This window comes from Arvicanthis niloticus, chromosome 11 (genome assembly GCF_011762505.2).
Source record: "Arvicanthis niloticus isolate mArvNil1 chromosome 11, mArvNil1.pat.X, whole genome shotgun sequence".
NCBI classification, from domain to species: Eukaryota; Metazoa; Chordata; class Mammalia; order Rodentia; family Muridae; genus Arvicanthis; species Arvicanthis niloticus.
The window spans coordinates 55,491,203-55,754,864 of record NC_047668.1 but is presented as its reverse complement, the minus strand read 5'-3'; the positions used below and the strand labels follow the sequence as shown (position 1 = coordinate 55,754,864).

At 42.6% G+C, this 263,662-nt stretch overlaps 6 protein-coding genes, 1 long non-coding RNA gene and 1 pseudogene across 13 annotated transcripts; 4 read left to right on the top strand and 4 right to left on the bottom strand.

The window, feature by feature from the left end:
- Positions 1-31,549: 31,549 nt before the first annotated feature.
- Asxl2 (ASXL transcriptional regulator 2) lies at positions 31,550-112,726 on the bottom strand. 5 transcript variants are annotated; one of them, XM_034514273.2, is made up of 13 exons: positions 112,323-112,725; positions 102,632-102,637; positions 98,425-98,502; positions 90,351-90,461; positions 85,301-85,448; positions 73,567-73,682; positions 67,580-67,703; positions 65,959-66,102; positions 57,383-57,546; positions 51,622-51,718; positions 47,694-47,799; positions 45,179-45,893; positions 31,550-42,399 (listed from the first exon to the last, which is right to left on the bottom strand). In XM_034514273.2, the coding sequence occupies exons 1-13, from the start codon at positions 112,377-112,379 to the stop codon at positions 40,000-40,002; spliced, it is 4,266 nt and encodes a 1,421-aa protein (XP_034370164.1). In that variant the 5' UTR covers positions 112,380-112,725; the 3' UTR covers positions 31,550-39,999. The 5 variants fall into 5 exon arrangements, with proteins under 5 accessions (XP_034370164.1, XP_076798324.1, XP_076798321.1 ...); XM_076942209.1 differs by lacking the exon at positions 65,959-66,102 and having other exon boundaries at positions 112,323-112,726; XM_076942206.1 differs by lacking the exons at positions 98,425-98,502; positions 102,632-102,637; positions 112,323-112,725 and adding an exon at positions 89,457-89,521.
- Positions 91,365-91,756, top strand: LOC117717312 (small ribosomal subunit protein bS21m pseudogene; annotated as a pseudogene).
- Positions 112,727-112,748: 22 nt separating the features above from the next.
- Positions 112,749-116,369, top strand: LOC117717055 (uncharacterized). Its single transcript, XR_013113282.1, has 2 exons — positions 112,749-113,036; positions 114,069-116,369. It is a non-coding gene; the product is annotated as an uncharacterized LOC117717055 (long non-coding RNA).
- A 17,207-nt stretch (positions 116,370-133,576) lies between these two features.
- Kif3c (kinesin family member 3C) lies at positions 133,577-173,331 on the bottom strand. Its single transcript, XM_034514271.1, has 8 exons — positions 170,912-173,331; positions 150,950-151,051; positions 150,326-150,448; positions 149,923-150,041; positions 149,163-149,279; positions 135,889-135,997; positions 135,075-135,247; positions 133,577-134,891 (listed from the first exon to the last, which is right to left on the bottom strand). The coding sequence occupies exons 1-8, from the start codon at positions 172,460-172,462 to the stop codon at positions 134,795-134,797; spliced, it is 2,391 nt and encodes a 796-aa protein (XP_034370162.1). The 5' UTR covers positions 172,463-173,331; the 3' UTR covers positions 133,577-134,794.
- A 14,759-nt stretch (positions 173,332-188,090) lies between these two features.
- On the top strand, positions 188,091-190,646 carry LOC117716758 (fibronectin type III domain-containing protein 4). The gene is made up of 6 exons (XM_034513787.2): positions 188,091-188,326; positions 188,416-188,531; positions 188,700-188,904; positions 189,341-189,430; positions 189,705-189,829; positions 190,051-190,646. Exons 1-5 carry the CDS (start codon positions 188,206-188,208, stop codon positions 189,794-189,796), a joined length of 624 nt encoding a protein of 207 aa, XP_034369678.1. The 5' UTR covers positions 188,091-188,205; the 3' UTR covers positions 189,797-189,829; positions 190,051-190,646.
- Positions 190,647-192,383: 1,737 nt separating this feature from the next.
- LOC117716846 (intraflagellar transport protein 172 homolog) lies at positions 192,384-223,987 on the top strand. 3 transcript variants are annotated; one of them, XM_076942203.1, is made up of 9 exons: positions 192,384-192,521; positions 195,419-195,562; positions 195,732-195,844; positions 196,256-196,295; positions 196,543-196,608; positions 196,847-196,926; positions 197,046-197,133; positions 197,767-197,917; positions 199,163-223,987. In XM_076942203.1, exons 1-8 carry the CDS (start codon positions 192,483-192,485, stop codon positions 197,806-197,808), a joined length of 612 nt encoding a protein of 203 aa, XP_076798318.1. In that variant the 5' UTR covers positions 192,384-192,482; the 3' UTR covers positions 197,809-197,917; positions 199,163-223,987. The 3 variants fall into 3 exon arrangements, with proteins under 3 accessions (XP_076798318.1, XP_076798317.1, XP_076798319.1); XM_076942202.1 differs by having other exon boundaries at positions 197,032-197,133; XM_076942204.1 differs by lacking the exon at positions 196,847-196,926 and having other exon boundaries at positions 197,032-197,133.
- A 15,656-nt stretch (positions 223,988-239,643) lies between these two features.
- On the bottom strand, positions 239,644-251,549 carry LOC143433731 (glucokinase regulatory protein-like). Its single transcript, XM_076941780.1, has 4 exons — positions 251,499-251,549; positions 242,617-242,766; positions 240,324-240,458; positions 239,644-239,880 (listed from the first exon to the last, which is right to left on the bottom strand). Exons 1-4 carry the CDS (start codon positions 251,547-251,549, stop codon positions 239,704-239,706), a joined length of 513 nt encoding a protein of 170 aa, XP_076797895.1. The 3' UTR covers positions 239,644-239,703.
- Positions 251,550-252,165: 616 nt separating this feature from the next.
- On the bottom strand, positions 252,166-257,652 carry LOC117716845 (glucokinase regulatory protein-like). Its single transcript, XM_076942200.1, has 6 exons — positions 256,380-257,652; positions 255,814-255,912; positions 255,560-255,657; positions 255,150-255,226; positions 254,497-254,593; positions 252,166-253,945 (listed from the first exon to the last, which is right to left on the bottom strand). The coding sequence occupies exons 1-6, from the start codon at positions 256,469-256,471 to the stop codon at positions 253,749-253,751; spliced, it is 660 nt and encodes a 219-aa protein (XP_076798315.1). The 5' UTR covers positions 256,472-257,652; the 3' UTR covers positions 252,166-253,748.
- Positions 257,653-263,662: the final 6,010 nt, after the last annotated feature.

Sequence of the window (263,662 nt, the reverse complement as noted above, 5' to 3'; positions counted from 1 at the left end):
GAGTTGCCATAACACCCCAGGCAGGTGCACAGTGCAGAGCTGGGAAGATTAATTAGCTGGAGGTGGTCCTCTGGATGGAAGGTGATGTAGAGTGAAAAATTATAAAGGCCATCTTATGAAATATGTGTAAATTTTTCGCCTTAGACCTTGGGCAGAAAAGCACCTGCCAGCAGGTTTGGGTCCATCTAATTAGTTACAGAGGAGGGGGGAGTTACAGTACAAAGGCCTGTTAAGAACATCCCAGAAACTGACTGGCCAAGGGAAGAACTACACCCTGCCCCATGGTACGGCCTACTAGTGTTCAAAAGAGGTAAAACAACCAATCCTGTGCACCCGCGCGAAAGTTCGATTTTTCCCTACCCCGCCCATATATAAGCGCTATGCCCCTGAGCCACGGGGTCAGTCCCTCTATCCCCTATGTGAGATATGGGGATATGGGCTGGCCCAGAGCTCTGATATAATAAACCACTTCATGTATTTTACAGCAAGATGGTCTCTCGTGTGTCCTTTGGGTGCGTGTTATCCTGTGACTTAAGTGGACCCCTTTTTGGGGAGTCCCGGACCTTTCAGTGAGAGATATGGACAGATGCTGATTTTCAGAAAGACTGATAACGTGGGAAGCAGAACACTCAGCTGCTGCCAAGGAGACACTATGGCTCCAGGCCCATCTGTCTTGGGTCGTGACTAGAGAGCTATTCTTTCCAGAGGCAGAACCAGCTCAGCTGAGAGGAGCTGGGAAGAGCCTGTGGAGTGGAGTGGAGGTGGTACTGGAGAATGACTGGCAAGAGAGGGAAGGGGAGGGGAGGGGAGGGGAGGGGAGGGGAGGGGAGGAAAGGGGAGGATAGGAGAGAGGGTTTTACACAGAGGTCAGTGTTTGTACTGCAGGGAAAAGATAGCCTGCAGACTGGTTTTTCACTTCAAATGTCACCTGAGTCCCCTAGCAGCTAGTCACTAAGACAACAGTTGTAATGTAACATGAGTTACAGCACCAATGATGTGTTTATAAAAAGATAAAGAGATTTATAATATGTTCTATGGGTGTGTGGTGAGGTATGGGGGAAGGGGATGTCTCAGTGGGCCCATGCAGAGGCATCTCTTCCTGGAGGGACCAGCCATGCGATGGTATAATATAGAATAGAATTTATTCAGGGCATGGGAAGGGGAATTAAGAAGGTAGTAGAGGCAGACAGAGGCAGAGAGAGAGAGAGAGAGAGAGAGAGAGAGAGAGAGAGAGAGAGAGCAAGAGAAGAGATGTAGAGGCTAGCTATGAGCACGTGGAGAGAGGGGGAGGGGAGAAGGGCTGATGGGACAGAGGGATCAAGAGAGCAAGAGTGAGCGAGAGAGAGGAGGGGGCAAGCAGCCCCTTTTTAAGTGGACCAGGCCTACCTGGCTGTTGCCAGGTAACTGTGGGGGTAGAGTTTAAACAGAATACTAACAACTGTGACCCTGCTGCACTGGAGTGGCTGATAGAACAGGAGTGTGTGAGCCAGACTCAGCCAGGATTGGAAAGTTTCACAGAGCCAAGCAGAAGCCCCACTTCCTGAGAATTAGGTAGAACACACTAACAGTGATCTGGCCACAACACTTGAGGCTGCTCTAGCCTGGAAGCAGTGTTGCTCACATGTCCCTGAACTACATCACATCTGGGAGATCACTGAACTGGGTGTTATGAAATAGAGTGCAGTGAGGGAGGGGTGTGAGAACAAAATTTGAAAGCAGCATTGAAACAATAACAAAAATTCATGGTCAGCAAAGACCACCAACAATTTGTTAAATATAGTCATAATAAAAATATTAAGTCCCTGCAGGGACAGGGTGACTAAAAATGAAATGGCATGCAAGGGCGTGCCCAGACAAGTCCAAACAAGCCCAAGTGAGTAATGGGCTATCTGGTGTTTACTTCTCTCTCCCTCCCTTTCTGGGAGGTCCGAGGTTTCATGGTCAAAAGTAACTAGTCATCCGGCCAGCTCAAATGATTGATGTTTGAAATATCCAATCATATGTAACCGCGCCAAATTTTCCCCACTCTCCCCAACCCCTACCCATAAATATCCCAAGCTTCCTGGGCTCAGGGTCAGATCCTCTATCTCCTGCATGAGATATGTTCTGACCCGAGGGCCTTCACCATTAAAGCTCCTCTGCAATTGCATCAAGGAGGTCTCTCCTGTCTCCTTGGGTGCCTGCAGGTCCGGACTTGAGTGAGGGTACCCTTGCGGGAGTCTTTCAGGGGTACCTGCAGGCTCATGCCAAGGTGTCTCCCTGAGAATGACATCATGCAACAGATCTGGTATAAAGGGGTTTATCTGAGGGAAGGGAGGAGAGCGAGGACCTAGAGAAGGGGTAGAGGCAAGATGAGTGGACACAAAGACAATGGGAGCAGAGCCATGAGGGCAGGCTAGAGGATGGGGTACTGAGAAGGACAGAAAGGGATGTAAGGGTTCATGATTCACCAAAGAATGATACTCAGGACTCAGATAGCATGTAAACACAAAGAGTGTTTTATTCTGCAGAAGTCCAGCATGCTGGGGTCTCCCATTACCAAGATAGAGAGACAACCAAGTGAACCTGCAGGCCAGCTTTAAAGCACACTAGGGGATCTGGAGGTAGGTGACCTTTATCTTGCTCCATCTCTAGGTACATTCCAGAACCATTACCAAGGAATGGGCGTGAAGAGGAAAATGTCACCAGACCCCTCCCCTCCAGAAGGCAGAGGTTAATTAACATTCCTCAGACCACAGGGGCTGGGACTGACCTGCGGCCAGGGATGGGGCAGAGCACATGGGCAATGGACCCTTGGCCACACACAGACAAGGGAGGTCCTTACTACCTCATTCTCTAAAGACCAATCAGTTTAAAAATCACTGTTGGCCAGGCAGTTGGTGGCGCACGCCTTTAATCCCAGCACTTGGGAGGTAGAGGCAGGCAGATTTCTGAGTTCAAGGCAGCCTGGTCTACAGAGTGAATTCCAGGACAGCCAAGGCTATACAGAGAAACCCTGTCTGGGGAAAAAAAAAAAAAAAAAAAAAAAAAGTCACTGTTCTGCCAATCATATTGTGCCTAATGGCCGATACCCCTAGAGACTGTATAAGGGGAGGAAGGTTGCTAGTTGTTTTAAGAAATCCGACAGCAGCTCAGAACAGACCACTCCGGACCACGGGGTTCCAAGGGGGAGGAGATTTATTCAGGGGATAGGGCAAAGGTGGGGAGAGGAAGGTGGAAGAGATAAGAGAAAAGAGAAGTAGAGGCCGGCCATGACCACGTGGAAGAAGGAAGGTGGGGGAGGGGACAGAGAGACAAGAGAGTAAGAGAGAGAGAGAGAGAGAGAGAGAGAGAGAGAGAGAGAGGAAGAGAGGAAGAGAGGAAGAGAGGAAGAGAGGAAGAGAGGAAGAGAGGAAGAGAGTGAGGAGGGGGCAAGCAACCCCTTTTATAGTGGATCAGGCCTACCTGGTGGTTGCCAGGTAACTGTGGGGAGGAGCATACCTGGCTGTTGCCAGGTAACTGGGGAGGTGGAGTTTAGACAGAATACTAACAAATGTCGCCTCTCCGCCTCTCCTTTTGGGATGCAGGATGGCCCCAGCATGCTGGAACATTAAAAATTCCTCTTGCATTTTGTAGTTCTCAGGGGGGGGCGGGGGGGGTCTCTGGTAAACTAAGGCTCTGCTCGCTAGAGTCTTACAGGGGCTGGAAACTGCTGCTGATCCTCGTCTTGCCTCAGGCCAGGTGGTTGGGCAGCTTCTGAGGCCTGGATTTAACCCAGTTCTTGGAAACAGAGATTTAAACTTCATCTCCTGAACTGTCAATATGAAGCCTATCACAGAGTCAGCCTAGCCTTCTTAGGGAGAGAAAAAGAGAGACTGGTGTTGGAGTTTAGGAATTCACCACACAAACCATATGAATACTGATCTCAGTGAAGCAAGAATAGTTTATCGGATGCATACTTTAATACTAGGCAGACCAGGAACATAGCTCAGAATTATCTAAACTATGACAACAGATATCTTTTTCTGTGAGCTTATCAAAACCCACAATGAGTTCATACTAAGGTGCAGGAAGTGCTGTCTGGTGGTTAGCTCTGACTCAAGATATTTTAGACATAACAGTACATACATATTGACCTTTGATTTGATGGGTCCTACGGAAAGCTTTGTGGAATTCCTTAAGATTAGCAAAACTCATGCAGAACATACAGAACAAAACAGGGGATGTGGTCACCATGTCCTAGTTCGGAGTCAAGTCACTTCTCTGTGTCAGTGACTGGCAGACATGTTACAGCAACAATATGAAATAGCTGGCAGGCGTCGAACAAAATGGCTACAGCTATTCTGGGGGTGGGGGCAGGGCAGATCATAACAACTGGCTGGGAATGCAGGAGTGGTGGGCAATCCTTTATATGCAGCCCACCTAGCACAGCCGGTGGTGGCAGGTGCTGACTTAAGCCAGTTGCTAGGTCCCTGGGAGGAGCCTCCTGGAATTGCTAATACCAAGAGATTTAGTATACTGGTCAAAAATGCTGCTTGCTAAGCCCTGAGGCAGACCCCCATCTCCACTATGGAGACCAGATCTGTACTTTCAGGCCTCCCTCCCCCTTGGTAAGTGGTGAGGACGGCTCAAAATACAGCTTTGCTTATGAGCAATTTCTGATCAAAACATACTTTTAGCGGACTCCTGCCTGCTCTTGTGCTGCAGCTGGGCAAAAACTATTCTTTCTGTGGATGGAGGGAGAAGAGAATCTGAAAGTGTCAACTTCCACAGTCTGAGAGGAGACGGGAGGTGTGACGGCAACCCATAAATACCCAGGTGGCGATGACTGGGCAAGATGAACTGCCAGAAGCACAAGCCGAGGCTATTTGAGGAAACACAGTCAGAGAAACTGAGGGCAGTGTGAGGGGGTGCCAGCTCCCGCCCTGTGAGGGCTTTGGGGTGGCGTGGGGGAGATGGGCAGAATCTACAGGAGAATGCTCAGATACTGAAGAAGGGTCAGTGCCTAGCCGTGGCGGGCACAGAGGTGAAGTGTGGGGATTCACAGAAAGTAGTTATTTTCAGAGGGACAGGACAAACAGCGGTCTTGATGGACAGCTTTCTTTTTTATTTTATTTTATTTTATTTTATTTGAAGTAGGGCCTCCAACTTGCTGTGAATTTCCAACCCTCTTCCCTCTCTCTGGAGGTAGGATTACAAGGTGGGGTCACCACTTCCATTTTTCATGACACTGGGGTTTCAACCCCAGGGTTTGTGTATGCTAACGGTCACCGTCTACAGGTACCCCCACTCCCACCCCCCACCCCCACCCCCCGACAAAAGCAACTTAAGAGGAGAAAAAGGGATATTTTTGCTTACATTTCAAGGGACTCCAGGCCAGTGAGTCCTGGCTGGAGAAGCTCGAAGCAGCTGATCAAGACACAGAGAGCTGGGGCGGTGGTGGCGCACGCCTTTAATCCCAGCACTTGGGAGGCAGAGGCAGGTGGATTTCTGAGTTCGAGGCCAGCCTGATCTACAGAGTGAGTTCCAGGACAGCCAAGGCTATACAGAGAAATCCTGTTTTGAAAAAAACAAAAAAAACAAAAACAAACAAACAAACAAAAAGACGCAGAGAGCTGAGCTGTTTCAAGCTTCCTTCAAGATCTACTGCACTTCCTTCCGGTAGTGAGTCTTCCCACTTCCATTAGCCTAATCAGGATAATCCCTCACAGGAGGGGCCACCCCTGGATCTACCCTAAATAATCCCTCACAGGTGTGCCTGCAGCCTTGTCTCCAGGGCGATCCCACAGCAGGCGGATTTGTTAATATCACCACACAAGGAAAGCCTCTGCCACCCAGCCTCCTTCCAAACCTGGTTGTCTAATCCTCTGTCTCTTAAGAGACATAATTAACTAAACAAGCTGGCTTGGAGATAAAAACTGTAAAACAGCAAGGCCCTGATGTGAGATATCAATTCATGTAAAGGCTCTAAAGTTCTTAAAGCTGCTTCTCCCCCGCCCTGTGTCTTTAGTTTGGGTAACTGCAGGTCTGCAGGGAGGTCAAGGTGTGACCCTGTCATCCCCACAGTGAGACACAACATAGGCACAAACAACCAAAAGGGTGAAAATGAGAAATTAATAAATAATGCCTTTATATTTTCTTAGTATGTATGTGTAAGAGTCTTGCTATATGGGCCAAAATGACTTCATATTTCCAGTCCCCCTGCCCTATCATCTTTAATGCTGTATTACAGGTATGCACCCCAATACCCAGCTTCAATACTATAATTCTTAATTCATGGCTATTATTTTACCAAAGTATCAGTAAGTTATTCTCTTTAGAGCAGAGGAACACAAGCTGAACAATCTCAGCACTCAGGAGCTAGAGGTAGGGGCGAATCAGGAGTTCAAGGTCATCCTCAATCTGTACAGACTTCTACACTGCATGAGACTGTCTCACAAAAAACAAAAATAGGGGGTCCGAGGCTATAACCCAGTTGGTAAAAGTATTTGGTGTGCAAGCATTAGGAATGAGTTCAGATCCCCAGTACTCAGGGGAAAAGCTGGGCATGGTGGTGTATGCCTGTGGTCCCCAGCACTGGGGATGGGAAGGGCACAGGAATGACACATTCCAGGTGAATGTGAATCAAGCCTCAAACAATAGGCCCACCTATGGGTGGGAGAGGCCCAAGACAGGAAGACATTCCTGACTACAGATAAAGATGCTGCCACCTAGGTGGGGCTATAGCCGGAAAAAGTAAAGATAGTAATCTGAAATGGCTGGATAGGGCACAATGGCATAGTAAAAACCACATTTTTGAGAAGAATGCAGGGCGATTTCCACATGACACTAATCATTTAGGGTGAGTACCTCTGAATTGTTCCACTGTTCTTGGTTACCCCTCCCTTGGTCTTCCCAGTGCTACGTTCAAAATTTGTAAAACAACCAATCATGTGTAATGCCTTCCTTTCCCCACCCCATGCTATAAAAGACCCTTTAACCCACCACTCTAGGCCAAAACCTTGCTCTTGGAGCTAAAGAGCTTGTAGTTTTGACCGCCGGCTAACTTCCCTAATAAAGCCTCTGCTGATTGCATCCAGGTATGGTTTCTTGTGATCTTTGGGTGGTCGTGATCTCCTGAGACTTGAGAAAGGGTCTCCCGAGTATGGGGGTCTTCACTACCTACTTACTAGTCTAACCAAATCAGCAAACTCTAGGTTCAGTGACACCAATGTCAACTTCTACGCACACACTGAGAAGGCTAAGCTGACTCCATGACAGGCTTCAAATTGGCAGTTCAGGAGACGCGGCCTAAATCTCTTGTTTCCAAGAACTGGGTAAGTCCAGGCAAGTTCAGGCCTGAGGCAACGACACTGGATCAGCCACAGTTTCCAGCCCCCCTTCCCCCACCCCATAATGGTTCTGGAATGTTCCTAGAAATGGATCAATATAAAGGTCACCTACCCCCAAATCCCCTAATATGCTTTAACTCTGGCCTGCAAGCTCACTTGATTGTCTCTCAATCTTGGTTATGGGAGCATGCTAGACTTTTACAGACTAAAACACTCTTTGTGTTTACATACTATTTGAGTCAAGGCTATCATTGTTAGTATTCTGTCTAAACTCCACCTCCCCAGTTACCTGGCAACAGCCAGGTATGCTCCTCCCCACAGCTACCTGGCAATAGCCAGGTATGCTCCTCCCCACAGTTACCTGGCAACCGCCAGGTAGCCTGATCTACTATAAAAGGGGCTGCTTGCCCCCTCCTCCCTCTCTTGCTCTCCTACTCTCTTACCCCGCTCTTACACCCTCTCTCTCTCTGTCCCCTTCCCCCTTCCTCTCTCTCCACGTGGTCATGGCCGGCCTCTACTTCTCTTCTCTTCCCACCTTTGCCCTTTCCCCTGAATAAACCTTTTCCCACTTAGAACCGCGTGGTCTGGAGTGGTCTGTTCTGAGCTGCGGTCGGACTTCTTAAAAACAACAACAATCATTCTTCGGCTAATTATGGACAATACACACAACACACACACACAACACATATATACCAGGTGAGATGGTGCACTTAAGCTCAGTACTTGAGGCTTAGGTGATTTTGAGTTTGAAGCCATGGAAAAGGTGCTGGGGTGTAGCTCAGTCACAGAGCAAAGCCCCGGGTTCAATCCCTAGAACAAAACGGAAGGAAAACAAACAAAGAAAAGACAGAGAATCTAAACTCAATATAATCATAAGGAAGGGAAGGAGGGAAATGAGGGCAGAGGTCAATCAAAAAGAGATCAGAAAGGGAGGATTGAAAACAGAGACCACCAATAGAGGCAGAAACTGATCTGGTCTCTAGAAGAGAAACAAGACAAGTTTTAGCTGGAGAAAAGACTTCATTTACTAACGTCAGAGGTGAAGAACACACGACTACTGACTTTCCAGAAATAGAGTCACAGGGAACGTTTTGAGCAATTATGTGCGGCCAAATTAGGTAACAAAGACAGAAAGTGCAACATTGACTCAAAAGAACTGAACACCTGAATAGACAGACAAGGATACAGAGATTTCATTAGTTGCAAATAAAAACCCCCACAGGACACAGCATTTGGCTAACCTGCATGGCGTTGCTGAATTCAATTCCTAAACAAGACCACAGAGAAAAGCTTAACCGCCAGTGGCTTCATTGGTGACTTCTACCAAACATCTCAAGAATTAAAGGACTGCCAAGTGTTTCTCACAGGTGGCTGAGTTGCTTTAAGCTCCAGCTGCAGGAGATCCAACGCCCTCCTCTGGCACGCCCCGTCACATGTCATCATGTGTACATATCCACACAGAGACCCACAGCAAACACATAATTTAAAAAAAAAATAAATCTTTAAAGAAGAATATTTAAAATCCTTCACAAGTTTTTCCAAAAGAGGATTAACTATGTCCTAATTCACCTGGAGGCTAGTGTGTTACACTGACACCAAAACCAAAGCATAAACTGGGCGTTGTGAGGTGCATTGGTGATCCCAGCACTTCGGAGGCCAAGGCAGGGTTATGAGTTCAATACTTGGCCTTGGCTACACAGTAAGACCATGACCTCTCACCTATGGTGAACTCTGTTTAGATGCCTACCCATTATTTATCCCCAGTTTCTTCCTTAACAAGCAGAGCTTCAGTTTTACTCATGAGTCTCTTTGCCAGAAGAGTCAACACTTCCAGACCAGAGGAATCTTTACTGGCCCCGAGTGAGCCAACAGTCCACTCCTCTTGCCAGTGGCCCATATGCAGAAGCTCTGCTGGAGAGCTGGCAGCAGGGCAGTTCTCTCCCTTTGCGTATGGCACATTCTTCTCAGAATCTGCACCTTGTGATATGTCACTGCTGAGTGGGGCTTATATGCAGGAGGACAGTGAACATGGTGAGGATGGAGGGATGGGAAGTGGCTGGGACATTGTAAAGATGGCATTATATTTAGTATATGTTTTATTAAAAGTATGTATTCTACTTTACATGTGTGTGAATGTGTACTGCGTGTACCCAAGAGCCCAAAGAGGTCAGAAGTGTCAGATCTCCTGGAACTGTAGTTACATATAATTATGACCTGCTACACAAGTGCTACAAACCGCAGGGCAGTGGTGGCACACGCCTTTAATCCCAGCACTTGGGAGGCAGAGGCAGGTGGATTTCTGAGTTCGAGGCCAGCCTGGTCTGCAGAGTGAGTTCCAGGACAGCCAAGGCTACACAGAGAAACCCTGTCTTGAAAAACCAAAAAAAAAAAAAAAAAAAAAAAAAAAAAAAAAAAAAGTGCTACAAACCTAACCTTAGTCCTCTGAAAAAGAAACTGGTGCTCTTTGCCCCGGCCCACAGGGATTCGACGAGACCTTAGGGAAGGGGGCGAACGAATGAAAGGACAAGAGACACAAAGAATGAGAGCAAGTCTGGGTTCTGATCAAGCTCTGAAACTTTAATTTGGGGGCAGGTTATAATGACACAGCAAACCAGGAAGTTTGGGCGAGGCTCATTGCTTAGGGCTATCTTACTATGGAATCCTCACTGTCTAAGACCAGTCCACTGTCATATCCTTATTGCCCTAGACCATCCCACTGTCATAACCTTATTGCCCTAGACCATCCCACTGTCATAACCAGCTCCAAGGAAATGCCAGATGTTCTTTAGGTTCCTGGGACCTGAGACCTGTGAACGTCCTTTCTTAACCTTGTACTGACTAGACTTTCTAAGACAGCAGGTAATTTCCTGAGTTTGGCTCCCGGCAGCTCTTAAAGGTTGAACTACCTCTCTAAGTCCCTCGTATATATTTTAAAGACAGAGCTGCAAAATTCATGCAGGCAAAACACCCATACACATTAAAAAATAAAATAAAAAATATATAGTGCCAGAAAGATAAGGAGGCTGGAGGTGGGGTAAGATGAAGGCAGCAATAACTCAGAATGGTTGGCTTCAGTCTGGAAGGACCTTTGGCGTTTGCTAAGGTGGGGAGCAGGAATTCATCCCTGATAGGTTAGTAGAAGGTGCCCCCTCAAAGTGGAGAGATCCAATAGGCAGTTAGATGTGCTTGCGGTACAATGGAGAGGGACCTGAAGATACAAACTGGAGAGTTCCCAGTGCATAAACAGTATTAATGTCATGAGACTAAAGGAAGTCCTTCAGTGTGTATGGGAGGGGGCAGGGAGCCTGAGCTGCCAGGAGAAGTTTTATGTAGATAAGAGAACCCATCACTCAGCAAAATAGATTAAAAAAAAAAAAGATTTATAATAAGATCAATATCTAAGTTTTAATTAAACAGTAGCTCAGAATTATTTTAAAATCCAATTTGCTGTATGCCAGGTCTCTATGTATATTATCTAATTTAATTCTCACCGAACCTAACTAGCAATTTAGAAGCACCAGTTAAGTAATCACAAAATACCATTACACAAATTGAAATAAAAATAAAACCTAGTTTAAGTAGGGCTGTGGGAAAATAGATGCCCTGCTGGGCTGGTGTCAGGGACTTGGAGAGGAGTGGGGAGAAAACAGACACAACCCCTCCCAGCAGTCTCTGATCTTAACTGTTCTGTCTGTTGGTTGTAGTACCACCATCAATAAGCAGGACAAGCTCCAAATGACCCAAGACCTTGTGAAATGTTACAGTACATTAACATTTCGGGATGGCCACTTAACCATTAAGAATGGCAAGAATGTGGACTGTTAACACAGGCAGTCAGATTTGTCCCCATGTGGTCAGTTGCTTCCTTTTGAGGATAGAATTTCAGCCAATTCATTTCAGTAAAGGGAAATTTACTCCAGAGAGGACTCCTGTGACTCCAAGGGCCACAGATAGACCCAAATCCCTAGAGGGCTTGTCCTGCAAAGCTGTGCAGTCATCAGGCTGGGCATTGCCTGTGCTGGCCATGAGTTTATGCCTCTATGGCCTCCCTCTGCACATCTGATTTGCACAGCAGTTTCCGCTGGCTCACCGGCTCCAGTGCCAGGGTGGCTTGCTGCTGCCTTCAGTTCACAGGGATTTATAGTTTAAGGAACTTTGGTAGAAAGAGAGTCCCACTCAGGGTAGAGCTGGAATAAGTGCTGATGGCGGGCAGGGCAGTGGTTAGGGACAAAAGGCTTAGCCTGAAAGCAGAACGTTCTTTAAAGATTTATAGACAGTTAACAGTAATGGTCACTGGAGACGGGAAAGACATTTTCTTCAGTGTAGTAACCATTGGTAAGATGCCATTGTTCTTCACACACACACACACAGAGAAAGAGAGAGAGAGAGAGAGAGAGAGAGAGAGAGAGAGAGAGAGAGGGAGACGGAGAGGTATTAGCAATATGTAATCATCAAAAATATTCTACTAGAAGACAGCAGAAAGCAAATGACATACCACAACCCATTTATGTCTTTTGATAGGCACATTAACAGACACTTTCCAGATGCCTTTTCCTCCTGTAAAAACCCTTGTATTCTTAGTTTTTCAAAAATATTTTTAAAAAGTTTTTGTTTTTTTTTGTTTTGTTTTGTTTTTGTTTTTTCGAGACAGGGTTTCTCTGTGTAGCCCTGGCTGTCCTGGAACTAACTCTGTAGACCAGGCTGGCCTCGAACTCAGAAATCCGCCTGCCTCTGCCTCCCAAGTGCTGGGATTAAAGGCGTGCACCACCACAGCCCGGCTTTTAAAAAGTTTTAAAGAATTATTTATGTATATGAGTACACTGTCGCTGTCTTCAGACACACCAGAAGAGGGCATCAGACCCCACTACAGATGGTTGTGAGTCACCATGTGAGTCACCCCTAACCGCTAAGCCATCTCTCCAGCCCATATTCTTAACTTTTAACATTTATTTCAGAATATTCACCGAGTGGTTTTCCCTGGAATATAAAGAGATAAGTGTCTAAGTGCTATTAGGTCGCATGTGAACAGGGACTCAGATTCAGAAGATGGCTTGGAGTAGCTCCTGAGAACAAATGAAGGCTGATGGGCAGGTCCTTTGTGGCTGTAATCCCATGTTTACAGTGAAATGATCCTTCCCTTGAGTCTAATATGCTGACTGGCTAGTGAGTTCTAGGGACTCCATGTCTCCACCTTCCTGGAGGGTGTTGGGATTATAGGCACAGGCTGCCAGGCTTGGCTTTTCTGTATGCTTGCTGTGGACTGAACTCAGGTCCTCACACATATGCAGCAAACACTTTACTGTTGTGAAAGATATTAGTAGGGGTGTTCTAGCCTGCCTTGGATCATTTAGTTCCCAGATAAAAGACCCCAAACCTTTATATTTATGATAAGCTTTTAAAGCACTAGAGCTGGGCAGACATCTACCCTCTAAGCTTTAGTATCTACTTCCCTGTCAATCACCCCGAGTTATAACTTGCCATGTTCTGCCTGGGCCACTCTTACTCTGATTGGCCAATCCTCATGGCCATGTTTTCATGAGTCACTTACCCCATGGTGTCTTCCTCTCTCTCCACCTGCTCTCTCTCCTCATGGCCTGTGCATAGACCCCAAGCCCTGCAACTGAATCCCCGCCTATCTCTCTTCTGCCCAGCAATAGGCTATAGGGTAGGCATCTTTATTGACTCATCAGGAATAACTTGGTGTGAGGATTTCCTCATCTAGGAGGCAACCAGGGCCAGTAATTAGCTTTACCATATATAGCCACTAACCAAATCAGCACTTTACTGATGTAGCCATCTCCCTAGCCTACCGTACAATTTTATATGCTGCGCTGGAGAGAATTGTGAACAGATCTGTCTTTCCTGTGGGTAGAGGATATGTTCATTGTCTTTGGCCCTTGGTATCAATACAGTGCTTACCAAACTGTAGGCACTTAGTAGATGCTTAGTTAGTAACTCGCTGAACTCCTTGTGTGTTCATTCACTGATTTGTTCCTTATTAATGGTAAGGGAAGAAATATTGGAGGAGGGAGAAGGAGGAGGGGGAAGGAGGAGGGGGGGGAGAAGGGGAATGGAGGAGAGAGATGAAATTAGGCTTTTGAGAAAAGACTTAAGCAGGCACAGGAGGAAAAGCTCCATGACCTTTCCCTGGATAGCTTCAGTATGTTTTCTGGCTACCTGTATGTGCACCTGCACTGCATCAGGTGGGACAAGGATGAGAAGGACTCACACTTTCCTGATGTGGGTCAGATGAAATACATACATGTGTACACCTTTAACCACAACACTTTCGAGGCAGAGGCAGGCTGATTTCTGAGTTCGAGGCCAGCCTGGTCTACAGAGTGACAGGTCTACAGGACAGCCAGGCTATGTGCAGAAATCTGTCTCAGGAGAAAGACAGGGGGGGAGAGAAAGAGAGAGGGGGAGGCGAGAGAGAGAGAGAGAGAGAGAGAGAGAGAGAGAGAGAGAGAGAGAGCAGTTCTTATACCTGCTGAACCACAGCAGCAGCAGCAGCTCCTGGCTTCAGTTGACATGGAGCTATTCTCTTTCAGGTCTGGAGTCCAGAAGGCATTTTAGAGGGCAAAGGTCAAGATGGATAGAGGGGTAGAGGAGTAGCTCCTGCTGGCAGCGGCTGGGGGGAAGGGGTGGAGCTCCCACCTTCCACTTGCTCTGTCCCTGCCTCCCTCTTGCTTCCACCCTGTGACTGCATCTTGCCTACAGAATTATCCAGGAAAGGTTCTGCATCACATGATCTCATCTAGCTGACTCACACCTTCAAAATTCCTTCTGCTTCTGCTACATGAGACATGATGTACAGGCTCCAGGTCTGAGGCCACGCGCCTGGCTGCTGAAATTATTTAGCCTACTATTTTGTAAATGGTGGAAGTCTTGTCCTATAACAAAAAGCTGCCTGTTTAAAAAGCTCTTGCCTGGTATTTCTAGCCTTCTCACATGGCTGTGAGTCCATGGCACAGCTCATCTGTGGATTGGGTATATCGGCTAACATGGCTGAAAAACAACCAGTTATAGACCCTTGACAACATAGTTGCTTCAGAGCTACACACACACACGTACATGCATGCATACACACATATGAACATACACACACATATGAACATGCATTCACATATGAACATGCATTCACCTATGAACATGCATACACACATATGAACATGCATATGTACACTCATATACATACTGTTAACTTGTTAACTTCCATATATTATATATATATACACATATGTATATGTATATAGAACACAGCATTTGAGTTTCTGTACATCAACATTTTTTTTGAGACACAGTCTCATCTAGCCCAAGCTAGTCAATATAACTGAATACGATCCAATTCCCAATATAGCTGAAGACGAGCTTCAACTTCTGTTTGCTACTGGTGCATGTAGTTCTAGAAGTCAAACCAGGCTTTGATACTTGCTCTGTAAGCACTCTATCAAATGGGTTTTATCTTTAGCCCAGAATTTTATTATTAATGAAATAATAGAAAATAATATATTCCATGAGTTCAAATTAGAAGGGAAAGGATGCACTAAAATGTTAATTATCTTCCTGGTAGAACTCAGGCTGCAATTTGCAGTTGCTTTTGTGGTGTTGGGAACCATCTACAGCCCTTACATACTAGACACGCTCCCTCTACAGAGCCACATCCCCACCCCAGAAATGCATGGTTTGGTGTAATGTTATGAGTGTATAGATTTGTGTCCTAGCAGTCCAGTGTGTGCCCCAAGTCTATACAGATAAAGGGCCAGTGTCTCTCCATAGCCCTGGCCAGGTCCACGTGTCAGGGACACAACAGGCATGTTGCCAAAACTCTTTCTTGTTGGTCTTTGTTTCAGGCCACTTTTCTATGCTTTAGTCTCCACTTTGGGGGTTGACCTGGAAACTTCCCCAGAAGGTATTCTTAGTTAAAAAAGGTAAGTAGAGTCATCGCTCTCCGAGGCCCCCTTAGCCATCCCTTCTGGAAGCAGTTACATGCTTGGCCGCCCTAACTGTCTAGACTTGTGATAGATCCCACACCAACAACCACACTGTAAGCACACAGCTGCCCCAAGCACAGCTTCTCCTCCTGCCCTTCTCCTTCTGAGGCTCCAGCCATCCTTGCTTTAGTATGCAGAGTAGCTAGGACTACAGATATACAGGTATATCACCACGTCCAGCTCAGAAGCATGCAATCTTTTTAAGAGTGAAAGAGTCCTATACAATGTACAAGAATATGTGTAGACAGCCGGGCGGTGGTGGCGCACGCCTTTAATCCCAGCACTTGGGAGGCAGAGGCAGGCGGATTTCTGAGTTCAAGGCCAGCCTGGTCTAAAGAGTGAGTTCCAGGACAGCCAGGGCTACACAGAGAAACCCTGTCTCAAAAAAAAAAAAAAAAAAAAAAAAAAAAAAAAAAAGAATATGTGTAGAGAATGCTGACTTCACTACCATGCTAGTTTTCCACTCATTGAATGCTTGAGTGGGCATGCAATTTAACACATACACTCCCCAACACTGGTGGGCAGCCTGCCAGGTACCCTGACTTATCAGATACCAGACTCTCCAGAGGAGCAATGAACTCAATTGTCCTGTCTGCAGCTAAAGGAGAGACAGGCGCTGGGTCTTGGGTTCTGTCTCATCTTGCTCAGCCCTGTGATAAATGCTGAATGTTTTGCCTCTGCCTGTTCTGACCAGGCCAGTCCTATCCTGCCTGCTATTTATCCTGTGTTCCTGCTGCCACAATGGCTTGGCATAGCTTAGGGGCTATTGGCTCCACACCAGGTCCTGTTCCTCTGCCCCTTTCAAGCCTACACCATGGAGAATGTGATGTTTACTCAAATTCTTCCAGGAACTAGAATTTGTGGAACTTGAGAATGGTCCTCCTAGCTTTATTGTGGAATCATGTGTGAAAGTCAGCACAGTGACCTTGTATGATTCCAGCTGTGAGTGACTGTGTATACACAGCATCTTTGTGAGTCCAGCTGTGAGTGACCGTGTATACACAGCATCTTTGTGATGTGAACATCGTAGGGCCTCAGTTTTTCCACTTATGCCATGCATGAAATTGATACCATAAAACCCCACCATGACAAGTTGGTCTTGTGTGTTACTGAAAATTTAACATTTGAGCCAGGTGGTGGTGGTGGTGCACACCTTTGGTCCCAGCACTCAGGAGCAGAGGCAGGCAGGTCTCTTGAGTTTGAGGCCAGCATGGTGTACAGAGTGAGTTCTAGGCAGACAGGGCTACACAGAGAAACTCTGTATCAGAAAGAGAAAGAGAGAGAGGTGGAGAGGGAGAGAGAGGAAGAGAAGGAGAAAGAGAGAGGGGAGGGAGGAGCAGGGGGGCAGTTAACATGACTTGGATTTCTGGGGGTCTGACTATGTGAGTCAAGCCCTTGCCAGCCTCATTTGTGGCTTAATGCCACCGGGGCATGTTTAAATATTGATGGGGACAAGTATCAGCCCTGCAGCTAGCTAAAGTGTCCAGAACAGCAGTGATAATTCCAGAATAATTCCTCCTAATTGTCTGGTACCTATTACATTGTTTGGATCTAGAGAAATCTGGCTCCCTCCCATCTTTCCTAGAGGGAACTGAGTCTTTGGTCAGCAGGCACTTCAATTCCTTCTAAGAATCTAAGAAAAAGACCCTGGCATGCTGATTCTCACTGCAGTCTCAGAATTCAGGAAGCTGAAATGGGGGAATCACACACAAGTCAAAGCTGGCCTAGGCTATAAATAGGAACTTTAAGGCCAACCTGGGCTGTAGAGTGCTAGAGTAAGACCCTGTTTATAAACAAGAGGAAGTTGAGGAGGAAGAGAAGGAAGAGGAGGAGGAGGAGGATTTTTTAAAAGTAGATAAAAGAGGACTGGAGAGATGGCTCAGAGGTTAAAAGCCCTGACTGCTCTTCCAGAGGTCCTGAGTTCAAATCCCAGCATCCACATGGTGGATCTGATACCCTCTTCCAGTGTGACTGAAGAGAGTGACAGTATACTCACATACATAAAATAAAGGAAAGAAAGAAAAAAAAAAAGAAGGCCATCTAGAGACTGCCTCACTTGGGGATCTATCCCATATACAGACACCAAACCCAGACAATATTGCAGATGCCAAGAAGTCCTTGCTGACAGGAGCCTGATATAGCTGTCTCCTGAGAGGCTCTGCCAGAGCCTGACCAATACAGAGGGGGATCCTTGCAGCCAACCATTGGACTGAGCACAGGGTCCCCAGTGGAGGAGTTAAAGGACTGAAGGAGCTGAAGGGGTTTGCAACTTAGAGGAAGAACAACAATATCAACCAACCAGACTGCTCCAGAGCTCCCAGGGACTAAACCACCAACCAAAGAGTAAACATGGAGGGACCCATGGCTCCTGCTGTATATGTAGCAGAGGATGTCCTTGTCAGACATCAGTGAGAGGAGAGACCCTAGGTCCTGTGAAGGCTCGATGCCCCAGTATAGGAGAGCGCCAGGGCAGGAAAGTGGGAGTGGGTGGATGGGGGAGCACCCTCATAGAAGCAGTGGGAGGGGTGGGATAGGGAGTTTCCGGAGGGGAAACCAGGAAGGGGGATAACATTTGAAATGTAAGTATGCCGGGCTGGGCGGTGGTGGCGCACGCCTTTAATCCCAGCACTTGGGAGGCAGAGGCAGGCAGATTTCTGAGTTCGAGGCCAGCCTGGTCTACAGAGTGAGTTCCAGGACAGCCAGGACTAAACAGAGAAACCCTGTCTCGAAAAACCAAAAAAAAAAAAAAAAAAAAAAAAAAAAAAAAAAAGAGCCTGCTCAGTCAGTAGTCAAGTAGTCAGGAGTACTTGCCATTAGTGGTGGCTAATCTTGGTTGTCACTTTGACTACATGTGCACCTCAGGCCTAAGCAGCTGGTTGTATCTCTGAGGGATATTTCTAGGTTGTATTATTTGAGGTGGAAGACATACCATAAATTCTGATCAACTAAGGTCAGAAGACCCACCCTGAATTGGGACCACAGCCTGTAAACCACTGAGATAATTCCATCTGAGTCTATATCTATCTATATCATTTTATCCCTTAGAGGACACTCAGTCTTCTAGAAGACCCCAGGCTGGTTCCCAGCACCTGTGCTAAGGAGCTCACAACTGCCTGTCATCCCAGCCCCAATACATCTAGCGCCCTCTTCTGACCTCTTCAGGCAGCAATAAGAAGGTGACACACACACACACACACACACACACACACCAGGAGGAATTTATTTTTTAATCTAAATAAAAATTGGGGATGAGGAGAGGAACTGGGGGTAAAATACCATGACTGGGGAGAATAACAGTGGCCAATGTCCTGGCAGTGCTGATGACAGCTGGATGTGGGGGTGCTTGCCGATAATCCCAGCTCTTGAGGGGATGGAGACAGGGGAGATCAGGAGGAAAGGTCTCCATGGCTACAAAGTAAGTTCAAGACAGAGCAGGGCTACGTGAGACCCTAGCTTAAAAGAGCTGACAGAAAGATAGGAAAAGAAGGCAACACCATGGTTGTTGTGTAAGTGACATAGGGTAATTCAGGGATTGATGGAGATCATTCCACAGATGTTTGTAAACACATCTACTCTCATTCAGTAGACTGATCTCATGACTACCGAGATTAAAAAAAAAAAAACAAGAGGCTCCTCGTTCTTGTCCTTCTGAAGCTATCTCTTTAGTAAAAACAGGGCCTCTAGAAGTGCTCTAGTGGTAAAACAGTAAGTGATTGTGAGCCATCCATCACTTTTCCTCAAACACTCCAAAGTACTCACTATCCGATGTGCATTATCCAGAGGGTGGCATTCCACCCCCGCTCTAGAGCAGTCATTTTCGAGGGTGCCAGTTCTGTTCCTCCAGGGACATTTGACAATGCGCGGTAACATTTTGTTGCTGTGTTGTCATCTTGGGCTGTATATCCGCTGCTGCTGTCTTGCGGGCTATGGCCTGGGAGGCTCTAAGCACCCTAAAACATACAGCAAAGCTCCCCTAATTTCAACAGTGCTCAGTCTGGGAAGCCTGATGTTGCAACCTGTGGGACAACTGGAACCGGGCCACCAGACAGAACTGATACGGTCGAGCAGATTACAAACAAACAAACAAACCAACCAACCCTGGTAAATCTCATAATTGAGAAAGGTAGACACAGCTCCCGACCAGGTTCCTATCCTGGAACACATGACCATAATATCTCACTAAGAGAACAACTGGTCACATAGCAAAAAACCCCCAGAGTTCTTCATGCTAATGAGGTGTCTAGATAGGCCCACAAGTGTCTAGCCAATGAGCTTCCCTTCCTGGGCATCCCTTCCTGCAAAAGGTATTTAAATTCTGGTTCATCCTGAGTATGCATCTTCGTCCACTATGAATAAATAGTTTGGACAAGCAAGGGTTGTCACCTTCATCAAGGACCTCTGTGGGAAGGGAAGGGAGGGGTAAGCTTTTGATTCAGAGCTTTGCCTAAGTCTTTCACAGAGGGCCCTTCCACACTCCTGGCACTCACCCTGAGCTAAGCCATATTCTCCCCCCCTCTGCCCTGCCCCCACTCTCCACCCCCACCTACCCTGAGTTTATCTCAGGCCTGAGGGTCCCCTGTTCCCAACTCCACTTGTGCTTACACAGGAGGATGGAAGCCCGGCACACACACACTCCACCTGCCCCCTTCTCAACTCTTCACGATTCCCAGCTGCATCTCAGTGCACAGGAATTTGAGAACCACAGCCTCTGTCCCAGCCCCTGCCATTTCTTACCTGGAAAAACATGGACTGGGACCTCTATCTTAGGCTGAGGTTTTTTTGTTTGTCTGTTTTGTTCTGGCTTTGTTGTTGTTGAGGTTTCAGAGCTGAGGACTGAACCCAGGGCCTTGGGCTTACTCAAGCGCTCTACCACTGAGCTAAATCCCCAACCCTTAGGCTGAGTTTTGCCTCCCCTTAATGGTGTGTAGGCGTCCCACAAGCCCAGTGGCAAGAAAGGAATGTAGCCTAGCATCCTTGTGTTTTGCCGCCTCCCCAGTGTTCTGACACCCCAGTGTTCTGACACCCCAGTGTTCCGACACCCCAGTGTTCCGACACCCTAGAAGAGAAGCAAAATGCAGAACCACAACGACCCTTTAATAGACTTGTTGTGGTGACTCCCAGCCATAAAATTTTTATTGATATTTCTTTTTTATCTAAAAATATTTTTGAAGATTTATTTCTTTTTGTGTGTATGAGCACTCTATCTGCATGTACAACTGCATTCCAAAAGAGGGCATCAGATCACATTACAGAGGGTTGTGAGCCACCATGTGGTTGCTGGGAATTGAACTCCAGACCTCCGGAAGATTATCCAACGGCCTTAACCACTAAGCCATCTCTCTAGCCCCTACTGATACTTAACTATAATTTTGCTAGCTATGAATCTTAATATAAAGATGTATGTTTTGGGGGGCTGGAGAGATGGCTCAGTGGTTAAGAGCACTTGACTGTTCTCCCAGAGGTCCTGAGTTCAATTCCCAGAAACCACATGGTGGCTTACAACCATCTATAATGAGATGTGGTGCCCTCTTCTGGTGTGTCTGAAGAGAACTACAATGTACTCACATATATAAAATAAATAGATTTAAAAAAAAAAAAAAAAAAGATGTGTGTTTTCCAAAGGTCTTAGATGACTCTTGTGAAAGGGTTGCCCAACTCCTTGACTCCCCAAAAAAGTCGAGACCCACAGGTTGAGAACCACTGGTCTAGAAGGAAAGTTCTGGGTGCAGTCATTTGTTTTGAGCTATACCCAGACAGAAACAGATTTTACTCCAAAGTCTTAGGAAAAACTGGGCCTCCTGTATCCTGTGACACTTGTGCGTAACAGAGGAGAAGAGATTGTGCAAATAGAAGCTACCTTCTCAGAAGTGCTGAGAACCCACCTAATAGTACCAACCCACAAGACTGCTGTTTCAGAGTGCTCTGCACTATGGTATCATTCCTTGATGAGTTATATTTGACTGATCCCGTCCAGGGGAGGAGGGGCACTAGAGAACCAGTTCAGAGTAGTATTAATATTTAAGAAATCCCGGTGTAGGGTTGCTTCCTGCCTCAATGGTTTATGGTCCTGAATAAAAGACACACACAGCTTTTATATTTTAATATGCCTTAAGCAGAACAGTAGCTGGGTGACTGTCACACCTCCATGCTGTTAGAATCTACATCCTGCCAGCAATGCTGAGTGATTACTTACTAATATCTATGTTTCATCTTGGCTGCTGTCAACCTAATTGAGCAGCCCTCTGGGCTGCGTTGTCTTGGTCCCTTCACGTGGTGGCTCTGCTTCTCTCTCCTGCACATACCTCAAGCTTGGCACCCTCCTTCCTTTCTCTTCCTTGGGATCCCAAGCCCGGGAACCCTAAAACCCTGTCTCTTTCTCTTCTCCCCAGCTATTGGCTGCTGGCATCTTTATTTAACCAATCAGAATTAACTGGGGTTAGGTTCCCAGAAGCTACAAGCAAACCCTCTCATGCAGACAGTTTTGGGGGGACACAATTAGCATTAGAATATAAGCAGCTACAGTTCAGGGTCTTGTACTTGGAAAGGGTCAACTATCCTGTCCTAAAAGGTTATTCAAACACAAAACTGGGGTTGGAGAGATGGCTCAGTGGTTAAGAGCACTGACTACTCTTACAGTGGGGCTCAATTTCTAGATCACAACTGTCTGTAACTCTAGTTACAGGGGACCTGACACCCTCACACAGACTTGTGGGGACCATGAAATTTCCCAACCAATAAAACAACAACAACAACAAAGCTCCAGAGGGAGATCATGTCTAATCTATCCTCAGAAAACTCTACTAAGATATGCAAATGAGTCAAATCATCTCTAGGTCACTGGACCCAAGTTTTCAGTTCATTTATCTGTTTCTCTCTCTTTTTAAAGTGTGCTGAAGCTTGCTGGAGCAGAACTGATCCAATTTGGTCTTTTGGTCTTTAGGGTATCCCAGGCTTCCAGAGTGACTGGTTTTCATTGCTGTTCTTCTCACATGTATGTTCAGCAAACCAATCAGATTTGGACAAAGCAGAGGATGGGAAGTGTGATGTTAAGTAAAATAGGACCAGAGTCGGGATAGTAGGAAGAGAAGGGGTGAGCTGGAGCAAGAGACATAACAAACAGACCAAGGAGGTAGAAGCTAACCAGCACACAGGCAGTGGTGATGGAGTGGCCAGATCTAACCTTGGTCCCAAGCACTCGGCTTCTCTAACTCCTTTAACTCCTGCACTGCTCCCCAGGACTGAACTGGATTCCAGCCTGCTTCCCTGCCATCCAGCTACTCCATAGAGGAGGCAGCCCTGGTCTTACACTGGATTCTGAAGCAGAGTCCTATCTTGAACGAGTATGCCTCCAGAGGGTAAGTGAGGCCGTTCTGGCCTGTCCATTTACCTGTGGTAACAGGGCACCAGCAGGCACTGTCTCCTGCTGCTATGTGCCAGATGCAGAATGAATCATTCCCAGTTGTTTCCATATACAACGTGAGTGAGCCAAGTCTCCACCCTTCACTTGGCTGACAACCAAACTGTGGTGTGGATCTGTGAATCTGTATTGTATGGACTATTAGCAGAAAATGTGAGCCAGGCAGTGAGCTGGGCAGTGGTGGCCCACGTCTTTAATCCCAGCACTTGGGAGGCAGAGGCAGGAGGATTTCTGAGTTTGGGGCTAGCCTGGTCTACAGAGTGAGTTCCAGGACAGCCAGGGCTACACAGAAAAAAATCTATCTCAAAAAACAAAACAAAACAAAACAAAAGTGAAATCTTTTCTGTTAGCATTGAGATTTGATTTATAGAAAATTTTTCCTAGTACAGCTTTTATTTGAAATTTATTACAGTTGTTAAACTATAGATTCTCATTGCTGTTTACTTCACTTATAACAACTTCTGAGCTCACCCACTAACGTTCTGCTTTATCATAAAGACCAAAGTGAAAATGAGAAGCCAGCCAATCATTTGTAGTGCTTGTGGCTAACAATTTTTATTAGGTATGATTTCATTAATTTAATTAAATAAATATTTTTTTTTTGAGACAGGGTTCATCTGTGTAACAGCCCTAGCTGTCCCAGAACTCAATTTGTAGATCAGGCTGGCCTTGAACTTATAGAGATCTGCCTGCTTCTGTTTCCTGAATGCTGCGATCATAGGTGTGCACTACCATGCCTGGCTGATTCTTTTCTTGTGGCTAATTATAAGTGTTCTACAGTGTTTTATCAGCATAGGGACCTAATGAAAGAGTTGGTGTTGAAGAGATATCTCAGTGGATGGATGCTCTTTCAGAGGACCATCTGGCTTTGGTTCCTGGGACCCAAAAAGTGGCTCAAAAGCACTTATAATCCCAGTTCCAGGGGATCTAATGCCTTCTTCTGGCACCAGGGGAGCAACATGCATGCATGCATGCATGTGGTATATGCAGACAAACAACCATACACAGAAAAAAAAAATAAATGTAAGGCAGGGGAAGCATTAGCTAGATGTGGTAGCATATACTGTTGACTCTAGCATGTAACAGGCAGAAGCAGGAAAATTCCTCTGAGTTCAAGGCCAGCCTGGTCTACATAGTGAGCTCTAGGTTACCAAGGCTAAAAAGACCTCAAAAACAAACAAACACACTGGGTGTTGTGGCACACACCTTTTATCCTAGCACTCCAGAGGCAGATGTGGGCAGAGTTTGAGACCAGGCCAGTCTACATAGTGAGTTCTAAAATAGTCAGAGCTCTGTGAGACCCAAAAATGAGCTCACCAATGAAAGTCTTTGTTGTCCCGAACCTTAATGGCTAACCCTTTCTCACACTTGAATTTCTCTAATCTTAGTTTTGTATTCAAGTCCTAGAGACTCAGTGAGCTTTTTCTGGCTTCCTTATTGCATAGTAGATGATCAACTGCTTACAAGAGTGTGCATAGCTGGTGTTCAGTGTTTGTTAGGGTGAAGAATGGGAGGGCCCTGCAGAATGAGTTAGAGCCATGTCATGCGTTGCCTGTTGGCTAGGCTGCTCACTGGCATACCCTGGTTCTACCCACCCATGTATTTCAAATACTGAGGAATCCCACACACCAGCTTCCCTCTGAGTCTCACGGAGTCCTTGCACTGGGGAGGGAAGCAACACTTTGTCACTGTCTTCCTCAGCAGTCCAGGCATTTGTTTCTCGGTCAGCTAGCATTTCTGATCAAGTTAGCGTTTGTCTCTGGCCCCAGGGTCAGGCCCATTACATAAAGGCTCAAGCTATTGAAAGGAATGGAGATGAGAAGGCTGGAAAATTCCTCACTCTTTGTTCTTCTGAAGGGTGACAGGATAATTAGTCCAAATGAGACACAGCCTCTCCCAGCTATATTTAGTCTAATTGCAAAGTTTTTTCCCCAGAGGAGTCTTGGATTCCTCCCTGGTAGACAGTGGAACCGGGGAACAACGCAGAGGAGTCTGGCTGGCCACAGCAGGCCATGCTCAGAAGGGAAGTATCTTGGGACAGCTCAGGAAATGGGCTCCAGTTCCCACTATATTCCTGAGTAGCTGATGTCTGTTGGAGGCCTTCTTGCTGTGTCCTCACAAGGTAGGAGGATGGCAGGGCTTCCCAGCGTGATTTCAAATTCATTATATAACATCAAAGGCATGTGGACACATCTTTTGTATTTATAATTTCTTAGAGAATTTTAAATCTTAGAAATTTGTCAAGTTTATAGTGGTGAACATATTTTTTTTGTTGTTATCATTTTGTTTTGATTTAAAAGCTAGAATTTTGCCGGGCAGAGGTGGCACATGCCTTTAATCCCAGCACTTGGGAGGCAGAGGCAGGCGCATTTCTGAGTTCAAGGCCAGCCTGGTCTACAGAGTGAATTCCAGGACAGCTAGGGCTATACAGAGAAACCCTGTCTCGAACTCCCCCCCACCCCCCCCCCCCAAAAAAATCTCAGATTTCATCCTTGCCAACAAACGATACCTACTGTGTTAATTGACAGGCTCATTTCTTTTCTTTCTAGAAATCCCCAAATCTAAAACTATATTTCTTTATTGTCCTAAGCGGTGTTATATGGTGAAAGCCTAGCTTATTTCATAGTTCAGCTACATACCATAAATCATTTTTGCCAAAGTAACTACTATGTCTTTCACTCAACAAACAAAATGAGACAAATGAAACTGTTTCAAGAATAAACTCATTTTGTTAGACATACTAGAATGACAGGTATTCAGAGCCATAAAAAAGTTAAAAGCATGTATTTTCTAATAAATCACTTTTAAAGATAGTATTTTAATAATGGATGTCTGTGTGTGGGTGTATGCATTTGTATTCAAGGGCTCTTAGAGTCCAGAGGTTTCCAAACCCTCTGGAGCTTGACTTAGAAGTAGTTGTGAGTCTCTAGATGCTGGGACTAGAACCCAGGTTCTTTAGAAGAGTAGTGTGCCCGCTCAACTAGTGAGCCATCTTTTTTAGCCTTTTCAACTTCAGTCTGTGTCTATCTTTCTTTCCTTCCTCCTTTCTCTTTCTCTCTCTTTGAGACAGAGTCTCACTTTGTAGCTCTGATTAAAAGAAGCAATGCGTTCTGCGTGCTCCCAGCAGGCAAGAGCTTTGTGAGCCTGATCTGGGACTGTGGAGACCTAGCACAAGCATCCAAAAGTCTGTTCGAAGAAGCCACTACGACTGTCGAGCGAGCTCAGCAACACAGAGGAAGCAAAATTCAGTACAAAAAATAAACCAAATATTTGTATCCTTGTATCCACCAATTCAGTTAAAATGAATTTTTTCCTAAGATGCCCTTTGCTTTCTGAGTGCTTGGGTTAAAGGCGTTCATCACCACTGTCTAGTTTAATTTCAGCTTTAAAGCTCATCATTGATCAGGTATAACCTCAGCAGAGGCAAGGTACCATCATGAGTCCAGACCAGCCAGGGCGCACAAGGAGATCCTGTTTCCGAGTTAAAACCATAGGGCCAACAGCATAACAACCTCAGTTCTGCCCCCACCAAACACAGAGTAGAAAGAGACCCACCTCCTAACAGCTTTCATCTACAGGACCACAGCACGTGTGTGCATGCATGCCCACCCCCCCAACACCAAAATAACAATAATTTTTAAAATAATGATTTCTAGCCAGGTGGTGGTGCATGCTTTTAATCCCAGAAGAGGTAGAGGCAGGTGGATCTCTGAGTTCAAAGCTAGCCTGGTCTATAGATCTAGTTCCAGAACAGCCAGGTTTATACAAAGAAACACTGTCTTGAAAAAGGGATGAAAGAGAGAAAGAAGGAAAGAAAGAAAGAAAGAACAAAGAAACAAAGAAAGAAAGAAAAGAAAAGAGAAGAAATAAATTAAGTCAGTTGTAGAGGTGCATACCTTTAATACCAGCACTTGGGAGGCAGAGGCCAGTGGATCTCAGTGAAGAGAGTCTGGTCTACAGAGTTCTAGAAAAGCCATAGCTATATATTTGTAATATACAGTGTTAACTTATATTTGCAATATCATTTAGGACTGATTTTTACTTATAGTGTCATTTAGGGTAAATCTGACAAAAGATTACCAGTGCTAAAACAGAAGAATCATACATAAGAGAGATGATCAAGCAATATTATGCTGTCAACTCCCCCCAATTAATGCATTCCTTAAATATAATCGCAATTTGGGATTACATTTGTAGTCTGTAGAGAGAATCTCTTATGAGCTGTGTGGAAACATCACCTGTCAATAAAAGGCTGATGGCCTGTTACCTGAGGCAGGAAATAGGAGGTGGGACATCCAGCCGAGAAAGATAGGATTCTGGGAAAGAGTCAAGAATAGGGCATTAGCCATTGGGATTCTGAGGCAATGGACATGTGAAACTGAGGCAAGATAATCAGCAATGTGGCACAGAGAAAAGAATGAATGGGTTACGAGCTAGTAGGGGAACAAGCCAAAGCTTATGACTTAGGTATTTATTCATAAATAATTAAGTCTCAGAGATGTTATCAGGAACTGGGTGTGGGTGAAAACGCCAAGCCTATAGTAATCCCAGACTTTGAAGGCTGAGTCAGGAGGACTACCATGTTTGGGACTATTTGGCTACATAGTAAATTCTAGACTATAGAGTGAGACCTTGTTTCAAAATAAGTAAATAAATCAAGTTCCAATAAAAACCCATTTTTGTAGAATGCAGTCATCTGGTACTCCAATTCATATAGAAATAAAGGCTCTAATAAAACTTACCCAATTTTACAAATAGAAAGTAAAGTTGAAAGATTAATAATATTACCAGACTTCAAGATTTATAAGGTAGCAGTAATTAAGGCAATGTTATAATATTCAACAACATACAACTATGTCAACAGAATAAAATGGGGTCCAAAACACAAGCTCATCCACAGATTACAAGACTGGCTCGCAAACGAGGTACAAAAATCATTTTGTGGAAAAATTAGTCTTTTAAAATCCTCTAGGGCAACAGGCAGATTGCTAGCTGCCATCCTAGCTCCAGGTCCACTGAGACAAGAGAAACTGTCAGCAGGACACTCAACTTCTTCCTCTGGCCTCTACATGCACATACAAGGAGCACACACATGTTCATATATGTCACACAGGTATCACACACACACACACAGACACACACACACACACACACACACACACACACACACATCAGTAATGATCACTTAGGGGTCATGTCCAAACCTGCTGTATTAGTTGTTTTTCTTGTTGCTATGATCAAGCATCCTGACAAAAGCAACCTAGGAGGGAAAGGAAGTTACAGCAGCAGAAGGTTGCAGGACTTGGTCACATCACATCTGTGATTAGGAATAGAACAGACAATGAAGGAAGCAACAGTCAGCCCAGGGAATGGTGGCACCCACATTCAAGGTGAGGCTTCCCACAACTCAATTTTTTGGGGGCAGGGGTTGAGACAGGGTTTCTCTGTGTAGCCCAGGCTGTCCTGGAACTCACTCTGTAGACCAGGCTGGCCTTGAACTCAGAAATCCGCCTGCCTCTGCCTCCCATGTGTTAGGATTAAAGGCGTGGGCCACCACCGCCCAGGTCAACTCAGTTTTAAAAAATCCACCATAGGCATGTACACAGACCAACATAACCAAGATAGTTCCTGGCTGAGATTCTACTCCTGGTTAATGGTATATCATGGCAACTTGGCAATCAAAACTATTGTACCACCATATCACATTTTTTTTTTTATATTTCTCAGAAGTACTGAACCCATTAAACACAACTTCCATTTTCTTCTATCCTCTCACTCCGGGATGTGATTCTATTCTTGGAGTTTCATATTCCTGGAACCATGCAGTAATTGTCTATTTTTGCGTCTGGCTTGTTTACTGGGCATGTCTTCAAGGTTCAACATGTTGCCAAGTATATATCTTTTCTTTCTTTTTATTTTTATTTTTATTTTTATTTTTTATTTTTTTTGGTTTTTCGAGACAGGGTCTCTCTGTATAGCCTTGGCTGTCCTGGAACTCACTCAGTAGACCAGGCTGGCCTTGAACTCAGAAATCTGCCTGCCACTGCCTCCCAAGTGCTGAGATTAAAGGCATGCGCCACCACTGCCCGGTGATAAGGCTGAATAATGTTCTACTGTACCTATATAATAACACCTTTTTCCCAGTTGTTGGTGAACATTTGGGTTGCTTCTGTTAAGGCTATTAAAATATCACAGACATTGGTATACAAATGTTTGAACATGACTGTTTCAACAATAAAAATGAGTATCTTCTCTGCTTATATACCCAGAATCGTAATTGCTTGGTTCCTATGGTAATTCCCATACTGTTAATACAGCTGGAATGTGAAATGTGCCCTTCTGGCTCATGTGTCCAACTGGTAGGTACTATCTGGTAAGGTGTATAAAAGTAGGTTGGGCCTAGTTGGAAGAAATAGTTCACACAGGTCATGTGTTGGAATGACATATTTTGTCCCCCACATTCTATCCCTTTCTCTGTTTTTCACCTGCTATGAGGTAAGCAACATTGCTCCACAAATCTCTTCTACCATGACAACACTGCCAGAAGCAACAGAGATAGCTGGCCGTGGACTGAATCCTGGAGCCAAAACAAATACTTCCTCCCTTCAGGTGTTTGTCACAAAGGTGAAACATAAAAGTTAACTCAATAGCTACAGCCTATACATTTCTACCATCCAGGCATAAGAGTTCAATTTCCTCCTCATCCTTGTCACCCGGTTATTGACTTTGGGGTTAAAAAAAAAAATCTATGTGCTTTGCCTTTTAGGTAGTTTAAATAAGAATTGATCTCAAAGGCTCATAATATATTTGAATATATGAATATATAATATATGCGTAGTCACCGGGGAGCGGCACCATTTGATAAGGATTAGGACTATCAGAAGGTATGGCCTTCTTGGAGTAGGCTTGTCTTTGTGGGAAGGCAGTGTGTCTGGCATTGGACTTTGATGTTTCAAAAGCTCATGCCAGGCCCAGGCTCTTTCTCTTTCTGCCTGTGGATCAGGATGATGCCCACTGCCATGCTGCCCACCATAACAATGAACTAAACCTCTGAAACTGTAAACAAGCCCCCAACTAAATGTTTTTTCTTGAGCTGGAGAGATGGCTTGGCAGTTAAAAGCCACTGATTGCTCTTCCGGGGGTCCTAAGTTCAGTTCCCAGCAACCGAGTGTAAATATATATATATGATGTACAAAGAATATACATATCTATGTTATATGTGCTTTTTCTTATAACAGTTGCCATGGTCATAGTATGTCTTCAATGGAACAGTGACAGCCCTCAACCCTTTTTCTTTATTCAAAATTTATTAGATACCATTTGCAAATATTTTCTATTCTCCAAGTTGCCCTTTCATTTTGTTCTTTGATGTCTTTTCTCTCTCTCTCTCTCTCTCTCTCTCTCTCTCTCTCTCTCTCTCTCTCTCTCTCTTCTCTCCAAGGTCTCACTATGTAGCACTTTCTATGACAGAACTTCCTATGTAGAACAAGTTAGCCTGGAATTTAAGAGATCTTCTGGCTTCTTTGTCCTGAGTGCTGGGATCAAGGCATATACCACCATGGCCAGCTTAAGCTCAGTTTGTATCCACTCTTTCCTTTTTTGGCCTTTCAAATCCAGAAAACAACTGTCAAATCCAGTGCTGAAGCACTGTTTTCTTCTGATTGATTTAATTTCTAAGTGTTCATTATTTTGCACGTGAACATCAAGTTAACATCTCCACATCTGTTGAGAACTATCCTTTCCCCACTGACTGATCTTGACACGCTGAAATCATTTGCCTATATATACAAGTTTATTTCTGAGGCACTATACTCAATGGGCCTGTGCTTCTGCCCCAACTAGTTTTGATTAGTATAGCTTGTGGTATGGGTTTACTTTTATATTTTTTGTTTGTTTTTCAGGACAGAGGTTTCTCTATGAATCCCTGGTTGCTCTAGAACTCACTCTGTAGACAGACCAGGCTTGCCTTGAACTCAGAGATCCTTCTGCCTCTGCTTGTGCTGAGATTAAAGGAGTGTGAACAAGAACTGAATAGCTAGCAACCTTCTTGCTTCACTCCAAACTCACTCAAGACCAAGCTTCCTGGTTGTCATTAAGCCCAGGGTATCTGGAGGTTAGGATATACCTCAATTTAGGTATCTCTACAATAGTACTATCTGTAGACCCACTCTCCTATTATGCAAAGCTACATAAGGGCTCCTATCTCAAACCTGAGGTGAACTTTGGTAGAGGGAGGGAGCTTGGTACTAAGGCTATGAGGCTACACAATCTTTACAGGGATACTTTTATCATTGGCTATCTGAGGACTCAGGGTCAAGGTTGGACTACCTGTTTAGGATGGATCCCCCAGACACTATGCTAAAGCTTCCCAAAATAGCTACATTATAGAAAAACACTGTATAATCTTGAGAGACAGAACCCTCAAAACTTCTAACAGTAGTGGTGAAATAAGCCAATCTAAACTTTTTTTTTAAAGATTTATTTATTTTATGTATAAGTACACTGTAGCTGTCTTCAGACACACCAGAAAGGCATCAGATCTCATTACAGATGGTTGTGAGCCACCATGTGGTTGCTGGGAATTGAACTCAGGACCTCTGGAAGAGACACTGGTGTTCTTAACTGCTGAGCCATGTCTCCAGCCCTAATCTAAACTTTTAAAATGTTGTTTTTGAAAGACTTATTTGGGTTCAAATTAAGTTCCTAAAATCCTTTTGAGTGTCTTGTAAGGGAGTACTACACTTTAGTGATGAACCAGGGAAAGTAAAAGCAGCAGGTAAGCCATTATATCACGTTACATTCTTTTAGAAAAGGCACGACGACTAGAGTAAAATCATATGCCTTTATTCAACATGAGTCATTAAGACAGAACCATTATCATACATTCAACTTGTAAGAAAACAGCTTCTAGAGTACCAATAAAGGGAGGAGTAGAAAGTGAGAAGACAGACGAGTGTTGAGTTGAAAGGCAGGCTGTTCATGTGTCAAAGTGCTAAGGCCTACGTGCACAAAGATTCCAGTCCGTAAGACTAATGCTAAATCTCTTCCATTCTGATTCTCTTGATGCTGGTGAAAGGTGTGCTGCAGGAACTCACTCCATTAGTTCTGAAAAACTCATCAAAGCACTTGTGGCAACAGAGGCTTTTTAACTTCAAGAGATTCATTTGTCATGTACTAGACCTTGTCTCAGGGACAAGTCTGATTAAACTATCATTCCTAGCCCAGAACATTCCCCCTCTCTCTATTAAGGCAGGGTCTCATGTAGCCAGGTATGGCCTTGAATTTGCTATAGGTGAGGAAGACCTTGGACTCATCTTCTGGCCTTCACTTGCCAATTGCTGGGAACTTCAATCATGTGACCACACCCTTCTCTCCATTGACCATTGATGGCTAACTGACACTCTGGAAGAACTGGACTTGAGTATTAAAATGATGACACACAGGGTTCAGCAGCTCACTACTGAAGTTGTCCTATGTTAACCTAAGCAGAAAAGAGCTGCTACCTTGAAGAGGAACCTCCAATTTCATTTCTAAACTCTTACCTGAGTAATGTTACCTGAAAACATTAGTTTGGTTTTAAAAGTAACTTTATATTCCACACGTTCCAATGAAGGTCGGAGGCTATGAGTAAAATAAATTCTAATGTATCTTCAGATGTTTTTGCATGAGTGAATTCAGTTTCATATCAGGCTCACTTAATGAAGACAAAATCTTGATTGAACTTAATAAAATTGAATTTTGGCTCGGGTTGGCCTAATACAGTGTTCATGAAGCCAGCCAGTTCAGATTCAGGTACACAGACCAACCCCTGATTTGTGGCGAACGCTGTCATAATTTATAGAAAATTATTTAGTTCATGTCTCAAACCAAATTCCATACTACACTCATAGTGACCTAAATAAATCTGCAATTTTTAAAAAGTACTTTATAAAAAGAGTAAGGCACTCAACTCAAAGTTTTATTTAAGTCCATTTAGTAACTATATTTCAGGTTTACTGTTTTTCTCTTCAAGGGTTCCTTTAAGTTTTGCAGTTAAGATGAAAACCAAACCTTTTTAAGTCTGCCCCTCAGTTTCTTTGAGTATCAAGAACAAGAAAAATGAGATTGAAGCCCTCAAGAACCCACTATCTAGTCACAGGTAGCCCACAACCAATCATCTAGCTTTCTCACGTTTTCCTCTTTGTTGTCTAGAGCCTTCTGGGAAGCGTCCTTCCAGGTAAGGTGAATGTTATTATGTATGGAAGCACTCACTCCTCAGTCTATAGTCTATCTTCTGTGAAAGGTCACAAGGGCAGAAGTGTCCTGGGCAGAGCTGAAAAAACCATCCGTTGGTGAAATACACTGAGTAGCTCTTTGATGTGCAAATGCACATCTTTTGGTATACACAAGTTTTGAACCCAAACATCTGCTTAAAGACCAGAGGTAAGGAAAATTTAAGAGCCAAGTACTGACCATGACTTCTTACTACCCAGAAAGTCCTAAAAAAAAATTAGGATTTAGGCCTAAGGGAAATGACTGAAGTGAATTTTAATTCTGTGACCTAAGGGCATAAGATTAAGAACAATGTTTAACAATTCCCTAAAGCTGCATTTACCTATTATTTATTGAACCTGCATTTCTATAGTCCATCAACCTCCCCCACATATACTTTATTAATGTGGCCCCTCAAGTCCACATTAGCTGCTGTCGTGTAGGGGCAGAAGCTTTTTTCTTTTTAAAAGAATTATATATATATATATATATATATATGTATATAAGTACATTGCAGCTGTCTTGAGACACACTGAATAGGGGATCAGCTCTTACTAACTGCTGAGCCATCTCTCCAGCCTTTTTTAAAGCTTTTTTTTAAAGTCACTACTGCTTTATCCAGTGCTCAAAGCTTTTATTTTACAACTCACACTTATTTTGGGAAACACAGCATTGATTAACTGAACCCTAAAAACTACAGTCCGTGCTACATGGTTGCAATTTTAGGACGAACGATTTATGTGAATTTTCCTTATCCTTGCATAACCAGCACTTTGTCAGGGCTAAACACAGTTAAGTACCCAATAAATACTTAGTTAACAGGATTTGTGTATAAGTCTCGAAATGTCCAATCAGACTGAAAATCAGTTAAGATAAAGTTGTGTAAAAAGCAATGAACGTAGGTTTCTAAGATTCTGGGATCACAATATGAATTTTGCTTAAAAAGTGACTGTGCTAAACCATTAAGTATGTACTATTAAGTAAATGGGAGCTTTTTTTTTTTTTTTTTTTGGTTTTTCGAGACAGGGTTTCTCTGTGTAGTCCTGGCTGTCTTGGAACTCAGAAATCCGCCTGCCTCTGCCTCCCAAGTGCTGGGATTAAAGGTGTGTGCCACCACCGGCCGGCAAATGGGAACTATTTTAATGGTCATAATTTCACCTTCTTTAATATTATTAGGAATTATGATGCAAATGTTCCCTGAGATTTAACAAATTTTCTTTTGGTTAATTTTGTGTGCACACATATGCATTCAAGTGCACTTGCCTGCACAGGCACATGTAGAGGACAATGGTTGGACAAAGATTCATGAGGGAATGTTCTCAGTCCACCTTTTTTGAGACAGGCTTTTCTTACAGAACCTGGAGTTTAACTGATTGGGAAACCTCCAAGAGGAGCCTTTATCTATCTCCCCAGAGGTAGCATTACAGGCAAATACCACAAACACCCACATTCTATGGGTGTTAGGGTTCTGCATGCAAGTCTTCATGCTTGGGCAGCAAGTGCTCTTAGTGACTGAGTTATTACATAACTCAAGATGTTGAAAACTTCTTACTTTTTTTTTTTGTTTTTTGAGACAGGGTTTCTCTGTATAGCCCTGGCTGTCCTGGCACTCACTCTGTAGACCAGGCTGGCCTCGAACTCAGAAATCCGCCTGCCTCTGCCTCCCAAGTGCTGGGATTATAGGCGTGAGCCACCACTGCCCGGCCTAAGTTACTTTTAAAAAAGCTAGGTAGCCTAGTTTGATGGCACATGCCTTTAAGCCCAGCACTTAAGAGTAGGTGGGCTTTTATTATCACTGAACTTCATTATAAATTTTACAGACCAGGAGATCTATCTTTATTTCCAAGACCACCTATGTAGTTATTCTGTTCTACCCATTATATGCCCAAATCATTTATTTGACAAACATAAGTGAGTTCTCTGATTCAAGAGTAATTCAGGTGTAGGAACAAAGACATTTAACTTCAAATAGTTTGCCCACTGCCCATTTCCCTAAATGCTCTTGACACAAGCCATCTCCTAATTATTTGGAAACAACTTAATCAAGGCACAGGTGTTCTTAACACAGATCTAGGTTAGCCTGCCCAGATCAGTCAAGCACACCATGAATTTGGCTGTGAAACTCACCTCGGAGAATGAGTGTGAGAGAGAAAACAAGTCTTCTGAATGCTTAAGAAGTTAGTTCTTCATCATCCCAAGGGCCTGGTATGTGATGGTGCCAACATGTAACAAAGCATCAATCGCCGTAAAAGCCCGTTTCCTCTAACATGTCCCATTACCTTCCTTGATGTTAGAAGGAACCACAGACACACTACCATCTTCGGGAGTCACTCGGTGGGTGGTTAGAAAACACAACGTAGATGAGCTATGGCGTTTTCATATTCTTACTTAAGTTCTGAAATACACTGTCCTGACTTATGACCAAGTTCCTCAATTTACTCTTTCCCAGTCTGTGGTGACCTTCCCATGTGTAAGGCAACTATTTGAAGGCCCTTCCCCATGTTACATTCAGATGTCAGACCTCAAGATTCATCAAAAACTACAAGATTTTTAATTTCACTTTTAATTATCTTTTACTTAATAATAAAATGAAAAATAATATATGAATACATACAATCTATATACATATATTTATTGCAAATACTTAAAATTCTTATTAAAATGATTTTTCCTTATTTGTGAAAAAATATGACTTATTAAATGGCATTGACACCAACTTCTCTGTACATACCCTCAATTCCAATGTTAACAATTTCCTTAAAAAGGCAAAAGACACAAAAATTTAGCATTTACCAAACCAGTCTGTACAAACCTTATCACCAGAGAGGGAAAAATAGCTTGTGGTAAATAAGTCAATTTTCTTTTAAAATAAAAAATAAAAGCCCCAAATCATTCCCATTATTGCATGTTTTTTTGTTGTTGTTGTTTTTGTTTTTTTGGGAAATAATCTGAGTGTTTTTAGAGCAACTCCTTTGAAATAATTTGTGCCTTAACAGTGAGACCCTACCATTAAACATAGTATACATGAGAAGTTCAGTCCTCCACTGTCACTTTTTACATAGATATTAAAATATATATTACTTAAAATATATTACTGGAAAGTTATTTTTAAATTGATCTTCAATAGTTGTATCAAATGTAAAGCATTAAAAAAAATAAAGTAACCAAGATTCTATGAAGCTACTGCTTCAACTTTAGGAAATGGCTACCTACTGTTTTGTTCAATAGGTATATAGGTATTGAAACACATAGGAAAAGGTCCCTGCCTGTCATGTTTTGCAAAGTCTCTTTGGACTGTTCTATAAATTGAGCTGCAAACTACCCATGGCCAACTTCAGCACTTAACACACACTGTTGTAAAGCAACAAGAAACTTTCTTCTCCATGTTAAGTCTGGGAGAAAACAATTCTGACACTGCTCATTGACAATGAGCTCTAAAATAAATCGCAGAACAATGACTACAGAAAAGCCTGTGCATAACAAACCATTTAACCCAAGAGCTCATGAAGCCTTTCTGAAGTGGAAGAAAGCAGTCAGAATGATGACTGATGTTCTATGTAGGACAACACACCTTCACCTTGAAGGCAGTGAGGTCTTTTGTCTATTAATTTACATCTGAGACAGGTTCTCAAATATCCACATCTCTATACCCCTAGAAAAGCAGCCTTCCCCTCTCAAGATACGCTCCCTCATTTGCCAGATCTTACTCTCTTAGGAAATGTCACACAGGACATTAGAGACAGCTTTAGTGTCTTAAGCACAGGAGTCAAAGAACCAAGGCCAGACAAAAGACTCCAGGTTATTTGTGTGGCTCCCTCCACTCCTTATTAGTGGGCTAAAGAATGATTATTCAAAAAACAAAACAAAGAAGACTTTATGATACAGGGAGTGTTCTACTTAGGCAATTCAGAACACCCAAAAATCACACTGAGATGACACACTATGAATACTATCCCAGAGTCGAGTTACAGAGACTACTTAATAACTCACTGGAAATTGCCACCCAACGACCAAAGAATAAGCTTAGCACTTATTGAACCAGTTCAGAGTTGACTTAAAAAGTAAAATAACTGAAAGGCTATGTCAAACTGCTATTAACAATTACTGGAGTGACAAACTCAAAGGTTTCTGTCCATTTATAAGGTGAATGTTCATCTTCCATCTGAAACCGTGTTTTAAAACATATAGACTAAATGGATTCTTATTTAATATATTTTCAATCTAAAAAAAATAGCTGGTAAATCTTGCTTTTGGAATACTTTGAAACACAAATTAGCTCGGTATTACTTAGTGGAATCTAGTGAAGAATGATACTTAGGACTTATATGCTCTGAGTTTGGATCAAGAAGAGTAACAATGTAATTTCCTCTTTAAATGGACCTGACAGTTCATAATGCCTCCCTCCTGTCCATCCATTCTCAGATTAAGGTAACTATGGAGCAAAAGCCTTTCTAGAAAGCAAGATAGGAAGTAGAAAAATTATTCTCACCAATACAAACTAGTCACTGACAGCAGGAGGCCCATTCTGAATTCATTCACCTTCTTCCAGCAGGCTAGACAAGGGGGACTACTCAGATAGGGGTCTTTTACAATCCCATGGGGACTACCCATTGTCCTGAAAGTTTGGGAGCAGAACCCTGACTTTTATTTCTTACTGGTCCTTCACTTCAGAACATACACACTTCTTAACCCTGAATCCTTGCAGTCTTTCTTTTCTCTAAGCAATGCATTTCCAGAGATTAAAAAGGGGAAGATGGAAAGATATCACATTGTCTTTTTTTTGTTTGTTTGTTTTTGTTTTTTCGAGACAGGGTTTCTGTGTAGTCCTGGCTGTCCTGGAGCTCACTCTGTAGACCAGGCTGGCCTTGAACTCAGAAATCCGCCTGTCTTTGCCTCCCAAGTGCTGGGATTAAAGGCGTGCACTACCACCGCCAGGCTGATATCACATTGACTAGTGCTGTATACAGAACTTAAACCTGTAATTACTTAGGTCCACAATAGCAGGGGAAAAAATAACGGTGAATTTCAGAGTTTGGAGCAGGGGCTGAGGAAGCACTCCCAGTGTTTGATACAAAAAAGTAGGGTGGCCAGGGGTGAGCATTACCAGGCAGGCAAAATACATTACTGTCTCCTTTCCCCAATCTGGAATGTGATGTAATTAACAAGTTTAAACTGTTCTGAGTTTTATAAATAGCTTTTGAAATACACCTATACTGGGCTGCAATATTACACCACATACTTCAAATTAGGAGACTGGAAATCAAACACAGATTAGTTAATACTAAATTCTGGTGAACTATTTTCTATAAACCATCTTTAATTGTAACTTAAACAGTATTTTTAAAAAATTTTGTAACTAGCTTTGTTTTTTCAAAAAACAAACAAACAAAAAAAAAAGTGTTTCACTGTTTACCCTGGAACTTGCTATGCAGACCATAGTGGCCCTAACCCAATAAGATTCACCTGCCTTTTCCTCCCAAGTGCTGGGATTAAAGGCATGTGTTATCATGCCCACCAACTACTTTTTTTCTTTTTTAAAGACTTTATATATGTGAGTACACTATCACTGTCTTCAGACAGTAGGAGAGGGCATCAGATCTCATTACAGATGGTTGTGAGCTACCACGTGGTTGCTAGGAATTGAACTTAGGACTTTTAGAAGAGCAGTCAGTGCTCATAACTGCTGAGGCATCTCTCCAGCCCCTTGTTTGTTTCTTCTTTTTATTTAGGGTTTTTGTTTTGTTTTTTTGAGACAGGGCTTCTTAGATAGCCCCAGTTGTCCTGGAAGTCATTGTGAAAATCGGGCTGGCCTTGAACTCAGAGACTGCCTCTGCCTCGGGAGTGCTGGGAGGATTTAAAAAAAAAAAAAAAAATCAAAAGGAAAGAAAAATAGCAAAATCTCACAGCCATAAATTCCATGAGTCACTCACAATGCCCTTTCACATTAGGCATCCTGGCTGTCCAGACAGCTGAAATAGGAGACTCGCTTTCTAAAACAGCAAACTCTTCTTGTACTGTGTGTCTGTGTGCAAAAATTTATTATAGTAGGATGGCATAGGGTAGCTGCGTCCATCTTTTATGTTCTGGATGCCAAAGCAGAAGTACCACTAAAGACCTTTTCTACCTAAAAATAGTTTGAGAGAACAGGAAAAGACTGTATTTTCTGTCCAGTGTTAAAACCACTCTTCCGAATTCCTTGAAGGTTCAGTTTCTTCAGTTCCAACATTACACAGTATACCTACACACACACACACACACACACACACACACACACACACACACCCCTAATGTGTCTATCTGTGGGAGCCTATGAATGATGCAATGTTGGGATGTATTATTGCTCGAACTACTACCATGTACATATTAGTCTAACATAGGAGTCCCTTAGAAGCAGAAACCCTCTTAACAGCAGAGCTCTGCTTAACAACAGTACTGATTCATGGGAGCCAAAAGCTAAGCCAGGACTGTTAGGGTCAAAAACACTGTCTGGGATGTTAATACCTTTTGAAAATGGTTCCACCCAAAGTAAAAAGATGAGCAAACCCCAAACCTAAATCCCACAAAGGCCATCTTATTTGTGAAGAATCTGAACCAGTCTGTGATGATATAATCAGCACGATGTTCACTTCCTGACTTTCCTTTTCCTAGCACGGGGAAAGGTCAGAGGCAGGCAGACAACTTCCTTTTACCATGCATACCATTGAACTTTTCTCAGAGTCAAAAGAAATGGGACATAAATCTGAATGTAAAAGTTAACATATCATTACCTAAATACTTTGAAAAAAATGTTAAAACAAAATGTGACATATTTACATGATTTTGTAAGTGCAAACTTTGTCACCAACTCAGTCCTATTTGACTCAGACCTACTATACAAGGTGCTCTTCCTGTAAATGTAAAGACCTACATTCTGTATTCCTGATTAACGTCTCTTGAGACAAGTGAAACTTTATTTCTGTGATTTAAAAAGGGTGCAACATGTCTTTTTAAACCTACCCTTCCCTCCTTTACATATGCTGTAGTCTTATTACCGAACAACGAGGCAGGAGACACACAGTTTGGAAGGGCCAATGCAGTCATCATGGCAGAAAGCTCCACATCCTTTGCACATGATCATGGCTTTCAACCGGCAGTAACATTTTGAAGGTGTGTCCTCGATACTATTCTCATCAGGAAAAGTCTGAACAGGAATTGTCTGGCCATGGCTGCTGGGATTCATTGCTTGGCTAGCAGGGATGGTAGTGACAGTTACTGAAAACGACATGACATCTCCTACATTGCTAGATACCTGGCTGCCTGGTATAGCAGAGTTATGGTCCATGTCTGATGAGGTGGAGACATTGATCATGCCTCTATAGCTTGGCCCTATCTGTGTGGGGCTTTCATACAATTTGGGGGTTTGCAGTGGTGGAAGGAGTAGAGGCTGATGCGTGGGACTGTCTGCAGGGAGAGAAAGAGCAGCAGAATTGAAACGCTCAGGGCTGCTACATACTGTCTTACCTCTCACAGTATGAGTCATTTGTTTATGTGCTGCCTGAATAAAATCTCTGGCTAGGGTCTTTTCATCAAACGTCTGGCCTCTAGAGAATACGTAATTCTCCTTGCCTAAAGTGGTTTGTTCACTCACTGGTGGCTCGGTCTTACCATTCTTGCTAGCTAAACAATCGCTGGTGGATGGAGGTTCCCCACTGTGGGGCTGCTTGCCAGAACTCTGAGAAGCCCAGGGCTCCTCCTTCACTGACACAGCCTCCGGTTCATCACCCACGCTATCTTCATCACTTTCATCTTCTTTGCTGCTACTGCTTTCTCCAGTTGTGGTTTTACAATCTGCATGTCCCATTCTCAAGGCCTCGGTGGGGCTACTTAGACAAAAGCGTTCCTCAGGATTTACAGAATGGGTCCTCTTAACGCTCTCTGTACCCCGGCCATAGGTGGAGATATTAAGTAAATAGTGACCTGCCATTGCAGGCTTGGATGTCCTTCTGCCAGCAAAACCCAGCATGAACTTCTGGCTTGTGGAGATGTCTTCCAAGTGGAAACCTGAGTGAGCAAAGCTGAACTGAGAGGGTGGCACAAATGAAAGAACACTCTGTCTCTGAGCCCTCTGGATGAGAGTCTGAAAAAGCTGTTCTTGCGTTGTTTTACTTAGACCTTCTTGGTACTGGTGAGTGTCAATGCAGGGGTCCTTCCGGTCCTTAGCAGTGAAAACTGGCCTTGGAACCTGGGAAAGCTGCTTACTTTGCAAGGGTTTCCCCAGCTGCTGGATAGCCAGATGGGCCTGCCTGCCATTAACTTCCTCTCTGCTGCTACTTTCCATTACACTGGTACCAGGGAATATCCCTATCCCCTTTTCCTCTTTTGTAGTCAGTAGAACTGTTTTCATTTCAATTTTGGTGAGAGGTTTAGGCAGAATTTGCTCCAAGGGAACATCTTTGCCCTGAAGCAGCTGAGTAACTAAAGGATTATTAGCAGGGATACTAGAACTTGGTCTTGAAATGGGTCCATTCATATTTGCTGGGGTCTTAAGGCTAGAAGCTGCTGGCAAAGTGCTTGAGGATGGAGCTGATCCAGTAGATGTTGCAGTTCCACTGATCTGGGGTACAGGGAGTTTTTCTAAACTGGCTGTTGTCAATAAAGATGTTACAGGAGAGGAAGTCATATCTAGTGGAGCAGAAGCAGTTGTCTTTGCTAAGGCTGAAGGCTTTGGTGTATTCTTATTAGAACCTGCTTTGGGCTCAACTGTGCCATCAGCTACAAAACAAACAGGTGAGGCTCCTGAGATCAGAGGAGGCCCTGTTGGAGACAGAGCTTTCTCAAGTCTGCAACTCCTAGGGTCTTGCGAGTGGCAAGGAGAGGCTGCTGTGGCTGTTGCCTTGTGGGGGTTTGGTTTTTCACTGTTTGATATTTCTATGTGGGCTGGTAATGGGATGTTTGTGCATGTTCCACTGATGGCAAGTCCTGCAGGCACTGAGGAGGTTTGCTGTAGTTGTGCTCCAGAGACACCAGGAGGCTGTGTTTGGCCTGGTGTATTGGTCTCAGGTTGAGGACCACAGGGTAAAAGTTCTCTCGTACCTCCCCTGCTTCCAGTTCCGGCCAGTTCCAGTGTGGGACCTTTTGCATTTGTACTGACTGGGTCTGAGCCTGCATTCCCTCCTCCAGCAGTTTTCCTTTCACCACCCTCTCTTGGACTCTGTCCACCCCCGGGGCCAGGTCCTGGAATGGTCCCTCCAACTGAGGCTGCTGCAGCGGCTGCAGCAGCTGCTGCGGCTGCTGCCTTTTGTGCTTTGACCAACTGGGCTTTTGCTTTGATGTCTGCCAGAGTTCTGGCTCCTGTTCTGTAAGGACTAGTGACGGAGATTGGAAAACGAGCCCTGGGAGAGACCTGCGATGTAGAAAACAGCATCGGGGAGATTCTGGAGACAGGGATCTAAAAAAAGTAAGGAATGGGGGAAGGCAGAGATCAATTTTCAGCTGTAAGACTAGAGCAGATAAGCAAAACACCATGACACACATGGCTGCTCTACAACTAAGAACACACACACATTGTGTCTAGGGTTTAACCCTACTCTGTCCACCCACATAAAGACCTATGCACATATTGTCTGCCAGTCATTTTCACCCGGAGAATTCTGTACTTGATTGTATAACCTTTTAAAAATGTATGTGGTTTTGGGTTCCATCCCCCAGATTATCAATCAGAATGGCTAGAAAAGTATGTATTATACTAAAAAAAAAAATTGTGAAAAATTACTAACTTTCAAACCATTAACTTTTTTCTTTTTTTGAGACAGGATCTCATTATGTAATTTTGGCTGTCCTGGAACTCACAATGTAGACCAGGCTGGCCTTTAACTCACAGATCCCCCTGTCTCTGCTATTAGAGGTAAAAGCATGTGTCACTATGTCTACTCTGAAACCACTGGTTTTTATATTATAAAAAAACCTGATTGTTGTCTTAAATAAAACTTTGGGGGCTGGAAAGATGGCTCAGTGGTTAAGAGCACCGAATGTTCTTCCAGAGGTCCTATGTTCAATTCCCAGAAACTACATGGTGGCTTATGGAGGATCTGATGCCCTCTTCTGGTGTGTCTGAAGAGAGCAATGGTGTACTCATAAAAAAATAAATCTTAAAAAAAAAAGAAAGAACTTTGGAAGTTGAAGAAATTAACTATGGTGCATCCAGCTATGACCCCTTTCAGTATTAGGTGGAATTAAAAGAAGCAAAAAACTGATAACATCCTAGAGTATTTAATTTCAAAAATTAAGTGATCAATTATAAGAAAAGCATGTCATCTTTTTGTAAATTCTTCAATTATGAATTATAAAGTCACTATTTTTCATTATTCAAAAAGTCAGAAGTATTAAAAATCAACTTCCTATACCCCAGCAATCAGTGTTATTTAAAAACAGTTGTCAAGTCTACTTAGTTCTGAAAGTTTAGCCAGCATTATTTACTCAGCACATAATGGTTTAGAAGCTCTGTGGGTAAGAAAGAAGCAAGTGTTGCCTCGTGCTAATACAGAGAAGAGACTATAAGAGAAAATAGACAAATTTATTAATAAAACACAGGAAATTTGTTTGGAGATAAACAACCTTATTTGAGAATATTTTTAGGTAAGCCTACTAACACAAGCCAGTTATCCAAGTGTAAGGCCATAGGTGCAACCTGTGTGTTAGGTTCAAGGCCAGCCTGGTCTACAGAGTGAGTTCCGGGACAACCAAAGCTACACAGTGAAACTCTGTCTTAAGAAACAAAACAAAAAAGTAAAAAAGTACCTAATAACTTTGCTTATTGTACAACCACTTAGTAAGTTATATTGTTATCCCACCCACCACAGAATGCTTTGTATTCTTTTATTTGGTTGGCTTTGGTTGGCTTTTTTTTTTTTTTTTTTTTTTTTTTTTTTGACAGGATTTCTGTTTTAGTTCTGGCTGGCATGGTATTCTTTTTGTAGAGCACGCTGGCCTCAAATTTACAAAGATATGCCTGCCTTGGCCTCCTGAGTGCTGGTGTTAAGAGTGTGTATATATGCATGTACATGCACGCGCATGCAGACATACACACTTTTGAAGATTGTGCTTATATATACCAAGGTTGTCCTCAAACTTGTGACCTTCCCAAATTTTGGGATTACAGTTGTGTGTCACCATGCCAGGCTCTTAAAATACTATGTGAGGGTTATCACCCTAGCCAGGATAATACAAGATGACTTAAGTCATCAGTATTAACAGACTGAAATTAAACAAGGACAAAGCAGTTAGAAGTTTTTATATGTTTAAGTTTCAATTACTTTCTGTCTTCATGAGACATTAATGAGATGTTATATTTCGCTTTAAGAATAATAAAGGAGCTGGAAAGTGGTGTAAGTCACATGCCTGTAATCCCAACAATAGAAGGCAACGGCAGAGGCCAACCTGGTCTACAAAACAACCTACCAAAAAAAAAAAACCCCCCCAAAAAACCAACCAAACAAAAAAACAAACAAAAAAACAAAAAAACAAAAACAAAACAAAACAAAACAACAACAAAAACCAGCTAGCCTCTGACTCCTGAGATTAAAGGTATATACCACTATAGCCCAGCTAGATTCTGTTACTTTTAAATATTACATAAACAAAATAGATCAAGTTGTAAAACTAATGTTAAAATTCAAATTTTATACAAAAAGTTCTTCTTTTGATAAACTGGCTAAAACATTTTGTTCTGTTATAAATTATGGAAGCTAGATATAGTGTAAGATAAAACAGTAAAACAGCTTCTGACCAAATCTATGAAAGGACAAATTCTATAAATCTGGTCAGAGTGGATCAAGTCTTCAGTGTAAACCACTCTATATTAAACTAAAACTGATACAGTTCTTAAGTCTAGAATTTATTTCTGATTTGACATTCACTAAAGAAATGTTTTTGGTCAATAATTCCAACACTCAATACCAGCAACAGAAAGACTGAGAATTCAATGCCAGCCTGAATTACATAGCAAGACTTCGCCTCTAAGATGTGAATAGTAAGTGGGCTGGGGTTGGTTATTCACATCCCTTACTCAAATATCAAGAAATAAATGTAGGAATGCACTTCTAAAGCCTGATTATTACTAATTTTATTTATACAACACCACAGTTATATGTATATTAAATGTACACTACTGGTTCTATGTTAACACCACCAGTTATAAAACTTAGCAGGTACAACAAGGACTTTCTCACCTTGAGAGGTGGGACTTTTCGCACTTGGACCCTGTCCCCTCTATTAAGAAAGGGCTGTGGGGAGGCCTGAAATGGCTGCTGGTGCTGGTGAGTCTCAGTGATACGTGGTCTTTTCTCCCAGCTGCTAGTGGCCTCTTCTTGGGTAAGAGAAGATTTCCTCTTGAGACTTTCTGGGATCTGATCAGTAACAGTTGCTGGAGGCATCTTCATATCAGGGGGGTCCAGTGGACCAGCTTCTGCAATAGGCTTTGTTATGGGTTTTTCTAACCCAGCATTTTTAGATTTGCTTGGGGATATAGCTAACACTTCTTGGTTCTCACTTTTGTTATTACTAGAAGTTGTGGTGACATGATTTTCTTTCTCAGATTCTTGCTCAACAGAGGCAATTGGCTTCTGTTCTAAGAGACCCTCATTCTTAGGGCTCCTGGTGGGCTTCATGGTGATAAGCTCATTTGTATTGCTAGCTGATGCAAGAACAGGTTCTGGGGATTTAGACTTTGGCCTTGCCTCATCTTGGCTTTCTTCTTGTTTGAATGGTGATGGTATTTGCACTGCTTCTTCTTTACATTCGGACTGAGGAACTACTGGGATGATTCTGACAGGAGAGGCCTCTGAAGGAAGTATGGATTTTGGTTGCTCAGCTGGGGTTTTCTTTGCTTTGGGATCACTCGGGGAAGCTGTCAGTTTCTGTGAATCTTCAAGGCTTAGGCCAGAACTAAAAAAAACAGAAGGAGCTGTTAGTTGGGAAATAGCCCATTTTACTGAAAACCTGACAAAAGTAGACTATGTCAATATCTAGAAAACCCCTGACACACAGTATTTTTTTTTTTTTTTTAAAAGAACTCTTGAGCCAAAATAATTAAATTCAAATCCTGGCTCTGATACCAATTGACAAAATATTGACTGGCTGTTTCTGTAGGCTTCTGCATCTTAGTTCTTTTACTTGAACATGGAATTAACAACTTCCATGTTGCTGCTGCTGAAGTTACTCCATGTGAAGTACTCACTTGGTACACAATAAAAGTTCTATAGTGGTGGCTGTTATTGTTATTCTTCTGCTGATTTAGGAGTCATAATATCTAAAAACTCACAGGCTAGCTAAAAGAACCTAAAGAAAGGTCAAGTGCTTCTACCCTGAGACTTAGGTTGGAACTGTCATCAATTTTGTTCACTGGTGTTTGTAGGAAGGTTGGCCCAAGACTTCTAAGGGAAACCTGCGAAGACGACAGCTGAGCTATCTGGGGGTGAAAGTCAGCAGGGACTTGCAGCATGGCTTGGAAAATTTGAAGCTAATTTTTATGGGTCACCAGTGACTCTTTTTTTTCTTTTTGGTCTTTCAAGACAGGGTTTCTCTGTGTAGCCCTGGCTGTCCTCAAACTCAGAAATCAGCCTGCCTCTGCCTCCCAAGTGCTGGGATTAAAGGCGTGTGCCACCAGTGCCCGGTATCCAGTGACTCTTTTTACTGTTTTATATTATAACTTAACCAACAACAATCAATTAAACCCTCTCTAGCACCTTAAAAGAATAAGTAATAAAAAACAGTCTATTTAGCGCTAGTGAGATGTCCACCTGGGTTTGAACTAAGGAACTAATATGCTAGAGAGAACCAACTCCACACTGTGGCATGTGCACCCATAGATTTACTGTGACTTATTGGAGTATACTTACCATCAATTTTATCTATCTCTCTATATAAATTTATAGAAAAATCAGCATTTGAGACTCTTTAATTTTAGTAGGCATCTATCTTAAGTGACAAAACAAAACAAAACAAACAAAAAAAAACCCTAACTTTCTCTGTGGTCAATGAAGTCATCTCATTGGTGTTTACTGCTATGCAGAAAGGAGACTAACAAACAGGTGCTGGAATATGCAATCCTACTCAAACCAAACAGATCATCTATTAAATTTATTCAGTAAAATTTCATTTTGATTGTTTTGTTGTCCCCCCAACCCCCCCCAAAAAAAGTTGTTCCAGACTGCAGCCCTTTAAAAGTGTATGTCTTGATTCAGTGATGTGTATCTTCCAGTGGCAGAGGAAAGGATTTTAATTATAGGTTTGGTATAATAGTCCACCATTATATGACTCTTTAGATTCCTGACTGGCTTAGGTTAACAACATTTTGGAAAATCACTATAAAAATGAACAGAACTTTCAAGTATTATTCTATCTCAGGAAATTACCAGAAGCCAGTCTTTTCCAAGGAAGGACTCTAAATTCTTTAAAAATAAAACCAAAAGCCGTTCTTTTGTTTTGGTTTTTCAAGACAGGGTTTCTCTGTGTAGTCCTGGCTGTCCTAGAACTCACTGAGATAAACCTGCCTCTGCCTCCTGAGTGCTGGAATAAAAGGTGTGTGCCACTACTACCTGGCTTAAGGCTATTATTAATGAAAAAGAATTCATGAAATAAAAATTACAGGTATCTAGGCACTAGGCTTTCCAATAAGGTAAAAACATGGAGGTATCACATGATATGTGACATTAACATCTGGATACAGAGTCTGCCTTAGCTTACCTCTGACCATAGTAACTTTCAAAAAACTGTTCCTTCCACAGCTCTACTTTCTTCTCCTTTTCAATCTCTTGTCGAATTCTCACCTGCATTTCAGGGGTAAATTCACCTGCAATGTATCAACAAAATGACATCAACAGAAAAGCATTATTCATAGATCCTTATCATGAACAACTCATACCAGAACAGAATATATCATGTTAAAGCAACAACTTCTCAAAGAAGCAAGCCAGAAAGGAGAAGGAAATACTATAGGTGGAGTACCAACACTGCCACAAACTACCCTGTAATTTCAATATGTGGTTAAGGCCCACAGTACTTATTATGCTCCAGTTGTTTCCCAAAGTGTCTTCTTTCAGTTATAAACAACATATATCATGCAAATTTCTTCTCCCTCTAACACTGAATTTCCAATTTATTTCCTAATGGAATGAAAGTAATGTGTGTCCAAGAATGGAGTTGTATGAGACTTCTCAGTTCTTGTAAGAAAACTCTAAGAGTCTTGTGACCTCAATTTCTTAAACAAACAAACAAACAAACAAACAAACAAACAAACAGACAGACAGACATGGAACTGGTTCTCGTTTGTGCCTTCATGCCCTTCCTAGGTGTATCAGATAGGAGCAAGTTTACCTCAGATTATTCATTATAATTGGTTATGTTATTTCTTTATAGGCCTCTATGGAAAACATAATTTTGCTGTATGGACTTATGTGACTCCTCTTAACCCTCAGTATAAACTGGCTGAGGCACTGACTAAGGTTGGCCATTGCATCATGAGACTTTAGTCGGCCTCATTTATTAGCTCCATTTTCCTAGGTCCCACAGTCAACTTGAACAGTGACAAATGGGTTTTCAGTAAATAACTGAATGCTTTGCCATTTTAAAGTTAGGATTCTTCAAAGAAAACTGTGCTTGAGGCCTTTACCACATAATAAAAAGTTACTTGAAAGCATTAAGATTCTAAAAATACAGGGTAGGCAGTTTTCAAAGTGTCCTAAAAATTGTACCAATCCAATGCTACTGTACCCCACATACTCAACCTTCAGATACTCTGAATATGGTGCTCATTTGCATATAATACCAACCACCATGGTTGTTCTTACTACACCAGCAAAGAATAAAATGCTATCGGTAGGCCATCTTAAGTCATGTGGCTTGGAAGCTGGAGGATTGCTACAAGTTAAAGGCTACTATGGCCTACACAGTGACTTCCAGGGAAGCTTGGGTTCTACCACAAGACTCTGTCTTATAAAAAATAGCCAACCAACAGAAATCATGGCTCAGATAGGTGATCTCTCTTATTATAATCTAATACCCAGAATATCAAGAATTAAGATGAAGACTGGGAAAAGTTCTAAGTCCTGGGAGTAAGGAGGAAACAAAAAAGTAGGGAAGCTGGTAAGATGGCTTGATGAACAAAAATGCTTGCTTTCCATGTACAACATTTGAATCTGATGTCTGGAATCAGAAGAGAATTGACTACCAAAGTTTTGCCCTGAGCTCCACATATGTGTCTTCATTTACACCCACACCCACCCACCCATGAACATGACACTAAAAAAAATGAAATGAAAATATGTAAAGAGGGTTTGGATATCACAGTCCTGAACAAAGAAATAGGAGAGGAAGAATTTGGCTGTCAGTAAAGCCTAGAACTTCTATTACTACCATGAATAATAGAACAATGAATAAAAAGCACTGAGCTCTGTTCATATAGGGCTAGTGTCTACTGCTTCATCAAACACGAATAAATGACACAGTTATGCTTTTAAAGTGGGTATTAAAGAAATAAATCCTTTACCAATTTATTATATTTTTTTTTTACTTTGGGCAAAGTTTCTCTACAAAGTTGTCCTAGTACTCACTATGTAGGCTAGAGACTGGCCTTGAACTCAGAGATCCACCTGTTTTCTGGCACTCGAGATGGGGGACTGGGGAGGGGGAAAGTGTGTATGTGTGTGACCACATCTGGCCTACCATTTATTCAAGCACCCATGTGAATTAAGGAGGTGGGAGGGTACATGGGGGGGGGCTCCACCCTCTTCTAAAGGCTCCCATTTGATGCATATATGTGTACCAAATACTCATAAAATTAAAAACAAAACAAAAACTCATGTTGGTCTGGTGAGACTTCAGCAGGCATTGGGTTCAAGTACTTTGTGAACAAGCCTAATGATCTGTCTCAGTCACTTGAAACCACAGTGAAAGGAGAGTTCGGAAAACTGTCCTCTGATTTTTACATATATGGATGACACATCAGTATCATATACATAGATACAGACACGTCTATATCCACAGAAAAAATTTTTAAAAATAATTGTGTTTTGAAAGAGGATGCCTGCATACATTTCTACATTTGAATACTTAGTACTCAGTTGGTAGAACTGTTTGGGTTTCACAGGAATCCGAAAGGGAGACGACCAGCCAGATCTCCCGAATCAACTGTGGCAATGAATACAGTGACATATGTCACAGCCACATAGTTTGCCCATCCTTTCCTTTTCTAAATTTAGTATATTTGTCCCAGTTGGGGTAACTATTAGGGAAGAATAGGAGGTGTGGCCTTGTTGGAGGAGGCATGTCACTGGGGATGGATAGGCTTTGATGTTTCAAAATTTCACTCTCTTTGCCTCAAATATGCAGATAATAGAAAAGTAACAGATAATAACTAAATAACTGATACTATTGATAGGTATCACACACAGTAATAAAACAATCAGTAACTTTTAAAATACTCTACTATTAGCTAGGAGTCGTGGCAGAAGCTTCTAATCCTAGCACTCAGAGGCAGAGGCATGAGGATCTCTAAGTTTAATCTACAAAGTGAGTTCCGGGATAGCCAGGGTCACATAAAGAAACCCTGTCTTGAAAGAAAAAAACAAAAAAACAAAAACTTACTATTGCTTTCAGTACATCTGTTTAATCAGACACATAAGGACGAGGAACCAAGGCCAGTAATTCCTAGGTGATGGTCCATAAATGTTCCATTACTTCAAATAAGTGAACCCAACAGTACATGAAATCAGCAATAAGATTTTAATTGTCATTGTTCTTCCTTACTATCCAAGTCATTGGAGTTGTAAGGAAAAAGGAACTTACTTTGCTGTTTACCAAATGGATGCAAAGCGCAATAAAATAACCAAGTCTTCAATTTATCTAGTAGAAAGAACTTCTTAGAATTTCAGTTCCTAAGTACTAATCTGGAATACTGAACCAGAGATGTTAGAAAGAGCGCTTGAAAACATAATATAGGGCTAAAGAGATGGCTTCATTGGTAAAGTTAGGTTCACAGCTTAAAAAAAATGTATGTTTTACTTTTCTCAAGTGACTGAAATCATTAACAAAATTATACTGCTGGAGTTAATGGGGACTGCAGGTATCTAACTGTTTCACACAGGACACAAAATCTCCATTTAGGGAACTTAATGACCTTCACTTTGATGGCTATTCTAGGTTGTCAATTTGACTTGGAATTAACTAAACCATGAGTAGCTGAGCAAAACTATGAGGGGTGTTCTTTTCTTAATAACATTACTTGCAGTGGGAAGACCATCCCTGGGTCACACCTTTTGGTGGCAAACAATATAAGGAAGAAGCTTATTCTTTGCTTATTCTTGCCGGCAAGTCCACTCCTACTGACACTGCAGCCTGCTTCTTTTGGATTCCAGCATATACTGATGACCAGTTGAGACATCTAGTCTCATGGACTGAACTACTAGATTCTTGAATCTTCTGTTGGTAGACAGCTATTGCCAGACTAACTGTACCACAATAAGCTATTTTAATAAATCGTGGGGTGGGCGGAGGGGGACATATTTGATCTCTTAAGTTCTGTTCTTGGCTAATATTTTTACCTTTGAAATCTATTCCAGTATCTCATGTAGTGAGGGGCACTCAGACCCTGGGAGCTACAGCGCACAACACTTACCTTCTGAGAGCCTTTCCTTCCAGCCCTGGGCTGCAGAAGTGAAGAACTCATTGTTAAGGGCTGAGCCATTCAACTTCATCAAGCCATCTGGACCAACCTAGATCAAAGAGCAAGGCAGGGAAATCGTTCAAAGGAAAGGTGCAACAATGTTTACTTTATGCTAACAAAATGTATGCACAATCCATCCTATAATTCCTTTTTCTTACTGCTTAAAAAAAAAAAACTGTAATACTTTCTCCTTTAAAAAAAACCCTTTCACGTGCACCTCGTTTCTTTTCTCACCTTTCAACTCCATTTCACAGTCTTGGAAAAATATTGTTTACTGAATAACACTTTTTTAGAAAAGGTTTATTTTTATTTATTATATGTAAGTACACTGTAGCTATCTTCAGACACCCCATAACAGGGCATCAGATCTCATTACAGATGGTTGTGAGACACCATGTGGTTGCTAGGATTTGAACTCGGGACCTCCAGAAGAAGAACAGTCAGTGCTCTTAAACCATCTCACCGGCCCCCTACTAAATAACACTTAAATACATGTTTTTTTTTTTTTCTTTTGATCACAGTTAATTGTTTGTACCAAGTTATATACAACACACTGTAACTTAGTTTTTCTCAGACTATACTGTGAAAGTTTGTTCAAGTCAATAGGCATATATTTAGCTTCTTTCAAAATTGCTGCATTTTATTTCATTTTATGAATGTGTTTCAATTAATTTATCAGTTTCCTAATCGTAAACATTCCCTTTGGAACCAATGTTTCCCCATAATTAATAAAGTTGCAACAAACATTCTGGCAAAGATGAATGTGCCAATGCTTTTTTGGTTGTGTTTCTCTGTTTGAAATAGGGTGTGACTATATAGTCTGGGCTGTCCTTGCCTCCTAAGAGCTGGGATTAAAAAGTATGCTACCTTGTCCAGCTTCACTAGCAATTGTATTTTAAGGACTGCATTCTAAGAACAAAACACAATTAGCAAAGGAGACATTGTATTGCTTTCTTAAAATGCTAAAACTGCAAGCAATATATGAACACACAATACTCCTTTTCTTGCCAACAAGTATCAACATGTAATTTAATTTTCTGTCAACCTTGAAATGGTAGATGATTTCCTAGAACCTTTGTGTTGTTTGCTGTTGCTTTATGGTTATTAAACATGTAAGTCTGCAGTGGTCTTGTGAAGTGTCACTTTCTTAGTTTTCTATGAGGCTATTTATTTTTTATCAAACTGTGAGGCACACTCCCTCTCTACCTACTCCACCCCCACCCATGTCGTCTACTAAATTTGTTTCTAATGCATTGCCAAAGGGTTTAACTTATTTTCTTGTGCCTAGGGATCTATCTCCAGGCTAGAGTACAAAAACAATTGGGGGGGGGAGGGGGAAAGAGGGTGTCCAGCTGGGCAGCACTGGCCTATTGCATATGTCTGGTGTGCAATGACATCTGTATAGAGGTCAGAAGACAAACTTGTAGGAGTTAGCTCTCTCCTACGACCATGTTGAGTCCTAGGGTTGAACTCAGGATGTCAGGCTTGACTACAAATCCTTTTACCAACTAAATCACCTCACAGGTCATGTGAAAATGTTTAAATAAAATACAAAACAAAGCGACACACACACACACAAACACAAACACACACACACACACACACACTTCCTCTCTTCATTAAAAAAAATCAATTCTTTGAAATATTGGGAAAGGTCCACTCAAATCATGTGAAAAAAATACTTTGTTTACAATCTTTTCAACTTAAACATTATCCACATTGACATATATGGAAACCTAAATAAAACTGTCTTCCCAGTATCACTCACTTTATCTTATCAATACTGGCCAACTAGCTTCTTCCTATTAAAAGAAAAAAAACATAAACAAATACATTTTAAAACCCTGTAGGATTGCTTTTTGTGGGAAGTTGAACTAGAAAACTCTTAACATCTTTTTCATTAAAATTACACATGGCCAGAGAGGGACAGAGACAGCTAGTGGTTAAAAGCATGTTTTGCTCTTGCAGAAAACCCAGGTTTGGATCCCAGCACATACACGACAACTTATAACCATCATAATTCTAGTTCCAGGGGATGTAGGGCACTCTTACGGGCACTTGTGGCACCAGGCACACATGCAGAGCACATACACATACATGCAATTAAACACTCATACACATTTAAAAAATATATCTTTAAACTACCACCACTACAAAATTCTTTAAGCAGGCATAAAGATCATGAGTGCTTCTTAGAAAATAGCATCAGCCTGCCACAAAAAAGGTTATGAGTTATGTTTCATATATTACTTCAGCCTATTACTCCCCAACACTTGTACTTAGGGGTGGAACACAAAAAATAGGACATAAGAACACATGGAAATGAGAGCATCACATGAAATCAACAAAGTCCTTTAAAAATCATACTGAAACTTCAATCTCCTAATTTCTCCTATCAAGAATGAACTAGATGGGTATCCTCCAAAGTAACTGTTTTGAAGAGATAAGGTAGAGAATGAAGTAACTAGGACCACTTTTCCTTTTTTTTCTGCTGGAAGAATATCTGATATCTGAATTATCCAAAGGACTCTGAACTGTTTTCACATGTGCTGATTACAGCACTAAGCACTAAGAAACTGGCATCAAAGGAAGTGTTATAGCAAACAGACTTCAAGCTGGTGTTATGGTGCACATCTTTAATCCCAGAACTCTCAAAGCAGAGGCAGGTAGATCTCTGAGTTCCAGGCCAGTCTAATCTACATAGCAAATTCCAGGTTACAGAGAAACCCTGTCTCAAAAAACAAAAAAGAAAACAGATTTCAGAATGAGAAACACTTCACTGTGACTTTGTAGTCTGTCAATTATAATGATCTGTGCAGCTTACCTTCTGAATCTTACTAGGAAATATAGTCTGTTATTACAAATTAGGAAAAATGTGGGGTTGAGGGGTGGGGGTGGGGGTGGAGAACCACAGCCATGACTATCCTGGAATTTGGCATCGGTAAGGCAGGCTGGCCTTGAACTCACAGAGATCTGCTGCCTCTCTGCCCCCAGAGTGCTGGGATTAAAGGTATAAAGCATGGCTGCCTTTCATGCTGTCTTAATAAGGATTAAAAAGGAAAGAAACTAAGCCTATGAGCTCACACATGCTAGACAAGTGTTCTCCTGCTGAACTATATCGTTGGCAGTCTGTTTTTGTTTGCTGCTTTTGAGTATGCATATATGTACAGTGTATGTGTGGGAGTGGGGTATCATGTTTTCCTCTACCATTCTTCATTCTATTTTTAAGATGGGGTTCCTCACTAACCCTGAGTTCCTCAGTTTGTCCTGGATGGGTGACTCTCAAGTCCCAGAAATACTGCTGCCTCTTCCTGGCCAGTATTGGGAATACAGGTACATCACCCTGCCTGGCTTTTAAGTGAGTGCTGTGGATTGGAACTAAGGTCCTCATGCTTGCAATGGTAACCAGCTTACTGAATGAGTCATTCATTCAAGTTCTCCCTTGCCTCTTTTTGTTGTTGTTGTTTTGAGACAGGGTCCCACACACTCAAGTCTTGAAATCCCAATCCTCCTGCCTTGACTTTCAACTACTGGGAAGTATTTATCACCTCACCCAATTTAAATGTGTTTTTGTTTGTTTGTTTGTTTGTTTGTTTTTAAATCTCACTCTTTATCTCACTCTTCGAGTTAGATAAGATTCCAGGCCTTACTATCAGGCCTGGTAGAACTCAAACAAATATATAAATATATATAAAAGAAGAATATATAAAAGTGAATAGGGGCTGGAGAGATGGCTTAGCAGTTAAGAGCAGTTCCAAAGGACCTGAGTTTGTAGTTCCTAGCACCCATGTCAAGTGGTCCACAATCCTTACAACAACAGCTTTTGAAACTTTGGACACTGTCATCTGGCCTCTGTGGGTACTTGCACACACAGCATATATGCACAAATATATATACATAGACATAAATAAAAATAAATTCAGGAGAACAAACTTAGAAAAACCATAATGATCTCATCTCCTCTTCATGGAGAAGAAAAACTTAACTAGCCATTTTCTTTGATGAAAGCATTTTCAGACCTTATCTCATAGCTGGGCCAAAACAATGTCTTTCTGATCACTATTTTGGCAGTTCCCAACTCTTTGGTATTTGTTCTTGGTAGTTTTCTTTCTTTCAAAACTCATATTGTGACTTAAATTTTTTATTATGACAAAAACCATATATGCTTCATTTAGAGAGATTTAACAAAGAAAAAAACATACTTAACCATCTTTAACATTTTATGTTCTATATTCTTCTAGTTGTCTATGTTTATTTGAATTTACATCTTTAGCTTGAGCTTGACCCTTCTCCCTTAACTGAGGCACTATCTTGTTGACAATAAAACAAGACAACTAAACTCTTGAACTAGACTCTATTGATGCCTGTATCTCAAACAGGAAAACCATTCAACTTTCTTCCTCCCCTCATCTCACTACCTCCAACTCTATTTCTCCCACCCTGATGGTCTTTTGTTTTGTTCTTCCTCCCTCCCTTTGTTTTTCTTTCATCACAGCACTAGAGATTGAAAATGGACCCTTGCATGCTAGAAAAGCATCTTACCACAAATCTCTTATCTCTGGCCTGATTTTCTAATCAAAACCAAATAAGAGAGTCCATCTCCCTTATAAGGATTATTTTATAAAACTTACCTGCTAAGACACTTAAAAAAAAATCCTTTTTCTAACTTAGTAGTGTAACCACTGCCTTTGAACTGAGACACTCCCTACTTAAAGACTGAGGGACCCTCAGAAGCTTCAGAAGCAAAGGAGACAACTTGGGGGGGGGGGGGTCTCAACCTATGGGTTGTGACTCCTTTGGCAAACCTCTATCTCCAAATATATTTACATTACAATCCATATTCTCAGAAAATTGCAGCTGTGAAGTAGCAACAAAAATAATGTTATGCTCATACAACATGAGGAACTGCATTAAAAGGTTGTAACATTAGGAAGGTTAAGTGCCAACTGTCTAGAGGCGTGTGTGTGTGTGTGTGTGTGTGTGTGTGTGTGTGTGTGTGATGGTGGTGATGGTGATGGGGTGCCCAGATGTGAAGCAGTAAACTCTCCAGCTTGGCAAACTGACTGCTCATTGAATAAGGAGCTCCTGGGATGCAGCTTTTGAGTCATCAACACTAGGAGGGGAGACTTTCTTGCAATCCAGCTCCAAAGTTCTGTAAAGTAGTGCTAATAAGCTCACTGCTTTACTAAACTAAACTTGGGTGGAACCATTTCTTTTGTTGATTGTTGGTACCTTGTTCAGATATTTCTAAGGAAAGTAACACAACAGTACCGTTAATATCACACTTTTATAGAAACAAATTAAATAATATAATTTTTATTTGTTTTTTTGAGAGCTCTAAGTAGTCCTGCCTGTACGGAAATACACTCTGTACACCAAGCTGGCTTCAAATTCAAATCGTTAGAACTAGGCATATAACTCAGTTAATTGAGTGCTTGCCTATTACATATAAAGCCCTGGGTTTTACCGTATGTATGCATGTATGTATGTATGTATGTCGTATGTATATGTGTGTGTTATACACATACATATGCATACACACATACACACTCAATATGGTGACACATCTGTAATCCCCTCAGGAGGTAAATCTAAGAGTATAAGACACCCTCAGCCCCACAATCTGTTTAAGTACAGCCTAGAATATATGAGATAATGATAAAAACGAGAGACTCATTCAGTTATAGAACTGTTTATGCTTGACGTGACACACCTGTCGATCCACCTCTGGAAGTAACAAAAGCAGGCGCTGCTGACAGTCTCCAGGAAGAACTGAAAAGGTGTGCTTGTTGATCAGTGCTCGAAGATTAGTATTGACCAGAATGGAATCGGGAGTCTCAACATCAATGTCAGCACATTTAGTCCTTTTCATTTGTCCTACAAAATTCAGAAAATATTATTTTATCACTTGACTTCCTTTCACAGTTTTGTAAGTAATCATAGCTTGCCATGTAGTAAAAGTAAAAATGAAAAAAAAAAATCAAAATTAAACACTATACTCTGACAGTTAAAAAGATCTTAGAAATGTCTAAGGCAAAGAAAATAAATTCTGATCATTTATAAAGAATAAACAATAAAATCTACAAAAACAGGTTTCTAAAAGTAAAAACTGTCAGATACCTAACAGATAGCTTTCTCCTTCAGTTAAACAAGTTTGTGAGACATGACAAACTGTTTATCTACAGAATGCTTGTTTTGGTTTTTTGAATTTAATCTTACTAGAATCGGAGCTAGACAGATTCAGGGGTTCAGAACACAAACTACTCATGCAAAGAATCCAGGTTTGGTTCCCAGCATCATGTGGCTCAAAACTGCTTGAAACTCCATCTTTGGGGGAACCGAGGGCTCTTCTGGCATCCACAGGCACCAGTGTGTAACTGGTGCACATAAACACATAAAAAATTCTTTTGTAAAGAAAATACAGCACAGGAGATGGTATAGTGAGTAAAACACTTGAGTTGCAAGCATAAGAATCTGAACTGGAATCTCCAGAACCCATGTAAAAGCTCAGAGAGCAGGATGAGCTGTAAGACAGGAAGCTCCTGGGCCAGTGAACCTGGTGTTTACAGTGGCAAGCAGCAGAGACCTTGCCTCATCAAACATGGCAGGCTATATATGTTAAAAACCCAAGATGCCATAAAGTGGGGAGGGGAAAATGTTAAATAGAGGGAAAGTTGGGAATCAGTGGAGATAAGACAAGATTAAAATACATTGCATTTATATATAAAACTCTCAAATGAATAAATAAGGGAGGAGAGGAACCCTGCTTTGAACAATGTAGAAGATAAGGACTAATACTTGAAACTTTCCTCTGACTTCCAGGGAGGAACTGTGACCCAAAGATGCCCATACATGTGTACAAATACAATCTGTGTTCTCACTTTCTTCTCCTCCCTCCCTCTCCCCTCATACTCCTAAACATTTTAAAATAGAAAACCCAACCCAGATGTGATGGTATAGACTTGTAATCCTTAGGCAGAGGCAGAAAGAACTAGAGTTGAAAGCTACGCTGGGCTTTGAGTTCCAGGCTAGCATGATCTGCATTTTTGCTTTATAGCAGCAACAAAATAAACAGATTTGAGTACACAAAGATTAATAATACAAATTTTAAAATTCTGGTGATTTGTTTTTACACATTTTTATAATTTTTACTATTTGCACTGAATCTTATTTTTATATCTTTCATTAGTTCTCATATAAATTTAAATCTTGCAATATAATTTTGAGAAAATTCAAAAGGCAAGTTAACAGAAAAAAATAGTTTCTATGAAAAAAGCAAACAAAGCAATAAATGAATGCAAAATATACAGAAAACAGCAAAACCAAAACCTTTTAAGTAGTTCTGGAACTGAAATTTATAGCATAATCTTTAAAAAAAAAACTTGTAATACTTAACAAACTTAAAACATTGTCTTACATTTTTTATTTTATGTACATTTATGTGTTGAAGGATATAAGCCACAGAACATATATGAAGGTCAGGGAAAAACTTTCAGAAGTTAATTCTCTCCTTCCATCATTTGGGTCCCAAGGGTAAAATTTAGGTTTTCAGGTTTGGCATCAAGTGTTCTCACCTGCTGAGTCATTTAGCTAGCCCCTGAAACAAACTATCTATCTATCTATCTATCTATCTATCTATCTATCTATTGTACAAAGCTATGCAAATTCTCAATGTAAATACCCACTAGTTCCTGGCTGAAGTACAAGTAAAGTCACTCTATGTTACAGGAAAGGATTACCTCAAATCAGTCCCTTGGAAGTCTTAGAAATTAAAATACAACAGAATTTCAATAATTATCTAATAAATTATAGAGTATGCCACTATGAGTATCATTAAAATTCAGAAACAATAGGTTTATACTATTGTTTATACTATATTATATATAATATATAATATGTTATATATATTATATATAACATAATATAATATATAGTATAAACAATAGTATATACTATATATAATATATATACTATATATTATATATTAACTGTTTATACTATACTACAGCTATGAAACACAGAATACAGAGTTGCTATGTATAAAATGGGTAAGAAATAGCAAATGTAAATAGCAATCAAGACTTGACAAACTTAAAAAGAAGGACCAGGACTCCTATCGTAGCTAAGAATGTAATCCCAGCACTTGGAAAATAAAGAGAGGAGAATCATTAAGGTCATCCTCTACTACATAATGAATTCAAAGACAGCCTAGGTTCAAGAAACCTTGTCTCAAAACAGACACCATCAAAAAGTCCCCCTCTTGATAAAGCTCAAGGAACATTGTGAGAAATGGGGCAGAAAGGCTGTAAGGACAAAAGTTTTGTTGGATTGAGGTAAAACACTCTCATCTGCACATGACAAGAATTTCAGTTTTGATGTCATAGCTGCTATACTATTTGAACTCAGTGAGTTATATTTTTAAGACAGGACTTGAAGGTGGGTGAGAATGTTGCCAGGGAATCAGAGCTGGGTGGTATTTATGAATGTATTAAGTGCTCAAAAAATATACTTAAAATGATACCACAAATGATATTAAGTGGTACAAATGATAATATTAAACAAGTAATCCAGGTATAAAATATATAGTCAAGAAATTAACCAGAGTAAAAAGAGGAAGGCAGATTATTTTCAGAAGATTAAGGAAAAAAGAAAAAAGCAGAATGAGAAAGAAGCCTTAACATATGCCTAACTAGAGGTCAAGAATTGAAAATTTGGGACTGGAGAAAGATGGATCACTAGATATGAGGACTTGTGCAAACATGATGGCCTCAGTTCAGATCTATAGCATCTACATGAAAAGTCAGGTGTGTACACATATACATGTAACCCCAAAGATTGTGTGTGTGGCAGAGGGGTTAGACAGAAGAGAGAGAGAGAGAGAGAGAGAGAGAGAGAGAGAGACAGACACAGAAATAGGAGGGTTCCCGAGGTCTGCTGGTCAGCCAGTCTAGCTAAAAACTGAGAACTCCAGACTTGGTGAAATACCCTGTCTCAAGAGAATAAGACAGACAGTGATGGGGAAAGACAAAAGGCACGGTGCACACACTCCATGTTTAACACAATACTACACACACAGACACATACCACACACACACACAGAGAGAGAGAGAGAGAGAGAGAGAGAGAGAGAGAGAGAGAGAGAGAGAGAAACAGAAACAGATTGATTTAAGAGAATGGGAAAGGGTAACATTTAAAGGAATAATTTTTTAAAAATATTTATTTAGTTTTATGCACAGTGGAGTTCTGCTTGCAGTCTGTGTGAGGGTGCCAATCCCTTAAAACTAAAGTTACAGACAATTGTGAGCTGCTATGTGGGTGCTGGGAATTGAACTTGGGTCCTCTGGAAAAGCAGGCAGTGCTCTTAAATGCTGAGTCATCTCTCCAGCCCTAAGAAGTTTCAGTTTTAAAAGATGTGACTAACTTTTTAAAATCTTGCCCTCTTCCCATTCTCTTAAATTACTAGAAACAGGAAAAACTACTAGAAACAAGAAAATATCTAAAGAATTAAAAGTAAAATATATTCCAAGTAGAAAAAGTAATCTTTGTGTGAACCAAACTTTAAAGAATATTTATCAAAGACAAGGGGCTGGGGATTTATTTGCTCAGTGCTTATCTGCATGTACAAAGCTCTGGATTCTACTTTTCACACTGTGGGAATGGGGTCTATACAAGGAGGGAATACCTGAAATCCTAGTGAGACAGAGGCAGAGCTATTTCCCTTGTGCTTCATACACAGACAAAAAAAGGACAACAAAAGCATGATGGTATACAACTATAATCTGATGACTGGAAGGTAAAGAGAGGAGATGTCAGGACTGTTTAAGGTTAGTGACTCAGCTACATTTAGATGATAGATAGATAGATAGACAGATAGACAGACAGACAGACAGACAGACAGACAGACAGACAGACAGACAAGACAGACAGACAGCAAGCGATTGGGTTTACAAACAATCTAAGGCTGGAGGACAGGGAGGTTGAAGGCAGGTAGCACCGGCTACACAGTAAATCATTACTGAAATATACAGAAGAGAGATGATAATAGCAGTGAATTTAGAACAAGGCTAACTATAAAAACTACAAATGTAAAGGCTGAAAGCAGAAGTGTATATATTAACAAATACAAGCACCTAAATCAATAATAATAAAAATAACTGATATCAAATAGCAATAAAGAGTTGTATGATTAAAAACTTCAAGTCTTTGAAGGAAAAAAAAAAAAAAAAAAAAAAAAGAAGATACCAGAAGATGAAAAAAAAAAAAAAAAAACTCCTATGCTCACAGATTGGTAAGACCAACATAGTAGTGACAGGTATCTCACCAAAAATAACCTACAAATTCAATGCAATTCTCATCAAAATTCCAACATAATTCTTCATAGATCTTGAAAGAGCAATTCGTAGCTTTATAGGGAAACACAAAAACCTAGGATTGTTAAAACAATCCTGAATAATAAAAACATCGGAAGGTCTGATGGGTTCTGATATCAAGCTATTACTACAAAGCTATAGTAATAAAACCAGCATTATCAGCATAAAAACAGACAAGATGATTAATGGAATAGACTTGAAGACCAGGACATAAATCCACTTTCTTATAGACACTGGATTTTTTTTTTTTTTTGATAAGGAAGCCAGGGGGGGAAAAAAAACGCAAAACACTGGAACAAAGACAGCATCTACAACAAATATTTTTGGTCAAACAATGTCTGCATGTAGAAGAATCCAAGTAGCCCCACATCTATCACACTGTACAAAACTCAACTCCAAATGGATCAAAGACCTCAACATAAAACCAGGTACATTAAACCTGACCCAAGAGAATGTAGGGAATAGCCTTGAAATAGTTGGCATAGGAAAAGACTCCCAAACAGAACACTAATAGCACAGGCAGGAAGATCAATAATTAATAAATGAGATTTCATTAAAATAAAAAGCTTCTGCATGGCAAAGGGCACCGTCATTCTGACAAAGCAGCAGCCTACCAAACAGGAAAAGATTTTACCAAGTATATATTTGATAAAGGACTAATATCCAAAATATATTCAAAAACCTTGATTTCAAAATACAAATAGCCCAATTAAAAAATTGAGGTACAAATCTAAACAAAGAATTTTGTTTTTTTGTTTTTTTGTTTTTCGAGACAGGGTTTCTCTTTGTAGCCCTGGATGTCCTGGAGCTCACTTTGTAGATGAGGCTGGCCTCGAACTCCATAATCCGCTTGCCTTTGCCTCCCAAGTGCTGGGATTAAAGGCGTTCGCCGCCACTGCCCGGCTAAACAAAGAATTCTTAAAAGCGGAAATTCAAATGGCTAAGAAATACTTATATGTTTAACATCCTTAGCCATCAGGGAAATGTAATTCAAACCTATGAAACTCCATCTTAGACCTGTCAAAATTACTAAGATTAATAAAACAAGTGACAGTTCATGCTGGTGAGGATGTGGAATAAGAGGAAAAATCATCCACTGTTAGCCTTAGACATATATAAAGACCTTCTCTTAAAGAAATCATGTGTTTATGTGAGACAGAAAAATTCCCATATAAAACATATTCTAGCATATCTTACACAATCAGTAACTAAGCTTACCAAAAAAAAAAAAAAAAAAGGACACATAAAACTATGCTTTAATTTAAAAATTTTAAATTATGTATATGTATGTGATTGTATCTGGGTGTTTGCATATCAGTGCAGTGCCTGAGGAGAGAATTAAGTCCCCAAGAGCTGGAGTTTCAGGTGGCTGAGAGCCTTGAGATGTACTGGAAACCAACCTCTGAAAGAGCAGTACAGGCTGTAAACTCCTAAGCTATCACTACAGTCACAGGGTTCATTATTTTAGATTAATAACCTTGATTCAATGAACTCAGAATTCACTGAACAAGTAGGACTTCAATATTGTTAAGCCTAAAAGACCATGTCTCTGCTATTTCAAATAATACCAATATTAACAATAATCACAGTAATACCAGCAGCAGACTTATTTCTGAACATTTATATTAACTTGCTTAACTTTTCATATAGCTCCATGAAGCAAATAATGCTTACTATTATTACTTAATGTCTATTTATTTAATTTTTCATAGCTAGGATCACAGGCACATACTGCTGTGCACAGAGAACTTGGTAATTATCAGTATTCACTGCACAGATACATAAACATGCTCAAATTACACAATTACATAACAATGTAACAAAGGGAAGCCAGAAAGGCCAAGTTTCTGTCTGTTTCTTATCATTACTCCACATAGGTACGAGTATCAGAACTTATGACATTTGGCCAAAAGATACTTCAGCTAGAAGTTCAGAAATCCTTAGATATATGGAAATAAAAATAATAAGTGTAAAATATTTTTTCAGACAAGGAAGTAAGTGTTGAAAATTTTAAAAACATCTTTTCAAGCCAAATGACAAGAATTAGAATGAAAGAGGTAAAGACTGTCAAGGTGGGGGAGGGAGAAAAGATACTTTAAAGCAGAATCTCAGTGTGTAACATGGTATAGCCTTATAACATGTAATACTTCTACCCCAGCCTACAAGAACTAGGATTATATGTGTAGTTAAAAGAATCTAAAAGTTTCAAAAGATCTGGGAACTAGTAAATGTGCCTGCACAGTTATCTTCTGATCTTTCCTATTCTTTTTCTGATCAACTGATCTGCTAGTGGTGATTGAAATATAGTCTACTAAGTATTATGGAAGCCAAGCAGAAGAATAGCATTTACATAGTTGTATATGACTAACTGCCCAAATTTCAGAATAGTACCTATGAAGATATGAATGATAAAGCTGGTGACAAGCTCCTGCCACCTTGTTCCCAGCTAGTGGCATTGCTTGGGGAGATGGGCATGGCAAGCAAAGGTGATTACTGGGACAGACCTTTGAGGTATTGTCTGATAATGATTGGCCACAAGTGACATGACCAGTCTAGTCCTACTGTCACATACAAGAACTGGTGCCACTGTTTTGCTTCTTCTACTTGTTACCTCCAGTCTGTGAACCAAAATAAACCTCTCAACATCCTGAAGTTGCTCATGTGTTTTGTTATAGCAATGAACAAACTATACAATGCCACATCACTGATCTGCAGCTCAATGTGATATTCCTAAATCTGAAGGTGTTTCATTCAACTTCAACACATAATAAACTATCTTCTACTTAGAGTAAAGCATCAAAATGCTTTCATTCATTTTTAATCCTTTTTACAACCCTATGCCTCACCTCTTTTCTGTCATCCATCTTTCCAGTCCTTGAGCCCTTTTCGTGGTCTGCAGCCATAGCTGGCTTATTTATGACAATTCCTTTTCAGCTTCATCCAATTTTCATCTTTCAACCTTTGCTGACACCTGCCCATTTGGCTGTCTCCTTGTTTCTTCAATCAAACTGATTAAATTATTTTGTCCGTATTCTCATTTTAGTGGGATTTCCAAGGGAGTTCAGTTTATAATATTTAATTATAATCCCTTCTATCTTTATATCTATAAAAACAAAAATGATGTAGGACCTATTGGTACAAAGAGAAGTAAACCAAAAAAATGACTGATAACAGATCTTTCTGTGAAACAGTTTGATAAGGAATGAATGGAAGAATATGAAGACAACTAAGAGTTCAAAGACAAAAGGATGAAATGAATAATGGGAAAGGGCATTAAATCAATTTTGTGTTTCTTTTTTTCTCTGAAAAGCAATTATCAAATCTGAAAGCGGTGGTGTTTCATATTATATCATCACTTGTGAGGCTGAAGCAAGGAGAGTCTAAGTTAAAACCGAGTCCTCGGGTATCTTACACTGTGCTCACGAGACACTGTCTTAGTGAATTTGACAAGCTGGGGATGAAGGATGTACAGCTCAGAGGTAGATCAAGTCCCCAGCACATTCAAAGCTGTGGGGTATTATTGCTCAGTGTGAAACAAACCAATAAAACAAAATAAAACCCAAAGAAATGTATCAAAAACATTTTTAAAAACATCAAGATAATGTTAAAAAAAAAAAAAAAAGTAAGTGTAGCCAGGAATAGTGGCGCACACCTTTAGTCCCAGCACTCTGAGAGGAAAAGGTCAGTGGATCTCTATAAGTTCAAGACCAGCCTCATCTACAGAACAAATTCCAGGACAGCTGGGGCTTTATAGTGAGACCTTGTTCCAAAACATAACAAAAGAAAACAAAAGGAAAGAAATCATGTCTGACTTTTGAAAATAAAATTATACAATAACTCAAGCCAGTAGCTAATGATTTGAAATATATTGTGAACACACTGTTGCACCGAAAAATGAAGTCCTTGTAAACTAACTTACTTGTGTGGAGTCTGTCAGACCTCTGGAAAGACTTCTTCCCCAAGCCTAGCAGAGAACTTTCCACTTTCACTGAGGAAGAAAAGCTGGAATTTGAGTTCTGGGGACTGCTTGACTGTCCATCAGATTGCTTTCCTTCCCATAGGGCTAGGGGGAAAAATACGTGAAGACTGGTGAAAGAGGTTCATACACAAAAGCCCTTAGAGGGGTGAGCAAGACAGGCTGCTACCAACCCGACAACCTGAGTTGATCTGTGGGCCCCTCCATGGTAGAGACACCCACAAGCCAGCCTCAGACACCCACATACATTTGTTCCTAGACCCCAATAAATCTAATAATTAAAAAAAAAAAAATCAAACTATCATTCCATGGTAATTATAGGAGTTATGACTGAAAAAATGTAGGCCTCTTGAATGATTTGTAAAATAAAATTCCTACATCTTCTCTTACATTATCTCCAATTGTAAACATCTGCTCTAGAAAAAATGAAGTTCTGAAAGACTTAGACTTTTGATTTTTATGGAAGTCCATAGAAATGTTTTAATTAAATTTTATACTGCAAACAAAGTCTGTGTATGGCAAAACAACTAATCACAAAACAAGCAACAATAAATACCCAAAACCCATGAAACATGTCCAATGGAAAATTAAGTGTATGTAATTTAGAAAGCCTATACAATGTTTTACACGTTAGCCTTAAGTTTATTTGATTTGATGTGTATGAATGTTTTGCCTCCATATATATTATTGCCTTACTTATGTGCAGTGTCCACAGATACCAGATAGTGGAATCAGATCCCCTTGAACTAGAGTTAAAAGTGTTTGTGAGCCATCATGTAGGTGGTGGGCATTAATAGCGAGCTCTGTGTAAGAGGAGTACACATTCTTAATGAATGAGCCTTCCAAGCTCCACTTTCATATTTTAAATGAGAGCACTGATAAGGAGTTCACTAAGTCCAAAAAGTTCTTATTGAATAAGGACCTAAGTTTGAGCCTCAGAAACCACATATAAAGAACCATATTACAGCACACTTGTAAATCCAGTATTGGGAAGTGGAGACAGAAGCATTCCTAAGGTTAGTTGGTCAGCTAGTTTAGACTAAACCACAAGTTCCAGGCCAATGAGAGACCCTGTACAAAACAAAACAATCAGAAGTTGGATGGTACAGAGGAATGACATCTCAGGCCATCCTCTGACCTCAACCTGCATGTACACCTACATACACCTGCCTAGATGTACACTCAGAGACAAAGGGTTCATTTTGACCTTGGAAAAGAAGGTGTGTGTGTGTGTGTGTCTGTGTGTGTGTGTGTGTGTGTGTGTGATAAATTTAGGCTTCCAAATGTAATCAGGGCTGATACATCGGAGGTTTCTCATTAATTTTCTTCTTATACCCAAATTTTACTGTTATACTTTAAATTAAGTACATGGTAATTTTATATAAAAGTATTTTCTATTTATCCTAGGATTTTGTATCAGCTCTGTGGCACCAGAAAGATTATGCTAATAAATATAGCAAATTTAAAAATGAACAATTCAGTATAAAAATTCACAATATCAAAAGTAAAAATATGCTGGGGGAAAAAAATTCCATTGGAGAGGGTGAATGCTCAGTCTGCCTACCAGGTTTGGCAGGTACAGAGTCACTGGCTGCTTTGACAGTCTTGAGAGAGAGGTGCTGATTGGAGATGGACATGCTTGGCCTGCATTGCTGCTGTTGTTTCTTCTGTTGTTGTTGCTTCAGGGCCTATAAAATAAAAACAAACAGCAACAAACAAGTGAAGGAGGAGCTAAGGTGGGAGGAGTAAGGGAGGAAGAAGAAAATGAAGAGGAGGAGCTAAGGAAGAGGGGGGGGAGAGGGAGGGAGGGAGGGAGGGAGGGAGAGAGAGAGAGAGAGTCGAACATGGAGGTGGACGTTCAAATGTCTCTGCCAGTCAAAGGTAGTTGGTATATCTAGGTTGGGTATTGGGTCACACTTCTGATTGTATGGGCATCTTGTTATTGGTCATTATGAAATATATAAAGCCTTTGGATAATTCTTTAGAATCTCATCTGTACCGAGCCCATCTGTGTGGTTGGCAGGATGGTCCAGGCACTGCCCAGCCTTGCAGAGACAGCATGGAAGATTGGCTCTGGCCACGTGGTTGAGCTAGGCAGAGGCGCCCAAAGCCTAGACAGTCGGCTTTATCGGTGGCCGTTTTTTTTTAAATAATTACTACAACAAACAAGCAAACTGCGTCATTCAAATGATGAGAACTTATTCTGAAATCTACTCAATGCAAACAAAAGCTTAAACAAAACTGGCAAGGTCTAAATGACCTTTAGAGTTTAGGTAATTTGAGGGAAGGCCAAGATTATTACTTTATATACAGACACAAGAAAAAAAAAAAAATCACTAGAATTTTTTTCCAGCCTTAAAAACTTGGGGGGAAAAAAGGCCAGGAATTTACAATCTTCTAATTAGAAAACTACACTCGTACTTTTATCATATCTGAAAAAAAAATTTAAGCCATGCACAATTAACAGCTTAATTTAACTTGATTGTATAAAGAGGCAAATATTTGTATTAAATTACCTTGGGCAAAAGCAATGAGACTTGTCAAAGGTAACTTATCTTCTGGTTATTTTATGTCAATTTAACTTCTACAAGGTTCTTAATAGAGTTAACTTGATATTATTTAGAATAAATATTTAAAAAGAAAGGCCTGTGAGATGGCTCAGTGGATAACAGCATCCCTCTTCAAACCTAGATCCCAGAGTTTGATCCCTAGGACCCACACACTGGAAGAAGAGAAATGACTCACAAAAGTTGTTCTCTAAGCTCCACGTGTGTGCAAAGATACATACATATATACTATATAGACAGACATGCACACACAAATAGAACCAAACAGTACAACAACAAAAAAACTCCCGTCTTCAAATCTTAGAAATTTATGGTTGTGACTAACTTATCAAACTTTCAGGATATAAAGTGTGAAGACATGAACATACACCCACCTTTGTATTCCCATAAACATTAAAGCATGTATACATACATTCACATGCATACCTACATGTACACACACACCCAATCAAGGGCTGGAGAGATGATGGCTCAGCAGTTACAAGGACTTGCCGCTCTCTCAGAGAACAAAGGTTTGACCTCCAACACTCCCATGACAACTCACAGCTGTGTGTGACCACCATGTCTCATCTTGTAAATAACTCTTCAAACTTTTGGTTTAAATACTTTAAAACTCACATGACTTAAAATGTTTATGGATTCTCAGCCAGGAGTGGTGGCACACACCCTTCAGCATAGTTTTAGGAGGTAGAAGCAGGAGGATCTGAGTTTCAGGTCACACAGTAAGACCCAGTCTCAAAATATTAAAATTATGGGTTCTAATTATAAATAAAAAGCAAGAAATAAATTTAAAAATTTTAATTCAAACTCAAAGTTAAATTCTTTTTTGACTATCACTCAAGTTTTGGTATACAATCCTCAAGGATAATTATAGTCAATTATCTTTATTAAACTTTATTCACATCTTTACTAAATATATTAACACTATTATTGTACATTTTATAAATAGCACTATTATCTACAGACTGTATTAAAACTTATTTAAGAGCACACATGGGCCGGGCGGTGGTGGCGCACGCCTATAATCCCAGCACTTGGGAGGCAGAGGCAGGCGGATTTCTGAGTTCGAGGCCAGCCTGGTCTACTGAGTGAGTTCCAGGACAGCCAAGGCTATACAGAGAAACCCTGTCTCGAAAAACCAAAAAAAAAAAAAAAAAAAAAAAGAGCACACATGGGAGCATGTGTGTGGATGTCAGAGGTTAGCTTATTGGAGACAGTGTTCTGGTACTCGTGTTCTCCTTTATCAGGAGACTCCCCAGGACAGAACTCAGGTCACTGGGCTTGGCTGTACAGACACCTCTATCTAGTGAATCATTCATTGGGCCTTAGGATTTAAAAATACTTTTATTGTGAATGTTCATCAAACATAGATGTTACATATGAACATCTCATACAAGTACTCAGGTTAGGTAAAATATATTTCACTCCTGCCAGTTCCTTGGGTCAATCATCACAACTACCAGTGACAAGTATCTGGGAGTCCAGAAAAAGACTATTGAAAGACCGGGAGCAGCTAAGACCCTTTATATCCCCATCCAGCCTTCAGTCCTTCACAGTTACTCATCCCCAGTACCCATCGCCAATTCTGCATCTCGCTTATGCTTTACTTAAGATTCCTTGTTTTCGCACTTCTTTTGTTTGTTTTTCCTTTCCTTTACCTTTCGACAGGCTTTCTAAAGTGCAGTCAAAACTGAATTATACAGGAAAGTGGTTTTTAAAATGGGGTTCCAAGACCTGTCACCTACTCAGCAGAGGCCTTCTGTGTTTGAGTATGGCTTGCTTTTTTTTTTTTTTTTTTTTTTTTTTTTTTTTGCGGAGTACAAAGGTTGATATCAATGCCTTCTCTAGTAGATTCTTCATCTTTTTTTTTTTTTTTTAAGGTAGGTTCTCTCATTAAACCTTGAGCTCACTAATCCATTTAAACTAGGCAGCCTACAAGTCACAGGGATGTCATAGCCAATCCATGATTATGGGTATAAAACATTATGTATGACTTTTTATATGAGTGCTGAGATCCAAACTCGGACCTTCATGCTGTACATGGAATGCCTGTCCTACTGGGACAACTGTCCAGCTTCTGTCAGGGCTCCTTCTTTTAAAAGACTTCATTCATTCATTCATTCATTCATTCATGTGTATGTATGTTTTGCCTGCATGTCTATGTACAATGTACATACAGTGCCCAAGGGTACCAGCAGAGGGCATTGAGTCTCCTGGACTGGAGTTACAGCTGTGAGATTTCATGTGGGTGCTGTAAATCAAACCAGGGCCCTCTGGAAAAATCAGCCATTGTTCTTAATCCCTGAATCATCTCTCCAGACCCTAAAAGATTTTAAGACTTAATTATTTAATTTCAAGTATGTCTATGTCTAAGTGTATATTAAGTATACCATGTGTGGCCAAGGAGTCTGTAGAAGCAAAAAGGTATCAGACCTCTGAACTTGGAGCTAAATTGTGAGTGATCTGAGGTAGGTGCTGAAAACCAAATCTAGGTCTTCTGTAAGTCAAGAAAGCACTCTTAATTAATTATCTGTATCTCCAAACCCTTTATTTTTATTTATAGGTTTTTGTAGGTATTTATGTGTTTGTACAAGTGACTGCAGCATCTGTGAAATACAGAAGAGGGTGATGAATTCTCTGGAAGTAAAATTACAAGTGATCACTAGTCCAATGTGGGTACTGGGTACTGAAATTGAGTCTTCTATGTAAGAGGCATCTTTTTGGTGATTTCATCATATCTAAGCTACATAGTACAAAGTTCTGCAGCATAAACTTTTAATCCTTTAAAATCATCCATCTTATAAATATAAATGTTTATATAATCCCCTAATTGATTTATCTTAGGCATATATGAATAATAAATATATATAAAATATACAAATAATATATAAAATTTATATTAAGTTAGGCTGTTTGCTACTTCTTATTACTAACAAACTTATGCAAATATTTTTCTTCAACCTACGTCCTAAAATGTTTAATGCTCATGGTACAAGTACAGTTAAATTATAATAGAAAATGTAAAATTTCTTCCTAACAAAGTTATAGTGGCTGTGGATATAGCTCCATAGCAGAGAACTTGCCTATCATGCCTGAGGTCCTATGTTCAATGATCCATACTTTGATTAAATGTTTTTTATTATACTGCATCAGTACATGAGTTGCCAACTTCACCCTACTTAGCAATTTTGGATATAAAATACTAAAGTATAAGAATAAAAGTAGTGTCAATGTTTTCCTAATTACTTAATCAGGTTTTGTTTTCAATTATTTTTTAATGTTATGTGCATTGGTGTTTTGCCAATATGTCTTTTTGAGGGTGTTGGAGACTCTGGAGTTACAGACAGTTGTGAGCTGCCAGGTCCTCTGGAAGGATAGCCAGTACTCGTAACCACTGAGCCAGCTCTCCAGTCCTATTTGTCAGTTTGTATTTATTAATCATTTGCTTACTCTTGGAGAGGGTTGCTAGGCAGTGACTTGCTATATAACCCAGTCTGCCTTGCAATTAGGATCCCCCTTGCCTCAGGCTCCTAAGTACTTGGACTATGTTACTGTGCCAGACAAAGCATTGAGAGGGAGGGGAGGGAGGGAGAAAGAAAGGGAAGGAGAGAGGGAGGGAAGGAGAGAAAGAGGGAAGCAAGGAAGGAAGGAAAAAAATTCAAAGACAGCTCTTTGAAACTTTCAATAAAACAAAAAACCCAACTGGCAATTAGTACAGAAAATAAATAAATGAACACAAAAGACAAATAAGGAAATGCTATGTAATTTTACAGCAGCATTTACAATAGCTAGGTAAAAAGGAACATAATACTTCTTTTTAAACATTTATTTATTGTATATATTATGAAGCTGGTGAGGCATGTGTGTGGAGGTCAAGAAAACTCCAGGGAGCCAGTTTCCCTTCCCACCACATAAGCTCCAGGAGCAAATGCAGGTTTTCAGGTTTGAGGGTAAGTGCCTTTACCTGCTGAGCAATCTTACTGGTCCAGAAATGGACTAGAGTAGTATTCTACAAAGAATATCCAAAACTGGTTCAAAAGTAGAAAAATCAATTTAACAACAAAGAACAATATAATGAAAGGAAAATGATTTTTTTAAAGTATCATTTATTCAACCTTGGAAGTAAAGATAATCTCTACAATAAAATAAACAATGTTAATGTTGTGGTAGAAATTTCTTCATTTCAAAACTGCACAAGAAAATTACAAGATCTAAACTAAAGTAATAGACATGGTACTACTGTATAGGCCAAGTTGGCTTCAAACTCGGCCTCCAAAGTGACAGGATTACAGGTGTGTGCTACAATACATGACTACAAGCTAAAATTTAGGAAGGAAGGAAGGAAGGAAGGAAGGAAGGGAGGGAGGGAGGGAGGGAGGGAGGGAGAAAAGATATTGTTTTACAATGTATGTAAAGAATGAACATACGGGGTCTATTTCATACTTGCAATTAGTGCAGTATTGGAAAATCTAGCAACGTGATTCTATGTATTAGATTAATACTATTAAAAAAATCTAGCTGATTATTACAATAAATTCCAAAGAAAACAAATGTAAGGATTGGGGATATGGCTCAGTGTGAGAAACACTGGGTTTCATCCCCAGCACCCCAAAACAACAACCAGACAAATATAAAAACATCCTGAAAACTCAAAACACCTATTCATGATTCAGCATACACACAAACAACTTAGCAAACTAAGAAAAAAATCTGGGTCTTCAAAATCATGTTAAAAAGAATTACAATGGGTGTTACACACATAAGACACAAATTTTATTAGTGGCAAATTTGTAGACCGCTGACATTTACTCTGTAAAGTCTCAAATCTAAAAGCTTTCAAGAACTTTTACTAACAGAAGAATTGATGCAGTTAGTATATGATTATCCATTATTCAACAGAAGTAAAAGCGTGAAATACCATGAGGCTCTCATAATTATTTTTAATTGGAGAGATTATTCTGATAAACGCAGACTCAATTCTTACCTGCTTTAATGCCTTTTTGCTGTGCTTCTGTGATGGAGAAATGGCTTTACTTGCTGGAATGGTGGGTGATGGGCAGCCTGACTGGGGAGAGGATGGCTGTGACAGTCTAGATGATACTAGAGAAAAATTGACAAGGAAAACTTGTTATCAGAGTTGATATCAAGCACCATTCCTTCCCCAGATCATATGCTGCTACCTGTTAAGAACTGTGACCAAACACTTTAGGGAAGGATCTTCTTTTTGGAGTTGTACTGCGAACAGTGTCCCTTTTCAGTTTATTTCCTCAGAAAGTTCTAGTGTAGGATGATAGGATGGGGAAGGGGCGTGTATTAGTATATATTACTTCTCATTGTTTAATAAATTAGAAGTGATTTAAAAAGCAGGAAATCATGTATAAATCATGTTATCAAGTTAGAACTTAGAATTAAGGTCCTAACGTTCTGTGTAATATCTATATTCCCAAGGTAAAAGAGACTTTTGAAGATTTCTTTGTTGGAAAGAACCATCTTCTACTTCATCCTTATCTGTTCTGTACAGCCTGATTGACTACACAGAAGTCATGGCATTCCTATCTATGTTCTACAAAGTTTAACACTATGTGAATACATTTTAAATTTTATTTTTGGTATTCTGCATATGTCTGTGAACCATTTGCAATGCCTGGTGCCCAAAGAGGCCAGAAGAGGGTGTAACCCTAGAACGAGGCTACAGACACTTGTGAAGTACAATGGGGTTGCTGAGAAATCAAACCTAGGACCTCTGGAAAAGCAGGCCATACTCCATTGAGATATCTCTGCAGCCTAACATTTTTTTAAAAGAGAGAGCATGTGCGTGTGCGTGTGCGTGTACATCTGAGGCCCAAGGCCACAGAAGCTAAAAGGTATCATCATACCCTCTGGTGCTAGAATTACAGGCATTGCAAACTGCCCAAGGTGGGTGCTGGGAACCAAAATCATGTCTTCTACAAGTACAATAAATATGTTTTATGTTAGTTAAGGAAAAAGAAGAAAATTGTTGATTCAGACATCTCATGTAGGAGCAAGGGAGTACAAGTTTAAGAGAAGAGCAACCTAGTGATGACATCTGAAGAATTGCCTAATGTCTTTTTAAATAGTTGATCTGACAGCATTTATAGCAAAAGGTATTGACTAGTTAAAATCACAAAGCTACATGAAGCATGTGCTGTTTGGTATCCATTTGACACAATAATAAAAGGGAATATACATAGTGAAATGTGAGCCTGGAGTACAACATACCACTTAACTCTTAAATGTCCTGATAGTAAGACATTTTAAATTTGGGTCTGTATCCTCATCTTCATAAATTCATGGTTATGTACATGGGGAAGAACTGATATACAATCAGCTTGCTGCTAAAGCAAAGGGAAAGAAACCACATACACACACACACAAAGCTGAGCTAAACACTGAGAGATGGCTGTTAAGAAAGCTTACTGTTCTTAAAGAGAGCTCAGATTTGTTTCCCAACACCCATATAAGGTGGCTCACAATTGTCTATATATAATTCCAGTTCCAAGTCATCTAATATCCTTTTTTTGGCCTCCGTGGTGCACATAAACAAATATAAACATGTACACATACAACATACAATATGATTTAAGAAAAATGAGCTAGATAAATCTAGAGATTGAGCAGCAGAGAAAAAAAAAACGTATCCTCAATGTAGTATTAGATGTTGACAAACTATAAAATAAGAAGTCAAAGTATTTAAGTTATTTACTGCTTAGAGGGTACACTTTATTGCGTTTAACATAGCTGCAAAACTGTGAAACCATCACCACCATCTATTTTCATCATCCCACCCTAACAAGCACAGCTGACAGCTGTCCACTCTACCTTGCCCCTAATCCTAGCTAACTACTTACCTCTTTATTCCAAAGCTCTATCTAATCCCATTGTTTGATATGATAGAATAATAAAGAATGTTTTGTGAGTGAATTTTTTTCAGCTAGTGCAATCTTTTGAAGGTTCATCTATGCTATGACATAGGAAGTTATTTTTGTTGTTGAATAATTATTGTACGTATATGTCACATTTTAATTACCAACTGGAAAATTATCCACATTTTATCAATTAAGAACAAAGTTGTGGGGGCTTGAGAGATGGCTCAATGGTTAAGAATACTGCTTGCTCTTCAAGGACCCATGTTCAACTCACAGTACCTACACAGAAGTTCACAATTGTCTGTAACTCCAGATCCAGGAAACCCAAATCCCTTACATAGACATGCAAGCAAAACACCAATGGAAATAAAATAAATATATCATTAAAAAAAAGAAAAGAACAATATTTTTAAAAACACCCTCCTTGTTTATGTATGTATACCATTCTCCCTGCCTTTTTTTTCCCTTTAGCAGTTTTACCCTGAAATCTAGATCGCACTCTGTAGTCTGTTAATCTCCTAAAAATAGCCCTGGGATTACAGGTGTGTACCAACTTGCTTGGTTTAACTTCTCAAACATTCTTTCCTGCTCTCCTTCCTTCCGTGGGACTCCATATTTTGTTTCTTAGCTTTGTGCATTGTTTTGTCTTACTGGGCTTGTTTGTTTTGACCTTTGCATTTTTGTCTTTTGTGATTGGGGGGAGAGGATTACCATGAAGTTGGGTGGAAAGGACTGTGGGAGGAGCTGGGAGGGGTTAGGAGATAGAATATGATCAAAATATATGGTATGAAAAAAATTTAAAACACACACAAAAAAAACCTTGTTTTAGGAACGTGAATTCGAGGTTTACAAGCCATGGTCTCTCCAGTCTCCAAGTCCTTGAGTTCAATCCAGGAGAGAAACTATAAGGTCTTATAATAATTCCAAGCTTAATTTTTTTTTTTTTTTTTGAGAAACTGCCAAGTTGTTTTATAAAATGGTTACAATTCCAGTAGTAATGCATGAGGGTTCTACTTTCTTTACATAACTATCAGCATGTGTTGTTAATGTGTTTATATCATCAGTGAACCAAATTTTATATTACAGGGAACATTAAGATACAAGTTAAACTACTAATATTCAACTGGACTTTCTAATGACTTACAAAAATCTCATAATAAACATCTTCTCACTTCTAAGAACTACCTGGTTATAAAAAACAAACATTCAGAACAGTCCTAAAAAATCTAAGAATCACCGGGCAGTGGTGGTGCATGCCTTTAATCCCAGCACTTGGGAGGCAGAGGCAGGCGGATTTCTGAGTTCGAGGCCAGCCTGGTCTACAGAGTGAGTTCCAGGACAGCCAGGGATACACAGAGAAGAAAAACCCTGTCTCGAAAAACCAAGATTGAATAGTTTTAAAAAGAAAACTAACAAGTTATCCCCATATACCCAAGGGAAAATAAATGGCACCAATCCCTCCATGAGTAAAATAATAAAAATCTTAACAAAAAAGATTGTCGCAACATAGGAAATGAACTAGGAAAGCATATTAAAAAGACTTCACTGGAATAATACTTTAATAACAGAAAATGAAGCTTATTTCCTGTATTTGTTCCCTTTGGCAACTGGGAGATTAATAATGTACTGGAGTTTTAAGAATAGTTTTAACTTATATGACCTGAAGCTAGAAAGAGAAGCCTCAGCAGTTAAGAACACTTGCTGCTCTTTCGGATGACCTGGGTTTGGTTCCTAGCAACCAGCTTACAACCATTTGCAACCAGTTACAGGGGATGCAATGCCCTCAGCTGACATTGGCAGACACACTCACATATATGTAGGCAAAACACTCATACAACAGATAAATAAAAATCTTAAACTGTATCACCAATTTTGGTTCTAAGTCCCCTTTCACACAATGGCCATCTACTACAATCTGGCCATGTTTTTTGATTATGCCTAAGAGAGTCCCTAAGTGAAACAGGAAAGATCATGCCTGAATGCTCTCTTGTTTTTGGTTACCTTAAAGTCTCAGTCCTACCACCTTTAACACACAAGGTGCCCAAACCTTCTTCACCTCAGCCACTACCAATAAGAATATCTCTTTCAACGAGAGTTAACTCAAAAGTTTCCTAGATGCCTAATCCTGCCTTTTCATTAATTTAGCATATCTAAAAATGCTACAGAGCTGGTGGATATACAGTATTTTCTAACTCTAGACCTTGATTTAAAAAAAAAAAACCCAAAAAACAAAAACCAGTCTGAATGTGTTAACAGTAATGTGCCCTTGAAAACAAGACCTTACAGTGAAAGGAGCATTTCATGTAACTCATTTTTCTTTTTAACCAAATCATCTCACAACTCTCCCTTATGACAAGGTGAAAACTATACTCATGCAGTGTCTAATCCCAGCACTCGGGGGTGCATAGACAAGAAGGGTTCACAGCCAGCCTGGTCTACATAATGAGTTTCAGAATAGCCAGGGCTACATAAAAAGCCTGGCTCCAAGGAGAGAAAACAAAACAACCAAAATTATTGTGCAGCTGTCTTATATTACAGTACTTAGAACTATTTTGGAGAAAAGACAGACACGTCCCTTAGTTATGACCACAAAACAGTAAGAGAGAGAACTGATTTTACTAATAATTTTTCTGACATTATTCCACCTTACCTTGACTTGAAATTCCATAAAGCTCTTCTTTGAACATGTTTCCTGTTTGAAAGCTAAGAACTAAAACTACAAACTAGTAATTTTCTCCAATTTACACAGAAATCAATAAGCTAGATTTAATATTGGACTGAGTTCCTAAGTTTTAGTCCGTTCCTATTTGGCTGAAAGTTTATACATGTATCAAGAGTTTCTATCAATTTTCAACTAAAAGTATCAGTTCTGCTGTCAAAGCTCTTTATTTTTGCACATTAAAAAGGAAGTGGGTTTTGATAATATCTCAATGTTCTTCCTGTCTTATAATACATTTGAAATAGTGATGTCAGTTCAAGAGTAAAAGCCCTAAATAAGAAAACTGAACAGCCACAATTAGTGTGCTTTACTGATAAGTAGAACTGTCTTTTTAGTACTTTTGTTTGTTACAATCTTTTCAGACCGTGTCTCAGTATATAGCCCTAGCAAGCCCGGAAGTCACTTTGTAGATCTGACTGACTTTGAACTTGCTGCAATCCTTGCTGCTTCTGCTTGCCAAATGCCAGAATTTCAGGTGTGTGCCAACCTGAGTGGCACTTAAAACCACCTTTATTTATATGTGTGTAGGATCATGTCCGTGGAAGTCAGGAAAGATGTCAAAAGTCAGTACACTCTTTCCAACAAGTAGGTTCCAAGTTTCAAACTCCAGTCATGAGGTTTAGCCACAAGTGTACCTGCCAAGCCATTTGCAGTCCGGTCCTTTTGTTTTTATTTTTTCTTCTTTAAGACAAGGTCCTAGCCGGGCAGTGGTGGCGCACGCCTTAATCCCAGCACTTGGGAGGCAGAGGCAGGCGGATTTCTGAGTTCAAGGCCAGCCTGGTCTACAGAGTGAGTTCCAGGACAGCCAGGGATACACAGAGAAGAGAAACCCTGTCTCGAAAAACCAAAAAGAAAAGACAAGGTCCTATGTAGTATCCCAGGATGAATCCCAACTTGTCCTGCCTCAGCCAAACTTATACCTGCCTTATTGAATGATGCAGCTATTCCTATCTGGCTACGGGTCTGCCGCATTAATTTCATGGGAGTACAAAAATTCATAAATATGCAAAGCATACCTGATATTTTATAGGCTTCTATACTGTGAACTAAGGGAGACTACGTTACTCTTCGTTACTGGTAGCTCAGCATTTCTCCATCTATCCATTTCTTGAGAATAGAGTTGCTCAAATAAACATGAATTGCATGTATACTTTTCACTTCACTCTCCAAACTACTCTCCTCCCAGCTTTATAGATCATCTACAATTAGATAATAACTTCAGAGAATACCGTCCCATAGTATAAGTCATGAAGAAATAGCTAATGAACAAAGGCCAATCAAAAACAATGGTGAATTTGTTATTACCTAATTTTTAATGTCCTCTACTATTATGTAAAATGTAGAATAAGGTTCAAATTTCCCAATGGACCTACTAACAAGGAATTTTAAGATATTTCTGCATTATAATGCATTCTGAGTAACAGACATTATTTTTGAGCATAAAAGCACCAGCAAGGAATACTACTCACAAGGCTGCTGCAGCCTGTGTAGCTTTTTAAAAAATAAGACACACAAACAAAACCATACCTTTATTTTACATGAATGGGTACATGTACATTGTGTGGTCCCTAGTGCTCACAGAGGTCAAAAGGGGGCATGAGATTCACTACTGAACTTACAGATAATTGTAAGCTGCCATGTGGGTGCTGGGAAATGAACTTGGATACTTTCTAAAAGTAACAAGTGCTCCTAAATACTAAGCCATCTCCCTAGCCTCTCCTTGGGTGACTCTTAAAAGGTAGAAATGAGCCAGGAATATATCTCTATATATGAAGTTCCAAGCAAACTAGGGCTACACATTGAGCCCTTATCTCAAAAAACAAAAACACAAACAAACAAACAAACAGAAAAACAAGAACAAAGCCAGATGTGAGAACATGCTTATTAGTCTAGCATTTGGGAGGTAGAGGCAAGAAAGCTAAGCATTCATACTCAGCTTCACTGAAACAGTCATTCCAGACTAGCCTGGGCTATATGAAACCCTGTGAGTACTTCACCCCAAACAAAATGCTCTAATATATTCCAAGACAGTGACTTTTGTTCAGTTTAGTCTGGCCATGTTTAATGTTGACCTCTTTGTTTATTATGCCACAAAGAAAACATGACTCTTGCTAGTTATTTCTCTTGCCTACAATTTTCAAACTTACAAAAAAAAAAAAAAAAGTCTAAGCTTGAGAGAAATGGGAAAAAGACAAAGCCCCTTTCACTTTTTAAAAAGATTTATTCATTTTATGTATGTGAGCACACTGTCACTGCCTTCAGACACACCAGAAGAGAGCATTAAATCCCATTACAGATGGTTGTGAGCCTCTATGTGGTTGGGGGGAATTGAACTCATGACCTTTGGAAGAACACTCAGTATTCTTAACCACTAAGCCAGCTCTCTAGCCCTCAAGCCTTTTCCACTTTTATTCTGCTCAAATCAGGTGATTAAAAAACTCTGGGTGGAACAAAAGACCCTGGGCGGAAGCTGCCATTCATCACTATTGGGGATTATTCTCATAAAATAGAGAGCCCTACTTCATTTTGTTTTTATTTCATTTGTGTCTGACAACTAAAGTTTGGGTGTGTCACCAATGAGTCTACAAATGTAAAACTAAGATTATAGGATTAGTTTTCTTGAACTATATATATGTGTATAGTAGCTATAGCAGAGAATATGAGTTAGATTAATTTGATGCTTCCCAAGCATAGCACAATCATTACCATGGGGATGAAAAAAAAAAAAATTAGACCTATTTTATAATATGGCACATCAACAATTCTCAATGCAGTTAAAATTAATGAGGAAGAATTATCTTAAGGTCTAAGGCAGTTTACTTAATTATTTAAATTTAGGAGATATTCAAACTTGAGAAAATTCTGAATGCCTACTTTACATCAATACCTCCATGAAGTACTCAGTAGTTAGTCCAAAATTTCTACTGCCACATATAGCTTATTAAATATGAGCATTAAAAATTTTTTCCCTGCCAGGCAGTGGTGGTACACACCTTTGATCCCAACACTTGGGAGCCAGAGGCAGGAGGATTTCTGAGTTCCAGGCCATCCTGGTCTACAGAGTAAGTTCCAGGACAGCCAGGGCTACACAGAGAAACCCTGTCTCAAAAAAACAAAACAAAAAAGCAAACAAAAAATATGTTTTTCCTCCTCTTCAAACAGAAGCTAATAAAAAGCTACAGAATAGTTGGTATGAATAAATGACAAAATGTTGTCTTCAACAGGAAAATACCTTCCAGGGGAAAGGGCTCCAGTGTAGCCATTATTCCTTAAGTATCTTGGGTTAGGTATCAAATGGTATGAAAGGAAAAATAGGCAGAGTGCATCTGGTGTTTGCTAGTAGTAATGAAGGAAGGAAGAGAGCTAAGAACAGTAAGGGCTCCAAGTTTACAAGACAGAAGTAGAGAAGAGTTGCAAATTAGTTTTGGTAAGCAACTTCCACAAGGGACATAAGCTGGGAATAAAAATAAATCAAGATAAACTTTATAATGTTGTCCAACACATTTCACAAAGCTAAATAAAACTTGTGCTTTTTTTTTTTTTTTTTGGAGGTAAGATCTCATTATGTAGCCCTGGCTGGCCTTGAATTCCTATTTGTCTGCACCTGCCTCCCAAGTGCTGGGACTAAAGATGTATACCATGCCCAGCTACCTGGATTTCCACAATAAAAGAAACAGATTTAGCATAACAATGAACACAAATTGGGATGGTGAGATGGCTCAGCAAGTATAAAAGTGATTGCTACATAAGCATGACAATCTGAATTCAATCCTCAAAACCCACAGGAAGGTGGAAGGACTGTACAAAGCTGTCCTAAGATCTGCACATGTACATCATGACATAGTCTCCATGCCCTCTACCCCCTCCCCCCACACACACACTCTCTCTCTCTCTCTCTCTCTAAATTTTTTAAAAATTACTTAAACACAAAACTCAAGATTACAAAACTTCTAGAAGGTATAGAAGAAAATACAGGTGAGCCTGGATTGTCATGACTTTTTAGATGCAATACCAAAGTCTCAAGTTCACTAAACAAATGACTGATAAACTAAACTAAATTCAAATTAATAACTTCTGCTTTATAAAAAGAAACTGCAGTATCAGAACTGGAGAGACTGTTCAACAGGGTACAAGTGCTTGCCCAAAACCCTAACTCTATGAGCTGAGGTCTCTGAAATGCATAAAAGGCCAGATTGGGAAGCACTTATCTGCAATCCCAGTGTTCCTAAAGCAAAATGAGAGGAGCCGCCCAGAAGCTTAAGGGTTTAAGCTTAAGCAGAAATAAGAGAAACTCCCTCAAAACAAAGGTCCAAGTGGTGAGAACTGACACCCCCCTCCCCAAGGCTGTCTTCTGACCTCCACACTGTGGCATGTGTAAGCCTGTACTGATTAGTCATATATACAAACACACATACATATTTGGAATGGGGAAATCTGCCAAGAGAATTAAAAATAAACAGAACAAAGCAAACAAACAATCCACCACCCAAAAACACCCCTCGAAAAACACAACTATGATTTTGGAGAAAATACATAGAAAAAACTTACCGAATAAAAGACTATAATCCAGGGCTAGAGAGCTGGCTCAGCCGTAAAGAGAACTGGCTACTCTTGCAGAGGACCCAGAGTCAGTTCCCAGCACCCACATGGTGGCTCATAACCATCCATAACTCCAGTCCCAGGGGATCCAATGCCCTCTTCTGGCATCTGTGGGCACCAGGTACGTACATGATACAGACATACACACAGACAAAACTTACATACACATAAAATAAAAATAAATCTTTTTTTTTTTTTTGGTTTTTCGAGACAGGGTTTCTCTGTATAGCCTTGGCTGTCCTGGAACTTACTCGGTAGACCAGGCTGGCCTGGAACTCAGAAATCCACCTGCCTCTGCCTCCCAAGTTCTGGGATTAAAAGCGTGCGACACCACTGCCCAGCAAAAAATAAATCTTAAAAAAAAAAAAAAAAAAAAAACATACTCCTCAAAAATGAACAAAGAATGCACCAAGGCAAATAATAAAATATTAACATCCCAACTTTAACAAAAATGAACCAGAGGATCTGGGCATATTTCTGACCAAAGAATATATTCAAATAAAAAATATCTATGCAAAAAGACTTCTATATCACATGCAATCATGGAAATATAAATTACAATAGTAACATACTGATATGCATCTATTAGAATGGCTAAAATCCAGAAGGCTGATAGATAACACAAACTGCTGGTAAGGATATAAAGCCAGAGCAACTGCCATTCAATGTTGGTGGAAACTCAACACAGCAGCCACTGCAGCACTGTGGTAGCTTCTTATAAAACTTAACATAGTCTCACAATGTAGCAGTCATGAATTCACACAGAGACAACATATGCCCACAGAAAAACTTGCGAAGTTCATAGTAGTTTTCACTCTTCACTGCCAAAGCAATTATATCTTTTAGGTGGTGAATGGCTATTTGCAAATTATGCCATACAATTTACCTCTACAAGGAAATGTACCCATAAGCCATGAAAATACATGGAGTAATCACCAACACACACTACTAAGTAAATATGCCAGTCTGGAGCCAGTAAGGTGGTCTAGTGGGTAAAGACAACTTTGACCACACGAGTCTGAAGCCCAAGACCCACATGAGTATAGGAGACAATTAATTCCTGTAGGTTGTCCTCTGACATCTAAATAAATGCCATGGCACTAGTGCACATGTGAATGTAGATTGTACATGCATATGCATGTGAGTGCACATACACACAAAAAAAATTAATGTAATTTTAAGAATAATGTCCATTAGAAAAGATTCCAACTTCATGACAGTCTTGGAAAAGCAAAACTATGAAGACAGTAGAAAAGATCACAAGTTAGCCAGGAGTATGTAGACCAGAGAGGATACTTAGGGCAGTGAAATATTCTCTGTATGACATACATGTGTATATATGTCTTTATAATGCTTCATACAGTAATATGCAACCGTCCAAGTCTTAGAAAGTACACTATCACGAGTGAATTACAATGTAAACAACAAAATCTGTGTGATGAATGCCATCCTAGGCTATCCGATTATAAACCAGTGCTACATGTTAAAACCCGTCCAAAAAAGCCAAGAACAAAAGATGTAAACAAAAAAACCACAATGTGAACAAGTCTGGACATATGTCAGAGTAGAAAGCAAATGGAAACACTATACTTTCCACTCAACTGGAACCTAATATTCTCCAAAATGACATGGGGGGGGGGGGCACGTTTTGAGTGTCTGTGCATTATGTACTCACATGTGCATGTACACAAATAGACCAGAGTTCACATCAACAATCTTCCTTAATCATTTTCCATGGTTTCAAACCCATCCTTTACGTATGTATGTATAGTGTATGTCACATGTATAGAGGCTGATCTCTCACTGAACCAAGCGAGCACTTGTCAAACTTGAGCTAACTCTAGCTAACTAGTAATCCTGACTTTGCTTAAGTGCTAGCTGAGACTACAGACAGCTGTCATGTCTGTCCAACTTTTACATTCTGGGGATCTGAACTATGATCCTTATACTTTATACAGTATAAATATATATTTATAAATATAAATATAATTTATAAATATATCTATAAATTTATAAATATAAATATATATTTATGATGTATACTTTATACATCATAACCCACCCCAACATGCCCCTTTCGACTTCATGTTTTGATAATTCACTAAGTCCTCTCTCTCACACATACATAGTATCTCTCTCTCTTCCTTCCCTCACCCCCAGCCCCCAAATTGATCCTGAAGCATAGCCCTGGACCAGCAAGCCCCGGGAAATGCATGGTCCCTTATCCCCTTCACTACTGCACCATCTGAATGGGTGCTGGGGATCCAGACTCAAATCTTTAGGCTTACACAGTATATTAGCCACAGAGCAATCTCCCAGTCCCTAAAAGAAAAATTACTTTTAAAAACTCGTCAGTCACAGTTCATGAGGCTAGTGGCTGCTGCCCTGAAAGGTTAAAATACAAACACTTGGACCCCTGCAGAAGACTACTGCAGAGCACTAAACTACCAGGGAAAGAGAAGCTGATAGTCCGAGAAGAGTGGTAAGGCACTGCGGCAGCAGTCGGAGATTACCTTTCCTTTTCCACCTGCTCTTTCTCCCTTCTTTGTTGCTGCCACCATCACTGCTGCTGCTGTTCTCAGAGCTCTGAGAATCTGACTGACCATCACTGCTTTCTTCTGAACCTTCTGACAGTTCTTTCACTCCATCTGGCACATCTTTCTGAAAATGTAGGCATCCTGTTAGGACTGAGACCATTGTAGCAAATTGAAACTAAATTTCTAATATGTAATGCAATAAATAATTAGCGTATTAATTTTAGTATTATAATATAGTAAATCCACAAATATTTGCCGAAATCCTGATGCTTCACTTTCTGGGGGTCAAATAAGTTAATTTTCGATCTATATCCAAAGATAAAAATTACATACAACATTTATATGCAGGGACAACATGTGTTTAAATTACACCAAAACTGTATATATAAATCCAGGTAAAAGATGAAACGCTGAGGTTTAAAAAGCTAATAATATTTTTCTTAGACACAATTGTGTATGTATAGGATAGCACCCTATGTATTCTGAATTCAATTAAAGAATTAAAATCAGAAAAATAAGATTATTATTTTATGTTCATCTAACTAGGTCTTCAATATTGGTTAATAAGTAGCAGCAAGAAGAGGAGTATTATTTGTTTTGTTGTTGTTTTTAAGAATCATGTTAATCACTTTAGTGTCAGCTCTGAATAATGAGAATGTTAACCAGAAAGAATAATAACTATGTCTACTGAGTCTGAGAAAAAAACATTAACCAGGTAGCTGCATATGAAAGTATAGAGAAGTAAGGCTTTCTGGCTTTATCTCCTCCCAGCTACACAGCCTTAGTCTAAGTTAATTTCTCATGCTTTCATGTTAGTTTCTAAGGTGAGGTAACAGTACCTACCTTAAAAGGTCACACAGAAATTAAATGAGCTAATTATGTTTAGAATAATGCCTTTTTGAGAGCTCAATACTGTGTTAACATAGTATAAAAATATATACAAACAAATGAATTAGTGAATGTTATTTCTCATAAGATTTTCTTTCCATCAGTACTCTATGGTTCCACATAATTATTTTTACACTCACATTTTAAAAATAAACTGACAGGCATAAAAAATTAATCCTACATCTAACTGGCACCACATGACATATACCCAAGACCATTAAGTCCAATTGAGTAAGAATAGTTATTTTCCAATTAAATTTCTCTCTAATCCATCTCTTATGTTATACACTTTCTTAAAATACAGACCCCATATTTTTATATTCCTTCCTTCAAAATGCAGGACAGCTTTTATAGAGTTAGTTGCCAGCCAGACATCTTGACCTGTAGGTTCAACAAGTATCTGAAATACAAATATAATTATCTTCTTTTTGTAAAAAACTTGTGATCCCTCTGGGATCAATGGCTCATGCCCCAAATCTTAGGATCTTTTCTCACCCATTATTTTACACATCCCAAATGCAATGTGTTCTATTTCTTCAATGTCTCTTGGGTCTACCTCTTTTACTATTCTGAGTTCCTCATTCAAACTATAATTACCTTTTCATGAAAATCTTCTTAAAACACAGGTTTGATCCAATGGTTCTCCCTGATGACCTCTGACATCTGCTTACTTAAGGCCCACCCAAACTCACAAAGCTCAGTCAGGGTCAAACTTAATTGTTAGCTAATGTTTATCAATTATCTTAATCCAGTGATTATCACTTAATCTATTTTTTTTCTACCTAAAAATCTATCAAGAATTTTATCTGTCTCTTTGAGCTACTCATAGGAAACAGAAAGCAATAGGAAAACCTATTATTCCCTGAAAACTCATATTAAGTATATGTTCAAGTCCAGCTCAAATCTTACCAGTAAATAACAGAAACTTTCTAGACTCCCTAATTTATTCAAAACGAATCTTTATTTTGCTTCATTATAATGGTAGAGTTTCACAGTATATTTTATAAACATGAAATATTTTAATAATGAAAATATGAGCATTAACAAGTTCAACAATTATAGTTTATTCAACATTTATTTCTGGTATAGACTTGACAATGTAATACAAGACATACATTATTTGAACTCTTAAGTTCTTTCTTTAAAAATGATATTTATTTTTGTATTTTGCATGTATGTATATGTAGACATGTATGTACAGTGTCTGTGTAGGCCAGAAGAGGCCATCATGCTAGAAGCTGAGCCCCATTCCTCTACAATATTGACAAGTGCTCTTAACTTCTGAGCTATCTCTCCAGCCTTAAACTCTGAACTCTTGATACAGAGCATGACTTCTGGACTTTCCTAATCAAGAGTGAGATTAGGCCAATCAGTGGTGGCTCACACCTTTAATCCCAGCACTCGGGAGGCAGAGGCAGGCGGATTTCTGAGTTAGAGGCCAGCCTGGTCTACAGAGTAAGTTCCAGGACAGCCAGTGCTACACAGAGAAACCCTGTCTCGACCCCCCTCCTCTCCCTCCCAAAAAAAGAGTGGGATTAGGAAATTCTATTGTTCTGCTGTTTGGTCTTTGACTCTAGCTCCTAAAACAGGCACCTAAACGATTTAGCACCTCCTAAATGATAGTGATAATACCTGTGTTGATAAGATGACTGACTCTTTGTGTGTCAGCCCAATGGCCTGCCTCAGAGTAGGGCTGACTACTAAGAGACAATTATGTGATTAGAAAATTGCAACTTTTAGCCAAGATCTCAAGGATGAAGACTGAGTTGATAGCAATGACAGTATGCTGCTCCAATCACAAATCGTCCATTCAAGGCTAGCCTAGGGCTTTGGATGAGCTTGCACATGGCTAAAATCACATTTGTGCTTGGAGCTGATATGCCAAGACTCAATGACCACCTCACTTTATGCATGTCTTTTATTTGAATTACAATAAATGGAAAACTTAAAAAGGTTTTTTCTCTGACATCTTTTTGTAAGCAGTCCTAGAAAGTTAATGAAACCCAAGAAAAAGGACATGAAACAATAATTATAGTTGGTCTATTGAGGTCAGGTCACAACCAAAGACTTGTAACTGGCACCTGAAATGAAGGGTAACCCATGGTATTGAGCCCTTAGCCTGACACAGTAGAGACAGACAGTGCAAAACCTGAGTTAAATTTAAGGGCGCCTAGCTGATTTCAGTGGGAAAATTGCTTGATGTATGGGAGAAACCCCCAAAACACCTGTTACCAGAGAAATTACCTAAGTGGTATTAAAAGAAAATATATTTTGAGTTTTTTTTCCCCACCATCTCTACAACACAGAAAGCATTTTAATGAATACAAAGAATATCATGAAGATCTAGAATAGCTAAAATAATCAAGAGAAAATGAAAGCTTCATTTAGAATTAAAGTCCTATTATAAAGAAATGTTAAACACTGCATACAGAGTCAGAGGACATTAAGATTAAAAAGCAGGAAAGGACTTTGTATATTGCACAACTGGTCCTAGGACTGGACATGATCCTTTTGCTTTGGCCTCCTGAGTATTATGATTGATAACCATACACCACCATATTCAGCTCCTAGATGTGGGATATTATTTGTCTTTTGTTTTATATTGTTTAAGACAGGATCTCACTGTGCATCACAAGCTGCCTGGCTAGGACTCAAGAGATACCTAGACCTGCAGCCTGAGTGCTAGGATTAAAGGCATGCATGGGCACACCTAGGAGATGTCCATTTATTTAGATTTACATTATTTAGTATGTAAGTATGGACACCAATGTGACATAACACACATATGAAAGTTAAAAGAACAACTTGTGGGAGTTGGTTCTCTCCTTCATTTATATGTGCCCAGGGGACAAAACAGGTTGTCAGTATCTTTCCTTACATGCTGATCCATCTCAGCACCCCAGATTAGATGCTTTTAATGTTAGTAGACTCCACACTGCTACTGAGCAATGTGGTCTATAGCTAGGAGATAAGCAGTAATGGGAGAGAGGTGTCTTTAGGTATAACTTTCTGTCAAACATTCATTCTGGCTTGCTAAAAAACTTCCTTTGTTATTATTTTAATTATCAGGCTGACACAAGCTTAATCTCATCCTTACATCAAGAGTAAAAATGATTCTATACATTTGACAATAGCCATAACTCATGTATGGTGTCACATGGGCTGGGCCAAACAAAATAAGTTCAATCTAAATGAGGGAGAGCCTCTTGCTTTAGTTACTGAACTCTTGTCTCTCTAGACTTACAGTTTGCAGAATGGAGACTCGGAATGAATTCATATACGATGAGGAGAAGCTGACTGAGAATAAAGCTAAAAGAAAGAACAGAGACCAAGACTAGATGACATCTTTTTGATCCAGCCTCGATTTCCCATGAATGTTTAGCTGTATGAGTTAAATTCTCTAGCCTTCTTACTAAGCTCATATAGGCTGGTTTTCCTACTTGTAAGTAAAAGGATATTGATAAGGCCACCATCTCAATGTACGAATTACATATTAGCCAACTTGTTATAGAAGAAAATGTGGGCATTAAGTTTGACCAGAGTTCCTATTCTTGTTCTGACACAATACAACCAACACTGGTAAAGAAAACACATCATTTGAACTTTAGTTTTCTCCCTTATAAAAACAGGAGTAGTAACCATAACTAAGTTTTAGTGGGGAAGATCATGAGTAAAACAGAGCATCTAAAGCAATACCCAATTTGTAATGTAAATATTTTTAACCTCTTTAAAATAAAGTAGGGACTAGAGAGAGGGCTCAGCAGTTAGGATCGTGGACTGCTGCTCCTCCAGAGGACCCATGCAGAAGCTATCCAACACCTTCTTCTGGCATCCATGAGTACTACAAGTATGTAGTACACAGATACACATGCAAGCAAGACACTCATACACATAAGATAAACTAAAGCTCAAAAAAATGTCTTTTTAAATAAGAATATATAAAGAGGGTACCTTTTTAGTATTCATGAGGCTCTGAGTTCAACTCCCAGAAAATCTTCATCCTCCCCAAAATGTATTTACTTACTTTAGGGTTGAAATTTTATTTCTTCCTGGAAGTTCCTCAAGAAGAGAATTCTATCTCTATGACTCAGTAATTATATGTTGTCACTTACTATTGCGTGTCTCCCCAACAACTTACCTTCAAAGTATACACTCCCATTCTACCTGGGACTTTATAGAAGATGCCCTCTTCTCCTCGGGAGTTTGTGTGCAGCATTGCATTTAAACATGCAAGGGGGGAAGTCCCACTAAAAGCAAAGAAGGTAAAGAAAATAGCCATTAGTTTATCTCTAAATATTTTTTGTAATTCTGACTTAATTTTTAATTGATCAATATTCCTTTATGTATTTTTTTTTTTTACTAACTACAAACCATATCAATACAGAAAGAGATTGCCACGAAGAAAATGAATGGACAATTCATCTTTAGATATATAAAGGGGGAAATTTTTAATTTAACACTTAAATAGAAGCAAAACAAAAATTCATACAGTAATATGAAACTTATTTTTGCAAACCTACTTGATTTACACATGAAACTTTACAAGTATACATGAAAGTAGAAAGCAAGCACACATGCATGAGAACATGCTTACACACACACAGATTGAAATAAATATTTATTCTCTTGTACACTGCTGCACTAAACTAAATCTGATTAGTAAAACTAAACTGCCATGGTTTCTTGTACTTGAACCTATCGGAAGATCACTTTAAACACTTTAAAGGGATTTAATAGACTTCTTATATTGCATGTAATAGTTTTTTTTCCCCCATTTTAAAATTGGTTAAGTAAATAATACCTAAATGAAAAAAAAATTTTTCTGAATTTGGGATGGTGGCACACAACTGTAATTCCAGAATGTAGGAGACTAAGACAAAAAGATCACAAGTTCAATGCCACCCTCTATTATAAGCCAAACTCCTAAGAGGAAAAAAACTTTCATTTTTCAACTGTCATCAGATCTTATTCCATTTCTTTTTAAAAGGCCAATAAAATTCACTAAAATGCATCCTTATCTTGGTTTGTTATTATTGCATTAAGGAAATGGGACTAATGTTTTACCACAACTCTAATGTTGGCTTCTTTTGTTAAGTACTTATATATTAAGAAACAGGGAGAGTAACCTAGAGTCCAAGTGCTGACAGGTCCCAGTCTATAGGTCCTGAAGAATGAAGATTTAAATACAAGGCCATGGCTAAACATCTAAAGTTCAATGCCAGGACTGTGATGGTTCAGGAGGGAGATATGGAAGATGCATACAGGACTCTATTATCAGAATCCTTAACACCTATGAGCTACTGAAATCATAAAGTGACGAAGCCTTGCTGCCACAGCCAGTGGAGCTAGGAAATATGGCAGAAGTTCTACAACATGGAAATGGCTGGAAAGATTAGCTTCTTGATCCAAAAGAACCATGTAGATCCATGGCTGGGCTGCTTAGGCTTTGAGATAGAAGCTCACATTAGTTCTATGTCCAACTCTTCTCTTTATCCAACTACAATTTCTGTTACTTTTCTCTACAATAAACTCAAACACATGTGAACAAGGAAGAAAAAAAAAAAAAAAAGGAAAGAAACAGAAAGTCTGGGTGTGGTAGCGCACACTTTTAATACTAGTACTTGGAAGACCAAGTACTCATTAATTTCAAGACCAGCCTCATTAATAGAACAAGTTTCAGGGTAGCTAGGGATACACAGAAGCACCCTGTCTTGAAAAAACAAAAAGAGAGAGAAGGTGGGAGAGGGAGGAGGGAGACAAAAGGAGAGAGAAAGAAACTACATGAAACAGGAAAGAGCTAGGCAGTTTTAAGCATAAAGCCACATGCATTAAAGAGTAGCCCTGGGCATGGTGACTCACAAACAAAAATTAAGCCTTCCTAATGTTGCCACCCTTTAATACCCTCATGTTGCTGTGGCAAAACCCAACCAAAAAAATTATTTCATTGTTACTTCATAACTGTAATTTTACTACTGTTATTCCCCAGAGAATAAGTGACCATCAGAACATTAATGCAGAAAAGATAATGGTGGCCTGATTCATAATAGGCATGGGGGCTGGAGAGATGGCTCAGCAGTTAAGAGCACTGACTGCTCCTCCAGAGGTCCTGAGTTCAATTCCCAGCAACCACATGATGGCTCACAACCATCTATAATGTGAGCAGATGCCCTCTTCTGTCATACAGGTGTACATGCAGATAGAGAACTCATATATATTAATTAATTAATTAGCATATAGAGTCAGGGGACGGTCTGAAGTCAGATCAGAGACCCCTTAAGTAATTTTTGCTGTTCTTGTTTGGTTTGTTTCTTTTGGTTTCTTACAATTACTAAGAGCCAAAACAACTTTTACATTTTAAAAAAAGTGTTTATTTATCTATCTTTATTTTATGTGTTTTAGTGTTTTGCCTGCATGATTGTCTATGAGAAAGTATCAGATCCTAGAGTTATAGGCAGTTGTGAGCTGCCATCTAGGTTCTGGGATTTCAACCCCCTACCTCTGGAAGAGCAGTCAGTATCCTTAACTGCCCAGCCGTCTCTCCAGGTCTAGGACAAAACAACTTAATTGCACATTCTCAACTCATCTTCCTTTCAGTTCTCTACTGGTGACACTCAAAGCAACAAAGGTCATTGGACAGATCTGGAAGAACTGACATTAAGAAAGGCAGATCACTGGCACTCACTACTCACCCAGTCTAGCCCAACAAAAAAGTTAAAGGGGAGCTATTTGTGGGCAAGAAAATGCTTGATGTCCATCTCTGACTACCATGCCTACACGTCTTGCAACCCACATAAGCATGTATATATAACACACCCAAAGAATAAAATAAAAAACCCAGAGAGAAGGCCACAGGGTGCTATGATTAAAGGCACATGCCATGAACCCAGCTGAAATTGTTAAAAAATAAACACACACACATGGGAGAAAACAAACCACCACCCATCTCCTTGCCCAAGGTTTGGTAGAGTGCTGCCTACCATGCCTTATAAAGGTCATGGGTTCAATCCCCTTTCTCAAGGAGGCCAAGTAAAATCCTTACCCAACCAACTACCTACCTTTTACACAAAAGACAACAAATGTGAGTTTAAGTTCTATCACTAACTAGCTATACAATTCTTTTCTGTTTCAATGTTTTTATGAAACAAAATACACATGAAATACCTAACTCTCATTTTAACCAAGGTCATTTCAAATACTGGTTCATTATAACACCTAACTTTTGAATCTTATGATAAACGAAAATAAAAAGTAGCTTTGAGCCAGGCAGTCGTGGCACATGCCTTTAATCCCAGCACTTGGGAGGCAGAGGCAGGCGGATTTCTGAGTTCGAGGCCAGCCTGGTCTACAGAGTGAGTTCCAGGACAGCCAGGGCTACACAGAGAAACCCTGTCTCAAAAAAAAACAAGAAAAAAAAAGTAGCTTTGAGAGAAACAGAATGTGTCTTCATTTCTGTGATTAAGGGTACTGCCCATCTATCTATTTATTATCTTATTACAGATAATTAGGATACAAAAGGGTGTCTTGTTTGTTTGTTTGGGGGGGGGGGTGTTGAGACAATATAGGCCTAGCTGTCCTGGAACTCATTCTGTAATCCAAGCTGGCCTCGAACCCAAAGATCTAGCTACTTCTGCCTCCTCCTACTGAGTGCTGGGATTAAAGGCATGTACCACAACCACTGCCCAAATTATCATACTTAAAAGTTCTTAACAGCTGGACCAAGTTCCAATCACAGTGTTTGCCTCTAAAATAAGAAGTACAAAAAGTTACACATAAGACCTTAAGATTCCAGGTAAAAGAAGTGCCAATGTGAGTAAACACAGAGCTTGAAACCCAAAATCTTTGTGGGGAAAAAAAAAAAAATGAATTACGGGTATAATTATAAAAGAACTAAACTGGAGACAATAAAAACACAAAAATTATATAAAACTTTATATCGCTGCCCTATTGGGTGGTCATTGCCCATTTAGCAATGTAATTTTGTATCTTAATAGCTAATGCTGTTATAACTGTTTTCTGTTTCTTTAAAAAAAATATTTTTGGAAACTGAACTGGGTCCTCTTCAAGAGTACCAAATGCTCTTAACTGCTGAGTTTTGTCTCCAGCCTAGCTTTGCTTTCTGCTTTTGTATCAGAGATATAATGCCAGATGATGTGGATATAGATGCAGATGTTGAACTTTTGAGTTTTTAAACAGTTGATTGAGTCATTTAACCAATTCCTAATATTTTCTATCAGGAATTCTTTCTCAGAGAAGTAACTAAAGAGTTATGGTAAATCTTAGACTATATTAAATAGCTTTGACTTTAAGCCTCAAAAAGATATACTAATCTAGGAGGGAGTTATTAGGTGGTATCATGCATACAGGGTAAAACCATAGAAAGCTGGGCATAGTGGCACGCATTTCTAAGCCCAGCATTTTGGAGACAGATCTTAGCAAGACCCTGCTTAAGAACAAAACAGCCAAAACCAGACCAGAACAAAAGAAGTTGTCCAGCCTAAGCCTTCAGTCCTCAAAGACCTGAGACCACCACTACCACCTACGAAGTATCCAAAAGACCAAAATCAAAGACCCTGCCATCAGAGCACCTCAATACACAGGCAAGCACACTTGTTACGTTTACACATAAACACAAAAAAATAATTACAAAAATTTAAATCTTATTAAGCTTCATTCATGACCTGAACTTAACAAAGTACTAACTAAAGTTAGAAGATAAGCAGACAATCTATAAGCAAACATGGCATATATATGACACAAAACACATACATTTCCCTGTTCTCAAGCCTTACATAAAAGTCATATAACAGAAATAAAAACAAACAAACAAAAAAAAAAAACCCTATACTATAAATAAGGGAATTGCTGCAATCTAAGGTTATCTGAAGTGGCGTGCAAACACAGACAAAAAGCCAATTCAGTAAAGGATTCAGACTATGAATTTTAATCTGTTCAGCCTGGTTTTAGGTAAGTATCACTTGATTAGACAATTGGCCAATATTTTCTCTATACAAGTCAAGTAAATATATTTTAAATCTCATAGGCAACAAGCAACCTGCACATCTCTATCTTATAAGTGTTTTCATCAACATGCTGAATTATACTTCAGTGCTATAAGGCAAATGAAAATTTTGAAAAACCTTAATGCCAATAATTTCTAAAACTATGGTCATGTAATGGTTACAAACTATAAAAATAAACAATAAAAAAAACACACTTAGTGGCGAATCTCTATACACTATCACTGTTTCTTCATTTCTAAGCCAATAGTTTGATAAAGTAAACACCATGCATACAAAGGCACACTCAATAAAACTTGTAAAAGAGTGCTTTATAATTGCTTAATACTCCTTTAGAATAAAGTAATACTTCTTACCTTCTGGAGTTGGAATGCACCCCAAGAAAATAAGAGAAGGGAAAAAAAAAAGGTTTTAATTTTTCTTTCCAGTAACAATAAGTAAGCTCCCCCAAATAATTCATAACTTGATCTTCCAGCAATACTAATAATCCTCAATAACCATTAACATTTTACTACATAAAACATTACATTTTTAAAATGTATAAATTAATCTAAAACATTGTCTAAAATTGCACATTTAAATTCAGCTATATAGCCTAAGCTACTATAGAAAAACAAGTGAAATACTTGAATTCTATGAAAAAGTGTAACTATCAGGGCAGTTCAGAGTTAGAATTTTGTAATAGTATTCTTTTTCCCGTGCATTTTTACTACAAGGAGTCGTCATAAAGCTGTCAACAATGGCCTTGATGGTTACCTGCTGCTCTGTGATCTATAATGAACTTGATGCAAATTTAAACAACAGATTTGATTATAGTGTTGCTGCTGCTGGGTCTGGAGGCACATGCTTGTACTCTCAGATTTATAGAACTGTAGGCCAACATAGGCTATTCAGTAAATCCTGGTTGAAGAAAACAACAAAACAGCAAGCTGGGAAAGGTGGGAACCTGTAATCTGGTTATTTACAAGGTTCAATTTCCAGGCCACCTTGAGTATTATGAGATCCTACCTACCCCTTATCCCTCCCCCTAAAAAGAGAAAACAAAACCTTTTTCTATCAATACCTAAGGGTTTGTTTCTGTTTAACTTCTTCTTCTCGACAATCCTACCAAGTTTGCAGGCTTGACAACAGACTTCTTTTATTAGAATACAGACTTCTTATATTAGTGTATAAGAAGAGATGGGCTTAACCACAAAGGCAAGAGCTAATCTTAGAAAAATATGTTATTAACTTAAGAAAAAGAAGTACATGTGTACTTTTGGGAATTGGTTTTCACTTGCCACTCCTTCCACCATGAGATCTAGAGGTCAAACTTAGGTGTGTACAGCAAACAAATGCTTTGATCTATGAGTATCTGAGAACATCTTACAGACACAAAATGTTCTTCGTTCTTTTTCTTTTTTAATTTATTTTTTTATATATGTATACTGTAGATATCAGCCACATCAGAAGAGGGCATCAGATCCCATTACAGATGGTTGTGAGCCCCCATGTGGTTGCTGGGAATTGAACTCAGGACCTCTGAAAGAACAGCCAGTGCTCTTAACTGCTGAGCCATCTCTCCAGACCCATGTTCTTCATTCTTAAATTAGGCTTTTTCTAATAAAATCACTTTGAGGAAATTGGGCTTGGTAAACAGCCAAAACAAGATCTACTTTCCAGAGATAATGATTTCTGCCATAAAGTAATGACAATGAACTCTATTCCATTTGTTATGAAAGTATGACAAATGTCGATTTTTATTTTGATTTGGTTTCCTAAACAGGGTGTGGTAGTAGTTTAAATGAGAATGGTCCCCATAACCTCACATACTTGAATGCTTGGTCCAACTGTTTGGAAAGGATTAGGAGTGTGGAGGAGATGTATCACTGGGAGTGGGATAAAGTTTCAAAAACCCACCTAATTCCTAGTTACCTCACTCACTGTCTCATGCTTGTGAGTCGAGATTTAAGCTCTCAACTGTTGCTCTAGCTCCCTCTGTAACTCTAAACCCAATTTAAAACTTTCTTTTATAAGATTCCTTGGTCATCCTGTTTTATCCCAGCAACAGAAAAAGTAACTAATACACAGACAGAGTGATGCTGGATAGCCCTGCCAGCCTGGTATTCAATATGTAACCAAGGCTGGCCTTGAACTTACAGTAATTGTCTCAGATTCCAGAACACTGAGATGATAAATGTGCCCCACCATACCTAACTTTTCTTGTTTCTGTTTTTTGGTTCAAATTTCTTATCTTTATAAAATAACTCCAATGTAGATGGCCAAATTTATTTCAATATACAGAATGAATGACATCATTTTAACATTTCTTGATAACAGAAAGTTTTAATTATGCAATAATGATTATATACTAACATAACAAGACACTTAGAAATTGGAATGTATTATCTTTGACCCTATTAATACATCCACTACATTTAAAGACTGAACTTTTGTTTATGTATTCATTTTTAAATGTACATGTACGCACACACACGTGTGTGTGTGTACATGTGCCACAAAATGCATGTGGAGACCAAAGGACAACTTCCAGAAGTTATCTATCTCCCTATTCCCACTGTGAGTTCTGAAGACTGAACTCAGATCATTAGACTAGCAAGGGCTTGAACTCCTTCAAACACCTTAGCAGCTTTATTGACTTCTTTATTTTTGAAGAAAGGATTTTGCTCTGTTGCCCAAGTTGGTCCAGAACGCATAGACTCAAGTGATCGTCCAAGACTTAAGTCTCTCTAAATCATCTTGGATTAGACAGTGTCATGATATTCAGCAAAGACTTCCTCTTGACACATATAGTAAACCTTTTCCATTTCATTCTTGTTAACAAATCTTATTTCTTCTTACACTCCTAACCTCTAGAAGTTGACATATAGTAATTTTTATCCAATAATTACCAACCTCAGTATATTAAAAGTACAAAGTAATAAGTAGGTGAAAGCTTAAAGGTAACTCCAGACCTTCCAAAGAATCAATGTGCATAGGCTTTGAAAGAGACTTTACCTTCTCATGAAGTTTGCTTTATTTTTGATTTTATATATACAATGACTTAAAAATTACAAACTGACAGATGAATAAACCTGAAGTTCAGTAAGTATAATATACTAATCAATGTGTAAGACAAAGAATACTAATATATACTAAGTATTATCAGGTACTCTAACAAAACACAATCATTACTAGTAATAGTTTAATAACTTGCCTGATTTCTTTTAGTCCTTCTTTCTGGATAACTTGTAGAATTTCTTTATGACTCATGGGTGTATTAGGGTTTTTTTTCTAAGACCTGAAAAACAAGGAAATAATAACAATGAATTAATTCTTATTTTATCTTACGTTCTCATTCTTATAATTGTCTATTATTACAACCATGTCAATAATTAGATCTAAAACATAAATATCTAGAGATTTCATCCAGACTTTTTCCTCAACCACAAACAGTAAGTCAAATTCTAAAGCAGAAACAGATTTTTAAAAAAAGGCTAAAATTAACATATTAATTACTCGATGACTATAAAATTGCTTAATTTTTGTCTCCACTCCCAAATCACATCCCTACCTGTGACCTATCACTGTACACATCTTATGATTATCTATTTTAACAAGGTATGATGGCCCAAAACTTTAATTCTAGTACTTGGGAAACATAGACAAGTGAATTTAAGGCCAGCCTGGTCTAGAGTAAGTTCCAAAGCAGCCAGGGAGACACAGTGAAACCGTGTCTTAAATAAATAAATAAATAAATAAATAAAAATTGAAAAACAACAAAAATTATCTGTTTAGATTTCTATTAGTAACTACTACTGCATGGGCATACAGTAAATTCTCAAATAAACATATAACTATATTAAAATTGCATCTATGGAACACTTATATCTCCCTGCTTTCTGACGGCAAATGTAATATGACCTCACACTCCTGCCATGTGTTCCCCACCATGATGAACTACAGCCCCAAACTGTAGTCAAATTAAAAAAAAAAAAAAAATCAGTATCAGTGTTTTGGATGCAATAATGGCAGTAATCATACTTTGTTCCCCATTAAATCTAACTAAAAGTCTGGACAGAATGAATAAAATAATTATCTGAGAACTTCAAAAATGGTAGCAGATAAAAGGAAACCACAATTAGAAAAAGCACGGTTTAGTCAGAAGTGGGTTTCCTGGTTTGTTTTCTCTATAAACTCCTGGCCTCCTGCAACTCAAAACCCAGGAGCACACTGATACAGACTTTCAGAAAGTGCTTCAATACAAATGTTGTCATTTTTATCTGAAGCATGGGTAAAGGAGACTTTTCTAATGTCACAAAGGAAGGGAATTCTCCCAAGTTGTTTTTAGACTTCAGGGTAGGGGTATGTCACTGTCCTGTCCCTCTCTTTCTACACCTGCCCAGCCAACATGGCAGTAGCCTTATATAGGATAACTAATACTTCTGTAATCATTGAGATGACTCACACATACAGATTGAGAAGAGTTAAGAAGTTTGTGCTATACAAGGTACACAAGAGCCAGTAAATAAAAACTATGAATAAAAACTATGAAATTGAGTCAGGTGTCGTGGAACATGCCTTTAATCCCAACACCTGGGAGGCAGAGACAATCGGATCTGAGTTCAAGGTCAACCTGGTCTACAGAAGAGTTCCAGGATAGCCAGCTTTATCCAGAGAAACCCTATCTTGAACAAAGAGGGGGAGGGGCCTCAGCTGGAAAGATATAGCTCAGCAGTAACAATGGATGTTCTTCCAGGGGATCTGAGTTCAATTCTCAGAACCCGTATGAAGGTTTATTCAGTTCATCTATAACTCCAGTTTAAAGGAATCCAACACCCTCTTCTAGAGTCCACAGCACCAGGTGTGTAGGCAAAAGGCCAAAACACATTTATAACATTTTTAAAAAGCCAAATTTACCTTGAAGTTGTAGTGGTCAACAATGTCTGAATTGTAAGAATAATAGAAAAAATTTTTAAGCAATAAAACTGTTTTAACTATCTGTGAGAGATCAGACTCTATTTAATCAAGAGAAAGGACATCAGATTCAGCAGGCTTAGCAGTGAATTGGAATCCAGAGGCAACAACTAAGATTTAAGTTCTTCATAGAACAGAGAAGCAGAACAGGAATGGGAGTCAACTAACTACTTTATCAATAACAAAGATTTCCAAACCAAGATACAAGGAGATCCTACCCACTCCAAATTTTGTTCCCAACATGAGAACCAAGTACAGCTTTGACAACTGCTTCATCGTCCAATCTCTGCTGCCTGATATTTGAAACTGAAGAACAAAATGAAGCTGCTGCTTCCCTACTTATCAAATTCATTATATACAAACACTATGAGAGATGAGAAACTGAATTATATACATTAAAAACATCCTATTGGAAGGGAAGAATGGAGGAAGAAAAAAAAAAGAAATGAATATAGACACTCCAAAAAGAAAACAAATACTGATACTAAATACTAAGGGAAGAAAATAAAACTGGAAATTTGCTTTTATATGAACTAGCTTCTAAATTTCACTATGCTGACACTCTAAAATCAACTCTTCTTACTCAAGCCATACCCCTCCTAAGTCTAGTGAATTGTGCTAGATTTCACCTCCCAAAAAAGGTAAGAAGCACTTATTCCTATTTTATTTCTTCAAGGTTAGTAACTATGTTACATAGTAATGAAGTCACAAACAAGGTTATAGTATACCACCTTAAAAAAAAAAAAAAAGTTAAATTGTACTGTCTATAACACTTGGCACTGAGTGGGAAAGGTTTTCTCCTTGTTTGTCCTTTCTGTATTTCCTATTACGTACAAAGTTGTTTTTTTTTTTTTTTTTGTTTTTTCCGAGACAGACAGGGTTTCTCTGTGTAGCCCTGGCTGTTGTGGAACTCACTCTGTAGACCAGGCTGGGATTAAAGGTATGAGCCACCACTGCCCAGCTCTCTACCTTCCTTTTTTTTTTTTTGGTTTTTTGAGACAGGGTTTCTCTGTGTAGCCCTGGCTGTCCTGGAACTCACTCTGTAGACCAGGCTGGCCTCAAACTCAAAAATCCGCCTGCCTCTGCCTCCCAAGTGCTGGGATTAAAGGCGTGCGCCACCACTGCCCGGCTCTACCTTCCTTTTTAAGACATTCTCTTTGTCCTGGGAATACTTTTAGTTCTGCCCATCGTGTTAAAGTTTTTCTTTAACAACATCAACATGTTGGCAGCCAAAGTACATGGCTTGAACCTGAAAATGGACCCCTAGACAGAGTTATTAAATTAACAGGCTGACAAGCCAAGGACAGGTAAGATTCTGCACAGAGCCTTACCAACCTAAGACAGAAGTGCATTGCAATGCATATTCCATGATGGGTAAGGAAGGCATTCTTGTCAGAATGACCTAAGACAGGCTAAGTCTTGTTAATGAAATAAAAAAAGAGGAGAGGTGGAGAGCCTTTGGGGCTGCTTGGCAAGAATCTGACATGGGCCAAGGACAAGGAAGTAGGCTTCAAGCAGGAATCTGACATTAGGCTAGAACTAAGAAGTAATTTCAGGTAGGAATCTAAATCTTAGGCTAGAACAAAGAAGTAATTTCAGACAGGAATCTAAATATTAGGCTACAACAAAGAAGTAATTTCAGGCAGGAATCTAAATTTTAGGCTCGAACAAGGAAGTAGGCTTCAGACATGAAAATGACCTTGGGCTAGGACAGAGAAGTAGGTTCAGATACTTTGGTCATCCTGATAAGCCCTCAGAAACAGTGATCACAGGAGTGTTCACATAATTGGGTGTTCATGTAATGCCTTGCTTTTTCTTTGACTATTTGTGTTTATTGTATTTCTTGTTCCTTGACTATTTGCATCTATCATATTGCTAGACCCTCAACCTAGAACTGACCTTAATACATATAATTAAAATGGTATAAAAGCATAAAGGAGGGGGGGATAGGATGGGGGTTCTAGGGAGGGGAAATGATATGACATCTGTATTGTAAATACATAAAATATCAAATAAAAATTTTTTTTAAATTTAAAAAATAAAATGGAAACAATAAAAAAAAAAAAAGACATTCTCTTACTTGGGCCTGGAGCTAAACAATAGGTTAGACTGGCTGTTGGCCAAGAATCTGACAGTCTTTCTCCCCAGCCCCAAGATTACAAGCATACAATACCATATGGCTTTTAATGTGGGTGCTGAAGATCCAAACTCAGGTATTTATGTAGGTAGTAAGCACTTGACCTATTGAACCATCTTCCTTCCCTGCATTGTTTTGTTTTGCTTTGTTTCTAGAATAAGGTCTCATGTAGCCTAAAGAGCCTTTATATTCAAAATCTGACCTCCATATGCCCCAAATATTGAGAGATAGGCCCATGCACCATGTCCTGCTTCTACCATACCCAATTTTGAATTATTTGCCATAATAAATGACAATTATTAGTATGACTAAAAGCTGAGTCCTATGTGTCTTACAGAATCAAACCTGGAAGTGATTATCAGGGATCTCTCCCACAAAAAGAAACTAAAGTCTATTGCTAAGAGACAATGCTCTAAAAGAATAGCTGGAAATTTTTAAGGCAGAAAAGAAGTTTTCTGAAAGAATCTAAACAATAAATAGTGAAAGAACAAGTCAGGCACATTGACCTACTCCAGCACTTCAGAGGCAAAATGATCAGAAGCTCAAGGTCATCCTTAACTGCATAGGGAATTTACACTACTGTGGGCTACATGAAACCCAGTTTCAAAAAAAATATAATATAAAAGTGACATAACGAGTAAGGGGTTAGGGGATGGTTGGAGAGAAGTCTCAGTGGTTAAGAGCAATGGCTGTTCTTCCATCTGGGTTCAATTCCCAGCAACCATGTAGCAGCTCACAACTGTAACTCCAATTTCAGGGGATTCCTCTTTTGACCTACAAGAGCACAAGATATGCACACAGTATACAAAGATATAGGCAAAACACCCAAACATGCAAAACAAAATAATAAATTTGAAAAATAATAATAAAGAGCAAATATATGGTAAGCATAATCAGTAGGCTATTATAATTTCTCATAGGCTTTCCAATTTGTAGTGTCATAAGAGAATGACAATATATACAAGTGACAATAAAGGGAACTACATAGTGGTAAGTAAAATAGTGATTCTAAACATACTTGTGAGAAGAGAAGTAGGTGTATCCTGTATTCTCTAGTGCAATGGAGGGGTGGGAACAACAAACACATTAAGACAGCTGAAAAAGGTGTGGTGGTTCACACCAATGATCATAGCTGAGGCTAGGTGACTGAGGCGGGAAGATCAAAAGGAATTTGAGATCAGGTTGGACTAGAGTTAGAGAAAGAACCAAGTAAGTGGAAAGTGGCTCCTAAGACCCCACCCCGTCCTGAAAATCTGGTAGTTAATGGTTGCTAGGAAGTAGTAAGAGGCATTTTCTTCAGTGGCTACACTGGGAAAGTGACTGACCACAAGCCTGTAAATAACCCCTCATCCATGCACAGGTGTGTTATCAACCCAAATGAAAACTCACTGGGCAACCAAACTGTTGACAAAGAAAGCAGAAGGGGAACTAGCTGGGAAGAGGAAGGTGTTAGCAGAAGATCAACAAGAAAGGATAACAGAGGATAAAAATGATAGAGATTCATCCTATCCTATACATATATGAAAATGTAATAAAAACCATTATTATGTATACTTAATACACATTAATAGAAAACATTAAAGATATGTAAACCAGACATGGTGGCTCACAACTATCAGCCCAGCACTCAAGGCCATCCTAAACTATTACTTCACAGGTTCCAGGCTGGTAAGGGCTATACTTCAAGACTCTACCTCACCAAACAAACAAAAATGACTAATAGTAATAAAGAAATTGTACAATTTCATTGTGTGAAAGAGCTGCACTAAACCCCTAAGGTGGTTTGAACATGCTTGACCTGCTAATCTTCTGTTTGTCTTTGGAACAAGATGTAGAACTTTCAGCTCCTTCTCCAGCACCATGCTTGCCTAGATGCTACCATGCTTACCTCCCTGATGATAATGTGAAACTATAAGCCAGCCCCAATTAAATGTTTTCCTTTATAAGAGTTGCCTTGGTCATGGTATCTGTTCACAGCAGTATAACTCAAACTAAGATACCCCTTTACACTTCAGGAGACCAGCAGAACCGAGAAAGACTCAACTGGAGAACTCAATGTGTAAGACATGGGTAGAAGGGATATGAAGTGAAAACAAGATGAAGGCCACAGAAAGAAAAAGCCAGTCACACATAGGTCCCAGACCTCTGTAATAAATCTCACACAAACCAACCAACCTAAAATAGATGTTATCTCCTGCATTAAAAAGTTATATAACTCCTAGAATAAAAACACATATCAGATCAATTTCCTCAACACACCACTTTTTCAGCCGTTCTCTTCAAATATATTTTACAATACTCAAAAGTAAATTAGCAATAAACTATTTTTAATCTTTCTTCTCAATTTGTGCCTTGGTTTACAATGACTTTACGTATTGACCTGTAAATCTTTCATCCCTCATCTTTAAAATTTTTATTTTTGTGTATAGGTATGTGTGCATTCATATATATGTATGTGTGTGTGCATATATATATATTCATTCTCCCCCCCTAGGGAGTTGGAGCCCCCTGAAGTTTGGCTAGGAATTTGGGTTCTCCACAAGAGTATTCATACCACTAAGCCATCTCTCCAGCCCTTACCCACCATTTTAAGTACTGAAGTCTATTAAATTTGACTTTGCTTCTTGGAAAACTCTCAAATTTTATTAATTTGCCACTATACAGCTTCAACAACATATTTACTTATTCATGACTATACATTTTATTATCCAATTTAGGTTAAACAATACACATTTATCTCATAATTCAGGGTTCTAAGGACATTAATTGGTCCTCTTAAAATCAGACCAAGCTGTGAAAAATAAAAAGGCAACCTATAAGCATAAACTCATCTGAGCCTTATAGTCCTCATTCTAAAGTCACTGTCTAATCTCTGTTGGCACTTAGCAAATATTCAACTCCTAAAACCTGCCCACCATTCTGTGCCACTGTCTTCTTTCATACAGTTTACAACATGCCTTTTTGCTTCTTCTGTTCTGTTTGTTTTTTGAGACAAGGTCTCATAATATAACCAAAAACTTAGCATGTTGACTCAACTCCTGGCAAATCTGCCTCATCCTCTCTGGTGTTAACCCCACATCCACTAGGACAAAAATTTTTTCTCTATTTTACATTTTATTTATTTTTTTTATATAAGGCTACAAAATGTATACAAAAGAAAACTTCCATTTGAAAATTTTTCTTATAAAACTCTAATTGTCTTTGTGTTTCTAATTGTGTTTGATTTATCAACATTTCTATCTTTTATTAGTTTCCTTCTAAATATTAGAGGTTTGTGTCTTGCTTGACGGTTCATACTGACTCTTGGGTTGGAGACCAACCTGTAATAATACATAGTAAATTCCAAATGGGTTACAATGATTTTATCTCAAAACCAAACACAAAAATTAGGAAGAAAGATAACAAGGGGAAAGCACCAAAACTGTCCACAGGAACAATTGTATTTGAAATTGAATATCACTAAATCAGCTATTGAGTAATTCAAACATCAGTGACTTTGACTCCAGATGGAGGTTTGGGGATGTAGCTCAGCTGTTACTCAGCTTGCCTGGGATGCAAGAAACCCTGTATTTCATTCCTAGCACTGCATGCATCCCAGCACCACATAAGTCTGTCATGATGGTACTTACTTGTAATTCCGGCACTCAGGAGAATCAAGAGTTCAAGATTGAGCCAGGAAGGGTGGCACATGCCTTGCATGCCCTAAGTCATAGCACTTGGGAGGCAGAAGCAGGCAGATTTCTGAGTTCAAGTGAAGCCTGGTCTACAGAGCTAAGACAGCTAGGACTACACAGAGAAACCCTGTTTCCAGGAGGGGGGCGGTGAGAATTCAAAGTTATCTGGTTATCCTCAATATAGCAAGAAGACAGTGCAAGAGGCCAGCGCTAAACAAATAATATCACTTAGTTCCCCCTAGACATACACCTCCCAGCCCACTCTCTACAGGGTCTCAAGCCCAGATTGGCTTCAAATTCATTATGAAGCAGAGAATGATTCTGAACCTTTGATTACAAGAGTATACCAACACACCAGTTTATCCTATGAATGCAGTGCTGAGGACAGAACCGATTCATTAATGTTAGGTGGGCACTCTTCAAACTGGGCTACCTCCCCACCCTACAACTTATGATCTATCTATCTCTCTCTTTTTAAAAAAAAATTTATTCATTTTATGTATATGAGTACACTGTAGCTGTCTTCAGACAAACCAGAAAAGGGCATCGGATCCCATCACAGATGGTTGTGAGCCGCCATGTGGTTGCTGGGAATTGAACTCATGACCTCTGGAAGATTAGTCAGTGCTCTTAACCACTGAGCCATCTCTCCAGCCGCAACTTACAATCTCTTAATGGGAAAAATATTCCATAAGATCCCAAAACCTAGAAAGAAGGAAAGGTAAAGGCTAAACAACTTGACTACATTAACACTGAATGTACAGGAGATAGAGAAATGGCTTGGCAGTTAAGAGCACTTACAACTCTCGCAGAGGAACCAAGTTCAGTTCCCAACACCCAAGTCAGATAGCTCACAATCAACTATAACTCCGATTCCATGGAGGTCAAATGCCCTCTTCTGATCTCTATGGGTACCTGCACAGGCATTTACAGACACAGACACACACAGACACATACACACACACACACACACACACACACAAAGTAAATATATATGTGTAGGGGGTGCACACTTGAGCACATGCATAGGACAGAGGCCAGTAAGATGGGTCAGTGTAAATAAATGTATTTGCTAAATAAGACTGGCAACCTGAGTTTGATGTACAAAACCCATGGAACCCACAAGAGAGAATCAATTCACAAAGTTGTCATCTGACCTTCATATGCAAGCCATGGCACCAATATTGTTCAGAAAAATCTCCATGAATTCATTTAAAAGACAAATAGAAAACAGATCTGTAACATAACAAAGGGCTTTGGGAGGCAGGGGCAGGCGGATTTCTGAGTTCGAGGCCAGCCTGGTCTACATTGTGAGTTCCAGGACAGCCAGGGCTACACAGAGAAACCCTGTCTTATAAAAACAAAAACAAAACAAAACAAAACAAAAATTCAATACCCAATATAGGAAGGAAGTAGGAAGTGGAATATAGCAACAGTCAATAAATATGAGAAATTGCTTTAATTCTATATTGTCCAATAATACCCACTAGCCATATACTACTACTTACAAGTAGTTACAATTAAATAAAAATTTTAAATGCAGTTCTTAATCACACTAGCCATTTTAGGTGCTCACGTAATGAATGTTTTTAGCATATGACAACACAGGTACCATTATATTCTGATAAAGTACTTCCCCAAAGGGCTCAAGTGTTGAAGGATTGGTTCCTAATTAGACAGTGTTCAGGTAGGAGGATTCAGGGAAGCGAATGGATCATGAAGCCATGACTTCATCAAAGGATAAATTCATTGATGGATTTGCAATCTGATAAATGTTAAAGAGGTAGACCTGGTTTTAAGATGTCCTAGGCAGGCATTGATGGACCACATCTTTAACCCTAGCACCCTGGAGACAGCAGCAGATAGAAGTGAGGACACCAGCCTAGTCTACAGAGCAAGTTCCAGGACAGCTACAACGAGAAACCCCGTCTTGATAAATAAATCAAAACAAAACAAACAACAAAAAAGTAAGTCCTTGCGGCCGGGCAGTGGTGGTGCAGGCCTTTAATCCCAGCACTTGGAAGTATAAGGGTAGTCAGAACTTTTGTAAAACAACAAAGGCAGGTTTTTGTATTGATCAATTTCTATAGTCACATTTCCACTTCCTACCACATAGTTTCTTTTTATTTTCTTTAGTGTATAAATAGACACTAAATAGACAGGGTCTCAATATGCAACCCAGCCTGGCCGCAAACATTGAGACCCTTCTACTTGAGCTTCCGAAGTGTGGATTTTAGGTATGTGCTACAAAACCCTAGCTCTAGACAATATTTGCATTAACAAAACCAGGTGTGGGGATAGCACACCTGTTTATCTCAGCACTTAGGAAGTAGGGACAGAAGAATCAGTCATCCTCAGCTATTGGGAATTTGAGGTCAACTTGAGCTACATGAACTTACATTAAAACAAACAAAAAAACCAGAATGTCATTTCACTGATAACAAAACTGCATTGACCTCTTAAAGGCAGATAAAATCTGTAAAGAAAAAAGAAGTGGGGTGGGGAGATGGGGGAGGGAGTTGGATAGATGGCTCAGAGGTTAAGAGCATTGGCTGCTCTTCCAGAGATTCTGAGTTCAATCCCAGCAACTACATGGTGGCTCACAACCATCTATAATGAGACCTGGAGCTCTCTTCTGGCCTGCAGGCATACATGCAGACAGAAAGCTGTATATGTAATAAATAAATCTTTAAAAAAGAAAAAGTAGTAGGCAGCTCTGCAACCTTGAGATTGTTTTTTCAAGTTTTCATAATTTAGGAGATACAGCAGTAGCTCCTATGTAGCACTTTTTTTTTTCAACATTTTTTTTTTTAATTTTTTTGGAAATAGAACCCAGTTACCTAGGCCAAACTGGCTTTGTTATCAAGATATTTTTGCCTCTCCCACAAGATGCTGGATTGCAACCCTGTCCTAACATAGTCCTCTAGAAATTGTTAACTTAAATATCCAAAATAATTATTTTCGGCCGGGCAGTGGTGGTGCAGGCCTTTAATCCCAGCACTTGGGAGGCAGAGGCAGGCGGATTTCTGAGTTAGAGGCCAGCCTGGTCTACAGAGTAAGTTCCAGGACAGCCAGGACTACATAGAGAAACCCTGTCTGGAAAAAACAAAAACAACAACAACAACAAAGTAGTTATTTTCTTGGAGACAGGAGACTTTTCAAGACAAGGTTTCTCTGTGTAGCCTTGGAACTCTCCCTGTAGGCCTTGAACTTAAGAGATCTGTCTGCCTCTGCCTCTCAAGCGCTGGGACAAAAGGTGTGCGCCACTACTGCCCGGCTCCAAAACAGATTTATATTTTCTGTTTTGCCTTCAACAAGATAGGGGTATGTAGACTTTCAGGACAGAAATAAAAACAGGACAGAGACATGGCAATTGGCTCAATGGATAAAGCACTTACAGAACAAACATTAGGCCCAGAGTTCAGATGGCAAAAGACAGAAAAGGCAGGATGTGAGGGCTCCAAAGATAGCTCAGTAGACAAAGGCACTCTTCCAGAAGGCCAAGGTTCAGCTCACAACCATCTGTAACTATAGTTCCAGGGGGCCAGAGGCACTCTTCTGACCCCAGGTATGCATGTGGTACAAAGAAACACATGCAGACAAAATACTCATACACATAATACAATTTTTAAAAACATTTTAAGTTCAAGTGTGCATGGTGGCCCTATCTTATAACACCAGTACTTGGAAAGTAGAGATGGGGGCAAGCTGGCCAGCTACTCATGTAGAGCAACTGGCAAGCTTCCAGTTTAGTGACAGACCTTGCCTCAATAAAGAAAATGGAGAGCAACTGAGAAAAGCACCTAATTTCATCCTCTGGCTCCCACACGCACATTTAGACACACATACACATCCCTCCTCACAAAAAGACGCATAAAAGTAAAACAAATGAGTTTTTTTTAATGGGGAAGAGGGGCCCTTGATAAGATATCTAAAGGTGCCTTTCTGTACAAGTGCTCTTAACCACTAAGCCAGCTCCCCAGCCTACTTTCTGTCTGTGTTTAAACACTATTTTTCACAAAGGTAGCTGGTGCACAAAATAAGCAAATATTCTCATTGTAAGAAATCAAACGGGCAAAATTATTCTTCCTATTTGTCACAGTTTCCTAACCATTAAACCATTTAACTCAGAAAGATTATAATTCATAAGGTACTATAGTACATGCTTATAATCCCAGTTTAAGGCCAGTCTGGTCTACATAAAGTAAGGGCTACAGAAAGAGTACATCTTACAAAAAGATAGAGACTGCTGAAATGCCTGTAATCTTACCACTTTGAATGCTAAGGCCTGCCTAAGCTGCAAAGTGAACCTTGGTCTCAAAAACTAAAGCCTAATAAATAAATAATGACATCATGGACACTTAAAATTAATTCACATAATTAGTTTGGGGATTGCCATATTTTAACTAAAATAGCATCTTCTCTTTTATTAACAGTAAGCAGTCATGAGGTGTCCCTGAAGTAGAAAGTAAACTTCTGTGGAAGAGAAACTCCTCACCACCAAAAAAAATTATTTCTAGAGTTGTCTTTTAGAGGAAACTACCAGTATAGTCACAAAGACATACTCTAAGTGGGCTGGGGATGTAGTTCAAGTGGTAGGGTATTTGCCTAGAATGCATGATGCTCTGGGCTCTATCCTCAGAATCCCATAAAACTGGGCACAGTGGTGCACGCCTACAATCCCAGCATTCAAGGGCAAAGGCAGGAAGACTGCTGGCAACTTTAGGCCATCATTTATGTAAATTAATTAAATAAATATAGAAAAAACATTCAAGAAAAAATGCATGTAGCTTATAAAAAACAAAATTACAGGTTGAATAAACAGTATGATTCAAATTTGGGAAACTAAGACTAGGCAATAAAAAAAATGAACTAAGTTCGTTTCTTCATACTTTTCTAAAATTTCCCCATGATGAACATTACTTTTGAATTCTGCAAGTCTCATCTAAAAAATAAAGAAGAAGTCAGTCAGTGGTGGTTCACACTTTTAATCCCAGGACTTAGGAGGCAGAGGCAGGAGGATCTCTGAGGTCAAGGCCAGTCTGGTCTACAGAGTTCCAGGACAGAGAAACCCTGTCTCAAAAAATAAATTACTAAGCAAACAATCCAGGACTATCGAGATTACTCGGTGGGTAAATATACTGGGCAGCAAGCCTGATAAGCTGAGTTCAAGCCTAACAACCCACATCAACTCCTACAAGTTGTCCTATCACCTCTACATGTGTGCTTCCCGGCCATGTACACACTCCATCCCTAACACATACATACATACATACATACACACACACACACACACACACACACACACACACCTTTCTAAAGAAGAAAATAACACGCATAATCAATCTATAAAGGTTCACTTACTAGGACACACTTGTTGCCCACTATTAAAGAGGTTGAAATGCTACTACTGCTTAATGTCCTATTGTTTTTCTGTTACACCTTCAACGATGAAACTTCAATTTCTCCTTAAGGTCCCTTTTCTTCGTAAATACACGTTTTAAATTTTTCAAAACAAGGTTTCTCACAAATACTCATTGTTAAATAACTTCGAAATTCCCTATTAAAAAATTGGCGTGAGGGGCACTAATCACAATTTTGTTGGTCCGGTCCACCTTCACTTTAGCTTTAAAAAAAGAAGAAGAAGAAGAAAAAGAAAGCCAATAAACTACACGTCCCACCATGCATTGCTGCCTTACTCAGAGTAGGTCTCTACGGAAACAGAAAAAAAAAAAATCTCCGAGTCCCACCTGTTACTTCGTTTCTAAACACCTCCTGCACTTTCAGCTCCGACTACAAACACAAAAGCCTCGTGACCTCACTTTGGCTCCGAGAGCCAGATAAGCTGGGGCCCCCCGGTCTGGCGGCCCGTCTGCCTCGGCGGGAGAACGCCACCGAGCTCCAGCGCTCCCCTCTCCTTTCCGGGGCTGGAAGCACGCACAAGCCGCCTCCTGTCTGCATCCAATCGGGGATCTCCAAGGCGCACAAGGGAGAAGAACCGGTTACTGGGCAAGCACAACACACTGGGCCGAGACAAGGGCTAACAGTGTGGGGGCGACAGCGACACGACCCCGACAGGCAACCTCAGAACACCGAGGGGTCTGGTCGTAGCCACCGCGACAAGCGGCAGCCGCGCGACGGATCCCTCGCGCCGACGCCTCGGTCTCCTCCCGGCTCGCCAACGCGACCCTAACCGCCGCTCTCTGCGCGCGCTTTCGTGCTCCTCAACCCGGTCGCGGGGCCAAGTGACCTCCCTTTCCCTGCGACCGCTGGCCGGCGAGAAAACCAACTCCTGCCGGCCTCTCTCTCTGCTCCCTCCTCCTTACCGTCTTGGCGGCCTCCGCCCAGGTCCTGCCCTTCTTCCTACGGCCCTTTTCCCTCATGTCGGTTCTTGAACTGACTGGGAGGCTTCCGTGCCCCGGCTCCGGCTGCGTTCCCTTGCCTGCTGCGCCCTGCACTGCTTTTCCCGCGGTGCTGGGAAAGGTGGAAGAAAGGGGAAGTCGGACCGGGAAGCAACTCAGCGAGGAAGCGGCCGCGGAGGCGCGCAGTGGGGGGGGAGGTCTACAGGGCGGCCGGTCCTGCTGCCGTTGCCACTGCTACCGCCGCTGCCATATTGGGTTCTTACTGTACAGGCAGCCGCTGTGGTCATGTGATCCCTCCCGCGCGGCCGTCACTACTGTACGCAGCAGGCCGCGCGAACGAGCGCGCACTTGAGCGCGCCCCCAGCCTCAGCACTGGAGCCGGCTGTCTGAAGCGGTTAGCCGCGCCCCTGTACTTCCGGTCTCTGGGCCTCCTCGCGCGCGTGCGCGTGATAGAGGGCCGCCCGTAGTCTGTGTGGGTCAGACGTCTAGCGGCCACACCCACCACGGAGATATGCGGGCGGAAGCGGAATCTGCTCCTTCCGGGAAAGGCTGATTGTGCTGTCACGAATCGTGTGTGTTGAGGAGCGGCTCTGGAGACTTAAAGAGCCCGACGCTCAAGTGATATTGCCAACTACCATTCCAATAAACTTATTTTATTTTGTTGTGGTACAGGCTCAGGTAAGGCGGACCTTAACTTCGGACTTCGGTTTCCCTTTTACTGATAGCTACAGGCATGCACCAACTTGCCGTCAAGTTCATATTTTTAAAAAAGCTTCTCTTTTTGAGGACGTACCGCATGCAGTTCTCGTCTATTATTAATCTGTTTAGTAGATGAGACAGGTTAGATTGGTTTACCAACTCTCGAGTATAGGGTGTGAATATACCAAAAACTAGATGTTTGCTTCCAAGCCTTGCCTTGCAAACTAAGAGACATTTTTAGGCCAGTAGAAACCACATTTATGTTTTTACATGTGATTGGTGTCATCAAAGAAGTGTGTTTTATCTCAGTGAACTAAGCTCATGGCACAGAGCCTATATGTATCAGGCATCCATTAAATATTTGTTGAATGATTCAGCTATGTCATAACTATTCATTATTCGTCATGTCAGTAACACCATCCTGAATAATCCAGAACATAGTATTGTACCTCCCATTATCTGTTCTTGTAAACAATATAGAATGAATGAACAGGGGCCAGGGATGTAGCTCAATGGAAAATCCCTGCCTCCCGTGGCTAATGGGGATTGAACCTGCAGCCTAGCACAAGCCTTCTACCACTCAGCTGTACTCCCTGCCATCTTGTTGTTTTTACTTAGAGGCAGAGTCTCCCTGAATTATCCAGACTGTTCTTGAATTCATTCTGTAGCCTAGGCATCCAAATTTCTCAGCCTCCATTGTACCTGGGATTAAAGGCCTTCACCATGAAATCACATCTGTAGTGATAGCTCATTGCCTAGCATGTAGGAGATCCCTAGAAGGGTTTTAGCAGTTCATAGAACCCCTTGTTGTTGGCAATATTTATTCTGTCAAAAATTGTGCTGTGGTGCATCCTTGTCATCTAAGCACTGAGGAATTAGAAGCATAAGGTTATCCATAAGGTCTGCTACAGAGCAAGTTCTAGGCCATCCTTGAGACCCTATCTCGAAAAAGAACCATTAACAATGTATGTGTGTAATAAATGTGGATTCCTTTTTTGCTTTTTAAAACAGGGTCTCTCTTTGTAGCCCTGGCTTTTCTGGAACTTTGTATGAAGACTAGGCTAGACTCGAACTCACAAAGATTGCTTGCCTCTGCCTCCTGAGTGCTGGTATGTATCACCACACCCAACCTACATTTAGATGTTTTTGAGAAAAAAATTGATAACCTTTCCACAATTTTTACTTACTTGTACTAGGGACTAAATCCAGGACTTCAACATGTAGTCAAGTGTTCAACCACTGAGTTTATTACACCTTTATCCCTCAGCTCAAAACAGGTATGTTAACCAAAAAGAAAAAAAAAATGTTAGTAAGTTTGAAAGACCATCAGCTATGGTCACTGGACTTTAGCAATTGATAATGGGTATATACATTTAGCAATTCCTTTAATAACTCAGGACACTGTACTAAGATTCATGGTATGTACCTCCTCAGTACAAAGCCTGTGTCTTTAGTCAATTCAGGAAGACCAACTCAAGCTTAAGCAAGAAGCTTGAGGCCCTAGCCATAGTCTTACCGATTTGCAATCTCAAACATGTTAGCCTAAAGTCAGGTCATGACCTGGAACAGAAGTGGTTATAGTTTGGTCCTGCCCAAAGTCCATGCCTCTGACTCTGTAGAGTAATACAAAGCATTGATGCTGTGTGACAGACTTTTCCTGGGGACACAGAGACATAATACACCCATCTACTCACTACAGAAAGAGAGCCCATAACAGACCAAAGTAAGGATTGCACCAATGTACAGTTTGATGAACCAGTGACTTTTGTGTTGGGGTTACTAACAAAAGCAGCTTCGACACCAGAAAGCCCACCCCAACATGGCTGCCAGCTTGGAAACCTGCAGCCCTGGAGGTTTCTCTTTCCAGCTTAACAGAATGTCTCTCTCTTTAGGTGGGTTCCCCAATCAGAATCTTAACCTCAGCAACTGTTTACCCCAGTTATATTATTGATAGGCACTCTCAAGAATCTTTCAATTTGGATTGGTTTGGGATGGTGTTGGTGTTGTTGCTGTTCTCTGGGTATGGGATCTTGTTTACTACCTGAGTCTCCTGAGCTTCCTCTTCCCTCCAGGAGCAAATGTTTCAGTTTGGAGGAAATACTGCTATCGGAAGGAATATGCTCTACAGCAAGTCACTATAGAACAAAACTAGATAGATCAGTCTTGGTCAGAATTCCCATCTGACTGTTTTACACATGTGGGAACTTGGACATGCCACTTCACCTGTCAGAGTTTTCTCTGCTAGGGTAGATGTCTGTCTGTTTGTCTGTCTCTCTCTCTCTCTCTCTCTCTCTCTCTCTCTCTCTCTTCCCCCCCCCGTGTGTGTGTGTGTGTGTGTGTGTGTGTGTGTGTATACACACATATATATATACATATACATATATATATATATATATATATATATACATATATATGGAGACACACATATATGGAGGGAGAGAGAGGTCTCTGTTTAAGAGAACACATGTAAAAATGCCTAGCACATCAATGAGTATGAACTGTTGTATCTTTTTTATGCCTTATTATCAAAAAGAGTAAAATCCCATCTTTTTGTCCGGTCTGTGGAATTTGCCACTTCCCTACTAAGTGCAACGAGATTTAGCTTATGTAGGGTTACAGCCAGCAGGAGCCAAGAGCAAAGGAGAGGACAGATCTGTTAAAATACAGCCTTTACATAATACAGAGCCAGACACAATGAGAAGCAGAGGCAGGAGGATTGTGGGTTCTAAACGTCATTTTCTTCTTGTTGTTGTTGTTGTTTTGTTTTTGGTTTTTCGAGATAGGGTTTCTCTGTGTAGCCCTGGCTGTCCTGGCACTCACTCTGTAGACCAGGCTGGCCTCGAACTCAGAAATCCACCTGTCTCTGCCTCCCAAGTGCTGGGATTAAAGGTGTGCACCACCACTGCCCGGCTAGAGTTTTCTAAACGTCATTTTCAACTATGAATTAAATACTGGACACTGGAAGAGAACTTGAACGTGTCTGCATGGTCATTACTACCTTTGCAGCACCATGTAGTAGAAATAGTTTGACTTATGTATTTTATTATGCCATGGCATAATAAGGTGAGGTCAGAGGACAACTTTAAGGATTTAGTTCTCGTGTCAAACTCAAGCACAAGTGCCTTCACCTGCTGAGCTGACCTAGCTGAACAACGGATGCATTTTATGGTCTCACTACCACAAATATTTTTGGGGTTTTTGTTTATTTGTTTGATGGGTTGGGTTTGTTTGTTTGTTAGTTTGTTTTAATGCCTGCCTGGATGCTGTCATGCCCCGCCTTGATGATAATAGACTGAACCTCGAAACCTGTAACCCAGCCCCAGTTAAGTGTTGTCTTTTAAGAGTTGCCTTGGTGTGGAGCAGAGACTGAAGGAAAGCCATCCAGAGACTGCCCCACTTGGGATCCATCCCATATACAGTCACCAAATGCAGACACTATTGTGGATGCCAAGAAGTGCATGCTGACAGGAGCCTGATACAGCTATCTCCTGAGAGTCTCTGCCAGAACCTGACAAATACAGAGGCAGATGTTCCAAGCCAACCAATGGACTGGGTCCCCAAGGGAGGAGTTAGAGAAAGGATTGAAGGAGCTGAAGGGGTTTGCAACCCCATTGGAAGAAACAACAATATCAACCAACCAGACCCCTCAGAGCTCCCAGGGACTAAACCACCAACTAAAGAGTACACATGGAGGGACCCATAACTCCAGTTGCATATGTAGCAGAGGATGGCCTTGTTGGGCATCAATGAGAGGAGAGGCTCTTGGTAGTATGATGCCCCAGTGTAGGGAAATGCCAGGGTAGGGAGGTGGGAGTGGTTGGATGGGTAGGGTGACACCCTCATAGAAACAAGGGGAGGGAGGGGAGATGGGATAAGGGGTTTGAAGGTTGGGGCTGGGAGATTGACCAAGAAAGGGGATAACATTTGAAATGTAAAGAAAATATCCAATTTATTTAAAAAAAAAAAAAAAAAAAAAAGGAATTGTGTTGGTCATGGTGTCTGTTCACAACCTAAAAACCGTAACTAAGATACCCAGATTAGGTGGTTCTCAATTGCACAATTTTAATTCCAGCTCCAGAGCATGTGATGTCCTCTTCTGGCCTCCAGAGGCAGCTGTGTTCATGTGTGTATAACCACACAGAGACATGTGGGGGGTTTTTTGTTTGTTTGATAGGGTCTCTGTATATAGCTCTGGCTGGCCTGCAACTTATTATGTAGAACAGCCTGGTCTCAAACAGAGATCCACCTGCCTCTGCCTCTTGAGAGCTGGGATTAGAGGTGTGCACCATCATCATACCAGGTTAAAATAATTAAAAAAAAAAAAAAAAAAAAAAAAAAAAAAAAAAAGATGCCAGGCAGTGGTGTTGCACACCTTTAACCCTAACACTTGGGAGGCAGAGGCAGGTGGATTTCTGAGTTCAAGGCTAGCCTGGTCTACAGAGTGAGTGCCAGGACAGCCAGGGCTACACAGAGAAACCCTGTCTCAAAAAAAAAAAAAAAAAAAAAAAAAAAAACCAAAAAAAAAAAAAATGGAAAAAAAAGAAAGAAAAGAAAAGAGTGCTTACTGGTTATTTGTGAAAGACTATGATTTAAATGTTGATAATGCAGAAATATGCCAGGTGCATAAGGCTCTATAGTATGAAACTGTATTTGAATGAACATAGGGAAGAAATAAAAGGCACTATCAGAACTGGTATTGAAGAACTAGGCTTAATGCTGGGTACACTAAGGTTGGGAGTTAAAAACTCCAAATACCAAGTATGCATGAGCACCCTGGGCCACATATGGCTCTCCCTCAAAAATAAGGACTGGAGAGATGGTTGGCCATTAAGAGCACTGACTGCTCTTACAAAGGATCCAAATTCAATTCCCAGCACACCCACATGAAATCAACATCTATCTGCAACTCCAGTTCTGGGGGTTCTGATGCCCTCTACAAGCCTCTGGGCATCCACATGTATTTGGAATATACATAGATTTTTAAGAATCTCTAAGAAACAAACTTTAAACCCCAGGTGGTAGTAACACACATCTTTAGTCTCATGCATGAGGCAGAGGCAGGTGGAGGCCAACCTGGTCTATAGATAGAGTTCCAGAACAGCCAGGACTAAACAAGAGAAACCCTGCTTCAGAAAACAAAACAAAAAGCCTACTAGTTAATATGCTAGTATGTGACTGGTGTGAGCACCCATAAGTCACAAAGAAAGCAACTTGTAATTTGACATTAGGTTGAAGCAGAAGACAGAGAAGACAAGGTACTAACCTTGTAAAGACCAAGATATGGAACACTCCAGCAGTTCTCAACCTATGGGTCATGACTCCTTTGGCAAACTTCTACTTCCAAATAGATTTACATTACAATTCATAACGATAGCAAAAGGACAGCTATGAAGTAGCAAGGAAAGTAATTTTATGGTTGGAGGCCACCACAACATTAGGAACTGCATTACAAAGCTGTGGCATTAGGATGGTTTGAGAACCACTAAAGGGAAAGGGGCATGAGAAGGCCCTGCCACAGCAGAGAGTCCTTATAACCATGAAACAGGAAGACGTTTTTTAAAAGAGTCAAGTGGAAAAGGGTGTGGGAAGAGTGGAGAAGAAGAGCAAGCCTGGGGAAGTTGAGAAGATGGAGCTTGCAGAGAACAGGGAATGTATGGTGTAGTTGTCTTAGAGAAAAGAAAGCATACCAAGAGAAGTATAGTAAGGTTAGTTGGCAGCATAGAGAACCATCCTAAGATGTGTGGTCATGAATTTAAACTAGAACATGCTGGCATTTGGAGGGTAAATAAAATGGAAGTTTCTGAGTTAGATACTAAAAAGTTAACTAGCTATATCATTAGAGGCAGAATATATTGAAATAAGGAAAATTAAGCCAATCTATTCCCCTTTGATACTGTTGGCAACCTAGAAGAGAGATAAGTAATATACCATGTGGGTCTGTCGGTACAGACAGTACAGCTCAGCAAGTACTGGTGCTTGCCACCAAGTCTGTTAGCCTGAGTTCAATCCTAGAACACATACAATTGGAGGACAGAACTGACTCCTGTAAGTTGCCCTCTGAACATATGCACACCATGGCACGTGTGCATGTACATACACACATTTAATAAAACATTACAAAGAATCCTTTAGTAATATACTGTGCCATCTAATCTTTGATTAAAGATTAAAAGGTTTTTTTTGGTTTTTGTTTTTTTTTTTTGTTTGTTTGTTTTTTGTTTGTTTTTTGTTTTGTGGTTTGAGGAGTTTTTTGTTCATTGTTTTGGCAGGAAAGCAAGGTCTTACTATATAGCTGTAGCTGTCCTGAAATTTACTGTGTAGACCACTGAGTTCCACTGGTTGACTTTGAACTCACAGAAATTCACCTGTCTCTGCTTCCTAAGTCCTGGAATGTACCACTACACCTGACTTAAAGATGTGTCTGTTTTTGTTTTCTTTGTTGTTGCCTGATTTTTCTTTTTATTTTGTTTTAGAGTCTCGTAATCCAAGATAGCCTTGAACTCACTTTGTAGCAGAGAATGACCTAGAACTTCTTTCTGATCCTCCTGCTTCTACCTTCTGAGTGCTAGGATTACAGGCTGATCACTATGTAGTGGCAAGGATCAAACCTAGGCTTTAAGTACAACACATGCACTCTCCACCTGAGCCACCTTAACCCCTTAAGGGGTTTCTTTTAAAGTGCATTTTATTGCATTTGGATGTTTTTAGCCTGGCTGTTTGTGTACACCGGACACAAAATGCTATGAGTTTTGCTCTTGTAGTCTAACAAACTGGAAGTAAATCTGTTCAGTCTCTGGTCGAATCACTTCCTTGTATTCCAAATACAGGAACTTGGCTCAGCTTCGTGTTTCCACAAAACTTCCTCTTTTCCCTCTTTTTGAGACAGTTTTTGTCTTGTTTGTCAGGATGGCTTCGAATGGGCTATGTAGCCCAAGATAGCCTCTAATTCCTGACTTTCCTGCCTTTATCTCCTGATTGTTTCAACCACAGGTACGCCATTCCAGGGCCTTTATCTTTGTGTGTGCCTGCAGGTATCTGTGCATGTGTGTACTCCTGTAGAAATCAGAGGTCGACCTCTGGGCTCATTTTTTTTAAGTGCCATCCACCTTGTTTTTTGAAGCATCATACCGTTGCCCTGAAGCTTGCTGATTGGGCTCGGCTGGTTGGCCAGCAGCCCCAAGGACATACTGTCTCAGCCTCCCCAGCACTAGGAGTATAAACATGTGCCACCACACCCACAACACAGACTGTTTGTTTACATATGTGTTTGCATGAGAAGTGAACTGGGGTGGGGATCGGAGGTGTTTTAGGTTTTTCAAGACAGGCTTCGAATGGGCTATGTAGCACTGGCTGTCCTGGAACTCACTCTGTAGACCAGGCTAGCCCTGAACTCAGAGATCCGCTGTCTCCCAAGAACTAGAATTTTTTTTATGCTTATGAAGCAAGCACTTTACTGAATACATAATCTCCCTAGTCTGTCTCCCTGTCCCTTTTTTTGAGACAGGATCTCACTGGAACTCACTATGTAGGCCAAGATGGCCTCACACTCATAAAGATCTACCTGCCTCTGCCGCTCCAGTGCTAGAATTAAAGGTGTGTGCTGCCTTCACGCCTGACCTCTCTTTTATGTTTTTGAGCACTCACAAAATATATTCTGGTACCCTTCCAAGATATTCTGAAATGTCAGTTCGTGACATTTGGTACCAGGGAACAACACTGTACCCTAGGGCAGCACATCTGTTGTACTCTCCCTTATAAAGCAGTAATGGGGGAACTCACCCTGGGACTTCCTGTCATTTCATCTCATTGATCTCTTTAGAACAGTCTTCATCTAAGCTTTGGACATCCTGATAGCAGAAGGCATTGATTTAGAGCAGAATGAAATCAGTGCGAATGTAATATGACAAATGAACATAACACGTGTCATTACAGGGTTCCATCTCAGCTGCCTTCCCTATTTGGCCCTCTGGACAGACATGGCTCTGCGGCAGTCTAAAAGCTGGGAGGCAGCAGACTCTGATATGTGGCATGCTGACCCTGGGACAAAGACTTGTCTGCTTGGAGACGGTCTTGCCACTGCTCAGCCTCCAAGTTTATTCCAAGCTTGTCATCACCCACTATCCCTTTTCTTCCTCACAAGAGCCCTCCAGCAAAGCTAGAAAGATGGCTAGGTGGTTATGAGACTTTATTTTTCTTGAAGAGGATTCAAAAAAGCATACTGAACAGCTTCTAACTGCCTGTAACTCTAGCTCCAGGGAATGTACACCTCAGACACCTGCACTCAGGTGCACATACCTACATGTAACTAATAATAACAAAAATCTTTATGAAGCCAAGTATGTGGTACACACCTTTGATTGCAGTGCTCAGAAGGCAGGGCCAGGCAGATCTCTGAGTTGAAGGCCAACCTGGTCTGTAAGGAAGTCCCAGATCAGCCAGATAACACAGAGGTTAAAAATGTGTATTGCTCTTGCAGAGGACCCAAGTTTGATTTCCAGCACCCACATCAGGTAGCTCACAAATCTCTGTACCTCCAGTTCTATGAGGCCCAACTCTGGCCTTGTCTGGCGCTTGTACTTGCACATACATAGATACACACACACACACACACACACACACACACACACACACACACACACGCCGGGCAGTGGTGGCACACGCCTTTAATCCCAGCACTTGGGAGGCAGAGGCAGGTGGATTTCTGAGTTCAAGGCCAGCCTGGTCTACAGAGTGAGTTCCAGGACAGCCAGGGCTACACAGAGAAACCTTGTCTCAAAAAAAAAAAAAAAAAAAAAAAAAAAAAAAAAAGATACACACACATATATACCCCTAATTAAAAATACAACAAATCCTGAGAGACAGACTGACTAGTGAGGAGTTGGGAAGGACTGAGAGAGGCCACTCAACCAGGGGACAGAGAGCAATAGCAAGCTCAAACAATATGGGGTGTGGGGGGCAGGGGGCAGGTAGACTTGAATCTGACCACAGGCCATCACTCAGAGAGGTAGAAAAGAAGTTTAGACCTAGTGTGGCTCTGATAGACCCACCCTAACCTTACACTCTTCCCCCTTGTGGGTTGGCTTCTCCAAGAAATCTCCCCAGTCTTCACAGTGCTTCTTTCTTTTTTCTTTTCTTTCTTTTTTCTTTTTTTCTTTTCTCTTTCTTTCTTTCCTTCCTTCCTTCCTTCCTTCCTTCCTTCCTTCCTTCCTTCTTTCTTTCTTTCTTTCTTTTTTTTTAGACAAAGCCTTAATAGGAAGTGTAGGTTCATCTCAAACAGCAGTCCTTCTGCCTCAGACATCTTAGACCACAGAAATAAGAAGTTCTAAGGTTGTAGCAAATGTGTCAGGTCTCAATCATATCTGCTCAGCACCTAAGTTCCTGTATTTGTTAACATCCCCTTCCTGAAAGGTTTCCCTGTTTCCGAGCAAATGCTTGACTCATTCACAGGACAGACCAGCAAAGCCAGCATGTTAATGTCCCCAGCAGCAAACACCATGCAATAAACATCCAGAACTGCTGTGGACATAACATATTTCAGTTACTTATTGCTGGCAACAAACCTAACCCAAATCTAATATCTTTTGACAACTTTTGTTGTTGTTGTTGTTGGGCTCATCTGTAACCCCAGCACTTAGGAGGTAGAGATAGGACGGTCAGAAGTTCAAACTCATCTTTGATTCCTAGGGAGTTTGAGGCCAGTCTGAGATGCAAGAAACCATCACAAATAAACAAAATTGAAATAAAGTGCAATGTAAGGTGTTGGGGACTGTTAAGCAAGTCATCCGTTTGACCTTATTTTACTCCCTGCCCCCAGACCGGATGAGCTTGCCTCAAACTCAGTATGTAGACCAGGTTAGCCTCCAACGTATCCAGTCCTCCTGCCTCTGTCTCACAATTGCTGGGATTACAAGTACATACACACAGTGCCCAAACTTTTTCCCCCTACAGGATTTCTTCAGCCCAGGCTAACCTGAAATTCACTATGTAGCCCAGGCTGGCTGCAAACTTTCTGTGATCCTCTAACCTCAGCTTCTCAAGTGTACCACCATTATACCTGGCTTTATGTTATATTTTATTTCATTTTTTTATACAGAAACTCATGTATTGGTGGGGGCCGGCTTTTAGCAGAAAGCGGCTATCAGCTTTGCAGCCATCTTGAGCCATATACCCTGACATGAGACTTGGATTACAATAGCCTACAACAGCTGAGCACACTCCGATAATCTTGGTTTAGATACCTTGGGTGTGTGAGATTAAAGGTGTGTGAGATTAAAGGTGTGTAACTTAAGAGTATGATTTAGAAGTGTAGAGATCACATTTAGAGACAAGACCTAAGGGCATGATTAAAGGTGTGACCAAAAGGCATGGCTTAGAAGTGAGACATAAAAAAGGCAGAGGCAGACGGAGAGAATCAGACACAGCAGACAGAGGAGACAGAGAAGCAGACACTTAGAGGAAGAGAGACTGAAGAATAAACGGGATTGAAACATACTCTGTCTGGTCTCCATTCTTCAAGTACGCCCTCACCCTCTCTCTTGCTGAACCCCAACCCACGGACTGGAGCGGCAGCTTAGACTGGGATACAGTGGCCGGCCAAACACGGGGCAGCCCGGGCCTCAACAGTTTGCTCGGGCAGCGACATTTTTTGGCTGCCCGAACGTGGGGCTAGTGCGGTTCTCAACATGTTTTGGCGCCCAACGTGGGGCATCTGCAGTTTGGGAATATATGCAAACAGAACCTCTTCCCCAGATAAGCACTGGATCTGGCCCATTCCAGGTTCCAGTTAATGGGTCTTTCCAGAGGACTGTTGCAAAATTCTTTTTGGTATCAGGATGCCAGAATCTATCTGCAGCAGATTTTCCTTCAGAATCCAAATTTAAAAAATTTAAAATGAAGAGTGCATTATGAAGGATATTTCTGGGGGATCCCTTGTATGAAACTGGTTTCAAATGATATGTAGCTATGACCTTCTAATTGAACTTCTTTTTTTTTGTTTTTTGTTTTTTTTGTTTGTTTTGTTTTGTTTTGTTTTTCGAGACAGGGTTTCTCTGTATAGCCTTTGGCTGCTAATTGAACTTCTAATCCTCCTGCCTCTGCTTCCTGGGTATTGGGAGTGGAAACCAGAGCTTTGTGTACACTAGGCAAGACTCTACCAACTGAATGATGTTCTCAGCCACTATTCTACATTTTAAATATAGTTTGCTATAACATCTCCTTTTCCCTATAATGTGATTTTTTTTGTTTTGTTTTGTTTTTTGTTTTTTGAGACAGCCTTTCTCTGTGTAGGCCTGGCTGGCCTCAAACTCAGAAATCCACCTGCCTCTGCCTCCCAAGTGCTGGAATTAAAGGCATGCACCACCACTGCCCGGCCCCTATAATGTGATTTATTTTATCTATTTTGGCTCTTAGAAATGGGATCTCACTATGTGCAGCCTTGGCATGGAATTTGATATGTAGACCAGGCTGACCTTGAACTCATAGAGATGTTCCACCTGCATCTGCCTCCCAAGTGCCTGGCTGTAGAGTGTTAGTTATTCTGTGGAGGACAGCACTGATGAGTTGAAGCATAAGAGGAAAGGTAGGGGAGTGAGAGCAACAGTAGAGAGAAAGAGTTTGGTGTTTAGGACTTTAGGAAGCTTGTGCAGTATTCTGGTCAGGATTTGATGAAGTCAACTGTAGGAGTACACACACTGTAATCCCAGCACCTAGAGAGGTGTACATTATCTCAAGTTCAAGGCCAGTCTAGCTACATACAAACCAGGGCTATAAAGGAAGGACTCTATAAAAAAATATATATTATTTTTTAAGGTTGGGTAGATGGATCAGTAGTTAAGACCACTTGTTTGAAGAAGACTCAGGTTTGATTCATAGCACCCACATGATGCCTGAAAGCTGTCTTAATCCCAGTTTCAGGGGATCCACCAGGTATATACACATACATGCAGGCAAAACATTCATACACAGAATGGAAAATAAATAACATCTAAAAATGTTTTAAAGGAAAACTGTTAATGAAAAAAGGACAGTTGGCTGTGAACCTGGTGACAAACAGCCACACAGAGTGAGTATGACAGACATGGAGGCCACTTTTGCTAAAAGCACAGGCTGCTCATTGGGCCCTGCTCATGTCTACCAATTTTTATGTCTCCTTTGCTGTGAGTCATTCACTCTGCAGTCACCTTGGATTCTAGGAACAGGTCTGGTGGCTAAGCGTCTTGTGACAAGACAGACCAGTCCAGTCTTCACACAGCAGTGACGTCTGCCTCTCTTGTTTATGATCAAGACAGGACCTCATGTGTCTCCAGCTGCCTCTGAATTCACTATGTAGTCAAGTGTGGTCTTGACCTCTGACCTCCCTGTTTGTTTTGCCTAAACGTTCCATCTCCCCCAGGGCTCTGTGAGTGCCAGGCAAGCCTTAAAACACTTAAGTTATGTCAGCTTTCTCTTTCTTTCTTATTCCTTTTTTTCCCCCCTAATTTTCACTATTACTCTTTTTGTTTGGTTTTGGAGGATAGACCTGATCTGTATGGACCCCCAGAATGGAATCTCTGCCTCAGGCCTCTGTTACTTGAACATGTGCTGCCTAAAGCACTATTAACAACAGATCAAGTCGTTCACACTGTGGGGACTCAACAGTCAGTGAACAAATGAATGACTATAATCTTTACTGATGAAGTAAGTAATATTATAAATTATTCCAACTGGATTCCATTTTCTAGTTGATAAAACTTTTGTATCGGTGCTTCTGGGCCTGGGTAGGTGTGTTCCATAGCATACCCTGCCTTGACTCCCTAATGCCCTTTTTAAATTCTGTAGTCCACTCCCTCTCCACCTCTTTCACCCCACCCTGAGTAATAGAGGTTTTCAGAAGCTCCTCTGAATAATGTTCCTTTGTAAGGCAAATTGAGTGGGGGTGGACTCAAAGCTCTTGCTGTCCTTCCTCTGTTCCTGTCTCCCCACCACCACCACCACCACCACCCCCCACCTTCCCTCTGGTAGCGTTGCTTGGTATCCAGGGCCTCCAGTTCCTGCGAGAGGCTAAACACCAAGAGTCATAATCAATTTACCCCACTCAGTTTTCTGCACAGACTCCTTTTTTATTTTAATTTTTTCCAGTTCCCAACAGGAACAAAATGCAGTCAACATACGTGTTTAATTTGGCAGAGAGAAAGGGCTATGAACAACTGTAAATTGTCACAGCAGCAGCAGCTACCAGCCTTGATGTCTGCAGTAACAAAGAGGAGAGAAGCAGCCTGCTTTGCACATCAAAGAGGACTGTCACATCCTTCAACCGAGGGTGCTCACAAGGTGTGGAAGAGGGTATCTGAAATAGGAATCACTGCTCCAGGGTGAGCACAGCATTCACAGTTCCTCTGAAGAGAGGGGGGTTGCCCCAAAATAGCAAGATAAGTAATAAAAGCAGATCCATTTTTTCTTTCTAGAGATGACATTGAAATTCTTGCATCAACCAAGAGAATTTAAAGATCAGGTTTTCTGTTTTTGTTTTGTTTGTTTGTTTGTTTGTTTGTTTTTGTTTGTTTGTTTTTTGTTTTTTTGTTTGTTTGTTTGTTTGTTTGAAACAAGGTTTCTCTGTGTAGCCGGGGCTGTCCTGGAGCTTGCTCTATAGACCAAGCTGGCCTCAAACTCAGAGATTGCTGCCTGTCTGTGCTGAAATTAAAGGTGTGTGCGATCGTCACCCAGCTTGAAAGTCAGTTTTAACTTGCTTTGCTTGCTAGTTCACTGAAGCCTGGCTTGTGTCCCTTGAACACCTACTCTCTCCTGCTGAGCATCTTCTCAGTGCAAGGCCATTTCAATGATGTATTTTCTGTGTGACTCCCTAGATAGCGCTCTCTCTCTCTCTCTCTCTCTCTCTCTCTCTCTCTCTCTCTCTCTCTGTGTGTGTGTGTGTGTGTGTGTGTGTGTGTGTGTGGTGTCTATGTGTATGCAGGCATGGGTATGCACACGTGGAGGCTAGAAGCTAATGTAAGGTGCCTCCTCTATTACTCTCCATCTTTATTGTTTGAGACTCAGTCTCACTGAAGCTGACTGATGGTATAGACAGCTGGCCAGAAAGCCCCTGGGATGGTCCTTTTTCCAATCCCAGCTCTAGGATCAGTGGTGCATGTAGCCTGACCTTTAATGTGGGTGCTGGGACTCAGGCTTGGGTTCTCGTGCCAGCAGCACAAGCGCTTTACCTACTGAACCATCTCCCAGCCCTAGAGAGCTCTTGGGGTCTTTTTATTTCTTTGGGGGAAGGGAATATTTTGTTGGTTGTTTTTTTTTTTTTTTATTAATTTTTAATCATTTTTTTATGAGTGTGTGTCTCTTTGTAGGTGAGTGTAGGCACTCTGGGAATTCAAAAGTGTTGGATCCCTTGAAGTTGCAGGCAATTGTAAGCCACTTGCTGTGGGTGCTGGGGACCAAACCTGGATCCTCTGCAAGAATAGTCTCTCCAGCCCCACACTGGTTTTCTTGAGACAGGGTCTTACTGTATATGGCCTAGTCTCACCTGAGGTTTGCTATGGAGATCAATTTTATCTTGAACTTGCAATGATCCTGCTTCTGCCTTTCCAGTGCTGGGATTACAGATGTGAGCCACTGTGTCCTACTGAGGTTATTCATTTCGATGTAAGTAATGCTTGGACCACAGTGTAAGAAAAATAGCTAGGGGGATGGAATAAGTTCACATTGGACTTTTTAAAAACTATCCTGCATCGTGGACTCAGTGGTCAAGAGCATCATTTGTGGGTCTGGAGTGATGGCTCAGTGGATACAAGCACTCGCTCATCTTGGCGGAGGTCGGGTACTCACATTAGGTAGCTCACAACCTCCTGTCACTCCAGTGCCAGATGATCTGATGCTCTCTGGCCTCCTAGGCATCTGCATACATATGGTGCACACAGACTCATGCAGGCACACACACACATACATGTAAATAAAAATAATTAACATCATTTGTGGACAAGCACATAAAAGTGCTTGCTGCCAAGGCTGATGGCCTGAGTTCAGTCCCTAGAACCCACAGGTTGGGAGAGAACCTACTTCCTCCAGTTGTCTTCTGTCCTCTGTACACATACATACACACACAGTAGAATTTAAAAAAATAAAAAATAAAAAAAAAAAATCACTGGTGCTGGCATCAGTGGTGCTGGCTGGCTGAAGCCTATCTCACCTACCCCACTGCCTCTGTCAGCTTCTTCATTTGTTTCCAGTACTGAGAGGATCAGACCCAGAGTCTTGCAACCTCCCACCCTCTTTCAGTGGTAGCTTCAGCCATCATATCCTTATGAGAATGCTGTTGCCCCTGCTGCTATCACAACCATCCGTTCATGAGGTCACTTCACTTGTAACTCTTGGCGTCTCATCCACATGTCACGTCCCCATCTACCTGACCCAAACCTCTCAGTCAGTCCTGCTCCCATGAACTGGGCACTAGACTGAAATCCTGTCTTAGGAGCCTGTGGCTAGACCACATCAGCAGGAAGCTACTGGCATATACATGTTCTATCCTACTCATGTAGTAAGCTATTGTTTTCCTTGGTATCCATGGACTAGAGAAGTAGCAGGTTATAGAGGAAAAATACAGGCTTTGGGGTGAGGAGATTAGCGTCATCACTGCTTGGACAGATAAAATTCAGTTTCCCCAACTCTCTTCTGAATGCAGAATGACCATATTCCCGACCTGGGAGGAGTACTCCCAGTGTGTGTTAAGGGTCCCAGGTCTCAAACCTAGGACAAATGGCTGAAGTGCTCATTAACATATCCAAGTGGATGCTGGCTGCCAGGTTCTCCCAGCATCCCTCAGTCACTACCTGGTACAGGGCCCTCCTGGTTGGCATTCCCTGTCCCCTACCCTGAACTCTCCTGCCCAGGTATTTCCTCTCCTAGCTCTTCTGACCCCTATATAACTCAGCCATTTTGGCTATGCTTGGCCCCAGGCTGCCCCTCTTGGTTGGTGGTTCCTTTCCCCTCTCTCCTCCCCCATTTCCTCACATGTCCTGGCTCAGGATTAAGGGTCATGTTCACTCTAGACTCTCCCAATGTCTCTGGCTCTGCCTATGCTCTCCCCCTTATCTACAATAAACCTCTTCCACCATACCTAGGAGCAGTCATGTCCTTCTGTAGCTTGACTTTTGGGATGCTTTAATGGGTTCTATGATCTACTACCCTTCCAACCCTTATTCCACCCTAATCCTTTCCCACCCTTCAGTTGTCAGGTAGGAAAGAAAAGGGTTAGAGAGGAAAGGGGGACATAGACCTTTTTCGACTACTTCCTGGTGATTAGGCACACTGGGCTCCTTGGGGCAAGTCCAATCTCAGTCATCAGGATACCTCCAACCAGAAATTCAGCAATCCAGCAATAGCAAAAGCAGCAGCAGCAGAGGGAACAGCAGCTGCCACAGGCCCTCTGGGCTCTCACATTTATACCCTCTCAAGAGTCCCCAGAATCCCAGCCGACAAAAATCACGCCCTCATAGAGCACAAGACAATCACAGTTTAGAAACTGTGGACAGTCTGAAGCAACCCCATATCCCAGGACAAAATTCACATAACATAACTAGGTTTTTAAAGAAACCAAAATTCTCACTATATCCTTTCTTTTTTATTTTTTTATTCAAAGAGCCCAATGCAACCCCTGGGAGATGTCTCCAGCACCAGAGTGACACTCAGCCTGAAGCCTGGGAGCTTGAGGGCTGGAAGTACAAGAACAAGAAATACCTTTGAAAACACTTCAGTGCTCAGACTGCTCACTGGTGTTTCTGCCTTGTGAGCTGGGGCATGAGGCTTTGGGTCACTACTTTTCATTCCCTCTAAGATGGACAAGATGCTTGTTTTATGCACAGTACGTGGAGCACAGGGCCTCAGGCATGGCACTTGTGTGTTCTCTAAGTGGGCTCCACCCAGTTCAGAAGCTAAGGTGTGTACTGGAATGCAGCACTCCCCATATGCCAGACACATTCATGTGCTTTCCGTGACTTTTTTCTGTCTAATCCCTGACAGCTAATCTGAGAATCCCCTACCAATTCTAAGGTGAGCTATAACTCAAAACTAAGAGGTTGAGGGCTGCTATCACAGACCATGAACAGCTGCTCCACAGCTGTGGCGTGGACCTCCCAAAAGAGCATCTCTGACTCCTGGGCAGACGAATTCATATTCTCTGTCTCTCCATCTTGTGTGTTGGGGAGGAGTGATATGTGCATGTATGTAGGGGCCAAAAGTGTCTCCCTAAAGCTTATCTTCTCCTTTTTGAGAATGAATCTCAGGCTGGGGAAATGGCTCACTAGGTAAAGGTGCTTGCCACCAAGCCTAATTACCTGAGTTCAATCTCTGAGACTCACATGGTAGGAGAGAACTTACTCTGTCCTCTGATCTCCAAATGCATGCCTTGACACTGAGCTAAATAAATAAATAAATAGGCACCTAGACAGATAATTGTGAAATTTAAAAGAGAGAGTTTCTCACTAAGCTTGGAGCTCACATACTCAGTTGGACTAACTAGTAAGCCTCGGATACCCCCTTCTCCCCACTTCCCCAGTGTTGGAATCACAGGCTTCCTCTGATGCATTTAGCTTTTTATGTGGGTGCTAGGGATCCAGTTGCAACTTCTCATGATGTTACTGACTGGGCCCTTTCCCTTTATCCTCTCTCAATTCAAATACTCTGAATTTGGATCGTATGTTACAGCACGTATGGGTGGGTATGTGTGCCCCTACTATAGCACAGATGTGGAGATCAGAGGAGAACTTGTAGGCATCAGTTGTCTCTCCATACTATGTGTGGCCCTGGGGATCCAATCAGGCTGCCAGCTTTGGTGACAGACGCTTTGGGGACTGTGGTCTCTTACCAGACCTAGCCTATCTATTATCCTTTTCTTTCTTCCCATGCCAGGAATGGAACAGTGCCTTGAACACGCTATGTAAGCCTCCTAACGGCCAAGCTGATCCTCCAGCTCTACAGACATCCTTTCACTGAGCAGTTATTTCTTCTCTGATGTTCTCATCGCTGCAGATGGCCTCCAAATACTTTTGAGCCCTTGCTGAAAAAGCTGGAGATAGAGGCAAACATGAAAAGGGGATGCAGGATGGAAGAGGCAAAGGGAGAGAAGCAGGCGAGCAACTCCACAATGATACTCATTCCTTTATTGTCAACTGTGTTCATCTCAACAGGGCTGGGGCCTGCAGGCTGCTGCAGCACCAAGCTAGGGTGCATTTCCACTTAACAGAAAGGCCTCCATCCTCAACCAAGGGGACAGAGGTGAATGCTTTATATATATTTATATATTTATATATTACATATGTCCCAGATAGTCATTGTATAGAGTGACAAGAATGGGCCACTGTGTGTAACTTGAATTAAAGGCCATAGCAACAGACATAGAAATTTGATCCTAATTAAGGCCCTTACTTTGTCAATCAAATGTCTGATACAGTAAAAGAAAAAGGAGAGAGACAGAAACTGAGATCCAGCCACTCCCAGTAGCTCTGTCCCCAGGGTATCTTACATTGAGTGTAGTGCCCCCTGTACAGATAAACATAAATACACACATAAACACACGTACAATACCATAGGCAGGAGCACCTCCTCTGACCACACCTTGGGCCCAGCCTTTGGCTGTGGTGCTGAAGTGGGGTATATTGTGCTATAAGACTGTGAGAGAGTGAGCCAGACAATGTGGAGTCAGTGTGTCCACGTGATGAATGGGGTGACTCATGCAGTTTCATCTACAAGTGACAAAGAGGTCAGGGGGAGGTTCCTCAATGCCCAGGTCACATTGGGAGATTCTACACACAGCTCCTGTCCCAGAGAAAGCCATACTCTGATTTAAATCCTGAGTGTCAAATAACCATAGGGCTCTGATGGAAAACTAGGATTCCTTTGAAGGACAGACAACCGGAAGGCTCAACCATTCAGTCCAGTAGAACAGTAGAAAGCACAGCAGTGGAGTCAGAGCAAGTGGTCCTCAGACAGGACCTTGAATGGTGCAGAACGGGCTGATTTCCACAAGAATGAGAGCGGCCTGCTGCCCTCTGCCACACAAGCTCCTGGCAGATCTGTCAGCTTCATGCCTTACATAGGAACAGACCTGCTCATAAGCCAGGGAAGGGGACTCCAACAGTAGGGCACTTGCAATCCTAACTTCCTGTTTTCTCTCACTAAATTTACCCACCACCAGCCACCAAAATATACATCTTGAAAATAAGTCAGCATATTTGGCAGTATGATTTTTAGTATTAAGAGAATTTCTTAATTTTTCAACTTAGTTTTATACTTAATAAATGATAAGTAATCTGTTGTTAAATGTTGAAAGCAGACATGACAATTTCTTATACAACAGACTGTGTGCTCACCAGTGGCTTCCGAGCAGCCGTAGGGCATGGACCGGATTAGACCGGGCTAAGCACGGTGACACACACCTGTAACCCCTGCACTCTGGAGGCAGAGGCAGGAAAACAGCTGCAAGACTCTGGTCTACACCTGTGTGTTCCAAGCCAGCCGGGGCTACACAGACCCTGTCTCAGAGTAAAACAAAGCAATGCAAAGCAGCAGAAAGAGACAATTATGAATGTTTTTCTTAGAAGCATATCAAAAACACAATTAGGGAAGGAATCCAAGTTAGTTGTAGAACAGCTAGAACTGGATGGTTTTCATTTAAACTTTTTAATTTATTATTTATTTTCTCTTTTTTTGCTATGGAGCCCAGGAGGACCTTGAACTCCCTGTCTGTCTACCTCCATCTCCCAGTGCTGGGATTAAAGGTGTGCATGCACCACCAAACTCAGTTTAAACCCAACTGTAAGAAATTTACTTCGTCTTTAGTTATGTGTGTGTGTATCTGTAGGTGGGTATGTTCATGTGTGTTCAGGTCACTGCAGAGGCCATAAGGGAGTCCAGATCCCCTGGAGCTGCCTGATGTGGATGCTGGAAACCCAACTTGGGTCCCTCTGGAAGAGCAGCAAGTGCTGTTAACCACTGAGCCATCTCTCCAGCTTTGCATATCTTTTGAAAACAAGGTTTCAGTTTATAGAATGGGCTATTATCACTGGCAATTCTTCTACCTCAACCTGAGTGACTTCAAACAATTTTTGTGGGAATATATATATAATTACACACAAAAAAATTTTTTTTTAAAATAAAGACTGGGTGTCATAGCTTATATCTATAATCCCAGCACCTGGGAAGCTGAGGCAGGAATGCCTCAAATTTGAGGCAAGGGTGGGCCACAGAGCAAGTGAATACTACTAGCAAGTCAGGACTACACCTTAAAAAAAAAAAAAGAGGAAACAGCCAGACATGGCTCATCAGTTAAGAGCACATATTGCTCCTCCAGAAGACCTGAGTTCAAGTCCCAGCAACCATGTCAGGTGACTCACAACCACCCGTAATTCCAGCTCCAGCAGGTCCATGCCTCTGGCCTCTGCATTCATGTATGCAGACACACATGGTTTAATAATAATAAAAATAAATCTTAAAAAAATAAGTTTTATCTTGCATGTAAAAAAAATAAAGGTCAATGAAAATTAACTTTTTAAAATAGAAATTTACTTATCACTTGCAGTACCCGGAGACATTTGGGGTGGTCACAAAGGAAGGTGAGGAAGGACCAAGTCACACAAGTAGTAAAGAATGGATTGATTTTTTCAACAAAATAGTGCCCCCCTCCCCAGGATGTGACTAAGAAATAGGGGTAATAGGTAAATCTGGCAAAGATTGGGCCTGGGTTTGTTTCTTGTATTAGCTGGAGGCACAAAGCGAAGGATTTTGTTATCTGTGTTTAGTAAGGGGTGGAATGACACTGATTCTTTCCACTGTGGACTGAGACCTGACAGCTTCAGGGAACAGTGATCAGAGCAGGAAGAAGCCACACCTCACATGAGGAGAGGTGGTCTGATGTTTTGTTCTCCAAAGGACCTTCTTGGAGGAGTGAAGGAAACCAAGGGGACTGAGGAGAGATTGCCCCTGATGACAGTCAATGTGTGTTCCATTTCCTGCAGGTCTCATGGTGGCAACAACTGTTTGGTTCACAATTCCCAATCCAAGGGCAGAGAGGGCTGGCAATGAAGTGGAGTTGGGAAGCCATGAGTTCTTGCCAAGGCTGGAGAGCCAGGGATGAGTCTTAGTGAGGCTACTGAAGTCGTTGGGAAGGAGCCCTGGAGGCCGGAAGAGCCTAGGGCCCAGAGAGGAAAGCAAGGCTCAGTCCACCAGGAGTGCAAGCCCAACACTGTTAGGACACCTCTCGCCCTCAGTGGACACCAGCAGTTTCCTGGCCCCAGAAAGCGTCAGGGGCTGCTCACCATCACACAAGAAGATGGAGACTGTGGACTTGGGTGGGTAAAGGAAGCACTGTCTTCTCAGGCACTAGCCATCTTCCCTCCTGGGGGCAGCTGACATGAGGAGCTTGGGGCCTTACTGAGGTCTCTCCCCAGCCAGAAGAACAGGAGGCTATGCTGTGACCATGGCAGGCCCAGGTAGCTCAAGCGAGGGGATCTCTCCTCACTAATCAAGCTCCATGAATAAATAACATGAATTAAATAAAGGAGGCACAGAGAACAGGCAGAGGCACTGCCTGCCAGTTTCTTGCCCCTTCACACACACTAGTACACACACTAGTTCACACACACACACACATGCATACATATCACACACACACACACACGCACCAAGCATCAGATGGGATGAACCAGGGATGGCTGCCCTGTCCTAGGAGTCTTTATGATGGGCAGCCTCAAGGAAGGGTGTCAGTCATGGTCTACCACTGTTGCAGGGTGCAGAGGAGCAGAGGCCATGGAGGCATGAGCTGTGGAGGGTGGAGGAGGCCGCTGAGGACTCTGGCACCTGTAGAGAGGCAATGAAATAGACCAAAGGAAAGCTTAGGGAAACCAGAGAACAGAAATTAAAGCTTTCTCTTCCCCCTCCTCACGCTCTCTTTGGTTGTCACTCAGACCCTCTTCAGCCTTGCCCAATCCATGCTTCCTACTTCCTAAGTCCAGGGCTCTCTCTGACCATGGTTATACTAACCAGGATCTCGACTTTCGCACTTTAGATGTGGAAGGTCTCTCCAGAAAGCTGTCCAACCTCATGAGCCTCTCCATGTGTAGTGCTCGTGGATCTTGTTCTTGGTCATGGGAAAATTCCATCTCAAAGATAGCCGGTGGGGACACATCCAGTTCCAAAAACATTATATTCTCAGCCTGTGGTAAAATAATACATCAGATGTGGACAGCAATGTTATCTTCCAGGCCCTGGGTCTTAAGTATCGTAAATAGGATGGGATACTTATAGAAGCAATCTATGAGAGTTTCTTCCCTCACTCTAGCCCATATAACTCCCAAATAAAAGATACAAACCTGGTATAGCTTTATTAATGAGCTGTAATCCTAAACTGCCAGCTTCTGAGCTATTCTAACCTACATCCCAGCCACAGACCCTGTGTTACTTGCCAACTGAGTCTTGCTCTGTTTGCCCTGCTCTGTGTATGTCCTCAAGGTGTTTTTCTCTTGACCACACACTCTTGGTCCATTCTCGTGGTCCATCCTACTTCATGGACACTCCCTTCTTCCATTATCTTTTTCCTTCTCCTCGTGGTCCCTACCTGAGACCACACCCCCATCTCAGGTTCCACCTTCCTCTCCTGTCCAGTCACAGCCTCTAGCCTTTTATTATCCATAAATAATTGGGGTCACTGGTCCCATGTCCAGACTGCAACCTATCTTGGGGCACAGAACTCAACATCTGCATACACAGCACACAAGACCAATCCCAACAGATACTAAGAGGAAGCACATGCTGTAAGCATCCCTTCTTCCCTGGTTTCTACTTCCCAGCTTCTTACCCTGTATCTGGGATGGGACCCCATTGCCATGGCAACCCGAGCATACTGGCTGATAGGTCTCTTGTAGCCCACTGCAGAAGTTGGACGCTTCTTCATTTGGCTGTTATTCCTGTAGGGAAAATGGGATATTAGAGTTCATTGTTGGTTTAGTGGGCTTTTACCTGTTTTGAGACCAGGTCTCGTGCAATCCAGGTTGGCCTTGAACTCATTTAGCTAAGGATGATCTTTTTTTGTTTTTGTTTGTTTGTTTGTTTTGGGGGGGGGGCAGGGTTTCTCTGTGTAGCCCTGGCTGTCCTGGAACTCACTCTGTAGACCAGCCTGGCCTCGAACTCAGAAATCCGCCTGCCTCTGCCTCCCAAGTGCTGGGATTAAAGGCGTGCGCCACCACTGCCCGGCCTGAAGATGATCTTAAGCTATTGACCCTCCTGCCTCAACTGTCAAATGCTAGAATTATAGTCCTAAACACCACACTGAATTAGAAGGGATTTCCTCAAACACAAAGTAGATGGCATCATTAGGAATTATTACCCAGGGAGCTGGGAGGCCCTGTGCACTCCGGGCTCTACAATTTTCTTGTTCTAATACAACCTTACAATGTAAACTGGTGTAATATAAGGAATCAACATATCCATCTTATGACTCTAATTTTTCTCTCTCACAATAAAAGGGCTGATTGAATGCTGGAATGGAGAGCTGTAGTTAATCCCCAGAGCCTATGTACAGTGGTTTGAATGAGAAAGGCTCATAGATTTGAATGCTTGGTCACCAGGGAGTAGCACTATTTGAAAGGATTTGGAGAAACACACACACACACACACACACACACACACACACACACACACACACACACACCTTGTTGGAGGAAGTGTGTCTGGAGGAGAGTAGGGGGTTGTTGAAGCTTTCAAAAGCCAGAGCCAAGCCCAATAGCACTCTCTTCCTGCTGCCTGTGGGTCCAGATGTAGAACATTCAGCTGCTTCTATAGCACCTTGTCTGACCACCATGATGATAATGGACCAAACCTCTGAAACTATCAGCCAGCCCCAATTAAATGCTTTCTTTTATGGTCGTGGTATCTCTTCAAAGCAATAGAACACTGACCAAGATACCATGTAAAAATAAAAAGGCAAAGCATGGCCCCATACACACACCTATAACCCTCATTCTAGAGACAAAAAGACAGGAAGACCCCAACCAGTCAGTCCTGCCTAAATGGTAAGCTCCAGGCCAGTGAGGGACTCTCTCTCAAACAAAAGGTGGATGGTGCTTAGTAATGACACCTGAGGTTATCATTTTATCTCTACAGGATGTGCACACACGTCATGTGCACTCCAGGGCGTGCGCTTGTACACACACACACACACACACACACACACACACACACACCATTTATTATTGATGGTCTGCTTTTCCATGTCATTCATAAGAGTTAAAACAATAAAATGATTAAACTAGGCCAGATATGGTTGTGAATGCTTTTGATCCCAGCAGGAAAATCAAGGGTTCAAGGTCATCTTCAGCTCCAGAGTAAATGCAAGATCAGTCTGGGCTACATGAGACCTTGAGAGAGCTATGGATAAATTCCAATGCTAGAATACTTGCCTGCCATGTTCAAGGCCTTGGGTTCAATCCCTACTACAATGAAAGCAAAGCAACAGACAAACACAAGAAAGGGAGAAATGAAGACTGCCAGCACGTGCCTTTTGTTTTGAGACAGTCCCTGTGTAAAAGCTAGCCAGAGTGATAACTGCTGTGGTCCCAGAGTTGGGAGGCAGAGATAGAAAGATCTTCAGAGATTGCTCACCAGCTAGTCTAGTTTAATTGGTGAGCTCCATGTTTAGAAATAGACACTGTTTCAAAAGATAAGGTAAGGGCTGGCTTAGGGGTTAAGAGCAGTAGCTGTTCTGCCATAGGATTGGGTTCAATTCCCATTACCCATATAATGGCTCACCTCTGCAACCCCAGTTCCAAAGGATCTGATAACTTCTGGACAATGCACAAATGCAGTACATAGGCATATGTGTAGGCAAAACACTCATATATATATATACATGAAATAACAAAATAAAGGTTAAAAAAATAAGGTAGCTGAGTGTGATGGTACACACCCTTACTCCCAGCACTCAGGAGGTGGAAACAGGCAGATGTGAGTTCGAAGTCAGTTTGGTTTACCTTTCCCAGGCCAGCCAGGGTTACACTGTAAGACTGTGTTTCAAAACAACAACAAAGGCAGAGCTGGATATTTAGCTACACTGGTACAAGCACTTATACTCTTGCAGAGGACCCTGATTCATGTCAGCTGTCTGATTTCAATTCAGGGGACCAAGATATCCTCTGCTGGTCTCTGAGGATACCAGGCATGACATATATATATATACATGCAAAAAAAAAAAAAAAAACCCACACTCATAATTAATTAATTAAAGCCGGGCAGTGGTGTGGCACACACTTTTAATTCCAGCACTTGGGAGGTGGGTAGATCTCTGAGCTTAAGGCCAGCCTGGTCTACAAATTGAGTTCCAGGATGGCTAGGGCTACACAGAGAAACCTTATCTCGAAAAAAGAAATTATTTTTTGTAAGTTGGCTACTTGACCCATCCCCGTGTTGTTTTGCTTTACTGAGACTGAATCTCATGTAGGCCACAGTGACCTGGAACTTCCTACATAGCATAGGATGACCTTGAACTTTTGATCCTCTAGCTTCTACTTTCTGAGTGCTGAAGTTGTAGGTACACAGAAATACAGGTAGTGTATCATGATGCTAGGGGCCAAACCCAGGGCTTCCTGCATGGATAGATAGTAGTCTGCCACCTGAGCCATACCCATCTCTCTTACTTTCTTTTCCTTCTTTTTCTCTTTCAGTCTTATGTTACCATGGCTGGTCATCATCTTGACTCTCCCTGCCAAGTTCTGGGTTATAGGTATGAGCCACCACATCCAGCCTGTTCTGGTTTCATGCTACAGTATCTCGCTGTGTAGTTCAACCTGACCCCAAACTCTTCATCATCCTGTAATCTTGCTCGTCCTGTCTCGGTCTCTGCAGTGCCGGGGTCACAGGCGTTGAGTCCACACCTGCAGACTTCTCCCCTGAGCAGCTTGGTGAAAATAACATATTATTTGAATCGATTGAAACAAATGGGCAGCAAACAAAACAAGAAATTGATGTACAATTTAAAAACCAAGGGGCGTAGGTTTGGGAGTGAGACAAGAGCTGGGTTTGAAGGCTGTCTTGTCCCCTTACATCTTGGTCACCCTGGCCTCCAACATGACATCCCCTCAGAATTCCTGGGATTCGTGAAGACCAACAGCACAGTGTGTTGCAAGAGCTACCACAGGGCTTCAAATTAACCCCATCTGCCAGTTCAAGTACTGATACAAATAAAATGAGCAATAAAAAATTCAATAGGTGGCACTGGAGGGCAGAAGACAGGAAGGAGACACAATAAGTCCCAGACAGGACATTCTGTCCTTGCATAAAAACTGGCTGTACAGAAACCCCAAGGCTAATTTGCATTCTGCAGCAGGAATGAGAAGTTATATTCAGTGCAGGGAGTATGTGTGTGTGTGTGTGTGTGTGAGTGTGTGTGCACTTGGATATTGAGTGTTTTCCTCCATCACTCTCCATGTTGGCTAGTTGTGTCAACTTGACACAACCTAGAGTCACTGGAGAGGAGGGAACCACAATCAAGAAAATGCCTCATCAAGATTGGGCCATAGGCATGCCTATAGGGGACTTTCTTAAACTATTGTGGGTGGTGGTATCATCCCTAGGCTGGTGGTCCCGGGTTCTATAAGAAAGCAGAGTGACCAAGCCATGAGGAGCAAGCCTGTAAACAACACCCCTCTTTGACCTCTGCATCAGCTCCTCCCACCAGGTTCCTGTCCTGACTTCCCTTGGTGATAAACTGTGACCTGGAAGTGTAAGCTGAAGTAAATCCTTTCCTCCCCAATTCGCCTTTGTCATAGTGTCTCATCACAACAACAGAGACACTAAGATAACAACCTTATTTTTTGAGGCAAATTCTGAACCTAGAGCTTTCCAATTAGACTAGACTGGCTGCCCAGCAAACCCTCAGGAGCCTCCAATTTCTGCCTCTCCAGTGCTGGGATTATATATTACCATGCCTGGCTTTTTACATAGGTGCTAAGGATCTGAACTCAGGTTCCAGTGCTTGCCACTGACAGAGTCATCTGTCCAGCCCTGAGAAGTTAGTCTTAAATTTTAGTTTACCATGCATACTAAAAAGTGCCCAACCCCACTTAGTGGTCCCAATGGGCCTCTTTACAAATGAAAACAAGAAACAAGAAGGCTCTCAAAGTCCCATTTCCGTTTGTTCCCAGGGGCTATAGGAAGCCAGAAAGGCTAGGTGCCAGAGAGGCAGCCTTAGTGACAGCCTTGCACACAGGTAGAACTGCATCATCACCACACAGAGAAGAAAGTAGGAACATCAGGAAAGTAATTTTTCAATGAAAAGGTACACTCCACACCTCTTTGAATTTTCTAACATGTTCCTAAGGTATAGATGAAACAGGAAGACAGGTTTAGGAAAGCCAAGTGCCTTTTGTATCTCAGGTCATACAATTAGCAACCCCCAAAATACGAACCACCCCAAATACTCTTTTTATGATTCAGTACTGTCTCATGAGTGCATGTGGAACACCCTGGGGCCAGAGAAAGCCTCTGAAAACGCACGCTCTGAGAATAGGAGTGGCAGAGCAGCGGGTCAGTGGGAACTGGCAGTCCGACCCAATAAACCTGCCAGGGTTATTCTGGGTGGCATGCATGGAGAAGAAGGGGCTGGGGGAAGGGAGTCTGTAACTGGGACACCAGGCATCCATCCCTTTTCTGCCCAGGCCTACTTTCAGGATCGACCCCTATGCAGTAAATAGGCTATGGCTGATAGCTCAGAGCTGGTTTCTGTAGTTATCCGCACCTCCAAAAGACCCAGAATGACAGTTATGTTCAACAGATCCCAGGCTCCTAGGACCACCCCCTCTCTCCGCTCCAAGTTGACAAACAGCATTAACTTTCTCTTTAATATTAAAACCCTGCCCCTGGGGCTGGGGTTGTATCTCAGTTGGTAGAATACTTGCTTAGCATGGAAAAAATTCTAGGTGCCATTTTCAGGACTACATACATATACCAGGCAGGGGGGCATGCTTCTGTAATACTAGTACTCAGAAGACAGAAGCAGGAAGTTTAAGATCATCTTTGGTTACATAACAAATTTAAGGCCCACCAGCCAGTCCAGGAGACTACATGAGAACCTGGCTTTAAATTTAATAGAAGAGAGACTAGAGAGATGACTGTGGTGATGAGCGCTCACTGTTCTCCTAGAGGACCCAGGTTTGAGTCTCAGCACCCGCAAGGGAGCTCACAACAGTCTGTAACTTCAATTTCCAAGAATCCAATGCCGTCTTTTTAGCCTCTGTGGGCAGCTGACACACACATGGTACTGACATTCGTGCAGGCCAAACGCCCATACACACAAAGTAAAAGTAAATAAAAATAACAGTAATAAAAATGGAAACTTAACCTCAAGCTCCATCTGAAAGGTGGACACTGTTCTCACTGTCAGCAGTCATACTCTCCTCTTAGAGATTTAAATTGTGTGTGTGTGTACACACACACACATACACACACACACACACAAGTGTAGCTGGAGTTACAGGCAGGCATTGTAAGCTACCTGACACGGGCTGGACTCAAACCCAGATTCTCTGTAAGACCAGCATATACTTTTGATTACTTAGCCATTTCTCCAGCTCCCTGCTGCCTCTTTCTTCTCTTACTTTGAAAATAGGCATCCAGCACCCCTGGACATGCTGTCCTGGTCTTCCATACACACTCAGTGCAGCAGATGGGACTTTTCTGTGTCTGGTCCCATTTTCTCCTCAGCTCACCTGCTCACCTTACTCCACGGCCCTGTACATCTGCACCTCACTGTCTTCTTCCTCTCGATTCTCACAAGCCTGTGAAGCTTTACTTAAAGTTTGTTTGTTTGTGTTTGCTTTTTGAGAGGTTTCTCTGCGTAGCCTTGGCTGTCCTAAAAGTTGATCTGTAGATCAGGCTGGCCTCAAACTCACAGAGATCCACCTGCCTCTTCCTCCTGAGTGCTGGGATTAAAGGCATGCGCCACCACCGCCTCATAGCTTTAGGGTTTTTAAATTATTTATTTGGGGGTAAGGCACAAAAGCCATGGCCCCAGTGTGGAGGTGAGAGGACAATTTGTGGGAGGAAGTCTCTCCTCCTACAATGTGATCCCGAGGTTCAAATGCAGGCCTCAGGCTTGTTAGCAAGTACCTTCATGAGCTGAGCTATCTCGCCACCATCCTGGGACTACCACACATAGACTTTTTTTGAGACAGGGTCTTAATGTAGCCCAGGCTGGCCTGAAACTTAGAATGCAACCCAGGCTAACCTTAAGCGTGAGGCAATCCTCCTATCTCAACCTCCAGAGTACTAAGATGACAGCTGTGAGCTACCACATAGGACTTGAGGAATGTTTTTACCAAGATTTTAAAAATAAATAAAGTTGCCTCTGCAACAAACCCAGTTTAGCTTTCTTCCCTCCTGTGGGGAGGAAGGACTGCTCTCCTGAACCTGCAGCCAGGTGTGGCAGCTCATGTTTATGTCCAGGTGCTTGGGAGGCAGAGGCAGGGGGATGACGAGGTCAAACATCATCCTTGGCTATAAAGTGAGCCTAAGGCCAACCTAGTCTACAGGAGACCCTTTCTCAAAAATATGAAAGCAAAGGGTGGAGGGGGGGAAGATAGTTCGGATGGTATCGTGTTTTCCTAGCATGCTTGAAATCCTGGGGTTGATCCTGAGCACTATACAAACGGGCACTGCGTCACCGGCCTATGCTGTCAGCATTTGCGAGGTAGAAGCAGGAGACTCAGAAGTTGCAGGGCATCTTCAGTTACATCGGGAAGCTGAGGCCAGCCTGTGACTCAGTAAATTCTCAAACATAAACAACCCGTCACCCCCCAAATCCAGACCAAATAAAAGTTGGGGTCTAAATGTAAAAAGTCAACATCTAAATCAAAACACCGAAGAATGGCACCTCCTGGGGAACAGGCACAGCCCCTTCTTTGGCATCTCCATCAATATGATGACATCCTATGATGAGTGTTTGTTGACTGGCTACTCTATGGCTCGGTCAAGTCTGGGCAGGGGGTGTCTCATACCCTCATATATATCCCCAGCACTGGGGAGACAGAGGATCAGGAGTTCAAGGTCATCCTTTGATGGCAGGAGTTTGGGGCCAGCCTGAACAATGTAGTAAGGCTGGTCTTTAAAACAAAGTCAAGCCGGGCGGTGGTGGCGCACACCTTTAATCCCAGCACTTAGGAGGCAGAGGCAGGTGGATTTCTGAGTTCGAGGCCAGCCTGGTCTACAGAGTGAGTTCCAGGACAGCCAGGGCTACACACAGAGAGAAACCCTGTCTCGAAAAACCAAAAAATAAAATAAAATAAAATAAAATAAAATAAAATAAAAATAAAACAAAGCCAAGCCAAACCATTTTTTCATGTGGCAAGGTAGACACCAAATTTCAGAATTATATATATACATACATACATATATATGTATATATATACATATATATATATGCATATATATGTGTGTGTGTGTGTGTGTAATACATTTTATTTATTTATGCATGGTGTGTGCATACATGAGCACACATGCAATGCATGTGTGCCAAGGCATTAATGTTGAGATCAGAAGAATTTGTGGGAGTTGGTTTTCTCTTTCTACCTTGTGGGTCCCAGGGACCAAGCTCATGTCCTCAGATTTAGCAACAAGTGCCTTTGCATGCTGAGCCACTTCATCAGACACCAAATTCAAAATGTTTTCAATCCAAGTCTAGTGTCCTTCAAGTGTGCCGTGACAATTTTGCAAAGAATCTATCATGACTGTGCTTGTAGAAGCTACAGTGCTGAAGTCACAGTAACTTTGTGGACTAAGCTAGGTGCTATGTGCCTCTGCCAAATGGATAACCCTTAGAAGACACTCTGTCTATAAATGTGATTAAAATGTGAGCTTTGGGGGTGTTTGAACTGAACCCAGGCCCTCAAGCACGCTAGCTCAGTGCCTATCACTGAGTTTAACCTCTAGTCCTAAAAGCAAAACAAAGAAGAAATTAAATAGGCATGCTCACAAACTGGCATAATCCACAAAACTTGTTTTCAAGGCAACTTTAACCAAAACTATGACAGTAAAAGACAATAAGAAGAAAGGGCTTCCCAAATAAGCTGACATAGCCATGTCCGAACAGTGTCCCACGGTAACAATGACCCCTTGCTTTGGAGAGGGCCCTAGGTGGGGGTGATTCTTGTGGCTGTAGTCAAAGGAGGGTTGCTGCTTCCAACAAAAGCTTTTTCCTAAGGGACAGCAGAGCCTTAGGTAATTTGTTTCAAACAATGTCTCTCCACTCTGTGCAGTCTTCAGTGTCCTCATCCCAGAACGTCACAGGCTTCAGCAAAGCACAACAGCCCACAATTTGAACAATGCTCTAATGGTGAGAGACAGGGCTTTTGTGTTTTCAGCCCTGCTTGAGTCATGTTTTGTGAGTTGTGGGAGATGTCTGGGAAGGGAAGGAGGGAGGGTCCTTCCACAGCCTCAGATTCCATCGCATCTCTGTCTCACCCAAACCCATGTTCAAGGCCTTCCCCTCTCCCAAGCTCCAATTGTGAAAACAGAGATCATGGGGACAGATGTAGTCTGGAGATGGGAGGTGGCCACCACTTCCCTCTGCCACCAGCCCACCCTCTGGGCTTCTCTGTGATCTTATATTCAAAGCTGGGATTTTGATGAGGAACTGTTGTTTTATTTTAACAGTAACTGCTTTCAAAATTAAAAAGAAACAAGGAATGGGGTCTGGGAAGGCAACTTGATGGTTAAAAACACTGACCACTGCTCTTCCAGAGGACCTAAAGTCCTAGCACCAACACAGTGGCTCACAGGGGATCCTGTGCCTTCATCTGGCCTTTGTGGCCACCAAGAAAGCATATGATACACAGACATACAGGCAGGCAAAGCACTCATACATACAAAACATAAAATTAACTTAAACTAAAGAGAAAAAATAAGTTTTTAAAGAATTGTCTCAATTGGATGGGGTTGCACACTCCTGCAACCCCAGCCCTGGGAAGCCTGAGACAGAGGAGCAAGGCTAGCCTGGGCTACATAGTGAGACCCTGTCTAAAAAACAGAATCAACTAAGTACACTGGCTCATGCCTGTAATCCCAGATTTGGGAGGTGGGAGCAGGAAGATCAGGAGTTCAAGGTCAGCTTCAACTACATAAAAAAGGGCAAAAAGGGCTGGGGATATTGCTCAGACAGGTACGCTTAAGCCTACCTTCATGAGTGCCCAGCTCAAACACACACACACACACACACACACACACACACACACACACACAAATACAACACATAAAGGCAAAGTAAAGAACTAGAAGTTTGGGAGGAATGAGTAGCTTTCAGGTTTTCTAATACCAAAGAGAACTCTTTCCTTCTGTGACTTTCTATGCTTAAGAAAGATAATGAAGGCTGGGGAGATGGCTTAGTGATTACAAGCACTGACTGCTCTTCCAGAGGTCCTAAGCAACCACATGGTGGCTCACAAATACTGTAATGGAATCCAATGCATTCTTCTGGTGTGTCTGAAGACAGCTGCAGTGTATTCATATAAATAAAAATAAATAAATCTTTAAAAAAAAAAAAAGAAAAGAAGAGAAAACGGAGTGCTGGGGGAATAGCTCAACTGCTAAGCAGCTTGCCGAGTAGACATGAGGACAACTTGTGGAAACCAGTTCTCTCCCTCCACCATCTGGGTCCCAGGCATTGAACTCAGATTGTCAGGCTTGGGGGCAGGCACCCTCATACTGAGTCATTTTGCTATCCCCTAAATATTATTTAAAGTGGCTTTTCTGGGACTAGTGAGATGGCTCAATGGTAAAGGCACTTGCCATGAAAGCATTGTGAATACATTAGTAGATTCCTAGAAACAATGTAAAAAGCATGCCTTTAATCCTGGCATTCGGAAGGCAGAGGCAGGCAGATCTCTGGGTTTGAGGCCAGCCTGGTCTACAAAGTTCCAGGACGGCCACAGAGAAACCCTGTCTCAAAAACAAAACAAAGAACCAACTTCACAAAATTACCCTCTCTCTTCCAGATGGATGCTCTGGCACATGTGTGGCCACACACAAATTATGCACACACTCATCCACACACAAAGCGTGCACACACTCATCAACACACAACAATACATTAAAACAAGAAGTTTGGGCTGGAGAGATGTAACAGGGTATTTTTCTGCTATACTGTATTTGCAATAGAGCTCGGTGATTGAGCAGTAGAAGAGGTAGGTCGAGTAGTAGTGAGACAGCCACTAGGCAAGTATTGCCTCTTTTCATCTACAGACACATTTCTGTCCAGAAATAGCACACTCTTTGGGAAATAGTGGACTGTTAATCTCTGCCAAGACAGAGAAATCAGCCCTTAGAAATTTTGCATTACTAGGTCTGTCAGATGATCCTGAGCCAGAAGGCTGAAGATCGGATGCTCCAACATTTTGAAGTATAAGAGACTGTCCAGGTAATCAGTGGTCTATATATTTGGCTAAGTTTTGGAAGCTATGCTTTGTGCTTCCCATATCTTTAGTTAATTCAGTCATTCTGAACTTCTGATGGGGTTGAAGAGTTATAATCTCATAGCCAATCCAGGTTATTTACTTTGAGAGATCAGATTTGAGAGGATGATTTTCAGACGACATTCATTCTAAAGCCAAGTCATAAGCCAGGTACAGAACTATAGTCTTTTAAGTTAAGATAGAAGACAATCATCTTTTTATTGACAATAATGTTGGACCAGGTATTAGGTCTATCTTGTACCTTACTGTTACAAATTGGTAACAGTTGTGCTCTAATTATATTTTGAGGGAAAGTTTTTTTTTTCTTTTATTCTAACAGAAAGGGTGATAGAGTATTTTTCTGCTACACTGTATTTGCAGTGGAGCTTGGTGATTGGGCAGTAGAAGAGGTAGGCGGAGTGAGGAGTTGGGAGGAAAAGGAAGGGGAGGAGAAAGAGGGAGAGAGCTAGCAACCATGGGTCAAAAGCAGTCCTGGGTAACAATTTATATCTAAAGGTTAGATATTGGGTAACACTTTTAATTGTGTGGGCATCTTGTGTATTGAGCATTTCCAAATATATAAATCCATTGGATATTTCTGAGTTCGAGGCCAGCCTGGTCTACAGAGTTCCAGGATAGCCAGGGCTACACAGAGAAACCCTGTCTCAAAAAGAAAAAAAAAAAAAGAAAAAAAAAAAAAAAAAAAATTGGATAATCTTTAAGTTTTAAGAGTCTTCATTCTACTGGGTACTGCCAGCATGTCAGATATTATCAGGGGCTCAGCCGAGCTTTGTGGTGACAGCGTGGTGGATTGGCAGAGCCAGTAATGACGCTGGCATCTCGTGGGTCTAGCTGCAGTGCACTTGGCCTCTGGCGGCTTCTAGTGCAGAACATGGTGGCAGCGGGAGCTAAGTAGAGCTGCCCCGCTGATTAGATAGCCGGCCCGCACAGCAGCGTTTCTAAATTCTACCGTTTAAGGGAGACACTTAGCAGGTGAATGCACGTGTGCTTTGGCCTGGCAACCTGAGTTCAGTCCCTGGGGCCCACATGATAGAGAGACTCAACTTCTGTGAGTTGTCCTCCGACATTGAAATGAATGCTGGGTCATGCTCACCCACCTCCCAACACACAACTAGATGTAATAAAAACTTCAATTAATTTTAAAAAGAAGGAAAGTGAGTAGTTGGCATTAAAAAATAAAATGAAGTATGTTTTTTTTTAAATAAAATTAAGTTAGAATACAAGGAAATGGGTTTCATGGTAGAACTGTCATATAAACATGTCAATGCTGTTTTCATTTGTGTCCTTTCCTCAGTTAGATGGGGCACATGTCACACATACAAGTAATCCCAGCATTCCTGAGGCAGGAAGCAGGAGGATTGCACTCAGGAGTTCAAAGCCAACCTGAACTACACAGTGAATTTCAGGCCAGCCTTGGCTACATTGCATGACTCTTGTCTCAAGGAGAAAACTAAAAATCAACAAATAAATATCCCTTCTCAATTCTAGATCAAAGATTAAACAGGCAATTAAATATAATAATGATCTCAGGGCTGGGGCAAGGAAACATCCGTAAATTACATAATTGGGGAACTGGAAAAAACGGAATTTAACCTATATAATAGAATTCTCTCAGTATGAAACTTCCTAAAAGTGGCCATTGTACTGTGGTGATGGAAGACAATGCTTTGCTTTGCTACGCAGACCAAGCTGAACTCAAACTCAAAGAAATCCTGCCCCTGCTTTCCCAATGCTGGGATTAAAAGTGTACATTACCACACCTGTCCCAAAAGATGATTTTTTTAAGTGCAAAGTGCCAGCACTGAAAGGCCATTATTCATAAATTTGCTATTTCCAACTTTTATCACAATCTGGTGAGTAGGGTCACCCTTTCGGAAAGCAGATAGATTAAACAAGCATGTAACGCACTTAGACACTACCAACCTCGTACTAGCTTCCATCCCAGCTCTGGGGAGGATCCTGCCTTGGCATGGCAGTAGCATTCCTAGGATAGAGAGTCAAGAATCTCCAGAGAAGTACTGTCCCTTCATCACTGTACACAGATTTGGTCCAGCTGAGTGACGCACTCCATCTGCTTTGAATATTCCACCTCGTTCTGCACAGCTACCAGCAGAGGGCGCTGCACACCCAGCTAACTGATGCAGAGGTTCCTAAAGACTCCAGGCGCTCCAGGGTACAAACAGGTGGAATTGCTGAATCACCCAGCTGAGAAACTAGAAAGACTGGACACTTCTCAGTCTTTTCCCTCCAGACCACAAGCTCAAAAATGTCTGACTTACCTTCTGCCTGTATTCTTACACAGCAGAGCTGGGCAAATATTAACAAATGTTGCTATTTCTGGCAACCAACAAAAGCATGCAGAAGTAACCAGCTATCACGCTGGGGACTGAAGTGCTGCCCACCACAAGCCCCTCCTCTTACAGGCTCTTTTCACATCCAGATCACTTCCTTCGTGGAGACCCCATACAGGTTAGACCCTGGCAAAACTCACCCTCCAAACACACCTCTTAATTCACTCCCAACTCCCGAACATCTGTCTTTCTGCAGCAGGGTCTCAAGCCCCTCACCACTCATGACCCCGGAAGAGGCTTGCAAGACAAATGCCAGAGGGACTCACACTCCAGCTGGCACCAATGGCTGGAACTTCCACTGCTCCTCCTCACAGTCCAGGAAAAGCCGGTTCATGATCTTGTTCTTCTCTTCAGGGGGGATGAAGTTCTCAATGATGAGGTACCTGGGGGCGGGTACAAGAAAGAAATGGAAGGAGACAGGGAGAGATCTTGTAACCCGGGGGAACAGAGAGGCAGGGAGAACAAGGGTGGAAGGGGCACCACTGCCACAGAATAATGGAACTTGAAGACCACGGCTTCTAATGCAGACTGTGAGATATTTTCCACTAGCACTCAGCAAGCACTCTGGCAGGGGGAGGTGGAGCCATCAAACCAGGCTGAGGAAGTAGAACAGCTTAAGAGCTGGCCTGTCTCATGAGCTCCAGGTCAGTGAAAGACCGTCTCCAAAATAATAATAGTAATAATAACAGTCACCAACCTACGGCCCCCATATGTGAATTACAGGTGTGCATATATACACATCCCTAGGCCCAAAACACCAAAGACATGCAAGCTGCATAGCCTACACCTGTTAACCCAATAACTGGGAAGCTGAGGCAGGAGGATAGTAGCTAAAAGTTTCGAGACAGCTTGAGCTACAGAGTAGGACCCTGTCTCCAAAAAAGTGAAATGCAAACAAAGCAGGGGGTATGGACACGTGAGTGAGGGCATAGTCAAAATATGGCTTTCAGAAGAATCCCTTACAGAGGCCCTGAGGAAGTGGGGGAGACTGTGGGGACCCAGAACCAGAAGAGGAGCCAGCCCTACTTGAGCTTGAGTTCCCGGGTCTGCTCATTCTGTGCCTCCTCCAGGTCCTGCCGCACGCGGATGTACTCCTCATGCTGATCCTGGATCTCAGCCTTCACCGCCTGGAGCTTGGCGTAGAGCTGTACATGCATAAGTCCATGTGGCTCAGAGGTGTCACATCACATGCCCTGACCCAGCTACCAAAACTATCATTCACTGGTGACTTCCAAATCAGAGAAGTTAGCCAGGATCATGAGGGTGACCAGCCACACTGTAGACTGGAAGTGACACCCTGACACCAGATGCCTGCCTCCTGGCTGCCCCGCACCCCACAGCCCAAGCAGTGGGGAGGGTCCTTGAGACACAGCCTCTTGGGGCAGGTGACCCTTAGGAAGCAGCCTGTTTACCCTGCTGCGCATCTTACCTTCTTGAGTTTCTTGGTTTTAACTTCCACCTCCTGCTGCAGAGACGAGTAGGTACCACGTAACTCCATGGTCTCTTCATCCCGGAGCAGCATCTCCTGCTGCATCTCCCGCTCTCGGCGTTTCTAGGGTAAGGCACCGCAAGGGGGAAATCACAAGAGAAAGCCACGCCCACTGAAGGAGGGATAAGTGAGCTCAGGGGCCGGCTCAGTCTGCCCGTGGTAGCACCTGGCTTTACTGCAGACACAGACTACAACTTTCTCAGGTGTGGCCCTTTGTACATGGAAGCCCCCAGCCGTAAGAGTTGGCAGACATCACCTGTAGTGCATCATAGTTGATTGGTAACTAACTTCATGATTTTGGAGAGAGCCACACAGTTGGCAATGAATTCACCTCTGTGCAAGGCCCAGGAGTCTTGTAGAGGCTAGCTGCGTGGGAAGCTACCACTTCCTCTCACCCAAAGAGAGACCAGGAGCTGATACGCCCATGGAATCCAAGCAAATTAGTTTAGGTTTCGAATTATAATTCCAGGATTCCTAGTCCATCAAGGTTTGCAGCCCCAGCCTACCCAACACATGACCTCCCAAGGCCATATGCCTCAGGGAACCGGAAGCCAGCAGCCTTACCTGTTCCGCAATCTCCTGTCGCTTCAGTTCCAACATCTTCTGTTGCTCATTTGTGTGATCCATGATGTTCCGCCCCCCAATGAGTAGCTTGCTTTCCATGGCCTGAGAACACAAAGGGGTGTGTGTGTCAAAGACGGGACTGGCAAAGGACCATCTCAATTTTGGACTTCTTATTTGTTGGTCACAGGGTCTAACCTTAAACCTTCTATGCATCGGAGAACAACAGTGCTAGATTACAAGCGTGTTCCAGCACATAGCTTTAGTGGTTTGGTTGTTTTGGGTTTTGTTCGTTTGTTTGTTTTTTGAGACAGGGCTTCTCTGTGTAACAGTACTGGCTGTCCTTGAACCCGCTTTGTAGACCAGGCAGACATTGAACTTACAGAGATAGGCCTGCCTCTGTCTCCCTAGTGCTGGGATTAAAGGATGTACCACCACACCTGGCCCTTTACTTTGGATTTTTTTTTTTTTTTTAAAGGATCTCACTATGTAATGTTGGCTAGCCCGTTACTTACACTGTAGGCCAGTCTAGCCTGGAACTTGTGGCAATCCTCCCGTTTCTGCCACCTGGGTGCTGGGATTGCAGGTATGTGTCATCATGCCTATTGACAGTTTAAGATTCACAGCTTTAAGATTACTGTGGTAAGACCCACCTTTAACCCCAGCATTCAGGAGTCAGAGGCAGGTGGATCTCTGTGAGTGCTAAGGTCAGGCTAGTCTACAGAGCAAGTTCCAGGACAGCCAGGGCTTCACAGAGAAACCCTATTGAGAGAGAGAGAGAGAGAGAGAGAGAGAGAGAGAGAGAGAGAGAGAGAGAGAGAGAGATTGATTGACTCTCTACCTCCCTCCCTCCACCCCTGTATGCAACGTAGTCAGGGATAGCTTTGAACTTCTGATTTTCCTGCTTCCACTCCATAAGTCTACTCCAAGCAGGACCACAGAGCAGAGACTCCGCCCCTTTCCCCTTTGATCCTTTTAGAACACACAGGGATGTCTGGATGGAGCCTTGTAGCCCTTGATGGGAATGAAGTTCTCCCCTCCAGCCACTAGGGCTATAGCACAAAGCTTCCATTGTGGACAGAATCCTTAAGGATGAAAAAGAGAGAGAACCCCTTTGGGAATATAAGGCACCTGATCTCTGTCATGGATACAAAGGAGTGGCTGGGTCACCATGCCTGCGAGGAGGGTGGGTGGCAATCTATTCCTGGCAGCCGAGCCCCAGATGGCATGCAGCAGGAGGAGAAATGGCCGTCGCTGGGCAGCCCAGCCCTCTGCTGAGTAGTTCCTGACTCAGGATGACAGCTCATCACTGGGGCAGCAGGAAATCTTGGTCTAATCTTGGGCTGCTAAGGAAATCAGAACAACCGAAAGGAGAGATTCCATAGCAACAGGGGACAAAATGAGGCCCCAGAGGCTGCATAGTTTTAGACACCACCTAAAAGACTCCGGCTCCACCCACTAAGCGGGAGGCCCAGCCAGGCACCCCCTCAGTCCTCACATCTGCAGTATCAGAACATCACTTCCTTTCTGGACAGCTCACAAGCACAGGTAGTACCATGTCAGGTGCTAAACAGAACCCTCAACAGAGTGAACATCTCAGATAGGAGACTGTTCATCTCCCCATGTAACAAATGAAGAGAGAGAGAGGGGGGGGGATGGAGGGAGAGAGGATAACTAGTCTTGGACCACCAATGAGAAGTAACAGAGATCTGCATATCATGTTCCCAGCCTCACTGAGAGCTCCATGCTGTGTGAAAGCCACCACCCCATCAGTGCCTTCAGCAGGTGCTTCTGGAACCCAATGCTGACACAAAAATGGATTTGTAGAAAGTGTGGCTCCATAAAATGCACCGTCACTGTGGGGAAGAGGGCACTTTCCTCGGACAGCCAATTGCCCTCTGATTTCATCGCTGGCCTCTTGGAAGGTTGACATCACCTTGAGCCACTGGAAGAAACTGGCTTTGTTCCCACTGGAATTTGTCCCAGTGGAACCAGCTGACATGTCTGAGGGCTCTCAGAGCTGGGGGTGCTGCCAGGCTGGGGCGAGGGGAAATGGGCAGCCCCCCCTTGAGCATCACATCATTGGGAACAGAGCAGCACAGGGGTTAAAGGATGGTGTGGGGTGGTTGGAAGCTGGCTCCAGCAGTATGGCAGTGGACAGCTGGAGTGGCAGGAGCCTCATACCAGCCCCATTCAGTCACAAAGACAAAGCAGAGAGCAAGGGGCCGCGGAGAGGCAGGCTGTTCTTGATGTCACACCACAGCCCTCTGCACCCTGGATGGCTGTCTTTCCATCCAGCCAGCCCATCACGATGTCACAGAATTAACTCATCTTGACTCCTCTCAGTTCAGAGTTATAACTTGTATAACCCACCACTTTGGTGCCCTTGGTGGCTTGCCTCAGTACAGCCTTGAGCTCACCCCGTGAATGGCCGGTCACCATCAAATGCTTCTCCGTGCAGATTATATATATCACTATCTCCTCTTTGTCTTTACTGATACCCACTGACCTCACTAAAATCTTCAAGACTTGCCTGGACCACCCATGGGCTTTTACAGTCCCAGTTACCTCTTCCATCCATCTGGGTCTCCAAAAACACAAGTCTAAACAACTTCTCTGCTCAAATTATCCAATGGGCTTTTACTCCCCACAGGAGAATATCCAACACTGACTTCTCCCCCATTTTACAGCTTCTTGGAAAGCCGCTGCTCAACCTGAAAGACCCAGCCAGAACAGCTCAGGAAAATTTCTCTGATCCCAGCAAAGCCTGTTCAGACCTCCCCCATAACCAGGGCACATTCCTACCGTTTCCTGTTAGAACCATTCCCCGGCTCATCCTATTAGCTCCATGACTGGAATCATGCCTCCCTTATAAGTCAGGGTCCCACCTCAGGCCTTGACAGAAAGCACTGCCCCATGAGTATTTGAGGAATGGTACAGAGTCTTTGTGCTCATTCCACGGCACATTCCAAGTTTTTGTATTGGATTCCATGCCAGCTTCTTTTATCCATCAACTCATGTTCCCTGTCATGGGGTATCAGCAACCCGGAAATCCAGCAATGTGGTGGGAGAGGTGTGAAGTAAAGGCCTGTACTGTTGAGGTAACTGAGAACCCTAACACCTAGATAACAAGTTTTCAAAGGGCCTACCATTCGGTTCAGTCTCCATATCTGGCACACTGTCCATTCCAGCCCCGAAACTTTATACTTCCCTCAGCACTTTATGTAACTCTAGCATCCTTTACTTTGGCACTAAGCAAAAAGATAGTACTTCTCAAATTTTGCCGCATACCGGAATCACCTGGGAGAATAACAGGCCACCCAGACTTGAGGAATCAGAATTTGCATCTGGGTCTGCGGGCATGACTTTGTGGGTAAAAGACTTGCTGAGTAAGCATAATAAACCTAAAGTTAGTTCAGCAGTGCTAAGAGGGGTGATAGAGACAGGAAGGTCCCTGGCCAGCCAGTCTAGGGTCACGGACAGACTGTGTCTGAAAAATAAAGTAGGAAGAGATAGAGGGAGATAGTAATGTCAACATTTGGCTTCCATAGGTGCATATACACACACACACACACACACACACACACACACACCTTCATTTTCCTAAGTTCCCCAGATGACTTATGTGTCCCTGTGTTGAGGACTTTAGAAAACAGGACCAGCTACAGGAAAAGCAACCATGTTTTCTGTAAAAGAAGATTGTGCTGGACCTCTGAGGGTTGTTTTTGTTTTGTTTTGTTTTTTGAGACAGGGTTTCTCTGTATAGCCCTGGCTGTCCTGGAACTCACTCTGTAGACCAGGCTGGCCTCGAACTCAGAAATCCACCTGCCTCTGCCTCCCAAGTGTTGGGATTAAAGGCGTGCACCACCACTGCCTGGCCTCTGAATTCTTTCAAACTGGGACAAAAATTACTGCAGCATTACGGAAGCCGGAACTTAAGAAGTTAAAATGCCCCATGAGAAGGTTGTACATCAGTGGTCATTCATTGCATGGGGATGTGGGGGATGGAGAAAGGGAAGTGAGTTAGGGGAAGGAAACACACAGTGTGTGGGAAAATGGCCAAGTGCGGGATGGCAGACCTGATCTGTTAGAAATTGGTCAAGGAAGCTGGGCCGTGGTGGTGCACACCTTTAATCCCAGCTCTCGGTAGGCAGAGCTGGGGAGATCTCTGTGAGTTCCAGGCCAGCCAAGGCTACACAGAGACTCTTGATCGTGAAGAACAAACAAACAAGCAAGCAAACAAACAAACTGTACAAGGAAGCATGTACTGATTAAATGCTCAGTTTCTCAGATACCCGAAAATCATTCTAGGTCGTGAAGAACAGTGTGAGCTTATTGGAAAAAATAAATAAATAAAGGCAGGTAGTCAAGCTTCTGTTACAGCTTTCCATTTGAGGGGAAAGTGATCCTAACTCTGCTCATTAAATGATAGCTGTGGGAAGGAACTGTGAGCCAGAATAGACGGAGAGGGCAGGGAGGAGTTCTCTCCTGCTCCCAGAAGACAGCAGCTTAATATGCTGCCAAGGCTGAAAATCCTACAGCGTCGAGGACCTTTGTGAAGGCTTTTTGGAAACAAAACGAATTATCCCCTCGCAGAGAGCAATGGTGCAGCCTGGAGTGCTGTGTATGCTTTCATCTCGAGTCTCCAGAGACTCAAAGGAGACAGGAGAGCCAGAGAAGGACAGCAAGGACCAGCCAGTGAGACTGTGAGTGTGTGTGTGTGTGTAATAAGTAACAAAATACATAAATACGTGAAATATAAAAATGGAAACAGCCATGACCACCCCATGGCTACTGTCAGAGACAGAAAAATAGGATTCTTGGGGCTGCAAAGACAAAGAAGGTTAAGAGGCTGGGCCCAGAGGTGATGCAACCAAAACAGCAGTAAGGAAGCACCCATTCATCCCTAGGACCCAGACTGAGAGTACACATGGGACTTCAAAAGAAGCGGGTTGTAGGACACCCTGAGTGTTACAGGCCTATAACCCCAGCACGTGGGAGGAGGGAGAAGGAAGAAGGAGAGTTCAAGACCAGCGTGGGCTACAGGAGACCCAGCCTCAAAAACAAATGACTGATGGGCTGGAGAGATGGCTCAGTGCTTCAGAGTATCTGCTGCTCCTGTAGCAGATGCAAGCCTGGTTTCCAGCACCCATGTCAGATGGCTCACAAATGCCTGTAAGTTCAGCTCCAGGGGGTTTGACATTTCCCTGTGGCTTCCTGAGGTGCTTGCACTCTTGTGGCACACACATGTGTGTACACACACACACACACACACACACACGCAATGAATTAACTTCAAAAAATCACAACCTATGTCCTGCTGTTTCCATTTTTATATTTCATGTATTTATGTATTTTGTTACTTCACACACACACACACACACACACACACACACACACAGATAGAGTCTCACTGGCTGGTCCAGAACTCACTATGTAGATCAGGCTTGCCTTCAAATTCACAGAGATGAACCTACCTCTGCCTCCCAAGTACTGGAACTAAAGGTGTATGCCATCATGCTTGGCTGCAAACAATTTTATCACAGTAACATTAGCATGAAATATTATCATTGAAAAATTGTTATGGGCTGGAGAGATGGCTCAGCGGTTAAGAGCACTGATAGCTCTTCCAGAGGTCATGAGTTCAAATCCCAGAAACCACATGGTGCTTCACAACCATCTGTAATGGGATTTGATGCCCTTTTATGGGTGTCTAAAGACAGCTACGGTGTACTTACATATAATAAATAAATAAATAAAAATAAATAAGCAAAAAAAAGAAAAGAAAATTTGTTATAAGGATAGATATAAAAGTGAGCCTCCTCATTTGAATGATAGGATTAGGATAGAATGTGGTCCAGACTGGCCTCCAACTTGATTTGTAGCTGAGGATGGCTCAGAACATCTGATTTTCCTGCCTGTCTTCCAAGTGCTGAGATTAAAGGCATGGGCCACCATGTTTGGCTTCCCTTTACTTTATATTCTCCATGCCATTCTGGTGCTCTCACCAAGATTTGCTCTCTCCTTTCCCAACCAGTCTCAAGTGCTGCTTGGGGATAGGTTTGTCTGTCTGTCTGTTTTTGAGATAGGGTTTCTCTGTGTAGCCCTGGCTGTCCTGGAAATCACTCAGTAGACCAGGCTGGCCTTGGACTCACATAGATCTGCCTGTCTCTGCCTCCCAAGTGCTGGGATTAAAGGTGTGCACCACCATACCCAGCATTTTTTTTTTTTTTTGTAAAGATTTTTATTTATTTTATGCATATGAGTACACCACCATTGCTCTCTTCAGACACACCAGAAGAGGGCACCAGACCCCATTACAGATGGTTGTGGGCCACCATGTGGTTGCTGGGAATTGAAAATTGAACTCAGAACCTCTGGGAGAGCAGTCAGTGCTCTTAACCACCGAGCCATCTCTCCAGCCCACTACCCAGCTTTTACTTTGTTTCTGAGACAGTCTTATATCGAGATTGACCTGGAACTTACTGTATAGAGTAGGCTGTCCTTGAACTCATATGATCCTTCTGCCATTCAGGCAATGTTCCCTGATGCCCAGCTGGGGTGACTGTTGAGTGAACACGTGGACCTTTGATATGTATCCAGCCTCCATCTTCCCCTGATACCTATATCTCAGCTCACGTTCTCCTTATCCAAAGGCTACATATCCCATCTGCACATCGTCAGACAGAATACGAGCTGGTAATCAGGCCTGGCATCTAGAGCATCAACCAAGACTATATGAGACCTCAAGGTCCCAGCCACTCTCCCACAGCCACCATGGCATGAGTCTCAGTCTGCTTCCTGTAAGGGCTTCTTGGGCCTAGAACTGCTGCAAGACCCCTCCTGCTGGCCGGACCTCCGTAAAGATCTCCTGGATGATGACTAACTGCCCTGGAAATGACTGCCCAATTTCCCTCTCCTAAGCTGGTCCTGCCCAGGCCAAATGACCACTGAATCTGCATTATCACTTTCTTGCTAAGTGAGTCTTGCACACTTACCCAACCCTCAGTGTCTGCCAGGCTTGGCAGACAAGACCAAGTCTTGTGTTAGGAGAGGGGGCTGGTCCTGGTGTGAACTCAAGATTGCGGTCCAGGGGCAAAGTCTCAGCCCATGCTATTTGACTCCCACGCTCTGAAATATGTCACACACCAGCTTGTTTTTTTGTTTTTTTCTGTTCTTTTTGAGGATAGCAAGCTCATCTCCTTTGCCTTAGAGATCTCTCTCCTTAGCCATCACCCGTGGAAATCAGAGGGACAAGGAGATCTCCAACCCTTGTGCAGTTCAAGCTGGGTATACAGGGCAGAGGGGCTGTCATTCGGGGTGCTGGTCCTAAGGAAAAAGTTCCCTGGAGCTCTCAGCTATGTTGGTCAGTGCTTCCTTTGTGATCTTTCAGGACAAGGGTATAGGTGGGTGGGGCCTGGGGACAGGATTGTTTGCCTCTCTGGATGTTAAATAGGTCCTTGTGAGTAAAAGGCCTGGGATCGAGCAGGTCTGGTTGGGAGCTCCAGGGCACCATGGTCTGAGTCTTGAGAGAGGAGAACTGAACACATGATGACCAAGTAGCCCTTGGATTGCTGCAGACTTCCATGCATTCAAGACAGGACACAGAGGCCCAGGAACACAGCTCTCCAAGCTTGGTTTCTCCTGACTAAGGAATCTGTGTGCATAATTCCTGACATATTAACTCCACACTTTCCAAGTAATTTCCCAATTTGATTAGGGCTCCGGCTCCGGATATCAGAGGCGGTCGGCAGCTGTACAATTAACAGGATCACCGCAGGGAACATGTCAGCTTGTAGACATAGCCTCGGATTTTCAGAGGCCAGTTTTCCCAGTTTCAGGAATGGGCATATAAAAACCAGAGGCTGAACTAGGCATGGAGGCTCAGGCAGGAAGACTCCAAGTTCAAGGCCAGCCCGTGCTACACAGCAAGATTTCAGTGAAAGGAAGGGAGAGGGAAAAGGACGGAGGGAGGCTGGGGGATTTCCATCAGTTGGTAGAGTGCTTGCTTAGTCTACAAGAGATCCTGAGTTTGATCCTCAGCATCCCATCAATAGACCAGAGGAGATAGGAGCTTAGAGCTCCCTGTGGTTTTCATTAAGCGCTGGTCAGGAAAGCTAGCGACAGCCAGGCCTGACCAGCTACTGTTTGGGGAGAATCCCATCAAGTATGAGTCTCCAAAAACAGAAGACAAACCAGCTTTGGCCTGTTACTGCCAGCTACTCTGTGGCACTCTACAGGAGACTAGAGCTTGGGATGCATCTTGTCTTATGTCTGTGGCTAGACTGGGTGTCTTTTTAAAAAGTTACATGTATTTATTAAAGGGCAAGGGGCAACGACTCACATGTAGAGATCAGAGTACAGCGTTGCAGGAGTCAGTTCTCTTCTTCCACCCTGTGGGCCCTGGGCGATCAGGATGGCACCTCCTCACTCACTAATCTATCTCCCCAGCCCTGGACCAGATCTTTTTCACCTTCATCACCCAGTGCAATTATCACAAGAACCTTATGACATGATGCTACACTGTGGTCTCTACTTGACACACAATAAAAGTAAGGCTCAGACTTGCCCACGGTCATAGAGCTGGCTAGCATTATCTGGACCCTAACCTGATTCCCAGTCAGTGCTCTTATCTCTGTTGCCCGGCAACACATCAGCTTCAGGGCAGCAGTAGGTGAAAAGAAGCTGCTTCGATCTTTGTATCTTTGCTGACTCAAAAGCCACCAGGAAGCTCAGAGCATCACTGCCTTCTCTTCCAGCTGAGCCAGCTTTGTCTGTAGAGGGCACTTATGGGGCCTCTGGGATGAGGGTGGACTAGGGAACACTTAACCCACATGCTGGGGAAAGTTCTATCATTAGAATCCTAGAGAGCCTTAATCCCAGCACTTGGGAGGCAGAGGCAGGTGGATTTCTGAGTTCGAGGCCAGCCTGGTCTACAGAGTGAGTTCCAGGACAGCCAGGGCTACACAGAGAAACCCTGTCTCGAAAAACCAAAAAAAAAAAAAAAAAAAAAAGAAACCTAGAGAGACTGAAACCTGGAAGGGTCCACCTTACAAGATCTACACTGGGATAACATGGAGAGTGCTGGACATGCGAGTGAGTCTTTCCTCATATGCTCAGCCACCCTCTGTTACAACATCCCGTGTCAACCCTCTAGGTAGGAGCCAGAACACACTCTCTTACAAGCTTTGGTTAAAGAAGACCAGTTGGGCAGCAGACAGAAGTGCTTCATAAACGACCATGTACACAGGGCTGGGATTACAGCTCAGTAGGTAGAATCCAGGCCTAACAAAGTCTTGGGTTCCATTGATAACACTGCAAAAATAAACCAAGCAGTCAGTGGTGATGGTACACTTCTTTAGTCCCAGCACTCCAGAGGCACAGGCAGGTGGATCTCCGAGTTCGAGGCCAGTCTGGTGGACAGAGTCAGTTCCAGGAAAGCCAGGGCTACACAGAGAAACTCTGACTAGGGAAACAACAACCGCAAAAACAAACAAACCCAATCAAGCACAATAAAATGAAATGTGGGTAACTCACTGGCTGAACCACTGGGATGCACTCACTACTCGTGGCAAAGGAGCAAACCAAAAAACCCTATCTTAACAGCCCCGTTTCCATCTCTTAAAGAGACAGCCATTCCTTACCCAGCCCAATTTCTCCTTTTCAGGCTCCCGGACTGCAGGTCTTGAGGAGTCAGCAAAGAGGGAAGAAGAAAGGAGAGATGAAGGGGAGAGGATGAATAGGTCTATTTTCAGATGAATAGAGCTATTTTCAGTGGTTTTCTGCCCTGGGGACATAAACCAGGACATTACATCTGAGTCTCCTCCTCAGAAGGCTCAAATGCAATGTAAATGACTGATGCTTCAAGTGCCAAGAATACTCATCAGGAAAAAGAAAAATCAGAGACTGGGAAAACCATTGGCCTGACGTGAGGTAGGCCAGGCTCTGGTCCCAGTGCTGGACAAGGTGGGGGTGCCCAGAAGTGCTCCTTCCACACCAGAGAAGAGCACTAAGAAAAAGGTGGGCTGTTCTCTTCAATGGGCAGAACAGGAGCACCTAGACCAACCTGTAACCCATCTTTCTTCATAATTATCCTCTCAAAAAACCAAAACATTATGCTGGGCACGTGGTATAAGCCTTTAATCCCAGCATTCGGGAGGCAGAGACCAAGGCTACAGAAAACCCTGTCTCAAAAATGATTACACTTATTTATGTATTTTGTGTGCACACATGTGTGCTTGTGCCGTGGTGAGCATGTGGGAGTCTCTCTACAGATAGAACTGCAGTGGCAGGCTCAGCAGCCATTATCTTTACCTTGAGGCATCTATCTCACTGGGCCCACCATTTCCCTCTTGTATTTGTAGTTTTCTAGAAGGTTCTCTCCAACACCTGACTTGCAAATCCAGGAGACAGACTGGCAGAGCGTCAGAACTGACAAAATCTAAGGATGTACTTTGGCTAACTACCTTGTTTTTGACAGAGGAAGTACAGGCCCCAGAGGGGTGGATCACTCTAGGCGACAGACACCAAGCTCCTGGCCCGGGCTCAGCCAGGCTCTGCTATCAATCCTCTCAGGCTGTCTGAGCTTGAGTTCTTGACCCTCCGCTGCCAGGCAGGGCTAGCAAGTGATGCACTGAACAACCTCAGGACCATCCACTGCCAGGCAGGGCTAGCAAGTGATGCACTGAACTACGACCGCAGGACCATTTCTTATATTTCTTGGAAGACATGTGTACAATTGCGGGATTATCAGCAGCTAAATTGACTGACTATTATTACAAACCCCGATTCCTCTAAATTATTTACTGCTTTTAAGTGAATCATCCTACCAGGGCACAGACACATGCACACTGGGGGGTGGGGTGGGGGGCAATATACTGGGTTTGAACCCAGGGTCTCATTCATTCCTCCTAGGCAATCATTTTATTCTAACTCAGTTATAACGCTAGCTTTTTTCATTTTTTATTTTGAGACAGTTTCACAAGTTGTCCAGGTTGCCCTTGAACTCACTCTGTACCCAGGTCAACATTGAATTTCTAATTCTTCATTTCAATGTTTTGTTTTTAATTATTTATGTGTCTGTGCACAAGCCTATGAGAGTCCATGTGTCTGTCCCACATAAGTGCAAGAGCCTAAGGAGGCCCAGAGAAGGCATTGGAGCCCCAAGAGCTGGGGTTTCAGATGGTCGTGAGCCACTATGTGGTGCTGGGAACCGAATAAAAGAATAGGCACCCTATTAGTCATCTCTTAAGTAGCGGGGATCACCCGCCTTTGTTACTGGGATGAGGCTAACACTTTTTTATTTTTTCAAGACAGGGTCTTCTGTAGCCCAGGATGACCTAAAACTCCCTATGTAGGCAAGGCTGTCCTAGAACTCCTGATTCTACTGCCTGTACAGTTCAAATATGGTGATTACAAGTATGAGCCACGGCATCTCCAGCTCTCTCTCTCTCTCTCTCTCTCTCTCTCTCTCTCTCTCTTCCTCCTCTCTCTCAACACAGAACCCTGACAATAGTTTCCTTCCTTTAAAAGTTCATATTCTGCCGGGCAATGGTAGCGCATGCCTTAAATCCCAGCACTTGGGAGGCAGAGGCAGGTGGATTTCTGAGTTCGAGGCCAGCCTGGTCTACAGAGTGAGTTCCAGGACAGCCAGTGCTACACAGAGAAACCCTGTCTCGAAAAACAAAACAAAAAAAATTTTTTTTTTGTAGTTTTTTTTTTTTTTTTTTTTTTTGGACAGGGTTTCTTCTTTGTCTTGCTCTAGCTGTCCTAGAACTTACTCTGTATAGAACAGGCTAGCCTCAAACTTAGAGATCTGCTTGCCTCTGCCTCCCAAGTGCTGGGATTAAAGGAGTGAGCCACCACCACCAGGCCAAAAAAAAAAAAAAAATGTTTTTAAGGCTTGATTTGATTCTATGACTTGGGGTGATGGGCTGATACAGAGTCTGAGGGCTTGCATCATATGGAAGGTCAAGGTTGCTGAGTTAAGCATCCCAGGAGATAGGAGCTCCCACTGGGACCTGTTAGTCACAGCCTCAGAACTCCAGAACCACCATGTCCGAGGCAGGTGACACTGTTCAGCATCCTTAGTTGTCACATGGAAATTGGAACAGCACAGCTTTGTGGAGCTACTGTGGGGCTGAAATGAATCAATACACATAAAGAATGTATCGGAGCGTTTGGCCTCAATCACACAAGGGGAAAAAATAGCTTCATTATTGCAACTGTTGCCATCGGTGTCTTCCTGCCAGCCAGATGAAGACAGGAAAAAGCCTACATGGTAATTACTTCCTGCAATAAAAACAGCCAACCCAAGCCCTGGTAGTCTTCTGTGTGGAATATGTAGGAGCTAGTACTCTGAAAATGGAGGCAGAAGGATCAGAAGTTCAAGGCTAGCCTCAACTATATAATGAGTTCCAGGGTATCTGGGTTAGGAAACATGAGAGGTAAACCAGGCATAGTGGTGCTCCTAGATTATCACAGCACTTTAGATGTGGGAGCAGGAGGATGGGAAGTTCAAGGTCATCCTCAGCTACATGCAAGTTCGAGACCAACCTGGGATACTTGAAACCTTGTTTCAAAAGACCAAAACAAACAAATAAATGAATGAAATCTGGCAGAAAAAAGGCAATTAGATGGTAACTATTTGTTTTGACTGAGAGCTAATGTCCAGGATTTTCTCAGGATATTAAAAATTCTAGTAATGGGGATAGAGTGGAGAGATAGACCATGGCTTTACATGCATGAGGACTTGGTTTCATTTTCAGCATCAAAAGGTGAATAATAAGGGGATGTGGTGGCACACGCCTTTAACCCCAGCATTCAGGAGACAGAGGCTGGCAGATCTCCCTGAGCTTGAGGCCAGCCTGGTCTACTTAGTGAGCCTGTCTCAAAAAAAAAAAAAAAAAGATGAAAACTCCCAACCCTAGAATGCAGATGGTACACAGGCTCCGAGGGTGAGGTTGGTCCTCCACACCCACGCAGCAGTTACTAAGGAGAGACAGGCCATTCTTCTATCCACTCAGACATGCCACACAATTCTGCAACTACAAAAGAAGTGCCCCGGGGCCAGGCACAATGGCGGGCAGGGCCGAGTCAAGAGCAAAGTGCTTTTCTTGATCTGAATTCCAAGCTTTCACTTGGGGTCCTCAGAACACAATGAGAACATTATCACAGCCACTTCATCCAATCTCCTGTTTCCGGGGGTTGGAAGGACCAAAGGCATGGAAGGACCAAAGGCAACAATGTTCACACATTCCACCAGCTGGCACAGAGCTGAGAAAACGAACTAACTGAAGGGTCTTCATCAGAGCCTGAAGCCCAAATGGCAAATGGAAATTAATTAGACATATATATGTCAAATTATTTTTTAAAATGTATTGTCAGTTGTGATGGTACATACCTACTGGGATATGAAGGTAGGATGATCAGGTGTTCAAGGCTAGCCTAGGCTACAGCAGACCCTGTCTCAAAAACCAACCAAATAAACAAACCAAGTGCGTCATAGTATCCTCCTGCCTCTACCTTCCAAGTGCTGGTGCCACCACACCTCACTGGCTTCCACTAGTCAAATTGTTATCTTACAAAATGCTCTGGGCACAGAACACTTCTGTGAACTGACCACAGTCACCAGTGACTAATGAGAAGGAACACAGGAATACTGATACACTCCCACCAACAAGGAGAGGCCATAGGCATTGACTTATATGTCAGACCCAGCCTGGAGCATGGGCCTTGTGTTACCAGCAAGCTTTTCTCAAGGGTCTGACAGTAGAAGACTCAACTGGGATGGGGTCAGGGTACACACAGAAATCTGATGACCAAGCCTGTGTATTTACCACTGACTGCATGGGGCTGATGTCCTTGAGAACAGGTGTTTGAAACCAGATCAGCTGTTGGAAGGAAGACAGGGTCTAGGTTATTAGGGGAGTTTTAGGGGTGGTGTCCAGCCTTGTTTGGATCATGACAAATTAAGGGACTATTCTACCACTGAGTTCCCTTTCCAGATAGAGCTTATTACTGCATCAAGGAATGATTAACACATAATGATGCTACACATATTTAATGCATTCAAATCATCGAGTTTGAGGGTAAATACAAACCCATAAAACCATCACCACCAATACCACCCAATATGTTATTTTGAAATATGTTATTTTGAAAGTGGGGCTCACGTAGCACAGGCTGGCTTCCAATCTGTTATACATAGCAATACTATACGTGCTGTACATACAACCCTCCTGACCTTCTACCTCTTGAGTGCTGGGATTACAGGCTTATGCCACTATGCCTGGGAAGTGCTGGGTATTGAATCCATGGTTTCAGGCATGCTATGTAAGTAAGCACTCTATCAACTAAGCTACATCCCCAGCCCAGCTCGTTCTTAAAGCAGATCTTGAAACCAGGCATGATGGTTCTTGCTTACAGCTCCACATTCAGGACACTGAAACAAGAGCTTTGGGACTTGGAGGCTAGCCTAAACAACACAGCAAGACCTTCTACTTCTACTAATAATAGTTTGCGGGGCTGGAGTTAAGAGCACTTGTTCTTGCAGAGGACCCAGGTTTGATTCCCAGAACCTATATGGTGGCTCACAGCCATGCATAACTCCAGTCCCAAAGTATTCAATGTCTTCTTCTGGCCTCCCATGTACTGCATGCCATGTGGTGTACAGCCATGCACACACACACAAAATCTCCACACAAGATAACAAAATTAAATTAAATTAAAAAAATAGTTTTGATAGGTATGGTGGCACACAGCTTTAATTCCTGTTTTTGAGAAGCAAAACACAAGCTAGTCTTTTTCAGTTCAAGGACAGTCTGACCTGCTGATCAAGTTCTATCTAGATCAGCCAGCGCCACACAGCGAAATCTCTCAAAACTAAATACAATAATAATGATGGTGATAATAATAATAATTTTTAAAAGTTATTTGTATTATGTGGTGGGGATATTGTTCAGTGGCAGACTGCTTGTCTTATATCAATGAGCAAGGTGCTGGGTCCAATCCACAGCACAGTAAAAAAGAAAACCTAATTAAAACTAAACTAGGGTTAGGAATGTGTAGCTCAGTGGTCCAGCGCTTACCTAGTATAGCCAAAGCCCTGGCTTCAATCCTGGTGAGTGCCCCACAATAAAAAATAAATAAATAAAAAAAATGGAAGCAATAACATTACATCTCCTGGAAGTTGCTGGTGCTTTGGTAGAACCAATGACCTAATTTGCATATTTGCATATAATTTAGCAAAGTAGATCTTACTAAACCTCATTATTATTGCTGGGATTGTTAAAGCTTGAGTTGACACTTCCTGTCTGCTAACCCAATATGTGGATAGTGCTCATGCTTGGACACAGGAGGAAGAAGAGGGGAACACAACGGGGACAATGAATGTTCAATTCAGCTTGTTCTCCACTCAGTGATCTCATCCCTCTGGCTTTGGTGGCTGTTTCTGAGGGTTCCTTTTCTAAACCCACCACACAGAGAGAGTTGGGCTCCAGCCAGAGTCCCTGCTCCTCACTCTCTCTGCAGACCTGCTTCCTGCAAAATCACCCCAATGCTGCATCTCCCCTGCTCCTGCTTCAGCCTGGGTTTTGTGTCCTACCACCTCCCCAAATCAGCTTCCTTTCTATCCATCAAGAATCAAATTTTGTAGAATCAATATCAACCTCTCAAAACGTCAAATCTGAGTATAGAGGGCCTTTCTTCTCCCAGTCTACATGCCCGCACTAGTGTGTGTGCAGTCTCAGAGAGCCGAGTCTTCATTGTGCACTTGTAATACACTGTGAATCTGTAATGTTATTTATTCCTCCTACTTCAGAGGATGAGATTGTTATCAGGTCCCACCACTCCCTGGGGATATGACTTAAGTATGTGGCTTGCTAATGATTAACGGTACACAGGGCACTGGTCACCTCTGCAAACTCACACATCTGTATACCTACTCTGATCCCCACAGTAAATTTGTTAAAAGCCAAAGGAGAGATTAAAAAAAAAAAAAAAGATTTAGAGGAGACAGGCATAGTGTTTGTGCACACAAAGAGGAGAACAAAGAGAGTCAGAAACCTTGGGGGTGGCAGGCAGGGGAAGCAGGCAAGACAGACTGGAAGATGAGTCAGACACAGCGAATGAGGGCACTGGGTCGATTCAGCTACACTGAGCTGGCCTCAGGGATGGTAAGAACTGGAGGAAAAAAATGGCAGCGGGCAGGAAGTGAGAAGTGCAGCTGATGCCTAACGCAGAAAGTAGGCAAGAGTTAACTGCAGACGAAGAAAGCTCCCAGGCTCCTGAGGTCTCCAAAACCTTCCCTGCCTGGCTCTGCGGGGTTGGGACAATGCTCTTGGAAAGGCAGGGTAAAGAAAGACTTAAAGAACAACAAAAGTGTCAGTCCTGGACCCCTGCTTGGCAGACAGAAGGCACCCTGTAGCTGCCAATGCCCTCCATTCCTTTCAGTGTTTTCAACCTATTTTAAATGCCCCCATGCTAAGGCTCTCATTCATCTCCTGTGCAACCCTGGGAATGAGGCGGGACTGGATTGCTATCCTGTGGCTCCCTAAGGAGGTGTCAAAAAGTTTCCGCCATCTGTACTTTAGGGGCAGCACAGGAAGGTTGGGTCCTCTACCTGGGTTCCATTCTGGCCTTGATCCCTGCTGATTATCCTGGGGTGGCTGCTTCAGAAATCACAGGATATGGACTCATTCCTCTCCTGGAATTTCCCAGCTGCTCGTCCTCCTCAGCTTCTACTATCTCACAGCCAGTACTTAATGGCCCTCTCACCTACTCCCCAGGGATCTGTGTCAAGCTTCTGTTTCTCATTAGAAGGCAGGGAACCCAAGGCTCAGAGAGGCAAAAGCCTTTGCCCTGAGTCACACAGAGAGCAAATATGGAGAAACCTGAGGCAAATTGAAAAGAAGGCTGGCCGGGAACATCAGAAGACATGAATTCTAGAACTGGCTCTGCTACTTAACCAGATTCATAGACCAGTCAACATCTCCCAGCCTTGGTTTCCATAGTTGCAAAATTGAAACAGGGTAGGTGACTTCTAGTTGTTGAAGAAATAGATTTAAGATGTTACAGTGTAGCTGAGTGTTGGTAGTGCACTTTTTAATCCCTGCACTAGGAGGGCAGAGGCAGGTGGATCTCTATGAGTTCAAAGCCATCTTGGTCTACATAGTTTCAGGACAGCCAGAGCTACACAGAGAACCCCCACCCCAGAGAGAGAGAGAGAGAGAGAGAGAGAGAGAAGAGAGAGAAGAGAGAGAAGAGAGAGAAGAGAGAGAAGAGAGAGAAGAGAGAGAAGAGAGAGAAGAGAGAGAAGAGAGAGAAGAGAGAGAAGAGAGAGAAGAGAGAGAAGAGAGAGAAGAGAGAGAAGAGAGAGAAGAGAGAGCACAAGAGCACAGTGTTACATAAAAACAAATCACAAATGACTTGAGGTGGATGGTTTCCTAATTTAGAGTGCTTACTGATCTCCAGGGTATTCAGGTTCAGTTCTCAGCACCGGCAAGATACCTCACAATTTCCTGCAACCCAAATTCTAGGGGATCGGATGTTCTCTTTTGTTGACTGCTCTGTGCAGGCTCCTGCACATACATGATACACATCACTCAGGCACACACATACACGTAAAATAAATACACCCTTAGAAAATGATTTTCAGGCAGCTAATGGTTGCTGGAGATGGAAGACATTCGCCTCCCTGCCGTAGTCTAGGTACTGGTAAGCTGTCAGTGCTCTTGTAAGCAACCTTAATGAAATTCCCTGGAACACTCGAGCACACACACACACACACACACACACACACACATACAGGAAAAGAAGAAGAGGTATTGGTTGAAAAGAGTAGGGAGGGGAAAAGAGAGGGTATAGGAAGCAAAAAGAATAAAAATACATTAAATACATGTATAAAAGTGTCATAATAAAACCCATTGTATATAACTGATATACACTAATAAGAAAAAAACCAAATTACACTACCAGAAATGTAAACAATGAAAAGAGTGCAGACCATACATGAACAGGCTGGGCTCTGCTCAGGCCACCTGTGTGACCCTGAGCCAAACCTACACTGGTACTCCAAGACCCCTGCCAATAATAAGACTGTAATATTGTATGGGCTATACCTTCAGTGCAGGAATTCTAGTTCTCGCCACCCCAATCTTTGTTTTGATCAACTGATGAACTGATTTGCTTTGGAGTTTACTCATTTTCGAAATAGGGTCTCATCATGTTGTCCAGGTTGGTCTCAACTCCTAGGCTTGAACTATTCTGCCTCAGTCTTCCAAGCAGCTGGGATTCCAGATGCATGCCACTATGCATGATTCTTCCCTAATTTCTTGACTGTCTTAATACCTGTCTTCTTACATTGCCTTAGATGCAAAAACCTTATTGAAAAATACCAGTCAGTTCCCTATAAGAACATTTAAATATCTACTTTCTCCCTTTCTTAGCTTGTATTACCCCTACAGTCTCCCAGCTTAACAGGGTAAGGGGTGTCTTAGAAGAGAAAGCAATGACTGATGGGACAGATAGTATTTTCCAGTCAATAACAGCACTGTAGATTAGATTATCTCTCTGCTAGACAGGACTGGACTAACAGCCTTGCCTTTATGTGTCTCCCCAGTACCAGACCCTTGAGAAAGCAGTTCAGTATAACACTGGTAGAGCTTCTCCACGAATGAATTAAATATTAAACATGCCAGGCCACAGCCCCTGGTGCAGCAGCACATTCCCAGCACAGAGACAATGCACAGAGACCCAGCTGTCACTCTCCCACTGGCTGTGGGCTGGGCCTCCCCATTCCTAGCCCACACTCCTATGAATAAATAAGAAATGTTTGATCTTCCCAGCGAGTTCATGGTTCTTCATATTTTTCTTCCAACCCCAGTGTGGAAGGCTCTAGAGAGCCGGAAATGCCTGGAACACTGGGTTGTGACATCTGCAGCACTGAAATGTAACAAGAAGCTGGCCCGGAGCTCAGTGGTAGAGTGCTTGTCTAGAATGCACTAAACTCCGGGGATGGTCTCCAACTGTGCATACAACCAAGCATGGCACTGGTACTTGCCTGCAATCCTAGCAATCAGGAGATGGAGGCAGGAAGATAATTAGTTCAAGGTCATCCTCAGCTATATAAGAGTTCTAGGCCAGCTTAGACTACATGAGATTCCATTTTCAAAGAAGAGGACAAGAGGGGAAAAATGGAGGCGGAGGAAGAAATTTAACAGGTCTATAATTGACTCGGTAACTTAGTTCCACATGGGGCCAGAGGTTCTCTGGGACGTAGACAGCTCAGGAAGGGTGCAGAAGCCCTGTCATCTCTCAGGACAATAAGGAATTAGACATTATTGACATGAGGCTTCACTGTGTAGGTTAGTTGCTTCTTCTTTTTCTTTCTCAGATGATTAGTAAGACCCTGGCAATTCCCCAGGGTAACATCCTATTTATAAAAAGGGAAATGGAGGTAGAAGGAAAAGGGAAGTCCACAGTCAGTCAGTCACCTGCTGGGCCTGAGTCTAAGAGGCCTAGGCCCATGGTCTCTGGGATAGAGCCTACCTCTCTCTCCATCCTACCTCTTCAACAACACTCTGAGTCTCCTTACTAATGACACCAAGGGGTAGGCCTGGCACTATGTCATCCACTGGGTCATTTCCACAGGGAGCAGGATTCTCTGGCCTTGCTACTAAGACTAAAACCATGAAGTCTGCAGGTACCAGCACAGCTCAGCTACTCTGAAGAACAGAACCTTGGTCCTGGCACTTTCTGAGCCTTAAGTATTCATCTACAAGATGAGGACTTAAAAGCCACTCTTTGGAATGGCTCCTATGAAGATGAGACAAGAGGATATAAAAAATGGGGTACTTTGTAAATTGTGAAGTGCTATCCCACTTCAAGTCAACTCACAGACCCTCAAATGAAACTCTACCAATCAAAGTCCTTGCGGGGACACCTCTCATCCTCTGGGGACCTTACCTTGTACTTGGCTGCAAGCAGCTCTGTGGCCTGCTGCTCCCGCCGCAGATCCTCCAGCATCTTCTCCTTCTCTTCTAGAAGTTTCTGCTTCTCCTCACTCACGAGGCTGCGGTCATCCTGGATGGCGGCCTTCTCCTCCTCTAGCCGCTCCTTCTGTTCCTGCAGGTAATTCTCCATGTTCTTCTCCAAAGCTGCCTCCAGGATGGGCTGGGGTGGGCGGTGATTGTTGTTGTTATCATCTTCCTCTTCAGCCACCCAGGCCTCAATCACCGCCCCCTCTGGATAGCCGGCCGGGGCAGACACGGCCTTCTTCCTGCGACTGCTCTTTCTCCGAGGTCGCTTACCCAACATCCCCTTCTTCTCCAGCTGGGCCTTCAAGCGGGCGATCTCTTCCTGGAATTCCCTCAGCAGCGTGTCCTTGGGGTCCTCATTCACCCGCGGTTTGTTCTTGATGTTCTTGGCTCGGTTTGCAAAGCGCAGGGTAGAGAGGCTCTCATCATAGCTGTGAGAAGCTGGACCCAGTGTGGCCACCATGATGGTCTTGGCATTGCCCCCCAGTGAGTCTTGGAGCAGCCGGGTCAGCTTGGAGTCCCGGTAGGGGATGTGGGTGCTCCTGTTGCCCGCCAGAGCAGCAATCACATTGCCCAGGGCGGATAGCGACAGATTGATTTTAGAAGCTTCCTTAGGCCTCTCTCCGCTACTGCTAGACCCACTAGCACTGCCACCTCCAGTACCACTACCAGCTGTTGGCTGTGTGGCTGGCCCTCCAGCTGCGTTGGGACCTGCCTTGTTCTGCCTCTCACTGCCGGCCAGGTCTACCAGGTTGAGCTTGCCTACTCGGATATGGTCCTGGCCATCGGAGCCTCGCTCACTGCACTCCACGGTGATAACAAAGATGGCATGGGACCGGGAGCTGACCTCATTCATGTGGGTGCTGCCCACTGCCCGGGCTTGGTTCCCCAGGTTCATCACATGCTCAATCTCCTTGACATTCTTGGTGACAAAGGAAGAGAGGTCCTTGATGTAGACCCCTGTTTCAGGATTCTCCTTCAGCTCTAGCCTCTTGCCTGGCTCCTTGGATAGCAGATCTCGAATCTCCTCCTGGTAGATCTCCAAGTAGGAGGCACGAACCAGGTACTGCTGGTTCTGGGAGCGGGAGATGTGAGTGAAGATGTGCTCAAAGGCATTGGGGATAACCCCGCGGAGCTCTGGCTCCACCCAGGTCCCCTGCATGGTGTAGGTCTTGCCAGTGCCAGTCTGGCCATAGGCAAATACGGTGCCATTGAAACCCTGAAGCACCGAGTCTATCAGGGGCCTCACCGTTTCGTCATACAGGTCGGCCTGCTTGGAGCTAGCGTCGTACACAGCATCAAAAGTGAAGGTCTTAGGCAGCTCCCCGGGTGCCGCGCGGGGGTTTCGCAGAGTCACCTGGCCCAGTTTCACGTCCATGGTCAGAATCTGCTCATGACCAGCAGCCTCCTCCTTCCTACTGAGGGGGCGGCACCGGGCCACCACCTTCAGGGCCTCGCTGGCCTTGGTCTTACTGGCCATCTTGCAGCTCTGTCCTTCCAGGTGGGCCGCTCTGTAGCCTGGCCGGTCCTTCTGCCCTACTCCTAGGTTGGGATCAGTCGGGCTGGCCCAGCCCCCAGGCACTGGTCTTCAATCTGCATGCAGCCTACCAGGGTGGGGATGCAGGGAGTTGGCCCCCGAGACTGCTGCAGTCCAGGCCTCCACAGCTCTCCACGGCTTTCTGTGCACAGGCTGGAGAGGTAGAATTAGGCAGAATCCCCAGGCAACCGTGCAGGCTGCTCCTGCCGAAAGGCAGTGCCTGGAACCCACCCCATGCTGGAGCAAGAGGGAGCGCTACGGTAAACAGCTTCGGCAACAATGAGATAAAGGAAGAGGAAAATGAGGTGGGGGTGGGCGGCAGAGCTGTCTTTTCCTCCTCCTTTTTCCCTTCCCCTAGGGATCCATGGCGGAGGATGCAAGTCCTGGGCGGCCGGGGGATCCCGGTCCTCCCGAGGTCAGAGGCTCACCTGGAGTCCTCCCCTCCGGCTGGGGGATCATTCATTGCAGCCACAGCTGGCTGCTGTTGCCTCTCCTTCACCTTCCCCACCGCCACCACCGGAGAATGAGAGAAAAACAGAAGGGGATGGGGCGGAGCAGCGGCGGCGAGACTGATGTTGCTGCGGCCGCTGCGCTGCGGCCCCGGTTAGGTCTCCCGGCTGGGGTGGGGCAAGGGGCGGGGCCGCGGGGCGGGGAACAAGAGCCCGGCGCGGCCCTTGGGCGAGGGACAGCGGTGCATCGCCGCCCACACACCGCCGACCCCTCAGGGATCACAAGCTCCGGTGCCCACCCAGGTCCCGCGCCCACCAGTCGGATGCGGCGCAGCCACCGCCAGCCGTCACCCCACCGAACCCGAGCATGCTGGGAGTTGTAGTCCTTCCTTTGTTAACCGGGTTCTGTCAGGTTGCTAATGCTTTCTCCAGTCCTCAAGTCTGGGAGCCCCTCCTCCCACATGCAACCCCTGAGTGTGTCTGCTGAGGCTGCACCACCCACGCGTGTTCTCTCAGCAACCGCCATTCTCGGTTTCTCACTGCTCCAGCCATTTTGCTTGCAGATGGGGACATGTCACTGTCCTCCATTCCTTAGGGTGTCACCAGGCCTCCTAGAGCTTAACTCCTAAACATTATTGGGCTCTGTTTTTTCCTCTCCCTATTCTGGTTTACTCCTGGCCTTCCTTTTAACGCTCTGCTGGAAGCAAGTTAATTGATTCCACCTCTCGTGTTTGTACATGGCCTCTGGCTTCAACCACTTCTCCATGACCTTCCATATCCCTCAAAGGCCTGTCCATCTTCTGACCTTCCAGCCTACCTCCACTACTCTGACCCAGTCTATACTCCCGATAACCATGCCGACACACTTTTCTAGCTCCCGCTGAGCCCCGGAACTACTCTAGGAGCTGAATCTTTCTTAAGGAGCCCACAGACTGTAATAGAACTGACTTTGCCATGGTGCACCCTAGTGCCTTTGCCCAGAGATCCTGTTACATTTCTTCATCTACTGTTCTGCCACTTACTTGGGCAGCACAAGCATTTTGTCATCTATGAAGCTGTGCTGATTAATTTTTGTCAACACACACTAGAGATGCCTGGGAAAAGGAAATCTCAACTGAGGAATTGCCTGCATCTGATTGGTCTGTGGGGTATATTCTTGATAGCTAACTGATGGAGGAGGGAGCCCAGCCCACTCTGGGAGGTGCTTCCCTGGGCAGGTAGTACTGGATTGTATAAGCAAGAAGCCTAATGTGAGCCTGGAAGCCAGCCAACAAATAGTGTCTCTCCATGACTGCTGCTTCAAGCTCCTGCCTTGATGACTGAAACATGTAGGGCAAATAAACCCTTTTCTCCCCAAGTTGCTCTTGGCAGGCAATATGTAATCACAGCAACAGAGAAGCAAATTGAATCAGAAGCTCTTGGGCTGGATAGTTAGTTAGCTCAGTGGTTAAGAGCACTGATTGTTCTTCCAGAGATCCTGAGTTCAATTCCCAGCAACCACATGGTGGCTCACAACCATCTGTGATGGGATTTGATGCCCTCTTCTGGTGTGTCTGAAGACAGCTATAGTGTATTCATATAAGTAAAAATAGATAACTCTTTTAAAAAAGAAAACAACAACAAAAATCCAGACTGACTGGTTTGCTTCCGTAGCAGAAAAAAGGATGGAATTTACATAAATTAAAATTTGGGCCTAACATTCCAGTTCCTGCATGGTGTGTATGTATGCTTAGGTGTTTGTGTGGATGTGTACACCTTTGCATGCGGATGTGCATTCGGATGGCTCTCTAAGCCAGAGATTGACCTCACTGGAAAAAAATGTTAGCCAGGCGCAGTGATGTACAACTTTAATCTCAGCCCTTGGGAGGCAGAAGCAGGTGAATCTCTGAGTTCAAGGCCAGCCTGATTTACAAATCGAGTTCTAGGATAGCCAGGGCTACACAGAGATTTTTAAATTTTATTTTATGTGTATGAATGTTTTGTGAACATTATATATGTTTGTATCCCATGTGTGTTCCTGATGCCCATAGAGATCAGAAGTGGATGTTGGGTCCCCTGGAACCAGAGTTGGAGATAGTTGTGATTTGCCGTGTGGGTGGTGGGAACCAAACCAGTGTCCTCTGTAAGAACAACACATGCTCTTGGTCACTGAGCCATCGCTCCAGAAGCCCCTTGAGTTTGTTTGTTTGTTTAGTGTGTTCGCGTGTGATATCGTTTCTCCCTGTCTGTGGAATGCACTGGCTGGCCAGTGAGCTCTAAGGATCTGACTGTCTTTACCCCCTCACCATCCTGCCTCCAGTGCAGAGATTGCTGGGGATCACAATTCAGTTCCTCAGGCTTGTACAACACACTCCTAGCTGAGTTATCTTCCCATCACATAGTATCAGCTCTGATCTCTGCCCAACAGTACACTCTGCTTCAGCTTTGGCTTTCTCAGTGCTCAAAGGTGATTTGGGGGCTAGCAAGATGGCAGGGCAGTTTAGAGTACCCGCAGCAGGCCTGGGTTTGGTTCACAGGTGTTTCTACATAGTGGCTCACCACCATCCACAACTTCAGTTTCCTCTTCTTACCTCCACCAATAATACCAAGAATGCCTGTGGTTCACATACATAAGTGCAGGCAAACACTCCAAGACATAAAATAAGAATAAATAATTATTTAAAAATGGGTTTTGGTGTATGATGTTTGTTTGTTTGTTTGTTTAGTTTTTTGAGACAGGGTTTCTCTGTGTAGTCCTTGCTGTCCTGGAACTCACTCTATAGATGAGGCTGGCCTCAAAATCCGCCTGCCTCTGCCTCCCAAGTGCTGAGATTAAAGGCGTGCGCCACCACTGCCCGGCTGATGTTTATTTTATTCACAAGTTTTTTGGTTTTTTGTTTGTTTGTTTGGTTGGTTGGTTTTGGTTTTTTGAGACAGGGTTTCTCTACGTAGCCCTGAAACTTGCTCTATAGACCATGCTGGCCTCAAACTCACAAAGATCTGCCTGCTTCTGCCTGTTCAGTACTGGGATTGAAGGCACGCACTGCCACTGCCACCACTACTGCTACCACCCAGCTCTTATTACAAGCTTATAAAACAAAGTTTATCAAATTAAAAAAAAATGAAGATAAAGCTAGGCATGACTCCAGCCACACTAAGAAGATGCAGCATGAAGATCAAGAATTTAAAGTCACCCCCCGCCCCGCCGCCCCAGTTACAGAACAAGCTCAACGTCAACCTGGACAAGAGAATGCCCCCTCCCCCAATCTCAAAACAAATAACAAAACTTATCTCCTTGTGTCACATTGCTACCCCTCAATTCCTAGAATTTGAATGTCAGCTGGGCCAGCAGCTTGAGGTTTAGCTGGTAGCTTGCCCACTTTCGGAGTTCCTGGCCTTCCTCCGGACTCTGCTGGTCCAGCTCCACTGATGAACTTGGCCTTTGGGCCAATTACTAGTGGCGCTTTGGCTGTGCAAACTTTACCTTTCTTGGCTCTGACAACCTGACTTCTGGAGAGTGTTTGATTCTTGAACTATTTCCTTGTTGTGGTTGGCTCTGTTTTGGCCAACTCCTTGGCCACCTGCAGAGCTGGATAAAATGCAAGTGTATCTTTCTCTCTCTATGTCATTACCACTGGCCCAGGTCCTTCTGTATGGGAACCAAGGGTGAAAAATCATTGCTTCCAAGAGGAAAGTCCCTCCAAACTACTTAATATCTCTGAACAACTATTTTCACAGTAGGATAAGAGTGTTTACCTTCCCTTATGGGATTTACATAAAGATTAGGTCAAATGATATGTATCTGTGTTCTCAGGCCATAAAAGGCACTCAAGAAAGGGGGATGGGTCCAGGGTTAAGAATCTGGCTTAGTGGGCAGACCGCTTGCCTAGCAGACATGAAAAACTGGGTTTGATCCTCAGCCTCTGAAAATCTGGGCACGCTGGCAGATGCCTGTAATCCCAATACTCGGGGAATTGAAGCAGGAGGGTCAGAAACTCAAGGTCAACCTTGGCTGTACAGTTAGTTTGAGGTCATTCTGTGCTACAAACAAACAGACAAACACAGTCCTTTTCTAAATAAGTAAATAAGTTCCTTTCCCCTCCTCCACACTCAAAGCAGAGAGTTTTGTGTCTTTCACCAATTTTTTTTTTTAATTTAAAGATCTATGGATTTCTATTTTTTGTGCCTTGGTGCTTTGCCAGATCCCCTAGAATTGGAATTACAGACAGTTATGAGCTTCCATGTGGTTGCTGGGAATTGACCCCAGGGCCTCTGGAAGAGCAGCCAGTGCTCTTAACTGCTGAGCCATCTCTCCAGCCCCATCTCCCACCATTCTTCCATGTTTTATTCTCTGACAGTTCTGACTTGCAGTCCCCCTAAGACACACCACTGTCTTCCTGTGTGCCCGTGTCCCTGTGTCCCCATGTCCCCGTGTCCCCGTGTCCCCGTGCAGCTCCTTTACTCCTGTCTACACAGCCTCATCTACCACAACTCAACCCCAAGTGCACACCACTTAAAGAGACTTTCCTTATCAGTAAACCTCTCTGGAAACACCCTCAAATCACACCAGAGAGAGACAGAGAGACTCAGAGACTCAGTCACTCTTGTGTGGCCCACTCTTGCCCACCAGGCCCTCTGGCCAGTCCTGTATTCTACTTTGAAACAAGGCTTTTTTTTTTTTTTTTCCTTTGGATTGTTTGGTTTTTTAGTTTTTTTTTGAGACAGGGTTTGTCTGTGTAGCTCAGGCTATCCTGAAACTTGTTCTGCAGACCAGGCTGGCCTGGGGCTTCCACTGTGTAACTCTTACAGGACTCTTTATAGCCGGACTTGGAACAACCAGGTCTGTCTTTCTTACTATTACTGTGTGTCCCTTACAGACAAGAGTGTGATTTTTACCCCCAGCCCCCATCTCTTCACACTCAACATACTTTATTTTGTGACTGTACAAACTTAGGCAATCACTCTTGTTTGTTAAGCAAATGAGTGCATGTTAAAAAACCTTTAGAGCAAGAAATTAATGAAGTGAGACCAGAAGTGGCCGTCACAAACCCTTATATTTTACTGTGTTCTACTCTGACTGAAGGAGCCTTGTGATTAGCACTTGCATGGGCCTCACGTGAATCCTAGGAAACGGGAAAACATAATGGCCAAGCTTTTTCTTTCTTCTAGTTTTTAAAAAATTAATTAACTAATTTTATTATTTTTCTTTTTCTTTCTTCTAGTTTTTAAAAAATTAATTAACTAATTTTATTATTTTTCTTTTCTTTCTCTCTTTCTTTCCTTCTTTTTTCTTTCTTTCTTTCTTTCTTTTTTTTTTTTTTTTTTGAGACAGAGTTTCATTGAGTAGCCCTGGCTGTCTTGGAACTTACTCTGTAGACCAGGCTGACCTCGAACACACAAAGCTGTACTTGCCTCTGCCTCCTGAATGCTGGGATTAGAGGTGTGTCCTTGGAAATAGCCTTGTTTTTTTAAAGAGGACCCAGCTGGGAAGCTTCAGCTGATGAGGTATCTAGGGAGAAGAAACCAAAATAATAGAAAAATAAATTAAAATAATAAAGTCAAACCAGAAACAAAGTCACTGAAGCTCCAGCCCTGCAACCCTGTGGCCTTTCCCTTACACAGTGGGTTAGGTTACCATAAAGTGACAAGTCAGCCACTTATGGAGCAATCCATGATAATGGAAGTGCTTGCTCACCGTGTAGCCCGACCTGTTTTAACCTCCCAAGTACTGAGATTACAGAGTGTACTACCACACTCAGCTTGATACAGAAAGTTCTTTTTTTCCCCAGGGGATTTCCATATCAGCTACTTCTTCAAGTAAAGACCAGGTGACAGTCAGATTACAGCCATAAAACTATACCAAGAAGATAGAATTAGTCATTGGTCAGCCTGAGCCTTACAAACAAAAACAGGACTAACTGGACTTGAACTACTAAGCAAAACCAGATTTGGCCAGCAGAGGGCGATATGGCTATGTGACAAAATTACTGCGTCCTCTGGAAGATGCTTGGTCTAATTTTAGTCCTCCAGTATATCAAACTTAGATTTTAATTTCTTTTAATTTTATTTTTTCAGGCTCTTTAGATCAATCCTCTACCCATAATAAGCAAATGCCCTACCACTAAGCTAAATCCTCAATCTTTAAACCTAGATTTCTTTTCTAAGTTTTACTCATGATTTTGATTATTTTGTGTGTGTGGGTGTTTTACCTATGCTCCACATATAAACAGTACCCATGGATACCAGAAGAGGGCGTCAGAAACTCTGGAACTGGAGATGTAAATGGTTATGAGCTGCCATGTGGGTGCTGGAATTGATCCTGGGTCCTCTGGAAGAGTAGCCAGTGCTCTTAACTGGGGAGTGAAACATCTTCCCAGTCTAGATTTGTTCTCATTGTCGTTGATGTTGTTTGTTTGAGACAGGATCTCTTAATTGTAATCCAGAATGTCCTGAAACTCACTATGTAATCCTGAAACTCACTATGTAATATCAAACTTGCAATCCTGGTCCTTAGCCTCTTGAGCTCTGGGATTGCTAATGTATGCTATCATGTTTAGCATCAAGTCTACACTAACATTTTTTATCTTTTCCATTTGCTGTTGTTTTGTTTTTTTGAGAAAGAATATCAGAAGCCCAGACTGGCCTTCAACTTATATTGTGGAGGACAGTCTTAAATCTTAATTCTCCTGTCACAGTGCCCAGTGTTCTGGGTTACAGGTATTTACCACCAAGCCCAGGTTTCTAAATGCTTCTTTTTTCTCTACAGCTTTTTCTCTATGGTTTCTTTTGTAATTTCTGGAGGCTGGAATTTGCCAATCAAAATTCTTATTTTATTTTTTTTATCTACTTTTGGCTGTTTTTAAGATGTGGTTTCATGTATTTCAGGCTGGCCTGGAATTTACAATGGCACCAATGATGATCTTTCTGCTTCCACTTACCTGAGTACCAGGATTACAGACATGCATTGACATAGCCCTTAGATTGATTGATTTGATTGATTGATTGATTTTTGAGGCAGGATTTCTCTATGTAGCCCTGGCTGTCCTAGAACTCACTCTGTAGACCAGGCTGGCCTCAAACTCACAGAGATCTGCCTGTTTCAGCTTCCCAGGTGCAGCTAAGCCTAGCATGCTTATTTTTAAATTAATTCTCATTGGTTTGTTTATTTTTGCAGTACTGGGGAAATCCTGGGCCTCGTGCACCCTAGATACAAATTTAGTCACTGAGATACACCATGAGCCTCATTAAATTGGAAAAAAGAGAAACATCTGGGGAAAAATATGAGTCTGGGAATGTAGTTCAACTGGTAGAGGACCCGGCTATGGCATATGAAGTCCTGAGTTCAGTCCCTAGCACTGCATACTACCAGGACCGTGGTTCAATCTCAGCACTCAGAGGATTAGAGGTTGGGAAATCCAAAATTCAAAGTCATGCTAAAATATACAGTGAGTTGAAGGCCAGCCTAGACTACATGAGTCCATGTCTAAAAAAAAAAAAAAAAAAATAAGAGCTGGGCAGATGATACAGTGGTTACACCATTTGTTGTACATGTGTGAGGTCTGAGTTAGAATCCTAAAGATTAGCATAAAGCCTGGCAGGGAGGGAGGATCTGTAATCCCAACACTCTTACATCTAGATGGGAGGGGGAAGCAGCAGATGACGAGAACAAGTCTCAAATGAAGATGGAGGTGCACGTGCACACACACACACATACACACTTGCACACACACGTGTGCTCACACATAACACGGATACCGAAAAGGATCAATCTATAGTTAGCTGCATTGAGCATCTACAGAGGAATCGCAGAAGCCTTAACTGATCTTCATATCTGCTTGGCTGCCAAGGGGCAGCAGCCTCACTTCTGCCTGCTTCCCCCGCCCCCCGCCCCCCCTTTCCCCGGCAGAGCCAGGCTTTCCCCACTACCCAGCACTGAGCCTGGAGGACCAGCTCCCCACCACACACTATCTCAACTAACTCCACTGTCTTCCTTCAGTGTCCATTCTGGCCTCAGCAGAGACTCGCCAGTTTCCTCCAGGCCTCCCCGACCCCTTGTTTCTTTATCTTCCTCATGAGTACTGTGTGTGATTACCATGTGATTTTTAAAAAGATGTACCTTATTTTAAAATTATGTGTATGTCTATATGTCTGGAGGGTGGGTATGTGCACGTGAGCTCCTGAGGCCAGAAGGTGTTGGATCGCCTGAAGCTGCAACTGCAGGCTTCTGTGAGTACTGAAAACTAAACTCAGGTCCTCTGAGCCATGGCTGAGCCAGTCTCCAGTTCCTTCTTTAAAAAGAAATAACCTTGCTAAACATCTATCTATAAAATCTATAAATGTGATCTGACCTCAACAATTTTTTTTTTTTTTGGTCTATTTTGCCACAATTAACTTCCTTGTTAGTAAAATTTAAGAACTTTTTTTTTTTTTTTGAGAGTGATAGCTTTTTTTGTTTGTTTGCTTTTGTGTTTGTTTGTCGAGATAGGGGGGTCTCTGTATAGCACTGGCTGTCCTGCAACTCAGTAGACCAGGCTGGCCTCAAACTCATAGAGATCTGCCTGCCTCTGTCTCCCAAGTGCTGGTGAGAGGGGTAGTTTTTAATAAATGTCTCATGAATCCCAAGCTGGCCTCAAACTTGAGAGGTCAAGGATGAGCTTGAACTTCTGACTCTGATCTCCCAAGTGTGTGCACTTGTGTGTGTGTGTGTGTATGTGTGTGTGTGTGTATGTGTGTGTGTATGTGTGTGTGTGTGTATGTGTGTGTGTGTGTATGTGTGTGTGTATGTGTGTATGTGTGTATGTGTGTGTGTGTGTGTGTGTGTGTAGGCACACATGTGACAGTAGGACAACTTTGGACTCAGTTCTCCCTCCTATTGTGGGTACCACGGATCCAGCCGAGGGAGTCAGGCTCACACAAACAGCAAGCACTTTTACTTGCTGAGTTTTAAAACAGTTTTGTCCACACTGCAAACAGAATTTTTTTCTTTTGCGAAGTTTCTGTTTACATTATAAACATATTGACTCTCCTCCCTAGCCTATCCGCCATCCATCAACAAATCCTGCTTGGGATCTGCCTACAAAGTCTATTGTTCTGGATCAACACTCTGTGCCACCGATTCCATGCAAACTGGGTCAGCGCCACCCTCGGCTCTCACATGCGTCCTGCAGAAGGCTTCTCTGAGGTACCTGTGTGGATGCCCTTACTCCCTGCTCTTAGACTGGCCCCTTGGAAACTGTAAAGCAGATCGTTCCACTTCCCGCTCTCACTCCTCCAAGGGGAAGCTCACCACTTACAGAAAGTTCAAGTTCCTTGATAGGGCCCACAGGCTTCACGTGACCAAGTCCCTTTTGTCTTTGTTTCTCTGTTTAGCTCTCTGTGATCCAACAACACCAGCTTCCATATTCTCAGTCCTGCCAAGTGTATTTCTGTTGTGGGGTCCATGACCTTGCTTTTCCCCCTGTCTGTGAGCTTTTCTTCCCGGGACGCACTCTCTACAACGTCTTTCAGAAGTCATCTTCAGGAATAACAATGAAAAGGGATGTCAGCTTCATAATGAAGTTTTTAGGGATGGTGTTTCCTAAATTAGGCCTCTCCTTACTCAGCTGTTTTCCTTCACAGAGCTTGTCATGATACTGTTCCTCCTCCTTCCCTCCATTTTTCTTTTGAACAGAGTCTCATATAGCCCAGGTTGGCCTCAAATTCACTATATACCTAATCGTGACCTTGAACTCACGGTCCTCCTACCTCTGCCTCCCAAGTGCAAACTACATGCATGCATTGCCCACACTAGCCCTGGCTGTTTCTATATCTTTGGATTATCTTCCCACTAGTCTATAAACGACCCACAAGAATTTCATTCTGCACCCCAGGGCTTAGAGAACGCTGGTTCATATTGAGCTCTCATGAATGGTGAATGAATAATGAGTGCATGGAGAAAACAACTATTAATAACTCACAACCATCGTTTTGAATGGCTGCTTAATGATGTGATTTGTATTTTTTGTTATGAAACAATATCAGGACTTAAAGTACATGACTGTGATTTGATTGAATATTGGCAATCTCCAGGAGTTGACTTGAATAAAACATCATCCAGAAAGGTACATGATCTGTGTGTTTGTGTATGTATGTATGTATGTATGTATCTATCTATATTGTGAACATGGAACAAATTTATAGTTTTTTAGTCAATTCAGACTGTTAAACAAAATCCCATAGCTTCCATGGCTCCTAAACTGCAAATGTCTGTTGTTTACAGCTAGGTCTAGAGCCTAGGAATCCCAAGGTCAATGTGCCATAGATTCTGTATCTGGTGAGGACCTACTTCACAGGTTGTAGTGTCCCGTTGCATCCTTACATGCAGGAAGAACATGATCTTTTGTATAAATCAAGCTGGGGAGATAGCTCAGCTGTTGATAAAGTGTTTGCCTGAAAGTTCAAGGACCTACTTTCAAGCCCCAGAATCTATGCCAAAAAGCTAGGGATGGTGCTGTGTAGCTGTAATCCCAATGTGGGGGAGGCAGAGACAGATCTCTAGGGCTCCATATTACAGCCAATCTAGTCTGCTTGTTGACTTCCAAGACAATGAGACTGAATCTGAAAGAAAAAAATGTAGATAGTACTCCAGGAAAAGCACCTGGGGTTGTTCTCTGGCCTGCGTGCAAGTGCTCACAGTTCAGACTCCAAAATAAAATGTAAAAAAAGATACTAACCTACTGAGTCAAGGTGGTGCATGCCTGTAATCCTGGAATTTAAGTGCTAAAGACAAATAGATCTCTGTGAGTTCAAGATCAACCTGGTCAACATAACGAGTTCCAGGCCAGCCAGGGCTTCATAGTGAGAATCTGTCTCAAAGCAAAGCCAAAAAAAGTAAAAAGAAAAAAGCAAACAAAACCTAATCTCATTAATGAATGCTTCAATTAACTTTCTGACCCCTGTCACCCTCTAAGGCCTGACCTATGTATATACCCCAACCCTGTGTGTGTTTCTCAGTTTTTTCGAGACATGGTTTTCCTATGTAATCCAGCCTACAGCCTTAAACTTACCAAAATATAGTGTGTCTGCCTCAGTTTCCCAAGAGCCAGAATTATAGGCATGCTGCATTCTTGTTTGTTTGAGACAGGTCTCATTGTTTCCAAGCTCCCTTTCACTCATGGCCTCAAGCAATCTTTCCATCCAGCTTACAAAGTCGCTGGGACCACAGACATGTACCATAGTGCCCAGCTTGACCTATGACCCCGGTGCTGTAACCCTGGGAGCTAGGATTTCACCACATGAGTTGTGGAGACGTAAGGAGGTACAAGTATTGAGATACAAGCATGGAGACAGCTGTAGTAGAAACCCAGGAGGCCGGATTTGGGACCAAACACTGGTTTCCCAGACACTTGTACCAGACAGAAAAAGCAGCTAAATCTCTCTGCTTCATTAGGTTCCTGTGTAAAACAGGGTCTGCCTCTCCAGACGGCCTGTCTGGTGCCCTTCCCCTGACTCACTGTCAATCAGCCATCAGAACCAAGGCCTGTCCCTTTCATCCTGGAATGCTGCTGGGGCGGTTCCCAGGTGTGACTCATGAACTGCGGTAATCTGACATTGAGAAACAGAATTATTTAGGAAGCTGAGGTACCCACAGTCAGCAAACTTCCTCAGAGCTTCCTGGGTCCGGGGATCTCATGGTGAGGGTGTCCCTTATCTAGGGTGTTCACACTACCGTGTTCACTATTAATTCCATGAAAGATGCAGCTTGCCTTTCTTCTTTCCTTCCCTCCTTCCTTCCTTTCTTTCCTCCCTCTCTCCCTCCCTTCTCTCTCTTTCTTCCTCCTCCTTCCTTCCCTCTTCCTTTCTTTCTTTCTTTCTTTCTTTCTTTCTTTCTTTCTCCCTCTTTCCCCCCTCCCTCTTTCTTTCTTCCCTCCTCTCTCTTCCTTTTTTTCCTTTGACAGGGTTCATGGATCTCAGACTGGCCCAAGAATGATCTTGATGTTCTTATGGTGCTCCCGCCTCCCCAGTGTCAGGATCCCAACAGTGAACCACAGTTGGGTTTATGCGGTGCTAGAAAGAAACCAGGGCTTCATACACACCAGGCCAGCAATCTACCCAGCACCTCCAGTCCACAAATACTGTCTCTCCAAATGTGGGCAATAGTTTCTACTGCTGGAAAGAAGTACCATGACCACAAGCAACTGGAGAAGGAAAGGATCTAATCTGACTCACACTTCCATATCACAGTCTACATCTAAGGACATCAGAGAGGGAATTGAAGCAGAGCAGGAAACTCACAGCAGGCGCTGAAGCAGAAGCCATGGCTCAGTGCTGCTTACTGGCTTGCTCCTCACGCTTGCTCGGCCTGCTTCTTATAAAGCCCAGGACCTCCAGCCCAGATGTGGCCCTACTCACAATGAGCTGGATACCTCCAACATCAATCACTAATTAAGAAAATGATTTTTTTCAATTGAGAGCCCTTCTTCCCAAATGACTCTGACTTGTGTCAAGTTGACATAAAAAGTCTCCAGACAGGGACAAAGTTGCATTTCTCCACGTAGTAACCAAGGATAATAGATGCAGATGGCAGTCAGTAGCTCCAGCACTGCTGTTGGAGCGTCTGTGGTAGGCCTTCTGCAGACCATGTGGCTAGAATCACACCTATAACGTACTCCTCCTTCTGACATGTAATGTCCTATACTGTCTGAGGACTCTACCAAGGAGTACATCTCCAGGAGAGACTTGGCACTATATAACCAAGACTATTAGAATGTCAGACATGGGCTGGAGAGATGGCTCAGTGGTTAAGAGCTCTTCCAGAGGTCCTGAGTTCAATTCCTAGCAACCACATGGTGGCTCACAACCATCTGCTTGGGATCCAACGACCTTTTCTGGCCTGAAGACAGAGACAGTGTACTCACATATATAAAATAAATAAGTCTTTTAAAAAAAGGTCAGACACATACCTGTAATTGTAGCTCCTTGGAAAGCTGAGACAGGAGGATTGAGAGTTCAAGGATAACCTGGGCTGCACAGTGAGACCTCATCTTAAAAAAACAGAAAAGGAAAACAAACAAAAACACCCAAGCATGGCGGTGTACATTTTTTATTCTAATAGCAGGAGGGCAAGGGCAGGCAGATTTCTGGGAGTTCAAGGCCAGCCTGGTCAATTTATCAAGTTCTAGGCCAGCCAGGGCTACATAATGAGACCTTGTCAAAAACAAACAAGCATAAGCAAAACAATTATAAATTGGGTATGGCAGGGCATGCCTATAATCCCAGCACTTGGGAGATTGGAGGTAGCAGGGTCCAGAGTTCTAGGCAATCTTAGCTACATCCTAGATTATAGATGTGAAATCCTTTCTCAAAAAACTGAGGACTGACTAAATACATTAATGAAAAGGAATCACATCTGGAGTCAGGCATGGTGGCCCACATCAGAGGTTCAAGGTCATCCTCAGCTATGCATCAAGTTTGAGCTCAACCTGGGCTCCATATGACCCTGTTTAAAACAATAGAAACAATCAACAACCACAGAAGAGAAAAGCACTTTAAACTTTTCAAAGAGGGAGCTATCCAAACTGCTCCAAAATGCACACCCCAGGCCAGCTGTCAGCTGGCTCCTGACACAAGGAGTCAGAAAAGTCTGGGTGACTTCCCATGAGCCATAGAGTTAACTTAAAAAATCTGAGCCTGCCTCACTGGCAAAGGCCCAGGTGTTCTCAGAGAGTCACACCGGTGCAAAGGCCACAGCTGACAGGACATTAATCCCCTCAGGAGATCCTGTCTTACCTCAAGAAGGTTTGAAGGAGAAGGACTGCTGGTGACTTCAGGGAGGGAACAGTGGGAGAGCTGGCCTCAGGCTCCAGTTGGGAAACCCAAGCTCCAGCCTGGCTGGAGACCACAATGTGCCCATTCCTCTGGGCCTCATGGCGACGGCATCTTCTGAGCCTGTAGCCTTATAATGCCCATCAGGGAGCAGCCCTGCTCAGCTATCCACTCAGAGGTGGTGAAAGGTCTGGGACTCCCCAGAAAGGAGGTCCACTTAAGTCACAGGATAGCACGCACCCAAAGGACACACAAGAGACCGTCTTGCTGTAAAGCACATGAGGTGGTTTATTAAATCAGAGCTCTGGGCCAGCCCATATCCCCATATCTCACATAGGGGATAGAGGGACTGACCTCATGGCTCAGTGGTCTAGCGCTTATATATGGGCGGGGTGGGGAAAAAGCGAACTTTCGAGCAGGTGCACAGGATTGGTTGTTTTACTTTTTTTTTTTTTTTTTTTTTTTTTTTTTTTTGAACACTAGTAGGTACCATGGGGTCAGGGTGTAGTTCCTCTCTTCACCAGTCAGTTTCTGGGATGTTCTTAACAGGCCTTTGTCCTGTAACTCCCCCTCCTCTGTAACTAATTAGATGGACCCAAACCTGCTGGCAGGTGCTTTTCTGCCCAAGGTCTAAGGTGAAAAATTTACACATATTTCATAAAATGGTCTTTATAATTTTTCACTCCACAGTGGTGTCAGGGGCAAAATGAGCAATCTATTTAAAGTTTGTATAAAAATACTTTGAAAAGTTTAAAGTGTTAAAATAATATGACTGTATTAGGAAAAAGGAAGAGCCAGGTGTTGTGGTATACACCTTTAATCCCAACAGTCTAGAAGCAGAGGCAGTCGGATGTCTGTGAGTTCAAGACCAGCCTGCTCTACAGAGTGAGTTCCAAGATAGTCAGAGCTATGTAGAGAGGCCCTGTCTCAGATAAATAGATAGATGATGGATGGATAGATAGATAGATAGATAGATAGATAGATAGATAGATAGATGATAGACAGGCAGAAAAAAGAAAAAGGAAAGTGGGAGCAGGAGCAGGCTTCTAACGCTGTCAAAGTGATTATTCATGGGGTAGTTAAACAGGTGAATGGGGTAGGGGTAGCGCCAGCGGGATGGGGTAGGGCCAGTGCTGCTGGTCTGGCGATAGGCTGCCCTCTGGGCTCCGAGCAGGCCCCCCCCACCTCCCCACCCCCGCCCTGGGGCCTGACCGACCACGAGGACCCAGGAAGTGGGTGTGGGTTAATGAGACAGCGCTCCGGTAGGGGCTGGGGTGGTCACTGGGGTTATGCGGAGGCAGGAAAGGCACGCGCGGGGGGGGGGGGGGGGGGGGGGGGATGGGCTGTGGGCCCCGAGAAGCCTGGGAAAGAGCTACTGCATCCCACTTCCTTATGGGCAGCTCCTGACCCCTCAACTCCTGCCTCCTCCAGGATCTTCGCCTGGATGTCAAGTGGATGCCTCTGGCCCCTCCAGCGAACTCGGTGGAAACCATGGCTTCTTTGATGCCTCTTTCCCCATATCTGAGTCCCACGGTCCTCCTGCTGGTCAGCTGTGACCTGGGTTTTGTACGGGCAGGTGAGTGAAGAGGATGCCCGCAGTGGGGGTCCTTCGGAGCTAGCGTGGAGGTGAAACCTCTTAACCTGTTAACACTCGGGCACCCCCAGACCGACCTCCCTCTCCTGTGAATGTGACGGTCACTCATCTCAGAGCCAACTCGGCCACTGTGTCCTGGGACGTCCCAGAAGGCAACATCGTCATTGGCTACTCCATTTCCCAGCAAGTATGAATCACCCCGTCTCCCCAACCTGTGCCCTTGGATCTCTGAACATCCCTCCAGTTTCCTCCACGCTATTCCTTCTGAGTGCTTGGATGTTACAGAGTCCTGAGTTAAGCCTGATGGAGACAGACTGGGGCTAGGCTGTCCTCCTTTCTCTCCATCTCCTTGCAGAGACAGAATGGCCCCGGGCAGCGTGTAATTAGGGAGGTGAACACCACCACCAGGGCCTGTGCTCTTTGGGGCCTGGCTGAAGACAGTGACTACACAGTGCAGGTCAGGAGCATCGGCCTCCGGGGAGAGAGCCCCCCAGGGCCCCGTGTGCACTTCTGCACTCTCAAGGGTTCTGACAGGCTGCCCTCCAACAGCTCCAGCCCAGGTAAGAGCCTGTGTTAGTGGCTTTTTCCCTGGCTTTTAACCTCTCGTTTACTTGCTTAAGGCTAACAACTGTCTAGCTCAGATGAATAGGATGATTTAATTCCTTCTACTGCCAGGAAAGGAAAGAAAAACAGGTGGGCAGGGGACCAGCTATAGAGACGCTGCTAATGAATCCTTTGGGGGAAGGGCTTTTAATCGTCCTTTTACCCAAAGTAACATCACACCCACCACAGCCTGATCTGAGCAAGTTCTATAATCATACTTTGATCTCTAAATGCTACCCACCAAAGGCTCCTCCCTGAGCAGGGCCACCCCGTAACTCCAGGCTCAGTGCAATGATGGACCCAGGCTGACTCTAACCTCCAGCATCTCCCTTCTGTATGTGACAGAGCTCTCCAGTGGGTCCTTTGTAACCCAGAGAATGGCTCTCTTCTTAGGTGATATTACAGTGGAGGGTCTGGATGGAGAGCGGCCATTGCAGACAGGAGAAGTCGTCATCATTGTGGTGGTATTGCTCATGTGGGCTGGTAAGTTCTGCATGGGGAAGCAGGGACTTGGGTCTGAGATAGTAGGAAGTAGTGAAGGCATCTGTCCGGACAAAGGAGAGAAAAAAAGCTGTGGGGGAGGCGGGTGAGGGGAGGTAATCAGGAGAAGTTTAAGGGGGAGAGCCTGCTGCAAGCCCAGAGGTGAGGGTTGCATGGCTACCAGGAATTCAAGGATTCTCTTGTTGCATGGATATCTGCAAGGCTTCAAGAACCTTGAGTCAATATCAAGGCTCAGATGGTATGGTTGTGTTTTCAGCTGTAATTGGGTTATTCTGCCGTCAGTATGACATCATCAAGGACAATGACTCCAACAACAACCCCAAGGAGAAGGAGAAGGGACATGAATAGAGTCCTCAGGGAAGGCCAGTGGGGACAAGACAGGTGATGTGGGACCAGTGAGTGTGGGAAGGGGGACTAGGGTGCAGAAGGATTTGGGTGCCTTTCAGTGAAAGGCAAAAGAAGGTGTGTGTGTGTGTGTGTGTGTGTGTGTGTGTGTGTGTGTGTGCATGTGTGCATGGAATGTCTGGGATGAAGGAGTCTAGAAGGCAAGGGTGACACATTTACCTTTCTGGAACTCAGGATGGGTAATTATTCTCTTACAGAAAAAGTCTCCATCCATCAACACCATTGATGTTTGATTGTACAAGGAACCAGAACCAGAAGATAGGATGCACTGTATAAATACATGGGGTTGGGGTGAGGTCAGGGAAAGCCTAAGAAGGTAATCTGCTTGAGACTCCCACAAGGCATTATGCTCCCAGAATCTCAGGCTGGTACCCATCCTCTTTCCACTGTGAGCAGGGCCAGAATGTATGTCTGGTAGACTCTGTACCCCTGGACCTGGGAGTGGATATCAAATGGAACATCTCCTCCCATCCCCCAGGTCCAGGGGAGAATCATTTATTCAACCCTATCCCACTAGGTCCCGGATAGGGGCCCCATGTCACCTGCATCAGGACTATTGGCACCCACAAGCTGTCCCACAGCTTGCCTCTGGGCTCAGAGAGGGGTGTTTCTGTCGGTGTTGTCCTCCTCCAGTGAGTAAGAAGACCCATCTGGGCCTAGAGGCAGACACTGCACTATTCCAATGTCTTCCACGGAGCCTCTGGTGCTCCTCCCTCACCTGGCAGCCTCTCCAGCTGCTGGTGATCTCACCCCTGGGACATTTTTCCAATAAAGGTTCTTGGACAAACTGGAACTGACTGGTATACTGAAGACATCTCTACACCTTGTCAGTTCTCACGCCTCCACCTGAAAGGACACTCATTATAAGATGTTTGCATCAATGAATCAATGTTTTCATCTAAGATGGGCTGAGAAAGACAAAAGGGAAGGGGGATGGAAAGCCAGAGGCCTCCCTTCTTTGTCTTTGCTGAATGAGAAGAGAGAAAATGAGAAGTCACAGATGTTTTCATACCCACGGAAACCAGGCCATGTCACATAAAAGGGCCAGTAGATTTTTTTCTTTAATCTTTGTTCAGGACCTTGTGCATACGAAGCAAATGTTCTACCATTGAATTATATAACCAATCCCTTCCCCACTCTTCTGACTCCACCACTCACTTTGGGGAAATGGTCAGAAGGGCTGAGCTGTCTTGGGAGCTGACGGGAGAACAGCCACCATTAATGTGCCCTTGGTGCCATGTGTCCTCACCCCGGGCACACCAGTGCCTCTTCTTTGTTTTCTTTTCCATCTATGTCTCTGTTCATTCAAAGTTAATAATAATTGTAATCCATAAATGAGTTTATATTTATACTCTAACATATCCAGAGGATTCTAGAAATAAAGCTGAGGGGTTTGGATGTCCCTGTCAAAAAAATTGTAATTTGACTTCTGGGACCTATTTGTTACCTGTGAAAAAATGGGACCTGTCCTCTACTGGTTCTTAATTGTTAAGAGGGATGTGGTGGCAGGAAGGGAAATACTCGTTGCCATTGGCAACTGCTGTGCGCTCAAGGCTTTGGACCCAGCATTTGCCTGGAAAGCATATGCTATGCTTTTAGGGGGCTATGGGTCTTGCCAACCTTGGACCATTTAGAGAAGGCCTATGGATAACATTTCTGCATTTCATTCGATCTCTCTGATCTGTTGCAAGAAATGAGACCAAAAATCGTTGAAAGGATCTCAAACAGAGAAGATGGTATCTTTTCTCCTTAACCAATCCCTCACCCCAGGTGTCAGGCAGCTCTAAGCTAGGAGGGGAACCAAGCTCCGGTCTGCCTCCTGTACTGACTCATAGAGACATCTGGATTTCAGCAATCAGTTTTGAACTCATCGTTTACTCAATGACCAAACATAGTGCCTTCTCTTTTCCTAGCTAGTGCTTCCAATATATCCCCCAAATCCTGGATAATTTCCTGAGACTTTGTTAACAGGGTAGAGAAGTTGGGCATGGAGATAGTGAATTGAGAGTTGAGTCTTCTTACAGGAATTCAAAGGTTATTAGCTGTGGGTTGAATCCCGGTTCCACCCTTTACTAGCTGTTCCAGCGAGTAACTCCTTTAATCTGCCTCCTGTTGTGTAAAATGGGTTTGTACCGCTGCTCAATCTAAACACAGTACCAGGTATATCCTTGAGCTTTCACTATCAGTATTGAGTGGCCTCCCACAAGTCACATAAGTTTTGGGAGGACGTGAAGGTTTCAGCTCTGTGAATTGTCTTCCGCCTCTGCCTTGCTTTCCTCCAGAGTTTAAGCAACTAAAGTACAGCTGGCGGGGTAGGACAATAACAAAATGTAAGGATTTGGTGATCCAGAATCCCCAGAGGGAGGAAGCGTGTGGGCGGAGCTTTGTATTAGGTTTGCATGCAGCTACGAGATTGGTCGGAAACAACCCCCTCTTATGATCCCGCCCAAGGACTCATTGAGCTTGCGCAGTCCTGTCTGCACTCTCGCGAACCCACTACGTGACCTTATGACGTTGTCGAACTCACGTCGCCTGTACGTCAACCGCTAGAGCCGCAGATGCTTGGCGGTTTGTCCAGTTAACTGCTGGAGTCGTCTCGGTCAGCGAGCATCCGAGACCCCTGTGAGTCATGCAGTTGAAGCACCTGAGGACCCTGCTGAGCCCTCAGGTGAGGAATCCCATGCCTCTCCCATTCCCCCCGACCACCAGGCATTCACAAAAAAAGGCAGAGGGGGGAGGGACAGAAGTTCATACTTTTGAGCTTCTACTTTGTGCAGAAGATTGTGAAAGATCTTTCTGCAGTCGGTATGCATCGCTAACGACTATAAGCTTTCAGTTGAGTGCTACGCCCCAAACTTAGGCTCTACGGGATCAAATCTACCCGCAGTACTTCAAGGCTCTTTCTGGGAGGGAAAGGCGCATATGTAGACCACGATCACAACTCTACAGGATGAAATAAACACTTTAGATATAAGCTCTTAAAAAGGTAGAGCGGAGCCGGGCAGTGGTGGCTCTCGCCTTTAATCCCAGCACTTGGGAGGCAGAGGCAGGTGGATTTCTGAGTTCGAGGCCAGCCTGGTCTACAGAGTGAGTTCCAGGACAGCCAGGGCTACACAGAGAAACCCTGACTCGAAAAACAGAACGAAACAACAACAACAATAAAAAGGTAGAGCGGAAGCTGTACTCTCTTTTGGATTGTGAAAGTGTGTCTCAGGTGCAGAAGAGGCTGGGCACTGGGGGAGGAGCCCAGAAACATAACCGATTGGGGTTGGGAGTGAAGTGGACAGAATTCCTGTCTTGGCTTAGCTCCAACACTGACTTGACCAAATGGTATCTCTGGCTTTAACCCTCACCATACACAGCCTTTCTATCACTAGCTTCTTCATCTGGTAAAGAAAAGCCACAGTGAGAGCAACTGTAAGCGACTTAGGAGAATGTAAAGTAAAGTTCTACACAGAACAGAGCCTTATTGTAAGCTTTAGTGGCACAGGATAGTAGTCTCAGCAGTTGTGGAGATAGGCGGGTCAGGAGTGCAAGGCCAGCCTGGGTGACATGAGACGAGAGAGGGAGAGAGAAAGAGACAGACAGAGGAGGCCTGTGAGGTGGCTCAGTGGCTAAGGTACTTGCCACTAACCCTGACCACCTGAGTTTGAGCCCTGTGACCCCACAGTAGAAGGAAAGAACCAGCTCATGCAAGTTGTCCTCTGACTGCCACACATGTCCCACCCTACCATAAATGTAAGGAAAAGGATTTAAAGAGCATTATAAACTGAAAGGCATGAGAAGGATGATTGACACGAGAGAGACATTCCCAATTGAGAGGACAGGCTGACACTGCACAGATAAAAAGGTTGGCTATGGGGGAATTGACTCAGCAGCAGCATGAGAAACTAAGTTCAGATCTCCAGCATCATCCTCAAAGCCAGGCACACCTGTAATCTCAGGGCTGCGAAGGCAGACAGGTGGGTCCCTAGAGTTCTAGTCCTAGACCTCCAGTCTAGCCGAGTTCATGAGCTTTCAGTTCAATGAGAGACTCTGTCTTTAAAAAAAAAAACAAAAAAAAACAAAAAACTGAGGCAGAGAATGATTGTGAAAACACTTAATTGGACCTCTGACCTCTACATGCACACACAGACAGGCACATATAACCCCACCCCAGACACACAAGCAGACAGACAGCCCTACATACAAAACAAGTATGCAGTTTGCAGGAGATGTTGCTAGTGGTAGAGCACACACTTAACATGCATGAGCCCTTGCATTCTTCTCTAGCACTAAACAAACAAGTCCTTACCTGATTGTGCTGTTACACGCCTGTGATCTTAGAACTTGGGAGACTGAGGCATGAGGATTACTGTGAGCTCAAAGCCAGTCTACATACATAGCAAGACCTTTTAAAAAATAAGAGTAGTCAGGCATGGTGGCTCATGCCTTTAGTCTGAACACTTAGAAGCAGGGGCAGGCATATTTCTGTAAGTTCAATGCCAGTCTGGTTTACAAAGAGAGTTCTAGGGCTACATAGAGAGACTGTGTCTCAAAAAAAGAATTCTAAATTATATATGGCAGAATTAAGTCATTAATACATATGCCACAACAGCAGAATTTTTTTTTTCCAGAGCTGAGGACTGAACCCAGGGCCTTGCACTTGCTAGGCAAGCACTCTAAAACTGAGCTAAATCCCCAACCCCTACAGCAGAATTAACGACATTAGAATTTTACCTTATAGAGTCAAACATACATGGATTCAAATATTAGATCTGCCATCTAAAAACTGTATATATAAACCTGAGCAAGTGTCTTAATTTTCAGTGCCTCAGTTTCTCCATATGTAAAATGGGAATAATAATAGCTTCTACTTTGGGGTTTTGACATGTGGTACTTAATAGATTTCAAGCATTTATAAAAATGCCTGCCTGACTCCGTTTCACTCAAGACAGTCCAGTCAGAGCACTTACTGTAGAGAGAGGAGAACTCACTGATTGTGGAACTCAGGAATGTTTGCAGGGTGTGCAGACAGTAGCAGATGGAGTCCTAGCTCAGGGGTAGACGATACAAAGTTGTGCTCCTTGCAGGGTAAACTGGTACTGTAACCTGTGATTTCAAAAATACCCTAATGGAAATATTGGCAATAGAAACCTTTGGTCTCTTAAAAAAAAAAAAAAAAAAAAAAAAAAAAAAAAAAAGATGCTGTCATGGTGCAGCTGGGCCAGATGCCCAGGATGGACTCGGCCCAGGAAGGAGAGTGATCAGCAAATCTGATGAAGCACCTGCACCCCCTTCTACCCCACTGTGCTGGATGGTTGGGTCATGGCTATGGTGATGGAGTGGCTGTTGTCTGGCTGGTTTGGGGATTTGGGTGCGATGATCCTTTTCCCTTCGGGCTTTGGAGATATTTGGGTTAGGTTTGGTAAGTAGAAGTGTGTGAAGCCCAAGTGGCTAATCAGACATTTGGAATAGGAGCTAAGTTTTCTTACAAGAACGGAAACCTTTAGTGGCAGAGCCTGAGGGAATGCTTTGTACATTGTAGACCAGCACTGTGCTTACATTAACTCTTCACCTCCACAGGATGGCGCTGCGAAGGTGACCTGCATGGCCTGGTCCCAGAACAATGCTAAATTTGCTGTCTGCACAGTGGACCGAGTGGTGCTGCTGAACGATGAGCATGGAGAGCGGAGAGACAAGTTCTCCACCAAGCCAGCCGACATGAAGGTGGGGAGGACCCCCACGTGCCCTGTATCCTGTGCCCTGTGCCCCAACCTATTAGCCGTGGGAAGTGGAGCACCCCTTTTCTCAGTATGAGTCTTCTGGGTCTGTTGGGGCATACATGTGTCTTCTTTTCTCTTTCATTCATACTCATTAAATTTGTTTTGATTTCTAGTACGGCAGGAAGAGCTACATGGTGAAGGGCATGGCGTTCTCTCCTGATTCCACAAAAATTGCCATAGGACAGACTGACAACATCATCTACGTCTACAAGATTGGAGAAGATTGGTGAGGACAGATGTGGGCAGTGGGTGGCCTGCAAAAGAAGAGTTGGGCATGAGAAATGCCTCACTGGGGTAGCCATAGGTGGGGAAGCAGCGGTTAGTGCCAGGATCAGGTGTGGGAGGCAGAGACTTTCTAGAGTCTCTGTGTCCATACCTTTGCCTACCCCACAAGTCTGTCAGTCCCATCCCTGGCAGAATGAGTGTAAGGACAGTGGCAGGTCCTGAAAACCAGCATGCTGCTGTCTTTGATGTAGCTCCAGGGCTTCCTGGGCACCCACTCACATCTCCGTCAGACCTTCCGCTCAAGGATAGGAAACACCAGTGGGCCAGGAAAAGTTTCCCGTCTTGCCCTCCTCCATCACCATCAATGTGGGGCAGTGATTTTAAGCATGCTTCCGTTCCTTTTGCTCGGCAGGGGTGACAAGAAGGTCATCTGCAACAAGTTCATCCAGACGGTAAGGCCCAGAGTCTGTCTGCTTGTGAGTGTGACCAGGCACTGCCTTTGCTAAAGCTGGTCTGACCTGCTAAAGGATGGCGTTGCCTGGCTGCTCACTGTCACCTACTAGAGAGAGCCTAGTTGTACCCCTCCTCCATAGAAGACTTCCCCTGTAGAAGTCTAGGGTGCTGGCCGTGGTGGGAGTCGGCTGTCATAGAGCTGCTAATCCACACAGGCGGGCTGTCCCTTTACCCTTGTGCACACAGAGTGCTGTCACTTGTCTGCAGTGGCCCGCGGAGTACATCATTGTCTTTGGACTGGCTGAAGGCAAGGTAAAGGAGGGGAGGAACACTGGGGTAGGTGTTAGGTGGGGATGATGGTCCTGGGTTGGGGTGGGGGCACCGGTGCTCATCCTTTCCCTGGAGCCCAAGTGGGCACTGCAGAAGAATGCACGAGGACCAGTTTTGTTCATTTGGGGGTTTGGGCTTTGTTTCTCATGGCCTGGGAGATATTCAAAGTAGTCTAGCCAGACTTGTGTGTATTCTTTGATTTTTTTTTTTTTTTTTTCAGGTTTGCTTAGCAAACACTAAAACCAACAAGTCATCTACTATCTATGGGACAGATTCTTACGTGGTAGTGCTGACAACCAAGTGAGTTCCAAAAGTAACACTTGGAACTGTCAGGCACAAGTGCATTTGACAGAAAGCAGCTTTGTCAGTGAGGTGATGGTCTCTCCCTCTGTGTCTGCCTTTCAGCCTTTACTCATCAGCTGCTCTGGGAAAGGGATACTCTCAGGTCACGCAGATGGCACCATCGTCAGATATTTATTTGATGATGAAGGCTCTGGAGAGTCACAGGTATGCTTAAAGCATCTTGTGGGGCAGGGTGGACATTTCAGGAGCCCTGGGTGGGGGATGGGGGAAGCTGCATGCAAATGTGTGGAGTTTGAAGATTTAAGGGGCCCTTCTGAACCATGTCCTACCCATCCCACAAGTGGTCTTAAAGATGCAAATGGAGTTCAGATCGCCCCTTTATTGATCTTAAATTACAGACCCATTCCCTTCCTCTTCCCTCCCAGATTGCTCTTTCATTGTTGAGGGTGCAGGCAGTGGCTGAGCAGGAATACACTTAATAGGGACAGATCTCTCCTTATCCACTAACTTCACACCTCCAAATTTGTCCAGCTTTTGAATTTTTTTGGTGTGGTCCCTGAAAGACATGAACTCTTTAGCCAAGCTACTTCTGGGTCTCTCCTTAGGGGAATGATGCTTGAGCCTCTCCTTGGGACTGTGATAGGGTCTGTCATAGTGACAGTGCTGGTTCCTCTCAGAGTGACTTTGGGGTGCATCCTCTCAGAACCACTGTGTCTGCCTTCAGAGGGACTAAAGTGAGCTCTCTCAGAATGGCTGCGGCTGAGTGTGGAAGAATGCCTGTGTAGCCTGGGATTAGGGAAAGTGTATTGGCTTATTCCAGAACCATGTCTTTTCCAGCCAGCAGGAATGGAAAAGGATCTTTCAGATAAACTACTGTGAGGAGGAGTAAAGGAGAGGGAGAGAAGGAAGAGGAGGCACTAAGAGAGAGACGGAGAACAAGAGAGAGGAACCATGGAGGCTGATGTTCACGTGTCTCTGGCAGTCAAAGGTAGTTGGTATATCTAGGTTGGGAGTTGAGTTACACCTCTGATTGTATGGGCATCTTGTTATTGATTCATTACTAAAATATATAAAGCCTTTGGATAATCTAAGCATTAGAGTCTCATCTAATCATCACCGAGCCCATGTGGTTGACGGGATGGTCCAGGCATTGCTCAGCCTTGCAGAGACAGTGTGGAAGATCGGCAGAGCCATCTCCCACGCTGACATCTCATGGGTGGCAGGGCTAGTGTTTCTGGCTGATGGTTTATAGCTGCGACGTGCATGTGGCCTCTGGCCACGTGGTCGAGCTAGGCAGACACTCTGTAGCCTAGATAGTCTGCCTTACCAGAAGCCGTTTTAAAAATAATTACTGTAACACCCCTTCATGCCTCTGCCCTTCCTCTGCACTTCTGTACAAACTCTCGGCTCCCTTAAACTGCAGGTCCTTGACTTCCTTGTGCTATCCATTACATCTGAAGTAATTCATCAACAGTCTCCATCCTTCAGAGTTTAATTTTGATCATTTAAGCATAAAATTGTCTTGGGCTTCTCTAAATCAGTACTGTATTCAGTACATTTTCTTCTTATGGGGCCTTTACAATTTTATAGCATCTTATTAGGTCCAGGGTAGGATCTATGATTTGCTCTTTGTCTCTCTGTCAGCTCCTGGCCAAGGGCCTTTCTTGATGAAATGCTTGAAAACATTAATTGAATGAGTAGCTATAAAGACAAACATTTATCAGACAAATTGATTTTTTTTTTTTTTTTCAGTAGCAGACTTGAGAGATGAGGGAGCAAGGAGGCCATTGCTTTTGGAACAGCTGATGCCTTACATTTGTGTCATGAGTCTCAGAAAGTGCATTAAGGGCTCTGGAGATGGGTTAGTAGGTACAGTGTTTGGTTAGCTTGAGTGAAGCCCTGGGTTCCTTCCCCAGCGTGGCATAAACTAGGTGTGATGGTGCATGCCTTGAATCCTAGCACTCAGGAGAGGAAGTCCTCTAGGGGGTCAGAAGTTCATGTCACCCTTGGCTATAGAGTGAGCCTGAAGCCAGTCTGGGTTACACAAAGCCCTAGAGAATATTGCTCCTACATTCTAGGTATACAAACCGTTTCTTTTATTTTGTTTCATTTTGAGGGAAACACTGTGACAAGAAGGATGTAAAGCAGAGTCACAGTAGTGGCTGATGAGACTGGAAATGCTTTGTACATTGTAGACCAGCACTGTGCTTATATTAACTCTTCACCTCCACAGGATGGCGCTGCGAAGGTGACCTGCATGGCCTGGTCCCAGAACAATGCTAAATTTGCTGTCTGCACAGTGGACCGAGTGGTGCTGCTGTACGATGAGCATGGAGAGCGGAGAGACAAGTTCTCCACCAAGCCAGCTGACATGAAGGTGGGGAAGACACCCACGTGCCCTGTGCCCTGTGCTCCAACCTATTACCCGTAGGAAGTGGAGCACCCCATTTCTCAGTATGAGAGGAGTAATCACAGTTTAAGGGAAAGGCCACAGTTCCTCAAGGAGGAGCCCTCACAATCCCTCAGGAAGGAACCTTCGAAGTCCCTCAGGGAGGAGCCCTTATAGACCTCTGGAGAGAAGAGGACACAGTCCCTCTGTGAAGAAGAGTCTACACAGTCGTTCTGGGCGGAGCCAACAAAGTCCCTCTTCTCTGAGATGTCTCAGTCCCTCAAAAGGGAGCCATCTCAGTCTTACATGGAGGTCATTGGGCAGTCGCTCAGAAAGGAGCCATCCATGTAGTTTATCTGAAAGATCCTTTTCCATTCCTTCTGGCTGGAAAAGACATGGTTCTGGAATAAGCCAATACACTTTTCCTAATCCCAGGCTACATAAGCATTCTTCCAGACTCATCCCAGTCATTCTGAAAGAGCTCAGTATAGTCCCTCTGAAGGCAGACACAGTCTTTCTGAGAGGATGTGCCCCAAATCAGTCACTCTGAGAGGAACCAGCACTGTCACTATGACAGACCCTATCACAGTCTCAAGGAGAGGCTCAAGTACCATTCCCCTAAGGAGAGATCCAGAGGTAGCTTGGCTAAAGAGTTAAAGCTTTCAGGGACCACACCAAAAAATCCAAAAACTGGACACACTGTTCTTGTGGCCTGACGTTAAAATCCCCAGACTTTTTCCCTTGAAATTTTGGCCCTGAAGTCATTTCCGATGGCTTCCCACCTCCCAATTTTATGGAAGGCTTCTGGTTTGTCCATTTGACACTTTGAGATGGTGACCCACTATTGGATCCTAAAAACTTCACACCTCACACCGTGGAATGCCTGTCCTCTCAGATTTCTAAGAGTTCTGTCAGAGGAACTACTATTATGCCTTCTCCAAGGACTGTGATGTCTCCTCTTAGAGAGACTTCTCCGATAACTTCTCTGAGGAAACCTGCGATGGGTCCTTTCAAATGGCTTATTACATAAGGTTCTCTCCCTGAAGAAGCTTTGTTCTTCCTTCAGTTTCTTTCCAAAGTGACTCCGTAGGATTCCTTTCAAGAGTGGGTTAGATACAATCCTCTCTTGGGCCTGAAATTTGGCTACTTTAGAACAATAGTTCTTTATTTCTCCACTACAGCCTTTCTTTGCTGTAGCCGCCCGCGGCCACAAGTCAACTGGATTCACCTGAAAGGGGGGCTGGGAATGAAGGGGGAAGGAGGGCAAGAAGAGATGAGGCCAAGACAAAGTTCTCTGATCAAGGCCCCAAGCTTTAATGTTCAGCTCTCAATTTAAAGGGGAAGACCCAACCCACAACCCCTCCTGGTTTCAGATGGGTGGGATAATCCATAGTCCATTCCAGGTCACGGCCGGAGATGTCTCAAGGCAAGCCCAGGGGCAGTTCTGCTGTGTTCCGGGCAGCCAAGGTGGGTAACTCCACCTAGATCCTGTCACTTGACCTTGCTGTGGCAACCAAGGTCTCTCAGTCCTGCTCATGGGGGGAGAGTACAGTTTCCCCCGTTTTGGTTAACTTAAAAAGAAAAGAGGTGAAACAGGAATAGGGTCGTCGTCGTGATATCTGGCTACTTCCTGCTGACATTGGGGGCGACGTGTCTCTAGGGGGAACCTAGAAGAATGGGTATGGGGGATGTAGGAGAGTTGGCTGTGTCCTGCTGTCCAGGGTTTATGGAGCCCATCTGAGGATAGGTCAGGAGGAACAGGTCCAGTAGAAGCAGCTGTGTTGGGTACACGATTTCATCCCATCTGAGGTACCAAGTAGCCGGGCTTGTTGGGAGAGATCTTTGTGTGAAGGCAACCTATCTGCTTGAGACACAAGGTTCAAAAGTTAACAGCAATATGATTATCCAAGCCAAGTAGGAAATAAGGTTGAAGGTGGAACTGTTTTAGTATCTCATCCAACTGCTGACTGACAGGGATCAGACACAAAGTCTATGACTACTCAGGCTGGTAGATTTCAACAAAAGCTGTCTGTTTACAATAATTTATAGCCCTCTGTTTCAGTGTTTTTCCATGGAGACCTAAGACTTTGAGCGGGCAAGTAAGCCAGGCCTATTGCTGAATTTTAGGCTTATAGCTGATTTTAGGCCTTCAGTGTTAAGCAGGGCTGTCACTGACGTCTCCTCTCTACTCCAAGTATAGAAGGACCGTAACAATTCTAATCTTACCAAGGCGGGGATAGAGGCCTGACATCCAGTAATTAAAGGGAACCTTGTAATGGCTCCAGTCCTCCTGTCGTTGTCCAGTAAGGCCTGAGGGCCATACCCGTCCCGATGTCTTTTTCCTGGAGAGGGGATACTTTCGACATCAACCCCTATGCAGTCAGGCTTGTCCCTCAGGGAACCCAGAAACATATTTTTAACCTTTATTTATATTCCCTTGCAGTGCTTAGCCTCGCAGCCTTAGCAAGAATTCAGATTGCCAGACAGAGGGGTTTCTGGGTGGCCCCTCTCCTCTTGGTCTAGGGGCGGAAGTCCCCTCTTTTAGGTTGGGTGGAGGTGAGACTTGGGAACACCCTGGATAGAGTAACAGCCTAGAGTCTCATGGTCTTCCATGGCTAACACACTCTGACTAGATTTGTTATCTGACTCTTCATTATCAGAATCATAATTATTAGGCTCAAGATCTGTGTCCACTTGACAGACCAATCTTTCAGACAGCCATCGGGCTCCATTTTCTTTTTCTGAAAAAATACAGACTGATCCACGACCCCAAATTAAGACAGGGTCAGGACCATTCCAAGAATTAGTTAGGGGGTCTCTCCATTAGACCCTGGAAGTGACTGGATGCCAGTGGCAATCTGCTGCAGACTGACCTTTAACATCAGTTTGCAGAAAATTTAAAAGAAATAACACAAAAGCAAGATGTGCTTTTGGTGACCTTGGAGGGTATAATTCCCCCCCCCCTTTTTAGTTTAAAAAGCCAATTTTTTAGAGTTTTTGTAAAATCAGGGAAGAAGCACCAATAGCTGTTTTTCCCCACACTCAGAGAGTTATAAAGATATTAAAGTCTTATAATCTCTCTTTCACAATTTTTTTTGAGGATAATAAGGAATTTCAATATTAAATTGTCAACAAAACATCTCAAATGTTTGACTGTAGTCAAATAACTGTAATAGCCAGTTCCATTACCTGTCTTAGTCTGGTATGGAACACCAAACACAGGAAAATAATATAGGTAATAACTAATTATATTTTTAGTTGCTTCTCTTGTTAAAGTAGTTGCAACTAAAAAGTCTAAAAAGTGTCAAGTCACATGTACATATTTTAATTTTTAAAAATCAAAATGAGTAACATCTATTTGCCAAAATTGATTACATAAGTCCTCAAGGTTTAACACCAATATGAAAAAATTGAGAATACTGAAAACAAGTTTTTGCAATTTAACTTGCACACTTTTTTAGAAATGCCAAATTATTGTATCAAGATGTTGTAAAGAATAAGATAGTATGGCCAACTATTTGCAAGGCCTATAATCTGTCTAGTATACAAATCTGCTCTGGCATTGCCCTGGGGTTCAGGCAATCCAATGAGCTTTTAAATGTCTTAAAAAGTTCAGAGACAGTACATGTTTTAAAAGTTAAGCTGTATTTTTATAAATGACTATAAAATTTGAGAATTAGCAATATCTAAAAAAGGAACAATTTTAAGCAATTATAAATTATGAGCCATTTACTGGCTATAAGTATATAAATTGAAAGCTTGATTTTCTAGCATTTTAAACAGTGGCTACAACACATTATTTGTGCTCAAGTAGAGAAAACTCAAGAAAATAAACATGTGATCTAAATATGTGATCTAATTACATATACTGCCTTCTCAATAGATGAGGCATCTGTAAATACAGCAAATGTCTTTTCTATGAGCTGCATGCGTAGTAAATTTCAGGAAATATAAAAGCATGCAGAGAGAAACTGTAACAACTTTTGGATAGTGATCACCAAATTTGCTTAAAATGTTTGCCATATAATAGGCCAAATATCATTTTTCAATAACCAAATTAATTGCTATTTGGAATAAGGAATAAACATTTTATTGAAAATGTTTTTATGATTCTATCTTACAATCTTTTATTAACACAAACTTTACTTGTAGATGAAGAAGGATGAATCTACATTAACTAACGGTTTCTTTTGCCAAAGGGCTGCTGTGGGCATATGAGTAATAATAACACAAACAGCTAACAATTTTTCAGTCTATATAATTTGTTTGTTGATAACTAACAGCTTACTCTACTTTCCGAAAAGCTATTTTTCCTTTAGTTAATTGTCAAGGGGAATTAGGACTTGTATGTCCCTTGAGAATATCAAACATAGGTTCAAATCCTCTTAAGGTAAGCTTAAGATGAGGTTTTAGCCAAATAATATCTCTTAACAAATTTTGAAAATCATTAAATGCAAATGAAATTAAAAGCAAACCTTTCCAACGATGAGGACCATGGATTCTCAATTACCAGAAATGTAAAGGAATGGTATAAAAACAAACTTCTAGATCTATAATAATTATATACGTATTTACTTTGTTTTGGATTAATTCAATAACCAATCTATTTTAGCTGAGTGAGAGTATAAGATGAATGCCAAGCTGAAGGCAACCTTCTAATAATTGTTACATAAGATTAGGTCTCTTGCTAGTAATAGACTGAACCCAATATATATTAGAGGAACCAAAGCCATCTTGTCCTTTCTCTTTCTTAACAATTTGGAAGGAATTAGATGCAAAGGAAAAAAAAAAAACAAGTTGAACAATTCTTTTTCCAGCAGGTAGTTACAATGCCATGGGAGAAGCAGCCATTATTTAAATTTCTCCAGCATAATCATTACAACTCTTGGCCCTGAAGCTGACCCTTCCAAGGAACAAACAAGGCAACAAACAAATTCCAGAAAACACCCTTCAAGGGGCTGGTCAGGATGACCTGGGCAAAAAGAGTATTTGTCACACAAACTTCTGCTGCACCCATTGTATATCAACTTAATTCAAATGTAAATGTTTTTAATCTTGGCCTATATCCTGAGGCCTGGCCCAGAGATTATCTTTCCTGCACATAGGACAAATTTCTGTCTTGTGACCGGATTATTTGCTAGTGTCTGTTTTTGGGACAGTCATTTTAAAAATGACTTGAATCTCCACATTTAAAAACATCTTTTATCTTTACGGTTCTGTGCAAGCATTGCTTGTACAGTGGTCCCTTGTAAGGCAGACAGACCCTGATGGTAAGAGGGCCCAATTTTAGCGCAAAGACGAAAGTCTCCATGTAAGTCTGTCTTTGCTTTGTGCAACAGGCTGCATTAGCATTCTCATAAGCCAAATGAGTAACAAAAGGAATTCCTGTTTGAGGATCTCCAAAAATTCTACCAGCTGCTTTCAGCAGCCTGTCCACAAATTTCTGGAATGGTTCCTCAGAACCCTGTTTAATACTGAATAAATTTCCACTAAAGTTCCCTTTAGTAGGTAGTTGATTTCAAGCACAGCAGGCAACCATTGCAACCTATGTATACACTCCTGCAGGCAGTTTAACCTGATTAGCATTACCTTCATATTAACTTTCTCTTAGAAGCATGTTAAGATCCCAATCTGCATTGCCTGCCTGGGCAATCATCATGGCAGTTTTCTTACTGGTATCACGCCATTTTGAGCTCCAAAGCAAGTAATCTCCTCCTAACAAAGTAGCCTTACATATAGTTTTCCAATATTTGAGCATTAAATTTGCTTCTACCACAGTATCCAATAAAGCTTGTGTGAAGGGGTCAGTAGACCCATATTGTGCCACAATTGTTTTTTAACTCTTTTATTTAACTCTACCTGCTCTAGCCTTTCTATAAACATAAGTGGGTAAAAAATTTTCAAGCTTACGATTGAACTGCCTGTCAGCTGCAGCCGAAGGAATGTTGGCAGTTAACCACATTTTTAACTTTCCTTTGCAATATTAGCATATGACCATAATTTATGGAAACAAAACCAATTTTTAACAATGTAAGCAATCTATTTTCTCTAAAATCAACACCAAGTGGATTACTTTTACGTTACAAAGTTTGGCTGCCAGTTCTTATATATGAATGCACGATAGTGTAGTCTTTAATATCTCACTAAATAGACATTGCTTTTATATCTTTTATACATCTGGTTTTTGAATGACTAACCCTGTGTTACCAGTTTTAAGCCAACTTTTTGTTACCAAAGTTGTAAATTTTTAATCAAACCCAATAACTTATAGGCCAATGATTTATAACCAAGACATGAACATATTTGTACCTTAAAACCAATTACAAACAAAAATGAAGTAACAACACATCTTATATATTTAAACCAAACAAAATTTCTCGCTTTTTCTAGCCACAATTCTAAAATAAAAGCACGTTGTCACGGAGATTCTTCCAGGACAAACAACTCTTAACTTCCTTATTTAATCCAAGAAACCTGCCTGTCCCTTTAAAAGCAGCCTTTCCAGCTCAGCTCAGCTCCCAAACTTTTAGCTACAGGTGTTAAGTAAACTTATCAGCTGCTGCTCTGCATATTAAAACTGCCTTTGAAAACCAAGTTAAACTAGACCAAGTGTTGAATCAAGCAATTTTAACGATCTTTTAAACATTAAACATAGAACATAAAACATAGACGACCAATCATTCATACAACGAGACACGTGGACATTGGTGCACCAAGGACAAGACAATAAACAAAGAAAGCAGAACTAAGGATTTCTCTTAGTTTCTCTTAGTCTAAAACGTCTCCTGAATTTTCTCTTGTTCCTAGGAGAGCTCTGAAACAGCCTTTCCATTCTTTTTGCTGGCATAACTCAGAGAGAACAACTGCTTTTCAAAACCCGTTCTCTCTCTGAAGTTTAAGATCTAACACTTTATCCCTTTCTTTAGGAGATGTAGCTGTGGCTGCTTTTTTAGTTTTCCAATTTCTTCTAACCGTGCTCTTTCTCGTCTGAGGCAGCTCTTGAAGGCTGCAGGCATCTGCTGGTCTCCTATCCCGAATTCACTGTCACCCCTAGGCAAAGTAGGCATCGGGTCAACACCTATTTGACCTAGACCTATACCGTATCCCTTACAACGCACTTCCTGCAAACATGGTCTCCCAAACTTACCTAGCGCTAGATTCAATACTGTTTGCTACTTCCTAAGTGCGCGGGATACATTCTTTTATTACCTTTTTCCGTGGGGCCCCACCTAAGACAGTGTTTCCTCAGCTGGTCCCCGTTTTCAAGTCCCATGATGGCGCACCAATCTGTAGCCGCCCGCGGCCACAAGTCAACTGGATTCACCTGAAAGGGGGGCTGGGAATGAAGGGGGAAGGAGGGCGAGAAGAGATGAGGCCAAGACAAAGTTCTCTGATCAAGGCCCCAAGCTTTAATGTTCAGCTCTCAATTTAAAGGGGAAGACCCAACCCACAACCCCTCCTGGTTTCAGATGGGTGGGATAATCCATAGTCCATTCCAGGTCACGGCCGGAGATGTCTCAAGGCAAGCCCAGGGGTAGTTCTGCTGTGTTCCGGGCAGCCAAGGTGGGTAACTCCACCTAGATCCTGTCATTTGACCTTGCTGTGGCAACCAAGGTCTCTCAGTCCTGCTCATGGGGGGAAGAGTACACTTTGCTCTATTGTAGACATTTTGAACTCTGTTCAAAGGTTCTGGGGCTGACGTAGCTAGACATCCCTTCCACAAACGACGGTCTTCTGCAATTGCAAGGGTCTGGGTAGGAAAGGGCTCACTTGTTTGGGCTGTGGAGCTTGTCTGTTGCGGCCCGAGTTGCCCCAAGTTTGGGGGCCAAAATGTCGGGGACTGATCTATCAATGTGGGAACCCACACTGCCAAAAGCCTTGGGGGCTAAGTGTTAGAGCCCACACTGCCCCAAGCTGCTCCGGTCTGTGGGTCAGGGTTCACCAAGAGAGAGAGTGAGGATGGACACGAAGAATGGAGACCAGACAGAGTGTGATTCAATCCCATTTATTCCTCAGTCTCTCTTCCTAGTCCAAGTTTCAGGCCTTGAGTTCCTTGTCCCTAGTTCCTAGTTCCTAGTGCCTAGTGCCTAGTGCCTAGTGCCTAGTGCCTAGTGCCTAGTGCCTAGTCCCTAGTGCTTCCAAAATGTTGCCTAGTGCCTAATACCTAATAATCATCTTCCAAGTTTTCTAGTTTGTGTCTTCTTCCTCAATGCCTAATTCCTACTCCAAGTTATACTCCAAGTTGTACTGTCTAACCTAATTCCTAATTCCAAGTTGTACTGTAAGTTGTACTCTACTCTTCTGTCTGCCTCTTGCCTTTTATATGTCTCATTTCTAAGCCACGCCTTTAAGTCATGCCCTTAGGCCTTGTCTCTAAATCTGATCTCTAAGTCACACCCTTAAGTCATGGCTCTAAATCACAGCTTCAAGTCTCACACACCCAAGGGAAGATCCTGGGTATCTAAAGCAAGATGTTATCAGAGTGTGCTCAGCTGTTGTAGGTTGTTGTAATCAAATCTCTTATCAGGGTATATGGCTCAAGATGGCTGCAAGGAAGATATCCGCCTTCTGTCAGCTCCCCACACTTGTCTACAGTGCTCACTTTCTCCCTGCAACTTGTCCTTTTGCTTAGGGGTTGAGAATGTTGACCTGTGCCGGACAACAGGTGTTCCAGCTCCTTTGCTATCTCCCATTATTGAATCCTTGGCTCTTTGTTTGGGGTGCAAGTTTTTGCTTGACCACAAATTGGCCTCATGTTGTAAGAAACTTTCTGTTTGGTGAAAGTCACCATTCTATGTGTTGCTTGAAATGCCTGCCTTAGGCCATGAAAAAGCAGTTGGATGAATTTGGGCTGGGAGGATTTCTTAGGTTGTCTCTTGGAAGGAACAGTGCTTGCTTGGGTGGTTTGAATTCTGCTTCTTGGCAGACCCCTCAGTGTTCTAGGACGACTTGTACTGAATTTGTAGAGCCTTGTGCTTTCCGTTTTAGGTCCCTTGGCGATTGTCTTAACAGGATATGTTAAGACATAGGTCTTTCTGGGGCTTGATTTAACCCATTTTTCATCCTGATTGCTTTCATAGTCACTCTCTGATACAGCGTGAAGCTGACAGAATTCATAGTCTTTGGCTGTTGTTTCTTCTGTCACACCAGAGTGGCTATGCCATTGCTTTTGTTGAGTGTGAACTTGAACAGAAGCAGGAGACAGGGAAGATCTGGACTGGAAACCTCTTCTAGGACTAGGACTCTTGGAAGCCAGGGTAGAGAATCTAGCTGTCCTTTGAGATGGTGATGCAGCAGTCTTCCATGGATCTGCTCTGTTTTGTGCAGGATACTTTGAGACTTGGGGTCTTTTCCCAGTTTTTAATTTAAATCCAAGATGCAACTGAATCTCACCATGGCCTTCAGGGGTGCTTAAAAGGTGGAGCTGTGGGTAGATAAGAAGGTACAGCCCAAAAGCAGACTGTGACTTATGACAGCAATTCAATCCTGAACATCGGCCACATTCTAGGCATAAGGGATACTTTAGAACAAGATCTGACTCTAGAGGTGGAGGGACATTATGGGGTATTTGACTTATGAGTCTTCCTGCCAGTTTTAGCTCTAGTTCTCTTTAGCAGTTGCTGTTTTGAGATACTGGTCATGGACTGGGAGAGAGAACTTGTCTTGAGGGAAGGCTGAGACTCAAAAGCCCTAGTCGGTGAGCCACATGGTGAGATTTTACTCTGCTCCCTGGAAACAGAATCTTCCCTAGTGTAAAGTATCTCAAGAGTAGACACTGATTTCATCAAGGCAGGAAACCTTGACACAGACACATGCTCAGTGATTTCCTGGAATAGATCGCTGAGCTTTGAGCTTGTTTTCTTTACTCCTAATCTAGTACCAGAGTATTGCTGTATTATGGAAGACGTGGAGGCACGTGTCCACATCTTTAAAGGCATTTTTTTTCTCCTTACAGTGATATAAAATATGTCTCTGAATATAGTTTTAAACCACTGAAGTCTGAGAAATGGTCCTTGGAACTCTCTCTAGCAGGCTTTGAGAAAATTCCATCAGTTCAGCTGGAAACCCAAACAAATTCTGAATAGATTGACAGATGTCCATAGTGGATCCTTCTGTTAAAAATGATTGAGAACAAGGCTTCCTTTCCATAGTGGTTCCCAGGACATTCCCCAGCATTAGCATACTGAGAGGTATTTCCTAGGTAGTCGCTGCCTACAGACATGACTTTCCCAGGCATTCTGTTGTATGCCCAGGAAGGAACGGATATAGCTTCTTCAAGCCCCTAATCCTGCCTGAAACTCTTCTGCTAGTAATCTGAATGAACATGAAGAATACCTCTGGAATTCCTCCATTTTCTCCTTTCCACTTTCTTCCTTAGATAAGATATTCATGCTCCAGATCTCAGGATATGGGGCTTCCTTGGTGTTCCCTGTCTTATCAGAGGGTAGATTTGGAAGGACCAAAGGAAGAACTGAAGATTTTATCATAATAGTGTCTGTATAGGACTTTGAAGACTGCAAAATACCAACACCAAGGTTTTTCATACCAAAAGCTCTTGAAACTTATGGCATCCCAGAACCCTGAAGGTGCTCTAATTCAGTTGTTTTGTCAACGCTTGAGAGACATGGGATTGGAGGGCTGTGTATTAACCTAGATAAGTAGTCCTCTGCCTGTAACTTTGCTGACGTGATCATCTCTGAGTCTTTATTCTGACACACCCATCCTTGATTGGAATCCTCAATTTTTATTACTTTGGGAGATTCTGGTTTGAGGCTTAAAGATTTTCCAGCCTGAAGCCTTTGCTCATGAGTCAACACTGTAGGTTCCTTAAGGGGAGATATTTGCTGAAATACTGATTCTGCAGAAGTCACTTGAATATCTGCCCTTGGAATTAACCTGGTTTTACCAGGTCTTGAAGATGTGGTCTTGGGTGTAAATTCAAACATTCTCTTACTTTAATGCTAGATCTCGTGGTGAGTCCTATTAGTTCTACAGTCTGAGGACATGGTCCTGGTGCCACTTCAGATTTTACCATCAGAAGCAGTGGTTTGGAAGTTAATACAGTCTTTGTCATTTGAAAGCCTGGCTGGCGTTTTATTTTTAAAACCTGATGTGTTGGATCTATGATTAATTTCTTGGTCTGCACATTTTGTAGCCAAAGGCTTGGAGCAAATTCTGAACTTATCACATCATGTATTTTGGGAGTCAAATCATTGTATTTTGACTCTTGAGGGATACTCTCTAGAATCATCTCAGACTTTATAACTTGAAGTGGTGGTCCGGGGATCACTTGTACAGTTTCAGAAACTTTTTGGAGGACAACTGATTGAGGAACTGGAAGCTGTGTCTTTGCAGATTCTGTCACTTGATCTCGCGGCTTTGGACTAACCCCTACAAAGTTTATCATTTGATCCAGCGATTCTATTGGAGTGATGCTTGCATTCTCCTGGCTCAGATTCTGAGGTTTTGTTAGCTTAGCTGCTACCCCTCCTGGCTGCTGTGTACCAAAGGTGAGCTCTACAGAGTCAGTATTTCCCACAACTTGACTGGCTTGCTTGCATAATAACTCAGAGGATTCTTTCTGCAGCCACAGCATAGAGGCTAAATTTTTAGATTTGGGAGTCTGAGGTCCTGGCCCTGGTGTTATTCCTGAAGCAGAATCTGGGACATGACAGAACGGCCTTGGTGTTGATACTACAGATTGTTCCCTAGAGATCTTTTCTTAGAGCCCACCCCCAGAGGTCCTGAGTCTTGAGGACATGACCTTTGAAATTTTTTTTTTTTTTTTTACAAATCCAGTCTCTCTATTTACTGGCTCTGGAGTCATTCTAAGAAATTCTTTCCCTTGCTGTCTTGCTTCACAAGTCAGCTCTATCTTGTCTGCAACGTGATTCTTCAAGTCGAGGGTCATTCTATCAGATTCTGTAACTTCCTTTGTCTGTAACTTCTTGAAATCTTGAAATTGAGGCCATGACCAAGAATGTAACTCTGGAGTTTCTGGGATCTGGTAGCTTTTCTGTAGGTTTGGCTCTGAGGATTTTGAATCTTGATCACTTAGTGTGGAGTCAGATCAACAAATTCTGGTACTTGAAGGACTAGCTTCAGGGGCATCTGTAATGATTCTAAGACTTTATCTAATGAGTCTATGACCTTATCTGTTGGTTTGAAGCTCAACTTCATAGATTTCTCCATCATTTCTGTGCTTTTCTGTCCCAATCTTTTTGTCCTTTCTAAAGATTCCACATCTTGTTAAATTGGCGGTGAAGTAAAGTTCACTGATTTAGGGACTTGAAACCTAGGCTTCATGATCATCTCTGCAAAGTCCACCACCTGTTGCTCTGGTATATATGTGGCTTTAGTCGATTTTGTGACTGAATCAATTGTCTGTGGCATTAGGTTCCCAGATTTCATATTTTGAAGAATTGACTTTGGTGGTAACTCCACAGATTTTCCAGGTTCTGGCAGAGACACTGATGACAATTTCACATGTTTTACACCTTGCCACTTTGGCTCTGAAGTAAATGCCAAAGATTTTGTATTTTGCTGCTGTGATTTTAGTGACAAATTTGAAAAATTGACACTAGTCAGTTCTGGTCCTGCTAAGAGCTTCCTGGTGGACTGTGGTCCCAATGCCATCATTGGTTTCTCCTCTGAAGGAAACAATTGGCAATTCAGACTTTGCTGTTCAGATCCTATCCTCAGCTGCTGAGGATTTGTATCTTGAAAACATGGCTTTGGTGGGAGGGAAGACATAGGATGCTGTGAACTAGGGCATGACATCAATTCTGAAGAACTGACGCTTTGAGACTGTGACCCTAGTTTCAACTGCACAGCTTGAAGAGTTTGAAAACAAGGTTCTGGCGAAAACACCTTACTTCTCAGGTCATTCAGACCATAGCCAGGGGTCAGTTCTACATCACTTGCACAGAACATAGTCTGTGTAGTCTTCTCTGGAAACTATCTTCAGGAGGCGATTCTGGTAAAACCACAGAATTCAAACTATTTGACTGAGGCCTCAACGTAAATATAGGTGGTGCACTTTGCTGCCATGACCCAAGCCAGTTCTTCAAAAATGGGACCTTTTCAGACTTTGCCCCTATCATTAAATTAGATAAATTCACACCTTGAGAAGGTGATTCAGAGTTTAACAGAACAGATTTTATACTTTGAGACTCTAAGCCAGGGGTCAAGTCAAAGGACTTAATGTTTTGTAACTGTGGCCCTGAACTGGATTTTACAGAACGTATGCATTGGGGTTTTGACTCAGGATTAAACCCAGAAGAATTCATACCATTCATACCTTGATGTTGTGGACCAGGGTTGTATTCCATAGGTGCTATACCCAAATTGTTTGACCCTTGAGTTAATTCAGACTTCAAATCTTTCAAGTGCTGTTCTTGAAGTTTTGGAGCTTGTAAATGTGGCCCAGGGTAGTAGCCAATAGAATTTTCAGACTGAGATTCTTGATTTAGAGTTCATGCAGGAGAATTTATATCTTGCAAATGTATTCTAGTATTGCACCAAATAGGATTGACACACAGAATTTGTGGTTGTAGAAATGTACAAAAATTCATACCTTGAAAAAATGGCCCAAGATTATACCTATTAGAACTTTCACACAGAGGATTTTGCCCTGGTGTGTAGACTAAAGAATTCACACCTTGCAAATGTGATTCAGGATTGCACTCAGTAGAATTTGCACACTGAGGACTTGGCTCTGGGGTGCAATCAGTAGAATTTATGTCTTGCAAATGTGACTTAGGGTTGCTCCCAGTCGAATCTATACATTGCAATTTTGATCCTGAAAAGCATGAGGAAGAATTCTTTCCAGGCAAATGTATTCCAGTATTGCACTCAGAGCTTATACACCGAGTGTTTGGCTCTGGAATGCATGCAGAGCCAATATGCAAATTGCAAATATGGCCCAGATATATACCCACTGGAATTTACATATTGAGAATTTGTATTGGGAGTACATGCAGAATTCACATCTTCCAAGTGTGACCCAGGGCAGAGCACCTTAGATTTTATACCCTGAAGTCTGGATCAGGGTGCAACTTACATGATTCTACATCTTGTATCCCAGTGTTGGGTGCCATAACATTTTTACTGTGACTCCAGGCACAGGATTTCCTACATTGCAATCTAGGTTCATGACTGGATTCTGGAGATGACTCTTCCAGCAGCTTGATTTCTGTGGTCACTGCAGAAGGTTTTATCTCTTGTAACTGTGGCCCAGGGTTGAACCCTAAAGACTGTGTACCTGCTCCCAGGCCCAACTCAGAGGACTTCACATCTTGCAGCTGTTGCTCTGAGTTGAATTCCATCGATTTCAGGTCTTGAAGTGTTGTACACAAGTCTGATGACTTGATATGTTGCAAATGTGGCCCATGATTGAACTCTGTTGATTTCATACTTTGAGGCTGTTGCTTTTGACTTAATTTGTGAGGTTTCACATCTTGCTTCTGATTTCTGGCTTTGAGTCCAAAGGTACCACATTATAAATTGGTGAGGCCAACTCAGAGAATCCCACAACCTGTAAGTCTGCATCATAATTGACCTCCTTATCCTTTGTTGTTTGTGGATATGTGGACTCGGCTTTCACATCTTCCAACTTTAATCCAGGGTTGAAAGACTCAGGCTCCATACCTTGAAGGTGTAATTCTGATTTTAACTTAGATAGCTTCCTGTTCTGTAACTCAGAGGTTACCTTGAACTGCAAAGGTTTCCTATCAAGTGCCTTTGAGAGAATCCATTTAAAAGAGTCTACATCTTGCCCAAGTGGCTGATACACATGGGGTTTTCTTTTTGAACCATGTCTCCTGAAATCCCTTCTGAAGACTTTACACCCTGTAAGTGTGAGCCAGAATTGATCTCTGGAGATCTTCCATCTTGAAGCTCTGTCCCCAGAATTGACATAGAATATTTCTTATCTTGTAACTGAGGGCCTGAGCTTAACTTTACAGATTCCTCATGTTGGGGCTTTGTCTCTGCTATTGACTCCACAGTCATCCTCTGTAACTTTGGGCCCTGATTAAACTCTATAGATTCCATATCTTGGAGCTTTTCTCCTTGAAACAACTCAGAAGGCTTTTTATTTTGTGTCTGTAGTCCAGAATGGAAGAACACTTCTGTTACACCTTGAGAGTTTATCTGTGTGATCACCTCGGAAGGTTTCATACTTGTCAAGTGTTGTTCCATAGAGTCTACATCTTGAAGTTTCCTGCCCATGATCAGCTCGGGATTTTTCAAATCTTGCAAATTAAGGTCTGAATCCATCCCTATAGATAGTGTGCCTAAAAACAGCTTCCTTGGGGGGAACTCAGGTTCCTCACCTTGTAATTTTGGACTAGGTTTGATTTCTACTGATTCCAGACCATGAACATTCTTCTCTGTAATGACTTCAGATGGCATACCTTCTAATTGTGGTCTAGGACTGAAGCCCATAGATTTGACATTTTGGACTTTTACACCCAGGATCGTCTTCAGAGATTTCAGATCTTGTAACTGTGGACCTGATTCACAGTTTTCCATCTCCATTTCTTGAGGCTTTGTCTTCAGAACTGCATCCAATTTTATAACTTGGGATGGTGGCCCAGGTTTAGAGTCTAGCTTGACCCTTCGGATATTGGTCCCCATGATTAAATTACTAAATGGTTTACTTTTCAACTGTAAGCTGGGGCTTAAATTTCATATTCTGGGACTTTGTTTCGGGTGTCAAGTCAGAACATTTTGCACATTGTCCCTGGGGCTCAGACTTTATCTCAGATTTCATACCTTGAGGTTTTGTCTGAAGTGCCAACTCAGAGGATTTTTCAGTTTTCAACCCTGTATTTTTATTGTTTTGTGACTGTGACCCTTGGCCTGATACCCCAGATTTCGCTCCTGAAGACTGTGACTCTTGTTTAAAAACTGAAGATGTCAAATCTTGAGGCTGTTGTATTCCTGGAGATGACTTTAACAGTTTCACTTCTTGTAACTGTGTCCCAGGGGTCAATTCAGGAGAGCTCCTGTCTTCTATATGGAACCTGGGTTTGAATGTCATTGGTTTTATATTACTGATCATTGACCTTAAGGTTGGGTCACATGTTTTCATACTTCTAAACAGCAGCTCAGATTTATAGTCAATAGTTTTGAACCCATGAGACAAGCATTCCTGGACTGACCCGGAACGTTCTTGGGCCATGTCATCAACTCCTCAGATGTCTTCACATCCCTTTCTTGAACTGAGGGTTTTAACTCTTTGGATATGATTACTTGTGGCTGTAACCCAAGATTCTGCATAGATTTCTTATCTTGGAAGACAGATTTTGTATTTTCAAGCTGTGGTCCATCGTGCAATGGCACAGTTTCCACACCCTGAGACTGTGGTTCTGAAGATGATACAAAGTTTCCCCCTTTTTGTAGCTCTGGCCCTGGTGACAACTGGAGGGTCTTCACACACTGTTCTTGTGGCCTGAGGTTAAAATCCCCAGATTTTTTTCCCTTGAAATTTTGGCCCTTGAGTCATTTTCGATGGCTTCCCACATCCCAGTTTTATGGAGGGTTTCTGGTCTGTCCATTTTACACCTTGAGATGGTGACCCACTATTGGATCCTAAAAACTTCACACCGTGGAATGCCTGTCGAGGTATCCACTGAACAGATCTCACACTTTCAGCCTGTGGCTCTTTGTTTAGCTCCTTGGTTGTGATGCCTTGAGGCTGTGGCTCTGAAGTCAAAATAAAAGTTTTTGGTTCCTGCAACCCTATTGCTAATGGAGAGGTCTTTACTCCCTATAATTGTGGCTCAAGATGAAATGCCACAGATTTTTCCCCTTGAATTTTTGACCTGGCAGTCAGTTCAGATGACCTCACACCTCTCCATAGCATAAGCGGCTTCAGTTCTATAGGTCTGGCATGTGACCTTGAGTTTAACCCTGTACCTTTCTTACTTTGAAACTCAGATATTGGTATCCATTGACTAGACTTTGTGCCTCCAGTTTGGGGTTCTGTATTCAGTGCCTCAGTTTTCATACCTTGAAGCTGTGGGTCCAACGTTGACTCCAAGGCTTTCTCTTGGTGCATTTGGGACCCTGGAGTCAACTGGCAAGGTTTCATACTTAACACCTGTAGTTCATGTTGGAACTCTTCAGCTTTTACACTTTGAACAACTGGCTCAGGAGCCAATTCACATGAGGTTGTATCTTTGAATGGTAACTGAGAGTTGATCTCTATGGGTTTCATATCTGCAGGTTTGGGTTCTTGATCTGATTCCATGAGCAATGTATTTTCTGATTCAAGCTGTTTTTTCTGTTGGTCAAAAATCCCACCTTTCCGAAACTCTAGTGACTTTACAGTTATCTGGTCATCCTGTCTAGACTTAAGAGTTAAGTCCATGGGTGCCATCCCTTGAGACCCTTGTTGTGTTGAGGTGAAATCTACAAATTTTGCTCCTTGGATCCCTTGTGTTTTGGCTACAGTTGGAGGTTTTAGACTTTGCTGTTTCCAGCATGGGGAGATCACAGGTTTCCTGTCTTGCGTTTGTGGCTGTGAAGTCAGTCCCTTGGGTTTTATACCAGTTGAGGCCCTTGAAACACCTCCATAGACTTTTCTTGAAACAACATTCTTGGTATAAAAGTGACAGGACTCTCCCCTTGCTTCTTTGGTTCAGGTTTCAGGTTCATGGCATTTACATCTTGAACATGGGTACCATGGGCCAACCCCTTAGTTTTCACATCTTGAATTCTTGAACCTGGAATCAACTTCACAGACTTCATATCTCCTCTCAGGGAACTACTTGGGGATACCACAGTAGATTTTATCCTCTTAAGACATTCTTCTACAGTTAAGGTCACAGATTTCCTATCTTCTACTTTTGGCTTTGAAGGTAGTAACTTTGGTTTTAAACCCTTCAAGCTGGTGCCTAGAGGCAGCTCAAGTTTCCTATCTCCTGCTTGCATCCCTGGGGTTGACAGCATAAATCTGACATGCTCCAGCTCTGACTTTGACTTTAACTTTGTGGATTTACTACCTCCCAAATGTGGCGCTGGTGTTAATTCCACAGATGTCAGAGTTTCTTGCTTTGAGACTGTGTTCTCCACAGGTTTTATATGTCCCAAAAGCTGTCCTTTGATCAATTCAGAAGATGCTATGCCTTGGGTCTGTGGTCTTCTGATCAACTCAGAATGATCTACATTCGCTAAGTGTCTCCCAGGAGCCAACTTCATTGTTTCCAACATTGGTGCCTGTGGCTCAGCTACCACTTTATAAGACATTTTGTCTTCAAAGCTTGGTACTTGATTCCCTGTGACATATTTTACATCTTGAAAGGGGGACTCATGTACTATCAGTTCTAGCTTTATCCCTTGTGTCTCTGGCTGTGTGGTCAACTCAAAAGTTTTTACACATTCTAAGTGTGGCCCCAAGTTTACCTCTGAAGTTTTCACACCTTGAGGTTGAATTCCTGGTATTATATCCAAAAATTTGACATCTTGCAGCCATGGCCCTGAGTTAAAACTTACCTGCCTTGTATCTTGTAGCACTGGAATCATCTTTGCTAATTTGGGATCTTGTATCCCTAACTCTGGAGTCGTAGAACTTCCACTAACAAACATGGATCCTGAGATTTGCTCCCCAAATTTGACCCCTTGAAGTTTTGGTCTTGAAGCCAGCTCAGAAAATTTATTATCTTGTTTCTGAGGCCCTGTGTTGACCACCTCAGATATCACGTGTGGATGCTCTAGTTCAAAGGCTTGTGTTGCAGGTTTCATGCTGTGAAACTCTGATCCTTGTGCAGGCAGAGCAAGCTTCCTATATTCGAACTTTGGCTCTTAGCTTAATGGCAAAAATGATTCTGGCATAAATCCCTGAGACGTCCTCTCTTGAAGCGGAAAACCTGGTATGAACTGTGTATATTTGAAACCTTGATGCTTGGGTTTTGGGATCGAATCAGAAAATCTTACATCTTGCAAACATGGTCCTAGATTTACTTCCTTAGATTTCACAAGTTGTGGTTGTGGTTCTGGAACCTTTGGACCCGGAATAAAACCAGATGATCTGATTTCTGGTATTGGGGAATATGATATTGTTTCATCAGATTTCACACTATAATGTGAATTTTCCCCTTGAAGAAGTTGCCCTTGATAAAACTTTAGAAATCTGACACTTTGCAGTTGTGGCCCTGGAATTAATCCTGACTTGACAATTGGCTGCTCTTGGCCCAGATTTCAAATCCATGGATTTCACATTTGGAATCTGTGTCCCCTCAACTGACTCCTTTGGTGATAAACTCTGTGGTCCTGGCTCTGGTTTTACCTTTTCAGGATCTGCCACTCCAATAGATGACTGTTGTACTAAATCCACAGATATCTCACTTTGTAACTCTAGTCCTGGATCTATATGCATAGACTTTACATTGTGGAGCTGTGGCCCTGGGATCACATCTATAATATGTGGTGTGGGTTTTGTAGTTAACTCTACAGGTTCTACAACTAGTACACATGGTTCAGAGGTTAATTCTTCAAATTTCAATTTTTCTGCCAATGACTCTGATTCCTCAGTTTGCACTTTTGGTTCTAGATTCAACCTCTGAGATCCCATTTCTGAATCTGTTTCTACAATAGTCCCCTGTGTATCATCAACTTCAGGCAATGTCAATTCAGTGCTTTCTGTGTATTCACATACACTTATTGTTGCTGTGTTAGTAACTTCTGAACATGGTTCTAGTGTCACATGAACAAAGTTCATATCCGGAAACTGTGGTTCTGGGGTCATCCCTTCTGGGTTTATGGTGGGCACTTCTAACTCTGGTAGCAAATTAAGAACATCTTTACTTTCAGATTGTAATTCTGGAGTCTCCATCTCTTTTCCAACCTCGGTTCTAGTTTCAAGAGTATCTTGGAGTGGTGGTAAGCTCATCTCCATAGATTCTGAGGTTTCGCTCAGTGGTGCTGGAGTCATTCCTGCTGATGACTGTGTCAACTCAGCAGATTCTTTCACCTGATGACAAGGGTCAGAGATCACCCTTGCTTCTGAGGCTTGTTGCTGTTCAGTCAGCCGTTTAGGTTCTGGGAAAGAATAACTTGAGTTGAGGCTCACATCTGAAGATTTTACTGCATAAAGGTGTGTGGTCAACTCACCAACTTTCGTACTTTCCACCAGGGTCTCAGGAATTAGACTCCTACAGTCTAATAAAGGAATCTCCGTATCTTCAAGCAGTGGTGATACATGGGCTATCTTATCAGAGCTGATATTTCGGGAACCTGGTTTTGGAGCCAAGTTTGCTGATTTTATATCTTCAAGTGGTAGTCTTGGGGGTACAAGTCTTCTTGTACCTCCTGAGGTAGGGCCGAATGAATACCTTCCATACCTTGAGACTGTGAACCAGGAATCAAATTTACTGACCTGTGGCTTTGGGGCCACCCCAGCAGATTGTATGTTTTGGAGTTGTGGTTCAACCGTCAGTTGGCCAGACTTCACATCTTGAAGCTGAGACTCTGGGGCTGATGGGACAGGTTTCTGAGTTTGTAATTGTGGTATGGTAGTTAATTCCTCAGACTGTTTGCTCTGCTGTTGTTGTTCTGGGGTCAAATCTGTAGATACCACCGTTGGAGTCAGCGGTCCATCTTTTTTTATTTCTATAAGTTGATGTTGTTGGCTCATCTCTATAGCTGCTGTCCCTTGATCTGATGCCCCTGGGGCTGTTGTCATAGATTCTGTCATTTGATGATGTGATGGTGTCATCTCTGTAGGATTCTTCTTTTGTGGCCAGGTATCAGAGGTTGACCCCATAGGTTCTGTCATTTTGTGACTTTGTCTTAGGCTCACAGTCTAAGTCTTGGTGCCGTGGGGTGAACTCCAAAGGGTCCATGACCTGATGAGGCAGTTTGGGAGTCAATGACACATACTCTGTGCCTTGATGTGGTCTCATTTCGATGGAGTCTCTGACTTGAACCTTGGGCACAGAAGGCAACTCTAGAGATTCTTTGGTTTGAGCCACTGACTGTGCAGTCAAACCAGCTTGTAGTGGTGTGATCACTCCCGTGGGTGACTCCTGTACCACTGAGTTTATCTTTAGAGCATGTGTGGATTTCTTAGATGATCCTGGAATCATCCTTGATGAATCCAGGACTTTAGGTGGTGGCCATAGACATTGAAGTGGCCTAGGAGTAAACTTGACCTGTTTTGTGGCTTGATTCTGTGACCCTGAGTCCATGTTTAATGTTTCCATGACTTTATGCTGAGGCTCTGGAATCCTTTCCCTAGCTTTGAAGAATGGATGATGTGGCCCTGGACTCATCTTTGCTGGTTCTACAGCTTGATCCTTCTGCAATGTATCTACCCCCTCTGATTCCATGACTGGGTCTTGTGGCTTTGGGGCTAGTCCTGCTGATTCTGTGACATGCGAACACAATTCACTAATCAGCCCCCTAGAACCCAAGAGATGAAACAATGCTACAGGACTTACTTTTGAGATATCTGTGATTTGATTTACTCTTGAGTCCATACTCTTTGATTCCTTCATTTGATGCTCTGGACTTGCTGCTTTTAGTGATGCAATTCCTGGATTTGATGACTTCGGAGGTATACTGACTGTTTCAGCTTGGTAGAATGTCTGTGATAAGTTAGTCTTATATTTTATTTTCCATACAGAGTCTGCTACCTCTGAATGTATATCTTGGATCATTCCCATTGTATCTATAACTTGACAAAATGCCTTTGGAGTGACCTTTGTGCTGTCTGTGGCTGAACATGGTACCTTGGGTGTCAGCTCTGAAAAGATTGAAGGATAAGACAGGACTGAGCTGTTGTTGGAGGATTCAAAGGATATACTGTAGTCAATAGAAGGTTTCCCATTTTCACAGTAACAGTGAGGTGAGACAATCTCCTGAGCCACAGTATCAGAGATGGAGGAAGAAGACATATTGAAAGAGTTAAAAATTTTTAAACTTTCCATAGATGGAGTCGAAAGTGCAGATCAGCTTGTTCTGCGATCTGGGCTCCAGGAAATTAGCTATCCACAAGACAAAATAGATAAGCTAGGAGTTCAGAGCTGGGAGTTCAGGGCAGCGTGACCAAGCACTATGGGTACCACAAACTAAAGACTGATCACAAGATAGATTGAATAGGGTTTGAGCTGGGAGTTCAAGTCAGCATGCCCGTGCACCCTGGATACCAGGAACAGAACTGACCACAAGACAAACTGGACGGAGTTTGATATTCCCCATGACCGCTTCTTGAACCTGTCATGGAAGCTGGACACTGGACAGGTGCTTTCTATAGGTACTTAATCATGATTTCCCCCCTCATCTCCCTGGGTTGCAGTTTTTCCCTTTAAAAAGTTCTTCCTCCTCTCTGGGGGGGGGGGGGGGTCATACTTCATTGCTTGCCTCTGCGTAGGACAGGCTTGAAGTGTGGACTCAATGCGTTGAAATCAAATATACCTTGTGTTAATTACATCAAGTTCGGTGTCTTGCAGTTATTGGGGTGGCTGTGAATTCCCGTGGGCTGAGAGGGAATTTCTCCCTTCCTGGCGGGCCTTACAATATCATGGGATTCTGATAAATTCAATTCCATGAGTGTTAAGCTGAAAAACAAAGAGAATTTTTTTGTTTGTTTTCTTTGGTATCAGTAGTGGGAAAATTAGGACAGAAAAAAAGAAGTGGTCATTTCAAGTCCAAAATATTTTTGGTCTAAGGGAGGTGAGGGTGGAAAAGGGGTTGTATTCACAAGCATCAGTTATTTCTGTAAAGAATCCCTCTACCGGAAGTGAGGGAGATGAATCAGTGAAGTGCATGCCATACAAATGTTGTGCCCCATCCCCAGAGCGCACACGACAATAAAAGTACATGGTGTCCAGTGTCGGGGAAGCAGAGACAAGCACATCCTTGGGGCTCACTGGCCAGTCAAGGCTAACTAGTGAGTCTGACTGAGAGACTTTATTTCACAAAGAAGGTGAGCAGATCCAAGAAATGACACCCAAGTTTTACACACACACACACACACACACACACACACACACACACACTCCCATTAAACTTGCCATTAAGCTGGATGAGTTGAGTTGAGTTCAGTTCCTAAGATCTGCATGTTAGAAAAGAACTGGTAACCGTGGCTTGCCCTTTGACCTCCATATACATATGGCACACATGTGCACACATGCACCCCCCCCCAAAAAAAAAAAAAGAAAGAAAAGAAAAAGAAAAGTTAAAAACAAATAAGTGTATTTTTAATTAAAAACAAAACAAAACAAAACAAAAACAAAAAAAACCAACCTCACTGCTTTGGGGGTTAGAGAGATGGGTCAGGAGTTAAAAGCAGTGACTGCTCTTCCAGAAGATACAGGTTTGATTCTCAGCACCCACATGGTGGTTCACAAACATCAGGAACTCCAGTACCAGAGGATTGCATACCCTATTCTGGCCTCTGTGGGTACCAGGCATGCATGTGGTGCAGAGATATACATGCATGCAAACTACTCATACACATAAAATACAAATAATTTGCAAAAAATAGTTCTTTACGACTCAAAATTTTTCCTTTCCTTCTCCCCTTTACTCTCCTTCCTTCCTTTCTTTTATTTTAAATATTTCTCTATCCCCTATCCAGAAACTCTTTTTCCTGACCTTGCATTTTCCAGATGCTTGAAGATCCGTTGAAAGCTCTTGTCTATTGACCATCATATATAGCCCTGGTTCCAGCCCATAGGAAGTCCTGAAATACTGGACACAGCAGGGTAGGTCAGTGCAACTGAAGTGATAGCAAAGTACCAGAAAGCTAACCAATAAGAAGAGAAAGTTAATTTAGGAACAAGACAATTGCTACCACAGTCAATGAAGTAAAAGTACCAGGTGTTTTATACTTTTAGCACTTAGAATTAAGGCAATGTCTTAGTTAGGGTTTTTATTGTTGAGATGAAACCCCAGGACCATAAAATGCTTGGGGTCCGAGAGTTTGTTTCATCTTTCAATTTTCAATTCCATACTCCATTGTGGGGGGAAGTCAGGGTAGGAACTCAGGGCAGGCATCATGAGGCTGGAGCTGACGCAGAGGCTCTGCTTCCTGGCTTGCTTTCATGTCTTTCTCACCCTGCCTTCTTATATCACCTATGACCACCAGCCTGGGGTGGCACCACCCACAGTGAGCTGGGCATTCCCACATCAATCAGTGAAGGCAATGCACCATAGGCTTGTCCACAGGGCAATCTGGAATTAGTAATCTTCCAAAAATTATGCCAGCTTGTATCATGTTGATGTGAAACAGTCAGTAGGACAGTCTGAAGACAGACTCTTACCTTGTCAGATCACTTTCTATAAAATTCTTCCTGGAGTCTTCCAATTGTGAAAGTGGGAATATGTGCCCTTCCCCCAACGCTGCCAACCTGTCTAGGTTGAGCTGGCAGGAACATGCTGTTTACCACTAGAGACAACAAAGGACCTGGGAAGCTGGAGACCTGCAGTCTGCCACAGGAGTTGAGCTGAATGGATTGCCTGCTGAGCTTGCTGGCTACACCTCCAGCCCGTGATTAAAGATGCACACCTCTCACCACGCTGCTGAGCTATCCTTGACACCTCCCAGACTGCTATCTCCTTGCCCAGCCTCTGGGCTGAACCGAGAAGAGACTCTGGGGGGTGGGGCTTCCCCTTTATATGTGAAAGCAACTTATTAAATTTGAAGCCTTGATCAGATAACTTTGTCTTGGCTTCATCTCTTCCCGCCCGGTTCCATTTCTCAGCCTCTCTTACAGGTGAACCCCGTTCAGCTGTTGCTGCAGGCGATAGGAGTAAATAGGAGTAAAGAAATATAGGAATAGGAGTAAAGAAACTATTTAGCATAGTAACTACTGGTATCATCTATCAGAACCCCCTTCACTTAACAGTCGTGCCTGTCATGAAGCTAATTAATGGCATGGCACAGCTATCAACGTTTTAAAAGTCCATAAGCTCTGCTGTCTTCATCATGGACCAGAAGTGCCCCCATTAGAAGCATGGGGATGGGAACGTAGCAGTGGGAGACACAGAGATCCTGATACACCTTTTTCTTTAAAGATGTCTACCCCGAATCCATAGTAGAAGAATCAGGGTAACAGACCTCCCTTGTCAAACTCCTGGTAGTTATTCTTTGTCCTGACCCACCAAGTTTCTTTCCCATACTTTGGGCTTTCCATGAAAACACCCAGGACACAGAAGCACGGGGAAAGGGACCGTGGAGGAGTTATGGGGCTGTTTGCATGACTTTGGAAGTGAAGATGTTAGAAAGATGGCTCTACTCTAGTCACACCCTCTTTTTCAACTTTCTTCCACATGCTGTCAAAGACCAGAGTCTTAAAGCAGAAACACAGCTGATCTGACATCAGCCTTAAGCTAACAATAAGGGATAGAGTCATTCTGACCTGTGAGTTTCTTGATCTGTTGACGAATATGTTGCGTTGAAGCCTAGAGAAACAACAAAAGAAACAAGAAAGTTAGATTTATGTTATAGATTGAAGATTTTACTGACAGTACATCTCATCTTGCCCATGGGATATTGATATGTTTTATATCAGGTATTAACTCAGCTGTCTTCTACAATCATATCATTAGTTACTAATTTACTAGTGAATGATTTATTAAATATAGTAAGGAAGCAGTGAGTTGGCTCTGTAGGCAAAGGTGCTTGACACCAAGCCTGAGGACCTGAGTTTCATCTCTGGAGCTCACCTAGTAAAAGGAGTGAAGCAGTTTCCACAAGTTCTCCCATTGACCTCCACATGCACACTATGGCATTTGTGCATGCATGCACACACTCATACATGTTATTAAAGTGTTTTTTTTTAATCTAAGTTCTAGATTATTATAAGGCATACTGAGACTAAAGATAAATATGAATCCTGTACTCTAGAGACATGCAGTAGTAAGGAAAGCAGCCACCTAAACAGCTAAGATACCATGTGGGAACCAGCAAAACTGCTCAGTGGGTAAAGGTGACTGTTACCAAGCCTTGGCAACCTACATTTAACTCCTATGACCTTCAAGGGTAAATGGAAAGAACTGACTCTTGCAGGTTGTTTTCTACTTCTCTATGTCCCATGACATGTGCACACCTGTACACACACACACACACACACACACACACACACACACACACATTTTTTTTAAAAATGTGGTAAATGTAATAGAAATAATTCAGAGAACGCAGAAGACCTTGATTAATTTCCTTAAACAGAATTGAAGAATTACTCATAAATTTCCATTTGTGCTAGAGCTCAGAGAATCAACTGATTTCTGGGCAAAAAAGAACATTATAAGCTAGTAAGACATCACTGAAAACGGCATATTGTAATTTTTGTGGTGGGGCATTCACCACAGAAGACTGGATAGACATGGCTTTAAGCCAACAGAAAGTCGTTATTAGCCACTCGGCAACTACAGTGAATGTTCGGGATCCCAGTGTAGCCCCAAGCCTTCTTCAGGGTGACCTTTTAAGCACAAAACCCATGTTCTGGGTTGACATACTTCAGTTAACAGGAACAATTAGCCAGAAACAGAAGCCAAAAAGTGAGGCTAGTACATTTTGAGACTCCAAGACTTTGATGGCTTAGGCCTTTGTTTTAGTTTTGGCGGGTGGTACTGTCTAGGTGCTGAGTTTTACAACCTGAATGGTACTTGCATCATGGAGTGAGTTGTGCTAAGGTCTGGAGCCCTACTACAATTTTCAGGTGCACTTTTGCTGAGCTGTGGGAGATGAGGCTGAGAAGGTGAGAACCTGGGGATGCTTAGTGTTAGGAGTTCAATTCTATCCTGTATTTCTTTCCTAGAAAATCGTAAACTCCTGGGACTTTGCAGCAATGCCCTCAGTCAGTTTAAGGGTATTATTAATGACATTTGTCACCATTAAAATAAAACAAATAGGTACTCCTTCATTTTGCATCAGGGCATCAATATCTAAAGACCCTGGATGTCAATTCTGGAGCATTTGATAAGTAAGTCCATGGTTTAGTGACCCAGTTTACCACAGAGCTAAATACATCTAGTGGTAGTTTTGATAGTTTTTAACTTATTTTATGCTTGCTTAATCATGCATTATTTAATAATACATGTTCATGACGGAACCATTAAGATACAAAGCAAAAGAAAATTGGTATTGAAATCTCAGTTAATAAAAATATGTCTACCAATGATCCTTCTGCAAATGTATCTCCACGTGATCTACAAATATCACAGACCTAAGTAATCTGGAAACACCTGCACGGTGAAATATCTACAGATACTGGATAGAACACAGCATGATTTTAAAATGTACAGTTCATCCTCTGTGAAAAGTAAGGTTACAATAAAAGCTAAGTTGAACACTTTTCAAAATGGAGCCCCAGAGGCTACTGATGGAGCCTCTTCTCTTCCAATGTTGCTGCTTAGGGAACTTGGTCACCTCCACCCTGTACTGTGGGTGTCTGAGACAAACACATGGACAGGCCAGACGACTAGAGACTTGGGACACATATCCATAAGTATTCAGCTCCTGTTTTTTTTTAAAAAAGATTTATTTATTTTATGTATATGAGTACACTGTAGTTGTCGTGGGATGTGGAACAGTTGGAGGACAAACGAGAGGGGTATAAAGTCTGGATTGTAAAAAAAAGATTAAACAATGAATTAAAAAACAAAACAATTAGCCGGGTGGTGGTGGCGCAAGCCTTTAATCCCAGCACTTGGGAGGCAGAGACAGGTGGATTTTTTAGTTCGAGGCTAGCCTGGTCTACAGAGTGAGTTCCATGACAGCCAGGACACAGAGAAACCCTGTCTCGAAAAATCAAACCAAACCAAACCAAACCAAAACAAAACAATTATTTTAAAAGGAGAGAAAAACAGAAAAAAGATTTATTTTATGTATATAAGTACACTGTAACTGTTTTCAGACACACCAGAAAATGGCATCAGATCTCATAGATGGTTGTGAGCCACCATGTGGTTGCTGGGAATTGAACTCAGGACTTCTGGAAGAGCAGTCAGTGCTCTTAACCTCTGAGCCATCTCTCTAGCCATTCGGCTCCTGTTTTATGGACATTTTATTAGGTATGTAGATTCTTTTCTTTTGTCTTCTATTGGTCACATGGATCCTGTTCCCCAGCACTGCACAGCCAGAACTGTTTGCTCAAACAAATCCCCACTTCCCCCTGCTTTCTTTAGAACATGGATTCAAAGGCTCCTGAACCTATGCTTCTTGAGTTGTTATGTATAGGATCTCAAAGTTCTTTTAATTTTATAAGTTCTGGTTGAACTAATTAGAGAGAGAAAGAGAGAGAGAGAGAGAGAGAGAGAGAGAGAGAGAGAGAGACTCCCTACAAGAAAAACACTGAAAAGCAACAGTGAAAACTTAGAGGCTACTTTGAAACTCACTTCACTGTCAGACTGTTTAAAAAAAAAATGGGTTTGTAACAGTGTTGGCACAAAGAAATGTTCGGTAAAAAGACCTCATTTAAAAAAAAAAAAACAAGATTCTTAGAGTGCCACGTGCTCAGAGGACACATTGATGCTGTGAGGAGATGCAGATACAGAGATAAAATTGTTCTTTTTACACTCAACATCAGAGTCAAGGAGAGCAGTCACTCCTGATGCTGGAGATAAATACAGTTCCAAAGACCACATGTGCCACGAGAGAGTCCTTCTACATCAGTGGTTCTGAACCTGTGGGTCATGACTCTTTTGGGGGGTTGAAGGACCATTTTACAGGGGTCACCGAAGACCATCAGAAAACAGTTTATTTACATTATGATTCATAACAGTAGCAAAATTACAGTTATTAAGTAGCAATTAAAATAATTTTATGGTTGGGGTCACCACAGTGTGTAAGAAACTGTATTAAAGGGTCACAGCACTAGGAAGGTTGAGAACTACTGTTCTTCATGAATTGAATGTGTATTGTATGTCTCAGTATGTACACAGATTCTACAGGTTTATCTTTAATGTCTCTAAAACTGCAACCTTATAGTCAACATTGTCCCAACAGAGTATCTGCCTAGTGACAGCCCTTCAACCAATAAACTGATGCAAACTCGTGCTTCAGATCTATAAATTTTGAGTCCAAATAGCCCACATAAATTTCTCATTCTTCTTCTAAATATATACTCTTTTTTTTAAGTTTTCATTTTATTTTTATTTTATATGCATGGGTGTTTTGCTTGCATGTATGCCTGTGTGAAGGAATTGAATTTCTTGGAACTGGAATTACAGACAGTTGTGAGGTGTCAAGTCGGTGCTGGGAATTGAACTCAGATCCTTTAAAAGAACAGCCAGTACTCTTAACCTCTGAGCCATCTCTCCAGTGCCAATTTCTCATTCTTTGCCATTAAGAGCTCTCTTCTGTCTTGGCTTCTCTGAATCCAGCCATAATTTAACATATATACATATTTCCCTAAAGTGCTCTACTTCTCCCAAATAGACATTATTCCATTATTCTTTTAGTGCGCGCTCTCTCTCTCTCTCTCTCTCTCTCTCTCTCTCTCTCTCTCTCTCTCTCTCTTCTCTGATGGTTATTTAGGCCAATAGTGGCTAGAAAATGCCTGCTTTCCAGGTGAGGAAGAATGAGCTCAGAGCATGTTTCCACTGAAGTGTCCCATAAGTGCTGAAAGCTCCTTGCTCCTCAATGCAACATAAGTGACCAGAATTTACAAAGACAGACCTTACTTGATTAAACCAATAACTATGAAAGTGATAGTAATAGACATTCCTAACAAATCTAATATATACACACATACATATTGTTTGGTTTGTGTTTTTGAGACAAGGACTCATGTAGCCCAGGTTGGCCTTGAGTTTACTAAGCAGCTGAAGATGACCCTAAATTCCTGATCCTCTTGCCTCTGCCTTCCAGCACAAGCTACTGGCATGGGCCACTCTGCACAGCCTTTGTTGTTATATTAAAATAAGGATTCCTATAGCTTGGGCTGCTTTGATCTTATTTAGCTGAACATGACCTTGAACTCCTGATTTTCCAGCCTCTGCCTCCCCATGTGCTGAGATTCCAGGCAAACACTACCAAACCAAGCTATATATAGTGCATATAGTGTACTTCACCAAATTTATGAATCCAAAACAACTTACAAATATGAATAGCTGCTGAATCTAGTGGTTCACACCTGTAATACCAACACTTGGGCTAAGGAGGAGGATTGTCTTATGTTTTGTGATAATCTACGTAGTGAGCACCAGCCTAGCCGGGGCCATAAAGCAGGGTCCTATCTCAAAAAACTAACACACACACATACACACACACACACACACACACACACACACACACACACACGCACAGCCTTTTTACTTCAAGTAAAAACTCTGTAACATTTAAAGTAATAAAATATATTCTTTACATTAATAAAAACTATAAAATATCACAGTATTGAATTAATAAATAATACAGAAGGCCTTCATATATAAAACCATAAACATTTAATACAGGAGATACATAATGATCTGCATAATTGGACCGATAATTCAGGCTTTTGGCTGGGATGATTTTAATAGAAAAAATGTCATTTGTCTCCAAGTTAAATCTACTTTGAGGCCTTCTTAATGGAGAATAAGAAGAGAGGGAGAGACTTGCAGGACTAAAACCTAAAACAGCTACAAAACCATAGTTAATAACAGGAACAGGCCGGTGGCATTAACATTTTTTTAAAAGGCTCAGAAATATCAGGAGGTAGAGGATTTCTATGCATTGAAGGCCGGCCTGGTGTAAACAATGAGTTCCAGGACACCCAGGGCTACTAAGAGCCTTTCTCAAAACAAAACACCCAGCTCAGAAGCAAGTTCACTTACATATGACAATGTGACAGCTTAATTGAAGAGAGCTCCACATAGCAACAAGAAAACAATCCCATCGCTGTGATGACAAATGTCAACTTGACAAAATCACGAATCATCTAGAGATGAGCCTCTAAGCATGCCTATAGGGAACTGTCTGGGAACTGTCCCAGGTGCCTCTGTGTGGCGCCATTCTATGACTGGGATCCCAGACCGTGTCTGTGGGGAAAGAGTAGCAGTTTGGACTTTCTGCTCTCTGCTTCTTTACTACGGAATGCAATGGATGTAACAGATGTAACGGATGCAACAGATGTAATGGACGCAACGTGAATCGCTACCCTAAGCTCCTACGGCTGTGGCTTCTTGCCCTGACACGGTGGATTGATGGACCATAACTTTGAATGACTGTGAGCTGAAATGAACCCTTGCCCAACGAAGTCACTTTTGTGAGGGTTTTCTGTCACAGCAACAGAAAAGAAACTAAGATGACAGCAAATAATAATGAGAAAAGATGGGTCCTTTCTCAATATGGGATTCAGAGATAGACTTTCAGTGAATTAAGAATTTCAAGTGTGAGGGGGCTGGAGAGATGATTCAACAGTTAGGGGCACTGACTGACTGCTCTTGCAGAGGACCTAGGTTCGGTTCCCAGCACCCATATAGTGACTTATAACAGTAGCTCCAGTTTCGGAGGATCTGATGCTCTCTTATGACCCCTGGAAGCACAGACATCATGTGGCGCACATGCACACATTCAGGCAAAAAGCTCTCATATGCAAAATAAAAATAAACCTTAATTTAAAAGGATTTAAATGAGAGCAGGCACTTGTGGCACATACCTTTAATTTCAGCCCTCCGGAAGCAGAGGCATGAGGATCCCTGAGTTTGAGGCCACCCTGGTCTACAAAATGAGTTCCAGGAGAGCCAGAGCTACACAGAGAAAACCTGTCTCAAAAAAAAAAATAAAGAAAGAAAGAATTCAACTGTGAAAAATAATGTGAATTTTAAAGAATTCAAATGTGAAAAACTACAACAGACAAAATATAAAAGTCTTTACCACCTTGGATAATGAACCAATTAAAAAAAATTTTTTTTGAAAACCATAATTGCTAAAAGAATCAATCTTAAATTTCTCTTCATACACATGAAAAAAAACCTGAAGTGAAAAAAATGTGTTACCAAGCTTGATTTAATTATGATGCAATGCATAAAGCAAACTGTTATGTTCCATAAATGTTATGTTTTTTAATAACATTTTCTTTCCATGTGTGAGTATTTACTTGTATGTGTGCACACCACTTGCATGCCTGGTGCTCCCCGAGTCCAGAAGAGGGTGTTAGATTCCCTGGAACTAGATTTACAGATGGTTGTGACACACTATGTGGGTGCTGGGAATTGAACCTGGGTCCTCTGCAAGAGCAGCAAGTACTCTTAACCACTGAGCCACAACATTTTCAATCCAGCAGAAGACACCTCCTGACATACTCACTTAGAAGCTCCAAATGTCAAATTTACCATTTACTTCTAGCCCTTGGGAAATGCTAGGAAATTGGCCTTCACACTGAAAAGTATGAAAACTAAAGTGGTGTCCCATTAACTGCAGGCTGATTGTGTAGTTTGCAGTTTCTATTTCTTACTTCTAATGCTCAAAGCCCATGGAACCATGCTGCCCATGGCTAGGGTAGGTCTTCCCACCTCAATGAGTCCAGTCTAGAAGCTCCCTCACAGGCATGCCTGCAAGATGATCTCTTAGCAGACTGTCAGTAGTGTCAAGTTCATATCATGAGAGAGTCCTCAAACACCTTCAGGCCATGAATTTCAGTGTTTCTGGATTGATGGTCCCATCATTAAAGGTAAATGGAATACTTTAATTGAACTCTTAGATGTCAGAACCACTTCAAAGGCAGATTGTGGTGGGGCATGCCTGTAAACGCTCCACTCTGGAGGCTGGCATAAAAGGATTATGATGAGTTCAAAGCCAGCTTAGCATATCTATTAAGTTCCCAGCTAGCCTGGGCTACTGGATGAAAGCACATCTCGAAAATCTCTCCTGTTCAATTTAGAATTTGCAAGCGATGAAAGGTCTGAAGAATGGTGTGTAGATCAGAGAGGTAAAATAGAGCCAAGAAACAGGAGATACAGTAACGAAAGCTCCAGAAGGGAAGGGGAGTGAGGAGCCATGCCTGCAAGACTCTTACCCAGTCTAGAAAGAGCAGAGTTAATCTCTCTTAAAGGTTGTACTTCCCAACCCTGCTTCCCTGGCAAATGTGTTTCTATGAGTTTTGGGTAAATCACAACTTACAGGAAGTACAAGAGGTAGCAGAATGTGTCAAATCACGTGAAGGGGGTATTATAATTTTTCCTAATTAAAATTGTATGCATGTATTCAATAAAATATAATAATACTCTCTTCCTCTTCCAGCTTTTTCCACACCCCCCCCACAAATGTCCACCTTCCAATTTCATGTTTTGTTTGTTTGTTTTTTTAAATAATCCACTAAATCCAACTAGAGCTGCCCATATATCCATGGCTACCCAGCATGGGTATTTGATCAACAAAATGTTGGCTGCGAAATCTAGAGCAATGACTGTTTTCTGCAATACATAAATAGAACAAATAGAAGGGGGGAAAAGAGAATCTGTAGACTAGGGGAGACTCAAGAAATGTGGTGTTCAATCTCAACATGTGATCTTGAGTCCAGCTAGATAATAATTCATGTCACTGCACGAGTATTGGAATTTAAACACTATTTAAGGCATTTGAGGCATTAAGGAACTGTTCAAATTTTGTTGTTAAATTTTAGGTGTAATAATGATATTATGATTAATACATTTTATTTCCTTTTTTTCCTTTGCAGAGTGGAGACAGGATCTCAAACTATATGTACTAAATTATTTGTCATGAAATTATCTGTGGTTTGCTTCAAAATAATGTAGTAAGTGTTGAAACAGAGTGACAGGTCAGTGAGGAGTCATCAGACCAACTTTTCTTCCCTAATATTGAAAATAGGTCATAGGGCCTTGCACATGCTAGGTGCATTACCAATTCTGTGTACCTCTGATTTGCCTGAAATTATCTTTAATAAAAATTAAGGAAAATTGGACCAGAGCTCAGTGGTAGAGTGCTTTGCCTAGCATGAGCAATGACCTGAATTTGATCCCCCCCCCCACACACACACACTGCCATAGCTTTAAAACTCCCTGTATTTAAAACTACATATTGGGGCCAGCTAGATGGTTCAATGGACATTGATGTTAAGCCTCACCACCTGAGTGCTATCCCTGGGCTCTACACTAACCCACTGCAAACACACTGCAATTCTCTCTCCCTCCGTCCCTCTGTCCCTCTCTCTATCTCTCCTTCCCTCCCTCCTTCCTCCCTCTCACACTCTTTCCCTACCTTCCACTCCCTTCTCTGCATCTTTCTCTCATAGTCTTACACAAATAAAATGTATTAAAAACTCTGTATATTGGAAGCCAAATGTTCTGAGTGAAATTAAGAAAATGCAAATAGAGCTAGAGAGATGGCTCTGTGGTTATGAGCACATTTTGCTCTTGCAGAAGTCTTGAGTTCAGTCCCCAGCACCCATGTCAGGCATCTCCCAATCACCTGTGACTTCAGTTCCAAGGGTTTGACAACCTCTTCTGGATTCTGAGTGTGTGTGTGTGTGTGTGTGTGTGTGTGTGTAAGGGTGTATGTGTGTACATGGCATTTATAGTTCAGATGAAAGATAATTGACATGCTAAGAAATGAGTCTTCAATTCATGGATATCTTTGTTTTAATTATTTTGATTTCCCTCAGGATATAATAATTTTATTTATTTGTGTCTGAGTGTCTGTGTGTGTCTGTGTGTGGTGTGTCAAGTTTGTATTTGTGTCTAAGCAGCTCACTCATCTTACCCTTCCACTCTATTAGAGAGACTAAACAGCTACCTAGAATTTGGGGAAGACTTCAATTTCTACCTCACATCATCCACAGAAACTAATTTGATACAAATCTTAGATGTAAATATGAAAGAAAGGGATTTCTACATGCTGTGTAATATCTAAACCTAACAGAGAACTCCTGCTTGTAATATTCAATGAGGTCTTTCAAACATAATGTAAAGTAGTAACAAGCCAACCATTAAGAAGATACTAAGAGGATCAAGTGATGTAACTCAGCAGGTAAAGACACTGGCTGGGCAAGCCTGCTGACATGAGTTCAGAACCCACATAGAGATAAGAGAAGAGAAGCACCTCCACAAAATCGTCCTCTGACCTCTACATGTGAACAATGCCAAATGCATCCACACATTCACACACGCATGCACACACACACACACACACACACACACACACATGCACACACATATACACACATGCACACACATACACATGCACGCATATGCATACACACAAACGTGCACAGATGACTTGAATAGGCAGTTTACACTAGAATTTCCAAGTGGATAGTAAATGTGAGAAGTTGTTCAGTGTTTCTAGTCATGGGGGAATGCACATGAACCACAACACGATATCATACACTCACTGGAACGACTAAAATAAAAAAGGTGGGCATGTCAAGTCTGGGCAAGATGGCGGGACTTTGGAGGAGGCAGATGCTCATGGTCTACTCACAGGAGAGGAAACTCAGAAAAGAGGCATGACCTACTAATGTTAACTATGTGTACCATGTCTGCAAGCGATTCCTCTTTGTCAGAAGTAAAAATTCCCACCCGCAAAGTTGTTACTTGCAATTAACGTCCCAAGACCTTCTTTTTCTTGTCATATGAGTATAAATCTTTCTTTACAAAATGAACTCACGCTGGGCAGTGGTGGTGTACGCCTTTAATCCCAGCACTTGGGAGGCAGAGGCAGGCCACCGCATCTCCAGCGCTCTCTCTCTCTCTCTCTCTCTCTCTCTCTCTCTCTCTCTCTCTCTCTCCTCTCTCTCTCTCCTCTCTCTTTTCCTCCTCTCTCTCAACACAGAACCCTGACAATAGTTTCCTTCCTTTAAAAGTTCATATTCTGTCGGGCAATGGTAGCGCATGCCTTTAATCCCAGCACTTGGGAGGCAGAGGCAGGTGGATTTCTGAGTTCGAGGCCAGCCTGATCTACAGAGTGAGTTCCAGGACAGCCAGGACTACACAGAGAAACCCTGTCTCGAAAAAAACCAAAAAAAAAAAAAAAAAAAAAAAAAAAAAAAACCTCACTTAGTCTTTTGCCTCCCATGTGATGAACAAGATCCATGCCTCTCCTAACTCATATCACATTCTTTCTGCAAAGGTTCTGTGTGTGTCAGTCTGAATGTCTCACTTCAGCTCAAGCTCCTGGGAGCAGCACTTCTTCAATATCTCGAACATTCTTCATCAGTGTCTTGATAACAGGATCCTAAAGCTACTACTAGCACCACCTCAACCTCCTCCTGCCCTCCCCTCCTCTTCTTCTTCCTTTTTCCTTTCCTGTTCTTTTTTCTCTTTCTCTTCCTCTTCTCTTCTTGGCTTTTTCAGACAGTAATCCTTGCTATCTGGAACTCACTATGTAGACCAGGATTACTTTGAACTCAGAGAGATCCTCCTGCCTCTGCCTCCTAAGTGCTGATATCAAAGGTGTGCACCACTATGCCCAGCCTAAAGATTCTTGATGTGAATTAAGAGAAAAACATTTATGGGTATTGTCTCAGCTCCATCTACCCTCTGCTTGTTCCCTCAGATGGCCCAGAGGCTAAGCATTTATACAAACCTATAGGGGTTCAGCACAGAGAGAAGTGGGTTTTGAGAGGGAGTGGCTATCACATACCTCTGTCTTGGCTGCCACCTGTGTCCAGCTCCAATACCTAGAAAACAACACCCAGATGCCACAAACCAAGAAACTAAGTACAATAAGGCTGAGATGGTCCGACAGTGGGATAACCAGCCCCCACATTGGCTCCATTACTCAAGCCTCTCAACTGAAGAGTCTCTGTCTCCAGAATATATATCTCCATATGACATCACAATAGGTACTTCAAGGTAAGGCCAGTCATTGGGCACTCAGCTCAAGTTCTCTGTAAGTGCTCTCACCATTGAGCCATCTCCCCACCCCCACTCTTCACATTTTATATAACTTCAGTATACTTGTCAAGACCATGAGATTAAAATGTGAGGTAGAGGATCCAGAATCGAAGGGCATCCTTGGCTACACTGCAAATTCAAAGCCAGCTTGAGCTGCGTAAACCCTAGCTCAATACAATGAGAACATTAGTAGGTTTACTCTTAACTCCAGCCTTCACCAGCATCTCATATTTTCCCACCAGTGTTCAGGATCCAATCTAGAGCACCACGTTGCTGGAGACTCAACCCAGAGTCCTCTGAGTCCTAAGCAAGTGTTCTATCACTTAACCAAAAAAAGAAAAATCCCTACATTTGAGTCTCTGTGATGTTCTCTTTATATTTAGACTGGGGTTCTATGTTTGGGGCGGGGTAGGAATGCAGAATACACAGCAGTGGCCTGCTCATCTTATTCCAGCACATCAAGAGGGACATGCTATCAATTTGTAACACTAGTGTCAAGCCGTTTGTAGAGCGTGCATGCTGCATCTCTCTACCCGATGTTACAATTTTCCTGTGTTCATACTTTGCTTCCAGAAGTGTCCTATAAATTTAACTCCCATTGGAGGTGTGGGCCTAGAATGATTAAGCCCCATCTCCTGGAGAACTCATATAACACATACTACTTGAAATTCTTGAGTAAGAAAAATTTGCCACCCCTGTCACCACTTTCTATTTGTTTATTGATATTTATTGGTGTGGTGTGGATACTTCTTTTGTACGGCTCAATGCTATCCTTCATTTTCATGCTTGGTTTTTCCAGCTTTATCTGTGTGAAGCTCTTCTTGCCTGCTTGCTTTTTATACTTCATCATTGTAGGTATACATTTTTTGCAGCCTGTTTTTTTCCCCTTCCCTTCTCCCTCTTGCTCTGGCCCCTGATTGCTCTGGACCAAAGGTTTGTTTGTTTGTTTATTACTTATTATATGTAAGTACACTGTAGCTGTCTTCAGACACCCCAGAAGAGGGCCTCAGATCTCATTACAGATGGTTGTGAACCACCATGTGGTTGCTGGGATTTGAACTCAGGACCTCTTGAAGAGCAGTCAGTGCTCTTAACTGCTTTTGCAGCCTATTTTAATAAATGTTCAACCTCTCCTCTTGCCAACCACACACCAGAGGTAGTGGAAGAGAAAAGTTAGTAGGATATGGGGGATGTGTATCTGTTTAGCAATAGTTCTTTGGGAGTGAGCTCAATCTTCTTTGGCAGCAGTTCAGTCCTGTAGCAAACACCAAATACAAACCAGCAGCTGCTGTCCAGACCTCTTGGCAGGCAGACACCACACATGAACCAGCAGCTGTAGTTCAATCCTGAAGAAACTGCTAAGGGCTGGAGAGTGGCTCAGTGGCTCAGTGGTTAAGGGCACTAACTGCTCTTCCAGAGGTCCTGAGTTTAATTCCTAGCAACCACATGATAGCTCACAACCATCTGTAATGAGGTCTGATGCCCTCTTCTGGCATGTAGGCATACATGCAGGCAGAATAGTGTGTACCTAATAAGAATTAATAAGTAAATAAATCTTTTTTAAAAAGAAGAAGAAAAGAGAGAGAGAAACTGCAAGGCCGGCCAACTGGCCCAAAGCAAGGCTGCAGAAGCAGCAAGAAGCCACAGGAACTTCTGGTGAGTTTCTCTCAATGGTGGCATTACCACAAGCTGAGCTCAACTCAACAATGCTATGTACGGAAAACCAATACATGCATGTCGTCAGGGAAGAATAGCGAGGTGGAGCAATCAAAACAACGCTCCGTGCTCCTCACCGAATGTCTGTGGGGTCATATTTACATTCCTTCATCATGGGTCCTTTCATGTGTCTGCCTCAAGAAAACATTCTTTCACCTGTCTACTTTAGCAAGACATCCTTTCACCTGTGTGCCCCAAGAGAACATCATTTCACATAGCTGACTTTCCAAAGAAACCAGAATTTTCCACTTCACATCACTGTGGAGTCTGGGCACCCTATAAACAGAGCTCATCTTCTATGTCTCTCATTCTGTAGCCTTCAGAAGTCTGTAGCTGGACAGAGACCCAATTCTTCTCTCTCCCACGAGGGGAGTGTTTTATAATAGATTTTATATGCAAAGTTTGTTCTTGAAACACTAAGATTTAATCCACGTGTATGAACCCTGCCTTGAGTTTAGATGGGACACTGGGCATTTTGCTGTGTTTGTTGAGCCCATGTATGAAGCCAGGTTGGTATTTTCACCCCCTACCTGCTTTAAACTGCCTTCTTTGGCCTTACAGACTCTTTAACATATATATTCAAGACCCATGCTAGCTGACCTAAGATGTGACCTGACAGCATGGTCGTGACTTCAAATGTGCTCATGTCCAACTGTCTCCTACCCTAAGTCCTCTCGGTTTTGATCCTGCCACTGGGTATCCCAGAGATCATTTCCTTTTACCTTCTTTGGTCATAGAGTCTCTGGGTCAGCCGCCCCCCCACCCCCATCTTCAGCACCACCACGGCCTATTCTCCAGTAGTTTTCGTCCCCTTAGATGTTTGCTTTCTCCAAATAGTGCTGGCCATTTAGAGGCAAGCTGTAGCCCATTTGTCTCTGAATAGTTCTTTGAGAGGGAGAGCAATCTTGCTATGTAGCCTCCGATACGCATCCTGCCCCACAGCACGCCTGCTGCACCCTCCCACGTGAAGGGAGTGCAGGCATGAAATTCTAATGCGTTTCTGAACTTCCTAAAGCCCAGAATCCCCGGACAAAGCCCTAAGTCTCCTTACTCACTCTGCATAACCAGTGTAAGCCTGAAGACACTCTCAGATTTTATCTGTCGCACTTTAACCTCCTTTGTTCCACAACTCTCCTTGATTCTTGACCTCCCATTGTATCTCAAAATAACTCTAGCCACTAAAAGTTTCCATAACTCTCTCCATGGGGGGAGTTCCTGGGGGCTATTAATTGGCTCTTTCTCTGCCACCAGGGGGAGCCAGATCTCAATAGTGAGAGCCTTGGCTCAGGCACCTGATGACTGGACTTGTGATGAATCCAGGTCCCTTTCATTTATCAAAACCTGTGACAGCTTCAGTCTAAAGCAGTGCCGACAACTTTGTAGTGTTTGTTGGGTTCTACCACCAAAGGGTGCCCGGCACCCCCAGAGTAGGATTCCTTATATTCTTTCTTGCAAACACAGGGAGGGATGTAGCCAACATCCCTGCTCACTGGTCTCTGAGTGGATGTGGCACTCATCCTAATCCCCAAGGATCTTGTCTAATTGGCATTGTCTTTCTCTCTCGAATGACATCTGGAACACAACTTCTCTCTAGCCGAGAATACCTGAAGCCCCTGCTTCCCTTGTTTGTGTGTAGTGAGTCTGATTACTGATTTTTTGCAAGGTTAGGTTCCAAAACAAGACAGTTTTATTTCTGAGATCAGAAGACACCAGTAAAAATGAAAATGATCCGGCTGAAAACAGGACTCTTTCCCAATTCTGGGCTGTTAGTGAGTGCCGCACTCACCCAAAACTGAGATTGTCCCCACAACTGTATTGCTGGCACAAGTCCCCTGGGAACTGGAGGGGGACTCTGCCCCTCCATGGTCTCAGAAACATCACGTCAAGGCACCACAGGCAGTAGGGTCTCCAAGGGTTTGCATGCTGCACTTCTGACCCGACCCAGAGAGGACACTTCTAACAACCTCACAGACTGAAGGAGCTGCAGCCAGACGTGCCTCAGCCTCAGTGATGGAGCACCGGAGTAGGATGCTCAGCAAGGCTGTGGGGATCACCTGAGGGAACAAGCAGGGATAACTGAAGAAAAGGTATGGCCATTTGAGGAAGAATCCTGGAGGAGCTAAAGAACTGGGTACAGGGGTTAGGTTGGAATCAAGTATAGGAGGTTGTTATCCGGACTAGAAAGAGATGGGGCCACAAGTAGTGAAAAACTGCCCCCGAAGATGGAAAACTCCTGTGCAAAGAGCCCTTCTCTTGCTTTTTCTTGACGCCCTTCCAAGGCAAAATAGAAGACCCCTTGGTATCTTTTTTGCCTCTGTAGCTTCTGTCATAGTCATACCTCTTCACCCCGTCCCTACCCCATCCATCCACCCCTCCAAATGGGAGCTCCATGTGGCAGGGTATCTTGGAGCTTTGTAAACGCAGTGTCACACAAACTTCTGAAGATGCTTAAGATCCTCAGAAACTGTTTGTTGAACAGCCAGCCGGGGAAGGGTACCTTTTCCTTCTCGTGGGCAACCTGGACATGGCAGGAGATGGGGGCAGCGCGGACATCATCTGACAGCGGTTGAGGAAAATGGATCACTTGAAGAAGGCTCTCGATGCAACGAGCCTTGGATTGTCCGGAGAACCTCTGTGGAAGAAGCAATGAGGTCAGCGTCAGGGTAGATGCCTAGGAGAACTGAGAATAGTGTCCCGGGAGAAGGGAAAGACATGAGAAAGTGGGAGCTGAAACCCTGAAGACTGGCTGAAGACACTATGGAAAATGTGTCCCGTAATCACGAGGTATATAGAAAAACTGGGTTAAAGGAGTTGGCGGTAACCCATCAGCTGCCCATAATGAATGGAAAATTGGTAAGATTTACAACTGGGTTCCAACAACTTCATAGATCAATAATCAAAGCCATCCACCATGCTCTCTGGTCAGCAGACATTCTCACCCCTCTCTGGCATTAGCCCCTTTCTTTTCCCTTGTATAATTGTTAGTCTCCTTTCTGGGGGCCGTAAGATAAAATCAAGCCCATCTCCCATCCCATCCCAAGATCTCGTCTTGACACAAAGCAGGTGGACAGAGCATCCTTTCCCCTGAAGGACAGTGATTGGTTCAAGGTTCTGCACATGACCCAAGACAAGCCAATAGGAGCCCTCTGCCAGGCTCTCCCCAAGTCACCAGGGACAGAGAGACTCCTTCCTACTGGGGTTGCTAATTGCCAGGATGTTAGACTAACACTTTAGCTTAGAGGAATACAAGTTGGGTTTATTTTTTGCTTTATTTGTTTTTGTTTTTGTTTTTGTTTTGTTTTGTTTTGTTTTGTTTTGTTTTGTTTTGTTTTGAGACAGGTCTTCTCTGTGTAGTCCTGGCTGTCCTGGAACTCAGAGATCCGCTTGCCTCTGCCTCTGGAGATTATAGGCATGCACCACCACTGCCCAGCTAAGAGTTGGGTTTCTGTTGCATCCTTGAGACTTGAAGAATGTCACCTGGAGGTTGTAGTTTCACACTCATGTACTGGTCAGGGACACAGAGGTCCTTGTACTCACCCAAAGCACTAAGGGAACCAGGACTGTCAATCATGCAACTTTATCTCCTCAATGAAGGAGATAAAGATCAAATACCTGCATTCCATCCAGAAAGCTGAGAGTGGATTTTGTGATCAACCTGGTGACCTTTTGCTCCTCTGTAGGGGCAGACCTCCCTCACCTTTTGCTATAGAGACAGACCTCACCCAAATTCCCCAGAATGTTTATCCCAGACTCTTCCCTCCCTAGACCATTACCATCCTTAGGGAATATGTCACCTGTACTTTATGGCCTGCTGACCTCTATGCTCAGTCAGAGACCACACTAGATTCTAAGCCTTTTAGCTATAGAACCCACCCTCATGGTCACGTGTACTTTGTAAAGGAGTTTCTATGTAGTCACACCTTAAGCTTTATTGTGCACCTAGAATTGGGCTGACTGTTGCCTGGAAACCTTTTCTGAAAATGTACAGTGTTTTAAATATGCCCACAATGAGCCACTTGCATTAGACTCCCTGAAGTCTGATCCAGGTTGACAACACCAGTCTACACTGGGTTTTCATTCTTATCTATTCCTTATCTATGGTTTGCTTCCCTATATGACACCTGCAGGGATCCCCTCAATGTACCTGTGTGTAAAAACGCATGCAAATCAGAGACTATGCCTGAGAAAGATTGTGGGGAAGAAATCTCTCGGGCGGGGGGGGGGGGGGGGGGGGGAGTCCGGCAGCAGGGTCCCAGGGTGGTCCGGCATCAGGGTCCCGGGCGGGCTTCCCACATCGCCAACAGAGGGTCCCACATTCACGAAGCTCTCGGTGGGCGGGCCGGCGGCTGCATCGGCAAGGTTCCAGGGTTCCAAAAGCTGGGAATCAGGCGGAGAGACCATGTGACAAGTGGAGTCCGGTTTTCCAAAGCTTTATTGTTCATGACATGGTTAATGGATGTAAGTGGTACGCGCTTCCCCTGCCAAAGGCCAGGGGAGTCTCATTTTATAGGGAAGGAAAAAGGGGAGGGAATAACTTAATTAGCTACGCCCCTGGCCTTTTGATAATTCATTAATATTTAAATCTCTGGAGGTAGAGACTTGTTAATCACACCCTCTACCTGTGTTCTACGTGACTGAAGGTAACAGGTTAAATGGAGTTACCTCGTCCAAGGCCCAACAAAAGATATGTCTTTGAAAAAAAGTAGACCTTGGCCCTACACCCCTTCCCAACTTTGCAAAAATACTTTCTGTGGCCATCTAGGTTTGGGGGCCTCCCATCACGCTCTGACCTGCAACATGGCCAGTGCCCTCCAGAAGAGTTTGGAGTTGGCAATGCGGAGGTCCAGCATGTGGTTCTGTAGGATCTTTCCCAGCAGCACATGGGCCCCAGTACTCACTGTAGTCAACACCCACTTGGTGCTTAACTCACGCTGGAACTTCTAAAGTGCAAACACACGGGAACACTGGAAGTTAGAGGCCGAGAAAGAAACAGGGTGAGAGCTGCCTGTGATAGGAAATCAGACACCAAAACGCAGATCATTTGTTTGATGACACAAGGCTTTAACAATCTTTTTAACTTTTTATTCTATTCTTGAGAGGGCTAAACTTACCCCGTAAGCCCTAGTTGCCCCTGACAAATAATTTCCTGAAACTCTGGGGGCTGTTTTTGTAAGATAACAAGCTACCTATTTTCCCTTCAGTAAACAAGGGTGCTTGCCCCAACTGAGTAGGATGTGCTTGATCACAGATAGGTGGCAGGTATGTAGTCAGGAAGTGCATCAGAATGTGTGCTTGCCCCTGATTGGATGAAGGCAGGATGTACACAGCCCTGTGGGCTTTGCCTTTATAAGCACCTGATTAGCAAAATTCAACACCATCTCTGGGAACCCTGGGTATGGATGGAGCTAGTGTCCATCTTCCTGGCCAGTATTTAATAAAGCTTGCTTTAATTAGGCAATCATGGATTTGGTCTTTCTCCTAGACATTTTTATGTTTATCTACTTTATTTTTAAAAACAAGTTATTGTGTTTTTAATGTGTATGTGTATATGCGTCTGTGTACCAAATGCATGTTGTGAACTTGGAGGACAGAAGAGGGTATCAGATTATTTGGAATTGAGGTTACTGACAGTTGTTATCTACCTGGTGGGTGTTACCAGTTGAACCCTTCTGGAAGAGCAAGAAATGCTAATAACTGCTAGGGTATCTCTCCAGCCCCCACATTTTCATTTGACCCTTAGAGGATCCATAGATCCTATGATGTGAGAGGAGGCATTTATCTACTAGTCTCCCTGAAGGCAGAGGTGGTGCCTAACTCTTCTCTAGAGTGTCAGTCCTTCTGATGAATTGAAATTGTCATAGAAACCCTTGCAAGAGTGTATGCTAGAAACTTTTTTGTTCATTTTTAAAAGATTTTCTTTTTATTGTGTTTATCTGTGTGCATGACTGTGTGACACAGAGTGCACATGGAAGTCAGAAGACAACCAATGGGAGTTCAGTCTCCTTCTATCACTTAGGTACTAGGGATTGAACTCAGATCATTGGATTTGGTGGCAAGCACCTTTACTCACTGAGCCATTTTACCTCCCGGCCCCTTTGTTGTTTTTTTGAGACAGAGGCTCACTGTGTGGTCCAGTCTGGTCTCAGCCTCCCAAGTACTGGAATTATAAGTATGTAGCAACATACCTAGATATACTAAGTTTATTATTATCAGTGTTATCATCATCATCATCATCACAAGGATGGCAGGGATTGAACTCGGATTTCCAGGTTTATGCAGCAAGTGTTTTTAACCACTGAGCCATCTCACTGGCCCTTTACTGAAACATTTAACAAGTACATGACACAGTCACTGAGTAAATCAGATTGGTTGATTCTCTGTCAACTCCACATAGTGTCATCTAGGAAAAGGGAGTGCCAGTTGAGGGATTGTTTTCATCAGATGGAACTGTAGGCATGTCTGTGGGGCATACTCTTGATTAATGATTGACATAAAAGGTCCCTGCTGTGTCAAGTGCCATCCCTGGGCAGGTAGTCCTGGGGCACAGAAGAAAGCAAACTTTGCAGACCATGGAGAGCAAGCCAGTGACCTGCATTCTCTATGACTTCTGCTTTAGTTTCTGCTCTGGCGTCCCTCACTGATGGAGTTTGACCTGTGAGTTGTGAGACTCGATAAACACTTCTCTCTGATGCTGCTATGGTTATGGTGTTTTTATCACAGCAATAGAAACCCTAACTTAGACAGATGCTATATGCCATTTATCACACTGCCTGTAGGAAAGAAGCCAATTAAATCTGAGTTATATTATTAGCCATTTATCCCATAAGTATCACTGACAAAGTTAAAGTTTACATGATTGACATTAAAGTTCAAATAGAAAAATAAATCTGCAATTGTAGCTAGGAAAGTCCTTAATATTTAATGGAGGACTGGACCTTCTAAATATTAAACATGCCATAAACTCTCTATAATTAAGCTCATGGCATTAGCACATCAAAGGACAGACCAATGAAACCAAATAGAAAATCCAGAATGTTCTGGGTTGCAGTGGCACACACCTTTAATCCCAACATCTGGGAGGCAGAGATAGGCAGATTTCTTCTGAGTTCAAGGCAAGCCTGGTCTACAGAGCAAATTCCAAGACAGCCAAAGCTACAAACTTGTGTTGAAAAAAAAAAAGAAAGAAAGAAAGGAAAGAAAGAAGGAGGGAAGGAAGAAAGGAAGGAAGGAAGGAAGGAAGGAAGGAAGGAAAGAAGGAAGAAAAGAAAGCAAGCCAGAATGCTTCTCTCATTACAAAAATACATTCAAATTCACTGTATTGTTATATGGCACATGTAACATTCTAAATCACTCAAGCTAGACTTAAAAATGAAACTGAGACAACTGTTATGGTTGTTTGGAGAGAATAACCCCCATAGGCTCATATATCTGAATATGGAACTGTTTGGGATGGATTAGGTGTGGCTTTGTTGGAGGAGATGTGTCACTGGGAATGGTGTGGGCTTTGAGGTTTCAAAAAACCCACACCATTCCCAGTTAACTCTCTGTGTTTCATGGTTGTTTCAACATGTAATCTCTCAGCTACTGGTCCAACACCATGCCAGCCTGCCTGTTGACTCGGTCTGTACTATGATGGTCATGAACTCACCCTCTGAAACTGTAAACAGGCCTCCCATTGAATGCTGTCTTTTATAAGTTGCCTTAGTCATAGCAATAGAAAATTAAATAAGCTGGGCAGTGGTGGCGCATGCCTTTAGTCCAAGCATTTGGGAGGCAGAGGCAGGCAGATTTCTGAGTTCGAGGCCAGCCTGGTCTACAAAGTGAGTTCCAGGACAACCAGAGAGAGATACACAGAGAAACCCTGACTCGAAGAAGAAGAAGAAGAAGAAGAAGAAGAAGAAGAAGAAGAAGAAGAAGAAGAAGAAGAAGAAGAAGAAGAAGAGGAGGAGGAGGAGGAGGAGGAGGAGGAAGAGGAGGAGGAGGAGGGAGGAGGAGGAGGAGGAGGAGGAAGGAGGAGGAGGAGGAAGGAGGAGGAAAAGGAGAAGGAGAAGAGGAAGGAGGAGGAAGGAGAAGGAGAAGGAGAAGGAGAAGGAGAAGGAGAAGGAGAAGGAGAAGGAGAAGGAGAAGGAGAAGGAGAAGGAGAAGGAGAAGGAGAAGAAGAAGAAGAAGAAGAAGAAGAAGAAGAAGAAGAAGAAGAAGAAGAAGAAGAAGAAAAATTAAATAAGAAAATTAGATAGTTGCTTGGGAAAATATGAATGGATTCATGCCTTACTGCATACACAAGAGTAAACAAAATTCCTAAGAATTGCAAAAAGAAACACACAGGTGCCACACCAGCATGGGTGTGGTGAGCTTTCTGTGTTTCAAGACACAAATGGTAACAGAGACTAGCAGATTCAACCTCAGACAAATTAAAGCAGACTCTTTTTTTTGCAGCTTAAACCCAAAAGAATGTATTTATAACATATATGAGAAATAGAACACTAACAGCTTTATAAAGACCTCAAGGTCAAGGGTCAGAAAGGATTTAAAAGTCTGTTGGCGGCTGACATCTGTAATCCCAGCACTCTGGAGGCAGAAAGGATCGTTATGGATTTGACATTCGTTGACACTCGTAGATTTACACAGGGAGTTCCAGGACAACTGAAAGAAAGGGTAAAGCAGGAGGGGAAGCAGAAGAGAGCAGAGAAAGAGGTTGGGGAGAGCAGAGGGAGCAGAGAGGAACACAAGGGCTCTGCTTCTCACAAAATAGAGATACAGGCTGGGATGTGGCTCAGCAGCGGAGCATCTGCCTGGTTTGTGCGAAGGCCTGGGTGCTATTCCACTGCTTCAAAATGTCAATAAATACTGTAACACATGTGAAAATCACACAGGAATTGACTTTCTCACTGATCAAGGTGACAAAATCCAGAAGCTAGACAAAAGTCTCTGGGAGATCACCTGATCAGAGGAGAAGACGAAGGGAAAGGACTGTAGGAAGGGGTGACCAGGAGGGGGGCAGTGAGGGGATGGAAAGTGAATAAGTAAAAAAAATTAAATTAAACTCATAAAAAAATGGGGAAAACTTTACTTTCCTGACATAGTAACAGAGACACACATAAGAGAAAAATCAATAGATTCAGTCTTACATCACTATCAACATATCAGTAATTTAGACCTCTGGCATATGTTTAATATAGTTAAACATTTTAGGACTTTAGAGTTATTGCAAAAATGTAAGAATTATCAATTTCCAGCCAGTCTTGATGGCTTTAATAGGCATCTTTGTCGGCTAGTGACGTATTTGTCATTAGGCCCTTAATGTTTATGAAATGCTTGATCTAAGTAAGTTTTGTTTGAACTGGACTGGACATGTACACTGTTGCAATTTGTCTACCCTTTAAAGTGAATTAGCACCTGCCAGAAACTGAAGGATAAAGAATTGCTTTAAATTTATAATGGAAAAAAAAAAGTCTCTGGGAGGCTGCATGGAGCCAGCATTCTCTAAACAGCCGCTATGAAAAAGGAAAACGGCACAGAGCCTACGGAAGAAAACCGTACAGCATGTAACAAAGTGACTGGCATTTCCCTTCGACAACAATCTAACATTTCTCGGTATTTATCTCAAAGAAACACTTGGACACATGCATACACGTTGCATCATTATTGGCAATAGCAAAACGTTGATAATAAGCAAATGCCCCAGTTAAGACATTGGCCAGGTAAACTATCACACAGGTACATCCACAGCGAAGAAGAGACCTGGACACTGCAGTGGAGTAATATTCAGAAGATGGTATGCAAAGTGCATGAAATGTAAAATGTCTGCCACCCTTTGCCCAGAAGTAAGGAGTGGTTTTTCTTTGTTTGTTTTGTTTTTTCAAAAAGAAACACCGGAAGTATGTTTAAGTATGGCTATGACGAGGTTCAAGGAAGCCAACTTGAACAAGCTCTGGTTCTGAGGCTTCAATGAAAAATAAGTATTAAGAGAATATATTCAACTCCATCCAGTGAGGGCGGGGCTGTCTCTGACTCTTGCCTGGTCTAGGGGCTTTTCCTCCTACTGAGTGAGCTGCCTTGTCCGTTTTTAATAGGAGTGGATGTGTTAGTCTTACTGTAACTTGATGTGCAGTGTTTGGATAATATCCCTGGGACGCCTGTCTTTTTCTGAAGGGAAACAGAAGAGGAATGGATCTGGGGAGGGGGAGAGGGACTGAGCAGAAAAGAGGGAGGGAAAACTGAGGTTGAAATGTAATATATGAGAGAATTTTTAAAAAATGTTAGCCAGAGAGCGAGAGAGAGCGAGAGCGAGAGCGAGCGAGCGAGCGAGCGAGAGAGAGAGAGAGAGAGAGAGAGAGAGAGAACACATAAGGGAAAGATGGGCATGTTGGAACATGCCTTTGGTTCCAGCCTTCAGGTGGGCAGATCTCTGTGAGTTTGAGGCCAGCCAGGTCTACAAAGTGAATTTAAGGGCAGCCAGGGTGACTCAGAGAAACCCTGTCTCAAAAAAAAAAAAAAAAAAAAAGTTGGTGGCAGGGGCAGGAATAAAGGGTGAGTATTGAGGGGCTGGAGAGATGGCTGGTTGTGAAGAGCTCTTGCTACTCTGGCTCTGGATCTGAGCTAGATTCCCAGCACCCACACCGGGAGGTTCACAATCACTTGTACCATCAGTTCCAGGAGATCCAATGCCCTCCTCTGGTCCACAGCACTGCACACACATGGTGTGTATCCAGACAAGCAGGCACACACATGCATACATATGAAAAGTAAAATAAAATGAAATAAAAATTAAAAATATATTAAAATACATCTAAGCCAAACATGGTGGTGGATATCTGTAATCACAGTATTCTGGAGGCTGAGGTAGGAGGGTTATGAGTTCAAGGCCAGTCTGGGCTTCATAATAGTTCTAGTCCAGCTTTGGCTACACAGAGACTCTGCCTCAAAAAATAAAAAAGTCTAAACATTTAACAACAACAAAAAATTCATGAGTCCATAATGACATTAAACAAACACCGTTGGGGTGGGGAGTGAATCAGAAGCTCCTTAGAAAAGAATGCCAGTTAATGAATGTATAAGAGGAAGAGAGCTAGAAATAGAAAAATCATCGGTTGAGCGTCTCCTTGGGAAAAACTGAGTCAAGTGGAAATCAGCAGCACATGGGGAAACAGTGGGTAAGGATGGCTGGGTGACAGGACACAGAGAGATGGCAGCCATCACCACTGCTGAATGCCACCATGGCCTCGCCAAGGATGAGACACACATGCCAGGTGACTCCTGGTGTGACATGATAGTCTCCTCCAAAAGGAAAACACCTGAACATGAGGCAAAGACAACACAGCACCTTCATACATTCTGGAAATGGGAGGTACATTCCAGAAAAAGATTTGCCTAGACTTCTAAAAACCTCAGTGTCACAAGAGACAAGGAAAAAAGAAAAAGATAGAAGACTGGAAGAGAGGAGAGACCTAGTGACTACAGTCTGTAGATTATCTTTGATTGAGTTCTAGATCTGGAAAATAAAAACAGCTTCCCTAAGGATAACTCGGGAAATCTGAATTTAGGAAATGGTATCAGATTAACTGCATTCCCAGAGTGGATAACTGTATTATACTTACAGAGGCAAATGTCCTTGCCCTTGAGGGACATATTCTGAAGTAATTGGTGTGAAGTTTTGGTTTTGGGTTTTTTGTTTCTTTTGGGGGGACAGAGTCTCATGTAATCCAGAGTAACCTCGAACTCCTTATGTATCTAGAGATGGCCTTGAACTCTTCCTGATCCTGCTTTTGCCCCCAGATGCTGGGATTACAGGATGTGCCTCTCTGCCTGGCATAGTGTAAAGTATAAGACAGCCTCACCTATCTGTCACGTGCTCTAGGGAAAAGAAAGGAATGAAGGAAATGTGACAGAGGAGGGCCGGTGAATAGGGCACAATGTTTCAAATGAAGGTGAAGACCATTACAGTATCAAAAATATTTCTACAATGAAAGCAACAAGTCTGAGCTGGGTGTTGTCAACTTAACCCAAACTAGAGTCCTGTGGGAAGAGGAAACCTTAAGTGAGGGATGGCCTTGATCACACTGGCCGGTGAGCAGGTCAGTAGGAAATTTTCCTGGTTGATGATTGATGTGTGGGGCCTAGCCCACTCTGGGCGGTACCACCCCTTAGCAAGTGGTTGTGGGTTGTATAAGAAGGCAAGCGGAGGGCTGGTGAGATCGTTCAGTGGATAGAGGTACTAACAACTTAAAGTCAATCCCCTGGGTCCACAAGGAGGAAGTCCTTCAAAGACTCCTTCAAAGACACACACACACACACACACACACAGAGAGAGAGAGAGAGAGAGAGAGAGAGAGAGAGAGAGAGAGAGAGAGAGAGAGAATGTATTAGAAAATGTAAAAAGAAGGGAAACTGAGTAAGCCGTGGAGAATAAGCCAGGAAACAGCTTCCCTCCATGGTCCCTGCCTTTGCACCTGCTTCCTGCTGGAGCTCCTGCCCTGACTCTCTGAAATGATGGGTTGTAAAGTGTCAGATGGAATAAAGTTTCCTTTCCAAGTTGGTTATGGTCAGTGTTTTATCATAGCAGCAGAAGACAAAATAGGACCAAGTCCAATGAAATTCCCAGCGACCACTGCTGCTTCACCAGGTTCCAGCAGGTGGATGTCACAGATCACCGTTCTCCAGCAGCCTTTGACTTTCATTTTTGATGATTCTCACTATGCATTATGGGAGTTTTCTTTTCCTTTTACATTTATTTATTTATTTATTTATTTATTTATTTATTTTTATTTAATGTATGAGTATACCATAGCTGTCTTCAGACACACCAGAAGGGGGCATTGGATCCCATTACAAATGGTTGTGAGCCACCATGTGGTTGCTGGGAATTGAACTCAGGACCTCTAGAAGAGCAGTCAGTGCTCTTAACCACTGAGCCATCTCTCCAGCCCCCGGGAGTTTTCTTATGCCCTTTTTCTTTGGGAAATTTTGTATGGGCTTTGGTAAAGGATATGAATGTATGCAATAGCAGTCTTGCTAAACAAAGTAAATCTTTGGAAACAAATCTCTTCCACACACATGTGGACCCACATAGCATGGTAACTCTGCCTACTCCTATACAAGAATCCCCTTTGTGTCCCTGTTTGCACCAAGAATAGAGGAGCTGCAGAGTCGTTAACTGAAAGCTGGTGCCAGAAACTCTTACGTACACCTGGTCCTAAGGATGAAAGCATACGATAGAGAGAAGAGGCTCACAGGATGAGTGGCAAGACCTGATATGCCCCCATGAGAATCAGATTCTATTAAAGTTAAACTGGCTTGATCCCTCTCTGACATATACAGGAGCATACATTGAAGGAATTAGGATGGTATGGCACAATGGAGAAAGAGGAAGATGTCAGGACCTTCTCTTTGGGGATCTTAGGAGGAGAACGGGCCCACATTGTAAGTCCAAGGCACACAGGAACACGATTAGGAAATGGCTCAATGCTTGTTGTGCTTCCTGGTACAAACACTGCATCATGCCCCTGGAGGAATGAAAATTGGTCGGGGGGCGGGGGGGTTGTTTCGCAGGACTCGATGTGGTACCTCCAGACCACAAAGGCTGAGACCTTGCAGAAGGAGGTGCGAAGGGCATGTGGTGGGGTTGCTGAACCTTAAAGAACAGTAGGGACTTAGATCTGTTTGCTCAACTTACTGCTTTTGCTTCAAAGAAAAATGCTGTAATAAAGTTGATGACCTCATTCATTCTGGATGTTAAAAAAAAAATAGGGCTAAAATAGGTTAAAACAATCTATGAAAAGTTCATATATTTCTTGTTATCATTAAGTCTGCTTTCAAGATTGCTAATAGCTAAGCTATTATGCAATCATAGATTCAAAAGGGTGTGTCCTTTTGTTCAATAACCATCAGCTATCCTGAGTCATCCTCAGGTAATGTCAGTCTCTTTCCCTCTCCAACCCCACACCTCTTCTTTGGGACCTGAACCCTGCTGGAGCCAGACTTCAGCAGAAACCTTCTTTCAAACAATTCCATGTGGAGACATGAAACCAGCATCAAGTGAAAGATGAAAAGAAATCAAGGAAAAAAAAACCTAATAGATTGGAATACAGACAAAAATCTAAATAAAATGTCACTACATTAAAAGCAGAAATAAGGGGCCAGGGTGTTGAGAACTGCTCTGCCCCATGCTTGGGGGCCAAAATGTCATGGACCGCTCTATCAATATTGGAACTGGCACTGCCAAAAGCCTTGGGGGCTAAATTGTTAGAGCCTGCACTGCCCTAAGCTGCTCCAGTCCTCGAGTCCAGGGTTCAGCAAGAGAGAGAACGAGGACGAACGAGAAGAATGGAGACCAGACAGAGTGTGATTCAATCCCGTTTATTCTTCAGTCTCTCTTCTTCTCTCCAAGTCCCTAGTTCCTAGTACCAAGTCTCAGGTCCTGGGCTTCGGCACCAAGTCTCAAGTCCTAATCTCTGTTCCAAGTTGCTACTCTCTTTCCCAGTTCCAAGTTACCTACCTCAAGTCTCAAGTCTCAAGTACTCTTCCAAGTACAAGTGTCTAATAATTTCTTCTGTCTGCCTCTCACCTTTTATATGACTCACTTCTAAGCCACGCCTTTAAGTCACACCTTTAAGTCTTATCTCTAAATTACACCTTTAAGTTACACCTTTAAGTCTCAGCTCTAAATCACACCTTTAAGTCTCACACACCCAAGGGAAAATCCCGGGTATCTAAAACAAGATGTTATCAAAGTGTGCTCAGCTGTTGTAGGCTATTGTAAACAAGTCTCTTGTCAGGGTATATGGCTCAAGATGGCTGCAAGGATGATAGCCGCCTTCTGTCGGCTCCCTACACCGGGGAGATGGCAAAAATGAACATACATGCTTTAGGAGATTGCTATGAGAACTGAGATAAATGATATAAAATATTCACCACGGGATAAAGCGCTGTACTTGTATTAGGGATCATGATTGTGTTAGCTTGGAGAAGAATATAACATGGAGAGCCAAGACAATGTAAAGTTAATCAGAGAAGATTTCTCCAAAAACAGGCGATGTCGGAGGAGATTGTGAATGTGGGAAGCATGCTAAGAAGTAGAGACAGAACACTGGAACACTATTAGAATGAAAGACAAAGGAGAGTGGAGCTCCCACTGTGGAGAAACATTTCTGTAAGTGCTCCAGGTTCTGTGAGGCAGTGTGGTGGCTCCCCGTCTGATTAAATCTAGAAACTTCCAGAAGGGAGCAGTTTGAATAATGATGAAAGACCACACCTCCCCAAGACCCGTTCTGAGCCCTGCTTCTGCCTTGTGGAGGGCAGGCAGGTCCTGTGTGAGAACAGTAAAGCACAGAGATAAAAATTTGTTTTCTTTCTTGGGCCACACGAGCTGGACTGACACCTAGATTTCCTGGTGAGCACTCCAAACCAAACTGCAAAGTGCATACAAACTGCTCAGTGTTTCTATGATTCCTCTCAGTGCATCTCCTGGATTATGATTTCACTATTGAGGGAGGACTCCATTGGGGTAATATCTGGGTTATGTTCGGCATAGTGTACCACACAAAAGAAAGTGCCTTAAAAGCTTTTGGGTGGTGATAATGACTTCAATGTCAACAATGAACCTGTCCCAAAAAACACTGAGTGTATAACCATTGGTGACCTGTCTTGCCCTTTCTGTATATTCCTACCTAGAACGAATCGAACCCTGTTGCCTTGTTAACTCTCTTTAGAGACCTGATAAATGGAGTATTTACCCAGCTTGGGGAGGGGGAAAGACTAAACAAATATTCAGGTTTCCCCCATCCATATGGCTTTGGGAGCTTTGGACTCCTCTCCTTCTTAGGAAACATTGCCTTCTCATCCCCGCCTACCTGAATGTAGCTCCCTTCGTAATCAAAGAAAACAAGTGGTTATGTGATGTTGATGAGCGAGGGAAAGAGTTTCTTTAGAGGGGCCCGAGGAGGAGAGAGATGAACAGAGCAGTTTGTTCCAGAAGGCCTGGCTGCACTACGCCTAGGTCTTCTCCCCAGTGCCAGACACTCACTGGCAAGGACTGCCCCACAGTGCTGTGCACCAGGGCCTGGATGTTCCGACTCTTCTCCCTCACCCTTTCGGCCAGAGTCTGTACTTCTGTGAGGTTATCTGAATGGGATAGGAGACATTGGAGTTAAAAGGCTGGGCTATGAAATGGTTCTTCCTGCCACTCCAGGGTCCTGACAGGACACTCATTTGGTCCCTCAGTGCTGGCTAGTTTTGTGTCAACTTGACACAATCCAGAATCATTTGGTAAAAGGGAACTTCTAGTGAGAAAATGCTCCCACTAGACTGGCTTGTAGGCAAGCCTGTGGTGCATTTTCCGGATTGATTAATGGGCCCAGTTCACAGTGGGCGGTGCCACCCCTGGGCTGGTAGTCCTGGGTGCCATAAGAAAGCAGACTGGCAAGCCATGGGGAATAACAGTTAAGTTGCACTTGCCCATGGCTTCTGCTTCGGTTCCTGCCCTAACTTCCCTCTGTGATAAACTTATACACTGTAAGATGAAATAAACCCTTCCTCCCCAAGTTGCTTTTGGTCATGGTGTCTTATCGTGACAATAGAATACCCTAAGACACCCTCCCCTGACAAGCCACCCTGAGACTCAGAAAAATGGCAGCTCTTCTAAACCACCCCACCATTCCCATCCTCCTGCTCACCATCCAGAGTAAAAATGAAGACCACAGTATCAATTTCCTTGAGGGATGGCAGGATGGAAGTCAGGAAGTCATCCTGGGAGAAGGTGAACTGGGGGCCCTGGGACAGAAAAAGATAAGAGAGTTCCTTCCCACTGGGCAGTGGTGGCCCACACCTTTAATCCCAGCACTTGAGAGGCAGAGGCAGGCAGATTTCTGAGTTCAAGGCCAGCCTGGTCTACAGAGTGAGTTCCAGGACAGCCAGGGCTACACAGAGAAACCCTGTCTCAAAAAAAAAAAAAAAAAAAAAAAAAAAAAAAAAAAAATTAAAAAAAAAAGAGAGAGAGTTCCTTCCATTAGGACACTCAAGAGTAGAGATTTGAAGACTGAAGGGGGCCTTAGGGGACATCTAACACAGCCCTTTTGGTTTCAGTTGAAAAGAGTCAGGATTCAAAATGGCAGCATTTTGCCAAAGGTGATGTAGCAGGTGAGTGGACTACAGCCAGGCAATCCCAGAGCCTTCCACACTCCACTGCTTCAGATCTCCATGTCCTTTGACCAGTCCCTTCCTGGGACTGATGATCCCCTCATGGTCCTCCACCTCCAGGCCCCACTCCCCTACTGCCCTCTGCACACTTGTGAATTTTACAACTTCCCATGGCCTATCCTCTTCCAACCTGGTTGGTGAGCTCATCCTTCTGATTAAACATGTCACTGTGGTCACCGATAAGAAAGCCACGGATATCTTGGAAATCTGGGAAATTTAAGATCAGAGAGAAAGGAATGGTGGACTTTAGAAGAAAGGAAAGCTCTAGACTTCAAGGGCTGTGATGATGTCAGAACGTGGGATATGGGGTGAGTGATAATCTATGAGAGAAACTATTATAAACACTGGAATGGGACCCGAGAGATCAAGGACCCACGTGGAATTTGATGTTTCAAATGAAAGAAATGTTTGATGGAAGCGCCTACTTATGTAGGAAAGATAGACACTGGGGAACTCAGGGGTCTGCAGGAAAATGTTTTAATAGTGAACCAATTGTCTGGGGTACTTGGAATCAGGAGCATATCAGGACTCAGGACTCACCAGCACCAAACGTGTGGATGCACTCTACTCCGTCCATAATGGCGATGATACCGAGGGTCTGCCAGCCAACCAAGTGCACACGGCCTTTCTTCTCCAGGCTGAGAATGAGCCAGAAGCCAGCCCATGATCATCATGAAAAGAGGTGGCAGAGGAACACTGGAGTAAACAAGCAAGACCTTCCAACATGTGGCCCATCTCAGTCCTGCCATGTTAACACACCTCTCTATGTCCCCTACATACACACAGCCACATACCTGATGCAAACTTGTTTCGTCAGGGTGGCGATTTTGGAGCTTTGACTGTAGGTCACCTGATGAGCCTGCTCAAATGTCCTCAGGATTTCCAGAAGGCATCTAGAAGAAAATTCATTAGCTCCCAGAGAGGGCCTGGTGCTTCCCCCAAAAGACCTAGTACTTCTATCCTAGGGCACAATTGGAATTTGTCCCTATTTTTAAAATAGTCCCAATTCCTATTTTTTTTAAAAAAGTTTTGCCTGTCCCTGCTAGAGGAAAATGGGTTGAAGAAAGAGGGAGAAAGACACCCAGACTGCCTTTCATAAGAGCAGAAAGGACTCTATGTTAAAACAGCTTTAGTGGAAAAAACAAAAGGCAAAAAGAGGGTGGGTCTGAGCATCCTGGAAGATAGGCTGGAATCCCCAGTAAGGGGAGGAAGTCACAGCAGGGTGACTAGCCTGCATGACCTGGGCCATCCTCAAGTCAAAGGACTCTTGAAAGCTTGCCTCTGGAACCTGAGCCTGCATCTCCTCCTATATGTTACCTCTGCTTGGATCTGATCCTCCACTTGTCTGTTTCCTCCTTACCTTTGAGAGGACACAACACCTTGGTCCATGGTCTTATGGGTTGCCAGTAACAGGGTTTCCAGAAGAATCTTTGTGGTGCTTCCACCTTTCATTCTGAACGAGCTGCTGAGCCCCTCAGGCTAAGGAGGCAAGACATTAGGAGGAATTGGTAGAAAGAGGAAAACCCAGGACTCTACCAGTTCACCAGTTCATGACCTCCTGAGCATGGAGTGGTATTGGTGATCCTTGGGTGTGGAATGTGATTGGTTGTTGGGAGCTGACTCCTAGCAGAAAGCAGTTATCATCTTTGTAGCCATCTCGAGCCATATGCCCTGACAAGAGACTTGTTTTCATCAGTCTACAACAGCTGAGCACACTCTGATAACATCTTGTTTATCCCACATATTCCCACATGTCGGGGACCTCGCTGCCAAATGTTAGAGCCCGCACTGCCAAAAGCTTGGGGGCCAAAATTGTTAGAGCCCACACTGCCCCAAGCTTGGGAGCTAAATTGTTCCGGCTCATACTGCTACTCCGGTCCGCGGGTCAGGGTTCAGCAAGAGAGAGAGAGAGTGAGGACGGACGCAAAGAATGGAGACCAGACAGAGTGTGATTCAGTCCCATTTATTCTCAAGTCTCTCCTCCAGTCTCTCTTCTTCTCTCTTTCCAAGTCCCAAGTTTCCAAGCCCCTAGTCCTCCAAGTTCCAAATTCTGAGTTTCTAGTTCCTAGATCTAAGTCTCTGGTCCCAAGTCTCTAGTACCAAGTTCTAGTCTCTAAATCCCCAGTACCAAGTTCCTAATTCCTAGTTCCTAGTCTCTTTCCCAGTTCCAAGTTACTTTCTTCTGTCTGTATCTCGCTTTTTATAAGTCTTACTTCTTAAGTCACGCCTTTAAGTCTCACACCTTTAAGTCTCACACACCCAAGGGAAAGTCCTGGGTATCTAAAACAAGATGTTATCAGAGTATGCTCAGCTGTTGTAGGCTGTTGTAAACAAGTCTCTTGTCAGGGTAGATGGCTCAAGATGGCTGTAAGGATGATAGCCACCTTCTGTCGGCTCCCCACAGTTTTGATGTTTAGTGCCCCCATCTGCAAGGTGCATATGGTATCCACACCTACAAGGCGAGTGGCAAAGCATATAAATACCCAGGATTTTCTTTTAGTAAACGAGACTAGAGACTTGATCAGACCCTCTGTCTTGTCTCCATTCTTCACATCTCTTGCCCCTCCATCCCCACTCTCTCTCTTGCAGACCTTGTTGTCTGATCCCCTCAGACCAGAACACTTAGCCCCAAAGTGTGGGGCAGTGCAGTCCTCAACAATTGGTGATTCCTAGGCATGAGTGTACTTGGTGGGCCCCACTAGATGTTCACTGTGGTTAGTGATCCCTGAACATATCTTTTACTGGTGGCCTTGACTATGTTGCTAGAGTGTGCTTAACTGAAATGAGAAGAGAAAGAAAGGGCCACCCCTGGCCACCTCCATGGTGCATTCAAGACTCTCTAGGAGGAAGCCAGTGACTAGGTCTCTTCGCAGTTGGGTCAAGGGTTTTCAGAGAATCCTCTTCTTTTTGAGAACCTTCTCCACCATGTTTTATGGTAGTTTATCATGCTTTATACAGACATGTGAAGCAGACACAAAATGGTACAGATTTGTAGCACATCATGTTAAACAAAGATTGCAGCAAAGAGGATACCATGACCAATGATTAAAAACAGAAGATTGAGGCCTGGAGAGATGGCTCAGTGGTTAGCAGTGCTTTACTGCTCTGGCAGAGGATCTGCACCCACATCTGAAAGCTCACAACAGCCTATAACTTAGCTGAAGGGGAATTGATGCCCCCTTCTGGCCTCTATGGACACCTGAACTCACATGCACACATACACACACTTACCTTGTGTCCTTCCCCCAGCCTGAGCAGGCCTGCAAGCCATTTACCACAATAGACCAAACAACAGTAGGACCTAGGAGGAGACATTACATTGCTGGCCTTAGGGCCCTTAAGTCTCTTACAGGAGCTAAGAAGAATGGACCACCTGCTGAGCTTGCCTTGACACCTTGACACCTGCTATCTCCTTGCCCAGCCCTTGGGCTGAACCAAGAAGAGACTCTGGGGGGTGGGGCTTACCCTTTATATGTGAAAACAAAATATTAAACTTCAGGCCTTGATCAGAGAACTTTGTCTTGGCCTCATCTCTTCTCACCCTCCATTCCCCTTTCATTCCCAGCCTTCCTCTCAGGTGAACCTGGTTCCAGTAGCCGCTGGTGACTACAGAATGGTGCTCACCTGTGGAACCTGAGAACCAGCTGAGGAACACTGTCTTGGTGGAGCTCCATGGAAAATGGAAGAAAAAGCAGAGTATCTGGAGCACTTGGTAAACAAGGAACAGCATTGTTGCTAGCTAAGTTATGGCTGTGTTTACAAGAAGTGTGTTTAAGGTGGATACGGGTCTAGATTTGAGTAAGCATTGACCGGATGCAAGCTCATCTAGGAGGTGACAGTGAGTTGGGGATAGGAGAATATTTGGCAAGCCCAAGAGGTGCCTCAGGTGAGAGGAGCGGGGTTTAAAAGAATTTGAAAACAAAAAAGGGCACAGCACTGAGTAATATCCATAATTCTGCCTTCTTTGTTTGTTTGTCCTTGGCGCACCAATGTCCGCGTGTCTCAATTGTGTGTTTCTTGTTTCGTTGTCTGAATGACGGGTGGTCTATGTTTTATCATGTTCTATGTTTAATGTTCAAAAGATCATTAAAATTGCTTGATCCAACCCTTGGTTTAGTTTAACTTGGTTTCAGAGGCAGTTTTAATATGCAGAGCAGCGGCTGATAAGTTTTCTTAACACTTGTAGCTAAGAGTCAAGCTGAGCTGGAAAAGCCTTTCTAACAGTTGATTGTCCATATAAGCTGCTTTTAAAGGGACCAGTAGGTTTTTAGAATCTATAAGGAAGCTAAGAGTTGTTTGTCCTAGAAAAATCTCTGTGACAAGGTGCTTTTATCTTAAAATTACAGCTAGAAAAAGCAAGAAATTTTGTTTGGTCTAAATATATAAGATGTGTTGTAACTTCATTTTTGTTTCTAATTGGTTTTAAGGTATAAATATATTCTGCATGTCTTGTAGATTATCTGCCTATAAGTTATTGGATATGATTAAAAATTTACAACCTTGGTAACAAAAGATTGGCTTAAGATTGGTAACTCAGGGTTGGAGTTATTCAGAGACCAGATGTATAAAGATAAGATTTAAAAACAATGTCTCTTTAGTGAGATATTAAAAGCTGCACTATCGTGCATTCATATATAAGAATTGGCAGCAAAACTTTGTAACATAAAGGTAATCTACTTGATGTTTATTTTAGAGAAAATAGATCCCTTACATAGTTAAAAATTGTTTTTGTTTCTCAAAATTATGGTTATACCCTAATGTTGCAAAAGAGGCTTAAAAACATAGTTAAACTGCCAATATTCCATTGGCTACAGTTGGCAGTTCAATTGAGAGTTTGAGATTTTTTGATTTGCTCATGTTTATAAAAAAAAGATATAGCACATAGAGTTTAAAAAAAATAACAAATAAAAAAACCTTGTGCACAGTGCAGGCCTAGTTAGGGCTCAGAAAACAGGTGAGATTAAGAACATTTACATTTGAATTAAGACAATGCAGACTGAGCTCTGCAGAAGCTCAGGTGCCAAACATTCCTTTTGTCCTGGGTCTTCAAGACCAGCTCCTAGAAAGATGTTTCTTGCTGGGGAGGAGGAGTAATTCTAAGACCCAAAGACATTTACAACAGTCTGTGTGCCAAGAGTTACGATGATTAAAATTATGCCTACTTCCCTCTATGACGTTATAACTGTACCTGCTAACAAAAAAATTATTCAATTTGTTTTTATTCCTTTGTGTCTGCTTCCTTCCAAAGTTGTTAAAAATGAGATGTTTTTGGTTCCTCTAATATATGTAACAATATTTAGAGGACAAGGTTGCCTTCAGCTTGGCCTTTATCTGATATTCTCACTCAGCTAAAAAAGATTGGTTATTAAATTAATCCAAAAGAAAGTTCAAACTTAAGATTTATACAGCCTGACTTGCCTACTCTAGCTGCCATTCCAGTAAATACATGTAAAATTGTTATAGATCTAAAAGGTGTTTTTATACCATTCCTTTACATTTCTAGTAAAGGTGAGAGGTTTGCAGTCAGTAAATTTATTCATAATTTTTGAGAGCCCAGGAAGCGATATTGTTAGAAATGTTTGCCTCAACGAATGGTTAATTGCACATATATATTTGATACTAGAAATTAAGAGTTTAAATCTTTTAGTATATATTATTCATTATATGATACTTTATTAGCAGATTTCTCTAAAGGAGTTTTTCTGCAAGCCTTTGCTCCAATATAACGAGCTTTAAAAATTTTGAAGTACTTGTTACTCCAAAAAAGATTCAAAGACAGTATCTTTTCAATATTTGAGACCTCAGTTATATCCTAAACAGATTGTGACACAGAAAATTCTAATAAAAATAGATAGTTGGGGCTAGAGAGATGGCTCAGCCATTAAAGGCTAGACTTCTAATTAAAAATATAAGAATTGAATTCCCAGCAACCACATGGTGGCTCACAACCATTTGTGGTGGAATCTAGTGTCCTCTTCTGGCTTATAAGTGTACATGCAAAAAGAAAATGGTTTGCTTTTAATTTTGATTTGTGTTTAATGATTTTCAAAAGTTGTTAAGAGATATTAATTGGCTAAAACCTTATCTTAAGCTTACCATAAGAAAATTTGAACCTCTGTTTGATATTCTCAAGGGGATGCAAGTTCTAATTCCCCTTGACAATTAATTAAGGGGAGATAGCTTTGCTGAAAGTAGAGTAAGCTGTTAGTTATCAATAGATAAATTATATAGACTATAAAAAATTGTTGGCTGTTTGTGTTATTACTACTCATATGCCCACAGCAGCCCTTTGGCAAAAGAAACCATTAATGTGGATTCATCTTTCTTCATCTACAAATAAAGTTTGAACATCCTAGTATAAAATTATTATAGTGTTAATACAAGATTATAAGATAGAATCCTAAAAGCATTTTGGATAAAAGGTTTATTCCTTATTCCAAATAGCAATTAAATTGGTTATTAAAAAATAATAATATTTGTCCTATTACATGGCAAACTTTTTAGACAAATTTGATGATCATTATCCAAAAGACAAGTTGTTACAATTTTTCTCTATGTATGCTTTTATATTTCCTAAAATTTACTATACATGCAGCCCGTAGAAAAGATGTTTGCTATATTTACTATATTTACAGATGCCTCATCTATTGAGAAGACAGTATATATAATTAAATCACATGTTTATTTTCTTGAGTTTCCCCTGCTTCAACACAAATAATTAAATTATGTGTTGTAGCCACTGTTTGAAATGCTAAGAAATCAAGCTTTCAATTTATATACTCATGGCCAATATATGGCTCATGATTTATAATTGCTTAAAATTGTTCCTTTTTTTTTTTAGATATAGCTAATTCTCAAATTTTATTTATAAAAATACAGCTTAATTTAAGAAATATGTACTGTTTCTTAACTTTATAAGACATTTAAAGGCTCATTGGATTGCCTGAACTCCAGGACAATGCCAGTGCAGATTTGTATACTAGACATATTATAGGCCTTTCAAAAATAATTGGCCATACAGTCTCATGCTTTACAGCATCAAAATAATAATAAGTTGAGACAATAATTTGACATTTCTAAAAGGTGTGCAAGTTAAATTACAAAAACTTGTTCTCAATATCTTCAATTTTTTCATAATGGTGTTAAGCCTTGAAGACTTATACGTGATCAATTTTGACAAATAGATGCTACTCATTTTTTATTTTAAAAAATTAAAATATGTACATGTGACTTGACACCGTTTAGGCTTTCTAGTTGCAACTACTTTAACAAGAGAATCAACTAAAAATATAATTAGTTATTGTCTATATTATTTTTCTGTGCTTGGTGTTTCATATCAGATTAAGATAGATAATGGAACTGACTATTACAGTTATTTGACTACAGTCAAACATTTGAGATGTTTGTTGACAATTTAATATTACTGATATCTCCTTATTATCCTCAAGGACAAAAAATTATAAAAGAGAGATTATGAAACTTTAAAATAATATTTTCATAACTCTCTAAATATGGAAAAACAGCTAATGGTGCTTCTTCCCTGGTTTTACAGGTAATTCTAAAAAATTGGCTTTTTTAAACTAGAAAGGGGGAATTATAACCCTGAAGGTCACCAAAAGCACACCTTGCTTTTGTTTTGTTTGTTTTAAATTTTCTGCAAACTGATGCTAAAGGTCAGTCTGCAGCGGATCGCCACTGGCATCCAGTTACTTCCAGCTCATTTGCCAAGGTCTTGTGGAGAGACCCCTTAACTAATACTTAGAATGGTCCCAACCCTGTTTTAATTTGGGGCTGTGGCTCAGTCTATATTTTTTCAGACAAAGAGAACGGAGCCTGATGGCTACCTGAAAGATTGGTCTGTCAAGTAGACACAGATCTTGAGCCTAATAATTATGATTCTAATGATGAAGATGGCTCAAAATCAGCCAGCTGATTTTACTTGATTTAACAGTCTCCACTCTTGCTGAAGAGTAAGTATTTGTTATTAAGCTACCCACCTGATGGCTAGACTTGTGTTTGATCCCAACCTTATTTTCTACATTACTTGGGTAATTGTGTTGCTTTTAACCTTTGAACCTTGTATTTTAAGCAGATTGATTGCCCTCACACAAGGATCGCTTTCAGCAAGCTCAGCTATTCATCATGGCAGTTACACATCACTGTGAAGAATTGCATCTAGTGCATGCCCACAGGTCCTTTGGTCTGAATGTGGTCTTGGTCTAAAGAGTGTGCCAGTGATGGCCAGTTAGTCAATGACGGGTAAGAGTGTTTTGAGCTCCTATAAATCTAAGACAGAGATATACATCAATATGCTATGTATGTTTCCCTCAATGACAGGTAATATAGGAGTAATATAAATGCCAACCTAAGCCAGGCATGGTCGCTCGGCCACTCTAGACCCTGGACAGGATGAAATATTGTGCCCTGTCCAGATATTGTCACTGCCATCTTAAAAAAAATTAAGGGGGGAACTGTGCCCTTCCCCCAGGCCTGAGCAGGTCTGCAAGCCATTTACCACAATAGACCAAACAACAGTAGGACCTAGGAGGAGACATTATATTGCTGGGCCCTGCAGTCTCTTACAGGAGCTAAGAAGAATGGACCACCTGCTGAGCTAGCCTTGACACCTTGACATCTGCTACC

Excerpts from the sequence above, each read along its gene's own strand:
- Asxl2 (XM_034514273.2), bottom strand. The coding sequence starts at position 112,379 with ATGAGGGAAAAGGGCCGTAGGAAGAAGGGCAGGACCTGGGCGGAGGCC. Across the intron at positions 73,683-85,300 it reads GAGCAGGTGGAAAAGGAAAG|TATCATCTAGACTGTCACAG; the intron begins GTAATCTCCGAC and ends ATTTTTCTCTAG. Across the intron at positions 67,704-73,566 it reads GCAAAAAGGCATTAAAGCAG|GCCCTGAAGCAACAACAACA; the intron begins GTAAGAATTGAG and ends TTTATTTTATAG.
- Kif3c (XM_034514271.1), bottom strand. The coding sequence starts at position 172,462 with ATGGCCAGTAAGACCAAGGCCAGCGAGGCCCTGAAGGTGGTGGCCCGG. Across the intron at positions 150,449-150,949 it reads GACAGGAGATTGCGGAACAG|AAACGCCGAGAGCGGGAGAT; the intron begins GTAAGGCTGCTG and ends GCCTTACCCTAG. Across the intron at positions 135,248-135,888 it reads GGTCCCATCCCAGATACAGG|GCTGAGAATATAATGTTTTT; the intron begins GTAAGAAGCTGG and ends ATTTTACCACAG.
- LOC117716758 (XM_034513787.2), top strand. The coding sequence starts at position 188,206 with ATGCCTCTGGCCCCTCCAGCGAACTCGGTGGAAACCATGGCTTCTTTG. Across the intron at positions 188,327-188,415 it reads CCTGGGTTTTGTACGGGCAG|ACCGACCTCCCTCTCCTGTG; the intron begins GTGAGTGAAGAG and ends GGGCACCCCCAG. Across the intron at positions 188,532-188,699 it reads GCTACTCCATTTCCCAGCAA|AGACAGAATGGCCCCGGGCA; the intron begins GTATGAATCACC and ends ATCTCCTTGCAG.
- LOC117716846 (XM_076942202.1), top strand. The coding sequence starts at position 192,483 with ATGCAGTTGAAGCACCTGAGGACCCTGCTGAGCCCTCAG. Across the intron at positions 192,522-195,418 it reads GGACCCTGCTGAGCCCTCAG|GATGGCGCTGCGAAGGTGAC; the intron begins GTGAGGAATCCC and ends TCACCTCCACAG. Across the intron at positions 195,845-196,255 it reads TACAAGATTGGAGAAGATTG|GGGTGACAAGAAGGTCATCT; the intron begins GTGAGGACAGAT and ends TTTGCTCGGCAG.
- LOC143433731 (XM_076941780.1), bottom strand. The coding sequence starts at position 251,549 with ATGAATGAGGTCATCAACTTTATTACAGCATTTTTCTTTGAAGCAAAA. Across the intron at positions 242,767-251,498 it reads TTTTCTTTGAAGCAAAAGCA|AAGTTCCAGCGTGAGTTAAG; the intron begins GTAAGTTGAGCA and ends TTTGCACTTTAG. Across the intron at positions 240,459-242,616 it reads GGGCACTGGCCATGTTGCAG|AGGTTCTCCGGACAATCCAA; the intron begins GTCAGAGCGTGA and ends CTTCTTCCACAG.
- LOC117716845 (XM_076942200.1), bottom strand. The coding sequence starts at position 256,471 with ATGAAAGGTGGAAGCACCACAAAGATTCTTCTGGAAACCCTGTTACTG. Across the intron at positions 255,913-256,379 it reads GGTGTTGTGTCCTCTCAAAG|ATGCCTTCTGGAAATCCTGA; the intron begins GTAAGGAGGAAA and ends ATTTTCTTCTAG. Across the intron at positions 254,594-255,149 it reads AGGATGAGCTCACCAACCAG|GGCCCCCAGTTCACCTTCTC; the intron begins GTTGGAAGAGGA and ends TTTCTGTCCCAG.